At 34.3% G+C, this 224,085-nt stretch overlaps 35 protein-coding genes, 3 long non-coding RNA genes, 1 other non-coding gene and 1 pseudogene across 54 annotated transcripts; 19 read left to right on the forward strand and 21 right to left on the reverse strand.

Moving 5' to 3' along the window:
- The first annotated feature begins 16,494 nt into the window (after positions 1 to 16,494).
- Positions 16,495 to 23,136, forward strand: LOC106349757 (coatomer subunit beta'-3-like). 4 transcript variants are annotated; one of them, XM_048739035.1, is made up of 25 exons: positions 16,495 to 16,692; positions 16,935 to 16,955; positions 17,035 to 17,096; positions 17,202 to 17,256; positions 17,395 to 17,431; positions 17,553 to 17,878; positions 17,963 to 18,094; positions 18,189 to 18,337; positions 18,515 to 18,583; positions 18,821 to 18,971; positions 19,092 to 19,157; positions 19,430 to 19,618; positions 19,736 to 19,876; positions 20,022 to 20,096; positions 20,198 to 20,374; positions 20,462 to 20,553; positions 20,645 to 20,761; positions 20,936 to 21,050; positions 21,158 to 21,229; positions 21,433 to 21,629; positions 21,721 to 21,814; positions 21,901 to 22,007; positions 22,211 to 22,340; positions 22,456 to 22,670; positions 22,909 to 23,136. In XM_048739035.1, exons 1-24 carry the CDS (start codon positions 16,690 to 16,692, stop codon positions 22,660 to 22,662), a joined length of 2,784 nt encoding a protein of 927 aa, XP_048594992.1. In that variant the 5' UTR covers positions 16,495 to 16,689; the 3' UTR covers positions 22,663 to 22,670; positions 22,909 to 23,136. The 4 variants fall into 4 exon arrangements, with proteins under 4 accessions (XP_048594992.1, XP_048594997.1, XP_048594994.1 ...); XM_048739040.1 differs by having other exon boundaries at positions 22,456 to 22,630; XM_048739037.1 differs by having other exon boundaries at positions 22,465 to 22,670.
- Positions 23,137 to 25,027: 1,891 nt separating this feature from the next.
- On the forward strand, positions 25,028 to 25,782 carry LOC106352052. Its single transcript, XR_001271497.3, has 2 exons — positions 25,028 to 25,270; positions 25,398 to 25,782. It is a non-coding gene; the product is annotated as an uncharacterized LOC106352052 (long non-coding RNA).
- A 12,199-nt stretch (positions 25,783 to 37,981) lies between these two features.
- Positions 37,982 to 39,359, reverse strand: LOC125578428. Its single transcript, XM_048741094.1, has 2 exons — positions 39,344 to 39,359; positions 37,982 to 39,120 (listed from the first exon to the last, which is right to left on the reverse strand). Exons 1-2 carry the CDS (start codon positions 39,357 to 39,359, stop codon positions 37,982 to 37,984), a joined length of 1,155 nt encoding a protein of 384 aa, XP_048597051.1.
- Positions 39,360 to 39,946: 587 nt separating this feature from the next.
- LOC106367996 (NAI2-like protein) lies at positions 39,947 to 41,414 on the forward strand. The gene is made up of 4 exons (XM_048741120.1): positions 39,947 to 40,067; positions 40,290 to 40,336; positions 40,503 to 40,613; positions 40,728 to 41,414. Exons 1-4 carry the CDS (start codon positions 39,947 to 39,949, stop codon positions 41,412 to 41,414), a joined length of 966 nt encoding a protein of 321 aa, XP_048597077.1.
- Positions 41,415 to 43,355: 1,941 nt separating this feature from the next.
- On the forward strand, positions 43,356 to 48,316 carry LOC106380828 (TSA1-like protein). Of its 4 annotated transcripts, none has more exons than XM_022687890.2 (27): positions 43,356 to 43,506; positions 43,582 to 43,633; positions 43,739 to 43,780; positions 43,877 to 43,983; positions 44,093 to 44,162; positions 44,259 to 44,336; positions 44,419 to 44,466; positions 44,568 to 44,633; positions 44,727 to 44,774; positions 44,856 to 44,921; positions 45,005 to 45,052; positions 45,152 to 45,214; positions 45,286 to 45,333; positions 45,423 to 45,491; positions 45,576 to 45,623; positions 45,715 to 45,777; positions 45,861 to 45,908; positions 46,007 to 46,069; positions 46,158 to 46,205; positions 46,309 to 46,377; positions 46,475 to 46,522; positions 46,657 to 46,698; positions 46,782 to 46,865; positions 46,950 to 47,012; positions 47,093 to 47,122; positions 47,207 to 47,310; positions 47,394 to 48,316. In XM_022687890.2, exons 1-27 carry the CDS (start codon positions 43,432 to 43,434, stop codon positions 48,099 to 48,101), a joined length of 2,298 nt encoding a protein of 765 aa, XP_022543611.2. In that variant the 5' UTR covers positions 43,356 to 43,431; the 3' UTR covers positions 48,102 to 48,316. The 4 variants fall into 4 exon arrangements, with proteins under 4 accessions (XP_022543611.2, XP_022543614.2, XP_013676126.2 ...); XM_022687893.2 differs by having other exon boundaries at positions 46,953 to 47,012; XM_013820672.3 differs by having other exon boundaries at positions 43,357 to 43,506; positions 44,413 to 44,466.
- A 425-nt stretch (positions 48,317 to 48,741) lies between these two features.
- On the forward strand, positions 48,742 to 49,804 carry LOC106349746 (nuclear transcription factor Y subunit B-3). The gene has a single exon (XM_013789722.3). The coding sequence runs from the start codon at positions 49,094 to 49,096 to the stop codon at positions 49,571 to 49,573; it is 480 nt and encodes a 159-aa protein (XP_013645176.2). The 5' UTR covers positions 48,742 to 49,093; the 3' UTR covers positions 49,574 to 49,804.
- A 2,390-nt stretch (positions 49,805 to 52,194) lies between these two features.
- Positions 52,195 to 54,518, reverse strand: LOC106349738 (putative pentatricopeptide repeat-containing protein At3g15930). The gene has a single exon (XM_013789713.3). It carries the CDS (start codon positions 54,271 to 54,273, stop codon positions 52,345 to 52,347), a length of 1,929 nt encoding a protein of 642 aa, XP_013645167.2. The 5' UTR covers positions 54,274 to 54,518; the 3' UTR covers positions 52,195 to 52,344.
- On the reverse strand, positions 54,357 to 54,446 carry LOC125579403. Its single transcript, XR_007317425.1, has one exon. It is a non-coding gene; the product is annotated as a small nucleolar RNA snoR121 (small nucleolar RNA).
- A 1,050-nt stretch (positions 54,519 to 55,568) lies between the features above and the next one.
- On the forward strand, positions 55,569 to 63,688 carry LOC106349710 (PX domain-containing protein EREX). Its single transcript, XM_048739063.1, has 9 exons — positions 55,569 to 55,644; positions 61,134 to 61,156; positions 61,342 to 61,428; positions 61,493 to 61,611; positions 61,808 to 62,352; positions 62,431 to 62,595; positions 62,666 to 62,908; positions 62,998 to 63,216; positions 63,305 to 63,688. Exons 4-9 carry the CDS (start codon positions 61,527 to 61,529, stop codon positions 63,566 to 63,568), a joined length of 1,521 nt encoding a protein of 506 aa, XP_048595020.1. The 5' UTR covers positions 55,569 to 55,644; positions 61,134 to 61,156; positions 61,342 to 61,428; positions 61,493 to 61,526; the 3' UTR covers positions 63,569 to 63,688.
- A 70-nt stretch (positions 63,689 to 63,758) lies between these two features.
- On the forward strand, positions 63,759 to 64,561 carry LOC111197894. The gene is made up of 2 exons (XM_022687927.2): positions 63,759 to 64,117; positions 64,294 to 64,561. Exons 1-2 carry the CDS (start codon positions 63,887 to 63,889, stop codon positions 64,483 to 64,485), a joined length of 423 nt encoding a protein of 140 aa, XP_022543648.2. The 5' UTR covers positions 63,759 to 63,886; the 3' UTR covers positions 64,486 to 64,561.
- On the reverse strand, positions 64,519 to 66,973 carry LOC106349728 (PTI1-like tyrosine-protein kinase At3g15890). Its single transcript, XM_013789704.3, has 4 exons — positions 66,171 to 66,973; positions 65,713 to 65,860; positions 65,367 to 65,632; positions 64,519 to 65,281 (listed from the first exon to the last, which is right to left on the reverse strand). The coding sequence occupies exons 1-4, from the start codon at positions 66,209 to 66,211 to the stop codon at positions 64,711 to 64,713; spliced, it is 1,026 nt and encodes a 341-aa protein (XP_013645158.2). The 5' UTR covers positions 66,212 to 66,973; the 3' UTR covers positions 64,519 to 64,710.
- Positions 66,974 to 70,073: 3,100 nt separating this feature from the next.
- On the forward strand, positions 70,074 to 76,646 carry LOC106349692 (topless-related protein 4-like). 2 transcript variants are annotated; one of them, XM_048739083.1, is made up of 26 exons: positions 70,074 to 70,210; positions 70,381 to 70,488; positions 70,781 to 70,960; positions 71,027 to 71,140; positions 71,219 to 71,377; positions 71,455 to 71,632; positions 71,714 to 71,834; positions 71,947 to 72,062; positions 72,151 to 72,319; positions 72,444 to 72,553; positions 72,778 to 72,847; positions 72,977 to 73,050; positions 73,213 to 73,308; positions 73,393 to 73,488; positions 73,574 to 73,701; positions 73,791 to 74,025; positions 74,104 to 74,268; positions 74,346 to 74,444; positions 74,560 to 74,703; positions 74,786 to 74,896; positions 74,990 to 75,169; positions 75,249 to 75,377; positions 75,462 to 75,557; positions 75,637 to 75,825; positions 75,922 to 76,088; positions 76,176 to 76,646. In XM_048739083.1, the coding sequence occupies exons 2-26, from the start codon at positions 70,409 to 70,411 to the stop codon at positions 76,369 to 76,371; spliced, it is 3,402 nt and encodes a 1,133-aa protein (XP_048595040.1). In that variant the 5' UTR covers positions 70,074 to 70,210; positions 70,381 to 70,408; the 3' UTR covers positions 76,372 to 76,646. The 2 variants fall into 2 exon arrangements, with proteins under 2 accessions (XP_048595040.1, XP_048595042.1); XM_048739085.1 differs by having other exon boundaries at positions 70,156 to 70,272.
- A 223-nt stretch (positions 76,647 to 76,869) lies between these two features.
- BNAC01G35680D lies at positions 76,870 to 78,281 on the forward strand. Its single transcript, XM_013828466.3, has one exon. It carries the CDS (start codon positions 77,113 to 77,115, stop codon positions 77,611 to 77,613), a length of 501 nt encoding a protein of 166 aa, XP_013683920.2. The 5' UTR covers positions 76,870 to 77,112; the 3' UTR covers positions 77,614 to 78,281.
- Positions 78,282 to 81,987: 3,706 nt separating this feature from the next.
- LOC106367986 lies at positions 81,988 to 84,279 on the forward strand. The gene is made up of 4 exons (XR_002652902.2): positions 81,988 to 82,656; positions 82,885 to 82,981; positions 83,205 to 83,249; positions 83,350 to 84,279. It is a non-coding gene; the product is annotated as an uncharacterized LOC106367986 (long non-coding RNA).
- A 270-nt stretch (positions 84,280 to 84,549) lies between these two features.
- Positions 84,550 to 87,581, reverse strand: LOC106367976 (annotated as a pseudogene).
- A 1,686-nt stretch (positions 87,582 to 89,267) lies between these two features.
- LOC106380812 (phosphatidylcholine:diacylglycerol cholinephosphotransferase 1-like) lies at positions 89,268 to 91,175 on the reverse strand. The gene is made up of 3 exons (XM_013820647.3): positions 90,677 to 91,175; positions 90,060 to 90,197; positions 89,268 to 89,801 (listed from the first exon to the last, which is right to left on the reverse strand). Exons 1-3 carry the CDS (start codon positions 91,088 to 91,090, stop codon positions 89,484 to 89,486), a joined length of 870 nt encoding a protein of 289 aa, XP_013676101.1. The 5' UTR covers positions 91,091 to 91,175; the 3' UTR covers positions 89,268 to 89,483.
- A 779-nt stretch (positions 91,176 to 91,954) lies between these two features.
- LOC106349676 (glucan endo-1,3-beta-glucosidase 14) lies at positions 91,955 to 96,305 on the reverse strand. Its single transcript, XM_013789655.3, has 6 exons — positions 96,144 to 96,305; positions 95,954 to 96,031; positions 95,116 to 95,626; positions 93,792 to 94,213; positions 93,053 to 93,370; positions 91,955 to 92,529 (listed from the first exon to the last, which is right to left on the reverse strand). The coding sequence occupies exons 2-6, from the start codon at positions 96,014 to 96,016 to the stop codon at positions 92,164 to 92,166; spliced, it is 1,680 nt and encodes a 559-aa protein (XP_013645109.2). The 5' UTR covers positions 96,017 to 96,031; positions 96,144 to 96,305; the 3' UTR covers positions 91,955 to 92,163.
- On the reverse strand, positions 95,964 to 97,755 carry LOC106380803. Of its 2 annotated transcripts, XR_007316031.1 has the most exons (3): positions 97,496 to 97,755; positions 96,922 to 97,156; positions 95,964 to 96,031 (listed from the first exon to the last, which is right to left on the reverse strand). XR_007316031.1 is itself a non-coding variant. In XM_013820635.3 (2 exons), the coding sequence occupies exons 1-2, from the start codon at positions 97,683 to 97,685 to the stop codon at positions 97,011 to 97,013; spliced, it is 336 nt and encodes a 111-aa protein (XP_013676089.1). In that variant the 5' UTR covers positions 97,686 to 97,755; the 3' UTR covers positions 96,797 to 97,010. The 2 variants fall into 2 exon arrangements, 1 of the variants encoding a protein (XP_013676089.1); XM_013820635.3 differs by lacking the exon at positions 95,964 to 96,031 and having other exon boundaries at positions 96,797 to 97,156.
- Positions 97,756 to 98,233: 478 nt separating this feature from the next.
- On the reverse strand, positions 98,234 to 99,346 carry LOC106380793. Its single transcript, XM_013820624.3, has 2 exons — positions 98,749 to 99,346; positions 98,234 to 98,674 (listed from the first exon to the last, which is right to left on the reverse strand). The coding sequence occupies exons 1-2, from the start codon at positions 98,927 to 98,929 to the stop codon at positions 98,427 to 98,429; spliced, it is 429 nt and encodes a 142-aa protein (XP_013676078.2). The 5' UTR covers positions 98,930 to 99,346; the 3' UTR covers positions 98,234 to 98,426.
- A 511-nt stretch (positions 99,347 to 99,857) lies between these two features.
- Positions 99,858 to 103,726, reverse strand: LOC106349653 (phospholipase D alpha 2-like). 2 transcript variants are annotated; one of them, XM_013789637.3, is made up of 4 exons: positions 103,571 to 103,726; positions 103,083 to 103,182; positions 101,050 to 102,958; positions 99,858 to 100,522 (listed from the first exon to the last, which is right to left on the reverse strand). In XM_013789637.3, exons 2-4 carry the CDS (start codon positions 103,176 to 103,178, stop codon positions 100,089 to 100,091), a joined length of 2,439 nt encoding a protein of 812 aa, XP_013645091.1. In that variant the 5' UTR covers positions 103,179 to 103,182; positions 103,571 to 103,726; the 3' UTR covers positions 99,858 to 100,088.
- A 5,135-nt stretch (positions 103,727 to 108,861) lies between these two features.
- On the forward strand, positions 108,862 to 110,269 carry LOC106380782 (signal peptidase complex catalytic subunit SEC11A-like). The gene is made up of 8 exons (XM_013820615.3): positions 108,862 to 109,047; positions 109,142 to 109,254; positions 109,336 to 109,407; positions 109,491 to 109,526; positions 109,611 to 109,656; positions 109,731 to 109,818; positions 109,911 to 109,968; positions 110,075 to 110,269. Exons 1-8 carry the CDS (start codon positions 108,969 to 108,971, stop codon positions 110,123 to 110,125), a joined length of 543 nt encoding a protein of 180 aa, XP_013676069.1. The 5' UTR covers positions 108,862 to 108,968; the 3' UTR covers positions 110,126 to 110,269.
- A 212-nt stretch (positions 110,270 to 110,481) lies between these two features.
- LOC106385522 (putative disease resistance protein At3g15700) lies at positions 110,482 to 114,674 on the forward strand. Its single transcript, XM_013825439.3, has 4 exons — positions 110,482 to 113,468; positions 113,562 to 113,900; positions 114,003 to 114,044; positions 114,136 to 114,674. The coding sequence occupies exons 1-3, from the start codon at positions 112,685 to 112,687 to the stop codon at positions 114,026 to 114,028; spliced, it is 1,149 nt and encodes a 382-aa protein (XP_013680893.2). The 5' UTR covers positions 110,482 to 112,684; the 3' UTR covers positions 114,029 to 114,044; positions 114,136 to 114,674.
- A 3,029-nt stretch (positions 114,675 to 117,703) lies between these two features.
- Positions 117,704 to 120,153, reverse strand: LOC106349643 (biotin carboxyl carrier protein of acetyl-CoA carboxylase). Its single transcript, XM_013789631.3, has 9 exons — positions 119,935 to 120,153; positions 119,267 to 119,458; positions 119,052 to 119,128; positions 118,799 to 118,858; positions 118,467 to 118,676; positions 118,311 to 118,373; positions 118,168 to 118,236; positions 118,044 to 118,089; positions 117,704 to 117,952 (listed from the first exon to the last, which is right to left on the reverse strand). The coding sequence occupies exons 1-9, from the start codon at positions 119,942 to 119,944 to the stop codon at positions 117,882 to 117,884; spliced, it is 798 nt and encodes a 265-aa protein (XP_013645085.2). The 5' UTR covers positions 119,945 to 120,153; the 3' UTR covers positions 117,704 to 117,881.
- Positions 120,154 to 122,144: 1,991 nt separating this feature from the next.
- LOC106349632 (RNA-binding protein cabeza) lies at positions 122,145 to 123,844 on the reverse strand. Its single transcript, XM_013789623.3, has 4 exons — positions 123,598 to 123,844; positions 122,779 to 123,227; positions 122,489 to 122,625; positions 122,145 to 122,367 (listed from the first exon to the last, which is right to left on the reverse strand). Exons 2-3 carry the CDS (start codon positions 123,186 to 123,188, stop codon positions 122,535 to 122,537), a joined length of 501 nt encoding a protein of 166 aa, XP_013645077.1. The 5' UTR covers positions 123,189 to 123,227; positions 123,598 to 123,844; the 3' UTR covers positions 122,145 to 122,367; positions 122,489 to 122,534.
- A 3,274-nt stretch (positions 123,845 to 127,118) lies between these two features.
- On the forward strand, positions 127,119 to 128,138 carry LOC106349612 (late embryogenesis abundant protein 76-like). Its single transcript, XM_013789602.3, has 2 exons — positions 127,119 to 127,239; positions 127,329 to 128,138. The coding sequence occupies exons 1-2, from the start codon at positions 127,186 to 127,188 to the stop codon at positions 127,953 to 127,955; spliced, it is 681 nt and encodes a 226-aa protein (XP_013645056.1). The 5' UTR covers positions 127,119 to 127,185; the 3' UTR covers positions 127,956 to 128,138.
- Positions 128,139 to 129,394: 1,256 nt separating this feature from the next.
- On the forward strand, positions 129,395 to 130,786 carry LOC106349603 (monothiol glutaredoxin-S15, mitochondrial-like). The gene is made up of 6 exons (XM_013789594.3): positions 129,395 to 129,606; positions 129,827 to 129,973; positions 130,068 to 130,167; positions 130,251 to 130,317; positions 130,390 to 130,468; positions 130,551 to 130,786. The coding sequence occupies exons 1-6, from the start codon at positions 129,553 to 129,555 to the stop codon at positions 130,605 to 130,607; spliced, it is 504 nt and encodes a 167-aa protein (XP_013645048.1). The 5' UTR covers positions 129,395 to 129,552; the 3' UTR covers positions 130,608 to 130,786.
- Positions 130,735 to 133,092, reverse strand: LOC106349594 (acyl-protein thioesterase 2-like). Of its 2 annotated transcripts, none has more exons than XM_022687951.2 (9): positions 132,907 to 133,092; positions 132,259 to 132,370; positions 132,025 to 132,061; positions 131,858 to 131,927; positions 131,667 to 131,771; positions 131,422 to 131,572; positions 131,258 to 131,340; positions 131,086 to 131,179; positions 130,735 to 131,006 (listed from the first exon to the last, which is right to left on the reverse strand). In XM_022687951.2, exons 1-9 carry the CDS (start codon positions 133,049 to 133,051, stop codon positions 130,922 to 130,924), a joined length of 882 nt encoding a protein of 293 aa, XP_022543672.2. In that variant the 5' UTR covers positions 133,052 to 133,092; the 3' UTR covers positions 130,735 to 130,921. The 2 variants fall into 2 exon arrangements, with proteins under 2 accessions (XP_022543672.2, XP_013645041.2); XM_013789587.3 differs by lacking the exon at positions 132,907 to 133,092 and adding an exon at positions 132,506 to 132,886.
- A 6,440-nt stretch (positions 133,093 to 139,532) lies between these two features.
- On the reverse strand, positions 139,533 to 141,852 carry LOC106349582 (cytochrome c oxidase subunit 5b-1, mitochondrial). 2 transcript variants are annotated; one of them, XM_048739131.1, is made up of 7 exons: positions 141,685 to 141,852; positions 141,455 to 141,652; positions 141,150 to 141,232; positions 141,010 to 141,060; positions 140,187 to 140,253; positions 140,020 to 140,099; positions 139,533 to 139,874 (listed from the first exon to the last, which is right to left on the reverse strand). In XM_048739131.1, exons 2-7 carry the CDS (start codon positions 141,633 to 141,635, stop codon positions 139,812 to 139,814), a joined length of 525 nt encoding a protein of 174 aa, XP_048595088.1. In that variant the 5' UTR covers positions 141,636 to 141,652; positions 141,685 to 141,852; the 3' UTR covers positions 139,533 to 139,811. The 2 variants fall into 2 exon arrangements, with proteins under 2 accessions (XP_048595088.1, XP_048595085.1); XM_048739128.1 differs by having other exon boundaries at positions 141,150 to 141,235; positions 141,685 to 141,844.
- A 5,906-nt stretch (positions 141,853 to 147,758) lies between these two features.
- On the forward strand, positions 147,759 to 152,263 carry LOC106349575 ((6-4)DNA photolyase-like). Of its 3 annotated transcripts, XM_013789572.3 has the most exons (15): positions 147,760 to 148,221; positions 148,289 to 148,360; positions 148,434 to 148,514; positions 148,591 to 148,770; positions 148,853 to 148,924; positions 148,999 to 149,085; positions 149,150 to 149,248; positions 149,331 to 149,414; positions 149,511 to 149,597; positions 149,669 to 149,740; positions 149,826 to 149,939; positions 150,031 to 150,118; positions 150,202 to 150,297; positions 150,458 to 150,670; positions 151,788 to 152,263. In XM_013789572.3, exons 1-14 carry the CDS (start codon positions 147,853 to 147,855, stop codon positions 150,628 to 150,630), a joined length of 1,674 nt encoding a protein of 557 aa, XP_013645026.1. In that variant the 5' UTR covers positions 147,760 to 147,852; the 3' UTR covers positions 150,631 to 150,670; positions 151,788 to 152,263. The 3 variants fall into 3 exon arrangements, with proteins under 3 accessions (XP_022543685.1, XP_013645026.1, XP_048595103.1); XM_022687964.2 differs by lacking the exon at positions 151,788 to 152,263 and having other exon boundaries at positions 147,759 to 148,221; positions 150,412 to 150,708; XM_048739146.1 differs by lacking the exon at positions 151,788 to 152,263 and having other exon boundaries at positions 147,761 to 148,221; positions 150,458 to 150,708.
- Positions 152,063 to 153,037, forward strand: LOC106349565 (probable histone H2A variant 3). The gene is made up of 2 exons (XM_013789564.3): positions 152,063 to 152,300; positions 152,559 to 153,037. The coding sequence occupies exons 1-2, from the start codon at positions 152,193 to 152,195 to the stop codon at positions 152,853 to 152,855; spliced, it is 405 nt and encodes a 134-aa protein (XP_013645018.1). The 5' UTR covers positions 152,063 to 152,192; the 3' UTR covers positions 152,856 to 153,037.
- Positions 153,038 to 153,166: 129 nt separating this feature from the next.
- Positions 153,167 to 156,145, reverse strand: LOC106349549 (trichohyalin). 2 transcript variants are annotated; one of them, XM_013789547.3, is made up of 6 exons: positions 155,813 to 156,145; positions 155,614 to 155,729; positions 155,291 to 155,409; positions 154,825 to 155,196; positions 154,296 to 154,623; positions 153,167 to 154,223 (listed from the first exon to the last, which is right to left on the reverse strand). In XM_013789547.3, the coding sequence occupies exons 1-6, from the start codon at positions 155,969 to 155,971 to the stop codon at positions 153,257 to 153,259; spliced, it is 2,061 nt and encodes a 686-aa protein (XP_013645001.2). In that variant the 5' UTR covers positions 155,972 to 156,145; the 3' UTR covers positions 153,167 to 153,256. The 2 variants fall into 2 exon arrangements, with proteins under 2 accessions (XP_013645001.2, XP_013645009.2); XM_013789555.3 differs by having other exon boundaries at positions 154,296 to 154,605; positions 155,813 to 156,144.
- A 217-nt stretch (positions 156,146 to 156,362) lies between these two features.
- Positions 156,363 to 157,964, reverse strand: LOC111201779 (pentatricopeptide repeat-containing protein At3g16010-like). The gene is made up of 3 exons (XM_048741203.1): positions 157,887 to 157,964; positions 157,716 to 157,789; positions 156,363 to 157,515 (listed from the first exon to the last, which is right to left on the reverse strand). The coding sequence occupies exons 1-3, from the start codon at positions 157,962 to 157,964 to the stop codon at positions 157,029 to 157,031; spliced, it is 639 nt and encodes a 212-aa protein (XP_048597160.1). The 3' UTR covers positions 156,363 to 157,028.
- A 1,657-nt stretch (positions 157,965 to 159,621) lies between these two features.
- Positions 159,622 to 161,418, forward strand: LOC106380761 (probable 2-oxoglutarate-dependent dioxygenase AOP1). The gene is made up of 3 exons (XM_013820595.3): positions 159,622 to 160,061; positions 160,511 to 160,844; positions 160,943 to 161,418. The coding sequence occupies exons 1-3, from the start codon at positions 159,679 to 159,681 to the stop codon at positions 161,198 to 161,200; spliced, it is 975 nt and encodes a 324-aa protein (XP_013676049.1). The 5' UTR covers positions 159,622 to 159,678; the 3' UTR covers positions 161,201 to 161,418.
- A 3,036-nt stretch (positions 161,419 to 164,454) lies between these two features.
- On the forward strand, positions 164,455 to 166,556 carry LOC106349538 (probable 2-oxoglutarate-dependent dioxygenase AOP1). Its single transcript, XM_013789535.3, has 3 exons — positions 164,455 to 164,890; positions 165,693 to 166,026; positions 166,110 to 166,556. Exons 1-3 carry the CDS (start codon positions 164,502 to 164,504, stop codon positions 166,368 to 166,370), a joined length of 984 nt encoding a protein of 327 aa, XP_013644989.2. The 5' UTR covers positions 164,455 to 164,501; the 3' UTR covers positions 166,371 to 166,556.
- Positions 166,557 to 167,701: 1,145 nt separating this feature from the next.
- On the reverse strand, positions 167,702 to 169,177 carry LOC106380745 (auxin-responsive protein IAA19-like). The gene is made up of 3 exons (XM_013820575.3): positions 168,686 to 169,177; positions 168,137 to 168,230; positions 167,702 to 168,037 (listed from the first exon to the last, which is right to left on the reverse strand). The coding sequence occupies exons 1-3, from the start codon at positions 169,092 to 169,094 to the stop codon at positions 167,947 to 167,949; spliced, it is 594 nt and encodes a 197-aa protein (XP_013676029.2). The 5' UTR covers positions 169,095 to 169,177; the 3' UTR covers positions 167,702 to 167,946.
- Positions 169,178 to 178,658: 9,481 nt separating this feature from the next.
- Positions 178,659 to 180,029, reverse strand: LOC106380738. Its single transcript, XR_001276398.3, has 2 exons — positions 179,255 to 180,029; positions 178,659 to 179,141 (listed from the first exon to the last, which is right to left on the reverse strand). It is a non-coding gene; the product is annotated as an uncharacterized LOC106380738 (long non-coding RNA).
- Positions 180,030 to 186,897: 6,868 nt separating this feature from the next.
- On the reverse strand, positions 186,898 to 187,439 carry LOC106380729. The gene has a single exon (XM_013820559.3). It carries the CDS (start codon positions 187,267 to 187,269, stop codon positions 187,063 to 187,065), a length of 207 nt encoding a protein of 68 aa, XP_013676013.2. The 5' UTR covers positions 187,270 to 187,439; the 3' UTR covers positions 186,898 to 187,062.
- A 7,139-nt stretch (positions 187,440 to 194,578) lies between these two features.
- On the forward strand, positions 194,579 to 196,119 carry LOC106349530. 2 transcript variants are annotated; one of them, XM_048739191.1, is made up of 3 exons: positions 194,581 to 195,377; positions 195,500 to 195,914; positions 195,972 to 196,119. In XM_048739191.1, the coding sequence occupies exons 1-2, from the start codon at positions 194,891 to 194,893 to the stop codon at positions 195,880 to 195,882; spliced, it is 870 nt and encodes a 289-aa protein (XP_048595148.1). In that variant the 5' UTR covers positions 194,581 to 194,890; the 3' UTR covers positions 195,883 to 195,914; positions 195,972 to 196,119. The 2 variants fall into 2 exon arrangements, with proteins under 2 accessions (XP_013644976.1, XP_048595148.1); XM_013789522.3 differs by having other exon boundaries at positions 194,579 to 195,377; positions 195,500 to 196,119.
- A 1,241-nt stretch (positions 196,120 to 197,360) lies between these two features.
- On the reverse strand, positions 197,361 to 198,171 carry LOC106380721. The gene has a single exon (XM_013820547.3). It carries the CDS (start codon positions 197,767 to 197,769, stop codon positions 197,476 to 197,478), a length of 294 nt encoding a protein of 97 aa, XP_013676001.1. The 5' UTR covers positions 197,770 to 198,171; the 3' UTR covers positions 197,361 to 197,475.
- A 4,040-nt stretch (positions 198,172 to 202,211) lies between these two features.
- Positions 202,212 to 204,088, reverse strand: LOC106349521 (NAC transcription factor 56). The gene is made up of 3 exons (XM_013789510.3): positions 203,721 to 204,088; positions 203,173 to 203,480; positions 202,212 to 203,045 (listed from the first exon to the last, which is right to left on the reverse strand). Exons 1-3 carry the CDS (start codon positions 203,908 to 203,910, stop codon positions 202,488 to 202,490), a joined length of 1,056 nt encoding a protein of 351 aa, XP_013644964.1. The 5' UTR covers positions 203,911 to 204,088; the 3' UTR covers positions 202,212 to 202,487.
- Positions 204,089 to 224,085: the final 19,997 nt, after the last annotated feature.

Genomic DNA, 224,085 nt, shown 5'->3' on the forward strand with positions numbered 1-224,085 from the left:
TTGCACTTGATGATAAACAAGGTAGTACATTTCTTGTCAATGTTGAATACACATGGATTCTTTTTATTTGTGAGAGGTGTGGAAATCTTGGACACAAAGCCAAGCGACGTCTTTTCACTTCTAAGCCGGCAAATGATAGTACACAACAAATGAAAACAACGGTGATATTCCTGTTGTGGATATTGATGTTATCCTGAAAAATGGGAAGGCACTGACAACGCCATCACCACTTGTACATCCGCAGGTTAATGCTAATATCTTAATCTTTAATGCAAAAACTGATACTCTTGTGACTCAGAATCTAAGCAACGACTTGGACAACCAATCTTCACTTGTACATCCAGCAACCAAATGTGACGACTTTCCAAGACAACACTTTGGTTCTCTTAGATCATTCAACAGAAAACACATCATTGGGGACTTTATCATCTTCTACTTCTCACTCTCAACAAGTGAACCATGCCATCTCATTCTCAACATGAGAAGCCCGCTCCTACGACTATGTCGGTAAACACTTTCTCCTGATTAGTAGATTCACAATCTACTCCTACTGATACACAGATTATGGAATGGTTTCCATCAACCATTATCAACAACGAGGTCACAATAACTTCAGAGGTTGATCTCTTAAACACAACACCTACCAATTGTGCATTTGAGAGTCCTTCTCGTTTTACAATTTTAGGAGATGTGGATGAAGCTGGAGTTGAGGCTTCAAGCTCGTTTAACTTCACAAGAGGTAGAAGAGAATCAAAGCCTCATATCAAATATCAAAATATGGAATGGAATGCGATTCATGGGAGAGGCAAGCGTGGTTTACATTTTATACCATTGATGGTCTATCTTATCTTTCCCATACCTTTTCTCTTCATTGGTCTGGGATCGAATTCGCTCATGAAAAAAGTTTCATGAAAACTTTTCCTGACTATAAGACTTTCGGGTCTTATTTGTAGTCGTTTTATTTTAAATTTGAAAATCTTTTGTCAAAAAAACTAAATAAATATATTATGTATATAGTTTACCCTAACAAAAGAGCTCAGACCAGCTCATCTGAAGATTGATCGAGCAGCGAACACCACGTACGTCTCCATGCAAATATAATACGTATAAGCATGTTTGGGTTTCGTGATAAGCAAACTTATGTACACTCTTTTCGACTTAGAATCGTTCTAACTTCTAAGAATTAGAAGTCTTGAATTTAAAGAAATAGATATATCCTTAGAAATACACACCTTTAGAAAATTACAAACAAGAGGAATATGAAGTGGATTATATTTTTTTTCTTTTTCATAATTACATATTATTCTGTTTTTCAGTTTTATACTTTGATGAAAAGATAGTTGAATATAGTTTGACTATAGGAGATACTTATGTAGAAGCGAGTTTTTTTTTTTGGGGTAAAAGCGAGTTTTCTTATGAAGAAAAAACACACAAATCTTTATATATGGAACCGTAAAATTTGAGGTTCCAAACAAGTATTCATACCCAAGGTTGGCCTGCATCTACTAATTATCATCAAATCCTTTATATACTAAAGCACAAGTCACATGGTGAATCAAAATGTGACACTTGGCAAACAAAAAAAAATTAACTAAAAAAATCTTTTCCAAATTTGATGAATTTCCAAATAACTAAATCCCTAAATTTTCTCATATTTCACCACTACGTTTAAAAAATATCACGATTTAAAACTGCTAAATTCTTCTATATATCTTTCACTCTCTTATTATTATTTTACTCTCTCTTTGATCTGCCGTTATCTCTTTTTCATCTCTCTCTGTCATCCTCCATGGCTTCATCTTTTTCATTTTTCTCTCTGTTGAGATCTTCTACTGATGCCAAAATTTGTTGTACATACAAGTTTATGATTACTCTTAATTAAAATTCAGTTTATCTTTTCTCAGTTAGATAATCTCTTAGTTATTTATTTCAGGTTGAATATGGCACTTGATTGTACTGTTTCAAAGCTCAGTCAGCAACTAAGGTAAAAATACGTATCTCCAACTCTATTATCTACATAATTGGTATTTTTAGAAATCTATGTTATTTATATGGCTAATAATTTGTAAACTATTTGCTTTACTTTTGCATACAACAAAAACAGAAACGAAGAGGGAAGAAAAAAAAAGACAAACTAGGCTTTAACAAAAATGAAGCATTTTTGGGCCAATAGATAATTAAGAAAAAGAAAAGCCTAAAATACAAACAAAACGAAAGATGGTTTTCTGCAGAAGACATAGTAAAAGAGAAAAAGAAATAAAACACAAATTCAAATGCAGATATGGAACAATCAGAAGAAGAAGGTTTGATAAAAGGTAAACGCGTTTACATTGTTTGACCACAAAAGATCATATTGTTGAACTATTTTTCTATTGTGCAATAGGTTTTACATCAATATGGTAGATTGGAAACTTCCTTCGATATACTATGGTGAGCAATTTGATACTTTTTTCTGTAAAGTAGTCTTTTGAAAGCTTTATAATTTTATAGAATGGTTGAAAAAATCTAAAGTTTGGAAAATCATTGTGCTTCTCATTTTTCATGTGTTTACAACCATCCATCTATACTTAATAACAATCAATTTATATTGTATTTGTAAGAAAAAATATTCCCATGCGAAACATGGGGTTAATACTAGTAATTATTAATTGTCTATCCAATAATTTAAACCAAAGCAATTTATATGTTAAGTTAGGTACTCTGTCATATGTTATTCAAATTTATATGTAATATCTCTATAATATTATTTGAGAAGTCAGTTTTTTATGTGTCGCCCTCACGTTAACTCTCACGATGGTTGATTACACTGATACCTTTAATGAATTACAAAATCTTACATTTAAATACTATTATTGAATTTTTTTATTTAGTTTCCTTTTAAAAAAATTTCAAATACCATATATAATAAAAACATTTATAAAGTTTAAAAAACAAATTTAAAAACGAAAATATATAGGTATATATAATTTAATTTCATTAACAAAGTTCATAAAATAGAAATATTACATTTAAAAATATTTTTCAATAACATAAAATATACTTTTGAAGAAATAAAATATTTATTTATATGTTCTTAGATGAAAATAAATAATAATATAATGTGATTGATCATAAAAAAATTCACACAGATAATCTTGAAATTAATTTTTTAAAACATAATTTTAAAAAATACAAAAATATATGTTTTCAAAGTAATAGAATTTTTTTTATATATCTATCTATTTTCTAAGATGATTACATAAAATAATTAAGTAACATAAATTGATAGTGATATATGTTTAATTACATAAAAATAGTTTATAATTAGTATTATTGAAATGTTTAATTTATTTTCATATATTTAGTTGACTATAATATCTTTCAATTACAGAAAAAAAGATCTAGAAATTATATTTTACATATATAATATGATTTCTAAAATACAATGACATAATTTTTTTAAACTGCTTATTTTCAAGAGATATTAAAAAATAAAACAAAATTAACAATAAACATCTTTTGATCAAATAATTCCAAAATCTTTTAAAATAACATAACCCTATATACTTTAACGAGGTAGATATATTATATTTTATCATTATTAAAATTATTTGTTTTCTTAATGTTAATTTTTCTTTTAAATTTTATGTTTTTATGTTTGTGGAACTTAATATAACCATAATTAAAATACCAAAGCAAATCTGAATTCTAATTTTAAAGATTATTTTAAAAAAGTTTCAGTTTACCATTTTATAAATCTAAGGCATAAAATTATTTAGAATTTATAAATATTTTAATTATTGTAAATATTGATATGTGTTCATGAGCTTCCAAAATTATATTAGTTACTTATGTATGTAACTTTCTATTGATCATCGCTTTATTTTGTTTAAACAAATTAACATATAATTTGATAAATATTATGAAACTACATGCACAATTAAACGATAAATAAAATTAATTTGATTTTACTTAATTATAATAAAAATAATTATACTTCAGTATGAATTTAAAAGAATATGTGAACTCAATATACTCATAACATGAGTGACTCGAATAATCCAACATATATCTAAAATCATAGATTTAACTACAGTAAGAATATATAATTTTATCATAATAGTTTATTTTATAAACATAAATTATAGGATGACTCAAAACATATTAACAAATGAAAATAAAATATTAGCCAACTGTTACAATTTACTCTTTTGTAAAGTTTATATATATGCATGAGACTGTAGAATATTATTGTTATATTAATTTTTGTAATTTGGAATCAAACACTTTAGTTTATTTTTTATTTCATTCTAAGCCCAATATATCTTAAGTTATACATAATCTTCCTCAAATGTATTTACATATTTAAGACAACAACCAATGTAAATGCAAATAAAAATTAATCATAATTTTAATATATTTGAAATAAAAATAGTATAGTTGAATTCAGAGAAATAAATGCAATATAATATTTACAAATGATAACTAAATCGACTGTAAAAACAAAAAAGCCGACTAGATATAACATATCTAAAATAATATGTCTAATTAAAGTAATATAATATTATTAATATAAATTATGTATACAAATTACGAATTAATTTAAAATTAAAATAAATAACAATCAGTTATTATAGTACATTTACTTTATAAATATTTATATTCGTGCATGAGCACGAAAAGATCATCTAGTATTCTATTGTTTATAGATTTTTTTAAAAAAATAAAGCATATAATAAATTTTAAAATTTTTAAAGTAATTTAAATTGGCTATCCAAATCCGAACCGAATCCTCAAAGATCTGAACCGAACACGAAATCCACCAAACAGATCCGAAAACGAACCCGAACACCCACCTCTAATCACTATTATATATATATGTGTGTGTGTTATCATAGGTTACAAAAATATGTGTTATCATATAATTAATCGTATTTTGTACATACCATAAAATAAGTAATCTTATAACTAATAATATTTTATATGTATAATCATATAAATAATCACGTATAATCATATAAATAATCACATATATTATATTTTAAATTTCAATGTGAAATATAAAACCATAATTTAAGTTGGTGTTTGAAATTAGACTTTGTATTGTTTTTTTCTTATATATATTGAAAACATTTTTATAATGGTTATTGGAAAATATGTTAGTAAAAATCAAATTTTGAATATATGTATATTTTTGAATGAATTTTTAATATAAATTATTATTTTGATTTGAATATGTATATCAAGTAAAATAAACCCATTACTTTTTAATATAATGTAATGGACTTCTAATATTTTTAATAGTATAAGTCCATTACTTTTTTAATAGCTTAAGTCTATTATTTTTTTTAATTTACTGTTATCCATGTTTCCAAATATCATTATATTTTAACTGTTATCTATATTGCCAAACAAAAGCGTAAAATGCTTTTAAAGTTTCTACTTTAACGAGATAGATATAATGGAGATTGTAATTGAATATGCATTTGCAAAGGTGGAGAAAAAATGGCCAGGAAGAATCTCTAGAAGGGACGACGAGGACGCGCCTATCTTGTTACGCGGCGAGATGTAGAGGCACCACTATATTCCATTTACTTGTTTTGATTTTTGTTTTGTTTTTTCTAAGTTAGATTCTTCTTGCTTTTTTCGATTTATTTATTTCTTCTTTTGGAAATTCTTGGCCAAGAAAAAATTATATTATCATTTCCCTCTCTTTTCTTTTATTGTTGTGTCATATCATATTTTGTAAAAACGAAGACCGTGAAATTAATTTTTAATAGGTAGTAGTCTCACAAAGAACCATTTACTTGAGCACAATGCACAATGCACAATGCACAATGGCTTGTTTTTTTTGTTTCTTGCGTATAGTGTTTAGAATATATAAATCTCTTAGTCCACTTGCTCCCTTTACTTCCCCCAAAACATTAGTTAGTTACTATGTTACTTTTTAATATGTTTTTTTTTTCGAACATACTTTTTAATATGTTTATTCGATATTGGGTTACGAATCTGTATCGTATGCACGCACTGTAAATATATGCATGTTTATGGAGCTTAATAATTATTTAGCTTCCACAACATTAGTTAGAGCATGTTCAACGCTGAAAACTTGTAAAAGATTCTGAAAAAAAAAATATTAATATTATACTAATGTATTTGCTTTTCAGTTTTCTTTATAAAACATCGTTAAAATGCTTAGTTAAGAGCTTTTCAACTTTTTCTTTCTTAACTTTCTGTTGTTTTAGTTGTTTTAATCTTAGAAACTTGTGTCAAGAAACTACGGATAAACATGCTCTTACTATGTTACTTTTCATATGTTTATTCAATATTGGTTTCTCACGAATCTGTATCGTATGCACGCATTGTAAATAGATGTATACTTATGGAGATACACAAGTGTTATCTAACATTTGGTCGTAGTTGGATCACAGTCACCAGCAGTTATAAGCAAATAGAACTAATATCTGGACATTGTTTTACATTTTAAAGACAAGGAATGTTGTATATAACATTTTTTTGGTAAAAACTTAGACATTTAGTAGTAGAGCCACAGTTACGGAGATCAGTACCAATTTAATAAGAAAAATAAAAGAATGTAGCATATGTACCAAGTATTTTATTAGAGCAAGCCTTTTTAAAGTATTTTATTAGAGTATCGTTTCAAATGTTAGGTAATTAAAGATTTCACATCAATTGCACACGTTTATAACATCTGCATTGACGAGTTATTATTTTAATAGATGATTTGAGTATATTTATTATTTAACCTGGAAATGCTTAATCGATATGAAGAATGAAGGCGATGTATTACGTAACATATGGAAATTGCATCATACCGTTGGCCGATGTTTAATTATATATAGTGATGCAACGAGATAAAGTCCCCCATAATACATTAATAAACATGCATGTTATCTTCAAAAAAAAAAATAATAAACATGCATGCGTACAACTATATATGCATCCTATATACTACACGATTATCTTGGATATTAAATTATATATATATATATATATATATATATATATTACAGAAACAAAAAGAAAATTACATTTGTTGACTAATGGCCCGCGCGCGCATGGTGAAACCAAGGATGCGCTATATGAGACAAGGCATCGTGGAGCAAACAGAAGAATTGGTATTAGTTTGAACATTTATAACTTGGATTACATTCTATGCATCAGGATGGTAATTGGATTGTTCTAAAAGGAGATGATAACTTGGATTTTTCTACCTTGATTTCAGTTATGCTTAGTTACTATAGACGTATTACATGATAAAAAGTTATTTGATTATTTTACAAACTCCAAGTAACGACTAGTGGGTTTTGCGGTCCGACTCCAATTATAACACAAATAGAATCGACGGAACAATAAAAAAATGTGTTGATTCTGAATGACTACTATATAACAAGATCCACGAAACAAATGAGATTATACGCATGTCACACACACATTTTATAACCATTTTCTTTATAAATTAGCTGCTGACGATAAATAATGTTAAAATGGTGAGGAAATACATTTACTGCGATTGTACAACTCCAACCACAACGAACGCATTAGATTCGTGAATTAATTGTTGGTGTCCACCATTAGACACATTCCACTTTTAGTAGCCTTTAAACTGACAAAGCGAGATCTTTAACAAATGCAAAGATGAACATTATTAGTCCATTGATCTATCTAACGGTAGATAGCTCTTTTGTAAAAAATAGAATGTCCAAGTTTTTAGTTTTGATTGGTTAATATCATTTTATTTTCAAAAATTTATAAGTGGACTGGTATATGCTTTGGAATATACCAGTTTCATTCTCCTCCGACCTTTCTTCCCTCTAGTACGTGCTTCAATCATTTCGATTTTAATTTTGGCCTAATATTTTTTTGGGTGTGCTCACTAGTTTTGACCTTATGTAATTAGTTTCTCTCCTTTGACCGCCAATGTAAGGTCCTATGAAAAGAAAACACATATTAGAGACATCATTATTGTTACACTTATGGTGAATATTAGGTTTTCTAATAAAAATATAACCACGTCCACGTATGACTGACGGGTTTATTTAGTAAATGTTTATGAATATAAAGAGCCAGGAAAATTCAATAGAATGGGACAGCAAGCATCTAAACAACTAATCTCCTTTGAGAGTTGATGTGTGATGCACCGAGTCAATATATGAGAAGAGTATGAGCCGAGTAGAATTGTGTACAATTTATAGAAACTGTGCAGCAAGTAATGCAAGTACATATTCATCATGGTCTAATCATGATCATATATTCTTTTTCTTACACACGTAATTATTCAGCTGTAATTTTTTTACATATTATTATTTCCAATAATTCGGATGTGTTAATCCGGTTGATAGCTATTTCTCAGATTCAGCATAAAATTAATTGGCCATTTGTATGTCAGTTTGTCAACTACCAGTTCTAGCATTTGGTCTAATGATGAATTAACAAACAACTTTTTATCAGGTGCCAATTAAAATAAAGAACTTCGAAAAAATAACAATCTATGATGAAAAATTATTCCGAAATTTGTTTTTATAGATTATTTTCCGGATAATATATCGTTTGCAAGTTTTTTTTTTCTTTCTAAAATATCCCTTGCAAGTTCATAATAGGTTAACGTAAAGTGAAGATTTATCGTGCAACTAAGTAAATATATTATTCATAAAACTTGGTAGGAAGTGAATATGTTGTTTATAAAACTTGATAGGAATCATGAAGGTTTATTCTCACTTCCAACAACCCATCAAAATATTTTAAAGCTTCTAAAATGATATTTTGTCCTTCTTTCCGTCAATCTGTGTTAAAGGTTGGTCTTTCTACCAAATATGTTGTCTAAGAAAACATGGTAGGGATCACGAAGGTTTATTCTCATTTACAAAATGCCTTTTTCATTTTCTTAAAGCTTCTAATGACATTTTGTCTCACTTTCTATCAACTTTTGTTTTGGTCTTAAACTCGATTACCTATGAATAATTTAGGGTAATATGCCAATTATAATACCATTTCAATTTTAAAATTTGATAAAAAGATAGCTACAAAGAGTAGGAAATGATAAACTAGTGATGGTATAAACACGAAAACGATATATGCGGCAGAAGGTGCATACTTCTCTCCTTTTTTTTCTTTAACTTGCATTAATGATACTAAATTTGGATAAAGCTAACTTTAACTTGTATTTTCATTTACTTACAACATATTCAGTCTAATTTGTATTTTTGTTGAATATTGATCGATTCCGGTATATCCTAGCTAGTAAAGGATATCTCATGTATTTTTGTTTTGTTTTATATGTTACATGATCACATCATTATTTTTAAATCTAATAATACGATTATACGAAAGTGTTTTTATCAGCAAATGTAGTTTGCCGCATATGAAAACACGATGTATGTCTTAAAAAAATGGTTTTGCAAATAGTACAGGGTAGATGGTTATCTAACACCACGCTTATGACCATCAATTTATACAATTATCTCAACGATTCTACTAATACCACATTCACGAATCACGATATATAGTTTTAGTATATACTTCAATTAGTCAATACATGAGATCACGATGAAGACGACACACACACCACATTATAGATATCCAAACGACACACACACCACATTATAGATATCCAAAGAATTTTATTTTATTTTGGAAAATCGATTTATTTTGGAAAATCAAAACGCAACCATGGTATAAAACACACAAAACTCTTCATCATCCATTAGATGTCAGGGCTAAAATACGACGATAAACAGTTTAGCAACTTGAATGTTCCTGAAGTTTCAAAGTTTTTTTCTGAAAGTCCCTGATAGTTTTTGTTTTTTTTATCAAATAACTAGATTCTGATTTGCGGCGAGTATATTTTTTTGTTTAAAATGGTATTTCATAAATTTAATTTATATTTATATTTTAATCATATTTTTGTTAAATATTAATTTAATTTAATATAATTTTTGATAATTATATTAAATATGTTAAGTTGCATAATTATACACTTGTGCCATATGCATTTCAGAAATTATTTTTAAACTTTATTCTTAAAATTTTTAACATTTTATATTTTCTTAGTAGTTACGTAATTATAACCGTTATAACTATTGACATAAAAATAAATTTGATTATTTTTCGAATTTGAGCTGAGAATAATATATTTGATTCCTTGAATGTTCTTGCTTGTTAAATAAATACTCACAATTTAAACTAGATATGTGCCATAATATTAGGAAAAAAAATACGTATCCCTTTAAAATATGAGTTTAAATTATGCAGATGAGTCACGTACCTGTTTGCAAATATGAGTTTTTAAAATATGAGTTTAATCAATGTTATACTAGATTTTTCACCCGCACATCCGTGCGGGTAGATTTTCATTTTACAAATATATAACGGATACCATCGCAAAACTTTAAAAGATATTTACATTTTAGTGTTATATTGTAAATCTATAATGTTATTGGTTATGTTTCTTATTCGATATTAGTAATGTATAATGATTTGTTTTATATATTTTACTTTATTATTAATTGTTATTATATATTAATATATTTTTGAGTTTGGTAAAATAAATTCATAGTATGAAATAAAAAATTGAGAATCTGCTTCATTTTTTTCTAATTTTTACAGACTGAATACAATTTATTTTAAAATTTTATTTAGTTATACGATAAAACTGATATTGTCTTAGCATAATTTATATTTCTATGTTATTTATTTTAGTATATTGTGGGATTTTATAAGTAAATACATTATAATAATACTATAGTATTAATTATGAAATCAATCTCTGCATTAATTTGAAAATATTTTAAAATTTTATTAAGATTTTATTAAGTTTTTTCAACATCTATATTATTAAAGTTGAAGTACACAATAAGATTGTTTGGAAACTTGAATAAGACTATTAAAAAAATTTAGAGTGTTTAGAAACATGAATTGTAGTCTTTAAAAAAAACTTAATTTTGTTTGGAAACAAGGATAATAGTATCAAGAAAGAAAAAAAGGTAATGGACTCATGTTATTAAGAAAAATTGAAAGTCCATCATATTATAAAAAATTATCTATCTGAGCCAGTTTTAAAATATACGAAAATGAGTCAATCTAATTGCCTAAAACTTTTTTTCTAAACTAACCATAAAACAAAATTTAAACTTTATATACATATTTCAAATCAAAATAATAATTCAAAGTTGATTTATATCAAAAATTGATTCAAAAATATACATATATTCAAAAATGGATTTTTACTAAACTATTTTTCAATAACCACTATAAAAAAATGTTGTCAATATATATAAGAAAAATACAATATAAAGCTCAATTTGAAATACCAACTCAAATTATGGTTTTTATATTTCATAGTAAGTTATAAAAATATAATATATGTAATTATTTATATGATGATACGTATAAATTAAAATACTATTAATTATATGATGGTACGTATAAAATATGATTAATTATATGATGACAATATACGATATATAATAATGACTAGGGCTGGGCTTTCGGGTACCCATACGGGCTTGGTTCTGATCGGTTTGCGTTTCGGGTTTTAGGGATCAAAGATTTCAGTCCTATTAGGATGTTTCTAAATTTTGGTTTGAGTTCGATTCGGATCTTTGCGGGTTTGGTTTGGGTTTGGATAACCCATTTAAATTATTTTTAAAGTTTTAAATCATTTCATATTTTAAATTTCTCAAAATCTATAAATAAAATAATATATTACCTATAAATTTGAAGAACATATGTCATAATACCTAAGCTTAACATATCAATTGGCTTGATTTAAAATTTTGGATACGGAATCAATAATTATTTTAAGTATTTTTGGTGATTGAGTATACTTTAACTATTTCAGATATTTACTTTTGACTATCTATATATATTTTCAAGTATTTAACCAATTTAAAAGTATCATTCTTGATGTTTTATATAAGTTAAATCTAAAAATAATTAATATATATAAGTATATAAATCTATTTTTAGATAAATTCGGGTAGCCGAATACTTCGGTTCGGATCAGATTCGGTTCTCTAAATAACAAAATTTTGAATAATTTGAATATTAATCAATTTATGTTCGGGTTTGGTACTATATTTTCGGATCGGTATCGGTTCTGTTCTTCGGATTCATTTTGCCAAACCTTAATAATTACATGAAATATAAATATCAACATATTTTTCAAAATATATATCCGCGCAGGTGCGCGGATCAAAGTCTAGTATTTTGTTATAAGTCAAAGCAAAATTTAAATTTACAGTTAAAATTTATTTATTAATATCTATATAATTTATAAGATTTTTTAGAAATGTTATATATTAAATAGATTAACTTAAATAGTCAAATAGATGTAATTGATGAAATAGACCTAGTATGAATTCTTATGGTATTTTTTTTAATAAGGAAGATATAGAATATGATTATAAAATTTGAAAAATAGCATACACTTTTATTTTATTTTTTTTATAATAAAATTTTATTTAAATTAATGTATAATAGTATATATTATTAATTACGAAATTAATAAATGGTATTATTTTTAATAAAATATTTTAAATTTTTAGAAAGATTTTGTTAGATTTTTTCTCAATATTTTGTTATAACTAAAAATAAAATTAAATTTACAGTTAAAATTGATTTATTATTAATATCTTTATATATTGAATAGATTAATATTAAATAAATGTAATTAAGGAAATAGACCTAATATGCCTAGTATGACTTTTTTTATGGTAGATAAAAATGGTACTTCTCTTTTAATAGAGAAGATGTACTGCAGTTGACCCTAATTGCCGTTTAAGATACAGCCAAATTCTTGCTAAACATAAACATAGACTCATCAGTTTAGAGTTAATTGGATAAATAAGTCGGCTTTGATATTTGAAAACGCTTAATCATATCAGCTTGAACAATGAACAGTGTCGAAATTTAACAAATAATAGGTTGTAATTAGAACTAGGTTTCTGTAAAAAACAGTTAAATCATGAACCCGACCATCACTAAAATAACCAAGAATGTATAAGTTGATATATTGTATGGGTTTTACTTATTACTAGGCGTTTTGCCCGCACTTGCGGGCTTAATAATTTTATAAAATTTTGTAAAGAAATATATTATCAATTCAAAAAAATTTGAATAAGTTACTTTCATGCTTTTTAAATATTTAATAATTAATTTAATATTAAATTTTCTATATACGCTAAAGTTTTTTATTTTAATAAAATATCTATTATTATGTAAGATAATCCTCAAAACATTTATATATACATAAAAATATACATAAAACTATATACATGAATTTATATTTATTTTAATATAATATAGTAAAAGATAGAAGATTTATGGGGTTTTAACGTTAAAACCCCTCAACTAAATTTTTTTTATATTGACATGTAATAAAAATTATCTAAAATTATTTATTAAAATTAATAATTGAGTATAAAATATGATTAATATTTTTTTGAATAATATTAAGTTATATGTTTTCTGTGTGTTTTTAGTTTTAAATTTTTAGTATTTAAATTTTTTATTAAAATATGTTTTCGGATAACAACACAAAATATATTGGAATTATCTTTTATTTTAAAATATATCTTTCTGATTTTGGATAAGTTGTTTTATTATTAATAATAACTTATCTAACCAAATAATTTTAAATTCGTTTTTATGTTTTAGTTAATTTATAGATTTTATTCATAAGGGTATAAACGATATTAACCACTCTAACTTTTAACGTGAGAGCTCGATTCCAAAAATTTACTTCGCAAATAATAGTATAGATATATCCTTTTGTTGTAAGTAGTTTTTGAATCTCTTGTGTGGTTTAAACACCTGTATTTTCATATTCGAGCAAAGTTTATAAATTTAAAAAGGGTTTCTGCAACAACCATTTAAAGTTTGAAAAATTATGTGTTTCACCTAAAGGAAGATAGAAAAGTAACGCTTATGTTAACTAATAGTAATATGTAGGAAGAAAGATAATTTGTTATATTATTGAAATATATATATCTATACTATTATTTGCGAAGTAAATTTTTGGAATCGAGCTCTCACGTTAAAAGTTAGACTGGTTATTGTCGTTGTTACCCTTAATAAATTTTTATATATAACAATTTAATTTAAAACGAATTTTATATTATTAATATTAAATTTCTAAAAAGATAATTCTTATATATTTTGTTATTAGCTTGAAAAAATATTTTATATTTATAAAAAACAAGATAATACTTATATATTGTGTTGTTATCTTGAAAAAATATTTTATATTTCTAAAAAACAAGATAATACTTATATATTGTGTTGTTATCTTTAAATAATATGTTTATTATAAAAATTAAGATATAAAAAATATATTCTATATTATTATTTGTGAAGTAAATTTTCGAAATCGAGCTCTCACATTAAAAGTTAGACTGGTTAATGTCGTTGTTACCCTTAATAAATTTTTATATATAACAATTTAATTTAAAACGAATTTTATATTAATAATATTAAATTTCTAAAAATATAATTCTCATATATTTTGTTATTATCTTGAAAAAATATTTTATATTTCTAAAAAACAAGATAATACTTATATATTGTGTTGTTATTTTTAAATAATATGTTTATTATAAAAATTAAGATATAAAAAATATATAATTAAATATTAATGAAGAAAAAACATAATACTTATATATTGTGTTGTTATCTTTAAATAATATGTTTATTATAAAAATTAAGATATAAAAATATTATAATTAAATATTAATGAAGAAAAAACATTTGGATAAAAATATAGTCTAAAACATTTCTAATATATGACTGTTTTGAAAAATTCAACACAATAATTAGTATATATATTTTAATGAAATTTTCTGTCATAATAAATTATTTTATGTTTGGTATAACTTGTTAAGAATATAAATAATAACTTAAAAATTGTTTTTGAATTAACAAAATATAAAATAATAAATATCTATAAGAAGATTACGCCCGCATGTGCGGGCAAGACACCTAGTATCTATACTATTTGCGAAGTAAATTTTTAGAATCGAGCTCTCACGTTAAAATTTAGAGTGGTTAATATCGTTTATACCCTTAATGAATAAAATATATAACTAAACTAAAAATAAAAACGAAATTTTAATTTATTTGATTAGATAATTTATTAAAATTAATTATAGTAAGAATTATCTAAAATCTGAAAATATAATTAAAAAAAAGAGATAATTTCTGTATATATTGTATTGTTATCTGAAAAAGTCTTTTAGTAAGAAGTTAAAAACATGAATTATAAAACTAAATATGAATCAAATAAAATTCTTAATTATATAACTAAGATAGAATATTGAATTATCCAAAATCTAAAAATATAATTAAAAAAAAGATAATTTCTATATATATATTGTATAAAAACATAAATTATATAATTAAATATTAATCAAATAAAATTTTAATTATATAATTAAAATATAATATTGAGTTATTTTAAGATTTATTTTAGTAATGAATATAGTGTACAAAGAACTTTTCAAAAATTTATGAAAATGTTTAAATCCGCATCGGGGGCAAAACACCTAGTTATTCAAATATTGAACGTGGTTAGAGTCGTGATATATTTAGATGCGGTTATAAAAAAAATTGGTTATTTTTAAGTAGGTCAAATGAAAAAAAAAATTGTTGGACTAATCATTTATCAATTAGTTATGATTCTGATTTAATAGAATATATAGATAGATTTCTGTTTCCTGTCAACTGCACTCAGAACTAATGTAAAACACCAACTGACAATTGAAAATACAATAGATTAATAATTCAATGAATATTTCACTAAATAGGTTTTTTTTTGTCAAACTCACTTAATAGTTTTTCTCTTTTCAAGAAAAATCAAGGGAAGCGTAATTATGCAAGGGGCTTTTAAGAATCAGGCCTAAATGCTTCATTTATTAGTCTGCGGCTTTGGCCCATAATTACCTAGATTTTTGTTTTTGTATTGGGCTACTTTGCAAGCTAAGTAAAATATAACTTTAAATAGAAAAAAATCTGACAAAGAAAGTCAAAAACTTATCATCCTTTAGACGAGAAAACACAAAAACGAAATTAAATAGGAAAATATGGTACACCGACAAAAATCAGAGAAAAATACTGACTGGTGACTTTCATTGGCCTCAGGTAGATCAAAAACCTTATATAAAAATAAAATATTTATTTTACTATTTTATATGTATTTATTTTGTCGTTAATAATTATATAAACAAATATTTTATTAATAAAAATAAGTGAATAATGTTTAATATTATGAAAAGTAATGCATGAACAGTGTTTAGCGTTGTGAACAGTTACACACCAAATTTAATTTTTGCAGTTAGGTTAAAGAGGTTTTATACGATCCAGAGTTGGTCGATTTTTATTTGTATTTTTCCCAAAAACGTTTACCATACAAAATAAATTACAAAATATGTAAAACTATGACATGTCTTTTTTTTTTTTGCTTATTATTAATCTGTTTTAATTTTCTTTTTAATGATGTGTCAAAATTTGATTGCAGAGATGACTTCAATTGTGTTTAACACTCACTATAAATGATATTTTATCTCCGCCGTATTAATTCGTCCCAGCTCTCCGCAAGCAAGCACCTCCTAACGTCTTTCTCCCATCGCCGTTCTGCCGATTTGAGCGAACCACGAGATCCCGGAGAGCAGATCTTCTTCTGCTTAATCTGCAAAGATGGTGAGACCTCAAATCTCTCTATGTTATTTCCGTTTCCTCTCTCCCAGATCTCAATCGAACTCGCTTGCGATGCGATCTAGATCATTGAATCCGAAATCGAGTATAGTGTGTGGCATTTGGTTTAGGAGATTGAATTTTGGATTGTTTTCATTTGAATTTCGCAAAGATCTGGTGATTGATTTTTTAGGTTTTTTAAAGCTCTCAATGTTGTTACTGACTATATGCTCTCTTTTTCTCAACAGCCGCTCAGTCTCGATATCAAGGTATGCTATGATGAACACTTTCGTGACCTTCTTCTCTGTTGAATTTTTATTATAATGCTGTGGCGATGATTTGCATCAGAGGAAATTTGCTCAACGATCAGAGAGAGTCAAATCTGTGGATCTGCATCCTACAGAGCCATGGTATGTAATTTTCAACTTTTAATTGTGCTATCTTGCAGTTTTGGATGTGGTTATGCAATCACAATTTTGTTTTCTCATGGTGCTTCTTGACTTGTTAAATTACAGGATCCTAGCAAGTTTGTATGCTGGAACCGTGTGTATTTGGAACTACCAGACGCAGGTGGGTGATTATTTTTACTATCCTACACTCAACAGCCTGTTACATGGTTCAGAGTACTGTAATTAGTCTTTCAGCTAGTGTTTTTATGGTTTCGTGGAACTCTTTTCTGATTTGAATCTAATATGAGTGTCCTCTCAGGTGATAACGAAATCCTTCGAGGTGACTGATGTGCCAGGTATAACAGTTATCACGAGCTTATTCTAAATTAATGTTTCCTTGTTATATGTTTTTGACTTGCTGTATATTGCCTTGTTTAGTTTGTTACTGTTGCTGAGTTTTTATATATGGCTTTGCAGTTAGGTCGGCCAAGTTCATTCCACGCAAGCAATGGGTTGTGGCAGGAGCGGATGATTTGCATATCCGTGTATACAACTACAATACAATGGACAAGGTTAAAGTTTTCGAGGCCCATGCGGATTACATTAGGTGTGTAGCTGTCCATCCCACCCTTCCGTATGTGCTGTCATCTTCTGATGATATGCTCATAAAGCTTTGGGACTGGGAAAACGGTTGGGCCTGTACTCAGATATTTGAGGGACATTCGCATTATGTGATGCAAGTGGTGTTTAACCCAAAAGACACCAACACTTTTGCCAGTGCATCGCTTGACCGTTCCATAAAGGTGCGAAAATGGCCCAATCGCTTTTATTTATTGCTTATTCAGGTGCTGTAAAATGTGTTTGCTCACAACTTTTTTCATCTCCAGATATGGAATCTTGGTTCCCCAGACCCAAATTTTACACTGGATGCTCATCAGAAAGGAGTCAACTGCGTAGATTACTTTACGGGGGGTGATAAGCCCTATTTAATTACTGGCTCTGATGATCATACTGCTAAGGTATTCTTCTGGTTAAGCTTCCTATATATGTGATTTGTTTCGTCTGCCCAATATGTATTTGCAGATAACTTACTAGTTGTGCTTTTGTAATCAGGTTTGGGACTATCAAACCAAAAGTTGTGTCCAGACGCTAGACGGTCACACCCACAATGTATCTGCAGTATGTTTCCATCCGGAGCTTCCAATAATACTCACAGGTTCTGAGGATGGCACTGTTCGCATTTGGCACGCCACGACTTACAGGTGTTTTAGCTAAACCCTTTCTTCTGTCAATAAGCATAACAATGCTGTTTTTATGGGGTATTTAACACTTAACTACGCCTTGGACACATGAGATTCTTTCTTGTATTCATTTTTACAGTAGTTTTTTTCCTCTATTTTGTCCTTTGATTTGTTATTTTTACTTTTATATTTTTTCAGGCTAGAGAACACACTGAATTATTCTCTCGATAGAGTTTGGGCCATTGGTTACATAAAAAGCTCGCGCCGGTGAGTTCTGATTTTTTGCTTCCTCATTTTACCTTTCTATAATAAGTCAATGTTTGTTAGATTTGTTTTCCATGAGTAGATGTTCTCTCTTGGTAGAAACTTTGTTTCTGATTTGCTGTTAGTTCTCGTCTGAAATTGCGATTTGGAGAGCTAATGGTGCTTAGAATTACTATAAGAGCTGTTGAGGGATCATGGTTATACAAGACCATCAACAACGAATGTGTTTGCATTTTACAGGGTTGTGATTGGGTATGATGAAGGAACCATCATGGTTAAACTTGGACGAGAAATTCCTGTCGCTAGCATGGACAGTAGCGGAAAAATTATATGGGCTAAGCATAATGAAATCCAAACTGCAAACATCAAAAGTCTCGGTGCAGGTTATGAGGTGTAGCTTCTAACTATAACTATTGTATTATATTTATAGCATGCACCAGGCAGCAACATGTGCGATTAAGCTATTTATTTGTATTTTCTGATGATTTTAAGTTTTCGTCTCTTTGCCTAGGTTACTGACGGAGAAAGACTTCCCTTGGCTGTTAAAGACCTGGGGACCTGTGATCTTTATCCACAAGTAAGTGTTACTATACAGAACTCTCTGAAAATTGTCCTTTTGTGCTGAATTATTATAGGGGATATTGGGGAAACATTTCGAAGTTGTGGGTACCACTAGAGTCATGTTTCAGCTAAAAATGATTCTTTAATGGTTCTTTGAAACAATATACATTTGAAATGAAGCAGTTTAGATGATATAAATTAAATTATGTTTCATACGAAGTCCCAAGAGTGTGGTTCCGTATAATCATCTCTTCTATCTCACAAATAGCTATTTGTTCTAACTCTCAGAGCTTGAAGCACAATCCTAACGGGAGGTTTGTGGTAGTCTGCGGTGATGGAGAGTACATAATCTACACAGCTTTGGCTTGGAGAAACAGATCTTTTGGTTCTGGACTGGAATTTGTTTGGTCATCGGAGGGGGAATGTGCAGTTCGAGAAAGCCCATCAAAGATAAAAATATTCAGCAAAAATTTCCAGGTTTGACTTTCCGCTCCATTTTTGTAAGGGTGCTTCTAGTGTTGAAGAAATTGCTGATGCTTGCAATGGGGACATATATTTGTGGGTCTGGTGTGTTAATAAAAGTGGTACTTACAGGAAAGGAAGAGCATTCGGCCTACTTTCTCAGCTGAGAAGATTTTTGGAGGAACCCTGTTAGCAATGTGTTCAAATGATTTCATTTGCTTCTATGATTGGGCTGAATGTAGGCTGATTCAGCAAATTGATGTCACTGTGAAGGTACACAACGAATGAACTTGTCTCTGAAGTGAAATTTAACTTTCATCAGTTTTTTTTCCAATTCTCTCTCTTTACATTTTATTCAGTTGGAAGTTTCTCCATTTGTGTCTTATCTAACTCTTTAGTGCTCCATGAAAATTTGCAGAATGTTTATTGGGCTGAAAGTGGTGATTTAGTAGCCATTGCTAGTGATACGTCATTCTACATCCTGAAGTACAATGTGAGAGTCCCGGTCAACCTTTAAATTTTGAGCAATATATTATTGATTTCCGCTTTCGTGGATTTTCCAAATGTTTACTCTGGTGTTCCTCTCTGTTACAGCGTGACTTGGTTTCCTCGCATTTTGATAGTGGAAGACCAACTGATGAAGAGGGTGTTGAGGATGCTTTTGAGGTCCTCCATGAGAATGATGAACGTGTTAGGACAGGTATATGGGTCGGGGATTGCTTCATTTACAACAACTCTTCTTCGAAGCTTAACTTTTGTGTTGGAGGCGAGGTACTCTTTGTGTATTTTTATTTCTTCAAAGATTCAATCATCTTTATGAGCCACACTGTATCTTAGCTGCTAATATACTTACGGCAGGTAACCACAATGTATCATTTGGACCGTCCAATGTATTTGTTAGGCTATATTGCCAATCAAAGCCGGGTATACTTGGTAGACAAAGAATTCAAGTACGTTCCTTTACTTCTTTCTTTTATTTTAGACTGTTTTATAATGCATTCAGAATTTGCTGACGTGTTTCACCTTTTCTTGGGAATGCAGTGTCATAGGATATACCCTGCTGCTTAGCCTCATTGAATACAAGACACTTGTGATGCGAGGTGATTTGGATAAAGCCAATGAAATTTTACCTACCATTCCAAAAGAGCAGCTTAACAAGTACGTTATACGTTACAGACTCATTCTTTACCGCATCTTATCTCGTGCTATCTCCTACGATGTGATGTTATTCAGCTTGTGTTTTACATAGATGCCTTCCTATCTATTCTTATTTCACTATATAGTTTTTGTATATATCTCTTATTTTGTTCTGGAATTGCTTCCAATTGTTAGTGTTGCTCATTTCTTGGAGTCTCGAGGAATGATTGAAGATGCTTTAGAAATTGCGACAGATGCGGACTACAGATTTGAGCTGGCCATACAGTTGGGTAGACTTGAGATTGCAAAGGTAAATATTATATGTGATGATTGAATGTTTAAGAAGTACCTTTTTATTTTAACAAAAGGAGTATAGTGAGCACTGCGTTTCTTATCCATGTTATTCCATTATTGTAGGAAATCGCTGAAGAAGTGCAGAGTGAGTCTAAATGGAAGCAGTTAGGAGAGTTGGCCATGTCTTCTGGGAAGGTACATCTTCTCTAGAATATTCTGTCTTAAAGTTTTGTGTAAATACAGGAAAATAACTCGCTGCACATATGCTATATCAGTCGATTTACTACGAGACTCTGTATTGATAACAGAAAGTTGCTAAATTTAGATTTTACAGTGGCATCTCCAATACCTACTATCTAAGTGATTCTGTTGAATTTGTGTGTGCTCCATCATGATAGCTACAACTGGCCGAGGATTGCATGAAGTACGCTATGGATTTAAGTGGTTTGCTACTACTATACTCTTCCTTGGGAGACGCTGAAGGGGTGTCAAAGCTTGCATGCCTTGCTAAGGAGCAGGGAAAGAACAATGTCGCCTTTCTTTGCTTATTCATGCTGGGTAGATTGGAAGATTGTCTGCAGTTATTGGTGGAGAGGTATTTCACTAGTGCTCAAATGGCGGTTTATAAAAATCAAATCCATATGCCTTTCTTGTTATCTCGATGACAATTTTTTTTTATTTTCCAGCAATCGGATACCAGAAGCTGCTCTGATGGCACGTTCTTATCTTCCAAGCAAAGTTTCAGAGATAGTTGCTCTTTGGAGGAAAGATCTCAGCAAGGTTACTTACTTATCTTTCTATTATAACCTTCTGGTCAATGAGATTATATATTATATGGCTTTAAGTTAGCTTTGACTTGTCAACAGGTTAATTCAAAAGCAGCAGAATCTTTGGCTGATCCTGAAGAGTACCCAAATCTTTTTGAGGATTGGCAAGTTGCTCTTTCTGTTGAAGCGAAAGCTGTAGAGACGAGGTACTCCTAGCATAACTTCCTATGTTCTTTTTTTTTTTTATCTTTATTCCAAGCTGTATGTTCTGAAATGGGACAACTTCATCCATGAGCAACTCTCTATTTCATTTGTCTACACATTGAGATGATTAATGTTGATGGTTCATACCCAGCGAGCGTATTATTGGTTTGGTCAAGCCAAGAAATTGACTCTTGTTTATCTACAGGGGAGTTTATGCTGCTGCAGAAGATTATCCAACCCACGCCGATAAATCTGCCATTACCCTCGTGGAAGCCTTCAGAAACATGCAAGTTGAAGCAGAGGAATCAATGGAAAATGGACACATGGAACACGAGGTGAGTTCATATGGAGCTGTAGGATCCTAAATAGTGGATGGTTCGTTTATATCAAAGCGGCAAGTAGCTTTAATTTCCACAGGACTCGCTGTTTAAAATTGTTTTTTTTTTGTAGTCTGAGCAGGTAGCAGAAGAAAATGGTCATGGAGAGAATGAAGGAGATGAAGAGGAGCAGCTTGAAGAAGAAGAAAAAGAAGAAGTGAATCAAGAAGAGGGAGTTGTTGTTGATCGAGACTCAACGGATGGTGGTGCAGTACTTGTTAATGGAAGTGAGGGTGACGAAGAGTGGGGTACGAATAACAAAGGAAACCAACCAGCCTAATAAATCAAGTCAGTCCAGGATCAATGTTCTTGAGTGATTAATTGGAACTCCCACAGAAAATATTTTTTTTTGCCGCTTCTAACATCTCATTCCTTGTGTCTTGATCATAATCTTGAGTGTTGCATGAGATGGGTTAGGTTGTTTCTTTTGTTATATCTTTGCATGTACGTGTCTTAGGATCTAGGAACTTGTGTCTTTCAATTTCTTCAGTTTGCAGTTAGTCTGAACTTATCTTTTGTTTTGCAGTGCTTACGCCACGTCAATAGCCAGTTACAGTACTCGGCTACGTTTTGAAGCAGGAAGTGGTAGCTTTCTTTTTTCTCTTGGGCTCCCAAGTGGTATTGTGGTTTTCTCATATAATAATGATCATTATAAAAGTACATTAGAGAGTTTCTTTCGAACAAATTTCTGCTTTAGATTTCACAGCTTATGTTTACAGATTGCTAGTGCCTATATAATTCTTTGGAGACCTTACTTTTGCTACCCTTTGTTTACAGTTGATGTTAGATATGAGCAAAAACGTAAAAATAAATCATTCTTTAAAAAGTGAAAAATCTAGCAGAATACTTCTTATGAATCTGCCTCTGAATATTTCTATTAATTACAAAATATTTCATTCTTTTTTTCAATTGTTTTTTAAATTGTTTTAAATGTTTTTCGAAAATAAAAAGTCCAACTAATTTGTTACTTACATTTTCGTTTTTTAAGTCCCTTAAATCACTTTAAATCATATTTTGTACTCAAAGATTTACGGAATCAAATCAAATAAAAAAAAATCTCCAATAAAAAAATATTTTATCTGTTTGACATGATAACTAAATTTTCCAAAAACTAATTTTAAAATATAAAGAGATTCGATTTTAAAGAGAAGATCTCCCAACTTTTTCCCTAAGTTTCTCCTAAAACCTAACACCTCGCTTTGAATCCGATCAATAATATAAATAGGCAACACCGATTTCCTATTCAAACCCACACCTTCGAACAAACCAACAGGATCTACGTAGGATAATATAGGACAAATATTTTTATTTTAATAATAATTAAAAAAATAAAAAAGACAATATTATAAAAATTGACTATAAAAAAATAAAAAAATCTATTAAAATATAGATTCGACAAATATTTATTAATTTAAATGAAAATTTAAAAAGAAACGATCTCGCGTTTTGAAAGCACGGGTCAAAATCTAGTATGTTTTTATTTTGTTTGTATTACACAAACTAGTGGCGAAAGAAAAAAAACATGGCAATCAAATGCATCCTTATATTTGGAGAAGAAATATGTTCTAGATTCGATTTATTATCATTTTTGAAAAGAATTAGCATACGGTATCAAAAGATAAGAATGTTAAAACTATTCTTGTAAGCTTAGAATTTTGTCGTACAGTGTCTAATTTGAAATTTCAGCCCAAAAATGCTATATAATTCCTATTAGAGAAAATGAAAAAATGAAGAACAAAATAATCTATACTATACTAAAAGGGAGATATCCTCATCAGGGAGGCCCTCCACGTTGGATTAAAAATTCGACCAATCACGTTATAACGTTTTGACACGTCAGCTGGACTTTGCGTTTTTTTTTTAAATCTGTCGTGTTATGAGTTTGGGCCATGAAGCCCATCATATTTGAAAGACGGAGTCCCGAGAAAATGCCGACTCGAGCTTGCCCTTCCTCAGATCTTGGCTGAAATCCAGTTTCTCTTCGATCGGCGGAGGGAAGATCCAGTTTCTGTAACGTTGCGTTGTGATTTATTCGTCTTAAATCATCTTAATTCGCAATCCCACTACGAAACTTTCGTTTGCGTTGTTCGTCGTCGAGATCGTGTATAAATATGTTCCACTGCGAATCGTGATATATGCATCTCTCTTCTATACATCTCACTCATATTCATATCTATGCGCTCATCTTTCTTAATGGCTAACTCAAAGGTCTTTTTTCCGATCTGAAGTCCGGGCGGTGTTCATCCGTTGTCGAGCTTCGATTATGGGAGGCTAAGAATGTTAAGTGTGGTGGGGAGCTTATGTGGATGGATCTGCTCATGGTGAGATTTAGCGTGAGTGATCTTTTTCTGTTTTCTTTTGTGTATCAATCGTTATGGGTTAGATTTTTCTGTCGTTGATCCTTCATGTTTCCGGTAAACCTGATCTTGATTTTGTTTTTTTTTTAGAAAGAAAAAGTCTTCCTGGGAAGCTTATGTGGGATTCTCATACCCTGCAAATTCATATTGTTTATTGATATACCTCTGAACATGCGACTGATCGCTTTTTTTTTTTTGGTTGAACTAAGCTTTTTAAATAAAGTTGAAAGCTTTTTTTTTTTTGTCTCTTTTCTTTTTTTTCTGGGACTGCGAAAGATTCTTCATTCTGTGTATACCTTGCCACACTTATGTAAGTTGTATAACTGATTGCTTTAAGTACGATGTTATCTTATACTTTTCTTCTCTTTGTTTTTGTTCTCTGTTTCTTTTTGTGTGAATCTAATTGATATAAATGTTCCGCTTGGACATGTAGATTGGTTTTCTGACTGGTGCTTCAAGCCTTGAAGATATACCTCTGGTATATTGACTTCTCTGTATCCAAATGTTACTCTTCTAAAAGGATGAGAGCAGGTAACTAAATTCTTTAGCTTTTGAATTTTTTTAGTTGTTAAATCCTTTACTGGTTTCTGCTTTGTAGCTTTCAAACTGTTTTGATGGTCGTTATATGTTTATAGATCTTGCGGTTTTCAATTTTCAGACAATGACCATACCATTGGAAGCTCGATAGAGAGCTGGAAGATGAAGAGCAAAATGTCTCAGAAATTAGGAGGAACAATAACAACGTGTGTGAGTTATTCTATGATACAAGAACCGGCAACTAATGGGCTCAAGAGAATGATGGAAACCACTCTTATGGAGATTCTAAAGAGGCTGGAAAGAAGCTATGAGTTGATAACATCAATGCTAACAGTGGTTCTCTTAGACAGATTATCAGGTGTTTTATATGGACAATAATGACATGTTCTGTGATTTTTTTTAGATTGTAGTTTGTTACAAGGATAACAATTATCATGTCTTGAAGGACATATGTTTCAATTAAGGCATGCCTGTCCAGAAGAAGTTCTTCTTGGTGTGAATGGTCAGTGAAAGATATGTCAAACTCAAACCAAACCATTGTGAGTCAGTAGATTTTATGAAAGCAGACAAAGGAATTAGAAACGATGTCCTCATAAGACAGAAACAGTAAGATTGATGATGGTGAGCTTTGTAGTGATCCTAAGATAGACAGAAATGCGAGGAATTTTCAAGAGAATATTTATCTGATGCTGAAGGTTCTAACCATTGCAATCAAGAGCACTTGATTGTGACAAGAGAAGCCAAGGACTCGCCAACTGCATACACTCCTTCTGAAATTTCTCTTAATATAAATCTGATGAGATGTCAAATTACGAAGTGGTTACATAGGAGATCGTCTAAATGAATCTAAAAATCTGAGAGATATCCTGTCATGGGAAGATGAACAAGAACCTCTTAACAACAACAAGAGAGATAGACGTGAAGAAAAATCAACACCTCACATAATTATACTTGATATGATTCACTGGTCATTAGTTTGGAATTTCATATGTTACAGATAATGTATTCACGTATGAAGGTTTCTCTTTTCTGTCTTGAGTGTATATGTGTTTGTTGTTGTTGTCTCCGTACGTGTCGTAACTGCATCTTTGCCTGACCCTGTCTTTTTCAGTGAATGAGTCATGACTCATGAGTCTTCTGGGACTTAGACGAATTTGAGATCCCTGAAGAACTCAATGCTGCTCATGTCTTATAGACAATCAAACAGATTATGTTGGGTGTTGGTCTTCGTGGTCATGCCTCGATAAAACAATACAGTAAAGCTAGGTTTTGCAATGGCTTGAATGAAAATATAGAAATCGATGGCAAGAGATCCACCTATGTTCCTAGAATCAGATACCTTCCAGATCACAGAGAAAGAAAGGATCTATAAGCATGCAAAAGCCAAGACAAAGGAAAAGATGACAAAGCGGAAGCTAGACAAAAACAAGCAAGCAAGAGCAACAAGGTACAGAAAATAGGGAAGCTAGACTTCATTGCAGGACCTGCAAACCACCGACATCAATCATTGCTGGAATTGGTTCTCTGATCTGTAACTGGACTAACGGTTGGGCCTTTGTATGGAAAGCCCCTAAGTTAGAAGGAAAGTGAGGAGACAAAACGGCTGTCAAGATTATCAAGCTTCTGAGTCAATTGCTTAGCTATCGGAGGGAGATTCGAATAGAGGAGATCCTCTTCTTGACCCCCCCCCCCCCCCCCCCCCCCCCCCCAAATTTTTTTTTGTAGATTCAATTATAATGTTTACACTAAGGTTTGAGTTTTTACCAAGAAATGTTATATATGCTGTTCATAGAAAATAATTACAAACTGCTAACAGTTATCAAAAAAGAAATACTTAAACGTAACATATAACACAATTTTACATTAAATGCTCAACCTTATCAACACAACATTTTTTAATTTGTTTTTAAAAATATAGAACTTAAAAAATTGACATTTATCAAAAACCAAATAAATTAATATAAAAACTAAAAACTATCAGAAAAAATTAGGTCGACATCTTGGTTAAAATTCTAAAAATATATATATATTTTTAAATGTAATAAATATTTTTTCTAAATTTAATAAATATTAAACACCAAATGTTCCATATATTAAAAATGAAAATCAGTATCAAATAACTATAAATAAATATTGTTAAGGAAATGAATATTGCGCACCTGATACGTTATATGTAATATGTAGGTGTCCATATTGGTGCTACCAGACTCAAGCATAAGCATGGATGTATTTTTATATTCAACTTTAGCCTTTTTCTTTCTTTTGAACTATAAAGACAATCATATTTGAATTTCTTTCAAATATTTTCCACTGATCAACGAGCCATTCATTTAGCGTATGACATTTTCTAATTACCGGGTTGACTAACAAATATCCTTAGCCATGTATGTAACTTAAAAATTTATTCCTACTGCTTTCTGTTCGTACTAACTATAAAGTAAATCATATGTGGATTTACTGATCATGAGTTTCCACAAATAATCAAACCATTTCATATATATCTCATACTATTGAATTGTCGGTAACAATAACAAATTTTATTACCGATTTTTGCTTCTAAGGCCACCAGTATTTAAAAACTAAATCACCCTCACAATCTGTCGAACTCACGGACACCCACATAAATTTCTCTTTCATCTGTCCAATGGCAATTACCTTCTCACAAACAGCATTTTCAAAATATTAGAACATTCACACAACTATTACATGCAAATGCAAATTCAACGTACAAAAAAAATAAAATTAGCTAACAAAATATAGAATATCTCAAACAAAAAATACACCATATCCAAATTAGTGATAGACTAACAGCTTGAATGGTTTAATGGCTTTTCAGGCAACCAGTTCCGTGTTCTTATCTTGCATATATTTAAAACGGATTCAATATTAAAGCACAATGAAACTCTAATGAGACACACAACAACATGTATTTGTTTGTTTTGATTCATTTCTCAGACTAATACTAAATAGTCTCCATCGCCGTAAATCATAACATCAGGTTTCTAAACAGTACAATAGACTAAAACTTAACTTCATAGTAATGGAGTCAGAGTTACTTACAAAGTCAGCAACAAATGCCAATGCTTGATTACACCACAAAACCAAAAATTTGATGATAAAAAGGTTTTAAAGTAGTACTCTGGTTCACATTATATGATCGTTTCATAAAACTAATCAATTTTTATTTAAATATTATTACTAATATACATTTAAAATAAGTTAATCAATTGAAAATATTAAAGTGTAGTGTTGTTAGTTAACCAAATTTCATGAAAGTTAAAAATATCTTAAAAATATCAAAACATTTTATATTTTCATACATCAAATTTTCTCTAGAACATTTTACATTGCGAAATGGATTGAGTAATATTTAAAATTTATGAACAAAACAAAAATAAGGCAAGCTATTAGGTTAAAGGAGAATTTTCAATAAAAATAGAATAAAAAATTATAAATTAACAAAAATTTAAACACGCGGAAAAATATCTATGTAAAATAGAAGTGCAAAAAAAGAATGAGCAAATATTTGCTTAACTCTAAAATTTTAAGAATAATTTATCAACTAAATAAGAGAGAAATAAAGAAAATATACAAAAATTTTAAGTAATTAAAAAATGTCTTAAATCAATGATAACATACATAATAGATAATGATGATATGATGATTTTCTTTTCATCACTGCATTATTAGACTAAACATTCTTAAATATATTCAATTTGCTAGGCATGTCTTACAAAATATAGAGTCCAACAAACATTGGAAGACATAAAATTATTATTTTTTGTCTAATCTTATATACTACATTTAGTAATTCTGTGAAATTTACGTATTTTAGTTATCTTGGTTTGTATCATTCTGAAAGTTCATGAAAGATATTTAAGATTTAATAATAATTTCAAGTTTAAAATATAGTAATTAGCTAAAATATCATAGAAAGTAAGAAAAAGTATTTACTTTGATTTCATTTGGATTATGAAACTAATATTCAAAACATATTTGTAATTTGCTAAGCGTATATACCTAAATAAAATACATGTCGTAATATGGTGATAGTTCACAACTAGGAATGGCTACAAGAGTTTCTAAAACCATTCTTGAAATCCTTTTGCATTTGTAGCAATTTTTATACTCAATGATCCAGTCTCAAACAAGTTGTTCTAACTTTAAAATCTTTTGATTGCTTTCTAAGAAGCAAGCTTAGAACTTAAAGCAATAGGTTGTTTCTTAAGCTCTTTAAAATCTTTTGATTGTTTCTTAAAATCTATTGATTGTTTTCTAAGAAGCAAGCTTAAAATCTTTTGACATAACACAATTTCATTGTTGGCCCTAATCGTCAAGATGTGGATCTTACACTATGGGGCAACCAATAATTTATGTTCAAATCATAAGTTATCAGAGATATCAAGTTCTCATGGTGACAAGTATATTTCCAAAATATATATAACTAAAATAAAAATACAAACACAAACTTAAAAGTCTGATACATACTGATTAATAATTATTATTTGCATGAAAACTATTATTCGCTTCATTATCAGCCACACAGTTTTACTTTGACACAACAATGAAAACATCGAAAGAAAAACAAGAGTAAAGTTCAATTAATACATGAATTAGAGCTAAATTTCCAATGTACAATTCATAAGCTTATAATCAAAAAAACATAATTAAGAATTGAGAACTGTTTATGTATTCTGAATTCAATTTTGATATTTTGGTCCAACTAACGAAAAAAATTATTATAAAAAATGCGACGAATAAAATATATTTGCAAAATTTAAATAATAAAAGTCAGAGCATTGTCTCTTTTCGTATACTATATCGTACACACTAAAAGTTTATAGACACAGAAAATTTTACAATATTTGATCTTCACACAACAAATCAGTCGGAATATACAAGAGGAACTATCCGCGCGTAGCGCGGAAACCGACCTAGTAAATCTAATGATGATTCACTAATAAGTTTATCTAAAAAGTTTTTGTCACATTCATTTTTAATGTATGTCATTATTTGACACATATTTAATTATGTAATAATTTTTTAGAAGGTTCTGTATAATGTATTTGTAATTTTGATTTAAAATCAAGGAAATATTTTTTTAAATTTTATATTACTAATTAATTTAATTTAATCTAAAATACTAAAATAAATTCCAAACTAAACTCGAGTATTCCCGGATTATTTTGTTAGGACTTAGGGTTACACAAAACAGTGAAACACGCTTTCAAATCAAAGTCAATAAATGATAGTCAATTTCACAGTCTAGTATTATATGTGACCTCAAATCAGATAAGTCATTAACTATGTGTTTGTTTCCTCCGTTTGTTCAATTTCCTTTATTTTTGAGGGTAGTAATCCATGCCAATTCTCTTGCAAATCAAAGTCAAAATTTTATATCTTATAGTCAACTTTTCTCTGTCTTATAAATCTGACCACAAGTCTGGATGGTCATAAATTAAGTATTTGATTCATTCGTTTATTCGTGTCAATTTCACAGTCTTGTAATATATACGACCTAAACTCGGTAGTGTCATAAATTATGTATTTGTTTCCTTCGTTTGTTCTTCATGGCCATGTGAACCTTTATGATATAAACCTAATTTTGTGGTGAATTTCACATGCTTTATTTATTTATATTTTTTTTTTGTTTAAGGAATAAAGTAGAGAAATTTTCTTTTACTGAGAAATGTATATATAATATTCTCTTACGAATTTTACTTTTAATTCGGAATCTTTTTATTGTTGGAACTAGAGTTGGACTCAGGACCGTGGCACCTGGCGTCCAGTGCCAAGCCGGCCGCACAAACGAATACGATTTGAATAATTTTCGATAATATATTGTTTTAATCGCGAAACAAATTTTAGGTTTAGTAAAGAACTTTAATAGGAATTTGAACACTTGTTTTTATGGTTTTTTTTTTCCATGTCGTCTATACATGGACCAGATCTGAGCCTGACTTATGATATAGCGAGTGCACCTATAAAAAATCAATAAGCTCCATCACTCCATGACCCGGTCCATTAACAACTTCATAAGTTATCAAACCTTAACGTATATTTACATCATTGATTACGAAGCATAGAATACGTTATGTTACTGATGAATATATAAAAAGACTCGTGAATTGATTATATGTGTATATATAAAAAGACTCGTTAGTTTAGTCTGCATCATGGGCTCTATTTAAAGCACAAGAAGTTTTGCTTCAAACATCAAAACAACTAAAAAGTACAATATTAAGGATCAAAACAGTGTATTTAATTTGGTGTCTGTAATGGCAATCTCCACGATGGGAAAGAAAAATGTGGGTTTGGCCCTAGCAATGTGTCTCGTTCTCTCAAGCTTCCATGAGATTTCTTGTCAGGTAAGCAAGCCACGATCAGATACCTTTTTCCTAATTATTACCATACAAAACAATTAAAGAAGGAATAATAAGATGAAGATAAGAATTAAAATTGACTTGCATGCATGGATTTGGTTTTTGTTTAGGTTGGCGGAAGCAGGGAATTTGGAACGTTAGAGAGTCAAGAATCTCAATGTAAACAATATATATTTGACGAACTTAATATTTTTGTTATCTTAACGTCGATATATAAATAGCAACTGTATTGAATTTGGGTCTTGTTTGAGTGCAGCTAATGTCCAAACCTTCGAAGGGAAAGAGACATCATCTGCGTCTCACTCTGTCGAAGCCGAGGTAAACCTAGAACATTCTTTTGATGTTTATAACTCAATTCTAGGTTAAAAAACGAGGTGGACATTTTTGATGTCTCAATTCTAGCTAGGTTAAAATAAAAGACGAGCTAAACTAGAACATTATTTTGATGTTTATAAGTTATAACTCAATTCTAGGTAAAAACAATAATTTATGGGTGATTTGGTGTACACTTTTTTGGACATGTATTAAAGATTTCTTAAGTGAACGGGTTATTTTTTAAAGAAAAATTGTGGTTTGTGAACTTTCGGTTATATATAGTCTGAAGCTGCTAGTAGTTATGAAGCGGGTCAAGGTTCGAGTAGCTCGGACGACATCAAACGTCTATTGCAAGGTATAGTGGATTAGAACTACCTATTCAGATTGAATAAGAAAGGTCATGTAGATCCGTTACGTTATTAATAGGTTTGTCCTTTTCGATTGTAGGGTTTAATAAAAATGCTGGATCTGAAGCTGAATTAATGGATGCTTCTGAAACCGGTAAGAGGTTCTTTTTATTCTACTTTGTTTCTCGAAGGCACAGTTGTTTTTGGTAACATTTTTCTTATGTGTTGTTAAATTCAGGTGCTTCGAATCAGGAAAGGGTGAAAGAGCTTCAACGCCAGATAGAAGGTAACTTTATCTATATATATGTGTTCTTAGATAATCTTGAACTTCTTGGTGCATGAAGTGATATATTGTTAATATCCAAGACTTCTAATGTATTTTGCTATTTTTTCGTCTAAAATAGAAGTATAATTTACTCAAATACATCCCTCTAAAATAGTATTCTTCTATTTTTTTTTTTTTTTTTGACAGCAAAGAATTTACAGACTCATGATGACTCTGTAAACCAAATCGGTAACTCCGCATCCATGTGAACGACAAAGGACGATTGTTTCCTAGCACTGCGTGCTAGACTATCTGCCCGAAGATTCGCTGTCCGAGGTACATGAACTATATCAGAGTTGAGGAAACTTCCTTTGAGAAGCTTTATGTCCTCCAAATAGCTTTCGAATGCTGGCCATTCTTCTGGTTCCGAAACCATCTTCACCAATTGAGAACAATCCGTTGCAAACGTTACCTGAAACTGTCTTAAATTCTTCATACATTCCATTGCCCAAATCAACGCCTCTATCTCCGAATGAAGGGGTGAAAGACATGCCCTTACATTCCTTGCCCCTAGCAGCCCATCAAACCCTGGTAAAGTACTATACCAGCCTTGTCCTGAGAACGTATCCTTATCCTTCCATGAACCATCCATAAAACACCATCGACCTTGTGTCACTAGGGGAACATTGATCGGTACCGAAAGCCCTCTCGTTGGGTCATTTCCCACCTGTGCTTCTGCCCAAAGTGATGATTCTATTTCAGCTAATTGAAGAGTATCCCTCGGATCCATATCCAAATTACTGAAAACTTTGTTATTTCGAGCTTTCCAAATATACCATAAAATCCATGCAAACTGATGATCATCCATCTTTGGCCGGACTCTCCAAAATAGATGATCCATATTAGCAAACAATGAAGAAGTAGGAAAAAAATTCGGAGCTGACGGAATCTTGGATAATGCCCACACTTGGCGTGCCGGTGGACATTCAAAAAATACATGGTTAATTGATTCTTCAGGCTCTCCGCATCGAGCACAAAATGTATCTCCATTTATCCCTCTTGCCTTGAGGTTTTTCATTACCGATATACATCCTGAGAGAAGTTGCCATAAAAAATGCCTTATTTTTGGGGGACACCGAACTTTCCAACAGAAAGCTTTAAGTATATCCACTGTAGGGCCATAAAAAACTGGTGGTTTTTCCTTATCCGGATAAATCCGTTCCACTTGATAGCCTGATTGGACTGAATATTTTCCAGTTTTAGTAAAATGCCATCCATTCCTATCCTCAAACTGATTCCTACTTAAAGGAATACTTTCAATTATTTTCGCATCCGCAGGATCCACAAGAGTCCTAATTACCTGTAAATTCCATGAGCGAGATTCCGAATTTATGAGGGAATCCACTGTAAGGTCCGGATAAAAGTTGGGGAAATTTTTGGTTGCTGGTCTCGGGCGAGTGGCTGGGATCCAAGGATCATTCCATACAGAGATAGACGAACCTGTTCCCACCCGTTTAATTAGTCCTTTACAAACCAGAGATCTAGCAGAAATGATACTCCTCCAGCCATATGACGGAGAAGAAGAACGAATCGGTTCCAGGGGTGAAGCATTCCTGTAATACCGTCCTTTGAAGACTCTTGAGAATAGAGTATTTGGTTTTTCCATCAGTCTCCATAGTTGCTTTCCAAGCATTGCCGTATTAAAATCCATAAGATCCTTGAAACCTAACCCACCGTTATCTTTGGTTTCACATAATTTATCCCATGATTTCCAATGCATACCTTTAGAACTTCCTCCTGGGCTCCACCAAAACCGAGCAACTGCGCTTGTTAATTTTTGAACTGTAGTCTTCGGTAACCGATAAACAGACATAACATGATTGGGCAAAGCCGTCACCACCGATTTAATAATTACCTCTTTTCCTCCTTTAGTAAAAAATCGGAATGTCCATCCATTAACCCTATTATTCAAACGTTCCTGAACAAAACCAAAAACCTGTACCTTAGACCCTCCAAGACTTTCTGGCAACCCCAAATAGGATCCCATGCCTCCTATGTTTTGGATTCCCAGAATATCTCTCAACTCTTGACGAATTGATTCTTCAATCTTATGCCCAAATTGAATTGAGGACTTCTGGAAATTAATTTGTTGCCCTGAGACAGCCTCATATTCCTGTAAAATCCTAAGAATAGTTTGACACTCCTCCTTGTTTGCCTTACAAAAGAATAGACTATCATCTGCAAATAGCAAATGAGAGATTGCTGGACACGCTCGCGCCACCTTTAAACCAGTAAGTTGTTTCTCTCTCTCTGCCCTCTTAATATTCGCTATTAATGCCTCAGTGCACATAATGAATAAATACGGAGACAGAGGATCCCCCTGCCGTAGACCTCGTTGAGGAATAATAAGTCCCTGTGGCTGCCCATTGATAAGTACCCTATATTGGACCGAAGAGATACATTCCAGCATCAAATTAACCCATCGAGGATCAAATCCCATTCTGTGTAAAAGTGCCACAATGAATTTCCACTCAATCCTATCATATGCCTTACTCATATCCGTTTTGATTGCCATAAATTTGTTCTGACATGACTTATTTGTCCTCAGTCCATGAAACATTTCCTGCGCGATAAGTATATTATCCGATATTAACCTACCCGCCACAAATGCCGATTGTGTCTCCGAAATCAGTCTTGGTAGGCAAATTTTCAATCGTTGACATAAAACCTTCGAGATAATCTTATAACCAACATTACAAAGGCTTATCGGCCGTAATTCCGTCATCCTTGTGGGTCTCTCTACTTTCGGAATCATACAAATATTAGTCATATTTAAACGTTGATCCATATTTCCTGTGAGAAGAAAATTGTTCACCAGCTCAACCACATCCCTCTTAATTATATGCCATGAGTGCTGAAAAAAAAGAGCTGTCATCCCGTCCGGTCCTGGCGCTTTCTCTGGATGCATCATAAATAAAGCTTGTCGGACCTCTTCCTCCGTTGCCATTCGCAGCAAATTTTGATTCATTCGGGGAGAAATAGATGGTACTATCTCCTCCAAAAAACTATCAAATTCCGTTGGATCCGTGGTCGTAAACAGACTCTCAAAGTAATCAACCGCCACCTTCTCAACCCCTTTCTCATCTGTTATCCAGTTACCTGTTTCATCATGAAGACCCACTATTTTGTTACGAACCCTACGCTGCTTCGTCAAAGCATGATAAAATTTAGTATTTAGATCTCCAGATGAGTACCACATATTCCTGCTTTTCTGGTGCCAATATTCCTCCTCATCCTTATAAGCCTCCTGCAATTTCCTAGAAACCTCAATAATCTCCTCTTGAGACCGATTATTATCCATTTGCACGTCTTCAAGTGCCTGTTGAAGCTTCTGTATTTTATCTTTTCCATATGGTTGATTATCTTTACGCCAAGTAGATATTTCATGGCGACAATTAGTAATTTTGGTAACAAGATCTCCTAGTTGTCCTTCCTGACTCCCCGTCCAGCCTGTTACAATCGACTCCATAAGACCCTCTTGGCCAATCCATCTTTTGTCAAATCTAAATTGCCCCCTTCTTTTCTTTATAAATTTATCCTCTAAGAAAGCCAACACTGGGCGATGGTCAGATCCCACCATCTTTAGATACTCTGTATAAGAACATGGGAAAAGCGTATGCCATTCCTCATTTGCCAAAGCTCGATCCAAACGACATCTGATCGTCACTGCTCCTTTCCCTTTGCCCCTTCTTCCTTGCCAAGACATTGTATTTCCTCGAGCCGGAAATTCTAGTAAACCACTATTCCTTATCATATTATTGAACGGGATAAATGAAGTAGCACAACGAAGAGAACCCCCATCCTTTTCATGATTCCCAGTAATTTCATTTAGATCCCCAATAATAAACCAAGGTTCTGATCTTGCCAAACCAAATCGGGTTAGTCTCTCCCATACTTGTTCTCTTAGTTTTGGCACCGGATCCCCATAAACAAAAGTAAGAAAGACTTGTTTTCCTTTAACCACCGCCTCAATATCTATCATTCTATTGCTAGAATATAAAATCTTCACCTGATACTCATTATAATAAAAAAGAGCTAAACCACCGCTCCTCCCATTAGGATCCACAGTAATCACACTATCATATCCAAAGTGTGATTGAAACCCTTGTACAAACTCGAACTCCTGTTTCGTTTCAGATAAAAATAAAAAATCCGGTTTGTGTTTATGCCATGTCTCCCGAAGATAACTTATGGTCCAATGACTCCCAAGTCCTCTACAATTCCAGCTTAAAATTTTCATATATATAATAATATCTTGTATTGCTCTCTCGAGCCCAAAATTTGGGTTTAAAGATACCCATCCATTTTATAATCCCAATAAAACAGTACCAAGCACCCATCCCTACCGACGCCCAAACAAACCATCTGGACCCCTTATGCTGATACTTGCATTCCACGCTACATCCGTACAGTCGCTCAAATACAATACTTGACAACTTAATCCTCAAGCTCAGAAATAAGACATTCATAATTATTCCTGCTAATTGATATATTGAGGTGATATATATTAAAAACATACATTTAATTATTTCGTGTAAAGAAATAATAAAACCTCGCATCCTCACATTCCAAATCGCCTTCAGACGAATAAAATTTGAAACCACTCCACTTTCAAGTTTCCAATTGTTCCACGTAGACCAAATTACATGTACCAAAGAAATAGTAACATGCATAATACGTACATAATCAAATGCATTATAGTGATTTCCTAAATGTACGTGGCCTTTGATTTCAACTACCAAATAAACTAATACCCCACAGATAACTCCGCACCACCGAGGACGTAAAGCGTTTTCAACACTCCTGATTACATCTTGAACCCACAAGCTTTGTATACTCACTAGCTCCCACCAAAAGAAAATCATGTTTACTAAACCCTGCCTATGTAAACATATAAATAAACCTAACCACCGATTCAAGATTAGACCGTTAATCCACCATCCTCCGTTAATCCACCAACCTCTGTTCCCATAAAATAATCTACAAACATATATATCAAAGTTCCTGTCTTCAAAAGACTTTAGTACAATAAGAAGGGAATGAGCAAAATAAAACTCATGATATCCACAATTCCAAATCCTCCTCCACAAAACCCTTTTGCCAGAAATCATCAACACGTATTTTTGAATAGAATACCAGGAACTCAATAAACCACTCTTATTCCAATACTCAATAAGAACCAAGAGAAACAGAGCAATGAATACTACCCCCAAACCCATGAAACCAAATAAAACTTCAAAGAAAATTAACTTTAATGATAAAATGAAAGCTTCACCCCCATAAACCCAATCCTTTATTCGTACTCTCATTGTAAATGAGATTTGATCCATAAACCTTAGAACTTTAAGTTAACCGGCTTCGGGATTGAAGGTCCCTTGCTCTCCGGTGGTTTGGTATTGTCTCCATGACGAGTCCCGACCTTAGCTGCTGCTGCTGCAGTTTTCTTCCTTGGTGAAAGAAGCGCAGACGCCATTCTCATTTTAGTACTGCCTGCAGTGCTGTTATTAGGTTTAAATAACCTCTTACGGTGACCCTGTCTCGTCGCCACCTCCCCTGTCCCCAGCTCCTTATTGATGTGCGCATCACCAGCCACCGGTTCTTCGGCATTCTGAAGAAGAACTTTCTCTATCTGAGCCTCAGAATCTTGCTCAAACTCCTCTTCTGAGAGAGTTTGAAACTCTTCCTCTGCCTCCAAATCAACACCACTCGCCATCATCGCCGCATTAATAGCCTCAATTTCCATCTCAATATCGTCAAAAGGCTCATCATGTTTCTCCATCAATCCTTGCACTGCAAGTAAATTCTTCTCCTCCTCCATAGCCTCCACGACCACCTCCGATCCTTCCGCCTGGGTTTTAGCAAGTTCCATTTGAAATTCTGCAGACGGCAATGTGGCATCAGCATCTTCATTCATCGTGATCTCCCCTTCTTCACGTGCCGGATGTACATCCTGATGCTGCCCCTGATCTTCTCTTCGTTGCAGTGGATATGTCTTAGTCGACACCCCTTGAGTACCAGAGCCCACAACTGGAACAGCCTCACGGTATGTAGATTTAACCCGTGAACCTTCCCCATTACCTCTGTAGTTGCCGTGGTGGTTATAAGATCTCCTATTACCCCGCTCAGGTACCTTCACCCACTTAGAATCAGGTGCCTCCCCCATCTTTCCCTTGCCCTTTCCATAATACTCCTTACAATCTCTTTCTCTGTTCTGTTGAGCCGTATTGCCGTTAATGACCACACCCTTATAGCTCCGAGCTCGCTCTTCATGTTTCACGCCATCAGTCCATCCCCCATTACCTTCTCTATGCTCCCTCCTTCTCTCTGGTTCCGCCTTCGTATTCTTCTCATCAAGAGGGCATATCTCCTCCTTGTGACAAAGACTCCCGCATCCCTTGCAATAACCGAAGAGCTTCTCGTAACGGAGAGATACCGCCACCTCCTCTTCCTCGTAGAATTCTCCTCCTTTGAAATCTATCGACGTTTCAAAGCATAGTTCTTTGAAAGCGTCAATTATAACTTTATATTATAAAGTAAGAAAAATAGAAGAATGTTATTTATTACTTTATTTATAGAAAGAAAACTAGTAATGTATATTTTAAAAGAAAAAATAGTAAATTTACCTCTAAATACTATTATATAAGAAAAAATATAGATGAGTTGGAAATGCTTAAATAGTTTTATTCCAACTAATAACTGTTAACATGTTCCATTTCGATCCTAGCTTCGGCATCTAGCAGAACTGTTGTAGAAGAAGAAGAAATCACAGAGGAAAAGAGTAAGGTGGAAACAAGTGGAAACACATTCCAAGGTACAGTTTGAGATGATATAAAGGTTCTTATATAGTTAATACTTGTTTTGTATTAAAAATTTTTATCTAGAGAATTTAATTTTTTTTTTTATGACATCCGAATTTAATTTAATTTAATTTGCTGAAGCTTATTTGTTCATTTCTTCATTCCAGGGGGTGAAAATACAGATGATGGAAGAATATATTATAATAACGGTGAAAAGGAATGTAAGAATACACTTCAGTTAGTGTTCTTGTTTACTTCTTTATATGCTAGTTAGATCTCTAGAGATCTCTTGCAAAAGAGTTCTTGGTTCAGCTAGTTGTTCTGATTTGCATATATTATATCATGCATTGTAACAGCTGAGGGAAACCGAGGGTTCATGATAAAGGAACCGACAATAACTAGAAATGAAGGTATATATAATCTTCCTATTCTCAAGGCAGTTCTTAAGAGAGTTATCAGATCAACGTGATGTATATAATTAGTTACCTTTTTCAGATGGGTCAATGGGGAGTCGTGAACAGTATGAGTCGAAGCAAGAGTCAGTGGAGGGTCGTCTAGAGTATGAGTCGAAGACAAGCAGTAGTGGCTCAGGGGTTCTGGGATCTCTAGCAATTGGACAGTCAGGTTTGTCTCTCATAAAACTTTTAATTTGGACGTACCATAAACCATACATTAATTATTATAAAAAAAAATGTAAGAAGGAAATGACCCTAGACTATGTAAAATTAACTCCTTCCTAACGAGAATCGTATGATGTCTACTACGCAATCCGAGAGTTTTCATGAATATGCCAAGATAAGATTATTGTTCAAGTGTTTGTAGTGTTTAACGTTAATTATTGATTAGCTAATGGTCTTATTTCCAAAAAAAGAAAGAAATCCCAATTTACTAAGGTTTTTACAACTATATGTCGTATAAGAATCCTAAATATTAAGCAAGAAATATGCTGAAATCCGTTTTGCAATCTCTGAATGCCCTAGTTACAAGAAACTCAGAAGATCATTATAAAAAAACAAGAAACTCAGAAGAGCTTAATTTTCTGTTGTTGTGGGCATGCAGGTGCATGGCGCTGTACGTATTAACCAAGACAATAATGGTGTTAAGGGAGACGATTCTATAGTTATACCAAAGTATGACTTAAATGACATCATCAAGGAAGAATCCATCAAGGTAATGCTCCTTAGGCTTGGAGAATATTTCCATGAAATATAGTCAATAATTTATTGGGATAAAATGAAGTTATTTTAGTAACATCACTATAAATGTGTTAACTTTGATATGTAGGGCTCCTCGTCAAAGACCTCTAGTCTCATAACATCGCTGACCGAGATTGTTGATAATCATAAGAAAAGACGATGGACGACAGATGTAAAAATAGGAAAGGTTTCTACTACAGAAACATCAGAGAAGGTAACGAAGCTAAAAATGACCTTGAAAAAGTACGTTGGTATAAAGGTGCGTGAGCTCGTGCATCGTTCGGATTACGATGAGATATTGACGATGGCTGCACGCTATGAGGAACTAACCCGTGCTAAGGTAACCTACATTTCGAGGCTGGCCACATACGGGACTGTGATAAGAGAAGGATTCAAAGCCTCTCAGCGAGTGAAAACCGTGCACCAGCGTGTCATATTGCATGAAAACGTGGCCATAGAGAAGCAGAAAAGGGTGGACGCTGAGTTCGAGTTAGTCAAGGCTTTGGCTCAGAAAGGAGACAACTTGGCCGTCCAAATATTCGCAATGAAGAAGGCGGTGTTGAAGCTTGAGGCCGAGAAGAAACAAGTTGAGATTCAATTCCAGAAGAGTGTCGAGAATTTATCAAGCGTTCTAGAGGAATCGTCTCACGCATACGAGAAGCATCGTGTGGTTGTGCGCGAGTGGAAGGAGGTGCAAGCATCTGCTGAATATTCGCTTGAGACCATCGAGAAGGCAGATGTCGTTTGGGTTCAGTTTCTCAACACTCTTACTTAGATACAAGTACTCTCTTATGTTTCTTCTCAATTGATTTACGCACTTTTTATCTTGTTTTATGTTTCAGTATTCCTTGTCATCAATACTTTTCAATAAAATTTGTTTGTTTTCGATCGAGACTATATATGGACTAATGTCAACATCCTTATAAACCAAATTCAATAAATTTATTTTATTAATTCAAAGCTAAAGATATATCATGTCATCATTTCATGGCTTTGAAAGTAATATGAGTATAACTTGCTGAGTTGTGAACAATTTAGTTTAATCCACAAAACAACTTTTTCAACTCCTGCATATTTACTTCATCTTCTTAATAATAGATTAATTTAGGCCAAGTTAATTAATCTAGAAGCTAGTAAATCATTTTATGTCCAAATTGTGTTCGTTGAAACATATGAATGAATTTTATAAATGTTTTGTATTTTTAGACAATAAAGATTAATTTGTCCAAAAAGACAATAAATATTAATGAATGAAGTGCTAATTAACTACTTAGACTTGTGTTTAACACACAACAGATTTGTGATTATTAATATAAATTGATGATAGATATTTAATTAGTGTATGATATTATCAATGAAATGAATTAGTTTACATTACTGTTCTTAAACCTAAAGATTACTATTGATTGATCAATCATCATAAATTAGTATCTAGTCACTCAAATTAATTACTTTAAACCCAAGAATTTATTTGGTAATCATTTTTTAAAATTATCTGCTTCAACTCCCATTTGGTGTTTTAGTTGCTTCTTGTTAGCTCTCTGTCTACTTACTTTTATTGCAAAGTTCATTTGATCATTTTAATTTGAATTATCACTAGTTATTAGAATTGATTAAACTTGTTTACCTTAAATTAGATTACTATTTACATTTACAATATGTCTATTCACTCTTTTTGAGGTTCGACTTTCAGTACTACTACTACATTGATATGTTGTATGCTCAGGGATGAGTGCAGTTGAGGTTATTAAACTTCAACCATTTCAATATGACAATATCGTTATATTTTATAGGTTATTTTTCCTTTCATATAGGTATTTTACACAAACATAGGACTTACATATATATACTATCAGCTTAAAATTGTTGATTGGTAAAAAATGTTTATAAATAGAAATTATAGCCAACGTCTTGAGATCGTGAAGTCTGATTTTGAATTAATGATCTCTTTTAAAAGCATATGATGGTTCTTTTTTGCTAAAAAATATAGTTGATGGTTGAGTTAAGGCCGACACATATGTTGTCACATATGCATGATCATATACTCCATATATAAAATGTATTTAATTGTCTCATGTTGCACGCTAATATTATCTTATACTTGTAAACATTTCTCAGCCAATGAGTGCAATGTAAAACACTGATCGACAGACTAGTCTATATAAAATATATGTGCTTATCTAAAAGATACGATTTGGTAGTACTGACCATCGCATTATTGAATTACATCAGCAAAGAAGTTCACAGAACGTGGACAACTTTATCTTTTTATTAAGATAAACATGGACACGATTAGACTCTGATGTTAATTTTAATTAAAACCTTTTTTTCTAAGTTTAGACCACAACGTCATGTAATATTAATTTTGTTTCAAGTGTAACTCTATGATGTGCGTTACGTTCTAAAAATTTTCTACGGTGTTTTTCCAGTTGAACCAACGGCACTTGATTCAAAATTTAAACATTTAGCTTATTATTCCAAAAAAAGTTCATTAAAAATTTGTTAAACATATTCAAAGAAAATAATGTTAGCCTAAGATAAAACCGTGATTGATACAGAGTGGATATTGGATAAGCATAATTGCATGAAGGTTTTACAGAGTCACAAAGAGCGGTGACTTGTAAGCAGTAGGAACGTGGAATATATAAAAAAATAACGCCACGTGAATTTATATTATTAAATTAGAGAACCACGTTGAGTTGTTAATTTGGGTTTTATTTAAAGTCTTGTTATGTGTTTTCTCAAGCTTCAACACAGTGTATCTCTTGATCTTTGCGATAACAACTTACGCCATGGGAACAAAGTTCTTAGCTCTGATTTTGTCTCTCTGTCTTGTTCTCTCAAGCTTCTATGAAGTTTCTTGCCAGGTACGCCATACACAAAACACTATTTCTCTAAAACCATATGAATTGATTTCAAACGCATTGACTTTTGCTGTGTAGGATGAAGGAACTACAGGTTTGAATTTAGATCTAATCGACCGTGAATACCAAGGTAATCTTACGATAAATTGTCTGAAGAAGCTCATAGTTTTTGCTAGGTCATAACAAGGAAATGATATTTTTTTTTGAACTAATAGGAAATGATATATGGTTGCAGATAATGTCAAGTCTCTCCAAGGCAACGAAGGAGAAGATCAATGTAAGACCTCTCTCTCTCTTGTTTCTTTTTCTGCAAATAAATTACTGTCTATGACTAAGACAATTAATCTCTTTGTTGTGTATGTAATCTCATCAGCTGGTGGTCAGAAAAACAGTACAGTGACGGTTAATAAGACTATTTCTCTGTCTCTATCAGAAGAATCAGCGGAAACTCTTAAAGATTCTGCTGATACCTCGTCTCAGGTAGCTTGCTAGGGTTTGGATTTGGTTTAGGATGACTAAGATCTAAAGATTGCTGCAAAGTAGTGCGACTCTTGATTAATATCTGGTTTCTTGTGATTTGGATCTATAGTTAGGAGCTGTTACTGATGAAGTCGTTACACCTTCCAGTATGTTGGACCATATCGAACTTGAGTTCCAAGGCAAGTCAAGAACTGTTTTGATCTGTTTTTCTCAAAAGTTGATTATGTTTGGATCAAAGTCTTGACATGAATGGTTTGTTTGTTTCTTAATAACAGCACATATCGATGAACTTAAGAAGGCTGGATCTGATGGTATCAACAAAGTTGATGAATCTAAGGATGATGAAGAACTAGGTTAGAAAAAAAAAATCTCCACATTCATATAGTGTACTCTTTTACTAAATAAGTGTTAACTATGCTGCCTTTGTAGTTTTAGCTGCTCAGAGGAAGAAAATGATGGAGGAGATTGAACGCGAGTTTGAAGGTACTTTTAGATGTTTCTGTCTAACTTCACATTAGTTCTTGATAGATTCATACTGACTTTTGGTTTATGTCTTTGTTTCATTACCTCATAATTACTTACAGCTGCTGTAGCTGGATTTGAAAAACTCAAGATTGATGGTTCCACTCAAGGATTAGATGATGAACAATGTAAAACACACACATTCTTCTTCTAGTACTTGTTACCAATCATTTGGTTCTTCTTCTATATTCTAATTCCAAGTTTATATTCTTGTGTTACAGCTGCAATGAGACAAAGCATGCTTGACGAGATTGAACGTGATTTTGAAGGTATTTTTAACATTAAAAATAGAATACTTGTTTAATTAAGTACTTAGTTAACTAATAATTAGTTTCATTTCCAACTTGAAGCTGCTACAAAAGGTCTTGAACAACTAAAGGCTGATGATTTAACTGGTGTCAACGATGCAGAACATGGTAAACAAAACTCTCTCTCATTGTTACTTTGTTTGATGCAATGTCTTTTATTTACTGAGTCAGGCTTTGTGTGTTTGTTATAGCTGCAAAGAGACAGAAGATGCTGGAAGAGATCGAAAGAGAGTTTGAAGGTATCTTAATACTTAACCATAACTAGTGCTTTGTTAGATCACTTCATTTTACCTTTACAAAACCATCTTAGACTCTTTTTTTATCCTCTGTGTTTTCAGAAGCTACAAAAGGTCTTGAAGAACTAAGGCATTCCACTTCAAGCACAGATGATGAATCACACTGTAATATTTGCTCTCACTCTATTCTCATATTTAACTAGAGGACTCATAGATCTCATTTGTCTTCTTATTAGCTGCAACTAGAACAAGCATGCTAGATGAGATTGAGCGTGAGTTTGAAGGTATCTTGACATACTCCTAATTGGTTCACATTCTTTGTGGTGAGACTTTTTAGATTAACGATTATGTTTACATCTTCTTCTACTTGCAGCTGCTACAAGTGGTCTTAAACAGCTAAAGATTAATGCTCACACTGTCCAAGATGATGACGAAGAACAAGGTAAGAAACTCTCATCTCTACTTTGATACCTTCTTGTCCCTAATTCAGTTTTCTGAGGTACATATATGTTATGTCTTCTTACAGCTGCCAGGAGACAGAGTATGCTAGATGCAATTGAACGTGAGTTTGAAGGTAATGTGACTTAATATCATCACATGCATAGAGAATCTTTAACTCTTTCTTGGTTTCAAGAAGTTCTTAAAGAGTGTTTCCTCTCTTGCAGCTGTTACCGATAGCTTTAAACAGCTTGATGACCTTGCCGATAACAAAGATGAAGGAGACCAGTGTAAGATATTATCACCATTTAACCTTTTAGCAGTTCCTTTACCTTTCTTGGAGGTTTAGTCTCATGCATGTCTTTGTTATCAGCTGCAAAGAGGCAAAGTATGTTGGATGAGATTGAGCGTGAATTTGAAGGTACTTTCATAATAGTCTTTATCCATGTTAATAAGCTCTTGTACTTCTTAGATCAAATTTTGAATCATTTTCTCTGTTTTACCACAACTAATTTGCAGCTGCTACAAGTAGTCTTAAGAAACTAAACCTTGAAGACTCCACTGAAGGAGATAGTGAAGAAAGTAATGACTTGTTCTAACTACTTTTTTTTCTGATATCACTTTGCATCTTCCATAGTATTCTGAAGAATGGTTTTATGTTTTGTTATAGATGCAAGGAGAAATAGCATGCTTGAAGCTATCGAACGCGAGTTTGAAGGTTACTTTCACATAACATTGAACTTCTTTTATTGCTGAATATTAGTCCTTCAAAACATATCAGTTAGATAAGTTAAATTATGTTTTTATGTTCTTACCTGTAGCTGCTACAAAAGGTCTTGGAGAGAGAAAGGCTAGTGATTCAACCGAAAGCAAAGATCATGATGAACACTGTAAGAAAATTCTTCCCTTACAACTGTATAAAACTATGTTCCAAATTTGTTTATAATGTATACTGAATCAGATTATTGTTTCCATGTTTTGTTACAGCGGCAAGTAGAAAAAGTATGCTTGATGCTATTGAACGCGAGTTTGAAGGTACTTCAACACATAACTCTCTCTAAAATTGAAGACAACTTGGTGCAATAAGTCTTGACAAAGTATATGAATCCAAATCAGAATGTTATAGAAAGAGTTTTCTTATATTTTTTTTTCATGTTCCAATGTTTCAGTTGCGACTAAGGGCCATTTAGAAAAGACTTACAAAGAATATGGTAATAAGAGTTTGATATCTTTCTTCTTCTCAAAGCCTAACTGAAATAAACTTTAAACTTTTTGTCTCTTTTTTTGTTAACAGTTGAAACTCAGAGAAGCAGCATGTTGGAAGAAATCGAACGCGAATATGAAGCAGCTGCAAGTGCAAAGGCTTCTGGAAAATACTGTAAGAAACCACTTCTTCTGTTTATGTAATGTTTCCATCTTTGAATACTTTTGTTTAAGACAGCTCTTACACTTGTTGTCACAGCAGCTGCAAAGAATACACAAACCATAAGTAGTACAGTTCAGAAAACTTCTGGTGGATCCAACTGTAAGTACTACAAAGATTCTCACAAACACATTTCTCTAAAATTAACTTGATCTCAATGTTCATATGTTTATTCTCTACAGCTGGCTTTAGCGGTCTTCTAAAGTCTACAGGTTAGCTTTGAATCTTTTCTAAACCAAAGAAACACACAAGAGAGCTATTTTAAATTTTTTTCTCTCTGTTTGTGTTTCTTGCAGATGGTGTGTGTGGTTGTTTTAACAAAGGCAAAGATGGTATTAAGATTGACACAGATTGTTCAATTAACATAGGGGAGATACTCGCTGAAGAATCAAACTTCCAGGTTTGTTATCTATATTTTTCTTTGAAACAACAATGGTAGGACTCTAATATCTAAATCAGTTTCTTGATTTTGTGCTTTGGTAGGGATCAGAGAGCTCTAGCCTCACCACTTCACTGAACAATCTCTTTCACACCCATAGACAAGAAGCAACCACAAAGGTAGGCAAAGTCCTTGGCTCATCTTCATCAGTTGCTTCCACCGCAAGCGAATCATCAGCTACATCGGAGAACATAGACAGCTTAAAGGAAACCCTAAAGAAGCTACGCGGTCTAAGCGCACGTGACCTTGTAAACCATCCCAACTTCGACGAGATTATAGAAGCCGGTACGCGTTACGAGGTACTCAGCTCAGCTTCAATAGGTTACATCTCTTTGCTAGCCAAATACAAAACCGTCATTAAAGAAGGACTCGAGGCTTCACAGAGAGTCCACCTCGCTCAAACACGGGCCAAGCTTCTCAAAGAAACCGCCATGGAGAAGCAGAGAGCCGTGGACGCCGAGTTCGCATTCGCCAAGACACTTGCTCAGGGAGGAGACGCGTTGTCTATCAAAATCTTTGCGATCAAGAAACTGTTGGTTAAGCTTGAAGCAGAGAAAGTGAACGTTGATCTTAAGTTTAAGTCTACGGAGACCAATCTAGCACGGCTTCTTAAGGAGGCTTCTCAGGCTTACGAAGAGTATCATGTGGCTGTTCGCAAGGCGAAAGACGAGCAAGCCGCTGAGGAGTTCGCTCTTGAGACGACCAAGAGAGCTGAACATATTTGGGTTGAGTTTCTTAGTTCGCTTAATTGAACTAATGAGGTTCTTGATTGTGGTTAAGACATGTCTTCAACTAGTTGTGGTTCTTGTCTTTTTTTTCTTGGTCTTGTTTTGTTACAGACTTTGTTTGTTGGTTGTATCAGGAGAGAGAGGCTAAGCATTTTCAAAGATAAACAGTGAATTTGTGAGAGATTTGTGATCACAAATTATGTTTTAGTCCTCTAATAAAACTTCTATTATCAATTTTAGTTGATTAGAGCATATTATGGGTGAGTATTTCAAAAAATGTGTTTCTCAATATTAAAATAGTCATTTTTAAAACAATTCAATTATATGATTAAATTTTATATATTATAAAATAGCAGTGTCAATAAAAAATAACAAGTAGTTAGAAAAAATTCACCATTTTCTGAATTGTTTCAAAAGAGTATTCTCAACTTCTACTCTCATTTCTTCTTACTTTGTATTTGTTTATTATAATTATTGTATAAAAAACATTGTGAAAATTTATTCATAATGATGTTCTTATGCTATATAACTGCATATCATAATTGTTTTTTTTTTTAATATTCTTGTTATTTGACTCATTTCATATATAGTAGATGCAGATGTTATTAACAAATTGTATATGTCACAATTAGAAAGATACGAGAGTTAAGGGGGCAAAATCATAAAACTAAATTCTTTTTTTTATACCTGAAATTTATTAATTTTTAGTAGTAAATAAATCACACCTACTAACTGGAGATTAGTGAACAACATTAGCAACGCACCAAAAATATTATGGAGATAAGGTAAGGATCAGCCACATTCTCCACTTTGTAATTAGAACCAACCATATTCTACCACGTGGTGGATTCCGCACCGCTAAGATCTCAAATCTCTATTGCCACGTGTAATTAAACTTATCGTTAGAACGAACGAACGAACAATAACATCTTACGTGTCATCACGATCCGATCATTATCCTCTCGATCCAACGGACCCAAACAAACTCTCTCTCTCGCCGCGACCTCCGGTTTACGATGGCGGATTCCGATAACGATTCAGGCGGTCACAAGGACGGAGGCGGCGCGTCGTCGCGCGAGCAGGACAGGTTTCTCCCGATCGCCAACGTGAGCCGGATCATGAAGAAGGCGCTCCCGGCGAACGCGAAGATCTCAAAGGACGCGAAGGAGACGGTGCAGGAGTGCGTGTCGGAGTTCATAAGCTTCGTCACGGGGGAGGCGTCGGACAAGTGCCAGAGAGAGAAGAGGAAGACGATCAACGGCGACGATCTTCTCTGGGCGATGACGACGCTGGGGTTCGAGGATTACGTGGAGCCGTTGAAGGTTTACCTTCAGAAGTACAGAGAGGTGGAAGGCGAGAGGATGACCCCAGGAGGAGGGAGGCAGGGCGATAAAGAGGGCGGCGGCGGAAGTGGAGGAGGGATGTACGGTGGGGTTGTTACGATGGGGCATCATCATCATCAAGGACACGTGTACGGTGGGAGTGGGATGAATTAGAATATCAGCCAACCTCTGACTATTATATGTGCTGACTCAAAGCTTTAGATTCACTATATGCAATGTAAATGTCTTGTGTTTCTCCTTTGTGTTCTGACTCTGCTTTTGGGTTGATTCTTCTCTATTTTTAGATCAGAGTCATTCATGTTGTAACAAGTGTGTGTTTGTTCCTTAGACGATTCCATATTATGTATAAATTATTTGCATAAAGAGTTTTTCATTTTGCCTGCTCTCAGAGAGATAAAAATGATGAAGAAAAGCTGATCCATGTACTCTCATTAGAAGCTGCTGCTGCTGTTGTTGTGTGTTCTTGCAGATGGTTTATGTGGCTGTTTTGACCTGGCGTAAGTATTAGAGGAGATGCTCGCTGAAACATCCCAGATTTGTAAAGTGGAGGTCTCTTACTTCTGATACACGATCTCAGTTTCTTGACTTTGTTACATCTTTTGAATTTTGGTTTTTGTTGGAGCTCAGAGAGCTCTAACCTTAAAACAATCAGGGCCGGCTCAAAAAATAGTGGGACCCTGTGCTATTTTTTTTTTAATTTAGTGAACTTGAAGTTAAAAGTTCAATCCATGTAAAAACTAAAAAAATTAGGGTTCTATTGAGTAAAGAAACATTGACTAAATTTGTAATAACAAAAATTTTAGGGCCTTAAAAAGTAAAGAAATTTTGACTACAAATGTGGGGCCCTGTGCTGTTGCACTCTGTGCACTCCCCTAGAGCCGGTACTGAAAACAATCACTGTTCAATCTTGTTCAGGCGCGATAGAAAAGGTGGTAGCCACAGTCACTGGCTATGGCTAATAAGTATCATCAGTGAATTGTACCACAAGCGACCATCGACAGCATAGAGAGCTCGAAGCTACATGTACTCATAAACCCATCTACAAGGCTACAACTAGGTAGCAAAGGACGTGAAAAAGATTGAGAAGATGCAACACATATACAAGAGATTTGTGGATCAGGTTATACAAATCCTCTCATATCTTATGTAAGTCCATGCTTATTCTCTGAAATTTTTGCAATTCAAATTTTTACTCAATTCTTTTGTTTGGAATTTGTATTCTGAGAACCTTTCTTAGTCGGCTCCTTTTGAAGGCATTACAAAACTCTATTGTATCATAAGAATCATGTTGGAGATATCTGGTTCTGAGTTCCAGGCTTCTGTGCAAGATCAAAACTAAATGATGTCTGTGTACAGGTGAGTGTCCACTGTCCAGTATTTTTCCAAAAGCCTACAACAGTTCATTGCCATGCGATTCCTTCCCAGAGTGCTGGTCTAAGGCTGCTGATCTTCGCCAATTGTTTGTTTCCGGGGGACTCAGCCAACATATAATTTTATGAATCTCCTATGTAGGCTTCACAAACATGATCCAGGGCCCCAGTTAACGTATTAACTGAACCATGTCCTGCCTTTTATCCACAGCATTAGCAACATGATTGACAGTGACAATCTATGGATATGTTCATCATCTCAGGGCTCTCTATAATCTTACTCAGCCTGGAACAATAGTTCAGAAGGTAAGTACCCTGCAAACGTCGTTCCATGTAAACTTTTAGTGTACAAAATCTGATCAACTTATTTGGAATATGTTATGATTTATATAATATTTTATCTATAAACATTAAGGTTTATATAATAAATTTGGAAAATAGTTTTCTTTAATAAGAATTCAACTTAATAGTTATAAGATTTAAATTAGATGCAATGTTTAAGTGTATGAATTTCAAATTATTAAAGGCATTAACACATTAATAATATGTCAATGCAAATGAAACCCTGAAAACAAAAACAAAATTTAGAGAAAAAATGAGTAATTTTCAGTGACCAACTTTCAAACAAAAATATTAAAAAGAAAATAACAATTATCAGCTGAAACAATCGGGAAATAGTCTTTAGCATAGTTACAAAGAAGTTAACTAAAGGCAAAATTATGCACTAAACCTCTCAACAACAATGATGTGAGTTGTATCTTAACAATAACATTTACTTGATAATCATATGAATATATTACTTTCTAAATGATTGAAAATAACATGGGTTCTATTACAATAAAATAACAAACTAATTTTAGATATAGTTTTTTAATCCATTTTTAATATATTTTTGAACTTTTGTTAGGGAATTTTTAGTTTCAGTAGTGAACTTCAAAAATAGCAAACATAATTTTCAATTCCTAGTGAATTAAGAACCTACTTCAATATGTTAATACAGTGCAAATGATAATGACTTTTTACTAAAGACATTATATAAAAAATCTGCTATGTGCGGATTCAAATTTAGGTCTCTTTAATGATCCACGGAAGTCTTGACCACCCAACCACATACTGGTTGACATGTCATATATAAGAAAGAAAGAGGATCCATAGTAAGGGGGTCAACTAAGTCACTTGTGTTCTGTTAACATTGAATAAATCCCGCCTAAGAAGAGCTAAGCTACTAAGAAAATGATCAAATAAGAAAAAGGAAGCAATGGAGCTCAATTTGAAGACATTCCGGCTCTCGGCGGTCTGTTACTGCTCTCTGCAACGTCAGTCTCTGAGGGTTTGCTTTCGTCTTCTGGTTCCAAACCAAGGTTTGATTTTAACATTACATTGACAAAACCATTCGAAAGTTTAATATTTTCAAAAGTTTTATTTTTCTGTTAGATAAATTCTTATATTTAGTTTCCCAAAGATTAGTCTCAAATTGAACCATGTCCTGTCTCTTGTCTACAGCATTAATAACAACCTATGGATATGTTCATCATCTCAGGGCTCTCTATAATCTTACCCAGCCTCGAACAACAATTCACTAGGCAAGTACCTTGCAAACGTCAACTCTTGAGCTAACTCTTCTAGTTTCCTGTAAATCTCTTCTGATTGAAGATGTGACTTGTCTCTACAAACAAACTCGTAAGTAACACCGTTGACGTCAATCAAACTACACCCTGGTATCTTCTTGGTTGCTACGTCCACCATCTTTCTTCTCACTTCTCGCAAATCCTCCCATCTCTCGCAAGCTGCATATATATTACATAACAAAGCATAAACAGCTCCATTATCAGGCTCCAGCTCGATAATCTTCTTAGCTGCCAACTCAGCCATTGATTCATCGTTATGAAGTCTAGAAGCACCGAGTAGAGCTCCCCACACAATCGAGTTTGGATTCATTGGCATGTTCTTTATCACCTCATACGCTTCCTTGACCATCCCAGCTCTACCAAGCAGGTCAACCATACACCCATAATGTGCTAAACTCGGCTCAATCCTATGGTCCCCTCTCATCTTGGAGAAAATGTTCTTTGCTTGCTCTATCATACCACTATGGTTACAAGCAGAGAGCACGCCGAGGTACGTAATCTCATCTGGTTGTATCGACATGTCTTGCATTTGAAAGAAAACTTTAATGGCATCTTCACCTTGTCCATTGTTGGCAAGACCGACAACCATGGCTGTCCAAGTGAACTTGTCTCTCCGGCGCATCTCATGGAAAACTTTCTGTGCTTTCTCAGCACACCCACATTTGAAGTACATATCGATCAAAGCGTTCCCTACAACAACATCGTTCTTGATCTTGTTTTTGTCTATGTACGTCTTAACCCATTCACCTATCTCCAAGGCACCCAGATGAGCACAAGCTGTGAGAACACTGACCATGGTGAACTCATCCGGTATCATCCCTGCATTTTGCATCTCACGGAAAAGATCCAGAGATTCGTTAAAGCAATCAGCTCGAAGGTAACCATCGATCATGATAGTCCAAGAGATTCTATCTCTCACCGGCATATCATCAAAGTACGTCCTTGCAAGATCTAGATTCCCTATGTCGACAAACCCTTTAACAATACATGTCCAAGAAATCACATCCCTACTCTTCATACTATTGAAAATCCTCACCGCTATATCCATTTCCCCACAAGCAGCATATGCATTGACCAGAGCATTCACCAGCTTCAAACGAGGCTCTCTCGTACACCCACTAACATATCCATGAACCCTTTTACAGAGATCCTTATCCCTAACCTTAGAGCAAGCAGAGAGAACCTGAAGCAAGGTAACAGAAGTTGGAATAACCAGTTTCCTCTCCATCTCCGCGAAAAGTCTCAAACTTTCTTCATAATGTTTCATCCTATTACACCCAGAGATCATCAAGTTCCAAGAAAAAACATCATCTTTCCTCCCCCTGTCGAAAACTCCACGAGCCATATCCATCAACCCACACAACGAGTACATTTGCACAAGCCCATTCTGCACATAAATGTTACAACCTAATCCGAGTTTCACAACATGGCAATGCAGCTTCTTACCACAAGCATCATCCTTAAGACCGTTGAGCAAAAACGGAAACGTGTGTCCATCAGGAGTCACACCTTCCTTCAACATATTCAAATACAATCTAACTCCTTCATTGGCGCAACCCACTCTGGAAAAACCCTTGATCATATTGTTCCACACAACCACGTCTGGTTCAGGCATTTTCGCGAACAGCTTATAGGCATAACCCATGTCGCCATTTAAGCGACTACACCAGAAGAGTAGAAGCTTGTTTTGGATTGTTGGGTTTGGTTGTAGACCTCGAATGATGATTTGGGAGTGTAGTTGCTTGAACTGGTCCGTTGTTTTGCAGTCTGAGAGGATTGAGATGAATTGATAGTAGTCATTGAAGAGGACCTTAAAAATCGATGCTTTAGGGTTAACATGATTTCGAAGAAGCATCTCGATAACATCATCAAGCAGAATCAAGAGTGTTAATATATTCACATTTTTTATTTAAATAAAAAAAAAAGTTGGTAATGATGAGCTCGGACGGCACTTGCTATCGTCACGGTTAGTCAGGACGACAGCGACGGACTAAGCCGTCACTTTTAATTGTTCTTATCTTCACAGCTCGAACTCGGGTCGTTACCCAAAGTTCATATACCAGTCAACCACTCGGCGAGAGTGACCTTTTGTGTAAACTTCTATCATATATTTTACTTAAATGAAGGAAGCAAAACGCATCGTATTGACTCGGTGGGTGGCAAGAACAAAGTGAAAAATCTGAAGAGAAGAGGAATCAATCAAGAGAGAGAGTAATAAGTAAAGGGAGAAGATGAATCTCTACGCGGACGATCTCTCTCTACTCGATTACAACTACAACGTCTCCGGTCCCTTCGGCGAGCCGTTCTCTCACCGTTTCCTCTCTCCTGGTCCTTACTTCCACGGCGAGGACGACGATTACCGCCGCAGTATCAACCATAGTCTCGGCGGAGCTTACGGCGGAGAATCGAATAAAGATTCGAGGGTATCTAAAAAACATCGCCATGACGGGAAGTCTCCGTTGCCTCTGGGGATGGATTGGAGCGCTCCTCCTCGTCAATGGGTATGCTTTGCCTGCAATGTTTGAATTGATTGCGTTTGAACTTAGGCTCTTCCTTACTGAACTCTTGAACTGTTTGGAGCTAGATTTGTAGTTGGTGTCTTCAGGACAATGGATAAGTATTGTCCTTTCTTCTGTTGAATAGGTTCATGACATAAGAGATTCTGTTAGCCTTTTGTAATGTCGAGGATGTATTTCATATAGAAAAGATGTCAGCTTGGTTTAACTTGAAATTAACAAACATTCTAAAATAAAAGGTTTCTCTTTTGATAATGAAAGCATAGGTCTTTCTTCTTTCATGTCATTTTTGACGATTTTTTGTTGTTAACTATATAGGAAGGACGGAACACTGTTTGGCCACATGATCCTCGAACTGGTTGGAGTTACTGTGTCACTGTCCCCTCTTGGGTTGACCTTCCCAAATCAACTGTTTCTGATCCTGGCGTGGTCTGTATTACTCTTTACACATAGCTCTCATTCTCTTGTACTAATCTGTTTTCATTCTATTCATAGTCTGTATGAATGTGTTGCTAGTTTTAATGCTTTCCTTCAACGTTCTCAGTCTTCTATTCCCTTTAGAACTAGAATCACATAGTTTTCTTTCCTATGTATTAGAGTTTTCTTAAACTTATACTTTCGTCGTCCTTATCAGTTTTATAGAGTGCAAGTGGCGATACAATCTCCCGAGGGAATCACCTCCACTAGGCTTATACTTCGAAGATTCAATGATTTTGATACGTACGACGCAAGGCACCCACCTATCTTGTACCAGTACAGAAGGAGGGCCCATAAGAAGTGAGAGAAGAGAAGTACTTTTGGCCCAGGAGTGTTGGAATTCCGTGGGCATTGCGTAGAAGAATAAAGGAATAACGTTGTGCTGACTCACCGACATGACATGTGCGTTTGTCTGTCACGGAGGTCACTTGACGGCGTCAGTAACAACCTTGGATCGGGTATAAGAAGTGAGAGAGGAGTAAGAGTATCTTTTATCGATTGTTTTGTCAAGTAGTTCATGAAGGAGAGGAGAGACTCCAAAGAAAAACTCATTGTATTTCACGTTTCTATCTATAAAACCTTGGGATTTCCCTTAAACTTGTCTTTTTTACAAGTTTGATACATCCAAACTGTATCAAATTGGTATCAGAGCCTTCGATCGTTGGGAAAATGCCACCAAAAAAAGATTCAGAGGTTACTTTGGAGCAGCTGCAGCAGCAAATGAGTCGGATCTCGCTCATCGAGCAGGAGGTGACTCGCTTGGGACCGTTGGAGCAGTCGTTGTCTGTGATGCAACAACAAATCGCGGTCATGTACGGTAGCTGGGAACGCGATCAAAAAGAGAAGAACGACGCGATCCTTAAGGCGAGAGAGCGTGAGAAGGGCAAAGCTCATCAGACGGAAGGCTCCACCTCAGATCCAACGACTGGGAGCAAGGTCGATTTTGACGGTGAACGACGTAACACAATGACGCCGTCACCGTTCCAGGTGTACGACGAGGGTTTTTACGGTCGTGGGTTTCACGGACATGGAGCTGGTCCGTACGAGGAGCAACGTCCATGGCGTCACCCGCAGTTAACCAGACGGTTGGAGCTTCCGACGTTCGATGGAACGGAAGCGGAGAACTGGGTGATTCGCGTGGAAGAGTACTTCGATTTGGGGGAACTCTCAGAGGCGGACAAGCTTCGCGCGGTCCGGGTGTGTTTCACCGGTGATGCCTTGATGTGGTACCGGTGGGAACGTGGGAGAAACCCATTTCGTAGCTGGGCCCAACTGAAATACCGTGTTCTGGAGCAATACTTCACCGTCAACTGCCAAACGCCGGGAGAGAGGTTGCTGAAGATTCAACAAGAAGGAACGGTTCACGAGTTCAACCGCGACTTTATGAGTTTGGCCTCTAACGCAGCCGATGTTCCTGATCACGTTTTGGAGATGGCCTACTCCAATGGGTTAAACTCTAAGCTCCGTGCAGGACTCAAGCTGTTTGAACCTCGAAACCTGGAGCAGATGATGCGTATGGCAAAGAAGGTGGAGGAGTGGCAAAACGAGGACAACACGGTGGCGAACCGGTCGTCCAAGCCCACCTCTGGGGGCCAACAAAACTCAGCCAAGCCCAGTAACAACACGCAGATCCAGGCCCAAACTCAAGTCCGGCCCAAGACCCAAACAACGGCCGCGACCGCAACGCCGAAGGGTACGGGGATGAGGACTCCGAATTCTCATGGGCGGCTGAAGCCACCGTTCCGAAGGCTCACGCCGACGGAAGTCGAGAAGTGGAAGGCTGAAGGTCTCTGTTTCAAATGCGATGAGAAATTCCACCCTAATCACCCGTGTGCACAGGCACAGGTGACTGTTCTCGTGCTGCACGCGAATGGAGTGGAGGAGGAGTTGCTCGACGAGCCTTGCGAGTTGGAGGAGGAGGAAGAAACTGTCGAGGTGATGGTAGCTGAGGTATCAATCAACTCGGTGGTGGGTCTTACGTCTCCTCAAACGATGAAGCTGAAGGGAAAGATCGGCACCACGGAGGTGGTGGTTCTTATTGATAGCGGCGCTACACATAACTTCCTCTCCGAGAAAATGATCGAGCAATTGGGGCTGAAGGCGAGTTCAACAGAGAGGTATGGAGTGTTAGTGGCTGGTGGGGTGAAGGTGCATGGAAAGGGGGTTCTTCGAGACATTGAGTTGAAGCTTCCTTCTTGCACGATACAGACCAGCTTCCTACCACTGGAGTTGGGGATTGCGGATGTCATTCTCGGAGTTCAGTGGCTCGATACTTTGGGGGATATGCTTGTGAATTGGAAAACACAGAGGATGAAGATCTGGCTGAACGAGGAATGGGTTACTATTCAAGGAGATTTGAGTTTACATTCAGCTCAGGTTTCTTTGAAATCGTTATGGAGGGCAATGGGTAAGGAGGAAGAAGGATTCTTGGTCGAATACGGAGGACTGCAACGTGATGCAGTAACGCTTCCCATTACGACTCATGGAGGGTGGGAGCAACTTCTCACACAGTTTGCGTCTGTCTTTGAAGAGCCTGTGGAGTTACCGCCATCTAGGGGTAAAGAGCACGGCATCACTCTCGAGTCAGGAGCGCGACCCGTTAGTGTACGGCCATTTCGCTATCCACAGATACAAAAAGCGGAAATTGAGAAGCAAATTGCTTCAATGTTAGCCGCTGGGATCATTCAAGAAAGTGGCAGCCCGTTTTCAAGTCCGGTTCTGTTGGTTAAGAAGAAAGATGGGAGCTGGAGGTTCTGCGTAGATTACAGAGCTCTCAACCGGGTAACTGTGGCTGACAAATACCCAATACCCATGATTGATCAGTTACTCGATGAACTTCATGGGGCTCAGGTGTTTTCGAAGCTGGATTTACGTTCAGGGTATCACCAGATCTTAGTCAAACGGGAAGATGTCCCGAAGACAGCATTCCGTACTCATGATGGCCATTACGAGTTCCTAGTAATGCCATTTGGGCTGTCAAATGCGCCAGCCACATTTCAGTCTTTGATGAATCAGGTGTTCCGACCTTACTTGCGCAAGTTCGTGTTGGTCTTCTTTGATGACATTCTAGTCTATAGCCGCACTCAAGAGGAACACGTGGAACATCTATCTTTGGTCTTGCGCGTCCTAGAAGAGCAGAAGCTGTATGCAAACCGGAAGAAATGTCAGTTTGGGAGTCCACAAGTGGAGTACTTGGGGCATATCATCTCGGGCAAAGGAGTGGCTGTCGACGGGGAGAAAATCAAAGCTATGCTGAAGTGGCCTGTGCCACGGAACGTCAAGGAGTTACGGGGATTTTTGGGTCTCACCGGCTACTACCGAAAATTTGTCAAGGACTATGGTAGCATAGCTCGGCCGTTGACAGTTCAGCTGAGGAAGGAACAGTTTTGTTGGGGGGACGATGCATTGAAGGCTTTTCGTTTCCTCCAAAACGCGATGACCACCGTTCCAGTGCTTGCGATGCCCAACTTTAACGAGACGTTTGTGATTGAATCAGATGCATCGGGGATAGGCTTGGGGGCAGTCCTCATGCAAAACAACCAGCCAATCGCGTACTACAGTCAGGCTCTGACAGAGAGACAGAAGCTCAAGCCAGTTTACGAGAGGGAGCTGATGGCAATCGTTTTTGCTATCCAAAAGTGGCGCCATTATTTGCTTGGGAGAAAATTCTTGGTACGCACTGACCAGAAGAGCCTACGGTTCTTGATGGAACAACGTGAAGTCAATCTCGAGTACCAGAAGTGGTTGACTAAGTTGATGGGATTTGACTTCGACATTGTATACAAACCAGGCTCAGAGAACCGCGCAGCTGATGCATTATCAAGGGTGGTGGGGATAGCAGAGCTATTTGCTGTATCTACTACAAAGGTCTTGCAGTTGGAGGAAATAGCAAGTGAGGTTGACAAGGATGTGGGGTTGCAAAAGCTAGTGGAAGAGTTGAAAAATGACCCGGCAAAGCATCCCGATTTCACAATGGTTCAGGGTCGACTGTTGAGAAAGGGAAAGCTAGTGATACCGCGGACCTCAGCGCTGGTTGGGGTGATCATGGAGGAGTATCACAACGGGAAATCAGGAGGACATGGAGGGGTGGTTAAAACACAGAAACGCATTGCGGAGTTGTTCTTTTGGGAAGGTATGATGACTGATATTAGAAGGTTGGTTGCGGCGTGTTCTGTTTGCCAACGCCAGAAATATTCCACTCTTGCTCCAGGAGGGTTACTCCAGCCACTCCCTGTGCCGGAGCAAGTATGGGAGGACCTGTCAATGGATTTTGTGGAAGGGCTTCCCCGATCACAAGGGAAGAATGCAGTGATGGTTGTTGTCGACAGGCTTACCAAATTCAGTCATTTCGTGGGGTTGAGTCATCCGTTCTCTGCAACAGATGTCGCTTTGGTTTTTATTCAGGAGGTGGTTCGTTTACATGGGTTTCCGCGCACCATTGTCTCTGACAGAGACAAGGTCTTCACAAGCTCCTTCTGGAAGGAGTTGTTCCGTTTGTCAGGGACGCGCCTCTGCTTTAGCACGGCGTATCATCCACAGTCTGACGGACAGACAGAGGTCACGAACAGAAGTATGGAGACATACCTACGTTGCTTCGCCGGCGACAAGCCGAAGACTTGGGCACAATACTTGTCATGGGCAGAGTTTAGTTACAACTCATCATATCACTCAACTCTGCAAATGACCCCGTTCAAAGCTCTGTATGGACGTGATCCGCCGACTTGGGTGAAGTTTGAGAATGGATCAACGAATAATGGAGAATTGGAGAGTCAGCTGCGTGATCGAGATGCGGCCTTGCAGTTGCTCAGGGAGCATTTACATAGGGCGCAGCAGTTGATGAAAGAGAAAGCCGATAAGAGTCGCCGTGAGGTTGCACTAGAGGTTGGGGACTGGGTCTATGTTAAGCTCAGACCTTATCGTCAAAAAACGTTGGCCCGGAGATTGAATGAGAAGTTGTCAGCAAGGTTCTACGGACCGTTTGAGATTGAGGCTAGAGTTGGTTTGGTGGCGTACAAACTGAAGTTACCTGCTGACGCTAAGATTCACCCTACTTTTCACATTTCTCAACTCAAGAAGGCGGTAGGAGAGGTCACAGAGAGTTTTCCGTTACCAGTACAGCTAAGCAGCGAGGGGGAGCTGCTGGTCGAACCAGAGAGGGTGATCTCACAGAGAGTGAATGTCGAGTCGGGACAGAAGGAAGTGTTGATCAAGTGGCATGGTCTTCCCAGTCATGAGTGCACTTGGGAATGGGCCTCGGCCATGATCAAGCGTTTTCCTCACTTTAACCTTGAGGACAAGGTCAGTTTCGAAGGGGATGGAAATGATACGTACGACGCAAGGCACCCACCTATCTTGTACCAGTACAGAAGGAGGGCCCATAAGAAGTGAGAGAAGAGAAGTACTTTTGGCCCAGGAGTGTTGGAATTCCGTGGGCATTGCGTAGAAGAATAAAGGAATAACGTTGTGCTGACTCACCGACATGACATGTGCGTTTGTCTGTCACGGAGGTCACTTGACGGCGTCAGTAACAACCTTGGATCGGGTATAAGAAGTGAGAGAGGAGTAAGAGTATCTTTTATCGATTGTTTTGTCAAGTAGTTCATGAAGGAGAGGAGAGACTCCAAAGAAAAACTCATTGTATTTCACGTTTCTATCTATAAAACCTTGGGATTTCCCTTAAACTTGTCTTTTTTACAAGTTTGATACATCCAAACTGTATCAGATTTCTTGGAGTTATATTCCTCAGTGAGTATTCTTTTTCTTTTACTTCCTCCCTGCCCTTTTCTTAGTTCTGGCTTACTCATTTGTTTCTCTATGGAACGGTTGAAAATCATACAATAAACAACTACGACTTGCTTGCTTGAATATGATATTCATCCATTTTCTTTGGGTTATGGTGTTTTTTTCATCTTAAATTCGTCATTTTCCAGATTAAAAAGGAGTTTGTGAAGAAAAGGTTACCCCTGCCACCACCAAAGAAGAGACTGAGGATGAAAAACGAGACACTTTTGGAAGAAGTAGACATCCATTCTCTCAACTCTAAGATTAGTGACCGCTAAAGAATATTCTCATAATGTTTAGTTTATTGCAGAGGAGGTGCGCTCTGGAAGATTGGATGAATAGGCTTTTGACAGATCTCGATATCTCAAGAAGCGCTCTGATAGCAACGTTCCTTGAGCTAGAAGCTGCTGTCAGGTCTTGTATGTGCTCTTCTTCTTCTTTTTCTCTTGCTAGTGAAAAAATGTAAAGATGAAGTGAAATTGTCTGAACTGTCATCGCTAAATGTTTGTGCAACGTGTTCTATTAAAGAACTTGATGTTGTGATGCTGTCCGAAAGCCTTTCATGTATTGTGCCAATGTACTAATTTGATTCTTGTTTCTTCTCTCTCTCTTCAGATTTCAATGATGAATATCAAGAAAATGAAGATAGCTCTGTTAACAGTCAGTTGCGTCTACCTGACACCAGTTCTGATGCTCCTGGTAGTTCATCAGTTACCATGGATCATCTCAGTGACTCTCCTAATGAGACATCTGATACCTCAACAATGAAACATGACGAAGCTAGTCTCAAAAATATTGCCTCAAGGAATTCAACTTCTGAAGATAATGTGACTGATTGGCATGAACTAATCACAGAATCTGGACTTCTTGATAAGAGTCATTTTACTGATAGAGCTGCAGAAACCGGAGAGGCATCAATATCCCGGGAATCTAACCAAGACTCCATGGAGAGTCATGATGACGCTCATGGAAACAGTTATGGTGCTGATACTGAAACAGGGAAGAATGTGGCTATTGTATTTCAGTCTGAGGAGAGAAGTAAGTTAAAGAGGGTTGTTGATACGTTAGAGCAGAGACTTGAAACAGCAAAAGCTGACACGGAAGATCTTATCTCACGGCTAAATCAGGAGTTAGCTGTTCGACAATTTTTGTCAACTAAGGTGTGCACAGTATCTTGCATACTCTCTGTGATGAATAACAATATGTTGTTGTTTTTATGTTTGGGATTGGTCTCGTAGGTAAAAGATTTAGAGGTTGAGCTTGAAACAACTCGAGAGAGCTGCAAGCAAGGGATGGAGCAAACAGTTCTGAAAGAAAAGGAAAGATTTACTCAAATTCAATGGGATATGGAGGAGCTTCGCAAGCAGTGCATGGAGATGGAATCATTGTTAAACTCTATGAAGGTTTGTGCTTCTCTTAAGTTTATTTCATTTGCATTCAACGATAGATTCTTATCTATGTTTGGCCTTACAGGACGAGAAAGAACATATTGAGACTACAAATGAGTCACTTGTTCAAGAAAACGAAATGTTGCTGCAGCAGATGGATGATCTAAGAGACAAGTTTGAGAATTTGCGTAAAGAGCATGAAGAGCTGGAGGTGAAATCGAAAGCAGAACTTAAGGTCCTTGTCAAAGAAGTCAAGTCTCTGCGGACCACTCAATCAGAATTGAGAGTAGAGCTTAGCCGCACAATGAAAGAAAAGCTGGAGACGGAGGTAAACTAAACATACACTCTTTGCAGGATTTGTGATTCAAGTGTTTCTGTTGCAGTTTGAACTCTTTTAAGTCTTAAGCAATGTTTCAGAGAGTTATTCAACGGGAGAAGGATAGAGAAGAGACTGCGAAAACCGCAAACAAGAAGCTGATGCATGAGTATGATGTTCTACAGAACCGTCTTCAAGAGTGCAATGTCAAGTTCCACATGGAAGATGAGAGTAAATTAGTAATGGAATCATCATCTCCATCCGAAGCGATGGATCTACTAGCAACATCTGATAACCGCATAGGTCTTCTAATTGCTGAGGTAGGCTCAATTAGTTACACTTTGATGAGTTTATGTATGTTTTGAGACACAAACAATAGCGTTGATGTAAATCTTATGTTTGAAACAGACACAGCTTCTTTCAGAAGAAGTGGAAACAACAACAGAAGAACACGGAGGAACAGGTGATGTAGTGAGAAAGATGCTAACAGAGGTTCTGATTGATAATGCGAGATTAAGGAAGCAGGTTAACTCTGTTCTTCGTTGCTCTTTGTCCGGACATGGAGTATCAGTCAGAGAAGCTAGATCAGAACAAGAAGAAGAAGAAGAAGAAGATCAAGAAGGGAGTGTTGATCTGGCAAGTAGTGTTCTAAGCAAGATCCTTGAGAAATGATTTTATTATCAGGTTTCTTTATCTTGTATACTTACTGTAATCAATAAATCATATACATGAGTTCATCGTGTAATACACTTTTTCATTATATATATGAAGTCTTGTGATACACTTTTGTTATGAACGTGAGTGTAAAACGCAAACGTGGTTTAGACGCGTTTTAAACGTTTCAAGAACCAACGCAGAACGTGAGATGTGTTTTAGGTGGAGTGTCGTGTCTCTCTCTCTCTCTTATCTTCCTCTGTTCACGCCATTTACAAGACTGCTTGACCAAAAAAGACGGCAGCTTCAGAGAGAGACGATAAGAGATAGAGAGAGATGTCAGCTTCTGTATTCGTTTCAGGTATGGCGGTTGGAGTTCCGAGGCTCTCTAGCTCGAGCTCTGTTCACCGGAGATTGGAACCAATGAAGAAGAAGACCATGAGTAGTGTTAAATTCGTGACTACCTTCCGAGCTCCCTCACCAAACTCAGGGACAAAACGGTCATTTCACGTAATGGTTTCCGGTAACCGATCGGAACAACAAGCAGATAACGGTCAAGTAACTCAGGTCAGTTCTGTGTGGAGAGGAAAGCTTGTTCTGTTTTTTTTTTGTAAAGGAGGCTCAAAGAATTCACAATTATCAAAATAACCCCTATGTTTTGAATTTGATCAATCTTTTATTTACGTTTTGGACTCAAATAATTCAAAAGATACAAATAACCCCCTCTTTTTGACAAAATACAGGAGGACTTGAGCTACCTGTTGAAGCTTGGAGCTGGTTCTGTATTAGGCGCAGCTATAATCAAATACGGCAGCGTATTGCTCCCAGAGATCACAACACCTAACCTCACGCAAGCACTCTTCATTATATTTGCTCCTGTTGTAATCTCTGTTATACTTTTGTTCCGATCATCTTCTTCCAAGAATCAGAACTAGTTCATCTCATTGTGAAAAAAAGATTGTGTTAAAAGAGTTTTAAAGTTTCATAAATAAAAGTATTCAATCTCCTTTATATGCCAATGTCACACCTTACAAACATCCAATCAAATCAAAACCAATGTTACAAACAAAGAAACACAAAAAGAATAAGCAATACCTCAGAAACTAAACCAATATGAACAGAAAATGGTAAAAACAAATGTTAATGTGCCTAAAAAATCCCTATTGTTGTTCTTCTGAGATCTCATCTGCAACCTCCTGATGCTCTCTATATGGATTCTTGAAGAGAGGATTGGCTTCAAGTTCAGACATTTTCTCCTTTGATTCATTCATTAGCATCTCCACCACTTGAGACATTGTTGGTCTCTTCTCCGCCTCTGTCTGAACACACATGACTCCCACCAAGACTAACTTCTTCAGCTTCTCTTCCACTTTCTCCTCTTTCAGCTTCTGATCCATGACTTCACCAAACTTTCTCTCGTAAACAAGTGGTAACACCCACTCGGTTATCCCACGCTTTGTAGTTGCGTTTAGTCTCTCAATAGGTCTCTTGCCAGTAACCAGCTCCAGCAATAAGATACCAAAACTATACACATCACCTGCTTCTATTTCTTTCCCTGACGCAACACATTCTGGTGAGAGATACCCATTATTACTTCTAGCTTTAGTAGCTTCCTCATCATCTGGTATCAGTTTACCATATCCAAAGTCCATAACACGAGGCTCAAACTCAGAGTCTAGCAACACGTTACTCGCTCTGACATCTCCATGGACTACATGATGGTGTAGGTATCTGAGGAAACACACATAAAACGTTAGAAACTAAAGAAGATATTAAAACTTGTTGTTGAATGGTTTTTTAGATGCTTGAGACTCACGCAAGGGCTTGAGCAGTTCTTATGGCAATCTTTATCCGAGCGGTGGAATCTAGAGAGCACTCTCCCGAGTACTGCTGGCCATGAAGATTCGAGACAAGGCTCAAGTTCGGCATGTAGTCATAAACAAGAAGACGTTCTTGTCCTTCATCACAGTAGCCACGAACGCTTAACAAGTTCTTGTGACGGATACGGGAGAGAATCTCGACTTCTACAGCGAAGTCAATCTCTTCTCTGTTGCTCCATGCCTTGAGTCTCTTGACTGCAACCTGCAAGAAACACAAATGATCAGAGAAAACTCTGAACAAGAAGAAGCATGGTCTATATAACAGTCTGAGATGAGGTTTACTTGTGAGCCATCAGAGAGCTGACCCCAATACACACTGCCGAAGCGACCTTCGCCGAGTTTGTTGTCGTAGTTGAAACTGTTTGTGGCTGAGTGAAGCTCCTTCAATGAGAATATCTTCCGAGCTGGCTCTGTCTCCACTTTCTTTTTCCTGTGTAACCGTAACATCAACACCAAAACTTAACCTCAGTTATGTCCAAAGAAAAAAAACTTTTAGATCAACAAATCAAGAAACAACAACAAATAGAGTATCTGTTTTTTTTTTTTCTTGAAACATCCAACGAAAGGACTTACTTGCATCATAAAGACTTACTTGACAATATAAAATCAACATCATAAAGACTTACTTGCAGTAACCCAACAAAGGAGAAGATCATACAAAATCGTAAACGAAAGAAGAAAGATTTTGACAATCATCATCGAGTCAAAGAATCAATCAAGAAGACAAAACAGATACTTACCCTTCAAATCCTTTTCCGCAACAGCTAGTAAAAAGTTGCATCTTCAGAACAAACCCCCCAACAAATGAGTTACTCTTGTCTCTAGAAACAGAGGAAAAGGGTAAAAACAAAAAAGGTGACGCTTTCTGTGGAGAAGGTGACAGCAAAATAGAGAACAAGTCTTTAGAGTAACTCTCTAATCTAATCTCGTCTTAACGTGAGAGAGAGAGAGAGAGAACAAGACTATTTATTTTGTTTATTCTTTTATTTATTTATTTTTGCACAATTACTTTTTAGAAAAAGTAGTAAACTTTATAAAATAATAGAAAACAAACAAAATAAAGCTGATAACAAATGAATTAAGGAAAACTTTACCGAAAGAAGAATTTAAATTTTGAATGTTGTTGTATAGGTTTTCTCGAATATTTTGAAAATGTATTTTACTTTGTTTATATTTTACATGTTGACAAAATGTTCTTTTGGATTTTGTAGTTGTTAGTTGAGGGCCGGCTTATGGTGAGTCACGACAACTCATCCTAACCTTTTTATTCGGTGTTTCAAACATTAAATAAATAAATAAACTGATAATGTTTCTGCAATCTTCTTTATCAAAATACTAAACAATTTGAAATTTTAATTGTTGTAGTTTAATTTTTTTTAAGCGATATAACAGCATTACTATGATTAAATCGCTAAATAAGCGTGGTCAGAAAGGGAATGTTTGCTCTCATCATGAAGTTCTATTTTGATGTGATGCTTCACTAACATGGGCTTCAGGAATCATGTCCTAATTAATTGCAATCACTGATGTAACATCAAAATACCTTTTTCAAAAAAATCGGATTTTAGAGTTTATTTCATAGACTCATCACAATATGCAATTTTTTTTGCATCATGTGTGAATTTAATATATTTTTTAGTACTTCTTATTCTTTTAACTCATCAAATAAGATCTAAAAATCAGAATACAAATCTAAGCCAAAATAGATTCTTAGACAATGGCCCCAACCCTAATCCCTACACCAACCATACCCCAAACACTGCTTTATATATTTTTAAAATATAAAACATCTTTTATGTATTACACCATTTTTTCTTTAAAATGGAGGAATTTTATAATATAATTGAATTGTTGTTTTGTTTTAGAATTAAAAATAATGAATGAAAAATAATTAGATTGTTCTATTTATAGAGAAAACTCATTTTTATTATATTATGGAATGGAAAAAAAAATATAATAGGATTGGAAACGATTTTACTCCCACTTCAGTTATAGAGTGAGAAATAAACAGGGGTTGAAAATGCTCATCGACGATGCCTCCAATCTTATTTGAAATCATGTTTTCTTCTGGCAGCACGCAATCGCTTATAATACCCACCATTAGACTCTACTTTCAATGCTTCTTCTATGTGGAACACATCTCCAGTAATAGTCCAAAAGTGGCTTGTAGAAACCTCATAAGAATGTCAAAGTCTTCATGCAGTTTAATTAAAGACTATAAATCATGGCATGAATGAATAGGTAAAATGAAAGTGAGGCTACATGTCTCCAGCGTCATTCTTTCTGTAACAGTAAGTGTAAATGATAGTGGCGAGGCCGTTAATCACCAAAAGTATACATGAAAGTACGTTAGAACTGTGAAAACATCAGTTTGTTTAAGTAGCTTAAAACGATGCAAAACTATATGATTATCCATTATTTTAACTTTAATAGTATAAGTTTGAAAAATATAAACATCCTCACTGCCTCTAGGCTGAATATCGTTGACCAAGTTACTATTTATCATTTCCAGCTCATCCAGCTCTTTTGGCGGTAATTTGGATTCGGTTAAGATATTATAAAGTGTTGCTTATAGATTCTGGAAACATTCATACATATCTAGCTTATTTATTTTTAATCATGCGGTATGTAACTTTTCATGCCAGCTTTAGATACAGTCATACAGACATATCTCTTTTTTCATTGAGATGATTTTGATTAATTGTATTTAAGGAAGGGGGACCGAGTCTACAATATTGTTTTACATTTATACAATGAACGGTGTCATGATGCAAAAATCACAAAGTGCCAGTCATATTGTATAGTACTCTCAGCTATGTGCTTCGCATCCTTTTCAACAAACGATTATCCATCCAGTACTAGAAATGATGCCATTTTCAGATAGGTGGCTTCATTACATTCCAGAGCATATCAAACAACTCCTAACTCTCGAGTGATTATATGACACTATAAAGGTCTTAAATGTGCTGAAAAGGTAAATGGTCTTTCAGACAACATAAGTAAAACTTGATGTCCTAATAAACCTTTTTATAGTAGCGTCAAGCAGAAAAACATCTTATGTTGTAGAAGTTAGAACAAATGCTACTGTTCTGTTTCTAAGCTCAACCACGTCCACGTTGAGTGTTAAACTCATAACGAATCATAAGCGAGGCAAAGAAACTCTTTTTTTGGGTCATATGTGATGCCAGTGCCCAAACAGTTTCGCCCTGGCATAAATACATACATGTAAGGCTTGTGCCTGGGATGGCTTATACATCCGTATGCTAATCATTTCCTATTCTCAGCTTGATCTACGTGACTACGTCTTCCCGAATCAGTATCTTTGCTCCCTAATAAGGCCCAGTTCATCACGGTTAATAAGTTTGTCAGTCAAATCTTTACGCCCTACACTATCATGTAGTAGTTAGTTCTATCTGGGAGAAAAGCTGAACATCATCAAGATTACTACTATACAAAAAAAAAAGATCACACGTTTTTCTATTCTTTAAAAACAAAAAATTTTAAAGCACACGTTTCTATATTCTTTATTTTCTTTCTAAAGCACATGTTTCTATATTCGTTTATTTGTTACCATATTTACGCATAGGTTATAATTTAAGATAATCAAAATAAACCATAAATCTTTAAGTCAAAAATATAGAAAAGGAAAAATATATTAGCATTCTTGTTAAAGTTCAAATTCATTTTTATATTATTTCTTTTAATATTATTCCTCTGTTTCACTTTAGTTGCCGTTCTACGGAAAACATTTAATTTTACATATTTAAAAAAAAAAAAATCATTATATATACAATTAACCATATTTCAACTAATAAAAAATAAATTTGAGAATATTTGTTAATAAATTTTATATTGAAAACATAAAACGATACTTAAAATTAAATAAAATTTTAACACTAAGATGACAAGTGGACTACTAATATGAAAGCGTTAGAATAACAATTTGTCAACTGTTATTAAGATTTTTTTTAAAATAACATTTGTAACTATTTTTACGATTAGCTGATGTCGTAAATGATTAATAGTAGTATTACTATCATGGCACTGAATTCAACACAAGATGAAGAGAAATAAACCAATTAAATTTTGTTTTAGCAAATAAACCAATTAATAAGAGACACTTTTATTTAAGTTTCGTTTGAAAAGAAGGAAAAAACAAGAGAAGAAAACCGAGAGCTACACGTCAAAACCCAACGAGAGAGCATTTAATTAGACAGCAGAGATGTACTGCTAGATTCGCAACAACATAAATACATACTTAAATTACGTCGTTAAATGTCAAAAAATTACGTCATTAATTTTTTTTTGTTCAACCGTCATTAAATTTTTAAAATGAGCTTTATTATGGTGGGGTGCAACGTATATTAATTTCCTTTTTAGTTAAATTCTTATCTACAAAAAAAACACGTTTTTATTATTAACATAGACACCCAACCACCACAAAAAATAATAGATTCAAACGATGTATTAACAATACAGAATAAAACTTCAGTTTTTATCAAAATTAAAAAAAAAAACGGAAAATCTACATATTTACAAATATAATTAAAGTGGATAATGACACTTCTAACATAATGATGACCACACAAAATATAAAAAATAAAAATGAAAAAGCAATAAATCCAAGAAAAAAAAAAGGAAACTCCGAAAACGAGACAGCATCGGCATAAATACCCCCACGTCTCTCTCTCTCTCATCTCTCTGCTCCCAAAGTATCTCTCTTCTTCTCTCTGTTTCGTCGTCTCTCTCTCTCTCTCCTTATTCAAAGTCAATTCAACAGGTATACTTAAAAAAAAAAAACTTTACTTTTTCTCTCGGGGGCCTCCCCGTTTGTTCTCGCACGTACGCTCCTTGGGATTCTCCTTCTCAATTCCATCGATTTGTCTCTGTTTTAGATCTGTAACGGGTTCTGTTTTTCTAATGTTTTAAAACCCTAAATTCTCGTTGTAGTATCGAGATCGAGAGAGAGGAAGAGGACATGTCGTCTCTCAGCAGAGAACTCGTCTTCTTGATTCTCCAGTTTCTCGACGAGGAGAAGTTCAAAGACACTGTTCACAGGTCACTTTCAAAACCCAAAGGCTCAAACTTTTTTTTTTTGAATTGTTCGCTTGTCGGAACTAGTGTAGTGTTGTCGGGAGTATTATTAAAGCTTTGAACTTTAAATCTAAAACCTGTAGAACACTTTTAACTCCTTAGCTAGTATTTCAACAGCCTTGGCATGATCTTTCAAAACCCAAAGGCTCGAACTTTTTTTTTGAATTGTTCGCTTGTCGGAACTAGTGTAGTGTTGTCGGGAGTATTATTAAAGCTTTGAACTTTTGGTCTAAATTGAGTGTGTTGTATCTCTTAGGTTGGAGAAGGAGTCTGGGTTTTTCTTCAACATGAGGTACTTTGAAGACTGTATAAGCGCAGGTGAATGGGACGATGTGGAGAAGTACCTTTCTGGATTCACTAAAGCTGATGATAATAGATACTCCATGAAGATCTTTTTCGAGATTCGTAAGCAGAAGTACCTTGAGGCACTTGACAAGTAAGTGTGTTCTTTGCTTCATTGCCTTGAGGAGGATCCATAACTTATTTATTTTTCTTTTTGCAGGAAAGATCATGCCAAGGCTGTTGAAATACTAGCTAAGGAGTTAAAAGTGTTCTCCACATTCAATGAAGAGCTTTTCAAGGAGATCACCATGCTTTTAACCTTAACTAACTTCAGGTAAAAACTCAACTTTTGTATTATAATCTCAAATAAACATGTTTTATTAAGAATCCATTTATCTTGTAATGTTTAAAGGGAAAATGAGCAGCTCTCCAAGTATGGGGATACTAAGTCTGCAAGAGGTATTATGCTTGGGGAACTCAAGAAGCTGATTGAGGCAAATCCTCTCTTCCGGGATAAACTCCAGTTTCCGACTTTGAAGAATTCAAGATTGAGAACCTTAATTAATCAAAGGTAGTGCAAGCTTTGTGTTTTTACTGTCTCTTTTGGTGGGACAACTAACTGAATGTTCTTCTCTGCTAAAATTGTAGTTTGAACTGGCAGCATCAGCTTTGCAAGAATCCAAGGCCTAACCCGGATATAAAAACACTCTTTGTTGATCATTCTTGTGGGCATCCAAATGGTTCTCATGTTCCTTCCCCTGTAACTAATCATCTGATGGGCTCAGTCCCTAAAGTTGGAGGCTTCCCACCACTGGGTGCTCATGGTGTAAGTGTTATATGATAAAGCCGCTTTGTATTGGATTATATATTATTAGCACATGAGTTTAACGCATATCTCTTGGTTCAGCCGTTTCAGCCAACACCAGCTCCTCTTACAACATCTCTTGCAGGATGGATGCCTAATCCATCTGTATCACATCCCACTGTTTCTGCTGGTCCTATTGGCCTTGGTGCCCCCAACAGTGCTGGTAATTTTTTTCATAACTAATTTTATCTTCTGATCTATCAGTCTTGGAGATATATTCTGTTTGCCAATTAGATATCTCATCATAATCTGGATTCATGATTTCTTCCTGACAGTGTCTATGCTAAAGCGTCCCAGGACTCCTCCAACTAATAGCCTATCAATGGATTATCAAACAGCAGATTCTGAAAGTGTATTGAAGAGACCCAGACCCTTTGGAATATCAGACGGGGTAATAACGAATGCTTATGCGATTTTTTTAGCTCAAGTTCTCATCCCTAATATCTTTGAAGCTCACAGTTTTTTTTAAACATTTTCAGGTTAATAATCATCCAGTCAATGTCTTGCCAGTCACATATCCTGGGCAAAACCATGCTCATGCAGCCTATTCTACTGACGACTTACCCAAAACTGTTAGCAGGGTTTTGAGTCAGGGTTCTGCTATCAAGAGCATGGATTTTCATCCAGTACAACAAACGATGCTTCTTGGTTAGTTTTCTCAACCAAAGCATGCATTCATTCCCATGAGTTATGGTGGTTTATAATCAGACAGCATGTATATATGTATACATTTTATCTCGCTTTTAATGGTGGATTTGCATTTGTTTCATAGTTGGCACCAATCTTGGTGATATTGCAATATGGGAGGTGGGCAGCAGGGATAAGCTTGCTTCTAGAAGCTTTAAAGTTTGGGATCTAGCTACCTGCACTGGGAATCTTCAGGTATGGTTCATCTTTTATTGATATATTGTAACAGTTAGAAGATAAATCGAGTGGGGTTTTTTTTTATAAGTACAAAACTCGGTGGATTAGTAAGGAACAGATCAAGGTTAATAACTAGTTATCTGAAAGAACTCCTCAAATTTTTCACTATGGCCATATACTATATATCACGGACATCTTCTCTTTTTACTGACCTGTTGTTTGGTCTTTTTCTTGTGCATTAGGCTTCACTTGCTAGCGAGTATACTGCAGCAGTTAACCGAGTCATCTGGAGCCCTGATGGAGGTCTTCTGGGTACGCCATTCTATGATCTTGTGGTCGTATTGTGGAGTCAATTATTTTGCCCCTTATGGGTTTTGGGCTAGTTATCATATAAATTTTGTGCTATATCTAGCGCTTCGTAATGTCTACTTCCTATTTCAGGTGTCGCATATTCTAAGCATATTGTGCATATCTATTCATATCATGGTGGCGATGATTTGCGGAATCATCTAGAGGTTTGTCTCTTACTCACGACTTTATATTGTATATGAGGTTACACCATCTTCTGTATCTTATCCTAGTCAGTTACCATTCCGCTTATGTTTATTTTTTTTTTATCTCTGAACAGCATTCTTAGATCTTTGGTGTTTGTTTTTTTTGTTTGTTTACCGTGATAGATTGATGCTCATGCGGGTAATGTCAACGATCTTGCCTTCTCCCAACCAAACCAGGAACTGTGTGTTGTGACTTGTGGAGAAGACAAGACAATCAAGGTTTGCATCTTGGAATGTGTTTTCAGAGTTAGATATAATGGGCCTAATGGGAGCATCCTGCTTATATAAGTACTTGTTATACAGGTCTGGAGCGCTGTTACTGGAAATAAATTGCACACATTCGAAGGCCATGAGGCACCTGTTTATTCCGTGTGCCCACACCAGAAAGAGAATATTCAGGTAGTGTAATTTGCTTAAAGTGTCTCTTTTTCGTTATTCTAGGGCCCTTGAGATTGTTGTGATGGAGACTTTTTATTTTTGTCAGTTCATATTCTCAACTGCTGTTGATGGAAGGATAAAAGCTTGGTTATATGACAACATGGGTTCTAGAGTGGATTATGATGCCCCCGGTCGATCTTGCACATCAATGGCCTATTCTGCTGATGGAACTAGGTAAATGAATTCTCTGCTATTCTCGTTATGCTAAGCTAAACTAATCCACCATTTTCCTCATGTCTCTTTTACCTTCTCGTTGGTTGTAGATTATTCTCTTGTGGTACTAGCAAGGAGGGTGAATCATTCATCGTTGAATGGAATGAAAGTGAAGGAGCTGTGAAGCGTACTTACCTCGGATTAGGGAAACGGTCTGTGGGGGTTGTTCAGTTCGATACCTTGAAGAATAAGTTTTTGGTAGCTGGTGATGAGTTCCACGTCAAATTTTGGGACATGGATAGTGTTGAGCTCTTGACCACAACAACTGCAGACGGGGGATTGCCGGTAATGTTCTATTATGATCTTTGGTTGTCTATTTGACATATAAAAGGAATGGTTGCTAACTTAATTTTTTTTTTTCAGTCTTCCCCTTGCTTAAGGATCAATAAAGAAGGAACTCTGCTGGCTGTCTCAACTACTGAGAATGGAATTAAGATACTAGCGAATGCTGAAGGTTTGAGGATTTTGCACTCCATGGCAAACCGTGGCGTTGAAAGCTCTAGAGCTCCTCCTGGATCTGTTTCAAAGGTAGAAAACATATTCTTTCATATATATTCTGCTATTGCAGAAAAGAAATTGAAAATACATATGATTTTGGTTCATAGGGTCCTATTGTTGGAACATTTGGGACTCCAAGTTCAAGCACTGGAATGAGTCTATCAATGGCTGAGAGAAGTGGTCCAGGGGCTGTTGTCACTGCAATGGTAATCAATGGAGATAGTTGACCATTTAGAATGTCCACTTCGTTTCTCTAGTGAAGTTGGCAGAGATCAAAGTGTTAATTGTTACTAATTTACTTCACAATCTTTTGGTTTTTAGAATGGCGATACTCGAAGTCTGTCAGATGTCAAACCACGAATCCCTGATGAGGCAGAGAGATCAAAGGTTTGGAAGCTGGCAGAAATTAGTGAACGTTCGCAGCTTCGTACTCTGCGGCTACCTGACACTCTGCTACCAGGAAGAGTATGTATCCAATCTTTCTCAAACACATTGCCATTATCTTCTTTCCACTCTTGTCGTGATGTCATCTTGTTTCTCGATACAGATTGTCAAGTTAATATATACAAATTCTGGAGGTGCCATATTGGCATTAGCGGAAAACGCTCTACACAAGCTATGGAAATGGCAGAAGAGTGAGCGGAATCTTTCGGGAAAGGTACATCATATCCCTTGTGATACAGCACATAGTGGTGACTTTTGACACTCATAATTGTAACTCCTTATATGGTTTTTTTTTTTGCGTGTTTAGGCAAACAGCAATGTCCCACCACAGCTTTGGCAGCCACCTAATGGAGTGCTAATGACAAATGACACACGTGAGGGAAACAAAGAAGACGTAGTTCCATGCTTTGCCCTCTCAAAGAATGATTCTTATGTCATGTCAGCCTCCGGAGGAAAAATTTCCTTGTTCAACATGATGACTTTTAAGGTCCGGTCCTTCCCTTTCTGAGTTACGTCTCTTACAAGCCTCGGATTTACTTACTTATATGTCTTTGTTTTAACTGCAGACGATGACTACATTCATGGCGCCTCCTCCTGCAGCGACTTCCCTCGCCTTCCATCCTCAAGACAATAACATTATCGCTATTGGAATGGATGATTCCTCTATTCAAATTTACAATGTTAGAGTGGATGAGGTAGCTTGACATAACTGGGAGTGTGTAAGACTTTTATTCGTTTTTCATAGAAATAACTTTTGGCTGGTGATGATTCATGTATAGGTTAAAAGTAAATTGAAAGGTCATCAAAAGAGAGTGACTGGTTTAGCATTCTCAAACGTTCTGAATGTACTTGTTTCCTCTGGTGCTGATTCCCAGGTATGCTACATTACCTGTTTATGTTCCCTGCTATGTTCAGATAAAGATCTTTGAGTGGTTGGTTTTATGATCTGTTTAGCTTTGTGTATGGAGCATGGATGGATGGGAAAAGCAAGCTAGCAAACAGATACAAATTCCCAGCGGTCATTCGCCAAACCCGCTTGCTCATACACGCGTTCAGTTCCATCAGGATCAGACACATGTTCTTGTTGTCCATGCCAGCCAGTTGGCGATATATGAGGCTCCTAAATTAGAGAACGTGAAGCAGGTTTGTTGCTACACTGTTCCATAAGGCTTTGCATTTAACTGTTTTCTCAGTGTGTTTCAAGACTTGATGATCTGTTGATTTCTCTCTTACTTGCAGTGGATACCAACGGAGTCAAGTGGTTCAGTGACAGATGCTGTATACTCATGTGATAGCCAGTCTATCTACGCAGCCTTTGATGATGGAAGCGTGAGTATCTTGACGGCAACGACATTGCAACTGAAGTGCCGCATTGGTCCCAGTTCATATTTGCCTTCAAACCCGAGGTAAAGAATCCTCTTTATCTTAATGTTCATCAGAGTTGTGACATTGACCAACACAACATCAGTAAGCATCTCTTCTCTGTTGAACAGCTTGAGGTTATATCCAGCCACCATCGCAGCACATCCCTCTGAGCCAAACCAGTTTGCAGTTGGGCTTACTGATGGTGGAGTTCATGTGATCGAACCACCAGGACCAGAAGGGAAGTGGGGAATGTCTCCACCTCCAGAAAACGGTGCAGGACCTAGCGTCTCCTCAGCACCAGGTTCAGATCAGCAGCCGAGGTGAAGGTTGATTCAGCACAGCCTGCCAAGTTATTATTATACACTTTGAGTGGAGGATAGCTCTGCGATTGTAGGTTATATATTGTCTTACTCATTGGTACTAGGTGAAAGGTGAAGCAGAGTAGCAGTAGTGTCTTCCATTAATTCTAGTGTTTTTACTTTTGACATTATTCTTATCATCTTAGAGTTTCCTTCCCAACAATCTTTTTATTTATGTTTCAAGGTTTTGTAGATAAAAATTGATTTAGCAAATTCTTAATCTTCATTTGAGCTTCACTATGTGACTTCTTAACGTTGGTGGCCAAACAAATGATAGCCTCAAGAAATCCAGTGAGAACTGCCAACCACTTAAACCTTTGATGATTGTTACTACCTACATGAGTCATCATCAAGTTCTTTGCTTATTTCATTATAAACTGTAAATAATTACTTAAAACTTTCAAAAACGTGATAAACAATGTCGTGTAGAGGACAAAAAAGCTTTAAAATAGGCCCACAAAAAAATATTCAACAAACGAACAAAAGCTAATATGAGACAGCTTTAAGCATTGGCAGTTTTATTAAGATTGATAATCAAAAACTAAATATTCATTTTTAGCATGTGTAACAATTTGTTTGTTTGTTACTCTCCAAATATAAACAGAAGGAAAGTTGAACAGCTTCGGTTTCAGGTAAACCATGGCACTTAACATATATTTATGAGAGAGGGACACTAACAAACGATCATAAACACAAAAAGAAAACGATGGATGTCAACAAGAACATCGTCAAAACCCTAGCTCGATGGTGCCTTCTCCTACAAGCAATAATGATCTCTTCCAACACCGTGGCTCTCAAGGAACCAGACTACGTAAACATGAACGTAACAATCCGTAACGCAATGACAGGGCTAATCCGACCGGAGATCGTCTACCGATGCCAGTCCAAACGTAAAGACTACGGTTGGCATCGATCTAAAAAACCAGGAATGCAGTTTTCATTCCCAATCATTCTCATAAAAGGTGAAAGCAAGATACCTGCTATTCACATCTGCAATGTCCGGTCAGTCCTAGGAACCGCCACACTCGTGATCGAAAACACTTATCTCGATGCAGAGATGTGTCCTAAATCTTCATGTGCTCACGTAGCTACACCTAAGGGGATCGTGTTTAGAGGCCTTGAATGGGATTTCAAAACCGTGTTTCCTAAACTCAAACCAGTTGAGTATCTAGAGTTGCCCTGGACACCTTGGCCTAACAGAACATGAATTTTTTGTTTCTTCTGTACTGAATGTAACTATATACTGTATTTAGAGTTCATAATCAGTATGTCACATACAATTTCTTGCAGAGAGATCTATATATACGTTTTATATAAAAACACCAACAAAAATAAGTAGGGTTACAAAACGTTTCGATTCAGGTCATGATCACATAGTTTTAGGATCACTCACTGTTTAGTGCCATTCGTTGTTTGTGAGTTTCTGAATGTAGCTTAACATCGGTAGCTAATCCAATGGCTTGGAGGAAACTAACACGTACCAATTCATATCAAGTTGCAACCATTCAAGGCCATGTTTCTCTGAAAACTCAAAAGCATGTTTCTCCAAATGCTAGAGCTGGTACCCACCTAAAACATCATGATTCAGATTAGAGTTATATATATAAAGATGAGTGAATAAGGATTTGATGGAATCAGTTCTTCTTCAACAAATCTCCAGTGTTCCATGCTTGTCTTCCCCATACATGACAAGCTGATTTCACTAGCCACATTATATGATATACCCATACTATTCTTACACCCGACAAAACAAAACCATATTAGAGATGTAAGGGATGAGAAGCAACGGTCGAGAATTTGCTAGAAAACGGAAAAAAATTGACTATTTGAGATTTTTGCTGCTATCAAATCAAATTCTTTTGTGATATGTTAGCATTTATGGCCAGAAAAAAAAATCTGTTTACATTTAAATGTGAAACTAGATCTCAATCCGCGCAACCGCGCAAGTTTTTGTTTTCAATTATTTTTATATAAATATTTTGTTTTCAATTCTAAATTGATATATATTATAATATATGTGTCTATCAATTTTTAAAACATAGTAAATTTACGGTATATTTTTTTTAATGAATATATTGTTTTAAACTTTCACATGTATTTGTATCTTTTTATGTATATATATATATATATATATATATTTCGATTATTATTTCATTATTAAAATCGTAACTATATATATAAACTATAAAGATTAGTAAAATATTGTTTTATTGTCATATTCAAATATATTGTAACATTTCACAAATTTAGAAAGTTTTTTAAAAAATAAAATTTTCGCTTCATAGATTTATATTATTGAGTAAATAATTAATCATTTAGTTTTTGTTTAATTTTTAAAATAAACTATATAGTTTAAAATTTGTTTTCATTGGTTTAAGGTAGTAAAGATTAATCATTGTTAGATAATTTTTTTATTTAAAAAAAATCTTTATAATTTTAAAAGATAAAATCGACAAATATTTAAATATTTAACATATGGAGGTATAGTATTACAACATTAAATTATATCTATTTAATATAACATGACTTTCTAATAATATGTCCATTAGGTCCATTTAAAAAAAATCACACATGAATCAAGGTTGTGACTTCTATTTTAATATCTAAGATATGTTTCAGACCATCTCCAATGTATTTCTCTATTTTTTTCTTCTATAATAGAGAAACTCTATAATAGAGATAAGTTTCTCTCCAATGTATTCCTCTATTTTCTCCTCTAAAAAGAAATATTCTTAAGAGATTCTTTTAAAATTTTACAATTAACACCTTTTAACTTATAAATATTGAAAATTAACTCATTCATTATATCTTTTGGATTTTTTCATAAAGTGCAATATTATTTATTTTAAACAGTTTGTTACAAAAAACATTAAACAAAAATAATAAAACAAACAAGTATACATTATCTAACCATCATTATGGAGATCCGGAAGTAATTTACCATAATATTAAGGTGTTTTAATATGTTGTATTAATTAATATTTAAATAAATATGTTATCAATATGTAAAGTTATGTAGATTTTTTAGTAATTAAACTATAATTAATAATTTTGGTTTTAAATATAAAATTAAGTATTATTTGTTAAAAATTAGACTTTCACATAAAATAATATTATTATTTATTTATGTTATTTACTTATAACTGTAAAAAATTAAAAATATTATGTAAACAAAAGATATTTGGGTTTTATATGTAAAAATAATGTATTTCTACATAAACATGTATTTTAATTATAACCACAAAAGTTAAAAGACTATTGTGAAAATAAAAAAAGTATGTCTCTATTATAAATTTTTTTCTATTATAGCATATAAAGACAAATATAAGGGTGGGTTGGAGATGCTCTCAGTCATTATAAATCTCACATAATTTCACAAGAACTTTAAACAAAAAATAGTTGCATACAAACTTTTTCTTGGTTCTTGCAATTTTTGTACTTCCCTTAGCTGTGTCATCATCATATGGAAACTTCGTTATGATGGTTACTGACGACGGGATTGACAACATATGCACAAAAATATGTTAAATTCTCACTTTGTTATGAACTTCTAAAATCAACCCATAAAATTACAATTTTAAACTTCTATGGCCTTACTAAATTTCTGATCAAAAACCAGTATCGAAACGTTTCTGATGGCATTATACCAGATAAAGATGTCTGCAGGTAATGCAACGATTTGCAGGCAGTTGATTCATCAATGTAGAATCTCACTTTTCAGTTTTCACACTTTCATAATCCATTTCCAATAGAATAATAATTAGAAAATAATTCTTTAATACTAAAAAATACTCTACAATAATTTACAAGTAATCATAGATTCATATATTGTAAGTAATAGATCTGGGCAAATAACACATTTTTGATCAATTACTTGAGATAGCAAATACTAGTTTTGACCAGTTAAGTATAAATCTATATTATTAAAACTGAAATATTTTATGGTACTGTTTGGAAACATTTATAATAGTATAAAGAAAAAGTGTTTAAAAACATGGATAGCAATATTTTTTTTGTTATCTAATTAGGTCAGAAAAAAAGATAGCAATAGTATATTGTATTTTAGTAATTTTATTAATATAATTACTTTAATTGTCTTTTCATATTTCATTCAGTTTAACAATTTCATTAATAATATTATCTTAACAATACACCAAATCATTATTTATATTACCATAATAATAATAGTGCAAGTTTTTATTTATTAGTTAATCAACATTAACTTTTGTCAATTATAAAATCAAAAATGTAAAATAACTGGGTTATGCATATGGTTAAATGTTCGGTTTAGTTTGTTTTACTAAATTTGTCTTTTAGTTCAATCGGTGAAAAATTACGTAGCCAAAATCATAATTAAAAAAACATATTTTTATGAATAAAATAATAACTTAAATCAAAGTAGTAAAAATATATTACATTTATTGTCACTTAATTTTTCACTCCATATAATTGTTTTACTAAATAGAAAACTCTTCTAATTTCCTTAATTTAGCCAAACACATATAAATAATTTTTTTATTAGATTATAAAATCAGTTATGCATGAACATTGGATATCCATTTAAGTAAGAGTTGTTCTTTTCGGATATCGTTTTTTTTTTTAATTAGGTTCTGGTGTTGGTTTTGTGTTGGATCCTTCTGGATCTGGATTCTGGATCTGGATGAATTCAGTTATGATTTATATAGAGAGACCTAAAAAATCTAAATAAAAAATGTATCTAAAACGGATTCGGATATTTGTATAAAAATAACTATATTACTCGATTCGGTCATGGTCTTTTGAATACAATTAGTTATATTATGACTCATCTAAAACATATAACACTAATTATGAAAAATAGATATCAATGTATAAAAATGTAAGAACTATTATGCGGGTGCACGGATCTAGTTTAAACTTTTATTACGTGTGCAAGTTAAATATCAAGTACACTAAACGTGAGGAGCACTGAAAACGACATCGTCTGGGTCGTGACAATTGTCTTCCAAACATGTGTTTTCTTGGGTCGTCTCGTCTACTTGGGTCTAATAGGACTACGAAAGAGTCGTCTGTTTTAGGCATGGCGTTAGGGTCTTCGAGTCAGATTCGGACCGATTCTTTTTGGGTCTGAATTTTTCGGATCTTAAATATTTAGACTCAATAGATACTTAAAAATTTTCGGTTCGAGTTTAGATCGGTTCTTCTCGGGTCCAGATTGGTTCGGATCTATAATTAAAATACTTACAAAATACTCAAAAAATTTCGGAGCCGATCGGATTCAAGTATTTAGGATCTGAAAAAAATGACATACCCAACTCTATCAAATTTAATCGATATTTTTCATAAATATCTAAAATTTTATAAAATAACTTAAATGAAACTATTAATAATAAAAATAAAACATTTTTAAACTCTAGATTTTACATTTTAAAAGTTTCATATTACTTAAACAATGTTATAAAAATAATAACAAATGTTGATAACAAAAGATATTTCAAACTAAATCCTAAAATAATATATATATATATATATAATAGGACACAAAAAAAATCATAGTTTTAGATATACTTATTTTTAAGACGGAAACAAATCATTAACGGGTCGAGTCTATTCGAGTCGGTTCTTTTCGGGTTTGGGTCGGTTCTTTTCAGTTCTGGTTCTTTGGGGTAAAAGAAATTTAGACCAAAAAAATACTTGTAAATTTTCGGTTCGGTTATGGGTCGGATATTTTCGGATCGGTTCGGTTTAAGTTTTTGGGCGCAGGTTAAAATAGGCCTAGCCTATCTACTTGGGTCTTCGCTTCATAGAGGCCCACTAAGTTTCTATCTTCGTCAATACGACTTCGTTTGAACTACACTCGGACTTCGTCAATACGGTCTCGGGATCTTCTTCTCCTTCCTCTACATCTCTCCTCTTTTCTTCTCATCGTCATCTTTAAAACGGCCAAGGGGCCGTGACTCTCTACAGCCATCACCGACGGTGTCAGATTCCCCGCCGCCGGTGGCCATACACCGCATGCCGGATCCGGCTGTCGTCAAAGAAGTGAAACGCGCGGTGTCTGTCCCCGTGATGGCACGCACGCGCGTCGGTCATTTCATGGAAGCTCAGATCCTGGAGTCTCTGGCCGTGGACTACATGGACGAGAGCGAGATCATCTCAAGATCACTTTATCAACAAGCATAACTTCCGATATGCGGGTGCCGCGACACTGGGGAGGCGTTGAGGGAAGGCGCCGCGATGATTCGGATAATCAGTGGCTTCTCCCCGAGAGGTGAGTGAGGTTCTACGAATTATGCAAATGATTTCTTAAAAAAACAAAAAAAAGGATCAATTTAAAACAATAACAAATAAATGAACAGTAGGCAGGTTGTTTGTTTGGGAGTTAGTTATTCTGTTAACGATCAACAAAGAAAATCAAAAAGAAAATCCAAGAATAACCGTCGCAAGATACATAGTATATAGTAGATCATTCTTCTTCTTCCTTGTTTTTATTTTTTAGATTCCTCTCTGCGTCTGCGCATTCTCTTCCTTGCTTGCTATCGTACGATCATGATGAGGATGTTGCAACTCGAAAAACTTCTTCGTCGATCTTCTCGGTAATGTCATCCTTCTCTTTTGTAATCGTTTGGTTTAAGCGAAGATAATCTCATGAAGAAACAGGATTGGGATTTGGAGTGATAATAAGTAGATTAGGATTTGGATTTGGACTATGATAAGTAGGATTTGGAGTGATAATAAGTAGATTAGGATTTGGATTTGGACTATGATAAGTAGGATTTGTAATCGGATCTGATGATCTGATGAATAAATCGACTACAGGTTTGCATCATCGTCTTCTCTTAAGAATGATGAAATCAACTACAGGTTTGCATCATCCATCTTCTTCATCTATTTTAATGATGAAATCAAATACAGGTTTGCATCATCTTCTTCATCTAACCGGGATACTTATTTTATGTCTTAGGCATTCCCATGAGTTTCTGGTATCTCTCTCCTGAATCGGAATATCAAACTGGCTGAGAATAAAAGGTTCTCACACAGATCCCGGAGCAATTCATGCCAGCTTTCTTAAGTTGGGGTTCAAAACTGATCAGCTGCTAAGCAAACAACTTAGGCTCTATGGATCGTGTGGTTCTGTTGAGGATGCAAAGAGGTTGCTTTATGATAGTTACAATTCCAAACTTGCTGGAGTAGCAGTTTGGAATTCCATGATAGCTATCAATGGTGATGGGAATGAAGCAATCACCATGTTCGAGAACATGCCTCGGGGATTGAGCAAAACACATGCCACCTACTGGAACACAATGCTCGGTTGTTCACATATTGGTGAGACAGGCTACGCCCACTATTTATTGGGAAGGGCGTTTAAATGCTTTGGTATTGAGCCAATCATGGAGTTGTTGGGTACTTACATCGACGGTTTAGCCAGGCACTGCGAGGGTAAGAAAGCAGTAACAACATTGAAGGGTATGAGGTACAAGCCAAATCAGGAGATGGTGGTGAGTATATTGTCCAAGTACGATCTGAACGCTGATCCTTCTACATTTGCTCAAGATTTTGTTCAGTATCTTGAGGAGCAACGAGTGAGCTTCTATATAATGAACTTGCGTCTGAAGTAGGAGTTGTTTGGAAGTCGAACGTGAAGATTCAGAGGAGAAGGAAGAGTACTAAGGGTTGTTCCAACATATGAAGAGGAGAGGAGAGAGGCTCTTCACCCAACACTCTGGAGCTTTAGTTTCTTTTTTTTCCAGATTCTTGGAACTTTCTTCTTTTACCAGCACATTTAAATACCGAGTCTTGACGTTGAGGTGAACGTCTATGTCAAGGATTGAACATCTAGTTGGTGTTTGAGAACCTTTAAAGCTTTCTATGCAACAGGTCGCCATTTGAAGTTTTTGGGTGTCTTTCTTTATAAATGTGAAACCTTTTCTCTTGAAACCTTAAACGTTCAGTCTCGAAAGTGATATAATGTGCAGGGTTTTACCAGTTTGTTTGAATCTCTGAGAGAGGTGAGGTAGAGTGAGATAACCGTGCTGAAGCAATATTAAAAATAAAGCTTCTTAAAGAAGAACTCACACTTATTGAACTCAGAGTTTTACAGGAACTAAACATTAGAATAAGGATTATTAGAACATGTACTATGTTTAAGTTCTAGCTTCATCATGCATATCTTCCACAGGGCACCAGTGCAAAACCAGAGATATAAAAGGACCAGCATTCAGCTCGAGAAGGGGGTCAGCACCCAGTGGTAGTAGAGACCAATACATTGTTCTCCCTAAGGCGTTTCTGGAAATGAGCAAAACGGTTCTGCAGTTGGAGTATACATGCAGCCTTCTGAGAGAGAATTGTGTTCAGTCTTGAAATGTAACTATCTAGATGGTTTCCAGGCTGGTCTGCTTCAACCAGCAGATTCATCTCCTGTACATGTGATTCCAAAAAGATATTATAGAGGCATTAAAAGATAGAATCGAAACAAGAGGCTTGCAACACGATAAAATCCATACCTCTTTCACGATGTTCATGGCATCCTCAACTTGTTTATGGTGAGCATTCACAAGTTCTTCTTCCTGTAAAAATGGTTCTTACGTCACTCAAGGCTGATAAAAAAAACAAAAGATTCCTTTAGTTAGCTGCAGAAGTGCATTTAGATTGTCATCAGAGTTTAACTTCTTCATATCAGGCATTGGCATGTCTCTTGACTTCATCGTTTTTCTTCCACGTTTGCTTCTCTTGCTCGTAATCCGATGCATCAAACTCATCGTTCTCTTCATTCCACATCTCATTCATAGTTGGATGGAGGAGTAGGAAGTGCGGTAGATAAAGGAACTTTCGTGGACTCCCATAGGTTCAAGGTTGAAGAAGACACATCTTTCTTAGACCCGTTTCCCTTCAAGAGACTCTTAACCCTACAGTTAGTTCCTCACAGTTAATGGGATGAACGTACATATGAAAACAAAAAAAGAAAGAAAGATATAAGTAGAAACCAAACCTGTCAGCGTATCTTAAGGTGTTAAGAGTGTGCTCACACGATCCAGAGCTTGGAGATATGCAAGATATCATCACAGTACGAGAGTTCCCCATGAAAGAGTCCCTGAGAACTTCAGTCAACTTACTCCCTCTCGCTGAGGAGATCATAAAGCTTTCCTCCGTAGATTTCAAAGAAGCTGACGAACAACTGAAACCCTTGGTTTCTGTATGTGTGGTGCATCAACCTTAGGATATCCCTTGAAGTCTTAAGAGGCAAAGGCTTCATAGTATGTATAGGTTTGAGAGGTCAAACAGAAACCGAAGATGACATAATAAGTTGAGAAAATTAAAGAGAGATGCCAAATACTTTTAATATTAGGATAAAGATCTGTTATTAGCTTGTCTGTTTTTCTGGAAAGTGATCTATGATTCATTTTGGAGACTGTTTACCTGTCTGCCCATATGCAAAGCAAGTGGCTTCGATGCGCTGGAAAATAAAAGGAACAACAGGCTCTACTGTCTCGCGATAACAAGGCTCCCTCTAGAGTAAACATTGATCTTGTGTACTTCCAAACAGCAGTTACCTCATCATTTGATACTTCCTCATCTAGCACAGCATTAAACACAAATTCATGCTTTTCAACATAGGCTGTCAAGTCAACCTGCGATTATATATAGTCATCGATCAGTCTTAGTGTCTTGCTACAGCGAAGTCTAAGAGAATTGAGACTGCACAAAATCCAAACCATCAGTGACTAACCTTGACTTTGGTTTCATGAACCGTTAGGCAATTGGAATGTGTGTCAATAATGTCTTCCTCCTTTTTGTTAAGTGGTCTCTTACGCACATGTTGAAGAAATGATTAGCATACACGATGCAAAAGGCTGGGGAAATCACTTAATTTCAAGTGTTAATTCAAGTGATTCGCTACAGGGACAGAAGTGAATAGGAAGACACTACTCCTTCTCCCGACCACAAAAAGTACGACCTCTTGACCAAAGCCCTGGTCGACGCCGGAACGATAAACCAAGCTCTGGATCTCTTGTTGGAAGGAAGAAGGGTCATGTTCAATTTCCAAGAGCCAGGCTTGTACATGAACCTCGTCCGTGGCTTCTTGGAACAAGGGAATCTCGACATGGCGCATCAGCTCCGGGAAGACTTCACGACCTGTTCCATACGCAACAAAATCGCAGTCCTCGACTCCGTTTTTGTAGAGCATTTTTTCAAGCAAGGCAAGGACGAGGAGGCTATGAAGCTATACAGAAGCTCAGTGAACAACAGGGATGGCTTCACAGCAAATGGTACTGTTGGTAATCCCTATCTCAAATTATTGCTCACGTACGGCCAAAAAAATAAGCGTGGGCATTGTTCCAGTATATGCTTGACAATTACGAATGCTGCTTTGGGTTTAACAAAGATACTGTCAATATGATGGTGAACGAGTGTTTCGATGTGGGACGGTTCGGCGATGCGGTCAACGTTTTCAACAAGGCAAAGGCAACGCTCCAGTACGGGCTTCCTGTTGAAGCATACAGGAACATTATTACAAGGTTGTGTAAAAACGGAAGGTTGTCCGATGCTGAGACTATGTTTAATGGATTAGTGAAAGAACAAGGATACCATAAACCAGATGTTGAACCTATAAAGCATTGATTCGTGCATATGTTGAGTTTTCAAGGGTTGAGGATGCGGTTCAAACCTCAAACAAGATGATCGCTTCTAAACTCCACAGGGCCACTGATTTGTTTTTCTAGTTTAGTGATTTTTTGCTTTTATATTATTTTGCTTCTTTTGTTTTTGGTTTCACTAGTTTGTGTAGTCAATACTTTCATAATTTTCAATGCACAAGCTCTGCTGTTGACTTGAAAATTGGATGCCTTAATTCAACGAAAGTACAATGCAAATCCTTGAAGTTAATTCATTTGGATTCATGAATCTTTCTAACGGATTGATATAGTCAACAAGCTAATAGTGAGGTTCTCTTACAAGATTTTATGAAGTTTTCAAAATTTTGAAAGTTACAATTCCTTTTCATGTTAATAATTAGCAGGTGATTATAAATGAAAACTATAACTACCAAACAAAGAGAGAGAGAGCCCACAAAAAGAGCCCAGTAACCACATTTCAAAAAGGCAAGACTCAGTTTTGACACTTCTGTATAAAAACTTTGTTGTTCGGGCCAGCGATAGGAACCATGTGTGAATTTCACACCAACCGGATATAGTTTGGAATGGAAGAGAATCAAACTGATTGCTTCAAATACTTTAGTGTTTCCACAGGTCTTGATCATGACATAATCATCAAACATGAACAAATTCGAAGCTAAGAGGAGATAAGTATCAACCGAGAAAAGTAAATTATAAACACAATTACGTCCACTTAAAGTTAATTTCCATCATCATTAAACCTTCTCAACCTTATGTGTGATTCTCTTGAACATGGTCATGAATGTGTTTTCATTGCCGTTAGAAAATATTTTTTCAATGAGTTTCTCATAAAGATAAACCAGCCGCATAATGCACATTTAGTGCAATTTTTTTGTATATTAACCAATAACATGACATTTCTGTGACCAAAAATATGTCATCTCTTTTATTTAACAATGACACATATGCTTATTGTTGTTAAGTTTTGAAGAAAAAAAATCTGAACTATTATTACTCTTGATAATCTCAAGCTTTTGATCATCACCTTATGAATGACCAAAATAGATATTAGCTCAAACAAGATTATCGCTTCTAAACCAGATGTTGAACCTATAAAACATTGATTGGTGCATATGTTGAGTCTTCAAGGGTTGAGGATGCGGTTCAAACCTCAAACAAGATTATCGCAAAACTGCACAAGGCCACTAATTTGTTTTTCTAGTTTAATGATTTTTTTTTTGATTTTATATTTTCTTCTTTTGTTTTTGGTTTCATTAGTTTATGTAATCAAGACTTTCATAATTTTCAGTTTATTCTTTGAAAGAGAAAAACTTTCATTCAGTTTAATATGTGTTTACTTACAAGATGTTCCGTAAAAGTCTTTTGAAATTCAATAGAACTTTGGAAATGAAATCAGTTTAGAGGGTATCTGATTCTAGTCAGTGCCGGCTCAGGTACAGGGGCGAGCAAGGCGACGGCCCAGGGCCCAAGAGCAAAAGGGGCCCATAATATTTTTCTGACTATTAAAAATTTAAGTGACAGAACAACTAGAGTTAAAAAAAAGTCAATGATGTTCGTATGTTTTCTTTTTGTCAAAGATATTTGTATTTAGTGATTTCTCTTTCCCCATTAGAATTTCATTTTCCCCATTAAAATTTCATTTCCCCATAAATATTTCTAATTTAATGTTGTTCTATTTTCTTGAGTAAAACTTTTAGTATTTTAGACAGATCAAAATTTTAATAGTTAATACATGTCACTTCATTTTAGTACTTGACAATTAGATTTTGTTGAACATTTTAACAAATTTTTGAAAACAAGTGGTAATACAAATTTGAAAAATTGAAATCTGATGGTATACAAACATTTTCTTTGAGATAATTGTTTTAATATGACTCTAAATCATTTTGTCCAAAAAAATACGACTCTAATCACTTCTAATCCCTTATATGAGCCTGATAATATTTTAAGCATTTGGTTTCATGTTCTTGATAAATTGTACAATTATGCTATGAATAAACAATATTTTATAAGTTAAGGGCCTATTTTGAAAAATTGCCCCAGGGCCTATAAATCGGTTAAGCCGGCCCTGATTCTAGTTAATAAAACTAATCATTATTCATGTAAATATAATATAGATATGTTAATATCAGCATCTGAATTAAAAAATGTATACATGTGCATGGTAGTTGAGTACGAATGTACGATAAATGTCACAGGTTGATTCTTTTTTATTATTAGCTACCGTATAAACGAGCTTTTTTTTTTATTATTATTAGCTACCGTATAAACGAGCTCTAAAATCAAAATATCAGGCTCAAGACAATACGAAACCTCTATGGTAACTACACAATAACGTACACATTTAGTTAGGTCCGTATTCAGTTAGACCATTTTGAAAGAAAGTAAAATTAAGTCATTAGATTTCAACTAAATTAAATATGTCCAGACTAAAAACATAAAAAAAAAAAACAAAAATTAATAACTAGCGAGACGAAATCAAACTAAAACCATTGCCTACATTGTGTCTCTTGCTCATCATCTCTTCGTATTTTCCAGCCAGTGAGTCAAAGAGAACCCCAGCGCCAACTCCGACAGCGAGATCGATCGTGTATTGTCCTCTCGTCCCGAGAAGCCTGATCGATTGTAATACATTGAGGATGTCAAAAAGCAAGGCAAGTCTCAACCTCTTCATTCTCCTCATATCCAAGGATGCTATCGTCGACCCTGCGACATGGCCTGAGTAGAAGAGGAAGAACGAGACGTTTCCTACCGGAAAATCTACCCCTGATCCTAGAAAATCCTGTTATGAAAATAGTTAAATAATTTTCAGGATTGTATATATCTTAATCACGCACTAGAGCAAATTAACTTTAAACCAGTTTTGGTTAAACCAGTTTTTATTCTTGAACGTGTTAATACATAGTATAACAAGACGACACATAAATAAAATCATGTGTCGATGTTACATCACAAAAAAAGAAAAATAACTAAATTGGTAGAACATCACTAAACAAAATGCTATATAATATATAAAAGAGAGAAATATGATGATTTGAACCTGAGGAAGAGGGAGCTGAGTAGAGTAACCCAGAATGCCACGGCAAGTAAACATGAAGCAAGCCGAGATGGTCGCTCGTGGTCGTCCTTCCACCAACCATGTCCATAAAATATACGTCGTTTGCATCCCTACAAACACCTGTCTCCACAGCCCCACAAATTTATATAGATAAAACTATACGATATGTCGAACACAACTAACCAAATTCATTATATTGCATGCGGTCAGAATAGACGGACCTAGAAAATTTTACTATAGACAATTTACTAAGAGATTTTAATTTTTTTTTGGTTTTTAACAATTTAAGAACTTATGTTTCTATACATTATCTCTTAAAAATATTATGAGCTTTATGCTGTTTTTTTTCCTTTCAAATTTTCATATGTCCAGGATAGACTTTTCATATGGTTTGTGATGTTTCCCAACCTATCACCATGTATGCCTTTTAATTGTATTTAAAACTTTTAAAGCTAAAAACGGTCATATAGGAGTAAATTTATATTGTGTTACTTCTTTATAAAGAAGCAAACAAACAAAATCTCATTTGTTAGGTGAAGCATGCAGAAATGAGGATAGTCAATATATATATTTTTAACCCTAAGTTTCTTACGACATACCGTGTTGAGAGCAGCTAAAACGGTATTAAGATCCGGTGAAGAAGCCAAGAGGCGATACAGAGAGCGCGTCGCCACAAAACCAATATCGAACGGCTCAGAACTTGCCGGAATCATTTGGAGCATGTACTCCTCTACGCACGTGAAGAACAGAACTCCTACCGCTAACAAACACGGTATCCAATGGACTCTCACCACGTGGACAGGATTGCACATCCTCCACGTCATTAACGACGTCTTGCTTCTCCCTCCATCTCCGTTGGGGTTGGCGTAGCAGTCGTCGGTTTGCGTAACAATCTCCTCCATTTGGCTAGTACTTGCTGACCCGACGATTCCGTCAAAGGCGACTGCGTTAGTGTGGTATTCATTGAGAGAGTTAGAACTGCGACGGAGAGGGACGATAGTTGTAGTTGACATGGCCGTTAACGGAGAAGAACATTTCGAGAGGCTTGGAGATATGGGTTATATAAGAGATATTATGAAACTTGTGGAAGGAAAGGAAGGTTGTTTGGGCCACAAAAGTTCATACGAAAACGATGAATATGAGATTTGAGAGCTACGTTTACGCAAAGTTTTGTTTTGTTTTTCTCTTTGTTGGGAGGTACGTTTTGTATCGGCATGTTATTCATTTTGTATTCCAGTATGGCCTTGAGACAGCCAAAGAAAAATAGAGATAAAGAGTATGAGATTTCATTATTTATAATGAATTAATAACACTAGTTTTTCACACAGAAACACTTCAGTGGTATATTAAGTATTAACAATATGTAGATAACTCTACTCTGGTCTAATTCAAGATTATGGAGGATGTCGAAAGATTTGGTGCTTCCTTGAATACATTACTACTTTTGCATTAAGGACTATATAGTTCCCTTGGGCGCAAATTTTCTTTCACACTTTTTAAGATAACTATTGCTCTTATTGGATTCATAATGCATAAATCCAAAACATGTTGAATTGGTGTAAAATATTCGAGAAATTAGATTTGAATATAACTTTATTTTAGTATATACAAAATCTTGACATTCATCAAATATTAGATATATACAATTGTACATAAATTACTTAAACAAATACACAACTAAATAATATAGAGATAATCAATCATATATACTCAGAGAGTCCTTCCATTATAGTTGATTAGCTGTGTACTTGTATACCAACCATAAACAAAACAAACGTCATCTTTAGTTTCACAACATTTGTTCATTCAATTAGATTAAAATTAGTATCTTCAATTTGTGTTTGTAACTTCCGAAATTTCTTATGACGTATATAAAGAGCTTGTATAAAAAAAACTATCATTTCAAGTTTTCTAAACCATACACTCCAATATAAACACAAAGATAAAAATAAGTTCTTATGATAACAATGTAACGCTTAAAACTTAAGAAGTGATTAATCACAAACAAATCAAGAATTACGGGGTTAGATTTAATACATATACATAAACCAAAGGGGTCAATTTAAATCATCGAAAACCACAACACTCACACGAAACGGTGAAGAAGAAGAAACATAACAACACAAGCGGAAACAAGAGCGTTCAAGGACGTCCCAAACCCACACCGTGTGGCAGAAGAGTCCTTGAGTCCCTTGAAACCAATGTCGTAGGCAATACTACCGTCGGGTTTGAAAAGACCAAAGTTCCTCTCGGAAGTGGGACCCGGCTTCAGATTCTCGTTGAATAGAGCAAACACGTAAGCTTTCACCGCCATGTTTGGTCTGTACGGTGTGCCTTTTCTCTTCTTTAGTCGTTTTTTAAGATTCCGATTGTATGTTCTCGCGTTCTTCACCGATGCTCCGGCTTCATCTGGGTCGCCTTTTGATGCCCACCCTGTCTCCGAAACAATGACCTACGCATAATGTAAGTGAACTCACAACGTTACCTACGTTAATTAATCATCTTGTTCAAAGGTCTTTTGATAGCGTGTATGTGGTCTTTTAAGGGGACAAATGATGTGACCGACCCCAAAATCCAATACCGTATCCACCTTATTTTAGTAGTTAAAAGTCTGATTTTTCTATATATACACATTTTTATACAAATCAAATATAATAATTTAAGTTAAAAATGTTTCAAAGATAATTTATTTATAAGTATATAGCTTTGTTTTCATCACAAAATTTTGTAAAATTATTACTGATATAAATTTTTAAATAGGAAATCTTTTCTAGAATTTTAAATATAAATATAAGATCCGATGAGTCTAAAAAATATTTTTGACCCAGTGTCGTTGAAGGCCATGTTTACGTTTTATACGGTAGTGTGTTTACTTTCGAAATAGAAGAATATTTATAATGATGGAAAAGAGTTAGTACCATGAAATCGTGACATTCAAGCAACTTTAAACATAAATAAATAACAAGTATACGTACCTGCACTTTTGGGAAGCCAGCTTTTTCGAGAGCAGCATAAGAAGCATCGACCATAGCATCGAACATGTTATCGTAATGAAGCTTAGTTTTGGGGTCGTATATGCCTTTGGTATGCTCGAAGATGGCGTAGTTAAGGTCAATTTCCTTTGAATCAGATTTATAAGCTAGAAAAGGGTAAGCGTTAATGTAGAACGGCGACCCAATTTGCCAGAAAAATGTTAACAACGGCTTCATAAACGGCGCCACATCGTCCCTGAACGTGCATGATGACGGTGGATACGAGTTCTGAAACACCGCTTCCGAGTGTGGACTCGACACCTATAAACAAAGTGTTGATAAATGAAAGTAAGTCACATTGGTCGTTAGAAAACAATTATGTTTTAGAAAAAAAATTATTTCATAGACATATTTTACATTTTAGGATATTATTTAATGGTAATGTAAACTTCAAAAAAAATATGTTTTTATATTGGTTAAAATTATGAAAAGAATCAATTACAAAAGAAAATACATTAATAATCAAAATTTAATATGTTTTTTTTAATAATATGTTTTTTTAATATGTGTAAAATTTTCATATTTTTGAAACAGAGTGAGAAAAGTATAATGCTAAATTCATTATTGTCAATTGATTTTAAATTGGAAAAAATCATGATCTTAAATTTAACACAAAGTTTAAGAATAATTATTTTCTTTGGTCTATCTATTTATGATAACAATGTGTGTTGGCTTAATGTACCTCGACCATATTGTGAAGTCCGAGACGGCGAAGAGCGTAGTAAACGTTCTTGGCCGCAGGTAAAAGAACTTCCCAAAGCTCGATAGTGGTGCCACCTAAAATCTCGTTTCCCACGGCTATACCGCTAATTCTAGTACCACCTCGTATGAAAGGCTCGACGTTTTCTTTAACCCAAGTCATGGCTCGGTCTTCCGCAACGCTAATGTCCTTGAGAAACTCATTGCCTAGGCCAACGATGATCTCTATCCCGGTGTTACGGAAGGCCGTGAGGACGGAGTGATCAGCGTCGTAGATACGTATGTTTCTGATCTTTGCTGATTTAAGGAGAGTTGCTACTGATTCAGGAGATGGGAGGTTGTCGGCTATGCGACCGTAGTTTACACCGTATGTTCCAATGAATGCCACGGCCGTTTGTGAAGCGAAGAGGAAGAGAAGCGAGAGAAAGAAAGTAGAGCGAACCATACATGAATATTTCATCTCCGAGGAATGCATTTGAGACTTGCTTCAAATGATTATGTTTTATAAACAGAGCAGGTTCATTTGTTTTTTCTTGTGGTCCTAAAATGGGAACAAGAAAGAGTTTATAGTGTTATGTTATGTTATTCCCTTAATAGTAAGATTCTAAACCTTTGTCACCGAGACCATGCAAAGGGAAGGAATCAAGAGAAGTTGTTTAGAAGGCAAAATGAAAAGATTCTAGCTGAAATTAAATCTAAAGACATAAGAAAACTAGCATTGTGGGTCTTTCTTTTGCTTTAGATTCTTACTTTACCTTCAAAGCAAAACTTTTCTTTTTCCTTTTTGCTCTCTGATTTAAATTTGGGACCAAAATCAAAATCACTAGAGAATATCAACCATTTTGCTTATCCAATTAATCTGAGTTATTTCCATAACTTGGTTTATCAATTAAAAATGTAAAAAGAAAAAGAAACAAAAGGCTGCAGCAGTAGAAAGAGTTAACCCTCAACATAGAGAACATGCATAGTCATAATACTTAAGTCATTCAAATAGTACACAGTTTTAGCCTAATAACATCATCTTTAGCAGATTTAATCATTAATTAGATACAAAAAAAGAGCATGAAAGGAAAAAGGATACTCGAATAGATTAATAGAAACAAACTCATGCTCTAACAAAAGGAGAGCAGTGCAGGGTTACTCAGCAGCTTTCTCTTTCCCCTCAGCTTCTGCTGTCAGGCCATTTCCCTCGTGGCTTTTGGTCTCAGCTTCAGGCTCAGACTCAGGTGCGCCTTGGCCTGCATCTTCCTTCTTCTGCTCAGTGTTACCTTCAGCAGTCTTGATCTCTGCTTCAACTGATGTCTTTACGACCGAGCCAGTCTCCTCTTCTTTGTCTGTCTGAGACTCCACTCTCTCCTTACTACTCTCTCCAACTAGATCCGGTGTTTGCTCCTTCATCGACTCACCAACAGCTTCTTGAACAGGAGTCTTCTCTGCAACCATGTCGTCTTTTGTTTCACCAGAGCCATCCTTAACAGTTACACTCTCCTCCGTTCCCTTAAGAGGAGACATCTCAGTATCCTCTGGTTTCTCACCTTCTTCTTCTGCATCTTTCTTTGATCCTGAAGATTTAGTTCTACCTCGCTTCTTAGGCGGCTCTTTATCTGGAGAGGGAGTTGACTTAGTCTTCTTATCACTGATCCTTGCAGATCTCCTAGGCGTCCCACTGGTGGTCCAATCAAACTCAGTGATTGAAGGGTTTCCAGGGTGAGATTTGAGGTACTGGTCCAGCTGCTTCCTGTTACTGATCTCTTCACCCGTTGGAGCAACAAACACAATCTCTGTTTTCTTCACTGATCCCACTTTGTTTGGAAAAAACTACAAAAAAAAAAAAACAAGATACAAAAGAAGCAACTTTTGACATAAATACATACAAAAAAACTGGAATTTGAGCTACAAATAAGCGATACTAATCAAGATAACATTTCAAAATGTGTTTTTTTTTCTTCTTCTTCCAAGTTTATACCTTTTGAATAATCCAATCAATGCTACAGACAACTACCTTCTCTAGGTCTTTAAAGGGTAACAATTGTAGAAAAAAAAAGACAAAGTTACTTCTTTTCTTTAAGTAGATGATTTGGTAAAATTGCATGTTCACATTATACAGTAAAGTCTAGGTCTCAAATGATCAGAGAGGAAACAAACCAGTTTTTTCCATGAAGAAGGTGCTGGTAGCTCCACAGATACACTTTCCTCTTCTGTACCCATTTTGTTTTGCAATCCCTAAAACACACAAAAAGAAAAATTCACAAAAAATGCCACAAACAAATTAACAATTTAAAAACAGACAACCTAGGAGGAGGGTTTGATTGTCGGAAAAAGAAAAAAGAGTTACCACGGAGAAGACAGACAGACGGTTGGAAAAATTAGGGATTTGTTGTGTGTTTGGTGGTTAGTTGGGTGTGTTGTATAAACACATAGCTTTAGGACTTGTCGGAACCGAAGAAAGGAGCATGGATGATAAAGTCACTTTGGTAACACACATTTCAAAACTAACAGCCCAATGATATTTTACCACGTCTTTCATTTTTTTGATGTATGGCGACGACACGTTATAAAGCCTTTAATGAGAAGGGTGCTAATTAAAGGGCACGTCGTCGACTCGGGATGTTCTCGCATTAAATGCGTATTTTTGGGGTAAACAATCACTTGGTCGTCATGAAATGCACGTGCCCTAATATACTCAACGACCTTCTTCTCTGCATCCGCTTTTGAAATATTATCGATTTGGAGTCCGGAAAAAATTTGAAGTCCACACTTTCAGGCCCAACGATATCATCTTTATGGCCCATTAATCTATCTTACTAACCATTTTATCTTAAGCTGGAATTCAAGTGGAAGCAAAAGCTTAACCGGTTCGGTTATTAAAAACATTGCTCATGCTCATAAGAGGAAGTGAGGAACTATAGAAGTCAGAGTATTTGGAACAACTGATTGCTGGAAAATGATCTGGTGATAAAACTTTTATCATCATGTTGGAAACTTAAAGGGATGATAAACTATATATTAGATTAATACTATAGCATTAACAAAGATAACAACCAGAGAATCATCTTGTGTATTATTGTATCCTACTATCATCTAAATAACTGGTCTACAAGAAAGATGCTTACTTGGGGAGAATGACCTCTCGAACATTGACATATATGCACAAAGCGTAGAGTATTGATGACGAGGATTCACCAGAGAGTTACTGGGAAGATTATTTGAAACGTGAACCCTTCTTCCCTTTTCCTCCTTTACCCCTCCCATCGGTCACAGTAACCCAGAAGAAGAGAGACATCCAAAACAGCACTGCGAGGAAGATCTTTACACGGTCTTGAACCCTTGTCACAGCTCCCACAAGACCTAATCCAAAAGCAAAAACAAATCCAAATATCAATTATAAGGTTTTCATTTCATTTGGTGTAGTAAGTTGAGTGTAGTGTTTGTTAATTAATCACACCACAAAGCTAATTAACATAACAACATAAAGAAGAATATCTATACTACAAGATGTAAACTTAAGTTCCATGGATTCAGACACAGCCAATACCAAGTACCAATCACAAAGAATCTTATAGTTTAACGACATATGCATCTAACTGAATCTTCCGACCAAAGACACCTGATTAACTGAGAAATAGATACAAATAAAGTACAAAATTAATTCGGAGGCAGCAGATAAATGGGAAACAGGAATTGAACCTTCGAGCTGAGTGGTGTTCTCAGGCGGAGGCGGATCAGGACCAGCGACGGCGATGCGGCGTAGGCGGCGAGGAGTCACGAGTAAGGAGATACTTCGACGGCGAAAGTGAAGCCGCGGAAGAATGGAGTGGTGGAGGAGGTAGAGGTTAGAGGAGCGTGTGGTGGTCGTGTTGAACAAAGCCGTCGCCATGTTTTCCTCCCCCGACTAATTTGGACCCCTTTTTCTCTTTTTATTATTTTCTTCCTTCCAAAAAAATGCATACGTGTACAGCTTTTCTAAATAAAAATTAATTAGATCATTAGTGCAAAAAAAAATGTAATTAGGATACTAATCAGAATATTAATCAGATCTTAATCAGATCTTGGTTTGGAGTCTCCCACTTGTAAGAAAAATAGCAAATATAACTAGGAATATTTTAAAATTTACAACTAAAAATTATTTGGATTTTAGAAAGTGTTGCTCAAAAAAACATTTTTTTTACAAAGTTTGGTTTTATAGATTGTTTGACCTCTAGCTTTCAACTTCCAAATGTGTGTAAACTAGCATGTTCTTGTTGTTTAGAAAAAAAAAACTAGCATGTTGTGTTTTAGTTTTAGTTTTGGTCTTTGGCTTAGGAAAGAATTAGCATAGTCTTGGTAAGTTGGTATGTTCAATACATATAACAGTCATGTTTGGGATATAAATCTCATTGTGATTTTAATCAATATAAGTTCTATAATTAGCCAAACAAATGCAAGTTTACTACAATCAATATCAATTCTATGGTTTTTACATCGTCACTTTGATTTTATAACAAACAACTAGAAAAAGCAGAGAAGAAGAAGTCCACATATTACTACAGCACTACAGCTACTAGTATGAACAAAAGAAGCCACCTACTATAATTTTCAAACCTAAATATATTGACTTTGTTTGGTCTAAGAAGAAAAGTCAATAAGAACATTGAGTTCTGTGAGATCGGTCTCTGAGAATCCCATTGTACAGAGCCATCCGGTTCGCTGGCATCGTGGATATTCCACAAACCGAACCGGTTTTCCCCGGTTGAGTCACTGACTCATGTACTATTCTCCGACTCAACTCCCTCCTCTGCCGGTACTCTTTCCCGTTCCCTTTCGTATCTTTCACATTCTCCGCGAACCTAACTTTCTTCTTCTTACTCCTATGTTTCTTCATTGCCTCTGCATCACAAGAACCAAAGAAAACCTTATTTTCTTCAAATGAAACTTCCGAGCCATTGAGAAAAAGAACGTACCTGAAGAAGATAGACAAGAACGGAGGAGTGGTGGTGGTGGAGTCTGATCACGAACCTGCGAGGTTTGATTCCCATAGAACTGACGAGCCGTGGCGAGAAACAGAGCAGTGCTTGAGAAAACCATGGCGGTGGCGATCGCCACGGTGCCATTAGAACAACCCAACATATAAGACATGTGCATGACGTTTCTTTAACCAACGGACTTGAAGGTACCCAGAGAAAATAGAATGTGAACTGAGCTGATCGATGATTGGTTGTTGAGACTTGGGAGAGACGTGTGTCTGTGTTTCTTGCAGAGACTTGTAACTTAACAACTGTTGAAATTATTATATGGTAGGACTCTCCTCGTGGCTCTCTTCTATACTTATACAGATATGGTTATATGAGAAAATAAATACTATAAAGTTGGAAAACAGGACTACTAGTTGGATTTTATATCCAAGTGGGGAAAGAAAAATAATAGTAAAACAATTTTTTATTATAATATAAAATTGGCATTGGTCTATAGACAAACTATATTCTAGAGACTGCCATGTATGTCTAGCTTTTAATTTATGTTTATTAACTGTTGTCAGTTGTATGGTTTTGGATAAAAACTTGTGTATACAAAAAGTCGAACAAAATCACATGTGTATGTAGAATCCAATTCATAATCTTGTGTCTCCATTATTATCCAATAAATTAATATAAACTATATTTGGATGGCTATTTTAGAAGTACGCAAGTGTAGCAACGAGAATTGGTGGAACCTTTGTCGACTTAATAATTGTGAGGTTCTATTAGCTTGGATGATGTCAACCACTTGACCTATTTTGAACAGACGTATGACATATCTATCAGACAATATCGAATGAATCTTAGCACTTAATTCGTGTCCTGACGACTTCAAAAACCCAATATTTTTGCTATCGACTAACATTAAACCAATAAAAGCGTGTTTATTGAGGGGTTCTGAGGTTGAGATTCTTAGTGAAATACAATAAACATGCTCTAAGGTTCCAACGTGTTTTAAATATAAGAAGTTTCGGGATAAAGAAAGAACTACTCGAGAAGAAGCCTTTCGTAACTTCCTAGTAAAGTTAATTTGGTTTTATCTATCTTACAACCAATAAGCATAACTTAGATCAAATATAAGTTGTACGATACATAAGAACATAAAGAAGGTAGATAAAGATCACAAAGCTACATCATCACCATGTCATTGTACGAATATAAAAAAAATTAAAGGAGTACAAAAGTGCTTATCATCACACCAACTTATTAGGATCTAAAGGTAGTAGATAGAGAGAGACACTCAATTTATTCAAAGCTACTGTAGCAGCAATGTAGAGACAGTGAACTTAGGTTGTAAGGATTGGAGGCAGGTAGTCTACTTTGTTTCCGAGGATACGAGCCTTTGTGTCTGGGAAGAACTCAAATCCTGGAAGCTCAGAGATGTTACCTTCATTGTCCACACTAATCGGGTAGCGCAGCAAGTGGCCCGGAAGGTCATGTTCTAGTGACTCACTTGAGTAAAAGTCCCAGTACTTATCAGCAATGCGGTTAACTTTCTCAATGCATTCCAAGCTTGAGGGATCTAGGAAGGTCTCATCAAGCATTCCCAAGTGTTCGTACCAGAGTGACATACGGAATCCATGGACCTGGCCACGAGCTGGTTGTCTATGTGACAAGTGATGTGGTTGATACCCTCCCATTGCTATCTCAGAGTCCCTTGCACCATCCATTGACCTCTGGTTGATGTTAGCAGATCCAACGATAATGTACTCATCATCAACTGCAAATAGATCAAGCGAGTCACACACACGCTAATATATATGCAAAAACCTCTAGGTTTTATAACTGAAGAGTAGGCTTGGGTGTTGGGGTTCAAGTTAGGTTGATTCGGATTTGCCTTACCATGCACAAATCCCATTTGGATTTTACTAATTTTTGAATCAGGTTCGTTCATTCCGGATTCGGATCAGGTTTTACAATATTCAAAATATATAAACTACCAAAAAAGTGCCTATATTAACTAAAAATATTTGAATAACAAAACAAAATTCGATATGCAAACTACAAAAATTTCAAAAATAATCTAAAATAACTAAATTACTTTAAAATATGTAAAAATTAGTAGATTTAACTAATTTAACATATTTTCGGATCCTAATTCAGATTTCGGTTCGGATTGTATCAAACCCGAAAGTACCTAGCTCTTATGTCTTGTTTTCACTATTTTTTATAACAGATCGGTTTGGATTCGGGTTTCGGAATTGGTTAAAAACTCCCAGGTCTATTGAAGAGTGCATGTAAACTTACCGATCATCATTTTGCTATGGACGTAAATCATGAAGCGACGTGCTTCTTGCGCCCTCATATAGTCAGTGTCAGGGTCTGGTCTCTCCGCAGGCTCATACTCTCCTTCTTTCTTAACCTCACGGTTCCCAAGGCAGAATAACGTCAGATAGTTCCTAGGATCTTCCTCCAACCCCTGAGCCCTGAGAGCCTGAGTAACATCCTTGTACATCATCTCCAAGGTCCTCCTCTGCCAATCCAATATAGCTTGCACCGATGCACTCTCCGGGATACCTTCAGGCCACATCGGAACCACAACATAGACTCTAAACTTCTCTCCTTTCTCAATCTTGTCAACGATCTTGAGAGACAACTCCTTTGGGATCAGATGCAAAGCATTGATGTCCTCAGGAGTGATACCATCAGCAGCCCAAGCAAAGGAGCTTCCAAGGAAGTACTGGTTCTCGATATATATGAAGTCTTTAGCACGTCTTATAGCGTGAATGTAAGCGTCTTGGATACTCCTGTCAATGACATTGTCCTTACCACTTACCAAACCAGCTTCAGCAGCTACTTCAGGTGACTCAGGGAACCCAGCGGCAGCTCCACCGTCTATAGATCTAAAGAGCTGCACATTCCACACGTCGTGATCCTCTTGGAACATAACAGGAGAAGGAGTGATGATGATATCACTAAGCTCTCTCAACTTAACCAAAATGTCTTTACCACCTTGCTTGCTCCATCTCTGCTCGAAGTTGTACAAGACATCCCAAGCGATTGGACCTTCGAGACGAGAGTGGATGTCCTGCCAAGGCTCCCTAGGACCACCTTTGGTGATCGAAGCACCGGTGAAGTTAGGCTGATGGAAGTCATCGTGGTGCACCGTGTCCAACGTCCTGAACAAGGAGTGGAAAGGAGTGTCGTAACGTCCATCGCATAGATCAATACCTCCGACAAAACTCATGATCCTCCTCATCTCCGACCCTCCTCCTCCTTGGCTCGGCACCTCGCTGTCCACAACTACGATCTTCTGGTGGTGCGTGAACATGGCTGAGACTTGCAAGTTTTGGACTATGCTACCGCCATCATCAGGGTTACGTGGACACAACACACAATGCACTTCGCTTCCGTTGAAGTAGTTCTCAGTGTCTTCATCGTGAGTAGCCATGAGACCGTCTTTTTTTAAAACATCAACGGATGTTCTGTCGTCCCACACAAGTAACAGAACCCTAACGCCTTCGCTAGCTTTCTTTTTAAGTAACTCACCGAGAGTCATATCACCTCCTGGCTTCGGCCTCCTCGAGTCTCTCACCAAAGTGATCTCAGTGTAAACAGACCATCCTGTGATGTAGATCAAATGTTTTGCATTTGTTATCGCGTCGAAAATATCCTCCCAGCATCTGTGAGGCTCGTAGTTCTTCCCACCAGCGAGAGGAATCTTGGGGACGAAGTTATCCGGAACATGAGCGCCTTGATACAAAGAAACTCTGCAGCCCTGTCTCTGGGAGAAGAACGTGTAAGGCACTCCAGGGAACTTCGCGCTTTTGACTCCCATGTTCCAGTTTCGATCCGTCTCAACGCCGAAGTACTGGAGTTTGACGTGAATCTTGGACTCTCCGTGGATAGGGTTCCTGTCGTTGTCCAAGATCTCAACCCATTTTTCAACTTCCTCGCCGTTGATGACTTCGTCGACGGGGACGTACGCTCTACCGATGAGGGTGGCTCCTATGGGGTTATCATCTTTGACGGTGAAGATGATGTCTGAAGCCATGTGGGCACAGTAGATGTGGAAGGACTCGTACCACTTTGGGTTCTTGGGCTCGTCTGTGATCTTCCTGGTTCTACCAACTCTAGCTTTTTGTAGATCGATAGTTGCGTAGAGCTGTGTTTCTCCTTTGCCGAAACCAATTGCCTCTTCAACATTTGCTCTAATCTGGAAGTTAAAACAGAGGTTAAAGATCAAAATAGTGCCTTAGGTTACAGTTTCAGTAATATTAACCATCACATTCCATAACATAACAGTATAAGACATAAAGCTATATATGTAAAGTATATACCTTGCCGAGGAAGCCAGAGCTGAGACCACCAGTGTGGAGAGCATCAACTTCATAGATGGTAGCGTGCAAAGTCCCGTGCAACAGATGCTGCGCCATTGATCTACCGTTCAACACATATTAGTTTATCCAAATAATTGATGTTTTAGCTGTTTTTTTTGGTGTATACAAAAAATTAATGTTTAAGAATATAATTAATAAAAAAAGAAAAGAAAGAATATAATTAATACATTTGTCTTTGAAACTAAAAAAAAACATAAATCAAATAATAATCAAACGAATGTATTATTTTTTTTTAATATGTTTAATAAACCTTAAATACAGAGTATATATAAGAAACAACTTATCTACACAGATGAGGATAGAGTTTGCGAGTTCAACTCATCCTAACCACTGAATCTACGGTTTCTAATTACTTAAAAACACGTGCAGACAACTTCAGAAAGATTCATAGCGATCAATATACAAAAGAGATTCAGAGAAAGACTAACTTGCAAGATTCCTTGAAACTGAATCGGTGGTGAGAGAGGAAGAAGAATCTGTGATGGAAGAAGAGCTACTATGTGGTGGAGCTATTATTTCAAGGAAATGATAGGGGGACGCATGGGGCCTCATTTTCTTTTATTTCTTTCCTACTTAGCTTTGATTATTTATTTAACATGACCCCACCGTACGAAGAAAAATCAACTTTTTTGTTTCATCCCTTTAGTTTGTTAGTTCACAAATAGGTCCAATTGTTACATAAACTACTCTTAGTTTTCCTTTTAGTCTATTGTATTAATGATAAAATTATTATGCTTCGAGTACTCGGGTCTATCTCATACAGTTTCAATGATTCAACACCGAAAAACAATATACTTTAGTGGTCAAATTTGGCAAATTATATAATAAAGGTTCTAAACGGAGAAAGTGGAAGAGTTAGTGACTATTAGAAAATCTTAAAATAATCCAAAGTTATAATATACCTGACTTGGGGATAATATATCCAAATCGTGCTCCCGCGTCCAAATGCCACGACGGCGTTTTCGAAACTGAATCTTTCACCGTCCATTCGAGAGAAACTTATTCATGCTGAACCACTTCTACTATTTTTAACTTTTCATCGTTGGATAGTGAATATGACTTTGGATTCTTGTATACATTATTAACCGACATAGAAAAAATGGGTTACACAACGTGTTATATAATCATCTTAACAAACTAGTAGTATAAAGTTATTAAATCGATTTACGTTCTTCTAACTTTTATATTTTTCAAAATAATATATCGATTAATTGGGGAAGAAATGTCTCCAGCATATGTAAGGTACGTACGCGTAGAAGCCGTGTCTTGTGCTCAACACTAGAGCACAGTCAATTATTTTGCTGAGTGTGTGAATACAAATTTACCGAGAACTTTATTATATACTTCCACAAAATCACTGTATGTAATATGATCATGTATGTTTTACATGTAAACTTATTACAAAATAATTGGATTCCTTTGTAAAAATTAACAATAGATCATCATCACAAAAAGAGAAGAAGTGAGGTAATTATTCAATTTTTTTTCTTTTCAAAGGTAATTTACTAAAAGTCATCATAATGTCCTGACGATATTCAAGACTTTAAGACATGGACGATGGCCCCCACCCGCTGCCGACACCGGCGATGTCTATTTCTATTGGCTAATACTAATTTGCTTATCAACTGATTGGTCAATGGGTATCGAGGTGTGACTATTCTCTCCTTGAGAAAATTTATCAATTTATATATGATCCAAGTATAGTGTATTTAAATGCGGTACTAGCATTTATAAAGTAGACTATGACATATCGACACGTAGAATATAGAGCGAACTGTAGGCCTCTTACAGAATGGCTACATTAGAATCACAGCGAGCATACATGATACAACATCATCAAGAGATCAGATGCAACATTATCGTGCATATTTCCGTTTCAACCTTAAGTAAATTCCACTTGTACATAATTAATCAGGAGTAGAACAAGTAGAAGGAAAAAAGACGAGCACAATATGTATTATTAATGTACACGAACGTGATAAGGAACCTCATCGATAACTGTGACTGTGAAATTGTGAGGACATCTCCAACCCAACTCCAAAACACTATTTTAGTGTGAATTTTACACTAAAATCTTCTCCAACCCAACATTAAAAATCACACTATTTTAGTGTAACACTATAATTTTACACCAAATTTGGTGTGACACTATTCACCACACTAAAACACTATTCACTCCACTAAAATACTATTCACTTATTTTATTAATAAATTATATTATTAAAAACGAAAAATTAAATAAAAGAAATAAAGTAAATAAATATAATATTATAAAATAGCTTTTAGTGTGAAATTTTGTGTTGTGGTTGGAGATGAATTTGTTTTTAGTGTTGAAACTACACTAAAATAGTGTGGTTTTGACACTAAAATAGTGTTATGGGTTGGAAATGCTCTGAGTATTCTTTCTGAGCTTAAGTCCACAGTCCAGTGAGACACCTTCAAAAAAATCAGTTGAAAATGGTAGCAAGTGACCCTGAACATAAAGTAGACAACTATAAAATTTTCATTAGAACCTAAAAGAAAATCATGAGAAACAAAAAAAAATAAAGTATGTTCCTTAAATATTTTGTGGTAAAGAAAAGAAAACATTGCGGCGGAAAGCAAAGGCTCCAAGAGACGGCTGTTGCTGCGGGATTATCTGTCTCATGCTTACCGGTCAAGTATCTTGGCTTGCCTCTCACCACAAAAACTATGTCAAGGAGTGATTATGAGCCCCTGTTAGTAAAGATCCGTGCTCGTTTTCAAAGCTGGACGAGTAAAACTCTTTCCTTTGCGGGTCGACTTATGCTGATCAAATCAGTCATTGCTAGCATGACAAACTTCTGGTCCTCAGCTTTTTGCCTACCAAAAGCTTGTATGGATTCCATTGACAGTATGTGTTCTGCTTTTCTCTGGAGTGGATCGCCTAACGACTCAACTAAGGCGAAGGTCTCTTGGAAGGAAGTATGCAAACCACAGGAAGAAGGCGGGTTGGGGGTTCGAAGTATTAATGAGGTATCTACGGTGTTCTCTCTTAAACTCATATGGACGTTGCTTAATAGTAGGATGTCACTTTGGGCTGACTGGGTGCGAGAACACTTAGTGAGACAAGAGTCCTTTTGGGATATTAGAGATACTGGCCTTGGCTCCTGGGTCTGGCGAAGATTACTACAGTTGAGGCCAACTGCAAAGCAGTTTTTCCGTTTGGAGATTCATAATGGCCAGACCACGCGGTTTTGGACAGATCTATGGCACCCGATGGGTAGATTGATTGAGGTTGCAGGTGAGATTGGGACTCAAAAACTGGGTATAGCGCGTAATGCTTTGGTGTGTGAAGTGTGGAATGCTGGTCATTGGGTTTTTCGTCGATGTCGAGATAGGCAAATGTGCGATATGATTCTAGCAGTCGAAAGCCACACGCTTGCTGAAGATCGTACCGGTCCTGATATTGCTCTATGGAAGAGAGGAGCAAACGAGTATGGTAAGAGTTTCTCTACTGCTGATACATGGCAGCAGATACGTACGCACAGTCCTACTACGGCATGGAGCAAAGTGATATGGTTTGCTTTAGGAGTACCTCGTTTTGGATTCATTACTTGGCGTGCTATAAGGAATGGATTGTCTACGGGGGATCGCATGCGTGCTTGGGGCCTCACTCAAGGATGTCTGTTCTGCGGTGAACCAAACGAGTCGCGGGATTATCTTTTCTTCGCCTGCCCCTACACTTACACGCTTTGGCTAGAGGTAGTAGGAACACTAATGGGTAGGCCCCCTGATCCAGACTGGGAAACTACGCTTCATCTTCTTGCTACACATAGGTTTGATCGGCTTACCTATGCTCTTCTGCGCCTAGTCTTCCAAGTTACAATTTACATGATTTGGAGAGAGAGGAATGACAGGAAACACCATAAGAGGCCAAGTCAGGCTAGCCAATTGGCTAAGGTAATTGGGAGAACCGTGAAAAATCGGTTACTATCAGTCAGATATTGGGAGAAACCTCATCTGCGGGGTTTGATGCAGCGCTGGTTCCATGCACACTCTTAGACTATAATTTCTTTAATTTTTTGTACATAACTATTCTTTCTTCTGATGATTAATAAATTTAACATTTCATCAACAAAAAAAATTGCCTTTTTATATTTTTCCTCTTTCATAACTTGTTATCTACGGACTAATATTTTTTTTTTGAAAATATTACACTATAGATCAGTTTCTAGTTTATTATTGCACTATAAGACAATTGTTGCTACTAAAATAGTTTTGTTTAACTAAGTCCATTTTTTTTGTTACAAACTAACTAAATTAGCCTAGATTTAAGTGTCTATTACCCTAACTAAATTCAATATATGTTTTTACTTGATTCAACATAAATTCTTACTAACAAACAAAATAAAGTTGGTCCACATCTCTTTCTTCTTTGTCTTCTTCATCTTATATTCTCAACCATTTTTTTTTGTAAAATAAAATATGCTTTCTCAGATTTTGTATATCAAAAGGTGTCTTGGCTCCCTTAGGCTCCAAGTGCATATCGAACCCGTGTGATGCTAGTGAGAAGATGAATGTTTTGCACAGGCTAATCATGTCTAAATTTTGATGTGATACATATGTGATTTTTTATACAAAAATTTATATCAAAGAGTTTACAGCTATTAGCTAACTAGGTGGTGGTAGTCTAGTGATAGTAAACTTGGAGCAAAGTATAAATTAATTGGGTTTGATTTTTATTGGAAATAAAGTTGTTGGTACCTGGTTAAACAAAAATGGAACCATATTTTAGACTTCATCAGAAAACAAAAGGTTGGACTTAGGCCTGGACGTTTTTAACTCAACCCGAAGTACCTACCTAGACCCGAACCGGAAAAACCGAAACCAAATCCGAACTGTTATACAAAAATATCCGAACGGGACTTATGAGCTTAGTACTTTGGTGTTTGGTTATAATTTGAACCGAACCGACATCCGAACTAGGATCCAAAGATATCTGAAATTAGTTAAATATGTTAAAGTTTTTATATATTTAAGATGATTTAGATATTTTAAGATATTCAAAATATTTTTTTAGTTTGTTTTAATTGTTATTTTAAATATTTTTAGTTTATTTAGATAGTTTAACTAATTTTTAATTAGATTTGTAAACAATTTATATATTTTGAAAAAAAAATTGTCAATTTTTAAGGTTTAAAAAAAATATTTTTGGACGATTTTAAACATTGGTTACATCCGATCCGATCCGATCCGAATCCGAAAGGAACCGAACCGAAATCGATCCGATAATTAGTAAAACTCGAATGGTACTTCTGAGCATAACACCGAAAATTCGAAAATCTGAATTATCCAGACCGAAACCGAACGGTCCATCGAACGCCCATGCCTAGTTGGACTAGTCATCAGTTCAGTTTCTAGACAAATATTTTGGCTTCAACACTTTCGATTAACAAAAAAAAATTATATCTTAGTAGATATCTTAACTATTATACTACTTTTGTTTTGCCTTCAATTAAAAAGAAGAACCAATGTAAAAAAAAAAACTTTGATAAAAATGCAATAAATTTTTTTATATAATATAATGTTTGGTCTTCAGTAACAGTTGCCCAATACAATTTCTCAAAAATAAATAGTAGATTTATTACTAAAATGAAATATTGATGGTAATGGTAACTAATAAGGGAATCTTTAGTAATTAAACCGGTTTGACCGGAAGTAGTTGTAAACCGATAGTTAGATATGATATATAAACCGATTTCCAAAAACGCTCGTGGAGAGATATCTTTCTTCTTCTTCTTCTCTACCGAAACGCGTGAAGAGGAGTGAGTTTCTGCGGATCTGAATCGAAGCAAGGTAGCAATCATGGGTTGGATCGGAGAAACAGTAGACTCGATCAAATCAATCAAGATCCGTCAGCTTCTCACCCAGGCCATCACGCTCGGTTCGTTTCGATTTCACTGATTCAAACCTCAATTGTTATTTGGATTCAGTCGTGTTAATGAATTAAAGGGTTTTGGCTTTGATTGGGGTTTAAGGTATGATCGTGACGTCTGCATTGATAATATGGAAGTGTTTGATGTGTGTGACTGGCACTGAGTCTCCAGTGGTCGTTGTTCTCTCGGGAAGCATGGAACCTGGCTTTAAGAGAGTAAAGTTTCAACCTTTTTGTGTTAGTAATGAGATTTAAACGAAATGAGTTTGTAATCAGTTTTGAGGGCATGTGTGACAGGGGGATATATTGTTCTTGCACATGACCAAGGAGCCTATTCGAGCAGGCGAGATTGTTGTTTTCAATGTTGATGTAAGTCACAGGCTTACAGCTTTCTTGTTCTTGCCTGTCTCTTGATTGGTTTAGTTTTATTGATTATGTTTCTTCTTTTTCAGGGTCGTGACATTCCCATCGTCCATCGTGCCATCAAAGTAATGTTTTTCTCTTTTTCATCATGTCTGGAGATTAGTTAGAGGATTTTTCAGCATTGTTAAGATATTACTATCACATTACAGGTTCATGAGAGGGAAAACACTGGACATGTTGATGTTCTAACAAAAGGTTCTAGCTTCGTTTCTGAAACGTTAACCCTCTGTATCACATCTATTACTTATCACACCTTTGGATTGTTCCAGGTGACAACAATGACGTGGATGACATTGGTCTCTATGCTGATGGACAGTTTTGGCTTCATAGGCACCATATAATGGGCAGAGCTGTTGGGTGAGTACTCTAAATTCAACAACTGTTTCCTGCCAGACATACCAATAGAAACAACACATATGATCTCATCTTATGAAACTGTTACTTCTTAGGTTCTTGCCTTATGTTGGATGGGTCACTATTATCATGTCAGAGAAGCCTATCATCAAGGTACGACCTTCTAACACCGCCTGCAATTTGTTATGTCATGGTTTTTGACTTGAGATGTGTATACATACTTACTATAAGATCTTGTTTCTCTTCTCTCTTCTTTCAGTATATACTCATTGGTGCATTGGGTTTGCTCGTTATAACATCCAAAGACTGAGACAACATACAAATAAGCATGTCTGTGGTCAGGGAAGTGGCTTCTTCAACTGCAACCCTCATCATCATATTTTTTGTCATGTCCTTAAACCTAATAACAAATCAGATTTTATAATTTATACAATTTTGCCTTTTAAGTCAGCAATGATTTCTTTTGTGACAGTTTCCGATAGCTTGAGTTCTGAAGGGATGTACTAGTTTTTTCAATTCCAAACTAGCAGGGCGATAAGAGTATACAGTAAACCTAGGTGTAGAAATCTTAACCAATAGGCTTAGGTATTTCCTCATCGGAATTTAGAAGGATTTTAAGTGATACATAAAGGGATATATGTGTCAATCCATTTATCACAAATGATTATAAAATAAAAATTCATCAAATTTAATATGATATTTAGAGTCGAAACGTTTCTCTAATATGTCTTCCAAGTAAAAGATGGTTTACCTTGATGAGATTAGGCCATGGAAGACGAAATGGTTGGTCGAAGCCAAAGTTACCACACCTGGAAACCATCTAATGTTGGGCTTGGTGAGAGTTTAGAAATCATATTTGCATACAAAAAGGTAATAAAAACAATAACATGGAAATTCTGTTAAGTCTTCATAGTATATAGATTCCTAAAATTTTGACCAAATGAAAAAATGAATGGATACAATTAAAACATTTATGGATGTAATCAGTAGAATACTTATCTTCGTACTGATTGTTTGTAGTGCACAGCGTACATGACAACTGGATTGTTTGATAATGTTTGTGATATATATAATTTGATAATGTTTGTGATATTACGGCTAAATTCTTTATTAGCATAAATTCATTTGTGATTTTGATTTTTGTCATGTACAAATAAAAGAAAAATATTTTAGGTTAAGAATATGATTGTCTAACATTAAATATATATAAAATATTTAACATAAGTATATAATTTATATTTTATGGTATATTTTCAAAGATGTTTTACCTTTAATTTAATTTTAATATTATAATAATTTGTATTTGGATCAATATTTCCACTAAGAATCAATAAACTGGTCATAATATTATTCATTAAAATCACAAACTAAATAAGAGATAAACGTAATTATGATATTATTAGCAGATATTGTTAATATATATTACTAATTAAATGTCCTAATAATATATATATATATATATATTTTAAATATAGTATATATCAGTAGAATAGGATAATGTTTATTAATATTTTAAATATCATGAAAATATATATATTAAAATTAATTTTAAATAATAATATTAAAGAAACTAATAACTTATCCTATAATCATAGAGAAATAGACAAATAAGCAAATTTATTTTTCAAAAACTAGTATAGATCTGATGATATTGTCATTATGGAGAATCAAAATATAATCTCCGTTTGGTGCTTTTAGATGCACACATTATTTATAGGGTTATAAAAAGCCATGCTCATCCCATTCTGAAAATACACATCCAATACAAACAATACAAATTGTTGTATTTCCATCTTGTAAATTTGGGACCTCCAGGGAAAAGTACCGGTTGAAAATTCTGACAGAGGAAACAGCTTCACCTTTCAAAGTCATACCTCTTCTAGATATTTTTACAATGGAAATATGGTTGACATGTTTGTTAATCCTTGGCATTGTAGTGGGCGTCATACTACTTGTGTTACTTTGCTATTGCGAGTTTACCAAGAAAAGTAATAACGACGACGACAAATCTGATGGAAGTGCATAAAAGAGACATATATACTTTTAAGAAACTCACAGTTTCTTTTTAAAAAAATATTTATATTTATGAAATATATTTTTTGGTTAGTTATTTATAATTCTCAGTTTGGATAATAATAAAAGATGAAATTGGTTAAAAAATAATAATATGATATTAGAGTTTAATCAAATAATCCAACTTAATTTATAATTGATATAACTCAAAAGTTGGTCCATTGATCATTGTTAAACATTTCAATATTAATTGTCAAAAACAAATATCTCGAAGGGATGTACTTGAGACAACGTCCCAAATTGAAAAATTGGAAGAATCTTACGTAATATGTAAAAGATATGTGCTAATCCCATTTCTACCATATAGTTTAGGTTTCATTGAAACCTATCTAAATTAATATTATGAACTTCCCAAATACTTTCTTCAGCTCTTCCTCTTTCGAGTCCCTGAGAAAGTGAGAAGTTAGCTTTGGCTTGCAAATGCCTTTCTACTTAAGAACAAAGTTTCATGCATTCCTTTCTTGATGCATGATTTTGAGTCTACTGACATGATAACCATATACATTCAACGAACGCGATTTTCATTAGTTTATAATTCATAACTTTGTCAAAGCAGCCGATTAATTTATCTTAACATTAATCACTTAATCACACGATCGAATAAAAAATGTGATAAGGAAATCTTAAAGATCCTTCAACAACTAACACTCCCATAAATAAACAAAAACACAACGTGCGGGTCAGTATGAGTACTAGCCATGGCTAACACGTTCCTCTCTATACATATGGTTATAAGTTATAACCTGCACCTTATTTGTCATTTGAGAGATTAGTTCGTGGCATTAAAGAAAAAAAGATGGGGAAAGATTTCAAAAGCATGGTCACAAGATGCATCTACGTATCAAAAGAGAACGATAACGCCAAGAAGCTGAAAACCATAACTGAGGAGCTCAGGGATCTACACAACAGTGTCATGAAACGAGTCAAAATGTACGAAGATCAGCAGAAGCTGAAGCGGCTCGAGAAAGTCCAGGTGTGGCTAAGACAATCCGACGCAGCCATCAAAGAGGCAGAAGAGATGTTGATGATGTACATGCCTTCTTCTGCATCGAATGGATCAAACGTGATGATGAGTAGTAGTCACAAGATAGACAAGAAGATTAGCAAGATGCTGAAAGAGGTTCAGGAGATAAAGAGCCGAGGAACATTTGATGTGGTGGTTGAAAACAGTGGCGTTGGTAGTGGTGGGTCGATGATGATCTCGACCGTTGATAGAGATGATCAGACGGTTGGTTTAGAAGCGGTTTCAGGGTTGGTGTGGAGGTGCTTGACGGTGGATAACACTGGGATTATTGGGTTGTACGGTGTGGAAGGTGTTGGGAAGACGACGGTGTTGACTCAGGTTAACAACAGGTTGCTTCAGCACAAGTCAAACGGGTTTGACTTTGTGATTTGGGTGTTTGTGTCCAAGAATCTGAATCTTGAGAAGATTCAAGACACGATTCGGGAGAAGATAGGGTTTCTTGATAGGTCGTGGACGAACAAGACCGAGGAAGAGAAAGCCGGTAAGATCTTTGAGATACTTAGCAAGAAACGGTTTGCTTTGTTTCTTGACGACGTTTGGGAGAAAGTTGATCTAGGTAATAACAAAGCATTACTTGTGACCCAAGAAAGATCAAGACTTGTGGCCCAAGTTTCTTTAGTTAACTTTTAAGATTTCAAATTTTGAACAGTGAAAGCTGGCGTGCCGCCACCCGATGGACAGAACAGGTCGAAGATTGTGTTCACGACCTGTTCAGACGAGGTTTGTCGGGAAATGGGAACACAAACGAAGATCAAGATGGAGAAGCTGTCATGGGAGAGAGCTTGGGACTTGTTTAAGAAGAATGCTGGAGAAGAGACGGTGAAGAGCCACCCGGACATAGCCAAGGTGGCTCAGGAGGTTGCAGCCAAGTGCGATGGCCTCCCATTGGCTCTGGTCACAATAGGCCGAGCAATGGCCTCTAAGAAAACACCTCAGGAATGGCGTGACGCTTTGTACATTTTGAGTAACTCCCCTCCAAATTTTTCAGGTCCAATTCTGTTAACTTCAAATATCCTTTGTTTAGTACTGCTACATTTTAAATTTCTTTTTAAAGTATTTCTAACTAACATTTCATTTAATCGTGTAACAGTTCTCAAGTTGCTGGACAGGAACTAGTTGATGTGCACTCGAGGTATTTATTTTTTTGGCATATTTTTAAAATGAATAAAGAAAATTTGTAAATCATTTCCCACGTACAAACTCTTTTTTTTTTTTTCATGTAGGAACAATCTTGCTGTGCATGAGAGCAAAAAGATAGCTGCGTACATTTTGATTAGGGAGATTAATGATTGTAATTCATTTGTGTATCTTATTTGAGATTTTATGTCTTCTTTATGTCACCGGCTAGAGTTTGAAGAATTTGGTTGAAGGCTTGGAATGTTTTGAACTTTTGGTGGTTAATTATTGGTTTTGTATTTAATTTATTTTAACCGAAAAGGTTTGGTTCAAAAAAAAAAAAAAGGTTTGGTTCTCTTGAATACATATCTAGATAAATGATTTCTATCTAAAAGGAGAGTTAGGTGCTATTTAGCCTTGCTTTCCGCAATTATTGATCCTCCTGAAGGATATATGCTTGGCTAAAGGGAGTTAGGCAGCTATTTAGGCCATAATTGTACTCTTTCCTCTGATATATCAACTCACATAAAAAGAAGATTATTCATATGATATGTTGTCTTCATCACGGCACATACTTTTATATCTTTTGTTGTCTTCATCACGGCACAGACTTTATTTTCTGGAAGCTTCAAATTATCAACTCATGTTAAATTGTGAAGAAAGAAGAATTTTCAATGTTTATTATTCTACGTTACAGTGAAGAAGTATACATGTTCTTAAAAGTGGATCTGTGAAGAATTCTAAAATAGCTAATACTAAAAATTAGTATTTCAAAAGTAGAATACTTCACAGATAGATAAACGTGTTCTAAACAAACATCTTTGCGTATCTTAGGTCTAGCATTATATACAATAATGTTTATCTTAATCCAAAAAGCTTAATCTATCAAAAGTTCATTGTATCTAGATCCATTTCTGTTTGACAAAAAGAAAAATCTAGAGCCATCTTCATACCTACATCCTACTATATAATAACAGCTAAATTGGAGCATTTTAAGCTATGCTACATAGGCACAAATATTCTCATCCAACCAAACTGCCATGTCATTCCGGACTGAGCTTGGATTTTTAAAAAATTAATCAGCTTCACAGTCCTTTTGACCCATCGTGCAGCTGTCTCGATCCCGTTTCGCAGCCCAGCCCATTTGCCCAGCCCTTTGTCGATCCAATTTCATTCGCAGGCCCAGCCTATTTTTTATACATATAGCAAGTTTATTGTTCCATATATGATTCTTAGTATTTGAATAAACATATAACATATAAATCTAATAATATTAAAATATATTTTGTTTTTGTTAAGGTAATAGAACATCTGACCTGAAAACTGAAGAACTAAAATATAAAAAATGAAAATTATATGATATTCATAAAATTTTCCATCTGCTTTGTCTTAAAAAAAATTAATTATGTAACTAACATTGCATGATGTTACGTACAAACTTTTGTTAGCTTTTATTTTGTAGTTTTATGATAATTACAATAGTATACATAATGAGAATTAATAATATATATAGAAATTATGTCGTTAGTTATTAAAACTACTTTGAAAATTTTAAATATTTATTTTTTATTTTATACAATTTTAAATCTAAATCCCAAATCCCACCCGTTAATTATAACCCTAAATAACCACATCACACTAAAATCTTTCATTTTACTAAATTTAATAAGTAAAATGACACTAATACCCTAGATATATTAAAAATTACATTGAAAGTGGAATAAGCTTACATTGAAAATGAGTGCCCCTTTCATGCTTCTAAGGAATTTAAATCAAAAGAAAGGGTTATGCAATGGAACACGTCTGATTGTTCCTTACCTAGGTGAGCGTGTTATTAGAGGTGAAATAGTTACAGGCTCTAATATTGGACATAAAGTGGACCTTCCAAGAATCATACTATCGGAATCAGTAACTAAACATCCATTCACCCTTGAAAGGCGGTAATTTCCAACCAGGCTATGTTACGCAATGACAATTAACAAAAGTTAGGGTCAGAGTTTGAAATGTGTCCTATTGTATTTGCCACAACCCATTTTCACCCATGGACAGCTCTATGTTGGTTTTTACCGAGTTATTACCCAGTCAGGCCTCAAAATTATACAAGGAAAGGATCAAAAGATAGGAATGGTTAAAAACATAGTCTACAAAGAAATATACAACGGTCTACCTCGCTCCCCTAAAAAAAATATTATTTTGCAACACAATTCGGAACACAATCCAAAAATACTAAATTCCTTTCTCTCTCCCCCAGAATCACGATCAGATGCTCACCCAGAGCAGATTCCCCGGAATCACGAACAAATTTCTATACCATAAGATGCAAGTAACCAGTAAGTCTGCCGACCAAAACTCTCTGAACTCAATAATGAATATGTACTAACAAAATTCTTTTATAATAATAGGCCCGCTCGCAATAGAAAATGCCATCTCTACAAGACCATTCACAATATACTTCGCAGACATCGTCTACGTCGTATCTTATTTTTATTCCTTTTCGTTAGCTACCAAACTCTATTCCCTTTGGACAATTACTTATTTATACTGTCAAACTATTTAGTTTTGAACTGTGTGAACTGGATAACGTTCCCTTTGGATTGGATTGGATTGTGTTTACACAGGTACTAACATTTTATTAAATAATATTTGTTTTAAGCAATAAGTATATAATACAATAATTTTTTGTAGATCCAAAATGGTACGTCTAACCATATGGGACAACGAGGCGGCTAATTTCAGGGAGTTAAATCGTATATCTACCAGGAAAAACCAAATCGTAATCATCACAAGTATCATTCCAAGGTTACATGAAGGTAATAAACTAAACAGAAAGTTTATGTCAAACTAAATGCTTACAAATATTACACTTATACAGGAAAATTATCACTCACAACCACATCAGGATCGCATTTTTACTTTGACACCGACATTGATATCATACAACGCTTCTAAAAAACGAATAAACTGCTATCCTAAGCCTGATAGCAAACGACACCACTCAATACTCAAAAATACTTTTTTTTCCTATGAAATTTGATGGCTCAACCCAATATATTATTCAAACTTACTTTTGTTTAGAAAAGAAAAACTGATCACCGCATCACATTCAAACAAAAACTCCATGGTTAAATCTACAACACACAAAATTAACAAACACTTTCTTAAACTAAAAATTACAAATCAAAAATATAAATTTTCTTAATTTGAACATGTTATCCGCGCGTAGCGCGGACACCGAATCTAGTTATATATAATATAAACATATTCGTATCTATATATATTCAAAGAAACCATCAGTTGAGCAATACAAAAACTAAGCAAGAACTATTAGTGTTGTAGAGCAACGTTTTCTCTCATCTAATGTCTTCTTCATACGTATCATCAACCTACGAGCCAACGAAAGCCGGAGAACATCCAAAGAGAGGAGGGATGGCGGAGAATACTCCGGTAAGGAAGAGGGCAGTGAGAGAACGTGACATCAACGAAAGTGCGGAGGCATTTATACAAAAGTTCAGAAAGCAGCTTCTCCAAACGGTTGGAATCAACTGCCAGTGACAGCAATGCCCATAATTTTAACTAGTAGAAATCATCACCTATATCGTTTTTAACCCAAAAGATCTTTGAAACTTTGGGATCGTATGTGCGTATAATCGTCTATGTATTAAGAGAAAAAAAAAGTATCAGAAAGTTTTTCATATAAGTAAACAACAGAATAAAACAATGTGTTGAAGAAAAACTTTCAGACAAGTAAAAGACAAACAGAAACAAAGAGAGATATGAATGAAGTTATTTGTTCTAAAAGCATACACAAGACACAGTTTCACAACTCAAAACCAGCTCAAGTCTGGTTCTAGTACTACTGAAGCTTCTTGATCCCAGGGAAGGAAGGAAGGATCGAGATGAGAGCATCATTGTATCCTACAGGCTCTGTTTCGAATGACAAACAGAGAAAAAAAATCATTAATCAAAAAGTATTAAGAAAAAACATAAAAAGGTTAAAGAAGAAGATAAGACTTGCCTCCATCCTCTCGGAGTATCTTGACAACCTCTCCAGTAACATCAGACTGAAACATTGATCAAGAAGCAGTTTTAACAGACATGGTGAAAGGAAGAGATAGATAAAAATGGAATATTATATTTACCTCGATAGGGAACTGGCCACCGAGTTGCTCAATGTAGCAAAGAACTTGACCTTCTTTCACTTGGTCTTTCTGTCAAGAGCAATGAGTGAGTTCCAAGTAAAAATCAAACACTTTCTTTTTGCTCAAAGAGGATTGGTCTTTACCTCTTTACAGGAGGAAGGAGTGCGTTTACCCTTTATGGTTTTGGATCTCCTGAAGAATCCTACCTGCACACAATACCACACCATTTGGATTGGTGAAAAACTCTTTGAATCAAATCTCTGAGCATTTAGCCTTTTTAAGTAGTATGGTTTTCTTACTTTTGGAGATTGGAGAATAATCAAACCCTGATCAGCAGCTGAAGATGCTGGTTTTGTGATGGCTAATGAAGTAGAGGAAGCTGATCCATTAGAATCAGCACTCTCGGTAACGGCATTTGCAGAAAGGGCAGCAGGAGTTGGCTGAGGTTGTGGTGGACTAATGTTGTTGTCAGCTAAGTTCCTTGCTACATATAGGCGGAAACCCCCTAGCTATTAGAAAGATGTAGAAGATATTAGATAAGAATCCCTATAAAAGAACTTAGCTTAGATGAGACTACTAAACAAAAGAGCATTAACATAACTACAGCTCAATTCAATGGGGGCTTACTTACTTTCAGTTCAAACTCTGCAATTGATGAGGAATCACATATCTCAGTGACAAGAGCTTCCACCTACAAGATCCAAAAAAAGAAATCAAACCAAATGCATCCAGTTGAAAAACAGATTAACTGTTTTATTGTGCAATTACATTCATATGACTCATGTTCTACTAGCTCATCAAGATGACACAATCTCTTATTCTTCAAGGACAGAGAGAGTTACTCAAATGGCATCCTAATATTTAGTGGAAAAAGCAAAACATACCTCAGAGGGCTTGGGAACGAGCTGAGCGTTCAACGGAGATGACTTGGTCTTTTCAGCATCTTCTACTTCAACAGTAGCTGAGGATATAACAATGTTAAATCAGAAACTTCTAAAGAGAAATAAAAGACACTCTCAATGTACATATGAACAGTAAAATTACCAAAAATGTGCACCTATTAGATAAAAAAAAAAAACCATAAGAGAGATAAATGTACCTGATGTTTCCACAGCTGTGACAGTAGACACTTGGAGAGCTTTCAAAGATCCAACACTTTTCCTCAGACTCAAGTACTTAACCCGCCTTTGAACAAACAATGATCTTTGACTGTATGGAATCTGTAAGCTTCCAGATCTTACTCTACTCACGTCTACCGCTGAGATCCTAATCTTCGGAACTCCTAGGCTACCTGAAACAAGAAGCCAAGGTATCTCATATGATGATACAAGATCAGCACTAAACCCTCAATGCGGTCACTAGACACAAACCAAGTCTTATACACTCCACAAGGTTTCAACTAATTCAAAACATAACGTTGTTGAATATTCAGTATTAAGGATAAAATAATTATTTGAAATTTACATTTAATAAATAGCAAATCTCATGGGCTAATATAAAAGAAGTAACTTTGAATCTCATAACATGCTGAGTAAAGAGAAAAGGCTTCAACTTTAGATCTCCAATCTATTATCAAATTCAAACCTGATTGTTTCAAAGGAAGACCCTTTTTTTCTGAGTCTCCAAAGTTTCAATCTTTTTCGATGAATATGATTCTATGAGAGCAGAACATTATAAAACCGTATAAATTCGAATGTACCCATGTCTCGTGATTCATAAGATTAAAACAAGACAGCAGAAGAAGAAGACATGGTAAGAGAAACTCACAGGAAGCCATGGAGGGAGACGAGGATTCGATAGACAGAGAGTGTAAGTCAAAGAAATGAGATTACAGAGCGTTTTATATAGAACGATACGAACGAGGAAGGTGATGTGAGGAGTGGATGCAAAATCAAATTTCAGGTTAACAACACTTGGCGTTTGGTTGGGTTTTTTCGATACAACCAGAGTCACAGAGTGTGAGTCTTTGCACAGCCAAACAAGAAAGATAGAAACTTTTATTTGATTTGGGCTTTTAAGCCCATTAATTTCACTACATAGCCGATGCTTATGTTTTTAGGTAATAAACGAGGTATTTATCTTATATAGGCATGGGCATTCGGGGTCCCAATCGGGTTTCGGTTTTATCCATTCGGGTTTCGGTTTTTCGGGTTTATCAAAATTAACCCCATTCGGGTTATATAAAAGTTCGGTTCGGGACCGGTTCGGGTTCTATCGGGTTCGGATCGGGGTTAGTAAATCTTCAAAGAACCGGTATAACCCATTGTACCTTCGGGTTCGGGTTCCAATCGGTTCTTCGATTTAAAAATACCTGATTTGTACCTATTTTGTAACTAAAACATAAATGAAATCAGTTCTTTGGATTTAAAATACATGATTTGTACATATTTTAATAGCCAAAACATAAGTAAAATCGATTCTAAAATAATAAAAAACATCAAACGTGATCATTCAAAATCAAGCAAAAGATAAACATAGTTAGTGATAGAAAGAAAACCATATAAATGAAATCATAAAACAAAAAATAAGTTCTCATGAAATGAGAAACATTATTCAATAAAAACAAAACCAAAATCTAAAAACTTTAGGCATCAACCGCCACATTCCACCATCAACATTCATGTAACAGATAATTATTTTAGAAGTTCAATAATATCTTAAAGTATTTTGGATACATATTAAGAATTAAGATCATATTTGGTAGAAGTTTTTTTGTGATTTTAAATGTTTCGGGTTCTATCGGATATCCATTTAGGTCCGGGTTCGGTTCGGATAATACCCATAACCCAAAATACCAAAAAACAGGATCCATTCGGTATTTATGTCGGATTCGGATCGGTTCGGATTCATTTTTATCGGATCCGATTCGGTTCGGATTTTCGGGTTCGGTTTATTTGCCCAGCCCTAATCTTATATATAGCTAATGATCCTTTCGAAATCCAATATGGTAGACTTTGTAACATATCAGAAACAAAGGATCTCCCACATCATAGTTACAATGGATTATAGGTAATATATAAGATAGATTGATCAATCCAGTTATCACCAATAATTAGATCTACATCGATCTAGTCCAAAGTTATCCATCGATCCTTATTCGATCTAGTCCAAAATTGATCCATCGATCCTTACTCAAACATTTCAAAAATTGACGTGTTCAAACCATCATTTCGAAGAAGCATATTAGGTTGGGAGTTCATTTAGCTTAGCAAAATATATAAATGTGGAGATAATATCTCTTACACATCTTTGAGTCTCTCTTATTTGAAAACTATCTCCATATCTCTCGTCACTATTTTTACTTTTATATTTTTCTATTTTATACTGGTAAAAACTTGGTATAAAACTCAGATGCCCTAATTAAGTTTTCTCTTTTCTTAACATTTAGCTTTTATGGACTACAAGTCTACAATCATGTAAACATATCCAAAAACATGGTAAAGAACAAAACGGAACATCTTTTGTTGAAAGGTGGATATACCTGAATGTCGTTTCCTCTTTTCTTAACATTTAGACTAAAGAAGAACAAAATGAACATAAAACAGAATCAACAATAGAAACAGAACACTATAAAATAATATGAAGACAAATCGATATCTCAGATTCTAGCTTCATTCCACACTTGATTGTGAAGCTGTGCCCACCTTTCAGAGGCCACTGATTTTCAAAACTAGAGAAAAGCAACATGTCCAGAAATTCATAATATTTACACAATACGCACTTGGATGCATATGCATGCAAGAATCTCTCACTAGATTGATATTTTTTTTTTTACTTTTTCTTTGGGTCGAATACTCACTAGGTTGATGATAACTTGTAATCATAATATCTATAATGAACGCTAAAACTCAAGGGATTGATATATGACAGAGTGATGGAACTATAGCCGGCCCTATGCTATAGTCTATCAGAATTGAAAAGGCTGGACACACAATAAAACAAAAAAAAAGTAGCAACTCATGTATAAAGCGATGAAATTGAGAAGAGAATCTTCTTTTAAGAAAGACATGCAGCGTACAATGATTAGAATAATAAAACTCTTAAAAGAAACTGAAAAGGAAAATTACGAAAATGAAATATTATAAATGCAAAAGCACGACAGCTAAAGTTACAATATTGGCTCTCATAACATCTAACAAAATTATCATCTTTAATTCAATCTTGCTCCTCTTTCTCCTTTTCCATTGATTGAAACGGTGCCTGAAAAAATATCAAATTTGAAAAGAAAGAAAAAAACACATTTAAATAAACCTTAGTTTCCGGTCCTGGTCTTACTTATCAAACAATATAGTATATACAATAAAGAAAATTGAATTATTACCCAAGAGATTGGAAACAAGGCTACTTCAAAGGCATTATTGTGTAACTTAGAAAGAGGTTCTCATGCTGAAGTCCCTTGGTGCATTGCATCTGAAGCACTCCATTCTGCTTGCAAAGTTATGCTCATTGCAACCAAGCCTGTATTTCCAATAATTTAAATATCTATCAGTTGCTGACAAAAAAAATATCTATAGGTTAAACTTTAACCTGAATAATTTGCATGTAAAACGATGTATTATATTCATATATTATATTTACCGGTACATTATCTAAAATGTTTTGATTTGGTACCTGGTGCAAATCCAATCACCGGATTTCCAGCTGGAGCGGCCACCGTTGCCGGAGACTCTAGACCGCATAACGTCAGCGTCAAACATGACCGGACCGCCTACGCCTACGCCACCGCCGCCGCCCCCACCGAGGGATTCGTCCTTGAAAGTGCCGCATTTGAAGCAGGTGGAGCGGCTGGCAAAGTTATGTGTCCCGCAGTTTCCAACTGTGCAGTACCAGTCACCTGGACGAACGTCGGAGCCCGTGGTGAATCCAAAAGCAGACATACCTCTGCCGCCGAAATCACCAAACTCTAAGCCACCGACTCCACCTGCACCCAAACGGGAGTCACCGCATCGCTGGCAAGAATCACGGCGCTGGAAGTTGAGGTGGGTGCATGATCTACAGTTCCAGTCTCCGGGTCTGCTCATCTTCGATAGGTTATTGTATGCGTGCGCTTACGTTTATTTCTGTTACATGCACATAAAAACATTACTACAAAAAAAAAGAGAGGTGCAACTAAATCTGAATATTCTTATTAGATAATTCCATATTCGAAAGAAAACAAAAAGATGCAAAGTACCATGCAACTAATGAAAATGAATTTCTTGTGTACTGAACTCTTTTTTTCTTTAAAAGTTGGGACAAAGAAATCAATTGTGTGGTTAAAGACTATATTTAGGTAGAAATTAATAGTGGATATGTATTGTATGTGTTATCTTATTATATTCATTACATATAACGCGTATTATTTGCCAACTAGTTCTGGACTTAGCTATATATTTCTGAGATCAATATATAATTTAATCAAATAGTTACGAAATAATAAAGAAGACTGACCTTGATGAACTTGGAAGCTATCTTATTATGTGTTTATTGAAAGAAAACAAGACACGAGGCTTTGAGAGGGGATGTGAAGTGGATGTTCTTAAATAGAACACAGAAGAACAACTGGTGTCTCGTTTAAGAATTTTTTTTTTTAACTAAATAATAATAACTTTTTCGTTTTCCTCACCTCAATTGTAAACTTTAGCAAAAGAAGAGAAACAAGAAAAAAAAGAGAATATATAAATTAATTAAATGAGAAATTTCGGCTGATATTCTGAAGCCCTGAAATTTTAAAAGATGGAAATTTTTTGCTTTGGCCATGGCTTTGAATGTTTTGTATATGCGAGATATTTAAATTGATGCATGCTCATAGAGGCTATAGCTATGCCCTATGTTTATGGTTGTTTTCGTTTATTCAAGACTAAAAACTCAACAAATAGATTTTTTTCACTTGATATGTTTTCCCCCCCTTTTAGTCTCTTCTCATTTTTATCGTCTCTTATTCGCTTCATTTCCACATGATAGTTATATTTTAATTAGAATATTGACATAATTAATCATAAAATAAATATGCTTTGGTGAGAATCTTGGGTCAAAGCATGCATAATGCAATTTTAAGTAATTAAGAGTGACAAGAAGCCACCAAACAGCTTAAGGAGCCCACACCCAACTAAAAGAAAGAGATCTTGTTAACCTCTTGCTCTACACAAAAGTTCTTTGACTGGTACCTTTTTGGACCCTCTATCTCTAATGCAATTGATAACTATGTTTTATAATTTTATGATTATATGCTTCAACACCAAGGAAGCTCATCATTTAGTTACCTATGAACAATACTGATTAATTTAAGTAGCTAGCTAGGCGACGTTCCTTTCCTATCATAATTTTGGTTTCCTTAAATAAACTGTAATTAGTAAGATCTACAATTTAAAATCATATATACATATCAAAATATGCCAAAAGAAAGAATAAACAAGAAACTTTTTAAACACATGTACATATGTATTTTTCATGTTTTTGACATGGTATAGAATAACGAGATTGAACTTTTATCTGTCACGAAAATTCTTTGTTCTTAAGAATCTTAACATACTTTGGTAGATAACGAAATAAACAGATAAATAAATTGTCGAATACCGTTTTTGTGTGGTATCCCGAGCTTTGATTTTTAAAAGATTGAATGTAGCGGAACATGGTTTGATTTTACAACAGAATGACCCATGGCACCTTGTATATATTCATTTTACATCTTTTTGTACATGTAAAGTACTATTATGAAGTACCCTATGCTTGTGATAGGTTAAGTTGCTATATACGTATAAATAACATTATAACCCAGATGTGTCAAATTCACATCTAAATATACAAAAACATATACATTTCTTGAAATGTAGTCATATAGATCGTGTGAGATATCAACTTCTAAGGTCTCGGTTAGAAACAAAATGCTAAATGAAATGAAATGAAATCAGCTAAAGGTGTACACATATAAAGAGATGCTATTGAATAGAGAATCGATTCGGTATCTTGTACGTGGTATAAGCTTTTTGTTGATATAGAAAAGGTGGCTTAATCTCTCAATTACATTGTGGTAAGTCTCTTTCATTTATACTTTAGGAGGCAACTGAACCAAGACACGAATAAAAATCTCTGTTACTTTTGAATTTTGAATATTCACTATCTTTGTGCTTCTTTACTTTTGATAGCATTTTATAATACAAGTTCTCTTTGCTTAGCGGCAACGTAACAATATCTGTGAATTTCCTAAAACAGAATGATCAATGTAATAATGGATTTTGATAAGATGCACTCATGTACATTACATGCTCTTTCTTTGTTTTACTTCAAATATGTATAAGTGTCTAAAGGAATATAACTGAAACTTATAAGTACTTCGAATTATATGTTAATCAAGGAGAAGAGACCTAAAACAAGTTGTCTTAACAAATTCTTAGCAATTGTAATATATGTTTTTTTCACCTTATAGTTTACGGATATAATATTGAAGCAGTATTTCGCATCATTTGCGATGGATAATAATTAAATAACAAATATATTAATGTATAATTTCGTTTATTTTTGTTCGACCACCCTTTGTTCTAGCTCATTGATTAAATTTGTAATATTTGGGTCATGTTATAGATTAGATTTTTGTCCTAAAAAGATCAAAATATCAAACTGTGGACAAGAGTGGATTGGATAGAAACGAGAAAACCAAACAAATATAATAATGTAAAATTACAATATAATTATGGGTCAAAAACATAAAAAGAGGGGAAAAGAAAAGATAAAGGGAAAATCAAAAGGGATGAAGCAAAATAGAGAGTTTCAATAAAGATAAATTTGGGTGATGGTGATGGAATAATCCTTCGATGTTTTCGTTTTGACCGTCTTTTCCTTTATTTCTCACTTTAATTTCCCTTTATATCTCTCGCTGTTTATTCCCATATTTATTTTTAACATTAACTAAAACAAAGGAAATTTGACAATCTTCCAAATACAAATTAATTTGTTCTGTAATAATTAGCCAGGTAAAAAGAGGGGAAGCTGCTAATTAATATCTGGAGTCCATTCTCTTGGAGAAGAGTAAAGTAGGTAACAAAAAAAAGGAACTGAGCTGATTCGATTCTCTTTGGGACTCCCATCCATGCATCACCTCTCACCCTCTTTCATTTTAACTTTTGATTTTCTAATTTACACATTAACAATTATTTTTAAAATATAAGAGTAATCAATGATAAAACATTTATTATATGCTCTCGGACGTCCAAATATATTTTTAAAGAACTTAGAAAAGTTTCATTCAATATGATTTTGAAAACAGAAAAATGTATTACATTTTACAAACTATATGGCTAACATATGTGAATTAACTTACAGAATGTAAGTGGGATGCCTCACTATGGTCGTTTATGGACAATATACCCTTGAGACATATTATTTATTTGTTTCATGGTCACGTTTCAATTCGATCATGTTTTGCATGACTATTATTAGTACTCGTCACAGTAAAAGCTGAAGATATCGTATAGAACAGTAGAACCCCAAAAGAAATCGTATAGATCAAACTGTTACTTTCTGTAAAAAAAAATCCGTTAAAAAAATGATTTTGCATTTCAGAATCACTAAAAAGAAATCTTAAATCTAATTTAGATAAACGGTAAATTGTGTGGTTTATAAGAATATCAGCAATGATAAAAAGTGAAAACAATACGAATTTCTCAATTGTTGTGTATTTTATTGATTTAATATATATATATATATATAATTTTTTTTTTTTTTTGAACTATTAAACCATCGATTATGAGACAAATATTGTAATTTGAGTTTCGCACAAATAAAAGAGTACTCCTCTTAGTTTTTCTCTTATATATTTTATTATTTTCATCTACTTATAGATTATGCAAATGATTCTCAATGATAATGCTATAAAATGGTTGTAGATAAAGATAAATAAGGAGAAGAATCTGAGTATATAAAATAGGAAAAATATATAAACTTACTGCCTATTGGTAAACATTTTGAGAAATATGGGATCATATTTTGTCGAAAAAGCTTTAATTGTCGTTTCATATTTTACACATTTGAAGGAAAAGAAAAATGGCGTCTAACCAACAAAGCTACAAAGCTGGTGAAACCAGAGGCAAAACTCAGGTAAGAAGAGTATCTATGTGTACATATCTACATACGTAAATCTCATTCTGTTTACAAGTTATAAAGATGATTTGGTTGTGTGATAACAGGAGAAGACAGGACAAACTATGGGAGCAATGAGGGACAAGGCTGAGGAAGGCAAGAACAAGACTTCCCAGACGGCCCAAACGGCCCAACAAAAGGCACATGAGACAACCCAGGCAGCTAAAGACAAGACTTCTCAAGCTGCCCAAACGACCCAACAAAAGTCTCAAGAGACGGCCCAGGCAGCGAAAGACAAGACATCTCAAGCTGCCCAAACTACCCAGCAAAAGGCTCATGAAACTACCCAATCAGCAAAAGAGAAGACATCTCAAACTGCCCAGACGGCTCAAGAAAAAGCCCGTGAGACGAAGGACAAGACCGGGAGCTACCTGTCGGAGACAGGTGAAGCCGTGAAGCAAAAGGCTCAAGACGCAGCTCAGTACACAAAGGAGACGGCGCAAAACGCGGCTCAGTACACGAAAGAGACGGCTGAAGCCGGTAGAGACAAGACCGGTGGGTTCTTGAGCCAGACAGGTGAGCATGTGAAGCAGATGGCTATGGGTGCAGCTGATGCGGTGAAGCACACTTTTGGAATGGCTACGGAGGAAGAAGACAGGGAACATTATCCAGGAACAACGACTGGTACTACTCGGAGCACTGATCAGACTCGTCATACTTATGAGAGGAAGTGAGAATAACAAGAACAATGAACGTGTACCTCTTTTCTTTTGTTTCAATAATGTCATGCGTCTTTGTTTTGTAATTTCTGTTGTGTCCTTGTGTTTGTGATTCCGTTTTGTTTCTTTCGTTGTGACGGTGATCCTGGAGACTTCTAATTTCCAGCCAATAAGTTTATATTCCATCCTGTTACAACTTTTGTGTCGTCCAATTTGTATTTTTTGCTATAATAAATAGTTACTAGACCATCACCCGCGTTTCGGAAGCGCGGAATATTTTATTCAAAATTTTATGAACAATGTTATAAATATTTTTTTAATTTATAAAAAATTTATCTATTTAATAATTAGCATTTAAATCAATACTTTAAAATCTAATTTACACTCTCGAACCGGTAAACCCGTTAATCTGATGTATAATCCAATTTAGATTGGTTAAAGGATAATAGGTTAAGAAGTTTGACTTATAATGGTTAAAGGATAATAGGTTAAGAAGTTTGACTTGAATCCATTTTGAATATATCATATAGTATGGCTATATATATAATTAATTGGTTACAGAGTAATATACTGCATGGTGATTATCTTATAGACTTATTGGATGGTGGTTATGAAATCTCAAAATTAAACATTATTACACGTTGTTGTTTATGAAATCGATTGGGCAAGATATTTTTTTTTGAATATAAAGCATATAGGCTAACTGATAAATAAATGCATATAAGGTATTAAGTTAGCAAAATAGAATAAGGAAATAATTTAATAATATTAATTGTTAACTAATAGAATCAGAAAATATATCATATCTAATAGTATGTCCAACTTAAAATCCACCTAGAAAAAGTCACAATGTTTCTGTTTTAATAAGATAGATTAATTCCATAGGATCTCAAGCATTATCATTGTAATCAATGTTGATGCTCAAAACAAATATGTTCTATACTTCTACTAATCTAAGTAAATCAGTAATTTTGTAGTTTTGTGCCCACGCATCATCGCTGGTAAGCAAGATCTTGAAATGTACTATATTATCATGTTCGTTCGATTTTTTTTTTTGAGAAATCGGTAATTTCGTTTCGATCTATATATACACTTTAGATTGACGATCTAGCATTAAAAACAGTAGGACTATATCCTTAATATTTTTCGAAAATCATCCAAACTAGTTGTAATCTCCCTAAATAGACTAATACATTATCATCATCAAATATTTTTAACCTTTGATAATATAATAGTTTTCCAACAGATTAATTATTAGTTCATATTTTTTGTTTATAAATTAGAGAACCAAAGAATTATATTTTCTTTTTTTTTTGTCATCCCAAAGAAAAAATCATTTGCCTACAATTCGATATTGAATTACCTAAACCGGAGAAAACCGAACCAGTAAAAACAAGAAAATCCAAAAAGGACGAAAAAACCGTGACCACTCCAAAACGACACCGTATAACACCTTAGGGTTATGAGCTATGACACGAAGTGAGTCCGTTCCGGTTCGGTCGTCACTAGAAGCGTTGGTCGTAAAGATCTTCCAGAGACGGTGTATCAATTTTCGTTTCTTCCTCCACGAAAAACATCTCTCGTCTGCTGACTAAATCTGATTGATTTAGAGATGGCGGCTGCTTTGTCGAGCAGGTTTCTCAACACCGTTCGTTGTAACAGATTGGTTAGTCTGATGATGTGTCTCAATCAGTTTTCTCTTTTCTCAATTTTAAAAAATGGTTTCTTATTAAAAAAAGATTACTACTTTGATGTTCTTTTTTTTGTTTTGATCTTGAATCTGGAGCTTCTCATAAACAAGATTAGGACTTTGATGTTCTTTTTGTTTTGACTCTTTTGATCTTGAATCGAGTTAGCTGAGTTTACTTATGGTTTTGTGTTTGCAGGCATCTGTGTCATCAGTCTATCAAAATGGGATGATGAGGTACTCATCTTCAGTTCCCAGCGATTCAGACACACATGATGACTTCAAGCCTACACAGAAAGTCCCTCCTGGTGGTTCCACTGACTCTCTAAAGGATCTCGTTGAGAATGTAACCTTAAGAGTTTATTTTATTTTTATTTTGAGTTCTGCATCTGGTTGGAGTTGTTTGGTGATGATGGTGTTTTGCTTTGGATTGTTAATAGGATGTGAAGGAGAATCCTGTTATGCTCTACATGAAAGGAGTCCCTGAAGCTCCTCAGTGTGGGTTTAGCTCACTAGCCGTGAGAGTTCTCCAACAGTATAGTAAGTTATTTCGATGTACTTTTGTATATTTGAAGTCATCCCTTTGTTTGATGCTCTGAATCTAATGTGTTTCTGGTGTTCAGATGTTCCTATAGGTGCTAGAAACATTCTTGAAGATCCAGAGTTGAAAAACGCTGTGAAATCATTCAGGTGAGGAGGTTATGTTTCAGAGAAAGAGCTTTTGTATAGTCTTGAATCTGATTAATGACTTCTTCTGTGCAGCCATTGGCCTACATTTCCACAGATCTTCATCAAGGGAGAGTTTATTGGAGGCTCAGACATCATCCTCAACATGCACAAGGTTACTTTCACCAACACTATTACCCTTTCTTTCATCTTATTTTATTTCCATTATGATCTCAAGTCCTTTTATTCAATTCCAGGAAGGTGAACTGGAGGAGAAGCTTAAAGACGTCTCTGCAAACCATAAGTCTCAGTAAGCTTCTTGAGATTTTTCTCCAAGTCTGAAGTTATATGTCACTGCTGAATATGTTTTTTTTTCTTGTTTCTTAACATGAGAATGCCTTTTGATGTACGGTAATAATAAAAGTCTCAACAAACTTGTTATGAGCAAAACTTGATATATTATATTATCAAAGAGCTTTTATTTCATTATTCATAATCAAGAATCGAAAGAGCAGAAAAAGCAAAAATTAAATCACAAAACAGTCGACGTATACCCCAAGAAACCACCCACTATATATAATATATTACACACCATGTATGAAAATAGCTATAGATGCATTTTGAAGCCTTAGCGTGAGCCCTCAAGTCCAAGCCTTGAGGCGAGCCAGTGAACGACCTCATTCATTTCTTTCGGAACTGTATAGTGACCAAGCCTACACAATTGACAACAAACCTCACAGTCTCAGACCAAACACAGTAAAAGCAAACTAAACAGATTATAACATTTATTACCCTTCATATTGTTTGAACATAACTTGTCGGAATCCAGCCATGGCAAGTGCCTGCGCAGATGTTTCTCCAAATCTGTAAGGAACTACATCATCCGCTGCAACACAAAAGAAAAAAAAAACTATCAAGAAACAATGAACTCAACTTTATATTACAAAATGATGTGTACACATACAAGTTCCATGTGCAAGTATAACTGGTATCGATGCAGCACGCCTTGCAGCTTCATTTGAACTTTCTATCTTGCTCCTTAAGCTCCTGCATTGTTATGTTGAAGGTTCTAATATTAAGTCTCTATATATGTTAAATAGTGGACATGAAGGTGTTGAAAAACTATACCTCCAACCAGGAAGCCAACCACTGAGTCCTACAGTAGCGCGTAGGTTTATAGTATAAGGAAGTCCGTTTCCATAACGTCCAAGAGCGTAGCATGTTGTGGAGTAGAGTGCTATTGCTGCACCCATGCTGAAACCACCTATCCCAACTTTGACTGAAACAAACCACAAAGAGCATTTTTTTCAAGTTAAGCTTGAGATTGTGATGGTGATGGATAGTAGTATATTATAACTATTTGGTTGGCTTACCATCTGTTGGTTCGGTTGATAAGAGGTTAGCAATATGTGCAGCTGAAGCATCTAAGCCTTCAATATCATCGTGAAGATCCTCAGAGATTTCTCCCACGTCAAACCCTGAGAAGCAATGAGTTTGGTTGTTATCGTTTAGTTATCTCTCTCAGAGAAAGTGTTAGAAAAGCCTAGAAGTTGAATGATCTTACATGCAGTGCAAGGAAAGCCTCCCAGAAGCGAAACAGGACGTGAGGGAGCAGTTGGACAAATCCATTTTATCTGTACATTAGCATATATGTTTATCAGAAATTTTTTAATGAGAGTTCAGTAATACAGAAAATTACTTCCGAGTGTGTTTGTGTTCATGGATCCTTACGTTTGGAAGAGGCAGGCTCTCTAAGAGTTGAGACGAGCTGCAGAGAGAATGGAGACTAAGTGAGAAGTTGTTCAATAAGACAGTGGAACATGTGAACTTTTGTTTGATATATTTTATAACTCATTTGGGCATTACTTTTGTAAGCATGGTGAGATTATTTCTCTTTATGACTTGACTTAAGAAATAGGCATTGATCATCATAAGTACAAGGCATGTGAAAGAGCATTATAGTACCTTGAGCCATTGTCTCCAAGACCGTGCAACCAAACAATAGTAGCTTGGTGCTTTCCTTTAGGCCTCACAACATAAGTCCTTCCAAACTCATATCCCCTTGTACTTCTACTACCTACAAAGATTTTGCCAGAAACATATTCAAGCAGAGTAATCACAAAACAGAGTTATTACAAGCACACACTTCATAACTAAACACAACACACATTAAAAGATGACATAAGACAGAAAAAAAGAAGTAGAAACAAACCAGAACCCATGCTTTGACGAGAGTAGCTCATTCTTGTTAAATGGACACTACAATTTTAGAGACTTTGTTGTGATTTTTGGTAGTGTTTTCAAATGTCACAAAACACACAATGATTGAAAATATAAGAGAAGGTATGGGAGGGGAAGTGTGTATTTATAGAAAAAAATTGAGGTGATGTTGAGAGGAGAGGGAATAAAAAGAAAAGAGATGTGAATCTGAATCATTCATTATGGGATGTTAAATGTGTACAACAGCTACACAAAAAACTACTGCTAAGAGAAGGCTAGAGAAAGCATCCATGGAAATAGAATAAGGAAAACACAATTTCTTTTTAGTTTTCTTTATATTAATATAACAAAAGAAATAAATCTTTTGGGAACATAAGGAATCAAAATCAAAACCTTGAGCAGAGCTAGCGGCAAAAATACTCAGAGGAGAGAGATGGAGGGAATCAATGCCTTGTGGCAGTGGAAGAAAATAAACTCTTCCGCGTAAAAGAATATTAATTCTATATAAATATAACACAAAGTATATTACTAGAAACATGAGGGCATAATCCAAAACCGAAAAAGAAAGAAGGAAATGAAAAATCAAAATCTCCTTGTTCAATCATTTGTTTAATGGATTAACATATAAAAGTGAGAAGATTGATGGATACCCATTAATCAGGATTTTTGTAGGGCTCTTGGATTTGTGAAATCTGAAACCACTGAGTGTAATGATGATGCGTAGAAACATCAGTGACCAACCTGGATTGCATGTGGGGGAAGCAATAAAACCAACAAAAGCCTTTGATCTTTTCTCATCTCCTTCAACGCTTCTTTCATTACTCTTTTGTTTGACCCTGTTGCGTTAATTATCATGTCCACTTATTTTACGGTTTTACCTAGACATTTTTACTACATAGATACAAAACTTGTATTACCAATATTATTGTTCTTTAATGCGTCTGATAACACTCAAATTTTGATGGATCTTCTAACGTTGTGTTGCTTTTTATTAGTTTGTCATCGTGTCATTATCTAAATCCAAATCGTAAAAAAATGTATATGAAAAAACTAACATGAAATTTTTTTCAATAAAATTTAGTGTACTTGGTTGACTTTATAATTATTTGATGAATACATACATCTGTTACTTTACTTGTTGGTTGCTAGTTGGCAAAAAAAGAACCTTAACTAAAGTACACTTTGTTTTTTTTTAATATGTGAATACTAAATAGTGATCATTGTAAAACATGTGTTCTATTCATTAATGTTTCTTTTTTTTTGTTCTTAACGAGTTTTTTTCATTAACATTTTTTTTTTTTGGTATAAATGTTAAATTTTATACCATTTTAAATTTTAGACAGAGATTACAAAGATAACTAGTAGCGGAGAAAGAAAAACAACTAAACAACACCAAAATACAAAAGAAAAACACACTGAAATGCAGAAATACCACAACTAATACAAATCCTGAATAACAGAACAACGCACATTGTCTAGGATCGCCATGAACCAACAGCAGGAGTCTCATTGTTGTGGTTGCTAAGTTGCCGCGAGTTTACAGAGAATTGGCCAGCCCTCATAACCACTCCGCTCCTACAGCTTCGTAACGAACACGCCTTTGATAACCTGCTAAATTAGCACACACAACTACCATATCCTACGACGGCTCAAACAGATGCATTCGGATTGAACGTCCCGGCCCGGTCGAAACCGGAGGTCCGGATAAAGGTGAAGTTGTATGCCTCTGCCCCACCGATCTAGCCAAAACCTTTGCCGCACAGTTAGCTAATCTGTGCTACCGCATGAAACATTCACTCATCTGTTGAGTACCACCGCAAAAAAACAGAGCTGCTGCTCACACTAAACGCAGATTGACTGTTACGCTTCTTCTTGATGTGAACAAGTCTAGCACATCTACAAGTCACTGCTCTTATTCGGAAGGGGCGTGAAAGGTTGAGTTTGCCACACCATCGGACTTGCCCAAAGAAGAAGAAGCTTCATACCCGTGATTAATGCCACTGCGCAGAGCACTTCCTCACGAACAGAGAAGCAAGTGTGACGCCACTAGCTACCTGCACGCGCCTAGATAGCCACACACACCACTGCAACACTGCAGATCTCCTCTTTGTACACAGTCAGCATAGAGTAATAAGAGACAGTAAAACCCAAACGCCCGCTCTCAAACCAATGCTTCATAGTCCAGATCCGGAACGGAGGTTGAACGAAGGAACAAAACGCCACTTCCCCAGCCAAGCTCCAACATCCGGCTGACCAACGATAGTCTCCGCACCAACACACCCCGAGAATCCACTAAACCGCTCAAGCTACACCAGAGAACTAACCAGACTGGCCAACGCAGGGACAACTTATAGATACAGTCCTCACGTACCTCGTTACCCCCTGCTCGAGGCCAGATCTGAGAAAAAAACTCCAGATCTGAGTCGGAAAGAGAAGATCTCCCGCAGCCGAGCCAAACGCCTTCGACCCCTACCTCTGCCTCGCCGAATCACCACCAAACTAACTACAAAGAACTCCTAACACGAACAGCGGCGTAAGGAGAAAGTCAGTAGCAGGGATGCGAGCATATCAACAGAGAGAGAGAAAGAAGATGAGAAGCGAAGAATAAAGGAAAAACACATGGGAGGCCGGCGGCGGATCCGCCGACCACCGTCTGCAATCAGAGTTCGAAGGTTTAGTTTTGGGAGAAAAAAAGAGAGAGAGGAAAAGTCGGGCCCATTCACCCGAGGATACTTTTCTTTTAGCTTCTCAGCAAAGCTTCTTCATTAACATTCATCGTTCTCGTTGATTTGAATTAATATGAATGGTGCCATCAATGTCAATAATACAAGGCATTACATGACAATAATACAAACCATTACACAATTTTTTAACTATTCTATTACTCAATCTTTGGTTGTATAAAAAACCAGACTGAAACAGAACAATCAATGTAATACAAGTTCCTATAAAAATATCTTGTTATCTTAGCTAATGAATTAGATGATATATTCTCAGAACAAAGAATAAAGATTATTAAAAACTCTAAATGAGGAATAAAAACTATCGAAAACTCTATGAATTTGTTCTTCAACTTCATCAGCTCCTTCAGCTCAGTAGAAAAGTTAGGTCATGTTCCAAAGTTTTGAATCATCGAGACTAAATTCTTATACTAGGTGCTAAAAAATTGACAAATTGATAGATGTAACATGCATTCCATTCAATTGTCCATGGTAAAGCCTCGAATTCTGAGTGTAATGGTGAGATTCGTCGCCTTGGGTTCCTTAGACAATTACATTTTCTTAGTTTAGTTTATTTAGTACGTTTGGTCCACTTAAAAATTATTCAGATCCTCGTATTTCTTGACATTAAAAGAGTGCTTAGTTTTCTAATCAATGGAAGGACTTATGAGTAGAAATTCTATTAAAAGTTATATTTTACACACGTGTAGCTCTATTTTGAGTGAGGTTAACTAGTATTTATATACGCTATATTAATAAAAGAAAAGGAGCTTTAGTGGGAGTGACCTACATGATGACAAAATAAGAATGGGTCTGACCGTCTGAGGCTTAGCAATGCAACTTGCATGATTCAAAATCCATTCAGGCCGGTTCAACATTTTTAGGGGCTCTAGGGCAAAAAAAAAATTTTACCCTCTAAAATTTATATTCATATAATATTTAAAATATATATAAAATTTAATGTAATATTTTGTATATATTTGTAATGAAAATAAAACTATATACATATCAAATAATTCTGGGCCCTTTTTATTTTGATTTATTATATTTATAATTTTTTATATATAAAAATATAAATTTATAAAAAAATTGGAGCCCTTAATTATTATTATACGGGGGGACACAGATTTGGGCCCGGGGCGGTCGCACCGCTTGTCCCCTCCACTAAGCCGGCCCTGAATCCATTCACTTAAAACTTTAAATTTTCATGTAATATACCAAAAAAAAAATACCCAAAAGGCCAGAACCATTTGTATATTTTTGAAGCCAATGTAAGGGAATCATGCTTAATGGTGATCTAATTTTATGTATAATCTCGTTACAATTTTATGTATTTAAATGAAAGTACCCATTAACAATTTAACACGTACGTTGTATTGAAAAGTAGATAACAAAACGAAAAAAAATAATGTTGAAACATAAAAAAAATGTATACGTATATGATCAAAACAATGAACATAGTTGCATGGATATTGAATACGTAATGCAAATTGTTTTAGCACAATCAATATGCCCTAATCAACTCCTTAATAAGTGGTTTATTTTATGCCACAGACCCGCACTGCGCATAATAAATTGATAATTGCCTTTTGTCTCTATTTCTACCACAAAGATCTCTACAGATTTGATGGAATGATTACTATTTATCTTTCGTGAAGGAATATATCACCACTTAATTAATTATTTGATTAAAAAAACAAATAGTAATAGAAACTGAGTACTTTAGGACCGGTTATCTTATATGGCATTGAATTTGTATGATTTAAATGTGAGGTTTCTATTACGGGGCACCTAAGTATATATCTGAAAACTAGTTAAACAATAGAAACTCGTGTGACAAACATAGAATGAAAATAGTGTTCTTAGTGGTTATGAACTTCTGAATTAGTTAAGAACTTCAGATCCTCGACAATATTGTTGAACTTCACATATTCTTAGTAATGACGGCATCACGTTACATAACTTTAACTTTTAACAAAGGTCAACAACTTTTGTAAGTTAATTATATTTTCTTGCGATCCTTTTTTCGTTAACATGTATATAGCGTTTGGTTAGTCAACTCTTCTAGTGACCCACCGTTTCAAATAAGAAAACAATTTATAAATTGGTGGTGAATAGTCAACCTAAATTAGAAAGAGTTGATTATAAACTCAATTACATCAAGCTTTCCTAAATCAGTTGACATAAAACAAAATAATGGATGCTTCCAGCACTACTATGTTAGTTTGATCACTTAAATTAAATAAAGTAATTTATATAGCGTTGTTCGTAGAATAAAAGGATATTATGCATTTTAAATAATATAAATACCATCGCTTATGTATATATACTCTAAAACTTAATTTTGTTACTCTTTTTTTCTGCCGACCAAAAAGAACCGATACTGGCTGTTTTCATTTGCATACAGAATGTTCGCAGATAAAACTATTACATAACGTACCAATGCTAAATATTATTGCATCTTTGTTTAAAGTATTAGTACACGTATTGATTATTATTATTATCGAGCACATCAATAAGAGGACCATTCATGCCGTCAGGGCCGTCTAACAGCACGCGCAAGTGGAGCGGTCGAACAGGGCCCCAAAATATAAAAATATAAAATTTAAGGATTTTTCAAAATATATAGATAAATTATGGTAAAAAACTTTAAAATTTTAGATATAATGCTAAATTTAAAATTTATAATTAAAAAAATCAGACACATTTATTAAATTTTAAAATTACTCGATAAAATGTACGATTAAAATTTATTTTGAACAGGGCCTAAAATTAATTTGAGACGGCCCTGCATGCCGTTCTTTATATTTGATAAAGGTTATTTGAGAGTATATGTCCATGATGTATTAGTACACGTATTGATACAAGTTTTATAATCCTTTAATTGGGGAACGAGTGGCATCTGATATGTTTACGATGGTGTAACTATATCGGCAAGTTGTACTAATTAAGCATAACTTTTTGTAATAAATTAGCACTAAAATTCTTATGTAATGTTTGTACTATTTAAAGGTATGTTATGTATAATACGAAAACTGTAAAATATATTTTTGACAATAGTATATTAAAGGTATGTTACTTATGTATAATACGAAAACTCTAGAAGATATTTTTTGACAATAGTATATTCCTCATGTCACAATTTTATTTAGATAAATAATGCTAAAATAATAATTAATCATATACAACTGGTAAATATAACTATATCCAGTATCCATATCACAACAAATACCAATGAAAATAAAATCAAAGAATATTAAACGTGTATAATAGTCAGCTAACAAAATATACGTGTTTAATTTATTATTTAGTTTGTTTTTCCTTTCTTTTTTTTTTGCTAAAAGGCTTTCAATTTTATTATTTAGTTTGTTAAAAGAACCTAACTGGAAAGGGCGTAAAATCATCACATTTTTTCCAAAGGCATACTATTATTTTCTCCTAGTAATTATCTAATCTAACACCATAAAGACTAACTTATACATAGTACACTTATACAGTATATATATGCATGCATGTCTGATTCTGAAGACGAGAGGGTTTCGTGGTGAGGGCAAGCTGTGTCGAACATTATTAGAGAAAACTAATTTATCTGGTGATTTGTCCTTAAGTAGAGACGGAATATTAAACTCCGACGTCCTTTTTCTTGATAGTTTGTTTCTTTTACGTTTAAAAGAATAGAAACGGAACATTTTAGATTGTTTTCTCGAATATATTCCACGGGCTTTTTCCGAAAATAATGTCCTTTGTTTGTCTTTATTTCCTTCTATTTTATAGCTTAGTTAGGTTTTGCTTTGGTTTCACAGGGTGGTCTATTAAAAAAAACCATATATATGTACTATCAGTCTATCATTTAGGTTTCTGCTTGGTCTTTTCATTGTGAACATATATATATGATATGAAACCAAAAAGGCATACGAAATAAATAAGAACTGACGGAATTTTGTGATATTAACAATCTGAATGGTCTCATTTTACGATTAATCAAGTTTACTAATTTGGTCTTAAGTTTTTAGCCTATGAGAATAATTAATAAATTCTAGAGTCGCAAGGGAATAAAAAGGCATTTCATGTTCACCCCCACCGTGTTGCATACACCACCATTATAAATTAAAAAAAAAAGATGGAAAGTAAAACGTAGGTGCCATGCATTGTATGAGTAAATTAATGTTACACCAATTACTGCATAAGGTCGGAAGAAAATTTAGGTTTTCGATAATATATAGAAGTATATGGCTATTCCGTTCACAAGGAATCAAAGGACAAGATCAAAACGTCCAGTATTGAAAAGACGTCGACCCATAAAAACAAAAGTTGAATATATAATAAGCAAAAGGCAAGAATGATTCTGATTCAAGAGTTGTTACAAAAGTAAAACAACGGTCGTAAGAGTTTTGGCATTTTGACAAACTTCCCGATACCCGAAGTGTTGTTGTTCTAAAAGGATCAAAAACATTTTCAACTGTGTTTCGCCAGCGGCATATTTCATTTTTTTATTCCAATTATTATAAAAAATCTAAAATATCTTAAGAACGGGAAAATAGAAAAAGCAAAACTCGCGGCAAGGGAGAGGCCTGACAATCAGTGGTGGTCGTCTTCATCGCCGTGACCATCGGGAGGCCCACCAGGACCAACCACTTCCAGCTACAAATATACAATGTAACCCAATTCAATATTCATAAATGGACAATCTCAACGAGTGTTTGCTCTAATCCTTTTACAGTTATGTCTGAGCTATGACTATTGTATATACCATCTAGCAGAAGCTACTGATACGAGTTTAACTAACCTCAAAGTACTGAGTGCAAACAGGGCATTCAAAAGATTTTCCTTTCTCCAGCCAGAACCACACAACGTCGTGTTCATCCTCTGCAGTAGAGATACAAAGCATCCATTTTATGCCTCTTCTCAACCAATTTATAACATTAAAAGAGTGAAGAATGGAAATGAACTTACCGCCTTCACCACCAGGGCATCCCACAATCCGCTTGTCATAGTATGATTTTACAATAGCAGGGGATTCCTGAGGTAAAACAATATGGAAAGTGTTATCAAATGGTAGTAGGCAAACAAGAATGAATGCTTCTCACTCGAGACAATACGAAAAAGATCAAATGTCTCAACTGTGTTATACAGTTATACAGCATGCTGAATTCACCAGTCATATAATATAACCCTATGATTTCAGTTACTACGAGAAAGGATTCTTAAGAAATAAATTTCCATGATCCATGATCATGATTCATGAACATAAGCATCATGGGCAGTGGACCATGGTAAACAAACAAACACAGAGCTTAAGGACTTGTTGAATGCACTATTCAAATCCCATGTACGATTCAAATACAAGCTAGTGCCTCATTCAGGGAACTAATACTAATTATTATAGTAATAAACAAAAGTTCCTGAAAACATGACCAGATAATATGAAGAGACAAGAAGTTTGGCGTTGACAATTAGACAAGCTTCAAATACACATAACGAAAGTAAGTGGCACTTACTAAGTACTACATGCTAAAGCAGTCCTAACACCAGACAGACAGACCTAAGTTTTGAGGTTATTTGAGGTAACAGAAACAGGTAAACTGGACTTAGATAGCCATTCATCACACTAGACAGACCTAAGTTTTGTGTTGTTGGTTTGTTTCAGTTAAATTGTGAGTTGTATTGATGAGTGTTAACTCCATATCATGCCTAGAACCACTGACGGTGGTGTAAACTAAACTTTGCAGTGAAAAAATACGGTGAAGATATCTTAAAGAAGAGCAAATCAACAAACCTTTGTACCAAAAGGACCTTCGGGGAAGTCAATGTCAAGCAGCCTCCTTCCCTGCCACAAGATCATAATGACAAAAGCTAAATTTCATTTCCTCAGCATAAAAGTGTACAATGCATAGAGGCTCAAAGATTAGGAATCACCTCCAATTCAGCTTCGAGCTCTTCCTTCTCATGTCCGGTTGCAATGGGCATTACATCCTCCACCTTCTTCTTCGCAACGCTCTCTACTGTTAAAAGTGATAATAACAGATTGAGAAACTTAACAGAGATCTGAGAATTAAACCAATCCACATTCTTCTTTTTTCGCAACGCAATAATAATAATGATAATAATAATAATAATAATAATAATAATAATAATAATAATAATAATAATAATAAAACTAATCTCAATCCACCGCAAAAAGATCGAGTCACTAGCCGAGATCTGAAAACAGATAAAAACACCTGATTCAGAGCTGAAATGGCGAGGGGTAAGGAAAGAAGAGGCGGAGACGGCTGATCGATTGGCGGCGAGATGGAAACCAACAGGCCTCGCGGTGGTGGTGGCTATGGATCGGCGAGGAGAAGCAGCGGCGACATCGGCGGCTAGGGATTTGAGATGAGAGGAGACGATTCTTCTCCACATGGTGACGAATTGATAGACTCGAAAGAGATATGTTTGCTCAAACGATTCCGATGCTTTACTTTCTGAGTGGTGGCGGCTCTTTGCTCAGATTCTTATTTGGAATTGGTCACTCTTACCTCAAATCAACTCGTACGTGTGAATATAACCCTACGCACGTGTCAATCTATTTTTGTATCTCACCGTTCAAATCGTCAGACTGTGTGAGCTATTATTAAACACTAAGGGTTGGTCCGTTCTACGGGCGGGTGAGTTTATACTAAAACTATTTTATGTTAAAATATATTTTAATTTTATAAAACTTGTAAAATTTTACTTTATATTGAAATAATAAATATAATCTATTTTTATTCTAACATTATATTTTAAATTTTATTAAATTTTGTGGGTTTGAATTGAAAAGACCATCAACATTTTTTTGGCTATTAAACAAAAATTATTAAATAAGAAAATTATGGAAAATGTAATTATTTATATTTTCTATTTGATTTCTAATTCATTATGATATAGTTGAAGAAAATCTAAAGTAAAAATCCCAAAAAGTAGATTTTCATTCTTTCATAATAATGAGCCGGCCCTGCCCGGATCACATTGTTATGATGATGAGTAAAACTTCTAATCATTTCTTGTGTTTCAAAAAAAATAAAAAAATCTAAGACTTAGAAAATAAGATGATTAAGCAAGAGTTAGAATAAATACAGAAACACTTTAGTTTCTCTCTTCCTAACATGTTAAAAAAATTGTCCAATCTCTTGTACTTAGTCCCAAACATATGTTTAATTTGTGGACATGTTTCATGTTTCTAAGTTCATGGTAGTTTGATAAAAAAAAAAAGGAATAAAAATAGAGATAAAGAATCGAAGAAGAATAGAGTTTTGTCTCTATTAACTTGAAGTCTTAATTGTGTTATAGAAAGTGTTACAAAAATAAAATAAAAATTTGAAGTCTTAATCTCAGTGATAGTTGAGTCACCCATTTGGGCTCAACAGGATCGAATTGGCGCTCATAGAAGAAGACTGAAAGACTTCATAGCAACAGTTTCTGAGCCACCATTTGTTGTGGTTTTGAGATTAATGGAGAGCGAGTGAAACCTTGTGGGTTGGTCATTCGAGGATGATGATGATGATGATGGAGCTAATGTGCCGAGCAATGAGGACCCAACAGGGTAAGGCGCAACAGGCATGTCAGTGAGTGACGAAGCGGACATGATGCAGCTTAGTGAAGAATAAGAGCTCTTGGAGTGGTCAAATTTGCAGGCTGGCACAAATCCCATGTTGAGCACTTCTGTCTGCATTGCGTTGTGCCCTGCAAATGATATTATTATTAGTATCCTCTTTGTTATAACATGCATTATTGTAAACAGAAAGAAGAATTATTTTCAAAAAGCTTTGTCAGAGATCATGAGAGATCTACCTTCATAGTTGTTTCTAATGGAAGGAGAAAGAAAAAAAGAAATTCATTATTGAATCAAATAAATATTCTAATCTGACCATTAATTCTTACCAAAATATTCTACTTTCTAGACATCGGAGCTTCATGGCCGTAAGGTTAAAGCTAATATATGCAGATGCTTGAGAAATGAGACTTACAGGACGAAGTGTGAGTCCAATATGGCTGAAAGCAACTTCCTTTGGCGGTGCTGCTTTCTGCAAGAGTTTCCGAATTAACAATCTCCCGTTCTCATAAAGTATGGACACTGATCTTGTCCAGTAACTGTGGAGAAAATTGTTCCTTATTTGAACATGGACCGATCTGAAAAGCAAGGTGAAGAAGAATGTAATGCTATTTGTTTTTTTTTTTTGTACAAATTCAGCAGTAGCAGACGTAAATGGCTGGTAGATTTAGGTAAGGAGTAGAAATGGTGATAGAATCCGGACATACCTTGATGGATACCAGCAGCTCTTTTTCCTACTCCGATATGATGGCGAGTTGACCGAACAGCCTTTCCCCAAGGCTCTGAAAATGTAACAATTTCAGCTCCTTTGAAATGGCTCTTTACAGGTTGTTAACATATCATTAGAAAGGTACCTTTTTCAGGAGCCATTGCGGTGCACGGTTGTGGTGTGAGATACTCATGTCTTAACCATGGCCGCCTTTCAAAGTTGTTATGAGCACCTGCATTTGAGTGATAAATCGTAGGGAGATAAGTTGTTACGGTTTTGCATCAGGATCACATATATTCTTGCTACTTGGAAGTCGAATGAGAATAACACAGTTTGATCAAATTCTGGTCACATCAAACCAACTGAGCTTGTACATAGCTCCCTCCCTAAGAAGTACTCTGAATGTGTTAAGGCGATGGACAGATACCTAGGCTTGGATGATAGATGTATGTAGGAAGTAGAGACATTTGAATTAGACCACAAACACAGGAAAAAATAGCAAACATGAAACAAAATAAGTTCAGCTTATACCTTATCATCTAAGAGCAGCATGTCACACCCATAAGTTCACAGCCTCTCTCCCATTTGTGAGAACGGTTCCGCTACAACAGCCGGGATTAAATTTGGAAAGCGATAGCTGGAAAGCATCCATTATTCTTGGAGCTCTATGTCTGTATGTTGAGTGGAAAAGCAAGATGAGACTCTGAAAATCATGGATCCGGAGATCCTTTTTATAGGTTAGAGATCGTGAAGAAGCTGAATAGGACGGTGATAGGAAATCAATAAGAAGTAGTGGGTTCTAGCTTTAACTGTGAATGAATGAAAAGGTTAATGGCGACCTCTGAAGTGATTAACATCCGTTACTATCTTCGTCGTCTGCATAAATATTAGAAATTAGGGTTGTGTCGAAACTCGAAAGGATGTCTTTCAGCGAAGGAGTTCACTGGGTCCAATAATAAGATTGAGACATAAAAAAAAATTGGGTTAAGCCCACGATAGATGCAAAAGGAAAGTGTGGGCTAACTGCGTAATACGCTGAATGGGCCAGAAACGTGTTAAAGCCCGTTGCTTAAACCATCTGTATCCAAAAGCACCAAAAACAATATTGAAGCAGCGTTGACAGGTGTCACGAAATGCCCCTCCTGCTTTGATGACGTTGAGAAAGAAAGAGAGAGTATAGTCTATTTTATTGTATAAGAAGATAACTATGGATTAACCCGGGCTACGCCCGAGATTTTTATTTTTTTCTAATTTAAGTTGTTAAATTATTTATATTTAGGTTATGTTATATATTTATATCTTTTCTATTAAAAGAGAAGTACAATTTTTATCTACTATTTAAAAGTTTACTAGGACCATTTCATTAATCACATAATATGACATAATAATTAATAGGAATATTAATAATAAATTAATTTTAACTATAGATTTAAATTTTATTTTCAGTTATAACAAAATCTGTTGAGAAAAATCTAACAAAATCCTACTAAATTTTTAAATAATTTTTATTAAATATTGCATTAATTAATTTCATAATTAAGTAATATAATACTTTCATTTAAATAAATTATCATCTACCACTAAAACGGGTTCAAATTTGTTAATCATGTCAGATTTTTTTATACAAATGAAGTTATTAACATATGTTAAAAATTTATTTCTACAGCTATATATTTTCAAAAATCATATGTTGAAGAATATTTTTTATTTGATTATTTCAAATTATGAAAACTCGAAAACGTAATAAAAAAGGTAAAATTTATAAAACAAACTCCTACATTAAGTAATAAGAAACCTAAACAATAAACTTAAAGAGTTATAAAATACATAACACTAAGATATAAATTGCATATTTAAATTTATATAATAATATCAAAATTAAATATTTATAAAATAAAAATATACATGCACGATGTGCGGGATAAACTCTAGTAAATGTTAAGATGCATGTCATAATTAAAATTTATTTTTAAATTTTAACACGTTAAATTAACATATTTTTTATTATTTAAATATTTTTTTGCAATTTTGTTGGCTATCTAATTATCATATTTAGCAAAATTATTTGTTGAGTGTTAGAATAAATGTTTTAGATATTTAATTAAACTGCAGAGTATTTTCAGATTGACCACATGCTCAACAATCGATCAATCAGTAAAAAGATGGCCGATCTCCTTGGTCAGGTAAGTACAATTTTAGCAAAAATATATTTGATTTTCAAATATTAAGTATATAACTATTTTTTTGAATATTGTTTTTTTAAATTGTATTTTTTTGATTAAATTATTGTATTATAATGTTTATGTAAATATTTTTTGTGATGTTTGAATTGGTGTTGTTCGTATACTTAACCTAGATGATATTGATGTTTAACAATTTATTGTTTTCTGGAAATAGAAAACAATGATATATCAAAACGTATCTAATACTTGTTAAATGATAGTATAATGTAAATTACATCCATTATTTGAAAATAAACATTTATTTTTTTATTTTATTATTAAATCAGAAATTATTTTTATTTAAAAACATTATTCATATATAATATAATATTTTAAGTTTGGAAGATTAATATATATATATAAATTATGTATATTTTTAAAAAAATAATTTAAGATATTATATATTGAGTAATTGAATAAAAACTGAATTTCTTATCTTGAAAATCAAATATTTATATTTTTGTCTTCATGTTATACTCACCAATCCATCATTGATATTTATAACTCAATATGTTTTTAGAAAAATTTATTTTTAAGTAATAAACAAATTTAATAAATTAAATTCATCACCTATTATGTTCTGTAAACTATATTTGAAAACTCTCTAAAATTATATTTTAAGCATGATATTACTATTATTTAATTTAAGTTATTTTAAGCATAATATATGCTAAACCAACTTAAAGTATATTTACAATAGGACCATGTTAAACCGGTTAATAAACCAAAAACAATACTAAACCATCATGAACCAATACCTGATTTGGCGAGGAAAGAAGTGTTTCGGGATAAACGCTTGAATAGTTATTAACTATAATGGTTTGATCACGAAAGAGTTAGTATGAATATTAACAATAAAATTATGGATTAGAATAATTTAAATTTATAAGAATACCTTTGAGTTTATGAAAAGCAATTCAATTCCCATGAATAAGTTTGGCTTTTGGAAGTTGCAGGTTTCCCAACAATGAATTCACCTAACAAAAAGTTCGTTGTTATAAAAAATCTCTTTCAAGGTCATTAAAGGTTTTTGGGACGGCAAGTAGTGCTGGGTTCGCGGGTCAATCCGCCCCGACCCGCCCCGTCCCGCCGCGGATTGAATCATTTTTACGATTTAAAAACTCGACCCGCATAACCCGCAACTAAAAATTTTATATCCGCATCCGCCCCGCCAAAACCCGCGGGTAATATTAATTATATTAAAAATAGTTATTTTAATTAAAAATGATTATTTTCTAATTATATAATAATTATTTTAATTAAAAATAATTATTTTTTATTTATATAATAGTTATTTTAAAAATACTATTAAAATAATATATTTATAATTAAAATTATATAAATATTTATTGTATTTTTATATATTTTACGGAAAAAAAAAATTCAAAAAAATAAACTTTTTTTTTTAATTTGCTAGTTGGCGGGTATCCGCGAATCAAATTCGGCTGACCCGCTTCCGCCCCGCTCAAAATAATCTCGACCCGCATCCGCATCCCCGATTTAAAAATTTCTAATGGTTCGACCCGCATCCGCCCCGCGGCGGATCCAACGGGGCGGGGCCTGCGGGTAATAATTTAAATTTCCAGCTCTAACGGCAAGAGTTGATGGTGTAACCATTTTTTTGCTCGAGTGCTTTGAAGTTTTCCTTGATAATGTGAGGTTGATGTTGATAGAATAATGAGTTTTTTTTAAATTATTATTTTAAAACAATATATTGCCTATTTTATGAAAAAACTAAGAATACAGTAAAACTAAAATGTAAAAACCAAAAACCAAAACAAAAAACTGAAAATCAAAAACCAAAATGTAAAAGTTTAAAACCAAAAACCAAAATCTAAAACCAAAATCTAAAAACCAAAAACTAAAACCAGAAACTAATCATCACCTTAAACGTTGGAAAATTGAACACATCACTGAAACGAAACTCCTCAACAGTGATGACGTGGAACAAACACAACCGTTTAGAATAACCTACACGCTTCCTTTATCCTACGCCGATTAGCGCGCATATTAGTCAAAACACACAGTTGAGGAGCGTAATTCAACCAACCGCACGATAAGTTAACCACCTTCCCAAAGGCGCGAAAATCTTCCCAGAATTATCCGACAAATTTCATGCGACGACTACCTTCCTCCGTCTGTTCACCGTCAAGTCACCGTCTCAACCCCATAACATCAATGTCTACCGGATCCAATTCACTGATTTGGTTCCGTAAAGGTCTCCGTGTCCACGACAACCCGGCTCTCGAACACGCCTCAAAGGCCTCCTCCGGATCCATGTACCCGGTTTTCGTGATCGACCCGCGTTACATGGATCCGGACCCATCTGCGTTCTCCCCCGGTTCGTCGCGCGCGGGAGTAAACCGGATCCGGTTCTTGCTGGAGAGCCTCAAGGATCTCGATTCCGGTTTGAAGAAACTCGGTTCGCGGTTGCTGGTTCTGAGAGGCGAACCCGGTGAGGTCCTGGTTCGTTGCTTGCAAGAGGTAATGTAGTGTTTAGTGAGAAAGTTCAAAACTTTGTGAAATTGAAAAATGGGTTTGTGATTGATAGTGGAAGGTGAAGAGGCTTTGCTTTGAGTATGATACTGATCCGTATTACCAAGCTCTAGACTTTAAAGTCAAGGTAATGATTAACATTACGCCTTGAAAAGTTTTGATCTTGCTTTAGCTAATTCAAGTTATGTTCGTCTCTGTAGGAGTATGCTTCTTCGGTTGGTGTTGAGGTTTTCTCTCCAGTGAGCCATACTCTTTTCAATCCTACGGATATTATACAGAAAGTAAGTTCTTTTGCCCTTGCTTTAGATTTTTTTTTTTTATGGAACTGTGAAGATTCTGTGTTTTCGTGCGAGTAAGAATGGTGGGAAGGCACCTTTGAGTTATCAGTCGTTTCTGAAGATCGCTGGGGAGCCTTCTTGTGCTGAATCTGAGCTTGTGATGTCTTATTCTTCACTTCCACCGATTGGAGATGTTGGGAGTCTTGGAGTTTCGGAAGTTCCAACACTTGAGGAGCTTGGTTACAGAGAGGATGAACAAGTTAAGAGATGATCTTGTTTCTTATAGTAGTTAAGAACGTTTCCGTCTGAGAAACTTATGCTGCTCGTCTAAATGTGTGTAGGATGAATGGACGCCTTTTAGAGGAGGTGAATCAGAAGCTTTGAAACGATTGCACAAGTCAATCAGTGATAAGGTATGGTCAAGGACTTTGGAAGCTTTCCCTTCAATAGGACTGTAAACCCTTTATGTGTTTTATTTGAAGTGTAGGCATGGGTGGCGAACTTTGAGAAACCAAAGGGTGATCCATCTGCATTCTTAAAGCCCGCAACTACTGTTTTGTCACCTTATTTGAAAGTGAGTTACTGAGATAGTTTGTTTACTTATTTTTGCTGTCTATTATTACCTGACGTTGGAGAAGTTTGGATGCCTGTCTTCGAGGTACTTTTATCAATGCCTTCAACGTGTTTATAAGGATGTGAAAAAGCATACATCGCCGCCAGTTTCTCTCCTTGGACAGGTCAGTCATTGATTAACAGTTTCTTACGCTGTTTGACTGACTGCGGAAAGCTTATATCTCTCCTTTTTTTTTGTCTATCTAGTTGTTGTGGCGAGAGTTTTTCTATACCACTGCGTTTGGAACTCGTAACTTTGACAAAATGAAGGGAAACCCAATCTGCAAACAGGTATCTAGCTAGCTATTTGAGTGTTCTTTTATCAAGTTTCTTTTACTTCGGATATTTTAAATGCTTTTTGACAAATTTGTTCCATATGTAACATAGATTCCATGGAAAGAGGATCATGATATGTTGGCTGCTTGGAGGGACGGTAAGACAGGATACCCTTGGATTGATGCCATCATGGTTCAGGTTTGATTTTAGTCAAAGTGAATTCTTTGAGCTTTCCTTGTATGAATCTTTCTGTCATCTGTAATTTATAGCTTCTGAAATGGGGTTGGATGCACCATCTAGCGCGTCACTCTGTCGCCTGTTTCCTAACTCGTGGGGATCTGGTAATGCTGCTGCCTCTACTGTTATTGATTCTCCTTACCTTAGAAAATCTCACTGACATGCATATGATGTTGTTTCTGGTGTTAGTTCATACATTGGGAACAAGGGCGTGATGTGTTTGAGAGGCTTTTGATTGATTCAGACTGGGCAATTAATAATGGGAACTGGATGTGGTTATCATGTTCCTCCTTCTTTTATCAGGCATTACCTCCTCCTTTTGTTTCCAAAGTTTCTTTAGTTATGCTTCCATTCTATGATTCTAAGACGATGTTTATATGGTGGTGGTTTTCAGTACAATCGCATATACTCACCTGTATCTTTTGGAAAGAAGTATGATCCTGATGGCAAGTACATTAGGCATTTTCTCCCGGTCCTGAAAGGTAACTGAAGTTAGTTCCATTACCCTTGTAAGTTTGTTAACCATTCTATTCTCTCACTGGCTAAATAAGTGTTTCTGATATAGATATGCCAAAGCAGTATATTTATGAGCCATGGACAGCGCCGTTGAGCGTTCAAACTAAAGCTAAGTGCATAGTCGGAAAGGACTACCCAAAGCCAAGTTAATATTCCCTTCTCTATCTACATATACTCTTAGAAAGATATGAATATAACTGTGACTCTAGCTTAAAAAAATTGTGAAACTAGAATCAATATACAGTGTATTTATATTTAGGGAAAGGAAAGTCATTTGCAAACAATTGTGAGTTTGTTGTTGGCAGTGGTTATGCATGATGCAGCAAGCAAGGAGTGCAAGAGGAAGATGGGTGAAGCGTACGCATTAAACAAGAAGATGAACGGTGAGATCGGTGACGATGACTTCAAGGATTTGAGGAGAAAGCTTGAGACAGATGGAGAATCTAACATCAGGAATCAACGACCAAAACTCAACTAAAGTACCTAATGAGATTTGATGAAATAGACATTTATAAAAACTAATTGTAGTAAAAACCTCTCTCTCTACACTCTCTCCCTTCTCTCTAGCAAAGAACATCGACAAAAAACCCTAGCTCCGGCGGCCGCCTCTCGGCGCCGGAGGCGCTCTCTCTCCCCTTTTCTCTTGATTTTCCTTTTGCTCTCTTCTCCCTCGTCTCTAACCTAGGTCGATATGCTCGGTTCTCTGTGTTGGCTGAGATCTTCTCCGGAGTGGTCTTTCGGTCATTGGACGCAGCCCTTGGCTTCCTATGGAGAGACGGCGAGATTTACGGCGGACGGCGGTGGATAGAGTCGGCTTTTAGGACCGAAGGCTCTTGGTCAGATCCAATTTTCCGTTTTCGAGATCTGCGACAAAACCTTCACGGCGACGGCGCATGGTTGGGGTAGACATCTCCTCCATCACGGATCTACCTTCCCCTGAAGCGGTGAGAATGACGGAGGAGCGGTGTGAATAGAAGGTGTAGAGAGGTTTGACCTTTGGTTTCCGGAGGTGACGCGTAGCAAAGCTTCTCATCGATGGAGTTGTCAACCGGAGAAGAGGGCTTTGGTGGTGAAGCGCGGCGGAGTTTAGTACATCCCAGCGCCGGCGTGTGTCCGGTGGTACGAGCAACGCGCCTCTCGAAGCCCGAACCAGTGCTCCTGCCTCTGTGCTGTAGTCAAGGTCCGCATTTCACTCCGGACAAAGTGTTCGGTTTTAGGCTTAGGATCAGGATGGTGATTACCGGAGGACCTGAGAAGCAACTAGGAATGCGCCAGTTGGTGGTGAACAATGGTACATGGACTGAACTTAAATCTTTAGGCGACCGGTTGTTAGTAGTTTAACTGAAACTAGTTGTGTCTCATTGTCTTCTGGTTTGATTACTTTCTCTGTATTTCGAGGTCGAATGTAGGGGTCTAAGAGGCAGCTTTACTTGTGTCGTAAGTAGAGTGGTGTCCTCACCGGGTTGAATTACATCTGAGTCCAAATTCAGGTAGCGTAAGGTCCAATTAGTGACTTTAGGTGATACTAGAGGTCTCAGTTTGTAAATGTGGTTAAAACCTTTGTGGTGTAAATCATGTTCCTCCCAAATTGGTTAATGAAAAGTTGATGTTGAGTTAAAAAAAAAAAAAAAAAAACTAATTGTAGTAGCTGTTGGTATGGGGCTTAAATAATGTTAAAATGCTCTTCTATTTAAGGTCAACGAGTCCTCCGCAAACAGTAGGATTAAAGTATCGGTGCCAAACTAAAAAAAGACAAAGAAAAAGAGAGACGTTCCTGTTTAAAACTAAATAGAAGGACCCAGTTTGTTATATCTTATCCATTAGCCATGGGCTTTTGATGAGACTTGGGCCGAGGGGTAAAAATGTCAATATGACTAAAAAAGACAGAGATAAAAAAGTCAATCAATCCACTTGACTTTAACTTGAGAAAGGCGTCCGTCTACTTCTCTTTTAATTTATCTGCTCCGGATCTCTCTCTCTCTCTCTCTCTCTCTCTCTCTCTACGTGTAAGACTGGTGATTGTTTTTTTAGGCGGGGAAAATGTCAGGAAAAGGAGCGAAAGGGCTGATAATGGGGAAATCCAGCGGCAACGACAAGGACAAAGACAAGAAGAAACCAACTACTCGCTCTTCTCGTGCTGGTCTTCAGGTCTCTCTCTCTCACTTCTCTTGGGATGTGTGAACCGTATAAGTGACGGATCTGTAACGTTCTGATGTAGATTATAATAGTCTAGAGATGGAGTTGAGTTTATCTTCTCTGTTTGTTTTCCATAGATTTTGACGATAAAATTAAACTGTGTAAGAAGGTTAGACAATAAAGTACTATCCATATTTAATGATACTGTTGAATCTTTTATGTCTTTAAAAAACGACAAAAAGTACATGTTTCTCTGTCCCTTGTTTGCAGTTTCCAGTTGGGAGAGTCCACAGACTGTTGAAAGGAAGGTCAACCGCTCACGGACGCGTTGGCGCAACCGCAGCGGTTTACACAGCCGCTATTTTGGAGTATCTAACCGCGGAAGTCCTCGAGCTCGCTGGCAACGCGAGCAAGGATCTGAAAGTGAAGCGTATCACGCCGAGGCATCTGCAGCTCGCTATTCGCGGTGATGAAGAGCTTGATACTCTCATCAAAGGAACTATTGCTGGTGGTGGTGTCATTCCTCACATCCACAAGTCTCTCATCAACAAATCTGGCCAAGAGTAGCTTTTGTCTCTGTCTCTCGAACCTTTTTGCTTAAATATAATCGTTTGTGTGTTAAGACATTAGTAGAGAGAAAACTCTTGGGAGATTGTTTGTTTTGTTAAAGACTCACGTGTGACTTGTTTGTTGGCTCTTGTTTCTGATTTAATGTTTTGGTGTTTGTTCATATGAAAACAGTTGCATAAGTTTTCTAATCTTTTTTTTTTCTTCCGGCTAAAATTTTATTTATATCAATATGGTTTATAAAACACATTACATGGATAATCAACTTTCTACAAATACATTTTCAAAAACCTGAAACTGAAAAAAAGTAATAACACGAAGCTAACTAACTCAATTGCATCAATCGCAACATAATATTTGATCACATGATAGAACAAATGCAATATTATGAAGAGGTTGGTCTAGAATTTGACAGCTCTTTTGATTGTTTGGAAAGATGACTTGATGAAGTTGTTCTTAACGAGATACTCGTTCTCTTCATCGTGACCTGAGACCACAGGCTTCTTCCTGACGAGGTCATTTCCCTTTTTCATTCCGAAGAAGAGTGAAGGAGATGATGGGATCCTTCTGAAAGCTCTAGCACTCTCTGACCTCTTCACCACTTTATCTCTCCCGCTCTTCTCCGGTGTGTTCTTCAAATCAAAACTGGTTCTGCTTCTACGTGAGCTGCTTTCACCTCTTGTTTCCACCTTGTTCTTTGCCTCCTCAGCCACATCTTCTTCTTCTTCATTAACCTTTTCAAGTAGAGGGAACTTGTTGTCTAGTTTCTCAATCACTTCATCAATCTTATTGCTTCTTTCACCTTGAAGGTTGTCTTTGCTGTTGCTTTCCAGTAAAACGTGGAGCCATTTCTCGACGTTTCCTTTCCCTCGCTCTCTCCTGCTTTCCTCATCTTCCTCATTCTCTGGTTCCTTGAATACATGAAATGCTCTAAAGCTTCTGCTCCCTCTCTTCCCTTCTTCAAGCTTCTCTTCAACATCTTCTAATGTCTTCTGCTCCTCTTCCACTTCCTCTATTTCCCCATGCTTCTCAGAAGCTGCTGCTGCTTTATGTTCTTCTTCTTCAAGGTACACTCTCAACTCCTTTTGTAATGAGGTATCTTCATTTGTTCCAGGGAGATACAAAGACAGCTTCTTATCTCTATCCTCCAGCAGCAGCCCATCTTCATCATTCACCAAGATTCTTGATCTTTTCCTTGCTTTCTCCAGTTCAGGCCTCACTTGATTCTCCAGCTCCTCTCTTTCCTTAAACTTCTTGTGAAGCTCCTTCTCCGAACCGTCACAAATCGCCTTCTGCGCCTCTAGTCTCGCCATCAGTGCACCACTAGCCGCCTGGTTTAACCTCACTTGTTCCTTATACACAACACTCCTACAAAACAAAATGAATATTGAGCCAAACATATCTAAATAGTATTGTTGTATGTAAGAGAAGCTCTCTTACTGGTGCATAGCATCACGGATCATCTTCTCGAGTGTGTTCCTATAAGAGCACTGAGCTTCCGCCAACTTCCTGCACTTCTCAGCTCTTCTCCTCCGCTTAATCAGCTCGCTCTCAAGCTCCTGGATACTAACCTGCTCTTCACTGTTCTTTCTCTTCAAATCATTCATTTCTTCATCTAGCTTCTTCATCTCCACTCTCATACTCTGCGCCTCCTCTCGGTGTCTCAGCGAGTCCCTAGCAGCAACAATGGCTTGATAAGGATTCTTCATCAAATCTGGAGTCTCATTCTCTTTGAGTCTCATCTTCCTCGCTGCAGTATACATAGTTGCTTCAGTATAGCAATATATAAAAGCAGTGTTATAAAATATCGGTTTATTAAAAAAGTCGGTTAAAACTTTAAAAAAAAATCGGTCTAGGCGCCCACCTAAGCACTGATCCTTTATAAATCGACTAAGCTGTTTCTTAAACATTGGATAAAAGAGTGTTTATCTATAACCAAAAAACCGAGAGTACTAGTTAGTTAACTAACCAGGTGTTTGACGATTATGATCAAGTGATCTCAGTACTAAAGAAGGGTCATAAGGCTCTCTTCTAGAGACAACAACCGCAGCTGAGGCAAGACCAAACTTGTCTTTTGATTCAACAAAATGCTGCGGGAAACGATGCGAGTCAACTGTTTGTGAGCCGTTGAGCTCCTCGGTTTCGCCTTCTTTGAACAAGAATGAAAAGGCTCTCCTCTTGAAATCAGAACTCGAAGCGGCGAAAATGGAGAGGAACTGGTTCACTGAGATGCCGACTTGAAGATCCCACCATGGTACGAGGAACTCGAGTTTGTCCTTCTTGTTCTTGCGTGCTTGCCACTGCACTATCCTTAAATTGCTTGGTACTGTTAAACCTCCTCCTAAATCAATTCGAAAGCTTTTTTAATCAATCAGACAACAAACATGTAACCTTAAAATGAGATAAAAACTTGAGGGATGTGTTTAGTTAGTTACTTGAGCAAGGGAACCAATGATCAAACCCCCAAGCGAGAGGAGAAGCTGAATCAGCGTGGAAGTAGAGAACATTCCCATATGGATCAATCCGGATCACAGCTGGATCAAACCCAGCATTTCTACAAATAAATAAATAAAATCAAAATCATTAGAATCAGAAAATCTACTACTCTAGTGTTAGTGTCATGGCAGGTCCTGAGATATTAAAGGTTATACAATTTAGTAATGGTTTATATAATTTTTTTAAACCTATATATTTTTTATATAATTTTTTTTTCTAATATTTTGGCCTATGCTTGATTAGTGTATCAATGAGTGCTTACCCTAGATGATTGAGTTGTTTCCATAGTAGACTTAGGAAGATCTTTGGTTTTGTTGCTGGTCTTGCTTTCGGATCAATCACAGGGAACATCTGATCTGCTTCTCTGCATCTTGAGCTCTTTAAGACAAACAACACAACAACAAAGTGTATAAGGATCAAACTTTCGATCTGGCGAACATGTGATTCGAACAGATTATTACCTCGTTCTGCTGAAGGATGTAAGGCATGAAGGTGAAAGGAGGTCCATTTCTGTACGGGAAAGCGTCTAAATCGCGACAGATCTTTGCGTAAGCTATAGGGTAGCCTTGAGCTTCGTCGATTACCATGTCTTCCTCCGTTATATCGTAATCTCCCAACATCTTCGTCACGAAGAGTAAGAGAAGAACAAGGTCAACTGTTTCCTCTCTAGGTTTTGTGTTTGATCTAAGAGAAAGAAAAAAAGGAAGCTTTTTGAGAATGTGAGTTCTGTTTCGGGCAAGAAGAAGATGAGCTCAAAGTCTCAAACAACGGTCGGATTTTCTGTCGTAAATTTCAACGACGACCATATCTTTTTTTTATTATATCTATTATAATTTAAATAAATAAAAATAGCTGTCGTGCCACGTAAGCATGTGAACGGCTTGTGGGTGTGTAACGGCTACTTGCCACGCTGGACTCACGCTCCTCCTCCTAATTAATGGAGTTAGTTAGGTTTCTTGTGTTGCTACTTTCTTTTTGAATTTTTAAAATGTGAAATTAAAAAGGGATATTGATTATAATAAGTCCAAAATCATAATATTTGAAAATTTTATAATATCTATTCATGCCTAAAGCAATTTTGATTTATGGTGGTGAGTTAAATCATAATTTTATGGGTTTTATTATGCAGATGATGACTTTGAAATAATTTGTTAAGAAACATTCTATCATTTAAAGATTTCTAAAAGGCAAACACAAAACAAGATTCTAACATCTCAATGCTAGTTGGTTTCAGATTGTTGTGTTTGGTCATCTGAACAAATCATTGTTTTACTAGTGAACATGTTGAAGTCAGATCATCTATTATAACCGAATAATGAGTAATCCTCAAAAATGTGTAGTTTTCAAAATAAAATCTTCTTTTAAAGTAATTTTTCAAAATTCCATCTGAATTATTAATAGAGTTACTTTATTACACAGAAAAGTAATCATCATAACTAAAACTAAATAATATTATACAGTACAACACAACATAATTAGCCAAGCTTGCTAATAACTTGAGCATGAACCACCATTTTAGGGGGAACCAGCGGGTGTCTCGTCTGATTTGGAGGAGGAGTGCTTTGTACACCAATCTCAGCTTTTAGCTCATGCTCATTGATCCTGCTTCCCATGTCATCTAGTGAAGCCATTACCAAAGCAAAGGACATTACAGGTTATAAATGAACAAAAAAACATTCACCATTGATCAAATTTCAAAAGGTATAATCTTAATAGAGAAAGGATATTCTTCGCCGTTCCTGACATAAGCGCATTGACATCAAGACCACTTCCTTGGTCCTTGAGAAGATCCACAACAACAGCTTCCTTGAGTTTTCGATGTTTCCCAAAATGTTTGATCATCACATTTCCGAGATTCTCTTCATCTTCCTTAGACAGCTCATTTGCCTTTCCAAGAGTGTTTATGAAGCTGCAATACACTGGAGGAAAAGGTGGGAGACCTTCCTCATCCATCTCCTCAAGAAGCAACAGAGCCTTGTCCACTCTATTTCTTTGACAATAGCCATCTATTAGGACAGAGTAAGTGTTTTTAGTAGGGGAAACACCGTCTGCCTTCTTCATCTGATCAAACAAATACATCACTTCTAAATCAGGTGCATTGGACTCAAATAGAGTCTTAATCAGAGCATCGTACGCATCAACTCTTGGGCGATGTATACACTCTCTGTTGCATCAGAATCATCAAGCTTCCTAGCCTCTTCTTCAAGGCATTGTAGAAAGGCCATGTAGGTGGAGCGGTTAGGTTGAAAGTTTGCACATCTACCAGCCCACTTGAAAAACGTAATTTTGGCAATTATGTCAACGTGCATAATCAAGCAAGTCTTTCAAGTTTCTCCTCCTTTTGAAGCTTTCCATTATCCTTACAACGGGCTCACCCAGCACCCGCACTGACCTCTCCCTTCTAGCCTGTCTCGAAATAATACCAAACCTCTCATATTCTGGGGAAACATAAATGTACAGTGTCAAAAACCATTAAAAAGGCAAAAACCTTTTTTTTAGTCCTTTAAAAGAGGAACAACGTGCCCAGACTTTTACCTGTTTTGGTATAGAAGTTGAGAATCTTGAGACGAATCTCTTCGCTAAAGTGAATGGAACCGACGTCATGTACACCATCTCAGTTACCAGCTTCCAGCGTTATATATCGAATCGACATGCTGAATCAGACAAAACTGTGGCTTAAAGCTAAACTAGGTTCGGTCGGGGTGTTCAAATGGGCCTTTTGGGCCGTATAGGCCTGGCCTTTTATGTAAGTCGCAATGATATGATATCGAGAAAAGTGATACATAAAATACATTTTCTCCATACATTTGGCCAAGTTGGTATGTTGTTTGCCATGTTGACTCTTGAGCATGTAATAACCAAAAATCTTACACTGTTTGTTAAATACATCACATCATTGGGGCTTACATAATTTTAACTTTCTCCATTATTATATAGTTATGTACCTAACACACTATTAATTAACTATTTTTAGCAGGACCCGTGATTCATGACATGTGAATTACAATGGGACTGTGCTCCATTGGTTAGAATAACCAAGCCATTATTAGCTTACAAAATCGCACATGGTCGTCTTTTTATATATTTTAAGATAGTAGAGTAGACACTTTAATTATTCACTAGATTTTGATCCGCACGTCCGTGCATGTGTATTTTTTAAAACAATATGATGCTATTTACTTTTTATGTCACTATTTATGGTTGGGCAAAAAACTTAAACTCGAAGAATCGAACCGATTCCAATCCGAATAAGTAGTACTAAATCCGAACCGGAATTGATTAAATATCTGAATTATTCAAAATTTTGGTATTTGAAGAACTGAAACCTAATCCGATCTGAACCGAAGTATTTTGGATATCCAAAATAGACTTATATACTTATATATATTAATTATTTTTAGATTTAATATATATAAAGACATCCAGAATATATATGATACTTTTAAGTTCGCATAAATGCTTGAAAATATATACAAATAATCAAACGTAAATATCTTAAATAGTAAAAAAATACTCAAATCTCCAAAAATACGTAAATAATTATTAATTTTCTATCCAAATATTTAAACCAAACCTATTTAAATTGGTTATCCAATTCCGAACCAAATCCTCAAAGATCTGAACTGGACACGAAATCCCAAAAATATCCGAAAACGAACCCGAACGTCCACCCCTAATCACTATTATATATATATACTATATGTGTCATCATAGGTTACAAAATATGTGTTATCATATATAATTAATCGTATTTTATATGTACCATCAAATAAGTTTTCTTATAATTAATAGTAATATTTTATACGTACAATCATATAAATAATCACATATATTATATTTTAAAATTTAATGTGAAATATAAAAACCATAATTTAAGTTGGTGTTTGAAATTAGGCTTTGTATTGTATTTTTATTATATATATTGAAAACATTTTTATAATAGTTATTGGAAAATATATTAGTAAAAATCAAATTTTGAATATATATATATTTTTGATATAAATCAATTTTAAATTATTATTTTGATTTGAATATATATATATCAAGTAACATATACCCGTTACTTTTTAATATAATGTAATTGACTTTTAAATTTTTAGTAGCATAAGCCCATTATTTTTTTTTCTAACTTACTGCTATCCATGTTTCTAAACAGTACTATTTTTTTAACTACTATTCATATTACCAAACAATCACAATGTGTAATTCAACTTTAATAAAATAGATTAAGGCGACAAACCTATAATAGTATTGTTTTTAAACGAAGGTGCTCTTCAAAATCTTCACATAATGCAAACATATACAGTATTAATTCATTAAATTAACAATGACGACTTCCAGAACCCAATCTCACCTTTTTCTCCCAGTCATTGACTTCTATAATCGAGATCTCAAACCGGAAACTCCTGAGTGGGACTCAGTGAGAGCCCAAGTCCGTAAAGCCCTAGAAGAGTACGGATGTTTCGAGGCCACGTTCGATGGAGTTTCACCGGAGCTAAGGAAGGCTATTTTCAAGGCCACGGAGGAGGTTTTTGATTTGCCTCTGGAGACGAAACTGAGAACAAAGTCAGACAAAATCATTTACGAAGGATACTTGACGATTCCGACTATGCCTTTATACGAAGGTTTGGGCTTCTACGGTGTAGATAGTCCTGAGGTTGTCGATGACTTGATTCACAAGCTTTGGCCTCAAGGCAACATCCTTTTCAGGTCTGTTCATGTCACTTGAGAAAAATAAATATTTAGAATTTTCGTGATAGAAATAATAACTCCTGGGGTTTTATTATAAATGATACAAAAAGGCAACGTATACAATTCTTTTTTTTAGAGAGAATTTTTCCTTTGAAGTGTATGAGACCTTTGATTATATATACATAAATAAATAGAGTATTGAATAACTATTTTGTTAAAGTGTATGAGAACTTTTCAAACGCTGAAACAAAAACAACTTTTTTTTTTGAACACCAAACAAAAACAACTTTAAAAACTAACATTCAAGTCCTTTGTGAGAACTTAACATATTTCGCATGGAAATTTACATAATGATCTTTTATTTTATCCGTTTGAATTATACATTGTATTAGTTTTAATAATTAAGAAATGTCAAAACAGAAGAATCGATTATAAAGCACTAATTAAGATTTGCGATAAATCTTCAGCAAGAATGTCCAGTCATTTGGGGAGAAGTTGATAGAACTAAATGTGAAGGTGAGGACAATGATCATGGAGAGTTTCGGGCTCGAGAAATACATCGAGGAACATCTTAACTCCGCAAAGAACCACCTTCAAATATTTAAATACAAAGGTGTTGACGATAACACAGAGGAAACTCTGGGTTTTAAACCTCATATCGACAGACAGTTCCTCACCATACTTTGCCAGAACGATGTAGTAGACGGCTTGGAGATTAAAACCAAAGATGGTGAAGAGTGGATCAAAGCTAGGCCATCTCAAGACACTTCTTTCCTTGTTATAGCCGGAGCTTCTCTTCACGTAATTAAAATTAACCTTGCTTGAGCTGAGTCTCAAATTTCATTTTTTAATATTCTTTAATTATGTGATTAACTTGTATATAATATGGATTTTTGCAGCTTCTATTGAATGGTGGGGTGTTTCCTCCGCTTCACCAAGTGGTTATAACCGGAAAGAAAGATCGGTATGTGGCTTGCCTGTTCTCGCCTCCTAGAGAAGGACTGATCATAAATGCGCCTGAGGAGGTAGTAGATGATGAACATCCTCGTCTCTATAAGCCTTTTGATTTTGAGGCTTACGTGAAATTCAGCAACAGGACCAACACAAATACCAAGGGAAGAGATCTATCTAGTCTCAAGAGTTATTGTGCCCTTTAAACATTTATGATGCCATCCAATTAGAAAAAAAAGGAAAATGTCTTGTTTGATCACGGTGGACTTGTCCATTCAATCTCGAGCTGGTTTGTTTGTTATCTTTAATTTGCCTTGTTGACTCGTGAGCTTGTAATAAATCCTAATTGCAGAAGCTCCATAATTATTTTTCTTTACTCAGTACGGCAACAATTAATCTAAACTGGACCAAATGTGAAAAAACTTCTCTCAACAACATGAGTGGTCTGAATTAATATTTAGTTTTGTTAGTTTTGGATAATTTACCTTTATTGTTTAATACCCCTCCGTTTCATAAACATATACTAAAAAAAATTATTTCAAAAAGATCTATTTTTTGCATTTGCAATACATATTTTATTAACTAATTGCAAACTTAAAAAAATTTTAAAAAACTTAATTACACGTATAAGATTTTTACTGCAATTATGGAAAAAATATAATCACAAAAAATTATGCAAATTTAATGTGCATTATTAAAATGTGTGAAAAATCTAAAATATGCAACATTTCAAAACGGAAAGAATAGAACCTAAAAATAATATGGTGGGGTCCACCTTCTAGATATCATTATTACACATAGTGCATCACATTTTATACTCCATCCGTTTTAAATACTTTGACTTTTTATGAATTTCTTTTATTTCAAATTAGCTAACGTTTTCGATTTTCAAAATAGAGTTTGTTAATGATTGATGTTATATGATCAATGATATAATGTGTGGGAGGAGGGGTGTGATTTTTTAGGGTGTAGCAAAATCTACGACTAAATAAATTACCAATCATGTTTAAACTAGTTTTTAAAGTTAAAACAATTTTTTTTGAAAAAAATGGTTATATAAGCCTTGTTTTTTAAGTAAAAAAATAATAATTGCTGTAGAAATTTTATTTATTTTTCATTTAATTTCTACAACTACATAATCTATAACTACATCAAAAATTCTACATACTAAATTCTACAGCAAAATTTTTACAGCTACATTTAACTAATTACTCATGCAATCTATTTTACTATTGGTCAAATTATGAGTAGATATATAGATGATGATATTCTTCAAAATATATAAAATAAAATTTTTATCATCTATGTGCCTTCTTAAAATGTATGTATTAAAAAGCGGAGAGAATATTTATTTTAGAAACTGTAATAGGTAATCCATAGACTAACAACCGGGTCCAATTAACTAAAAAGTTAAATAATGAATCATATATTTTTATCAGACCATGTATAAATGTATCTTACATATGAAACGGTTGTCAATTATTAGAATACTCAATTACATTATATATCACGTTGTTATTTATATATGTGTGTATTCTTGGTTGACAATTTCCTAAATACTATGAAGTATGTATAAAACGTACACGAAAAGTGATAATAATTACTAATTAAAAAAACTACTTTCATTTTGAGTAATAAAATAACTGTTTACTATAAAAAGACAAGAGAAACGAGTCATACATGGTTCTAAATACATGATTTTGAACGTGACAATGGATAAAAATAACATGAAAAATTAGAATTTAGGGTCTAACGTACGTTATAACTCTTTCTTCTTTTTACGATGCTAAATCTAAACAATAGATGATCTTGTATATTGTTAGCATATATCCAAAATATTTCATAATAAGTAATTAGATAGGATTTGAAGGCCTTAAGAAACATTGACAAACCTTGAACCACTTGGCATGGAATCAATCTATATTATTATTTATGAAGTGATTTTGTTGATTTGTCACATTCTCCATGATTTTAGCTAATTTTACTTATTTGTCATATTTTTATTAGTATTTAGATTAAATCATTAATTTATTAATTTAAAAAATATAAATATTTTGATTTCTAATTAATTTATTAATTTAAATAATATAAATATTTCGAAATTCTAATTGGAATTATAATTATAATTATACTTATTTTAACTTTCACAATATTTTTATTAGTTTTTAGCTTAAATCATTAATTTATTAATTTAAATAACATAACTATTTCAAACTTTCTAATTGGAATTACAAGTATAATTATTTAAAAAACTTAGGACCAATTCTTATTTTCATATGATGTAAGATGTTTTAAACTCTATAGTTTCAATTTTCTCATTCATTCCAAGTTGTCTCAATTATAGTTTTTGACATCTATATTTATGTACTTTTTATATTTGTTTTTTACAGTTGGAGTTCTATGTTTTGCTTCTTTTTTTGAGTCTGAAATACTAGGAGTAAATCAGTTTTATTACATGAAATTTGAAATTATGAATTAGGTACTCCGAATTACTTCAGTAGTTATTTCACGTGTATGTTTTATTACTGTTTAATCTATAAGAAAAATATGCTTTGATATTAAATTTAGAGAATTGCCTATGTTATCATGTTATGAACATGTCTTTAATGGTTTAGTTTCTAAAACAGATAAAAGTAAATATAATTTTAATTAATAATTAGATTTATCATTATATAATTAACCATAAATTAACTTTAATAATAAAAATATCATTATTTATTGTTTATTTTATTAAAACTAAACTTATGGTATAGTTTTCCTTTGTGTTAAGAAGAATTAGATTGAAATAAAAATCGAAGAGAACTAAAATGATTAAGAATACAAAAAACAAATTATCATGATGTTTAAATTATAATACATATATTACTAATTATTAGTAAAACGATCATGTCCGCATATGCGGGCAAAACACCTAGTGTCATATGAATTTGGTCGATTTATATTTGATTTGATTTCACTTAAATATAAAATAATTTTCTAGAAATTAATGATGATATCATCTCATGAAGGAAAAAAAAAACACTTACAGAAAATAGCATTATGTATTTTTGGATTGATCCAACGTATTAGAAACTAAGTTATATATATATATCAGAAAATGGTTTATACTAATCATAGGTCGTACTAAGTTAGATTTGATATTTTTTCGGTGCTAAATTTAATAATTTCGAGAAATGCTAGTTCAATTTTGTAATTTTTTAATTTCGTCATAATGACCATGAGCTTGCTGATATGGATATAGTATTTTCTAATTTTCTAACCCATATCATACAGAGAATCTTTTTTTTGGTATCCGAAATCTAATAAAATGGAGTAAGACTTAGTAATCCAATTAAGGCTACCAACCTATAATAGTATAGTTTTTTTAAAACACATAATAGTATAGTTTAAACAAAAAAATTGTGATGAACACATGGACTTCCTATATAATAGCCAACCGAGTCTTCAGAATATTCATATAGAATAAACAAACACACCACATTCCTAATTCTAAAAAAAAAAAAACTAATGACGATAAGTTCGAAAACCCAACTTCCCCTAACCCTTCCGGTCATCAACTTCTCGATTCCGAACCTCAAGCCGGAAACTCCAGAGTGGGACTCGGCGAGAGCCCAAGTCCGAAGAGCCCTAGAAGACTACGGATGTTTTGAGGCCTTGTTCGACGGAGCTTCAGCGGAGCTACGGAAGGCACTGTTCGAGGCCTCGGAGGAAGCTTTCGATTTACCACTGGAGACCAAACTAAGTACAAAAAAATCGGACGAAATCTACAAAGGATACGTTGGTCAGGTTTCGACTATACCTTTATACGAAGGTATGGGCTTTGACGGTGCAGATAGTCCTCAAGTTGTCGATGAATTGACCTACAAGCTTTGGCCTCAAGGCAACATCACCTTCAGGTTATATGCCCTTGTTTACTTCTTCTTCTTATCATCTCTGTCTTCATTTCTCGCTAGAAAGTCTATATATATAAACTAGGCAGTCTCTGGGTGGTGCGGAGGTCCCTGGCTTCACGATCAAGCTCTCGGTAGGGGCAGATCTAGGTCGTGACCCAAGTCTTCATCTGTTACCTTTGGTTGGTTGTTTGTGAGGTGTGGTCTTGATCTATCCAAACACCAGTTCCGCACCAATCTGTCTGCTTCTCCCTAGCTAGTCTTTGCTTCCTCCTCCTTCTTTTTGTCTCGTCGTTTTCTCGTTCCCGTGGATTTTGCGTTCTTCTTTCTCAGCACCGCGGAGCTCCAGTTTTCAGCTTCGTTTTCTCTTTTTTTTTGTATAAGTTTCTGGTTTGCGTTTGTACCAACCCGGTTTAGTCTGGTTTAGACTTATTTTCTTTTTATCTTTTATTGCCATCTATCCTGTACATTAAAAAAGAATTAATATGAAAAACCTTTTAAAAAGTGGAATAAATATAAAGCATAGTCGACAAAAATATAAAGCATAGCACTTTTTATTAGAAAAAGTGGAACAAGAGAGGCTTTATAACCAGAATACCCACAGTATTTAGAAGCTTTGTGTACATTATTATAACTAGCGTCACCTTTTTATAAATATCAAATTCAAATCTAGCATATTTTGTAGTTTTATAACCAAAAGCATAACTCTGTTGTATCTACAATTTTTCAACTTTATAAAAGGTAAAACTCTGATAAAAATTGATGAAATAAATATACTTTTGTAAATTTGTATTTCTGTTTCTTGCAGCAAGAATGTTCAGTCATTTACGGAGAATTTAATATCATTAGACATGAAGGTGAGGACGATGATCATGCAGAGTTTCGGTCTCGATAAATACATCGAGGAGCACCTTAATTCAGCGAAGAACCACTTTCGTTTGCTTAAATATAGAGGCCTTGACGAAAACACAGAGGAGCAGCTAGGCCTTGACCCTCATATCGATAGACATTTCCTCACTATACTTTGTCAAAATAACGTAGTAGATGGTTTGGAGATCAAAACCAAAGAAGGTGAGGACTGGATCAAAGCTAAGCCATCTCAAGACTCTTCTTTCCTCGTTATAGCCGGAGCTTCACTTCATGTAAAATTAAGCTTCCTTGAGTTTAAGTCATGTAAAATCATATTTAATTGTTCTATCAACATCATCATATGTGGGTTTTGTAGGTACTACTGAATGGTAGGGTGTTTCCTCCGCTTCACCGTGTGGTAATAACCGGAAAGAAAGATCGGTACACGGCTGGACTGTTCTTGCTTCCCAAAGAAGAACTGATCATAAATGCATTCGAGGAGATGGTCGATGATGAACATCCTCGTCTCTATAAGCCTTTTGATTATAACGCTTACTTTAAGTTCACCTACACCGATACCAAGAAGAGGGATTTATCGGCTCTCAAAACTTACTGCTCTCTCTCTAAAGAGGATTGAATCCTTGCCAATAAATAAAGCTATGTATATATGTATCATTTGATCACTAGCTAGCTATGCTTGTTTAGTTTGCTCTTGAGTTGGTTTGTTGTTACATTTATTTTGTCTTGTTGGCGCTTGAGCTTGTAATAAAACCTTGACTTACCGATACTCCAAAATAAATGTTTTGATCATGGAATTAATTAATTGACGGTTGTGGACGTTGAAACTGATATGGCAATGTTTCAGATGTTTTCGGAACATTTGACTAATCAAACCCTTCAATTATTAAAGATGAATCCACATGCATGTATTATACTATTGGTACTAGGTAAATAATCTGCGTCTTGCGTGAAATGTGATTATTAGTTTCGTTATTTTTTAATAAGAAGACATTAATCTGTTTAATCTAGATATCAGTTCGGTTTTAGATTATTTTTTTGTTTTTAATCTCCTAAAATATAACTATCATTTTAAATCAATATTTATTTGGTTTGTTCGGTTAAAATGTTTGATTTTTTTGGTTTTTTTCCTTTGATAATAAAAAAATACTATTATTTATTTGTTTTTATGTTATGAATCTTAGATAGTCGTGATGTCGAATCAATGGTTTCATATTATAGTTTCTAAACGGATAATAGTTAAAAAAAAAAAATTATTAAGACAAATCATTTTACTACAATTTGGTCGATAGTGAAAAAAACATTAAGAAAAATAATATTTTAACTTCCAAAAAAATTAGATATTTTAGTTTTGCTAAATACTTAGTTATAATGTGCTCATGTCAATGTGCTCATGTATGTGTATGTAAAAGTATATAAAGATGGTTGATAAATATATAAAGATACTGTTAATTAATATTAAATAATATTTTTTCAAAATAATACATGAAAAATAAAATTCTTAAAATGAAATTATTTAAAAACAAAAATATTGTAAAATTTGTATAAACTATAATATATAACTTATTATGTTTTTAGTTTTAAGCTTATTCTTCTTGTTTTAGGATATTAGGAAAATGAGAAATCATGGAAACCTTTGCCAAATTAGAAAAAAAAATAATGGAAAAGGAAGATAACATAGGCTTTGCAACATATATACTTCTCTCTGTTCTTAAATGTTGGATGTTTTGATAAAAATTGATGTTCCAATATATAAGATTTTTTTCATTTTTCTAAGTAGTTTTTACTTTATTAAAAACTATGTAACTAGTCATATTTAATAAACTATTTTGTAATTGATTGAATATCATTAATTTATAATTTATAATTTTAATGATACTTTCTAGACAAAAGTAATTTTCTTAGTATACCTAAACAACTTATATTTAGGAACGGAAGAGGTACTATATATAGATCAAAATAATAGTGAGTTTAAACAAAGTAATGTCTTAACAACAATCAAGAAACACGGATAGTATATAGAGCTGTCTTTCTGAAGATAATTATGCAAACCATAACTTGAAATTGTCTTACAGAATAGTACTGTATAAGATATACTACATATAACGTGAGTTGGAAAATGTTCTAAATGATCTTGGTCCAGTTAAAGGTTAAATTAATGAACCACTCCCTTGCATCTTGTTCAAGCCGTCATATCACTCGTCTAATCCTCTAGGCTGCAGCCCAAATCCGGTAGCCTCGGATCTTTTCATAATCCTCACCCTCCTGCATGACTCTATGAACATTCTGCAAAATCAAAATACCCAACCCAATTTAAACTTAAACTGTAACATATATTAAGTTTATAATGAGATCTAATCTAAGTCAAGAGATATGAACATATACCCCCAAGGTACATCTCCCGCGAGCATCCAATCTCCATCTTTGTCTTCGTATATGGTAACGTATTCGCAGTTATCACCATCTTTCAAGGCCACTCCTGCACATATGTATATTTAAATATTAATCGTGTGTTGATTATATTGTGATAGTTATAGAACTCCAATTTCTGGTTTATAGTGTCTTGTTTAAAGACTATTCACTCTTTTTTTTTTAACGAAAAGACGATTCACTCTAAAAGAAAGAAAAAATGAAATGTAAATCTTTAAGACTATGCAGGCATGAAGAGCTAACTCAAGATTTTTCTAGTTAGAACTAAACTTAAACCACCTAAATCTGATGATATTCACGGGGTAAATAAGAAGAAATCACAACACTCTTAAGTCTAAAACATGTATTAAGATTTTCCATATGTGTTCCTCTTACAATTTCTTGCATTACCTATTAAAACGCTTTAGTTCTTAATCTAATCACTCGTACTATCGATTAATTAGTTATTTTCATATGACCTAACCACTCCACATTAGTTTAATAGGCGAGAATTCATTTACTAACCAATGCCATGGAAACCGAAGAGCTTATCAAGAGCAAAGGCTAAATCATCATAACCTTGGCTTGAACCAAGATCCATCTTCCTCAAGTAAGGTACACCATCCATGCTAACTTTCACATACCCTAACCCCACTTTCGTCGTCGAAACTTCCTTACAGCTGTTTTTCCTCCGGTAAGAGCAAACCGGCGGCCACCCCACCACCTGAGTTTTCACCGCCGGCGTTTCATTAACCTTCTCCACGTCAACACCAGATGAAACAACGCCGCTCTCACATTGTTCACTATTACTTCCGGAAGACGTCATGATCATCTCCGTGAAACCTCTCTTCTTCATCATCTTCTCCGTCACATCTCTCCCCGGAAGTCCAAGTCTCAGCTCCGTTATCTCAAGCTCGAGTCCATCTTTCTCCATTTCTTAACTTCTTTATTATTTTGAAATATGAGAACTTTCTTTTCACACACACTTCTCTTCTTGTAGTAATGACACTACCGCGTCGTGCTTTATATATGTTGCTTCCTTGGTCCACACGATTAAACCGATAAAAACCAATAAGAGAGTGACACGTAAAGTCGTTTGATATCTAAAGTCTTCTTACTCAATTTGTGTGGGGGAGACAAAATGGGGGCAAAGACAGATCAACTGAAGATGCGGTGGTCGGTCACATGAGAGACACAAGTTTGGTGCTGTTTTTTAATTTTCTACAAAATTAATAAAGACCGGCACCACAAGGTGGTTAAGGGAACAGATCCTACGGTTGTGAAAATTTCTTGTGATTTTTCTCTGACCGTTGGATTATTGGAATCCGAATCTTACTTCTCCTAACATCCCATGTGTGTTCTTGTTGTAAAGATTCTTGTTCTAACTAGTAAATCACAACTACAGCATACCTCTTCTCTTTTTAAATTAGGTTCTCGCTATTTTATAGTGGAAATAAATATTAAGTTAAGTCTATTTGTTCACATTTCTAATAAGAGTACATGCATATTTAATCAAATCCTACCATTTTGGGATATGTTCGTTATATCTCCTTCCATACTTTTTAAATTGGCAACTAACGATATTTAGCTTAATTATAAGATATTTCAGTAATGATTTTGATTGGTCACCGCAAAAATCTCACATGGGGAGAGGATACACCAAAATCCAAATATAATTTGTATGGATGGTACCAAGTAAGTATAATACGATAGTTTTTTTTTTTTTTGGTGTAATATAATACGATAGTTTTGCACTAGACTAAAGTAAAATTGAATTTGCGATAAATTTGGCATGTGTTTTTATATTTTGGTTCAGATATCAAACATATTCATACTTTAAACTAAAATAACTACTTAACTAGCTTTCAAGTTTTTTGTTCCAAAAATAAAATAGCTTTCAAGTATTGGTTTGATTTTTCCTTCTCTCTTTTAAAATTAGTTTGGTTTATATTTGATTGGACTTTTGGGATATCTATGATCAAATTTTGAATCAGTTTTACTTGTAGATCGATCTTATTATGTTGTTGATTGGTAAATATCAGATCAATTCAACTAATACGGGTTTAAAACATCTATTGCAAAATCTTATTTGAAGTCTGCATATAAAAGAATTGGCAAAAAAAAATTATAAAAAAAACATTTGTTAAGTCAGGGTTTTTCATGCAATATACACGCATTTCCAAAGTTAGTCACAACCCAATGATTTTGAGGGGAGTAAAATAGTTTCGAATGAGTTCAAACTCAGCTAGACCCGAGTTGTTAGGTTGTCTTGTTGCTAACTATCTTTTGCTCAACATCCCAATCTAACACAAGAAGTAATCATGGGGTTAGAGATGTAGGGCCACAAGCATAGAAAAAGAAGATCGACCGTGTGTGTGGGTTCACTATTGTCTACATACTTTGATTGATTGATGAACAGCAACAGGTTGGGCCACGTGAAATTATATGAAATACAACCACATAAAGAGAGTGATGAGTCAATATCCCCATATTTCTAGTTTGTCTACTTTATTTTTAATGGTTCCAGTGACTAACAAATGACATTTGGTAGCACCAAGATTTATAAAAGTAGCGTTGGATATCCAAGTTCTACCAAAGTGAACACGCAAAAAGGTTTAATATATCTGAAAACTTGGATACCCATAGAAAGCAAAAGGTTTAATTTTACCTTGAAATTTAAGTTTAACAACACTAAAACATTTCGTTCAAACGAAAAAACAACACGAAAACATTACATTTCCAACCGATCGAGCTAATAAAAAACAACATGCAAACAATTTAGAATTAACTCTAAGACTCACAGCTTATTTACAGATATATGCCATTGGAGTAATAACTAAACCTAAATTTAAGCAATTATTGTTTTTCCTAATTTGACAAATAATATCCTAAATCTAATACCCAATCAATTTCATTATCAAAATAAATTGTAATACATATCTGAGTAATTTAGTTTATCAAATTTACTATTCTTTATATGTGTTTTAAAGCTTTAAGTATTATATACTACTATACATTTAGGTTATCCTTATTATAACTAACAAGGAAAAACATCCATCCACACTTTCTACAAAATCATAACTGACGATTTTATTGTTACAAAATTTTGCTATTTTTTTTAAAATCGTAAATAACAAACATAATCAATTTTTATCACAACAATATTTAAGAATAATTTCTATTTATTAAAACTCAATCATCATCTAATATATTAATTTAGGATCCTATTTTTATCTACTATTAGAAGTTGTCATTATGTTTTAGACCTTCTCTAGAATCTAATAATAATCTTATCATTTAAAATTATACGATCATGTTTGGTTCCTTTAATATATCAGTATCACTTAATTTAAACCAACTTCCAAATAAATAGTACTTTGGTTATCTACAATCTACAAATATAATAAGAATGCGCGATTTATATGTTTATATCAGTGAGTACACGATTGATATTTTTATATCAGTTTTCTTTTTTTTTTCCACAAAAGAAACTAAACTAAACCGGTTCCGGCCGCGAGAGCCATCTCGGTGGAACTGAATCAACATAAACCATAGTAGAAGGCATGTCTCTAGCACCTCGTGCTAGTTTGTCCGCCATTGTGTTTTGTGCCCTTGAAATATGTTGAATGAAGAAGTTGGGGAAGTAATCCTTACATCGTAGAAACTCTTCCATGTGAGTAGTGAATGCCGGCCATTCTGTTGGTGTAGACACCATCTTCACCAATTGTGAGCAGTCAGTTGCAAACACCACCTCTGAGATATGTAGGGTTTTCATGCACTCCATCGCCCATATCAAAGCTTCACATTCTGCATGTAAAGATGATAGACTCCTGCGAATAGACATTGCACCCATCATAGTATCAGTGGATCTTTCGTTTCTGTAAAACCATCCTTGTCCTGTGAAGGAATTTTGTTCTCTCCATGCACCATCAACACAACATCGATCTGTCCCATGTAAAATAGGGATCCCAACATGGGAAGACTCCCTAAATGTAGCTTCTTTAGTCTGGGATTCGGCCCATAACACCCCTTCAATTTCTGCAGTGCGGAGAATATAAGGAGGATCCCTAACTTTGTTATTAAAAAATTTATCATTACGATTCTTCCAGATATACCATAAGATCCATGGGAAATAACTCAAGTCTGGTTTTTTTGGAAGGCGCCAAAATAAATAATCCATAATGGTAAAAAGAGATTGGGTGGGAAAAACCCCTGGAAGGGAAGGAATGTTAGATAACGCCCATGTTTGTAGTGCCAGAAGAGATTCAAAAAGCACATGGTTAACAGATTCTTCCTCTGCGCCACATATATGACACTGTAAATCACACTTAATCCCCCGAAAGCGAAGGTTCTTTGTAACTGGCAAAGTGCCAGAAAGTATTTACCAGACAAAATGTCTTAGTTTAGGTGAACACTTGAGTTTCCACGAATGAGCTAACAATGATTTGGTGTTAGGCCCCCATTCACAGGCTTGAAAACCTGATTCCGGAAATGATATCTCAGTTCGATACCCTGATTTATCAGTTTAACAATACAAGTATCAACCTTTGTATTGCATTCACATTACAATTATTATATACAACCCTACATCACTTAGACTAAACCAACTTTATAAGTTGCTTCTCTTTAGTTACCACGTTCTGCACCTGCTACACAAACTCAATTCATATTTGTCTTTTTTTTTCTAAACAAAATCGATTCATATTTGTCAAACGTTCATAATTCCAAAAATTGTCACAATGTTTATATTTACATGAGTTTTGTGTAATACACCATTCCATGCAGTTATTAATATTGATGAAGAGTTTAATAAACAAATTCATGTATGTTTGACTTAATTTCACGAATTTTGCAACCTCCATACATCAAAATCATTTATCTTTAACAGAAAATATACATTCAATCTATCAATTTAGGGTCCTATTTTTATCTACCATTAACAAGTCATAGTAGGACCATTTAAAAAATTAGGTAATATGACATATTTTATTATTTACATTAATAATAAACCAACTATAAATTTGAATTTTTTTTTAATTATAACAAATCTGTTGAAAAAGAACAAAATCGTACTTAAAATCTAAATTTTTTTTTATAAATTAACATATTAATTAATTTCGTAATTAGTAATATAATATTTCTATATATATTAACTAAATTTTATTACAAAACAAGAAAATAAAATTATATACTATTTTTTTATAAATTCTATAATTATATTCTGTATTATATAAAAATAGAAGGGCTATATGAATTAAAAATGAAAATTATATTAAATAGGTAAATTAACAAAAAAAAATTAAATTGTTTCATTTAAATAAATTATCTCTCATCATTAAAATAAATTAAAATTTGTAAACTATATGATATTTTTATACAAAAATAAATTATTAACATGGGTTAACTTTTATATCTACAACTATATATTATATTTTTATTTATTTTGAAACTCTCAACAATTTATTTTTTAAAATTTTTATATACAAAAATATAATAGTAATAATAACCTTTAGTTCATATACTATTTAAAAATATGTTACCAAAACTATGAAATTTTAGTAATTTATTTAAAATATTAAGGACAATAAAATTTTAATTTTAATTTTATTTAATTATAAAAAATCAGTTGAGAAAATATTAGAAAGTATTACCAAAATTCAAATATTTTTATATAAAATAATGTATTAACGTAGTAACAAAAAAAGTTCAAAATTCATGTAATCTTCTAAACTCAAAATAGTAGTATAATTTTTTAAAAGTTTCTTGAAAAAATGTAAATTTTGAAAATAAATGTTGAAACTCAAAATGATAATATTTCAAAATTTACAAAAGATAAAATCATAGATAATAAAGAATAAAGTTTTGAAATCCACCACAAAAAAACAAACTATATATGTTGTAAAAACTAAATATAATATTTTGAAATATTAATTAAAAGATAAAAAGAAAACTTAATATTATAACATCCAAAAAATATCCAATATCAATAAAATTTACTAAAATAATATGATAGATGCTATTATGTATAAAATTTACTAAAATAATAGGGCTATATTATTTAAACAAAACAATGTTTTTACTTATAAATCCCGTAAAATACTAAAATAATATATGCTAAAGTATATTTGTTTAACACAACATGTAAATATAAATTATATTTACAGAGTCTATATGAGTCTTTAAAAGTCGATGACAAAAAATATATTTTAAACATATTTCTTTTTTTAATATAAATAAAGAAATTTTAAAAATGTATTACAGCAAAATGTATAATTTAAATAAAAACATATTTTGAAGGAGATTATCTATTTGATTATTTCATATTTTTATTTTATCGTACCGAACTCGAAAATATATTAGTAAGTAAGAAAAATTAATAACAAAATAAAATGTATTAAAAAATCACTATATTTAATAATGTCAAATAAGAAATATAAACAATAATATTATAGAGTTACACAGTATAGAATATTAAAATGGAAAATATATATTTAAAATATTTGTAATAATATCAAATACATTAATAAAATGAAGAAATATATGCACGGACCTGCGAGTTAAAATCTAGTTTGTTAATTAAATCATAATCTTTCTATATATTTGGGTCTAAACTACTTTATATAATCTATCTTATTCTAAATGAAACCATGTACGATAAACTTAGCCTTTAGGTGATACTTTCTTTTAATCTAGCTAAGCAAAAAATTATGTTCATAACAGTATCATCAATACTATTGATTTAGGCAGACGACTAAATATAGGGAACATATACCTCAACTATTTTGATTGATTCATTACATATATTATACCATTTATACAAAACACTACTTATAAAAGCGTAAAAACAAATACATGTGCGGTTTCACGGGCCAACCACCATCATCTAATTTATTAAAACATAAGTATAATTTAGAATTAACCCTAAGACTTACAACTTATTTACAGATATATGTCATTGAAGTAATGACTAAACCTAAATTTAAACAATTATTGGTTTTCCTAATTTGACAAATTATATCCTAAATCTAATACACAATCAATTTGGTTAATTTTTTTCTTACATATAGTAATATTAAAATTGTATGTCGAAAAATAAAATATTATTGTAAGTTGGTTTCAAAACCTATATGGCCATCATCTCAATACACCTTCAATTTATATATCTCGACCATTACAACTTCACAATACACAAATTCATAAACAACAAATGTAAATACAAATTAAAATAGCAATCACTCGACCATGTAATCGGTTCAAATCTTGCACTCCAAGAAAACAGAAGAATGATTAAAGTTTCTGCCTTATTAGTATATGTTTTCTCATTTTATATTTACATTTTTTATATAAGATTTGTATTTTACATTTTAAGATTTGCTAACCTCCTCCAAACTATTCTTCCTAATAAAACTGAATTTCTTTGCAAATTTCCACCCATCTAACTCTTCTTCTTCACACATATATGTTTTGCATTTAAAAAATATTTATCAAATTTATTAGAAAAATTCCTTAAGATAGTCATTTTAGTTTATTGTCACAAAAATAGCTTTTTAATGAAGAAAATGACCAAAATAATTTTATGCCTTATTAGTATATTGTTACATTGTTACCCTCAGTTAACTAATATAGACTTAAAGTTTAGAGTTAAGGGGTGAAGTTCTGGGGATAGTGTTTCAAATTTTAAAAAATAAAAAATTAAAATTAAAATTTTCAAAATAAAAAAGAAATTATTTTGGTTATTTTCTTTTTTGAAGGCTATTTTTGTGACAAAAACTTAAAAATGACTATTTTGAAAGAATTACCCAATTTATTATTCTTTATATGTGTTTTAAAGCTTTAAGTATTATATACTACTCTAAATTTAGTTTACCCTTATTATAACTAACAAGGAAAAACATCCATCCACACATTCTTCAAAATCATAACTGGCAATGTTATTGTTACAAAATTTTGTTATTTATTAAAAATCGTAAATAACAAACATAATCAATTTTTTATCACAAAAATATTTAAGAATATTTTCTATTTATTAAAAACTCATTTGTTAATTAAATCGTAATATTTCTATATATTTTATGCCTTTAGGTAATACTTTATATAATCTAGCTAAGCAAAAAAATACCATTTATACAAAAAGTTACTTATAAAAACGTAAAAACAAATACTTGTGCGGTTTCACGGGTCAACCACTAACATATACATTTAATTATAAATATATCTATACCATTTATACAAAACAAAAATTTACTTATAAGAAAAAGTAAAAACAAACACCCGCTCGGGCGAGCGGGTCAATCTCTAGTTATTAGGCCTAAGCATTCGGATACCCGTTCGGGTATGGATCGGTTCTTTCGGGTATCGGGTTTTTGGGTTTGGAAATTAGGCCATGTTTGGGTATTACAAAATTTTGGGTCGGGTTCGAGTCGGGTTGTCCCGGGTCCGGGTGGGTTCGGTTATGATGTAAAAGAACCTAGAAATAACTGAATAACCAATGTATCTTAAACGAGTTCGGATAATAGCACCCAAAGTAACCATATTACCTGATCCGATTCAGATATTTTGTATCCAAACTACCCAAATGTACCAAAAATAACCAAAACTACTCATCATATATAGTTTTGTTTGAGTATTTCTATCCAAACTATCATATTTTATCCAAAAATACACAAACTATTGAAAATAACTAATATATTTATTTTATAATTTTAATTATTAAAATAATTATACATATAATTATCAATAATATTTGTAAATATAAATTTACATTTCGGATATCTTTGAACACTCATTTGGTTCTCGTTTCGGATTAAATTGGATACCGATTTTTCGGATACATCAATTTAGAATCCATTCGGTTATTTACTCCGGGTCCGATCGGATTCGGAACTCTAGTTTTTGGGTAGGCTTTAGGTAGGTTCTTCGGTTCCGGATATTTTGCCCAGTGCTACCAGTTATCATTATAATCAGAGTGCTTCAAACATATGTAAAGCTTCGATTTACCCACAGTGTACAATGTTTCTGTGCTTTGTATACGTCGACCGAGATGCTTTATTTTCCCTTTCAAAGTCTAGAAACTCCACCGCTTGCAGTTTGAAAGAATGTCATTCAACATGGAAATTTCAGGCAGTCTAATTAAAACTCAGATCCCAAAAGAAATGCTTTAGTATAATTAATTTTTGAAAGTATATTATACATAAAATCATCTGCTTTTACTCGAGTTCTGATTGGAAAACTTTCATAGTGATTGTGACATGTCTCATGTTTCTTATACGTTGTGTCGTTATCCACGCGCGATCAATATTCTCTTGCTTATGTTTTGGGTTACCCTAATTAATAAAATATAACTAGTCGCAAGAGTCATAATTATGTTATAACTCTCTTATACATTGACAATACGTATCTTCAACACAAACAAAAACAAGCGGGGGTATAATTTTGATTAAACGGACGACCAAATATAAGGTATATCACAAGTATGTTTTTTTTTTTTTTTTTTTTTGAACATGTATTACAAGTATGTTCCCACGTCGATAAGCAGCATAAACTATATGCATTAAAAACGCATATATTGTGTATTGCTATTATTGTCAGATTTTTTAAATAATGTAAAGCAAATACATTTGCACAGTCAGAAAAAGAGAATATTTGGTTGGGAAGCATGCACGGAGATTTTTTTTTTTTATGCACGGAGATTAAAAAATCAATATTTACCATCGTAAATTTTGGTAATAATTTAAGTATGATGGCAGAACAAAAGCATATCGATTTAGAAATAGCAAAGAAGTATTTATATACTGTATTATAGTTTCATGAAAAACAAAATGTAGAATTACGAATAAACAATTTTTGAAGAAAACATACAGTATATCATTCTCATAAAAGCAAAGTAAAACATTAAGAACTTTTGATTCTTCTAGAAAATTATAAAATAATGATTAGTCAATAAACATTGTCCGACAAATTGGCAACATGCTATTAAAGCAAAGCAAGAGTGTTTAGCGGACGCATTAGTCTCTGTAATCGAGCAAATATTTATTTAACTCAAATATGTATTGCTAACATATGTTCGAATATTTCCTTGCATAGTAGTAGTATCTTACAAAAGCTTATTTGAACAGAAAACTTTCAAAATATACAGAAAATGTCTTTAAAGTATTCGCCAGAGCAAAGCCAGGAGGCTTGGCTGCGCTTTCAATTCGCTAGCTTATTAACCCAAGTTGAATCTGCCGACACATGACCCGTTTCTGTGGTTATAGTTTTGATGACTTTGATTTTTTTTTAATCTCTAATTAATTATGTTTTTACAACGACAGAAATGTTATATAGACTATTTTACGGCCGACAATTCTACTACCATATGAAATTCAGTGACAGACTCAGAAATTAATTAAACATGGGTCACAAATAATGGGATTTAATTGTGTAAGTAAAAGAAGAGATAAAATGAAGTAAAAATATGGTGTCAAGTGGGTAAAACCCAGGTTAAAGGGTGTTAGCCATAAGGAAAATAGCCATCAGAGCTGAAGAATTTTTATCCTTTAAAAGTAACAAACCTATTTTTTATTATTTAAGGTGTATCAGTTGACACCACTTCTATGCACATGGATCCGCTTTTGATGAGAATACACGTCTAACTGCACCATTCTGAACCGCCCTATGAAATATATGTTCGATGAAATGTTCGGTTCGGCACCATGCTGAAGATTTCTTGTAACTAATTTATCCATGATGCATAAATAGTTTTGACTTTGATTACATAACTGTTTTACTTTTATTATAAACAAAAAAACACAACAATAGCCATTGAGAAAACCATATACAACACATGCTAACCTGATGTAATAGTTTATCAAAAAAAAAACCTGATGTAATATCTATAGCAGAAAATAAGATTTAAAGTACTCTTGATCTTCATCGAATCCGATATGAAGTAACGCTTTTCCCGATTTAAAAAGTTTATCGACCAATTCCATTGTCGAGTAAACTAAAGCAAAAAAAAAAGATATACACGTAAAAGACTTGTATACACAACAAACAAATTGAATGATTAGTTTAAATTGCTGTTTACAGCTTTAGTGGCTAAACCTTGTTACTCACCTCGCCGTTTATTAGGAGTTTCCCACCAGATTTTGGACACACTAAACAGTAGAAACACCGCCATCAATACAAAATACAAGAGCTTGTTAGCCATTAGTTAGTTGAAGATATGTTCTATAGAAACCGTACTAGATGTAAACAGAAGTAAAGAGAAGAGATGATTTATATAGACTTTTGTGCAAGATATGAGTTGATTAATTTATACATCTTCATTGGTTACATCATTATTATTGATGATTTTTGACTATTTCAAAACTAATTTTGTCCTTACACTTGCCCGCCAAGACACGGTAGAAAGACTTATACTTTTCTTCTTTTGGGCAAAGACTTGCTTATGTCCCATGTTAGAAAAGTATTTCGATTTTTTTCTGCCAATTGGACCCAACTTCACTCTACCAATAGCGTTTTTGTTTTATTTTTCTCGGTCTGCCACTAGCGTTTAAGAGATAGAAATCAACCCATATACATAAGAAGTAGATGAATCAAAAACTTTAAGATTTCTCTTTGATCAATACATTTGAGTATCAACACATATGAGCTTTGTCTCAAATTTTCTGTCAGTTTCATTTTAAAATATTTACTTTAAAAAATATCATTGTACTAATAAAAAGATAGGAAATTCCTTATGTCAATTTGTTGTATTCTCGAAAATTAAGGTAATGAAAACAATGTGACGAAGTAATTTGATATGATCTCAATATATTGACAATTAATTGCATACCACTTTCACCCGTATGGATGACTTAAGTTGAACTAGGTCTTTTTAGATAAATCATAAATTTATACTCAGATATAACTTGAAACTGTCGTTTACAAACTATAGAGATAACTACTATAGTTAGAGATAATGACAAACATATACGTTGTAGTTATCCTTACGTACATAAACCTAATAAGGTTAGGAGACGATATGTATATATATGTTGCCATGAGCGTTAATACAAAACAACACTTTCATATTATTTTATGGTATCAGAGCAGAAACGATCTCTTTGACCTAAATACTCAAAAATTTTCGCTTCCGCATTCCTACTACGACTTGATTGTTTAAATAACGATCATGGCTTCTACAATGTCTGCTACATCGTCTTCTACCGTTTCTACTCCTACTACTACAACCGAAAGTAGTTCTTCAAACCCGTACACTTTACATCATTCTGATAATCCTGGCGCTTTGATTACGCCGGTGATTCTTAAAGGCGACAACTACTCTGAATGGGCAACTGAATTCTGGAACTCTCTTCAAGCTAAGCAAAAGATAGGGTTCATTGCAGGTACTATACCTAAACCCGCATCGAATCCTGATCTAGCTCAATGGACTTCTGCCAACTCCATGATCGTCGGATGGATACGTACGTCGATTGATCCTTCAGTACGATCGACCGTGGGACATGTTCCAGATGCCTTTCTGTTGTGGGAATCTCTCAAACGTCGGTTCTCTGTAAAGAACAGTGTGCGCAAGCACTTACTTGAGGATGAGATCACCAATTGCAAGCAAAACGGTGAAACCGTCCTTAGTTACTTTGGTCGACTATCGAAATTATGGGAAGAACTACAAAATTTCAAATCATCCTATGCATGCACTTGTGAGGCGTCAGCTCATATTGAAAAAGAAAGAGAAGATGCTAAAGTTCACAAGTTTCTTTTTGGTCTTGACGATTCAAGGTTCAGTTCTATTCGATCTCAAATCATTGACGAAGAACCGTTACCTGATCTTAACCTAGCATACTCACGAGTGATTCGTGCCGAGCAGCACATTCTCACCATGCGCACGACTGAACTCAAACAAGATGTTCTCGGGTTTGCTGTCAAGACTGATTCTACTACTTCCATATCTACTTCTACGTCAGCGGGCAATACAACAAATCGTAGCCGAGATCCTAATCGTTTTTGCACTCATTGCAATCGTAAAGGACATGAGGCTTCTGAATGTTTTTTACTTCATGGCTATCCTGACTGGTTCAACGACCAACAAAGGAACACTCAACCTTCCGGACAGTCTCAACGAGGCCGCGGAGGACGAGGAAACAATTCTCGTGGTCGTGGTCGAGCTAATGCTTCTCGCACCGCTCCGTCCACTTCTTCAGGGAACTCTACAGCTTCATCAGATCAGATCGCAGCACTGATCAATCTTCTACAGAACCAACAAACTCAACTATCTACTGATCGTATGTCCGGTAAACCTTCTCTAGCTGATGTTATAATTGATACAGGGGCGTCTCATCATATGACCGGAGATATATCATTACTACACGATGTTAGAGATATTGTCTCATCATCAGTTACATTCCCAGACGGTCGCAGTTCTCGTGCAACCAAATCGGGAACTCTGTTTCTCAACTCGTCTTGTGGTTTACTTGACGTGCTCTACGTCCCTGATTTTAACTGCACGCTTATTTCAGTTTCCAAACTATTAAAGCAAACTGGATGTATAGCGATTTTCACTGATACTTTATGTGTGTTACAGGACCGTTTTACGAGGACCCTGATTGGAGCAGGTGAAGAGAGAGAGGGTGTGTATTACTTCACGGGTGTCACAGTTGCACGGTCTAATCGAGCTGGGAAAGGAAAGACTTCTTCTTCAGAAATTTGGCACCGACGACTAGGACATCCGGCTCATAGTGTTTTATCTACTTTACCAGTTATTGATAATGTCGTTTTGGATCTTGATCACACCAAGTCGTGTGATGTGTGTTTTCTATCTAAACAGACACGTGAAGTGTTTCCTGAGAGTTTTAATAAAGCTGTTCAACCTTTTGCCTTAGTTCATTGTGATGTTTGGGGTCCATATCGAACTCCAGCCTCTTGTGGTGCAGTCTACTTTCTCACCATCGTTGATGATTACTCTAGAGCAGTATGGATTCACCTTATGCTCGAGAAATCTGAGGTTCCTACATTATTACAAAACTTCTGTTCAATGGCAGTTCGTCAGTTTAGTCACTCTGTGAAAGCATTCCGAACAGACAATGGTACAGAATTTATGAAACTCAAACCATTCTTGCGAAAAGAGGGTATCTTGCATCAAACGTCCTCAGTGGACACACCACAGCAAAACGGACGCGTCGAACGTAAACACCGTCATATTCTTAACGTTGCGCGTGCCTGTTTATTTCAAGCCAATCTTCCTGTTACTTTTTGGGGACAAAGCATACTTACTGCTGCTCATCTGATAAACAGAACACCATCACGTCTCTTAGGTGGAAAATCTCCGTATGAACTACTACATGGGTCTCCACCTAACTATAATCTGATCCGAACTTTTGGCTGCCTTTGCTTTGCGCAAAAACGACCCAAAGATACAGACAAGTTTGCTGCTAGAAGTCGGAGATGCTTATTTATTGGTTATCCTCACGGGAAGAAAGCTTGGAATGTTTATGACATCGATAATGATGAGTTCTTTACAAGCCGCGATGTCGTCTTCTTTGAAGATCAGTTTCCAAGACACAAAACTCATCAACCAACTCCTTCTCCATTACCATCACAAGAACTGGTTATTACCGATGACGAGATCACACCTCCTACTGTCACAACACAGTCAATACCGGTGCTACCTGTCACTAACCCTACTGATCCCGTAAACCCTACCTCTCCTACAGATCCCGTAAGCCCTACCTCCCCTACAGATACCGTAAGCCCTACCTCTTCTACTGATCTTACTACTACTAACTCCTCTGTTCCGGCATCTCCTTTAGAACCAGGAAGCCCTACCTCTCCTACCACTCAAGCTGTTCAACCTGTCATCAGGTCTCCTACTGCCCTACCTATCACAGACCGAAATGTGAGCACTACTGAACCTCCATCACCAGGTCTTCCTGAGCTCTTAGGGCGCGGTCATCGTCAACGACAGCCTTCTGTTCTCCTCAAAAACTACGTCACTAACTCCGTTCAACAAGGTATACACACCCCTCTCGCTACATCTGACTCTTCTCTTGGTTCCTCTACGGTCTCAGGTAATAACATCTTGTATCCCATCTCGAACTACATTACTGATGCTGCATACTCTCCTGGCCACAAAGCTTTTCTTGCAGCTATTACTACTAATACTGATCCAAAGAACTACGCTGAGGCTGTGAAAGATGAAGAATGGCGCGATTCCATGGTCATGGAGCATGACACTCACATTGAAAATGGAACTTGGGACGTTACCAACCTACCTCCAGGCAAAAAGCTGATCGGCAGTACATGGCTATACAAAACTAAATATCTCTCCAATGGACAAATTCTCTGTCGCAAGTCCAGACTTGTGGCTCAAGGCAATCGACAAAGAGAAGGGTTGGATTACACAGACACTTTTGCCCCAGTCGCCAAACCATCCACCATACGGGTCCTTCTTGAGATAGCTGCAGCTAAACAATGGGAGGTTCATCAAATGGATGTTTCGAATGCGTTTCTCCATGGCGATTTGAAAGAGGAAGTCTACATGAAACTTCCACAAGGCTTTCAAGGATCTGATCCTACTAAAGTGGCGCGACTACGCAAGTCCATATATGGTCTCAAGCAGTCTCCGCGTTGTTGGTTCTCCAAACTCAGAGACGCATTGATCAAATACGGCTTTATACAAAGTAAACCGGATTACTCACACTTCTCCTACATCAGAGGCAAAATCAGCCTTCACATTCTCATCTATGTTGATGATTTCATTATAGCCAGCAACAACATCTCTACACTTCAACAATTCAAGAACTATCTCTGTACGTGTTTTGAAAATGAAAGACCTTGGGAAACTCAAGTACTTCCTTGGTATAGAAGTGGCGCGCAACAGAGATGGTATATTTATCTCCCAGCGTAAATACGCACTTGACATCATTGCAGAGGCTGGCCTTCTTGGGTGTAAACCGTCAGCTGTTCCTATGGAGCTTAACCACAAACTCGCTCTTTCAAACAGCCAACCCCTCGCAGATCCTGCGCCCTATAGACGACTTGTGGGCAGATTAATCTACCTTACGTTTACTCGCCCAGAACTCTGCTATGCAGTTCATATACTCTCACAATTCATGAAAGCTCCAAGGAAAGATCATTGGGATGCAGCTCAACGTGTCATTCGATATCTCAAGGGGTCTCCTTCTCAAGGTGTTTTACTACGTTCAGACTCCTCACTTCGTGTTACTGCATTTTGTGATGCGGACTGGAGTGCATGCCCTGTAACCCGTCGATCCTTAAGTTCGTACATCGTCCTATTGGGCTCCTCACCGGTGTCTTGGAAAACCAAGAAACAGAATACAGTTTCAGCTTCATCAGCAGAGGCTGAATATCGATCAATGGCGTATTGCTTGCGAGAGTTAAAATGGGTTAAACGGATACTTCATTCTTTTGGAGTGCAACACAAGGAACCTATGAAGCTCTTCTATGATAGTCAATCAGCCATATATATTGCCAAGAATCCTGTCTTCCATGAACGTACAAAGCATATAGAAAATGATTGCCATCAGGTTCGAGATGCTGTCCAAGACAAACTTATTTCGATGGAACACATTTCTACAAAGGAGCAACCCGCTGATCTACTTACTAAGTCTCTTCCCTCCACTACATTCTCGTATCTTCTGTCCAAGTTGGGCATTCAAGAAGTTGGATCTTTTCTTTTTTACTGAGTTTTTCCACCATAAAGATATACTATTGATTCTTGGGTTGCGACGTAGCAGTTCATTTTCTTTAGATGGATATGCTTGAAATCACACGAAATCTAGGTTTTACTCAGTTAGATATAGATATGAACTACTTAGAATGTATATCATTCAACAAAACCAACAAAACCAAGAATATGTTCTCGAACCGAATATCACAAGCATACAGAGCCATGTGTAGAAATACAAGCTCACCGCAAGATGAAACACTTCTTGTGGCATGCTATATCTGGATGTGTGGCGATGGCATATAGTCTCACCTATAGATACATGTGTACCAATTGGAGCTATCTCAAATATGATGGTCCAGTGGAGTCGATTAATTATCTTCTTTCTAATGTTCTCATTGGACTTTTTTCGGCTATTCCTTCTTTTTAGGTTGCTTCTTGAGTTTATTAATATAAAACATGGATTTTCTGTTTTTGAGAAGAAAAGAGATAGTTCCATTAGAACCACAATTGGACAAATTTCCATAGATCATTTAGTACATTGGAATGTAAGGAACATCAAAAAATTTGATGACACTTCTCCAATCAAAATTATACAATTTGCTTCTTTTGAAACAGAATGTTGGAGGAAAGCAAACCCTAAAAATAAAGAGGAGTATCCTGATGTCCTCCGAACGAACCTATTGAAGCAACCCCCTTGTATATCTCAAATCCTGACTTGTCAAATTCATGGATCGATTATGGCACATCTAGTTGATTAGGGTGGAGTCTTAAGGATCAAATATATAATGAATCATTTGGATTAAGTGGTTGCAGCAGAAGCATGTCGGCTTGATATATTAAGATGGAAGGATTGCTCTGGACAACATCGTATGAGAGAGATATGAAAATTCCCTTGATCAAGATCGAGACCGACTACTCAGATCGATCTAGTAAATACAATTACAAATCTTGTCGACTGATCGACCTTCACCTCAAAGATAAATGTGTTTCACCTGTTGTGTGATAATTTTGGAAGTGTGAGTTTGATTCATGTCTGTAGGATTTGAAATGTTCGTACAAATTCACTAGCAAATAATGTTAATTAAGACCAGAACAGTTGAGTTTTTCCATGTAAACTAGATTTGGTCGGATAGAGTTTTTCTTTGGAATAACCGCTACTGATCAAAACTTGTTTTAATTATACGAACAGTTCACTAAAAAAAGTAGGTAAAAAAGATACGATAAACTCTCTTTTTGTTTATAGTAAATAAAGATGAATTTTACCGGGAAAAAAGTAATAAATATACATAAAGTATATAACGTAAAAGCAGAAATGCAGATCATTATACAAAGACTAGAGACGGTACAACATTTCAACGATTAGGCCAGGAAGATAGAGCCCAAAAATGCAACTGATTCCTTAAAAATGTGTGTTGGGTTTCTTGATTCCTTGTTTTCTAAAGGATCACTACAAACTACTCCCTCCGTTTCATAAAGATAATTTTTTAGTGTTTTCACACATATTAAGAATCACATTAAATCACTATAATAAATGTATCATTTTCTGCAATTTTTAATTTTTAATAATTTTTAACCAATAGTAATTTAATAAAGTCAATTTTTTTTTAAGATCACAATTTTTTCATTAAAAATACAAAAAGTTTATCTTCGTGAAACAATTTTTTTTTCTAAAACATCTAACTTAATGAAACGGATGGAGTATTCCATAGCTATTTAGCAATATGTTTGATTTGAATTCAGATATTTACACAACAATGTCAATGGCACTAAATCATTATGCTACATGTCTTGGTTAATTATTCAATAGTTAAAACACTCTTTTCTTCCATCATTTCAACAATGAAAATTGCTCACAAATTTTAATGTTAGAAATTTTGATATGACTAGTATTTTAGTAAGATGGAAAAGGAATATTATATGCGTTATATGGCTCAATCAGTTATAATATTATAGTTTTAGCTATGTCATATCTGAATTCAAGCATGCTCATTACATTTGAGAGTCATGAATGTTGGTTTCATATGTATTATATAGGCAGCTGTGGAATGTAAAATTAGCGTTTTCAACAAAATTTAACGATCATTTTAAAATGTGTAAATTATGAGAAATTTTCGCTGTTTCACAAATTACAGATGAAAAATCATTTATTTTTGAAACATTTTCCCTTTATGAAGAAAAACTAAGCCTACTGTAAAAACCAGGCCAGTATATAAAACGAAACATGCAAATAAATATATCAACGGTACGTTTTAAGAACAGAGCCGCAAAAGCTGCAGACGATGGCTCTCCAAGATCTGCAATAAAAAGGTACAAGACAAAACCTCGTCGAAGTCTTCATGTCAGCGACTTTTGCACCACGACCGCACCGGGAACACGTTCCTGCCGCCGGTTTGCTTGCTTTAATCTTCCTCTTCTGGTCCACCAAGAAACAGAAACACACCATTCTCGTTCCTTCTTCAAAGGCAGTGCAAATAGTTATCTTGTAATCACACAGGATTGTGATTAATTAGATCGGTCCCAAAAGATGTTTTGTTGGTGTTTTAGTGATCCACACGCGTTTGGCCTAGAAATTGGTAGTTAAGAATATGCTTTGGACATCATATTTTTATAGAGAATATGACATTTGAAAGAGTTTTTGACGTGCATACGCACGTGCAACCCCCAACCTCTAACTGAATTCTTCATTTTATTACAATGTTTTATTCACATTCATTTAATTCCTATTTTCAAGGAGAAATGAATTCGATGTACTGTACACATTACATTCAATTTCATTATACAGTTGCCACGTTCAGAATAAAAGGAGTTACATACGCCATGGATGAATCAGTTTGCTCTTATCGGTAATATGGGGCATGAGAATGATATCCCATTCTCCACCTTTAATTTTTCGGTTTTCTTGCTCTTAGACGTAAATATGGGCCTAGAACGTAATCAAACTCGCAGTCATTAAAAGTCTGCATAATTGGGCTTATAGTAAGCCCCAATGTCTAAATTTTTTTATTTTGTCCGTTCAATTTTTGCTCTGAGTTTTTCAATAAAAAATTAAAGGAAAAAAGTTTTTCAAGATTTCACTCAAAAGTATGGTTATGAATGGTTAGATCTAGGCTATGGGCATATTTATCCAAAACGGAAGAATCGAACCAAAAAACCGAGGTGTGTTCGGATTTGAACCATATCCCTTGTACTAGTGGATGCTATATTTCTAAAACCAAAAAATCGAAACCGAAGTGGACATACAAATATCTATAATGTAGTTTATATATTTATAAATATTAATTATCTTTAATTCAAAAATAAGAAAATAGTTTAAAATAATATTTACAAGTCAAAATACCCAAAATTTTGAATTGCTATCATACTTTTATCTTGAATATTTTAAATTATCTGAATTATTTGAATTTTTATCTGAAACCCCAAAAACAAATATGATATTAATCTAAACAACCTGATTCTTTTTTACCTTTTAAGTTTTAACTCAAATTAACCAGCAAATTGAAACCGAACCGGAGATCTAAAATTACTTTGGATATAAACTGGTTCTTAACTTTGTTATCCGAACTAAACCAAAAATCAAAATAATCAAATCGAAACTGAATCTTCTAAATATCTTAACAGATCTTAGACCTCTAGAATCGAAGAACCAAAAGAATTGAACCGAAACCGGACTGAGAACTGAATATCCAGGACTATTGCATCATTTAAAATCAAATTGATTGAGCATATATTAAAAATATATATATATAATTATTGGGAGTCTTAACTGTGTACTTATATGCACACGATTATTCAACTCAGATTGGTCACTTGTCTTTAACTAGTGGATAATTTTGACATAAAGCAAGAAAGTGTTAGGTAATAATAAATTACATACAAATGATAGATAAGTGACTAAACAAACAAAGTTGAGACTAGAGTTACAAGTCAACGACGTGTTAGGTCGCTACCAACTAATCAGGTTGCTCTAATTCGTAAACTATTCTCTCTAAGAGTATGTAGATTCTTTTTAGTGCTGTTTTTTAGTTTTGACGAATTTTTTTATCATAGTTTTGACGTGTTAGGTCGCTACCAACTAATCGGGTTGATCTACAATTTAAATTTCTTTAGTTTCCCATGCTCTGGAGTAGATTTATTCCTGATTTCAAATTCGTAATTCCTTCTTCTCTTGAGCATAATTTTTTCATAGCAAATATCTTAGTGGAAAAATACATGAGTCTTAAATATCACACAGACACACAGAACCATTAGAAGGTCCATGAAAAATGATGCAAAAGAGATATAACAGAGTCAGTCTTAAGTTTGAAAAAGCCATATATAAACTAAAGAGAAAAATTAGCCATTGTGAATTATTGAAAAACGTTAAAAGCAAAGAAGTTTGCAGATTCAACATTGTTTGACCCTATAATATATAAAGAGATAAACAGCTGTATTTTAGCACTAGGTTAAAAATATATTTTAGAAATTAAGGATCAGACTGTAGATTCATTGTTTGCCTATTTAATATCACATATTGCTTGCTGACGATATAAGTAGCTAAGCTTCCCATGGTGGTCACTGATCCATGTGATGTTAACAGTACGTACAAAGGTCCTTACCACATTCCACTATTTTGTTCGACAACATTCACGTACTTTATAAGAAAAATTTGCGTAATCATTTCATGAATTTATTGCATCCTTCGGTGAAGTAGGATATATTTCTTGTATATAATCATTTCATGAAAATTATAGAATCAGACTAGATAAACATCGAATATAATAGCCTCGGATCTTCGAGACATAACTACTGTTTGTTTTTAACAATGTTTAGTGTTTTAGGTCGTCCAAAACTCAATAGCTATCTCCTCGAATTTCACATACATAGGTCAACATTCAGTAAGATTTCTATTTTTATAGCGACATTCAAAATTAAGGAAAATGATCGTTTATGGATAGAGAAGATTGCGAAACTATTGGTATTTTGTATGTTTTTTTGGACAATGTTTCAAAATGATAATAAAATAGGGTTTTCACCAGAAGAGCATATAAGAAGAAAAATGATCCACTCCAGCTCCGGCCTGGACGGCGCGTACCGGCATCTGGAGGCCACTCCTTCTTTCTCAACCGCTCTTTTTCTCTTTACTTCGCCGTGGTCTCCTTCACTCTCTCTGCTTTGATTGTGTGCTCTGGATCTGGAAGGCTCCATAGATCGTCTTTTCTGCAGGAAAGATCCGGCCTTGACGAGTCTTAGCTAGGTTTTGGAGTGTCGTCGCGTGTTGGGTGAGGGTCTCTGGCGGTGTAGTCGGCTTTTTAGGGTTTGACAGGAGGTGTCTTAAACCTTCTGTAGGGATGTTGGTGACTGGATTGCTCTCTCTTTTGTTCTGGTCTCAGTCACCATGTGGCCTTAGCTAGGCAGTGGGTGAGAGAAGTGTTGAAGCAGTATTGTCGTTCTTTCTTGGCGTCTTGTATTAACGCTTGCCGTTTTCACTCTCGTTGGAGATCTGGAGGATTCTTTTACCTCAGAGGCGGGCTCTAGCGCTTGCGGCCGACGTGGTGTCGGAGCTTGTGATGCTTTCTCGTCGAGTGAGGCTGTGCAGCAGTGTCGTTGTTAGTCGTCTATGGTTACTTCGAGGCTGAGTAATCTCTTCTCTCTAATTAGCTTGTTCTCTTCCTGGCGATTAGTTTCAGTTATTTTTGGGAGTCATATTGACTTGCTCCTATCGAGTTCTCCACTCACTGTGTTGTTGAATCGTGCCACCTGTTCGCTTTATGTCATCAAAGACTTGACCTTTCTTCGGTTCTCGAGGAGGGCGACTGGCGAGGAGTTCGGAGGGTCCTTTTGGTCTGAGGAGCTTCCTCTCCTTGGTGGCTCAGTCGGCGCTGTCACTCATCTCAGTGCCGCGGGTCTGTTCTCTCGATAGTGTGACATTGCTATACTTTTTGCAGGTCATGGAGTGTTGGCTGATTCTTCTCGTAGCCGACATTCCGTTCCCGTCTTCTTGCATCCGTCCATGATGAGAGGTCTTCATCGACCGCTTAGTATTGGGCGTCTCTTTTGGCGCTAAAGGAGCTTGTACAGGCGGGTGGTGCGATTTTCAAAAGGTTGTGTTCTAACCCCTTCTCCTTTACTACTTGCGTGCAAATTGGAAGTGATGATTATAAGTCTGTAACTTACCGAGAGCTAGCTACTCTGGAAACGACGTGAAGATTCCCGGCATCCGAGGCAATAAGGAGAACGGTATCCGGATTTCCTAATGATTCTAAAACGAGCTACCGGAATGTGTCGGGTTTAGTGGGTTGGCGAAGGTGGTTATGTTTATGTTTTGATTTGGGAATTTTTCGTCGGCTTTGTAATTGGACCTTAATACCCGTTTATCGGGATGATTAATATATATTTCAATTAAAAAAAAATGATAAAAGAAGTTTCATTAAAGAAATAAAATATAATTATACTCTTATTTCAAAAATATATAAATATAAATAATTATTTAAATAAAAATTATAGTTTTCAAATTATACGTTTTTGAATTCGAGTTTTTTAATAAATTTTTATAAATTTTTTTCAAATTTGTACTTTATAATTTTATTTTGAAATTCAAAAAAAAATTTTGAAACTATTTTTAAAAAATTCTTTTAACTTTTAATTTTTTAAAATCTTAAATCCCCCTCCAAAATTTTACCCTTTAAATCTAAACTTTAAGTCTAGATTAGTTAACCCCTTAAATCTCTTTATCTCATGAATTATTTTGGTCATTTTGATATTTGTAAGATATATTTATGATAAAAAAAATAATAGTGATCATTCTAGAGATTTTTATTTTTTTTAGCAACATTTTTTGGTATGTTTGTGAAAGGAAAATAGTGTAGCAAGTGCTTCTTTGGAATGGTGGTATAGCAAGTAGGAATGTGAATTTTAGACTTTCGTGTTTTAATATTTCAAAAAAGCATTTAATAAAGCCGGTGGGGGTAACGAAATGCTTTCCCTTCTGTTTCCCATATTCATGTTTACGTTTGCTTAGTATTCGTCAAATCTCTGGACCCCAATTCTTAAAGTCGTTTGCGTTATATATTTTTCGCAAGTGTGAATAATCAGCGGAGACAATATATTATACGTTTAAATCATTCTCCCTAATGATGATGATTATATCTTTAATTTGTATCCTATTAATATATTGAGTGCGTCGTTAATATGATTACATCAAGATAAAATAAAAACGTTATAAATTTTGAGATGGCTCGCATGGGACATTTTTTAGTTTGGCCGTTTGGTTCCGACTTGGCTTTGGAAAACTTGGTTTTGAAACACTACGGTTGGTTTGATCGATGGGTCAGCTGAATTTATCCGTAATTTCGGCGATTACCATTTTTTTTTCTCAGCAAAACTACAATTCGGCGATTACCATAAACTTTTTGTATTGGAATATAAGAAAACGGAAAAGGAATATAGTTGCTGTCTGATCGTAATTACAGAGGAGACTTTTCACGTAAACAATGCCACGATTAACGGAGAATCAACAATATTGATAAATCATTCAATGAGAGTGACAAATGTACGGTTATAGTTTAGTGATTGAACTTACCCTTGATGATCCTCTACAAATCTTACGCACTGGACATTCGAGCATCTAATATAAAATTCCATTTTTTCCTTTAAAATGAAGTAAAAGTGAAAATGGAGTAAAATTACTCCAATCCTACTCCATTTTCCACTCCATAATAAAATGATTAATAAACAAAAAATAGATTACTCCATTTATGGAGTGAATTTCATTATGGAGTGAGATATGGAATTGGATTGGAGCATTCCTTACTCCATTTTAGAGAAAAAAATGTAGTAGGAATGGAGATGCCCTAAGATCGTGAACAGCCTACACAGTCTGTTCAGAAAAAAAAACAGCCTACATAACATCCTTGTATTATCCTTTTATTTTTACAAAGTTATCGTACTACTTAACAAAAATATATATAGACATTTGACTGAAAATTTCTTAAGATACTATGTATCATTTGGTTTGGTCTATTTTAGTACTATAAATTAAAATTTTAAAACATACATTATGACTAGCCTATAACTATTGGGTTAAAATTTAGGTCGTGCTATTTTCTTCTAAGCCTCTGAAATTTTAAAAAAATATATATGGACATAGACTCTCAATTTTTTTTTTATAAAAAAAAATCCGATCCCCAAACTTTTGAATTCTCTATTAACTCGTCTACAACCTGTAAAATCTCAAGGCCGGACCATATATTTAATGAAATATATAACACGTTGTAAACATTCATAGAATATAGTTCGGAGTTGCTAAGAAGGGAATATAGTTCAGATTGTTACCTATCAAGTAAAATGATGTAATTCTGCCATTTTACCACTTATATACAACTGCCAGTAATTTATGTAAGCCAAATTATATTTTTTTGCTAATTATGGAATAAAGGGAAATATCATCAATTAAGTCGGTATTAACTATTTATGAAGATTGCAAGCTTGGCAAGATCACTAGGTATCAGCTACTTCAAGAGACTACTCGAGAAATCCGGCATCCGAGGCGACGAGGTTAAACCCACCTTCCCGGGATTAAGTCGACGGTTGAGAACGATACTTGGTAGTCTAGGACATTTTGAGCAAGCTAGCGGAACGCGCCGGACGGGTGGTTGATGCGAAGCTAGCTTGTAAACATGTTTTTCTAGACCATTTTGGTTGAGTCAAGTTTGTATATTGACATTGGATGCTCGTTTTTGGGTTTGATTAATAAAAAAAAAAAAAAAAAAAAAAAAAAAAAAAAAGTCGGTATTAACTTAAATACAGAGAAATTAAATATCATAAATTAAGTCAAAGAAGACTGGTTGTGTACGTGTGTGTTTGAAGTTTCATTTGCTGAATTTTATGTACTACATTTAGATCCTATCTTCGAACACCGTGACAGAACATTTAAATTTCTTAAAACAAAGTACATAGAGACCATGTGTAAAGAATAAGTTAATTTGAAAAAAACAAAGTACATAGAAAGTTAGAAACCATGTGTAAAGAAGAAGCGCGTTCTAGGGTTATATGAGAATTCAAAAAGAGACAAAGTTTAAAGTATGTATGCATGATACATCTTCAAGATAATGTTGTTTTTTATAAATTTATATATTACTATATTGAAATATCTCACTCTTATTAAATTGAATAGATATTAAAAAGTTTTTATTAAGCCAGTATAGCTACCAATCAGAGACGGCGTGAGATTGAGATCCTAGTAGATATTGTAGGATTATCATGCATGCACTGTGTTGCGTGATTTCAGATCACCCTTCAATATTCATCCCTAAAAACTACTAGTAAATATGTATATCTCTAAATAACGTTTACTATATATCGATCCACAAAATTTAGTGTGAAGATGTACAAAAGAAATATTTTTATTTAAACTTTTGTTGCTATATAGGAGTGTATAATCAAATATCTAAGTAGTGATAACAGCTCAATGATTATCAACAACATCATGAACCTATTTTAATACTTGACCATTGACACATTCATAAACTACATCTACAAGAGACTAACAAACGCAAAAGGTGCCTGTATAAAAATAATGACATTAAACAAGAAACGAGTTATTAATAGAATTTATGACTTTCTGTTAGCAAAACTCCAGATTATTTTTTTATTTAAAAAAAATAAAATGAGAAAGCAGTGGGTTGAAAAAGCAGAAACCGACAAGCATAGAGTGAAAAGAAAGCGCGTGAATATGGGGAAAAAATCCCTTTCCATAATTCTCTTTTTAGTCGTTGCCATTTTTCATCTTCTTCTTCTTCATAAGTTCACTCTCTCACCATGTTCTTCTGACGATGCTCTCATCATCACCGTCCTTGATCTATTCTCATATCATTCACCACTTCAGTTGTATTTGAAAGACAGTTTCAAACTCCTGAGATCTATTTGTTTCCCCAAGAAAACAGCTTGTTTTCAACTCCTGTCGTGTCTGAAGCCTCTAGTACTTGTTCTTTCCTTTTCTGTCAGCTACAGTTTCCTTATTGGGAGTTTTTGTCACGACTCACGAAGACCTTATAGATCGTTTGATCGGAACCTAGAAACATATCAAAATGGGTAAAACCGCCGGAAACAGAGACTGGGCTCAGATCTACGCGATATACGGTATTGAACAATGGCAGACGCTCGTCTTCCTTCTCTTCCACGCCTTCGTCTTCTCCCTCCTCTCCGTTCTCTTCCTCATCTACTTCGACCAGATTTGCTTCTTCCTCGACTCCTTCTTCCTCCCCGGCGCCGCCAGACTAGCCGCAGGGTTCACCGGCGCCGTCACCGCTCTCTCCGCCGTATGTCTCCTCTTCGCCGCCGCTAATTTCCTCTACTCCGACGTTCCGCTCCAGTACGAGATGGCTCAGCGCATGGTCAGCTCCGTCAGCGACTGGTCTTGCGTCAAAACGGCTCTCGATCTCGGCTGCGGACGTGGCATCCTCCTCAATGCCGTCGCTACTCAGCTCAAGAAAACCGGTAGCTCCGGTCGGGTCGTCGGGTTAGACCGGTCTAAACGCACCACCCTCTCAACTCTCCGCACCGCTAAACTCGAAGGTACACTTCCAAAGTCAACTCTCTAGTTTCTTTCAAATAAATGAAAAAAATAAAAAAATAATAAATGTCATTACACAACCTGTTCATGTTTTGAAGTTTGGTTCTGTTTTGTAATCACTCAGGTGTGCAAGAGTACGTGACTTGTCGGGAAGGAGATGTGAGGACGTTACCTTTTGGGGATAACTACTTCGACGTTGTTGTCTCATCGGTGTTCGTGCATACGGTGGGGAAAGAGCACGGTCAGAAGACGGTTGAGGCTGCGGCGGAGAGGATGAGAGTTTTGGGGGAGATAGTGAGAGTAGTTAAGCCTGGAGGCTTGTGCGTGGTGTGGGATCTCTTACACGTGCCTGAGTACGTGCGGCGACTCCAGGAGTTAAAGATGGAGGACATCCGAGTCTCTGAGCGAGTCACGGCGTTTATGGCTGCAAGCCACATCGTGTCGTTCCGTAAACCAAGCGAACTCGTCGCCGGACCACGTGAAGTCCGGCTCGATTGGAGATGCTGACGTGGATTTTTAAAACGGCAGTGTCGGTTGGTTTATATTATCAAACGGCACGTAGTACAAGTCGGGAGGTTGGAAACGATGATTGTGATTATACTGTATTATTTTAGTTACGAATATTAAAACTTAGAAATTTAAATACTGGGGAGGCGAAGCGGAACCAGATTAGCTTGTTAATGGCCGCGTTTTGATATTTATTTATATACAAACAATTCTATTAATATAATCAGATCTTTATTATGGTGCTGAATCGACCATGTTGACTAATTAGTATAGGATTAAAAAAAATCGACCATGTTTGAAGGTTGAGTGAATTTCAAGATTGTCGTCTTGTAAAATTCGTTGGGCATTAAATGACATGTCTTTTTCATATTACATCGATGTGATAGATGTTCTCCACATTATTAATTTAATTATAACAAATCCAAATGGGCCACGTTTGGGCCAAGGCTTTTACACATCCTCATAACGTCGCGAGTTGTTTAATCCTCATAGGAGAAAGCATCAGGCCGTTTATATGTCGTTTCTTAGGCTTCACTGGAAGATATATCGTATGTTTTGAGAATCCATCAAAGAAAGCTTTATGGTACAATGGAGAGCAATGAGAAGAAAGCTCTAAAGGTAGAACATGTTCCTCTTTGTTATAGTCTATTTTAGGTTCTGATTAGCACTTGATTGATCATTGAAGTTACGGACTTAGTTCATCTGGATTGCCATTTTTGCCTCCTCAGCAATATTTGAATTATCTTAGGTGAGTCCTGTTTTCTTTTTCACTGAGTTGAATTAAATAAAGCAGCTCCCATGTGGGAACTGTACATGGGAACTGTAGGTTAGCAGGAAGAGGAACTGTGGAAATCACCATTAATAAAAGTGATCGTTCAACGTTTCAAGCTGAAGCTGAGGTAGATCAAAGAAAGAGTGGCTACAATCCAGGTATCAAAGCTAAATGGGATTTTAAATAAGGGTCAGTTACTTGTGTTTTACGCAACAATCTCTCTAGCTGTTCTTTTACGAGACAATGCTTTTACTTATTATCTGATTTATAGGTTGTTACCGATGGTTATTCAGCTCCATTACCAGCAGGGAATTTCGCAAAGTTTACTCTAACTTCAACTTTTGCTAACTATACAGTCTTAAACCTAAGAGACTGTACTATGTACTCTTGAGTCTTGGAAACAAGTGACAACCCAAAGCTATTGCATCTCGCGTTGTCTCAGGTAACCAACGGTGCATATGATAGAGCCAAACTCAATACGGTAAATCAAGCTGTTATCAAAAGTTCTAAACCCTTTCTTCAACATAATAGAGTACAAGTGTAACATCTCAATTTATTATATATGCAATATGCTAGTGTATATTGACAAGTTTATAATAATTGATTTGACGAACTATATCATAAAATTCACTTAATTTTTCGGTCATACGTCCAAAAAATTTCGTTAGCCGTGGGCACTAGCGTTATTGGTGGATTTGTTTCAAGATATCTGCAAATGGATCTCATTTCCAACATTACTGGAACAAAACAAATTTCAACTTTTTATTTACATTCAAACCAAAAAAAAAGTTCTCAGTTATGAGAGTATCCAAATTTTAAAATCAAACTGAAGACATTCTACAGAGTCTGCTAGGTGTTGGTCGGAAATTCAACCAACGGAGATTCATCCGCCGGATCGGAGGCGTCAAAGCTCTTCGCAACACCTCTTTGCTTCCGTCACTTGGCACCATAAACCCGTGCCTCACGCACTTGGACGAGCCAGGCCGTCCTGAACACGTGCAAGGCTGTCGAACTCTCAGGGCCGAACCGTGACTCCTACGTCTGACCCGAGTCGTCTCTGATCTTTCACGCATATCTGCGCCTTCTCCTGATGGGATCCTTCTCATAACCTGCATCACTTATTAATGATTTTTGCAGAAAAAGCTCTGTTTTATGAATTGTGTGAGAGAGTGAATGAGTTCTCTTCTGTCTTTATATTTAAATGTGAATTGACTTTGGTTTCAATCTTTGTGTGATGGAGAGGTTGGTCTACTTTCAAATTCTGGTTGCTCAAGTTGTCTAAGTTTGACCAATTCAATCTCACCAACAGGTCAACGGTGAACTTCTGAAGAACAATAAATGAGAAGATTCAATACTTTTGTCATGAAAAGAGACATGCTTTCCACCCAAATTCTACTTATTTAATTAAATAACACAAAGGCCAAAAGCTTTCCAAGTTGGTTTTTGGGTCCAATCTACTTTAGACCATATTGAGAAAATTAGAAAATTTTGTGAGGTCCATAAACTTTCTAAACTCTTACAAGAGGGCCATCTAATTTCAATAATTGGTATTGTCATTTTTTATCATATTGGATGCAAAATGGCCTGCACAACCTGGATCTTTGGACTTCTCTATCTTTTGTTTTCTTCCATGGTACCATTTTGTGGTAAAGTGGTGTGTACTGTACATTTTGTTGTAAGGTACGTTAAAGAGTTGTATCCTTTTGAAACAAGAAACATATGAATCTGATCCGAGCTGCTACCTCTTCCAGAAAGACCTTGTGATCATAAGGGCAGAAGTACCAAGTTCGAGAAATCATTTAAACTTGCTTTAATTCTTGACCCGTGGAGATTATGGATTCTGGTCTGGAGCTTCTTGGATATATAGAGAACATATTAATCTATCAGTCAGCCAGTCCACGGCAATATGAATGTATATGCGCATCATTTGCAGGATGCTAATTAGATACAATAAGGAAAAAAACATCAGTACATATGATAAACTAAAATATTCGAATGTGATAATCTTGTATTCAGTTTCTTGTTACTAGAAGTCCATGAATTTCATCATGTTGTAATGATGACTCGATATATAACTGAAATTGTGAATAAGAGTGTTATATTATCCTCATATACAATAATAAATGATTCTATTAAATAGATTTTGGAGGGTTTCTAAAAATTCACTCCTGTCGTAATCAAAAGATCGTCATGTAGCCAATAGAGAGTTGAAGACAGCGTTAGTTCATATTCCCCGATCTGTCCATCTTTCATCCTTGCATTTCCACTCCACCAACCAGCCCTTATTTACCTTCATTAATATTTTATCCTTGCTTTTGTACATATATAAAAATTAAAATCAAATCAGAATCTATGGAAAAACTTCTAATCCACATATGTGTGTGTATTTTAGTGTGTGGCAGTAATAAAATAACATTTTGGTGTTTATGAGTTAAATCAATCGCACTAGTTAGTACTTAGTAGTTACATACTAGTGCTGCCACTTTAGCTCTCTTTTGTTTTTACCTTTTTGTGTTGTTTACGAATGTTTTCAAAGTAATAATAGTTGTATTTTTTTGTGTGGAATAACTTAATTATCTTATCGATACTGTGCGACCCATTACAAAAAAATGTCACGGCTGTCTTGATCTTCATTGTGCATTTGCCTTGCATCTTGCTATGTTCCTATTATTTAGCTTGCTATTTCTATTTCCACAAAATATTTCTTCCATATTCGTTTTTTTTAAACACCTTATGTGAAAACAGCAAGATATTACGTACGGTTCCTTTGGGAACAAGCTAGTACAAGAAGATAAGATAATATATAGATATTTTAAGAAATTGATTGAGCATGAGAGATATATATTTTGAATGGGAAAACAAATGATCATGGAAAAATATGGCAAGTGTGACCTGAAATAAAATTAATATGTTTACCAAATTAAGTGCTAATGGTGACAAAATTTCTGAAAGGTAATTTGTACATATTATCTAGAAGAGAGTGTAATTAAAGGCGGTTTTAATCACTTGGTTTAAAGGCAATGATTCATTTTGCTGATGTAGAAGCATATGGTCCATCGCTGGCCACTTGCAGCATTCTTTTATGCATACATCGTATGCCTTTCCATATCTTTCTCTTCTCTTTTTCTTAAACATCCAATTTCTTGATTTTAAGAAATTCTGAAAATTCGTGGGCGACTAGTTCTATGAAAGGGAAATATAACAACTGGTATCTTTTAATCAATAAGAGTTTTTTAAGTATGTATCATACAATAGTTTTATAATATACTTCATCTGTTTCATAATATATATAGTTTTAAGAAATTTTTTTGGTTTCAAAATGTAAACAGTTTTCACATTTCTAGGCATTTTTTATATTTTTTGGGTATAATGTGACCAATCAAATTATATAAATTTTTATTATTGGTTCAATTATATATAACTTATACATTAAATGATACTTTTTAAAAAATAATAGTTTTTCTAATCTTTGTGATTTTAGATAAAACTATTTATATTATATTATATGAAACAGAGGGAGTATGTGTGATTTTGTGTGTGTTTAATGTGAATTTATTTTTCTAATAAAAGTATCGGATTGACAGTAATACTTCCATTGTACAAATATAACCGTGATCAATATTTAATTATAAGTTGTCTATTAATAAGTTTTGCTTTATATTAACGATTTAAATCACATGTAGGCAATATTGGAGCTAGACTATCTGCGTGCCATCAAAATTAAGACGTTATGAGACGCGTAACTTGAGTTGTGTGAAAGATTAAAGATACCGTTGCACTGACTCATCGAACCTAGCAGCTACATGCACCAGACAATATTACGTGCATTAATTATGTTCGCTAGCAAAATTTTTTTTGTTGAGAATTATGTTTTGATACTATTTTCAGGTGGCAGATACATCTAAACTGGGATCCGATCATCAAATTAAACTCTTTATAAAATACTCCGATCCCAAGGAAAGATAAACCCTAAATAATACTCCTACTGTACAGTTTTAGTTAATTACATCCAAAGTGTTCGAATGCTTCAAACGTCAAAAGTATATATTTAAAATATTGAAAAAATATATTGTGCATGCATGTGCCCTCAATAACTTTGATAATTTTTCAATTATGTAGATTATTTAATCCCCCCACGATAAACAAATATTTTGAAGAACATAGTGGCTAAATAAAGATGTCAAAACTCATGTCCAACGAATACTTGCTACGGTGCTACCTATTACCGGTTATCATTTTATTTACCAAAAAATAACAAATAAGATCTTTAAATGTAACTTTTGATCAACCCACGACGGTTGCCGGCTTTCTATTAAGAAAATAAATCCACCTTGAAATCCGTGATTTATTTTTGGTATGCTTGTAATCTAACTGTATGACCTATGATTAATGGAATATATTTTGCGATTTTTTCTCCAAAAAAAATATATATTTTGCGATGTCTAAATCTAAGTTCTGAGCAGGCTGACAACAAAATATAAGAGAAAGTTATGAGTAGAAAATGACACCCACACCTGAACGTATCTGGAATCATTCATAATTAGGGGGTTATTTGTTCAAATCAGATAATTAATTCTGACCAAGTAAAAATTTATTACAGTTTTAAGTAAGATAGTTATGTAATAGATTTTTTTTAGTAATCTAACTTTATTTTTAGATTCTATGGAAGTGTTTATCTTAAGTGAAATAACTACGTCAGTTAGAAGAAAATCTTCGGAAAAAAAAAACTACGTCAGTCTAATAAAATTTCAAGACTAGTTTACATAAATAAAACAAAAGCAAATTTCTATGTCTCAGATAATAATAAATATCTCTTGTTATTATTTACAGTTGCTGTGATTATTGAATATTGCTTGCAAAAGATTAGGGGTTAACAGCATACAAATAGCTGCTGCTTACAAAAAATATAATACTTTCTTACAAAACTTAGGACTAGTGTTTGGTATGAATTTAATGATACGAAAATATACATAGAAAACAAAAAGAAAAAATCACAACCAGTATAATATAATACTACATTATTATTATATTTATAGCTTTACAAGCAAATATTGTAATTTCTTATCATTGCGATTGCCTGATGCTTATCATTACTTTTAATCAGTTCAGCAAGTTCAGGATGTTTCCAAAGAAGATTGGTTTTCACTATTTTTATAATATAATGTCTATATTTTAGTGTTTACACAAACATATACTCTAGGGCACTTCGTAGTTTCAAAAGAAGTTTGGATAAAGCAAGTCATGGGCGTGACATAAGAGATAAAGTCTATATCATCAACCAGAATAACATCTAGTATGAAACAATCATAAGGATAAAAAGTATATCATATTCTATTAAAATAACAATTTAAATTCAAATCCAGTTAAATATACTGTTTAATGTTAAGATAATTACATTAGTTTAGGGGATTTTTGGGGATAAATACACAATCCTTTTAACTATAGTAAAATTGAATTGGTAAGTGAAGAAAACTCACAGTTACACAACTATTTTTTTTTTTTCAATCATTTCCTTTACAAGTAAATACACTCTCAAAATATCATTGAGAACACTATATATGCATCTACACAATCAATATATAAACATCTAGGTATATGTAATCTTTACATTGCAACATTTAAATTAAAGAAAACTGTATATTCTTTTGTTTCTATATGATTTTTGCCTCACTTCTGCCACTCTCTTCCTCTAACCCCTATGCCCCAATTAATTAACCCAAAACATATACACAAATCTCAAATTATATAATGCAAATGGCCCCACCAATCGGAAAAGAATCGTACTCAGCAATTCCGACACTTGTCACCAGAACTTTTTACAACCCAGACCGGTTTAAGAAGAGTACCAATTTAAACCAGGTAGTTGGTACGACGTCGCTCTGAATAATCCATCCCCCAACACACCACCTTGCTCCTCCACCATCGATGAAGACATGTTCGTACAGTCTCCTCCTCCTCCTACGCCGTGAAACCGTTTGCTTGGAGATACTTCCTGCCCTTCCTCCCCTACAGGCCAATACGGAACCGGAAGAGCTCGTTTCAGATTCGCCATCATCATCATCATCGGTCCAGAGGAAGATACAGGGTTCAAACCGTTACCAACAACGTCGGCAATGGGATTACCATTACAGACATTGAGATTGACTGCATCGGTTCCGCTGCTGCACATCATGCCGCTTCCGTCGTACAAACCGGGATCATTGTCGGAGAACATCCCGTAACCACTGGAGAATCTTCCCGGAAAGAAGTTCATTGATCTTGAGACATTGTGGTTGAGTCCTGAAGGGATTTTCCTGAAGATGTAGTCGATCATATCATGATCCTTATCGTTGTCAACGTGTCGTCCCGCGTTGTTCTTCTTGTAGATTCGACATAGCACCCAGTCATCAAGCTACGTAACAAATAATCAATAAATTGTCTATTAAAAAAAATCAAGAAATGATTAGCAAAAAAAAAAAAATCAAGAAATCAAGAAATGACATAAATATCAAGAATATTAAAGGTGGATGAATCTTTACCCTTAGGGAGTTTTTCTTGTTGCCGTAATCACATCCTGGTGGTCTATTGTTTGGTTTGTTGTCGATGAGACGGTACTCATGCATGATCCAGTCGCTTTTAACGCCTTTTGGAGGTTTGCCACTGTAGAAGACGAGTGCCTTCTTCACGCCGACCTTTTGGTTCCCGTCTGAGGCAAGCACCGGTTTATCAGTACCCGTAGCTTTCCAGTAACCAGACGTTGCTGCTCTGTTTGGCCTCGCTCCGTTCGGATACTTCCGATCCCTAGGACTGAAGAAGTACCATTCCTGTTCTCCAAACGATGCCTTAGCTGCAACAACAAAAATTCCAAAAAAAAAAAGAAAAAGGTTAGAAGATCATACGTCACACAGATAAAAAAAATAATAAAAAATGTTAGATCATACGTCACACAGATAAAAATAATAATAAAAAATGTTAGATCGTACGTCACACAGATAAATGATCTCTGGAGAAAGTGAAAACGTTTAAAGAACTCATAAAAAAGAGATAAAAACTTGGATGATGATGATGATGATGAGATGATCTTTACCAGGAAGTTCCCATGGATCGAACTTGTAGAGATCGACGTCAGCGATGATGGAGACAGGTAAAGGAGCGGAGGCGGCTTTGCGTTTAAGGTAGTGAACGACGAGCTCTTCATCGGTTGGATGAAAACGGAATCCTGGAGGAAGGTTAGGCTGCGGCGGCGGAGGACCACCGGAAGAATCTGTACTCTCCATTACAAGAACCTTCTCCGTGGTTGAAAATCTAACACAAGAGGATTTGCTAGTTTATAGGATTGTAAGAGAAGCTCATATCAAAGATTATTCCCTTTCTTTTTCTTTTTTTTTTGCTTAGATATTTGTTTTTTTTTTAGGTCTGATGAAAAATGCTTCACAGAGTCGGCGTTACCATTCTTTTAAATGGCAGCATAAAACGCCAGTTTATGGGGGCTTAATCCTCTGTTCTTTCTCTTATATATATAAATACACCCGCGCGTAGATTAGGTTAAAATTGCAAAACAACATTTTTGTTTACTACTATTACAAGATTTAATTTACCTAAATTAAGTAACTAGCTTCAGAATTAATCGAAGGGTTAAGTTATTATTATATACTAGATTTTTTAACCGCGCTACGCGCGGATAAGATATTATATGTATTTCTCAATTCTAAAAAAATATAATGTATAATACTGTATTACATTATTTAAAGAATATAAAATAAGACTACATAACATAAATATATTTTTTAAATTTTCTTTGTGGAAATCATTATGTTGTTTGATTGTTGTACTTGATTCACATATTTGCATAGTTATTTGTGATAGATGAATAACTATATTTTTATTATCAGTAAATAATATATATTTATTATATAATATAAGAAAAATAAAATTATATTCTTTTAAAACAAACTTGTCTGATGTAGGGACTCGGTTATAAACATATCATATTCAAATGAGACATTTTACAGTTATCAATCTTCTTAACAGTCAAGAAACAAATCTGAATATCAAAACAATATCTCATACGATCTCTTTGTGGAATAACTGCTCTGAAGAAATTGAATTTAGGCATCAAAAAGGACTGAAAATGGATGTGCATATGTGTTATCTAAGTCAGTTTTACAAAGTACTATTCATAATTCATATATCATTTATGTCCATCCTATTTTTTGTCCATATTTTCTTAAACATCTTGAAATAACTGATGCTAATTAATAATAAACTTTTGGCTGGCAAAAAAAGAGTCAAAATTGTCTAATTATTGCTTAATTTGTCTAACTGATATATATGTATTTCTCAATTCTAAAAAAATAATGTATAATATTGTATTACATTATTTAAAGAATATAAAATAAGACTACATAACATAAATATATTTTTTAAATTTTCTTTGTGGAAATCATTATGTTGTTTGATTGTAGTACTTGATTCACATATTTGCATAGATATTTGTGATAGATGAATAATTATATTTTTATTATCAGTAAATAATATATATTTATTATATAATATAAGAAAAATAAAATTATTTACTTTTTAAACAAAGTTGTCTCATGTTGGAGATTCGGTTATAGACATATAATATTCGAAGGAGACATTTTTACAGTTATCAATCTTCTTAACATTCAAGAAACAAATCTGAATATCAAAACAATATCTCATACGATCTTTTTGTGGAATAACTGCTCTGAAGAAATTGAATTTAGGCATCAAAAAGGATTGGAAATGATGTGCAGATGTGTTATCTAAGTCAGCTTTACAAAGTACTACTATTCATAGTTCATATATCATTTAAGTCCATCCTTTCTTAAACATCTTGAAATAACTGATGCTAATTAATAATACACTTTTGGCTGGCAAAAAAAATTAAATTTGTCTAATTATCGTTTAAATATTTTATTAATATTGTCTAAGAAGCTTTCAATTGATATCATAGTTTAATTTTTATTAGTTTTTTTTGTTAATTTTAGGATTTTTTGTATTTAAGATTTTTTTCCATATTAAGCTTATATTTCTTTCACATAATATATATATATATATATATATGTCATAAAAATTACCATCAAATCAGTTTTACTTTTTTATTATTTTATTTTTAATGAAAATACACTTTTAAATAATTTAATTTAAAATAAAATTATATATTAATTTGTTGTATTCTAACAATTTGATTGATTTAATTAATTTGCTTTGGTGGATAACTTAAAAAGTTTTCATATGAATCGGGGAAAGCAAGCTTATGTTGTTATATTATATTTATTTGTGTATATAGAATCTTGTGTATATAGAATCGGGGAAAGCAAGCTTATGTAAACGTACTTTTACAAAAGTCTTAACTTTGTCACGAAAACAAAAATCTATGCTTTTTCATATTTGTCAATGTTCTCACACTTTCAAAGAATATATTAGCTTAGTCACTTTCTTATTTTTTTTACAAAACAAAATATCGAAGTCTTGAAAGTTGAATCCATATTATTGTAAATGTACATAAGAGTTTGTGATTACATATTTAGTGATTCTTGTATATGTGTTCAAGAAAGTTTCAATGGCTTAGCGGTATATGCTCTATATTTATGTCATACTAACCCGGGTTCGATCCTGTCCTTTGCATTTTTTTTTTATTTTTTACGAAAAAATAAATGAGATGACGTGGCAATTTCGGGCTCTCTGATTGGATGATTATATATGCTGATGTGGATACTCTAAGAGGGGTTTATATCTCCCTTTTAGTATAGTATAGATATGTAACTCATGAGACAATATGTAGAATTTTGTTGGTAGATATGGAATTAATGTTTGTAATTCTTGCAGCTTTAATTTTTTTGTGGAATCTTTTATTTTAATATATATCTAGATGCTTTACCACAGCGATTTGTGTCAATGTAATACTAGATAAGAAGTATGAAAAATTCACAATGATACACCATCATTAAGAAAATATATATACAAGAGAAGACAGATTTTGGAAACGACTCTAACATTACCACATACACTAGATAAAAAATCGATAAGCTCACACAATTCATGTTAATCAGCGATTATTGTAAAGTACAAAATTCCCCAGTATTCCAGCCGATTTTAGTGTGCATTGGTTGCACTAAAGGATCTGAATGTGGCGACAATGCGACACATATACAAAGCCTGATTAATCATGTCGAGTCTATGTAATTACTAAACTAACCAGGGTCCGAGGTTAAATTAGTCATTTCGACTAGATAATAGTATAGTTTAACCATATAATTAAAATTAAAAATCTATATTTTATCTGCGTTTATATATAGGCTCCTCAAGACGAACCACGACAACGAAGAGGAGGCTGCTATTAACATCGAAAATGATATTTGTTGCTATTTTTATTTCCTTTTGACAGAGGAAAATATATTAATATATATCAAAATGAAAATAGCAAAATATATCGCTTTCTTAGCAAAAAAAAAGAAAGATATATCGCTTTCTTTAGTCGATGACAAATTACAGTACACATAAGTCCAATAACCTATATATCCTGTTATTATGCATAACTATAATTTATAAAGATCAAATTTATTGCAAAATGAATAAATAGTTGGGCAAATCTCATAAAAATTCTAAAATATGTTTTTTAGACCAAAAAAACACACAAAGATAAAAATGACTAAAAAAAATTTCATTAAAAAGTTAAAAGATTTTTTATTCTTGCTTTTTATATTTTGAAAATATGTTTTTTATATTTTGAAATTTTTCTTTTGATTTTTCTTAAAAACGTTTACTTTGAAATTCAAAGTTATTTGAAACTATTCTTAAAATTGCTATTTTAAAATTTAAATATTTGTTAGAAAAACATTAGACCTCTCTCCCAAATTAAACTTCATCCCTCAAATATAAATTTTAAGTATAGATTATCTAATCCTACAAATATAATTTTTTATTTTTAATGAAATATTTGATCATTTTATTTTTATAGTATATTTATAATATATATATTTTAGTGGTATCCTAGAAATGTTTTTTAAATTGTTTAATAATTTTATAAATTTCATTCTCTAACCTATAGCAAAAATTAGGTCATTTTTTTTTTGTTTTCTGTGTGGACACCGTTACTTGTTCACTTCCAAGTGGAAAGTCGACACGTGAGATTCCAAGTGGTAGCGATGTTCACACGTGGCAGTCGGAGAAGTGGGACCCATATAATCGCCACAGAAAGTAACAAATTGATGACGTGGAAATGGATGGCCGGGTGGGTGTGGGAAAAAAGCTTTACGTTTTTTTTTTTTTTGAAACTCAAAAGCTTTACGTTTTAGATGTCATATGTCATGCTTTTGTTATTGAGATAATTGAACCAATATATATTTTTTAAAAAATATTAAAATAATATTTTATGAAACAAACAAATCGGCCCATTTCATGTGATTTTTAAGATTTTATTACTTTATTGTTGATTTATTAGTTTAATTTTCTTTTTCGAACGTCACATAAAATAATTATAACCATGCATATTTTCGACCACCAATATACTTACGGTGTGGACATTTACTACTTTTTAATATAATTCTCCCTCCGTTTTTTTTATATATAACGTTTTAGAGAAATTTTTTTGTTCCAAATTATTTGACGTTTTTAATTTTTTTATGTAAAATTTATTACTAATTAATGCTAGATGACTAATGATATTATAGTTTCTATTTTATTATTGGTTAAATTGTGGTTAGATAAACAATTAATGATTTTTTGTTTAGAAATTAAATGTTTCTTAATCTATGTGCACAATCTTAAAGCGTCATATATAAAAAAACGGGGGGAGTACTTTTTTTCCAACACACAGTCATACACTCATACTTAATCAGACTCCTAAGAGGAAGCTTTTGTATGACTTTTCAGTTTTGACTTCTGACCATGGGAATCCTAAAAACATAACTCATATTAGATATTTTATATCTGAAAGTGTTATTTTGACATATTAATACAAATTAAAAAACAATTAAAAATGTATATATATATATATATAGATTTTATGAATTAAATTTATGTAATCAGTAATATTTGAGATAAATAAAATTATTTATAAGATCAATACATTTTACAATTATTATTAAACATAATATATATATAAATTGTATTAAAATTCTGAAACTTTTTTTTTTTGTATAACAAAAAAAGTCAAAATGACACTCTTAGTGAAACAAAAGAAATATAGTTTCTTTTGGTAACATTAGTAGATTTTCTAGATCAAGTTTTAATACTTCCTGTGATGTTATTAATGGATTGCTTCCTTTGTGTTTTTTTTGTTAATGTATGTTTACTGAGAGAATTATCAAACAAAGATGAATGTTCAATAGATTGGGAGCTCTTTAACAAGACTTTACAGAATTCCCTAGTCCAGTGGTTGATAGGAAATAATGAAAATGGTAGACTAATACCCTGGTGGTCTCATTTCAGCTGGTTTTTATACCTTGACGGTTCAAGGTTTATTACTTTGGTGCCTACTGGTATCAGGTTTATTACTTTGGTGCCTACTGGCATCGATATGTCTTTATTAGCTACTGTTTTTCCTTCTTTGTACTGGTGTATGTTTGCAGTACTTGGTTTATGCATCTATGTACGACCATTTTGGTCATGGACTCTATATTGAAATGAATGAGATTAAACGTAAAAAAAAGATGAATGTTCTAGTTTACCTTTCTTTTATATTCTTTTTTTTTTTGTCATCAACAATACAGACTCATACTGATTCTGTAAACCAAACCGGGTGATCTGCATCTCTGTATGTTCCTTTATGTTCTAATTGACATATATCAACTGAATTTAATGTAATTCTTATTTATATTGACAAGTTCAATTATAAGGTGACGTTAGGTTTGACCAAAAAGAAAACAAATTCTGAAAAGAATCCGTCAGAGTACTATATATATTCGTAATATATATTCTCATATCTATATTATTATTTGAAAATTGAATTTGATTAATTTTAGGTTTAGTCATATTTTATATTTAATTATTAATATTAAAATATTATTAATATTAATAAATAATTTAGTGATTTAGCAGATAATTTATCATTATCTTGAGAATAATTAATTAAAATATTCTAAATATAATATCATAGGTAAACTTATATTACACTTACTTTAGTAATATTAAATACTACATATATGTTTATATTGTATTTGGTTTAGTAATATTAAACCGATTAAATTTTAATATATATATATATATATATATATATATATATATATATATCAATCACTTAAGATAGAAGGAATCATCTATTTTTCAAGATAAATTTCTTAAGACAATCAAAATCACTCATTGTGATAATTTCTGAAAATGTTGGCAAAGAATTCAAAATTGTTTATACTATTATTTTCGAAAAAGTTTTTTCACACTCACATTAAAATTTAGAATGTTTAAGTCTTTACCCATAATTGTTTTTAATAAATAATTATATTATATTTGTTAATATATAATTACCCATAATTGTTTTTAATTATTATTAATTTGACTCTCAACATTATCTATAAGATTATCTAAAAGGATTCTATATTATTATCTTATCAAAAATATTTTACATCATAATATTTTTAAAATAAATATAATTCTATGTATATAATTTTATGTATATATGAATGTTTTCAAATTTATTTTATGTAATAAAATATATTTTATTAAAATATAAAAAGTTATTGTATAATTAAATTAATATTTAGTTAATTATTAAAATTTTCAAAAGCATATAAATAATTTATTATAATGGTTTTTGAATTGTTAATATATCTATTTATAATTTTCTTAAAAAATATTATGTCCGCAAATGCGGACAAAACACCTAGTTATAAAATGAACAAAATATTACTATTCCTATTTATTATCCACATGTTCATGTAAATATTTTTAAAATTTTTTTTGCTAAAAAAGATCTATTTTTAGTTTTAATTTTTTTTTGCTAAAAGTTTATACTTGATACATTTTAAATTGTTTTTATAGTTACAAATAATTAAACAATAACATTAAATTTTGGTGGTATTGATTTATTATATACTCATACAAATTGTCTCTCAGACATTTTCGTTTTGGAGCACTTCGTTTTCGAAAAAGGGAAAAAAAATAAAGAAACAACAGTTTCAAAAAAATAAAATAATAAAGAAACGAGAAATGTGGACCATATTTTACACACGTTGTACCAACTCAAATGAATGCTTGCCTCTAATTAGTCAATTGAATTACATCATTTCATAGTCACATCCATCAGTTCGATAGTCAAGAGACATCCTATTTGCATTCACAGAGATTTCTAGTGCTTTACATGGTTGCACACTAATTTTTCTTTTCTAACTTTCACAATCTCAACACAACCACACAAATACCAACTGATCCCGATAATTTGGCACATCTCGAACCCATAGTTATAAAAATATTTAATCTGAATCAAATATTTTTCATCTAATAAGAGAAGATCTAAATTAATTTATAATACACAGAAAAATTAGTTTAGTATTAGTTAATTTTGAATTTGAAATCTACGATAGTATAAGACTGTGATATAAGACTGTGATATAGTTGATAAAAAAAAATAAGACTGTGATATAAGATGTAGTTATCAATCAAAAATATAAATCCATTTTGAATGTAGATGTAAGAAAGTACCAACACTTAATATATAAATGACAACAGGATATTGTATCTAGAAATTAAATCTGAGTTGGAAACTTACGAATCTAGACAATTTTTTTTATCAATTATTTCAACCTTATAATTAATCTCTCCAAGGCCCAAGTTAATATAGACCCTTATAATAAGTGAGATGCTAGGGAGATTCGAACAAACGATGCATATTATTTAACAATAATATATGTAGGTTGGTAAATTTCACTCGGGTACAAGGTATTTGGTATCTAATAATGGTAAACCTAACTTCAAACTTTATACTGTATTTCAAATTTTCCTCATTAAGAAAATTTTTATGCAGAAAAAACGACCTACTTTCAAACGATCCAATATGTGAACTTTTGTAACCATAGCTTTCATTATGTGATACATTAATATTTTTTTGCCATCTACACAAATATCTAAACCAAACTAGGTGTCCTCATATCAACCAGCTATTGTTTACGGATGACACGATGTTCTTCTGTAGATCAAGTGTTACGACTGTGGCGACGCTGACGCAAATCCTCAAGACCTATGAAGCAGTTTCCGGCCAGCTAGTGAACTTCCAGAAATCATCAGTGACTTTCTCGGCTCGAACTCCTTCGGAGGTTAAATCTCGAGTCAAAACAGAGCTGCACATCGACACTGAAGGGGATTTAGGAAAATACCTTGGCCTTCCCGAGTTATTCGGTCTGAAGAAAAGAGATGTCTTTGCGTCAATACTGGACATGATCAGACAGAAAATTAATATTTGGACGACACGCTTTCTCTCTGGAGCTGGAAAGCAAGTGCTCCTCACGGCAGTCTTGGCAGCCATGCCGAACTATGCTATGTTGTGCTTCAAACTCTAGGTCTCCCTTCAAACTCGATTCTGGTGGGATGCTAACCCGGAGAAAAGAAAAATGTGTTGGGATGCTTGGTCAACTCTAACAAAACCGAAGTATGCTGGCGGATTAGGTTTTAGAGTCATCGAGAACTTTAATGACGCCCTACTAGCTAAGATTGGGTGGAGGCTTATAAGAGAACCGAACTCACTAGTTGCCTAGGTCCTCTTAGGAAAGTACGCAAAAAACTCATGCTCCCTCGACTGCGAACTTCCTTCGGTGGCATCACATGGATGGCGTAGCATCCTTATCGGTCGAGACCTTCTAAAAAAGAGACTGACTTGGGTTGTGAGAAAAGGGGAGAGTATTAAAGTGTGTCAGGACCCATGGCTCTCATGTCTCACACCGGAGGTCCTCGTCGGCCCTCCTACCCAAAACGCCACCGCGCTTAAGGTCTGTGATATGCCCCATCTCGAATACATGGGACTCTGGCCGCATCCAAGCTCACCTACCTCAGTATAAGGGAATTATCCAAAAGCTTATCACTAGCTCGCCCCATGTGGCTGACTCCCTCGTTTGGCTTCCAGATGTTACAGGAGAGTACACAACCAAAACAGGTTACGAGCTAGCATGCTACACTGAGCCTAGACCTACCCAGCTACCGGCAACTTTCGACTGTCTAAAGCACATATGGAACCTCCAAACGTCCCCGAAGATCAATGACTTTCTCTGAAAAGTTATAAAGAAAGCAATCTCAGTCAGCTCTAACTTGGCCAGCCATGGCGTTCCCCCCTTTGCGTGTAAACGGTGTGGAGGAATCAAAGATGATATTCATGTACTCATGACATGCCCGTTTGCGCTTAAAGTGTGGGAGCGCAGCCGTTAACTTGGCAACCAGAGGCTACAGTTCCTTTGATTGCTCAACTCCTCATCCTCAATACGAGGATGATTACTTTACCCTCTGTGGGTCTTTTTGTGCCGCTATGGCCTTGGCTGCTATGGAATCTCTGGAAATCCCGTAGCAAATTATGCTTTGATGACATATCTTTTTCAGCTCAAGATGTGGTGATCAAATCAATCACAGACGCAAAGGGGTGACAAGCAGCTCAAACCAACGAGCACGTACCACACGTACGACCTACACACCCCTCACACTTGTTCACTCCCCAGATTCGAGCTCTATCGGGAGCACTTTGTTTCGTCGATGCGGCTTGGAATCATACCACAGGTACCTTTGGGGTGGCGAGCATTTTCAAGAACGTCTCTCCGCCTCCCCTGGACATCAGCTTCCATCAACGCTCTATCTCCTCAGCGTTAATGGAGGAAGCCATTGCGGTATGTTCCGCAGTCATGAAGGCTGCCTCGTCAAACCTTCGATCTCTCACGGTGCTATATGACTCAAAAGTCCTCATCTGCATGTTGAAAACCAAGACTTCAAGACCAGCCCTATTTGGGATGTTGTTTGATATTTCTTATTTTAGTTATGTACTTGACTTTATTGTGTTTCTCTTTGTTCTTCGTTTGCAAAACACTGATACCGACTGTGTGGCAAAGTTAGCTCTCGTTATGGCTGAGGTTTCTCCTTGTGTTGAAGGATAAACTATCCTCTTTTAAGTAATGAAATTATTGTTTGACCAAAAAAAAGAAACCACGGTCATTTGTAAGCCAAAACATAGGAAGATTATCAAACATTTTGACATTATTTTACCTAGCTAAAAATCATTTTGATATTTGATTTCACGCGTCTTAGCTGGCCGTTTGCCAGTAGTTTCACTTACTATATTAAACATATATGCAGTTTGCCTTTTTCGAAGAAAAAAACTTTTTCAAAAAACATATATGCAGTTTGGTATTGAAATTACATATGTCTTATATTTGTTTCACGATCATTAATATAATATTCCAGCCTATGAGATGTAGTTTTGTCTTGTGATTACAACAGTCCATATGTGATGTCTTGATATCATCATAACCGAGCCAGCCAACACAATGTCATACATAATATAATATTCTAGCCTATGAGATGTAGTTGTTGTTAGATTTTGTAATTTGTTCATCTTACAAAATAGTTTATCTGAATTTATATTATATATATATACACTCGTTATTCATATTAATTAGTTAAGAATTGTATTAGAGAGAACACATGACTCCTATGACACCAAGAAAAACTACAATTGTCTTTTGTTTTATATTTATAAAATACAAAACGGATTTGCAAGTGCTCATTTTGCATGACCCTTTTTAATTATTATTTTTAGATGCATTCTCTTGTATGTGTGTCCATGATTAACTGCAATTAATTGGTTTATACTTTTACTCAATATAAATAAAAATTATATGTATTTAGAATATTTGATATCTTAGTCGAAAACAGTTCAAAATCATATACAAGATCTTTACAGATGTATAGAATTTTATAGTTATCCATTTACAGAATCGTAGAAAAAAATCTATAAAATAATATTTGTCTAACGGTTTGTTTTAATGTTTGAAATTTTCTCTTTTATTTACTTGCATATTCACAATGATAAATTATATTAAATTTCAATAATGACAAGATCTAAAAATAGAAAATAATTTATATAATTATTTGAGTAATGAGAAACACTTGCTTCGGAATCTCAAATATGAGAGATTTAAGTTCTTTATATCATCCAACACCACACGCACCATACGTTCTATTGATGTAGTGATCACTGAGTGATTCATGATTTGTTAAAAAAATATTTGTAATTGATATTTTAAAAGTAATAAATATGTATATATAGCTTAAACGATCTCATGTGTCTTTGTATAAAAGATGAAAATGCAAAAGAAAAAAAAAATATGTAACACGATGTTGTATTACATACAAGTAATATAAGCATGACCAATTCAATTAAAATTTTAACACAAATTTCAAAACAGTCTAGTTTTTATTGTTTGACATATGTAAACAAAATTATTAGCTAAGTTCTTACTGATACGATTTTATATTACTGTATTTCAGATGTGAGGTTTTTGTACATATATCTTCTCATAATAGAATTATGTTTAATACATACAACTTGACGTAAATCATACGTAAATATTCGTTGGAGATAGGGTTCAGGTTAATGGCCATGATTAATTATGCTTGATGAAAAAATCAATCAAGTAGATTAAGACTTGCTTGTCATGAAATTTTACTTTATTTTTTCTTTCTAGTTTTTGTTTTTAAGCCTGATATGGAAATTGATTAAAGACCTCCTCGATTGTCTGCTTTGTTAAATATGATAAGTGAACTTCTTAACCCACTGAAAGGTCATACAAGCAACGGTGGAACAAACTACAACAAAAAGTTGTATAAATTTATGTATTTTATCTCAAATTCCATTGTTAAATATTACTCCTTCCGTTTTATTAAGATAAAAGTTTTTTAAAAAAATTGTTTCAAAAAAAATAAATTTTTATGTTTTCTATACAAAAATTACAAATTTTAATAAAATTAATTAGATTTATTGAAAGACTATTGGTTAAAACACATTAAAATTTGATAATTAAAAAAATGATGTATGATTAATGTGTTTTCTTAATATGTGTGTAAACATCAAAACATCTATCATTAAGAAACGGAGGGAGTATAAGATTTTTTCTTCACTGTTAAAACATTTATGTACTTAGAAAAAATCATATATGCTTTTAATACCATGTACATAGTTGATTTTTTCTTCAAAATCATATATGTACATATTCCATATATACTAGATTAATTTCATTAAGTATATGAGCATATTATTTTTTACTTACATATATGCTTATATTACAATTATATAAACCGATGTACCAAAAATATAGATGTTCGTGTAGAAAATACATAAAATCACTAGTGAACTCAAAAATCATGGAGGCATCTCAAATAATCTTATCATCTCATCTCTTTTAACCTTTTTAGCTTTTAGATTTATCACTCTTTAAAGTTGTTATTATTGATGAGAAAAAAGATGGACGTTTCATCTATTTAAAATACAAGTTGACAAACAAAATAGTCTAATCTCTCAAGTATCACTGCCACATATTGCAAAGATTATATTCCCGATGAAAATATTTTTTGTTCTTGAACAAAAATAAGAGAAATTGCGTTTGTTGAAATCCAATTCACAGGCCCAATATAGGACATTACTTATTAATGTAAAATATATAAGTCTAACTAGTCCCAGTTTCGGGTCTTGGCCCAATACGTATATAAATACAAAACCAATGTTTTTGTTTAATTAAATAAACTAGATTTTTATCTGCACTAAAATTTCTGGTAAATTTTTTATATAATCTCATTTTCTCTTCATTTAAAATAGGTCTAGACATAAAATTTGTAACCCAAAGTCTAACCAAAAAAACATTATCAGTACCCAATCTGAAATATAAGAAATCCCATAATATGTTTTATAGTGTGGTACATTAATTATCCGGAGCCAAAGTATTATTAGCCGAACCCGAACGGAAAACCCGAAAAACAAAAAAAATCCCAAAAAAAAATCCAAAAACCGATCAAAATTCAAAAGCAATCGCAAATAGAAATATATGAAACATAAATATGTACTTCAAATATTCAATTCTATATTTATTTAGAAATTATATATATAAATATGTATTTAAATCTTCAATTAGTACCTTAAATATCCAATCCTATTTCTTAAGTCTTGCTTTTCAGTTTTGGTTTTAACTTCAGATATATCCTAATCCATAAAACCTAAATCGGAACAATATATTGTTGCTTTATGGATTTTAGATGAGATACAATTTAGAAGTAAAACCTATGTGTTATATCCGAACTTGTTTTGTACTTACAAATTTAACAGAATGAGACCTAAGATATGAAATAAATTAGAATCAAAATTCCAAAAACCCAATCCATATCGCAACTGGTAACTGCGCTCAAGCATAACTTTAACTATGTTTTATGTTTTGTTCAGTTATATTTATATTTGATAAATATTTTATATGTGTTGGAATTACCCGTAAAACTACTCGTAAAATATATCAATGATAACATGTTCCAACATATCTAATTTTAAAACTTTATGTATAAAAATTATATTATTATGTATTTGGTGAGGGTTTTAGGGAATTTTTTTTTGCATTTGAATTAAAGTACAATTGTATATATGAATAAGTAAGCATATATAATTATTTTATATTAATAAATATAATATAATTGATTATTTGCTTAAAAGTAGTGTTAACATAAATTGAATTCATTATTAAAAAATAGATTAGTTATTTAGTTCCTTAATTTTAGGTTATTTAATAATAATTAAGTTAGGTATAAATGGAAATAATAGGAAGATAGTTAAATGTAATGAACCAAACTATTCGTAAGTAGATAAGAATATGACCATAAATTAAGGGAAATTGCACCCTATACACATGAAAAAAATTTAAATACACTAATTAACCAAAATTCCCCTCTCTCTCCTACTTTCTCTTCTTATCTTTCTCTACTCTCTCTCCCAAAATCTAATTTTTAATTTTTTGGGTTATTTGGCAAATAAGTCCATAAATTAATAGATCAGATATGGTTATAATAAGTAGTAAACATGGCCTGACCAAATTTCGAGGACCATACAGAATATAGAATGTAGTATGAACTGAATATTTTTTTAACTGATTAAAGTTCTATTTTCTTATATACTAGTAGCTTTTAAAAATTTGGAGATCTAAGGATGTTTCAGTTGGTTGTGCCTAACATGTGACATGGTCAAACGAATCAATAGCTTTTTTTTTTGTCAACCACAAAATTCTTAGCGTACAAAATTCTTGAATTTGGACCACAACTCGTTTCTAATCAAAATGGTTAAAAAGTATTACTAGATTTTGACCCGCGCATAGAAAGCACGGGTTTATTTTTGAAATTAAATAAATTCTTCTTATATAAGAGATAATGTATAGGTTTGAGTACATTTACCCGAGTACACTGAACCGTACCAAACTGAGAAAAAAACTCAAAATTAAGCTGAATTTCATAAATAATCGAGCATAGAAAAAATATAAACCAAAGTAAGGACCAAATGAGTACTTAAAATTTTAAAACACAAATTATATACCTATTAAACATAACTAAACCATTAAAAGTTTATACTATTAATAGAATTATATGTGGTAATGATCACATTTGAATAATCTATCATATATTCATATGGATTTATTGTTAGAGCAATTATATAATAGATTATGAGAAAATAATAAATGAATTCATTTAATTTATGTAAAGTATTTAAATAGTTATATAAATATAAGTTAAAACCAAATAAATAGTTAAGTCTAATGAAATGGTCCAACAATCTTGTTTAAGTAGATTTTTTAGGAGTGATTCCCTTTTAATAGTATAGATACTCAAAGCTTTCGTTTTCATGTATTCGCGATAGAATTTGCTATTCCAATGAGTTGTGTAGAGCTTCGTCGAACAATATTGGCATGTAGGATATTTTTTTTTAACGTGTATCATTTTTTTGTCCGATTTTAACTAATACAGTGGTAGTATACTAGTTGGTGGATTTTGAAGAGTTAAACGACTCAGTTTAAAAGTAATTTTCACATAATATATCGATACGGTCATACAAATATAAACTATCACTACAAAAAAATCAAGTGAATTCCGACGAAACAAGTCGTTGGAATGATCTTGTCGGAAAAAAAAAGTTCGTCGAAAATTCATGGCAAATTCCGATGAAAATCCGAGAGAAACTGACTGCTATATTTCCGACGGAAAAGCGACGATTCGTTCCGTCGGTATATACTTCATCGGAAATTTGTCGAAAACATTCCGACCACAGTGATCATCGAAAAACATTTCCGATGAAATATATCTCTCGGAAGTTTTTGACGACAGAGTTTCGTCGGAATATTCCATCGGAAACATCCGACCACAATTCGGTTGGCAATATCCGAGAAATTTCCGACGAAATATGTTTCGTCGGTCTTTTTTATTTAATTTTTTTTTTTGTAAATTGTATTTAATAAAATATTTGTTTTGTTAAAATAAAAATCTAAAGAACTGGATTTAAAATAAATATTATAGAAAAAAGTTATACATAATTAAAAACAACTTTTAAAAGTTTTACATAATTAAAAATAACATTTAAAAGTTTTTAAAACAGAAAAAGAAACTAAGAAAATTCAGCAGGAAACAAACGCTTCATCTTTTTCATTATCTCCTTTGTCTTTTTTTGACCTGCTAATTCAGTAAGAATTGTGGCGTTCGGCGTCTCCGGTGCCACAATCCGATCATATTTGTTCTGTAGCTGCTCTATAATCATAGGATCAGGAGGAGCAAACGGAGCTTGTGAAGAGGAAGGACAAGAAGAGAGACGCCGAGCCAAACCAACCAAACGGCCTTTCTTCTTCGGAACCGCCTATAAATAAATATATATATATATATATATATATATATATATTAATAATAAACTTAATATAGTAATGCAATGGTAAAATAAATTTTACATGTTCCACCATTTGGTTCATTCAAGCTTGGGTTATGTTCGTGGATGCTGCAGAGGAATCGTCATCTGAGATACATTGAGAAGCAAGTAATGCTTCTTTTTGGGTTTGCACAAAGTCTATGACTTCTTTGATGATGAGATTCTGAATTTCCCCGTCTTCTTGTTAGTGTACGCCTCTTTCATGTTATCGAGATGATCAACGGGATTACCCGCATTTGCTTCAACCTAAGTACAATATTAATAAAATAATATATATATATATATATATATAGAACTTACAAGTTCATCTTCCTTAAAAGACATACTGCAAGCACCGAGGTTGTGGACATAAACACCTCCCGCCACGATCGCTCTTGCGGTTGGCTGAGTTTTTGATTGATTTGTCTATAGTCTCCTGGTCCCTCCAATGCTGCCGCAACTCTAGCCAAACCGTTGGGTTGATGTATTTTGGTGTCTTCCCCTTGAGCCATAGCTGCTTCCACCCATATATTTGCTTCGTATAAGTATCTGCCGTTTTTCATGGAAGGCTTGACGGACAGTTTCCGTGAGGCCTGACTCCCAATTGAAATGTTGCTACCAAAAAATGAAATAAGATAATATATATTAAAAAATTAAAGCCCAAAATAAAAATATTAGAATTTAGAAATTATCGCAAAGTTACGGATAAATGGCACTCTTCGCTAGGCATCACACTGTAGGTCGAATATCCCTTGCAGAGCATGGAATACATCATCTGGTTAATGCACCTGCTAATGCCATTCTTCGACTTGTGAACTTTAAAAAAAAAACAAAGATTTTGTTAGAAATAAAATAAAATAAAATAAAAATTAAACTAAAAATTAAAAAAAAGGAGAGAAAACTTTACCAAGTTGTGTATCCTTGTGGATACGTATGGAGCACACAGAGATGCTCTCGACTGGGTTGGAGAACAAGAAGCTCAACCGGCATGGTACCATGATCATATGGAGCAGCGGGATCAGGCGGTGGAACAAATGGAGGAGGGACTGGAGGAAGAACAAACGGGACTGAGTTTTGCTCATGCGACGAGCCCGAAGTCTAGGAATGACTCCCCGAAAGAATCCAATCTCGGAATGCAGAACGATGTAATGGTCTACTACCACCATCCTCAGACCTACGAAAAAATTAACATTTTTGAAGATCATTTATACGAAAAAATAACGATTAGAAAGGAATATTCATTTATTTAGTTTATAGTAAGCTTGTATAAAATAAATTTTTAATAAATTATATATATATATACAATAAACGGTTTTAGTATTATATATTAAACTATTAAAACTTTTTATAAAATATAATAAACATAAAATTTTCCAAAAATATACATATAAACCACAAATTCTATAAATCATTTGAAGAGTCATTTTTATAATTTTTAAAATTTAATAGTTTATATAAATATATCAAACAGTATATATATAAAACGTTTTATAAAATATAATTAACACATAAATTTCACAAAATATACATACAATTCCTAAAATCGACAAATCTAACATGCAAAACCTAAAATCTACATATAAACCACAAAATCTAACATGTTAATTGCTATAATTATCCATTCAATCCTAACTATTCACATTCAATTATATATAAAACCTCTAAATCTAACATCAAAAACTATTAAAATTGAGTTTGAAAGAGGGTTTAGATGACTTACATGGTTGTGGAACGGGATTTGAAAGAGGGATTTGTCGGAGGGAGAGAGATTCGCGGTGGGTGAAGGATGAATCACCGGGAGATAAGTGAGTTGAGTTGATCCACGGAAATGAGGAAGAAGAAGAAGTGTCGGGTTATGTCTTTAAAACGCAGCCGACCAAATTCCGACGAATATGTGTTTGTCGGTTATATTTCGTCGAAATTCTGTCGGTATTTATTTATATGCGGTTAACAAAATAAAATTCCGCAAAATAGTTTGCGGAAAGTAAAAATTTCCGACCGAATTCTGATGAAAAAGGTTATGTCGGTCAATTGCCGTCGGTAATTCGTAGGAAAGTCTAGGAAACGTGTACAAACAACGTAACGAGGAAGAATATTATTTCGTCGGACTATCCATCGGAAGTTTCCGACCGAATACTGACGTTGTTCTCCTTTCCTCGCTTTTTTCCAACAGATTTCCGACGAAAGAGTGTATAGGGTTTCAAAACATAAATATAATGCTTTAATACCAAACTCTTCTAGTAACAGATGGTTTTAAGAAGATTAACTAAAAAATATTTTTTTTAATTCGATATTATACAAATTAAATATGTATGATTAGATTTTGGAATATGTTTGTTGTTTAAGTATATAAGTGTTAATGAAAAATGTTATGAATAAGCGGATATATATACATATAGAGTATTTAAAATTGAAAAACTTTAACCGTTGTGAACATTATAGTACACACTTAATACGTGTTAGTTGGTATTTTTGTATCCATTTTTATATTTTATATGAATTATTTGTAGTTAAAACTATATTTCGTCTGGAATTCCGACGACGTCTCGAGTTTCGTCGAAAATTTCCGACCGAAATACCAATGAAGCTTTCATTTCATCGTCCTTTTCCTAGAGAATTTTGACGAAAGAGTGTATAGGGTTTCAAAATATCAATATATTGCTCTGAGACAAAACTTTTATAATAAACAGATGGTTTTTAAGAAGATTAACTAAAAATATTTGTTTAGCTCGATATTATACAAATTACATAAAACTTTTATAACTCCAATAACTCACATAACTCCAATAACTTATAAAAAAACAACACCAATAACTCACATAACTCCAATAACTTATAAAAACAACTCTAATAACACATATAACTCCAATAACTTATAAAAAATAACTCCAATAACACAAATCAACTCAGAATCTGTAGAATCTTTAGAATCTTCGTCAAATTCTCCAACCTCATCCTCCGACTCCGAGTGCACAACATCATCTATAAACTCGGATAAATCGACGAGTGCACAACAACATCTTATGAAAAAGCAAACAAAAGGACGTGCTGCATCATTACATGACAATCGTTACTATTCAAGTCAGTAAACTTTCCTTCGCTTTTATCCACGCAGTTACTCAAATTTGAAGCATAACCGTCTGTAAATGCCACTTTATTTGTAATTCAATCAAAGAACTCCACTTTATTTTCTTTTCCCATCCAGTCGGTATATGGGAAAAGGAGCCATACCGTTCTCATCAACGTGAAGTTCAGAACGAGCACAAATATCGACTAAATCCAGTTTTGACTTCAAAATATCATTCGTTTTACCTTGGATGTTTAGGATTGTGTTCATCAAATTGTCGAAAAAGTTCTTTTCAATATGCACGACATCTAAATTATGTCGTAACAGATGATTGTGTAGTTCTCCAACAGCGTCGACTCGAATATTTTCATGTCCACAGATGATTGTGTAGTTCTCCAGAAAATACTCTTTTGTGTCAATTGTGTAGTTCTCCAACAGCGTCGACTCGAATATTTTCATGTCCACCTACATATGGCATCCTTTCTGCACCAAAATCACTTAGCTGTTTCTATAAACTTTCCCCACTAACTTCTTCAGGTAGAGTGTCAAACACCTTCTTGTTGTTCGTAAACAAAGTTCTAATTCTACGATATGGATGATCGGGTGGTAGAAATCTCCTGTGACAGTCATACCAACACATTTTCCTTTCGTACTTTAGTTGGAAAGCATATGTGCTATCTTGACAGTATGGACATGAAAGCCTTCCATGTGTGTCCATCCAAATAACATACCATATACGGGAAAATCACTTATTGTCCACATAAGTACTGCCCGCATCTGAATGTTTTCTTTGCACGAAACATCGTATGTCTCAGCACCATGTGCCCATAGTTGTTGCAATTCATATATCAGTGGCTGAAGAAACACATCTAATGATCTCTAAGGATGCTCTGGCCCAGGGACATGTATTGAGAGAAATAAAAACTCTCGTCACATTCACAAATTCAGTGATAAGTTGTACGGTGTCACAATCACTGGCAATAGAAAATATTGTCTTCCATGCTTTCTAAATGGGCTGAAACCATCAGTACATAATCTAAGATAAACATTTCTTTTCTCTTGGGCAAATTCTAGATATGTTGATTGGAAATGTTTCCAAGCTTTTGCATCTAAAGGATGTCTAATTTGACCATCTGTGGAGTGCTCTGCATGCCATCTCATTGGTTGGGCTGTGCGTTCGAACTGATACAACCTCTTAAATCTTTCCGTCAAAGGCAAATACCTCATCTTTTTTAATGGCACTGGAACTCTTCCCCTCGTATTCTGATAACGAGGTTTCCCACAAAACTTGCATATATCTATGTTCTCATCCGCTCTCAAGTAGATCATACCGTTTTCGATACAAACATTTTTCACCTGATACGGTAAACAAAGGCCCGCTACAAGTTTCTGAATCTTGTAGTATGAATCCGGTGCAAGATTATCTTCTGGGAGAACACCTTTAACAAAATCAGCAATCGCATCCACATATTCTTT

Source organism: Brassica napus, chromosome A1, assembly GCF_020379485.1.
Source record: "Brassica napus cultivar Da-Ae chromosome A1, Da-Ae, whole genome shotgun sequence".
Classification (NCBI taxonomy): domain Eukaryota; kingdom Viridiplantae; phylum Streptophyta; class Magnoliopsida; order Brassicales; family Brassicaceae; genus Brassica; species Brassica napus.

What these genes read in the sequence shown, in the direction of transcription:
- LOC106349757 (XM_048739035.1), top strand. An exon ending in CTGATGATCATACTGCTAAG is followed by an intron (nt 18,095 to 18,188) that starts GTATTCTTCTGG and finishes TTTTGTAATCAG; the next exon opens with GTTTGGGACTATCAAACCAA. An exon ending in TACATAAAAAGCTCGCGCCG is followed by an intron (nt 18,584 to 18,820) that starts GTGAGTTCTGAT and finishes TGCATTTTACAG; the next exon opens with GGTTGTGATTGGGTATGATG.
- LOC106367996 (XM_048741120.1), top strand. Translation starts at nt 39,947, where the DNA reads ATGGGGAGTCGTGAACAGTATGAGTCGAAGCAAGAGTCAGTGGAGGGT. An exon ending in TCTAGCAATTGGACAGTCAG is followed by an intron (nt 40,068 to 40,289) that starts GTTTGTCTCTCA and finishes ATTATTGATTAG; the next exon opens with CTAATGGTCTTATTTCCAAA. An exon ending in TCAAGGAAGAATCCATCAAG is followed by an intron (nt 40,614 to 40,727) that starts GTAATGCTCCTT and finishes TTTGATATGTAG; the next exon opens with GGCTCCTCGTCAAAGACCTC.
- LOC106380828 (XM_013820672.3), top strand. Translation starts at nt 43,432, where the DNA reads ATGGGAACAAAGTTCTTAGCTCTGATTTTGTCTCTCTGTCTTGTTCTC. An exon ending in AATCGACCGTGAATACCAAG is followed by an intron (nt 43,634 to 43,738) that starts GTAATCTTACGA and finishes ATATGGTTGCAG; the next exon opens with ATAATGTCAAGTCTCTCCAA. An exon ending in TATTGAACGCGAGTTTGAAG is followed by an intron (nt 46,523 to 46,656) that starts GTACTTCAACAC and finishes CCAATGTTTCAG; the next exon opens with TTGCGACTAAGGGCCATTTA.
- LOC106349746 (XM_013789722.3), top strand. Translation starts at nt 49,094, where the DNA reads ATGGCGGATTCCGATAACGATTCAGGCGGTCACAAGGACGGAGGCGGC.
- LOC106349738 (XM_013789713.3), bottom strand. Translation starts at nt 54,273, where the DNA reads ATGCTTCTTCGAAATCATGTTAACCCTAAAGCATCGATTTTTAAGGTC.
- LOC106349710 (XM_048739063.1), top strand. Translation starts at nt 61,527, where the DNA reads ATGAATAGGCTTTTGACAGATCTCGATATCTCAAGAAGCGCTCTGATA. An exon ending in AGAAGCTGCTGTCAGGTCTT is followed by an intron (nt 61,612 to 61,807) that starts GTATGTGCTCTT and finishes CTCTCTCTTCAG; the next exon opens with ATTTCAATGATGAATATCAA. An exon ending in CATTGTTAAACTCTATGAAG is followed by an intron (nt 62,596 to 62,665) that starts GTTTGTGCTTCT and finishes TTGGCCTTACAG; the next exon opens with GACGAGAAAGAACATATTGA.
- LOC111197894 (XM_022687927.2), top strand. Translation starts at nt 63,887, where the DNA reads ATGTCAGCTTCTGTATTCGTTTCAGGTATGGCGGTTGGAGTTCCGAGG. An exon ending in ATAACGGTCAAGTAACTCAG is followed by an intron (nt 64,118 to 64,293) that starts GTCAGTTCTGTG and finishes GACAAAATACAG; the next exon opens with GAGGACTTGAGCTACCTGTT.
- LOC106349728 (XM_013789704.3), bottom strand. Translation starts at nt 66,211, where the DNA reads ATGCAACTTTTTACTAGCTGTTGCGGAAAAGGATTTGAAGG. An exon ending in AGCTCTCTGATGGCTCACAA is followed by an intron (nt 65,633 to 65,712) that starts GTAAACCTCATC and finishes TGTTTCTTGCAG; the next exon opens with GTTGCAGTCAAGAGACTCAA. An exon ending in AGAACTGCTCAAGCCCTTGC is followed by an intron (nt 65,282 to 65,366) that starts GTGAGTCTCAAG and finishes GTGTTTCCTCAG; the next exon opens with ATACCTACACCATCATGTAG.
- LOC106349692 (XM_048739083.1), top strand. Translation starts at nt 70,409, where the DNA reads ATGTCGTCTCTCAGCAGAGAACTCGTCTTCTTGATTCTCCAGTTTCTC. An exon ending in AATTAGAGAACGTGAAGCAG is followed by an intron (nt 75,826 to 75,921) that starts GTTTGTTGCTAC and finishes TCTTACTTGCAG; the next exon opens with TGGATACCAACGGAGTCAAG. An exon ending in TATTTGCCTTCAAACCCGAG is followed by an intron (nt 76,089 to 76,175) that starts GTAAAGAATCCT and finishes TCTGTTGAACAG; the next exon opens with CTTGAGGTTATATCCAGCCA.
- BNAC01G35680D (XM_013828466.3), top strand. Translation starts at nt 77,113, where the DNA reads ATGGATGTCAACAAGAACATCGTCAAAACCCTAGCTCGATGGTGCCTT.
- LOC106380812 (XM_013820647.3), bottom strand. Translation starts at nt 91,090, where the DNA reads ATGTCAACTACAACTATCGTCCCTCTCCGTCGCAGTTCTAACTCTCTC. An exon ending in TTTTAGCTGCTCTCAACACG is followed by an intron (nt 90,198 to 90,676) that starts GTATGTCGTAAG and finishes CTGTGGAGACAG; the next exon opens with GTGTTTGTAGGGATGCAAAC. An exon ending in CTCAGCTCCCTCTTCCTCAG is followed by an intron (nt 89,802 to 90,059) that starts GTTCAAATCATC and finishes TTTTCATAACAG; the next exon opens with GATTTTCTAGGATCAGGGGT.
- LOC106349676 (XM_013789655.3), bottom strand. Translation starts at nt 96,016, where the DNA reads ATGGGTACAGAAGAGGAAAGTGTATCTGTGGAGCTACCAGCACCTTCT. An exon ending in AGAGGAGACTGGCTCGGTCG is followed by an intron (nt 94,214 to 95,115) that starts TAAAGACATCAG and finishes TTCTCTTCCTCT; the next exon opens with TCGCTTCACAAACGGCCGTG. An exon ending in GACTTCACAATATGGTCGAG is followed by an intron (nt 93,371 to 93,791) that starts GTACATTAAGCC and finishes CTTTGTTTATAG; the next exon opens with GTGTCGAGTCCACACTCGGA.
- LOC106380803 (XM_013820635.3), bottom strand. Translation starts at nt 97,685, where the DNA reads ATGGCGACGGCTTTGTTCAACACGACCACCACACGCTCCTCTAACCTC. An exon ending in GAACACCACTCAGCTCGAAG is followed by an intron (nt 97,157 to 97,495) that starts GTTCAATTCCTG and finishes CTTTTGGATTAG; the next exon opens with GTCTTGTGGGAGCTGTGACA.
- LOC106380793 (XM_013820624.3), bottom strand. Translation starts at nt 98,929, where the DNA reads ATGCACATGTCTTATATGTTGGGTTGTTCTAATGGCACCGTGGCGATC. An exon ending in TTCTTGTCTATCTTCTTCAG is followed by an intron (nt 98,675 to 98,748) that starts GTACGTTCTTTT and finishes CTTGTGATGCAG; the next exon opens with AGGCAATGAAGAAACATAGG.
- LOC106349653 (XM_013789637.3), bottom strand. Translation starts at nt 103,178, where the DNA reads ATGGCGCAGCATCTGTTGCACGGGACTTTGCACGCTACCATCTATGAA. An exon ending in GCTCTGGCTTCCTCGGCAAG is followed by an intron (nt 102,959 to 103,082) that starts GTATATACTTTA and finishes TTTAACTTCCAG; the next exon opens with ATTAGAGCAAATGTTGAAGA. An exon ending in CCATAGCAAAATGATGATCG is followed by an intron (nt 100,523 to 101,049) that starts GTAAGTTTACAT and finishes ATCTATTTGCAG; the next exon opens with TTGATGATGAGTACATTATC.
- LOC106380782 (XM_013820615.3), top strand. Translation starts at nt 108,969, where the DNA reads ATGGGTTGGATCGGAGAAACAGTAGACTCGATCAAATCAATCAAGATC. An exon ending in CACCCAGGCCATCACGCTCG is followed by an intron (nt 109,048 to 109,141) that starts GTTCGTTTCGAT and finishes TTGGGGTTTAAG; the next exon opens with GTATGATCGTGACGTCTGCA. An exon ending in ATAATGGGCAGAGCTGTTGG is followed by an intron (nt 109,819 to 109,910) that starts GTGAGTACTCTA and finishes GTTACTTCTTAG; the next exon opens with GTTCTTGCCTTATGTTGGAT.
- LOC106385522 (XM_013825439.3), top strand. Translation starts at nt 112,685, where the DNA reads ATGGGGAAAGATTTCAAAAGCATGGTCACAAGATGCATCTACGTATCA. An exon ending in TTGGGAGAAAGTTGATCTAG is followed by an intron (nt 113,469 to 113,561) that starts GTAATAACAAAG and finishes AATTTTGAACAG; the next exon opens with TGAAAGCTGGCGTGCCGCCA. An exon ending in CTCCCCTCCAAATTTTTCAG is followed by an intron (nt 113,901 to 114,002) that starts GTCCAATTCTGT and finishes ATCGTGTAACAG; the next exon opens with TTCTCAAGTTGCTGGACAGG.
- LOC106349643 (XM_013789631.3), bottom strand. An exon ending in TTATTCTCCAATCTCCAAAA is followed by an intron (nt 118,374 to 118,466) that starts GTAAGAAAACCA and finishes TATTGTGTGCAG; the next exon opens with GTAGGATTCTTCAGGAGATC. An exon ending in CTCCTTCCTCCTGTAAAGAG is followed by an intron (nt 118,237 to 118,310) that starts GTAAAGACCAAT and finishes TGCTCTTGACAG; the next exon opens with AAAGACCAAGTGAAAGAAGG.
- LOC106349632 (XM_013789623.3), bottom strand. Translation starts at nt 123,188, where the DNA reads ATGAGCAGACCCGGAGACTGGAACTGTAGATCATGCACCCACCTCAAC. An exon ending in GGTGATTGGATTTGCACCAG is followed by an intron (nt 122,626 to 122,778) that starts GTACCAAATCAA and finishes TTGGAAATACAG; the next exon opens with GCTTGGTTGCAATGAGCATA.
- LOC106349612 (XM_013789602.3), top strand. Translation starts at nt 127,186, where the DNA reads ATGGCGTCTAACCAACAAAGCTACAAAGCTGGTGAAACCAGAGGCAAA. An exon ending in AAACCAGAGGCAAAACTCAG is followed by an intron (nt 127,240 to 127,328) that starts GTAAGAAGAGTA and finishes GTGTGATAACAG; the next exon opens with GAGAAGACAGGACAAACTAT.
- LOC106349603 (XM_013789594.3), top strand. Translation starts at nt 129,553, where the DNA reads ATGGCGGCTGCTTTGTCGAGCAGGTTTCTCAACACCGTTCGTTGTAAC. An exon ending in TAAAGGATCTCGTTGAGAAT is followed by an intron (nt 129,974 to 130,067) that starts GTAACCTTAAGA and finishes GATTGTTAATAG; the next exon opens with GATGTGAAGGAGAATCCTGT. An exon ending in TCATCCTCAACATGCACAAG is followed by an intron (nt 130,469 to 130,550) that starts GTTACTTTCACC and finishes ATTCAATTCCAG; the next exon opens with GAAGGTGAACTGGAGGAGAA.
- LOC106349594 (XM_022687951.2), bottom strand. Translation starts at nt 133,051, where the DNA reads ATGTTTCTAGTAATATACTTTGTGTTATATTTATATAGAATTAATATT. An exon ending in GGTTGGCTTCCTGGTTGGAG is followed by an intron (nt 131,341 to 131,421) that starts GTATAGTTTTTC and finishes ATAACAATGCAG; the next exon opens with GAGCTTAAGGAGCAAGATAG. An exon ending in ATGTTCAAACAATATGAAGG is followed by an intron (nt 131,007 to 131,085) that starts GTAATAAATGTT and finishes TCAATTGTGTAG; the next exon opens with GCTTGGTCACTATACAGTTC.
- LOC106349582 (XM_048739128.1), bottom strand. Translation starts at nt 141,635, where the DNA reads ATGTGGAGAAGAATCGTCTCCTCTCATCTCAAATCCCTAGCCGCCGAT. An exon ending in AGCTCGAAGCTGAATTGGAG is followed by an intron (nt 141,061 to 141,149) that starts GTGATTCCTAAT and finishes ATCTTGTGGCAG; the next exon opens with GGAAGGAGGCTGCTTGACAT. An exon ending in ATGCCCTGGTGGTGAAGGCG is followed by an intron (nt 140,100 to 140,186) that starts GTAAGTTCATTT and finishes TCTCTACTGCAG; the next exon opens with AGGATGAACACGACGTTGTG.
- LOC106349575 (XM_013789572.3), top strand. Translation starts at nt 147,853, where the DNA reads ATGCGACGACTACCTTCCTCCGTCTGTTCACCGTCAAGTCACCGTCTC. An exon ending in CTCTAGACTTTAAAGTCAAG is followed by an intron (nt 148,361 to 148,433) that starts GTAATGATTAAC and finishes TCGTCTCTGTAG; the next exon opens with GAGTATGCTTCTTCGGTTGG. An exon ending in GTTACAGAGAGGATGAACAA is followed by an intron (nt 148,771 to 148,852) that starts GTTAAGAGATGA and finishes AAATGTGTGTAG; the next exon opens with GATGAATGGACGCCTTTTAG.
- LOC106349565 (XM_013789564.3), top strand. Translation starts at nt 152,193, where the DNA reads ATGTCAGGAAAAGGAGCGAAAGGGCTGATAATGGGGAAATCCAGCGGC. An exon ending in CTTCTCGTGCTGGTCTTCAG is followed by an intron (nt 152,301 to 152,558) that starts GTCTCTCTCTCT and finishes CCTTGTTTGCAG; the next exon opens with TTTCCAGTTGGGAGAGTCCA.
- LOC106349549 (XM_013789547.3), bottom strand. Translation starts at nt 155,971, where the DNA reads ATGTTGGGAGATTACGATATAACGGAGGAAGACATGGTAATCGACGAA. An exon ending in ACATCCTTCAGCAGAACGAG is followed by an intron (nt 155,730 to 155,812) that starts GTAATAATCTGT and finishes TTTGTCTTAAAG; the next exon opens with AGCTCAAGATGCAGAGAAGC. An exon ending in AAACAACTCAATCATCTAGG is followed by an intron (nt 155,410 to 155,613) that starts GTAAGCACTCAT and finishes ATTTATTTGTAG; the next exon opens with AAATGCTGGGTTTGATCCAG.
- LOC111201779 (XM_048741203.1), bottom strand. Translation starts at nt 157,964, where the DNA reads ATGGTGTACATGACGTCGGTTCCATTCACTTTAGCGAAGAGATTCGTC. An exon ending in CAACTTCTATACCAAAACAG is followed by an intron (nt 157,790 to 157,886) that starts GTAAAAGTCTGG and finishes ATGTTTCCCCAG; the next exon opens with AATATGAGAGGTTTGGTATT. An exon ending in GGGTGCTGGGTGAGCCCGTT is followed by an intron (nt 157,516 to 157,715) that starts GTAAGGATAATG and finishes CTGATGCAACAG; the next exon opens with AGAGTGTATACATCGCCCAA.
- LOC106380761 (XM_013820595.3), top strand. Translation starts at nt 159,679, where the DNA reads ATGACGACTTCCAGAACCCAATCTCACCTTTTTCTCCCAGTCATTGAC. An exon ending in CAAGGCAACATCCTTTTCAG is followed by an intron (nt 160,062 to 160,510) that starts GTCTGTTCATGT and finishes ATAAATCTTCAG; the next exon opens with CAAGAATGTCCAGTCATTTG. An exon ending in TAGCCGGAGCTTCTCTTCAC is followed by an intron (nt 160,845 to 160,942) that starts GTAATTAAAATT and finishes GGATTTTTGCAG; the next exon opens with CTTCTATTGAATGGTGGGGT.
- LOC106349538 (XM_013789535.3), top strand. Translation starts at nt 164,502, where the DNA reads ATGACGATAAGTTCGAAAACCCAACTTCCCCTAACCCTTCCGGTCATC. An exon ending in CAAGGCAACATCACCTTCAG is followed by an intron (nt 164,891 to 165,692) that starts GTTATATGCCCT and finishes TGTTTCTTGCAG; the next exon opens with CAAGAATGTTCAGTCATTTA. An exon ending in TAGCCGGAGCTTCACTTCAT is followed by an intron (nt 166,027 to 166,109) that starts GTAAAATTAAGC and finishes TGGGTTTTGTAG; the next exon opens with GTACTACTGAATGGTAGGGT.
- LOC106380745 (XM_013820575.3), bottom strand. Translation starts at nt 169,094, where the DNA reads ATGGAGAAAGATGGACTCGAGCTTGAGATAACGGAGCTGAGACTTGGA. An exon ending in CTTCGGTTTCCATGGCATTG is followed by an intron (nt 168,231 to 168,685) that starts GTTAGTAAATGA and finishes ACATATGTGCAG; the next exon opens with GAGTGGCCTTGAAAGATGGT. An exon ending in GCGGGAGATGTACCTTGGGG is followed by an intron (nt 168,038 to 168,136) that starts GTATATGTTCAT and finishes TTGATTTTGCAG; the next exon opens with AATGTTCATAGAGTCATGCA.
- LOC106380729 (XM_013820559.3), bottom strand. Translation starts at nt 187,269, where the DNA reads ATGGTGTGTTTCTGTTTCTTGGTGGACCAGAAGAGGAAGATTAAAGCA.
- LOC106349530 (XM_013789522.3), top strand. Translation starts at nt 194,891, where the DNA reads ATGGGTAAAACCGCCGGAAACAGAGACTGGGCTCAGATCTACGCGATA. An exon ending in CCGCACCGCTAAACTCGAAG is followed by an intron (nt 195,378 to 195,499) that starts GTACACTTCCAA and finishes GTAATCACTCAG; the next exon opens with GTGTGCAAGAGTACGTGACT.
- LOC106380721 (XM_013820547.3), bottom strand. Translation starts at nt 197,769, where the DNA reads ATGCAGGTTATGAGAAGGATCCCATCAGGAGAAGGCGCAGATATGCGT.
- LOC106349521 (XM_013789510.3), bottom strand. Translation starts at nt 203,910, where the DNA reads ATGGAGAGTACAGATTCTTCCGGTGGTCCTCCGCCGCCGCAGCCTAAC. An exon ending in CGATCCATGGGAACTTCCTG is followed by an intron (nt 203,481 to 203,720) that starts GTAAAGATCATC and finishes TTGTTGTTGCAG; the next exon opens with CTAAGGCATCGTTTGGAGAA. An exon ending in ACAAGAAAAACTCCCTAAGG is followed by an intron (nt 203,046 to 203,172) that starts GTAAAGATTCAT and finishes TTTGTTACGTAG; the next exon opens with CTTGATGACTGGGTGCTATG.